We start from the raw sequence: 219,205 nt of genomic DNA on the forward strand, positions 1-219,205 counted from the left end.
TAGGGAAGTCGAAGCCAAGCAGAATATTTTAAAGACTCTTCCACTGTTATATGAGGAGAATGAATATCAAACTGTTCACAGAACCTGATACTCGTGCAAATGTTTCTTGAACCTTAGGTTATCTTCCAATAAACCTATCACTTTACTTTTTAATACCATGAATGATCTATATACGTAATTCATAAAAGCACTTCAATCGTATCTTGTATAAGAAGGTACATTTGTTAGTCGAGCGTGGAGGTGAGGTCACCATGTGATGCAGCGTCGACCTGACCACCGCTGGTCCCGCCATGTACCTTGGTTAGTTCACGTGTTTTCTAATTTCCACGGACAAACATTAAATCGTTTTTGTTGTTATTATATTTTGTTTCCGTCTCCTTTTAATATGGTCGATGCACCTGATATTTTTTTTCCTCCCGTGACAATATAAATGCTTTAGAAAGTGATTAGCATCATCAACTTCAAACTTATTGATTCTTCGAATGTCGGTCGTTAGAATTTTCAAATATCGAGGAAAACAACACACAACTCTTAAAAGCTCTCTTTTTATTTTTAGTTTATTACTCACGCTAGAAACACCTCAAGATAGTTCTATTATTATAAATTTTAAAAGATCCAAATCGAATAGAGTAGCAATTGCAAATAAGTGTGAAACAACACAACTCCTGATTAGAATAGGTGTAAAAACGTTTAAAACATATCTGAATGAATTTAACTAGGAAAGCTCTTACTTCTAGATGTGGGCTACGTGGCTATATTTATTTAACAATCACAGAGTATATATTTGAAGCATTTGTGTAATTTTGTTACAAATACTCATATAAAAGTGTCTTGATTAGTTCAAGTATAAGGTGCGGCAAAAGAAAGTAAAAGGATTCAAAATAATACTAACTGGTGTCTTATGCAGTTGATATTACAGTCTTTTTTTCTGGAACATATTATTCTACAGTCTACACTTTCAAAATTTAAATTAAATGTATGACGTAAGAAAAAATCAATGTTTTGGGTTGGCTAATTTTATCAAAAGTCTTTCTCACTTCATGCGTTCACATTTACACCAGCCAACGGTATCCAAAGAGGCTTGTCACTGATATTTGAAGTTTGGCAAACGACAAAGAGCAAAACTGGACAAAATTTTCCAAAAAACATTACTTCACTCTAAAATAGTTCCTACACATTTACCATTTTAAACAGGAGTAATATTTTACAAATATACTATCTACCACTCTAAAACATTACCTACGCAAATTAAAATATATATTTACTAATTAATCAACTTTAACAATGAAATAAGATGTCAAAAAAGAAGAAATCTACCTTTCAGAATTGACTATAATTATATGTTGTATTGGTATATGTTTGTTATATGTTACACCTAAATATTACTTGGCTTGACCTGATTACTTATTGGCCAATTCACGTCTTTCAAGTTCATAATTGTCATCACTGATTCTATCGATTCTTCGCCAATATTCAATATCGTTATGTCTTCTGAGTGACTTATTTGCAAAGAAAGCCCTTAAAATTGTTTTATCACGGTGCCACTTTTAAAAGTATAAGGTCACATAGTTTATAAGGATCAACGAAATGTACTTGTGGTCGATTACTCACACATATAGTACTCAACATGCGTTGTTTGGTCAAGTGATTTCTATCGTCGAGGCTCATGCTATAAGTAAGTACTCTTATTCAAACTCGTATCAATCTAAACGCAAAAACTACATATAAGCAACAACAAGAAGAGTATTTAAAATTCAATACATGGATTTCAGTAGTTGTATATCAAATAGAATAATCATTATCAACCCATAATTTCATACAATGCATTATAAATTCGATTCAAATCATGTTTTCATAAGAGCAAATTTGTTCAAAACCCTTACAATAGCTAGATACCATTGGTTGGGGGAAAAAAGTAAAGTTGGAGGGGAGAATTTTGGGGGGAATTAGGGTAGGGGATGCAAATATTGGAAAAGGGGAGTGTATAGAGTACAAATACTCTTTTCATAAATACACACAATTTGGCTGGTAAAAGAAACATATTGGCTGGTTTCTCACACGTATCATGTCGACATCAAAAAGAAAACATTTCCACGTATAGGGGTAAGTTTCCTCGTAACGACAAGCACATTTGTAATAGATTTTTCTTTTTTTCATATAATTATTATTTTTATAAAAGGAAGAAGAAAGTCACGGAGATGGAACATGATTCTCCACTTTATCACCCATTCGTTGCTCTACTATTCCACTTTTCCACTCTTGTCTTCTTCGTCTCCTTCTTCTTACTTAACCCATAAGCCACCAAGCCAAAACAGAGCAACGCATACACAAATGGCTTCTCCTCCTCCCTTCTTCTTCCTTATTTTCCTCTCCATCGTCACCGCCGTCAAACTACCTCTCACTCATTTCTCCCACAACACAGACCAACTACCCAACAACGACCCTTACCTCGCTCTCCGCCGTCTCGCCGATTCCTCCATCGCCAGAGCCCAACAGCTCAAACAACCCAGCTCCATCAAACCCAACGAAGATCCTCTCTTCGCCTCCTCCTCCGCCGCCGTGAAATCCCCTCTTACTCCCAAAAGCTACGGTGGTTACTCAGTCTCGCTCAGCTTTGGCACTCCGTCGCAAACCATCCCTTTCGTGTTCGACACCGGAAGCAGCCTCGTCTGGTTCCCTTGCACCTCAAGGTATCTCTGCTCCGGATGCAATTTCCCGGGTCTGGATCCGACCCGGATCTCCAAATTCGTCCCCAAGAGCTCTTCCTCCTCACGCGTCATCGGGTGCCAGAATCCGAAATGCAGATTCCTATTCGGATCCGATGTTAAATGCAGAGGATGCCACCCGAATACCCGTAACTGCACCGTCCCTTGTCCACCGTACATTCTCCAATACGGATTAGGATCAACGGCTGGGATTTTACTATCCGAAACACTCAATTTCGCGGATCTAACCGTACCCGATTTCGTCATCGGATGCTCTATTCTCTCGACCCGACAACCCGCTGGTATCGCCGGGTTCGGACGAGGACCCGAGTCGCTCCCTTCGCAGATGAATCTCAAGAGATTCTCTCACTGCTTGGTCTCCCGTCGGTTCGACGACACGAAAGTCAGCACCGATCTGGATCTGGATACCGGGTCGGGTCATAAAACCGGGTCAAAAACTCCGGGTCTCAGCTACACGCCGTTTCGTAACAACCCGAACGCCTCCTCCAACGCTGCGTTTCTCGAGTACTACTACCTTAGTCTCCGTCGAATCTACGTCGGAAGCAAGCGCGTGAAGGTTCCCTACAAGCTCTTAGCGCCCGGACCCGACGGAAACGGAGGATCCATCGTCGATTCCGGGTCCACGTTCACTTTCATGGAGCGACCCGTTTTCGAGCTCGTCGCCGAGGAATTCGCGGCGCAGATGTCGAATTACAGCCGGGAAAAGGAGCTGGAGAAGATCACCGGACTCGGGCCGTGCTTCAACATCTCCGGCGAGGGATCAGTGACGGTGCCGGAGTTAACGTTCGAGTTCAAAGGCGGAGCGAAAATGGAGTTGCCGCTGTCTAATTACTTCACGCTCGTCGGAAGCGTTGATAACGTCTGTTTAACGGTGGTTTCTGATAACGCCGTTAGTACCGCCGGTGGTGGTCGGAGAGGTCCGGCGATTATTCTCGGGAGCTTTCAGCAACAGAACTATCACGTGGAGTATGACTTGGAGAATGACAGGTTTGGGTTCGCGAGGAAGAAGTGCAGCCCGTGAGTTCCCAGGGGTGAATTTGGAAATTTGACTTTTTAAAAAAAATTAAACCAATTTTATGATTTAATTTCTTTTCCAGATAAAAAGGTTGTTAAAATGTTTGTAACTATGAGAAATATATTAAGTAGTAAAATAAAATTTCAAATTTAGCTTGTGATTAATTGGATGCTAAAAGTTGTGGACGATGGAAACCAACATGTGAAGCATATAGGCATTATGCCTTGTCGGAAAAAAGAAGAAGATGGATGCATGCTGCTAATACAGTGATACCACGTCGATGTCCGTTGGCAGAAAATAACCAAACCAGCCCATTATACATTCCATTAATGACAGGAAAGAAAGTTGCACACTTGCACCTCCTACTCATGCCAGCTACAGAAAGTACCTAAGATTGAGATATTTTATGTTTTAATAATGTGATTGCTATTGGTTTATGTTTCTGGCGCGATCAGTGTAATTTGTTGTCAGTGTAATCAGTGTGATTTCTTTTTGTTTGTCAACCAGAGTAATCAGGGTAATTAAAAATTGCATTTAAAGTACTAAACAAACATACTTATCAGAATAGAAATATAGGAAACTTTCTTGCTCGAGTATGTGTTCAAGGCTTTTTATAACATTTTATAAGCTTAAAAGACTTATAAGCAATGTCACTAAATTTTACATTCCGAATCTGATCAAAACCGTTACGGTTGCACATAGATGCGGCTGTCCGAGTGAGGGCAGTGTAAAGCCAAGATGCAGCTGGCTGGACTTACTTCAGCTGAAACTGGTCCAGAGGAATACAAGATAAGTGTTCAAGCTTTCAGATCATGACCATTGTTATAGTATCTGTCAATATCTTTTTTAACAACCAACATATTGTTTTGGTAAACGATTCACCGTACTTCTTAAATAAATATGAACTCATATGGTGACAAATAGATCATATACCTAAGATCGATAAGATTTTGTTTTACAATCATTGCTAGAAATGTTAAATGATCATTTTGAAGCTCTGAATAATCCAACCGCTTAAACAATTAAGAGGTTTTATGTAGGGACAGTTAATGGGCCTTAGCCCTCAACTTATGGGCTCAATAAAAACACATGTATATTGGGGTTAAATTTATTTTTCTCATTTTGCGCTGGATCAGGATCGGAATATTTTTGGACTCGCTTGAATTTTCAAGGCTTACAAAGTAAGTAACGAGTTTAAAGCGAGCAACGAGTTTAAACCGAGTAACGAATTATAATGCCTAGTCTTAATACGTACAATTATCTCAAGAGAAGGTGTTAGAGAAAAAATCTCGCATTAAAAATATACAAAGGATTTGAGTGATATATAAAGGACTTGGATCCCTCTACTTACCGTCAATTAATTTTAAGTTGAAAGGTCAAAAAAATTATTTGGTATCAAAATGACTGATAAGAAATCTGTAAAAAAACAAAAATATCCTTCCAAACATGAATGGAAAGTATGTGGCAAAGATCAAATTAGAAAATCTTAGAAATTATTGTGGGACACGAGATGAATGTGGTCCTTAGTCTGAAGAAAAAAATATGAAATATCAAACTGAGTCTCACATCAAAAACTAGACAAAATATATCTAATATATAAAGAGAAGTTCAAATCTAATTTGTACCATGCATTTTGGAAAAGAATTCAGAAATAAATTCATGTAAACAGTTTATAAAACTCAAAATGGACAATATCGTTCTAATTAGATAAATATTTAATTGGACTTAGACTCACATAAACCCAACAATCAGTCAGAGCAGAGTCAGCAGACTTTTTTTTTTTTGAATTACCAGATTATATTAAGAACCATAAGGCTTAAAGAGTCTAGCCCATAGGCAATACAACAGAAGGAACTTTGGTCTTAAGGGCCAATTTAGCTAAAGCATCAGCATTCCTGTTTTGAGAACGAGGAATGTGAACGAAGAAGATAGAGTCAAAACCACAGGAGAGGTTCTTGATGTCTTGTAAGAGACCAAAGAATTCCTTGATTTGGGTTTTGTTGTTGATTGCTCTGATGAGCGTTTCGCAATCGGAGTGGATAGTGATGGATTGGATTCCCATTGATGATGCCGCTTCCAATCCCCATCGAAGCGCTAGGGTTTCTCCCATTAGGGGAGATGAGATGAAGTCGAGGCGTCGTGAGCCTGATCGTGGAAGGGGAACTTCCGTAACAAGTTGGGTGCTAACTCGCGGTATCATAAACATCTATATCTGACATTCTAGTTGTTATCTAGCTATCACCACATATCGAAGAATTTTGCTTGGAGATCAGATACCTTCTGACTTTCACTACTTTTGTTCTTTCATTTCTGTTTTTCATATAAAGAAGAACTCATCATGTGTTTCATGTGATAGGACTTTTCCAACACATGTTCACTGCATAATAGCAAATGCTCGATTTCGTGGAGATTATGGATTCACATATGTATCCGATGATGTGATATGATACATGTGCCGTTCAGCTAGCTTAAACTCTTCGAAAATATATAGGAACAAGTGATGAGGAATACATGCCACCGCTTTGGATTCTTAACTAATATATTTGAACCAAAGCGAACATTTTTTGGCTAAAATTTATTTTATAAATAAATAAACATGTTGTAATATAATTAAGTGCATAACATTAGATTAAGAAGGCTGTCATGTCAAAATTAGGACAACTTTTCTCCATTCCTCCTTTAATCTTTAAAGTTTATCTTTCTTTCTTAAAGTTAGGCCGTCCAACGGAGAATTATGCCTTAATCTATTCCAATATATATCTTTCTCTCCCTCTTGCTAGTTCTATTCGTTTTTTTCTTCCACATGGTCACACCGGGAGAATAAAGATGCTTATTTTGAATGCTCAGAAAGCTAAGAAAAAACAAAATGGATCCCCTTTCGATTAGATAATCCCATAATTTGCTTTTAGTACTTGATTTGGTGATAAGACTGCCTTATTTTGAAATTGTTTAACAATATTACTATTGTATGTCCATGTAAATTCCTGGGAAATTGTTTGATTTGATAGAAACCTTTGGGAAAAGTCATGCCGAAGTGACAGAACACGTATGATCTTTAAGTTTCATCCAAATTCAAAATCAGTTTCGGTGTCACGTAAGACAAGCAATACCCTAGCTTTTAGCAACAAAAGAAAAAAAAGACAAGCAATACCCTAGTTTAAAAAAAAAAAAAATTTGATGCAAAACATTTTTTTTTTCTAAACAAAAGGCCAAACTCTTCAAAAGTTGATATAAAATTAACTAAAAGCTTTGGAATGGAGAGAGTGATCGAATTTACGATGTGTTTTTCATTCTGGCGAACATATATAAGTGCTTTAGAATCATATGGGGTCCGGTCCTGGTTAAAGCATTCACATTGTGACTATCCTGGTCACACACTTTCTTGAAAGGATTCGGTTACACAAACGATGTTCTTTTTGGTGTGACGGAGGTTGAATGTTTTTTGTTGGGGTAAACAAAATTAGTTAAGTATTAATTAGAGGATAAAGTTTGATTGGAGTGTGCCAGAAGAAACTATCTATATTCTTTTGCTTTCTTTCGTTCAAAACACTTCTGCATTCAAATGATTTTGGTTTCAACTTTGTATGTCTTTGGTCTAAGCTCATAACAAAGCCCTTTCTTTTTTTTCCCCTAATAAATGCGGACTGCGTGGAAAGAACAATCGCCCGTTTCAGTTTAACGTGTAAGCAGAGCCGTACTAACGTTTATGCTTGCCCAAGCCAATCACAAAAAAAAATCAACAAAAATAATTAAAATACTCAACTAAAAGAATAGTAATTAAGGTTTTACCATTAAATTTTATAACTATTTTAGATAGAGTAATTAAACTACCCAATGCCTTTTGCTGCCCTGATCAAACAAAAATAAATTTTTTATCAACTTTACATTTTTAAAAATATTTTAAAAGTGCATTCAAAACTATAAATGACAACCAATTTAATTACTCTAGTTCTTTGATAATTAACAATTGTCTATTTCTGTTATTTAGGAAACCATGTTTTCATTATAATTCCATGTTTTTAATTCTAATTATCCCAGTTCTTTGTTTTATAATTAAATTATGCTTTTGTTAATAATGAATAATGCCCTTGATCTTTAAAAAAAGTTGCTGCCTGAAGCCTATGTTTCCTTTTTATCCTATGGAGGCATGGATTGCGTGTAAGAGTGATTATTTTATTGCAAAACAAAAGTGGGAAATGGAATAATAAATAGACAAAAAGTGATTATTTAATAAATGGATTAATCAATTTTTTGTTTTTTCATCATTCTATTTCTCACTTTATTTTGCAGAAAATTACAGAGCGGAGTTGAAAATACTCTAAGAACATTTATATCTCCATTCTATATTATATTCTATTTATAAAATAAATGGAGTGGGTAATCTGTAAATGGAATGGAAAATATGTAAATAAAGTGGAAAATGGAATAATAGATAAAAAAAAATAAAAGCATTACTCTATTTATTCTGCCCTAACAAACACAATACTCGGTAAGTAATTTTTAAAATCTGATGCAAAATATTCTGTGTTGTTTTGTAAAAGGCCAAACTCATCAAAAGCTGATGGCCAGGGGCGGACCCACCTTAATTGTACCTGTGGCACGTGCCACATACGACTTAAATTATTTTTATGTAACAGACAATATACATAGAAGGCAATGTAGCTAAGTTGGTGGCGAAGGCTACATTGTGCCCCACACATACTCGGTTCGAACCAATGTGTTGCATTTCTGTACTTTCAATTTTTCTACAACTTTTAATTACTATTTCATCCAAAAAATTTCTTTTGATTTTGTTACCATAACCATTTTCAACAACTGTTTTATTTCTGTTTTTAATAGAAAAATTTCTCATTAAATATGATTGCATTATCATAAATATTACATTTGTGATGAAAATGAGTAAACCAAATCTCTTAAATTATTTCTATAAATTTATAAATCTAACAGTTTCCATTAAATATTAAATCCTAAACGATAATTCATAGACCCAAATATTAAAGTATTGTTTACCTAATTTTCTTTTTGAAAAATGGTATCCAACTTATAGTATTTCAGTCACTTTTTAATATTAATTTTTTCAAAATAAAAGTTCATAGTTTGTTAATATTTAACTTTGACAATTATTTTTATTAAGATTATTATTCAACAGTTAGAAAAAACTAAAAGGAATAAATTTTTATAATGAAATTACTATATATATGCATATAATTTAATGATATTATTGAAAATGAATATTTAAAATTAAAAAAATATCTCTTTATATTTTATTCATTTTTAAAAATTAATAACTAATGTATTTTTTAAAATATAGTTTAAATCAGTTAATTTAGTTATATTTATATAATATAGATTTATATATTGTGCCCCACATCAAATTATTTTCTGGGTCCGCTCTTGTTGATGGCTACATTGGCTAAATCTTAAGCAAGTGGACTGGATAGATGGGTTAATTTCCCATTTTGTTCTTCTCGTAAACGCAAGTGCTTTAGAATCTGGGGTCTGATCCTCGTTAAAGCAATTCACATTTGACTGTTGTGGTCATAAACTTTCTCGAAAGGATTGGTTTATGCAGATAGAATTTTTTTCTTTTCTGATATAGTTTGAATATTTTGGTTAGGGCAAACAAAATTTGTTAACATTTATTAAAAGGTATAGGGTTGATTGGGTGTGCCTGAGGCAACCATCTAATTCCTTTGCTCTCATCATTCTAAACACTTTTGCATTCAAATGATTTTGGTCGTCCTTTGAGTCTCTTTTGTGTCTAAGCTAATAAATACAGCCCCTTTTCTCCACTTTTTCTGTCTTATAAACAGAGTTTGTGCTTATTAGTGTTACAAAAAAAACGGAGTTTGTGTTTATTCTCACAACTTTTCCATTTTTCTGTCTTGTAAGCATATATCCACGTCTATGTAACCTCATGAAAACCTCTAATTTTTCATCCAAGGGACTAGAAAACTAATTGATCTATACGTAATCTAATACGTTAGCAAGTTTATAATATTTATTTAGCCCAGTTAACGTTTATAACGATAAATAAAAGAAATAAAAGCTCTTTTGTGTGTGACCTAACGTTCACAGTAATTGGTTATGTCATATTATCTTCCAGAAAAAACATATAATCATGTTTGAATTTCAACATGTTCACTTGCTTTTCCTGAATAATGATTGTAGGATCATTTCTGTCTTTGTTCTATGGCACAACATATTTGTGTTTTTTCTCATTTTGAGTTGATAGGTATATGCATGGGTATATGATGCTTTAACTTCTTTTGTAGAAGCATTGGGCGAGGAAGTTAGTGTGGTAAAACTTATTGCAGGGAATACTGGCTTTCAGGTGAAGGCTTACATAAAATAAGTAAAAAAATTGTTAAAAAGATGATTGGGGAATTGAAGGAATATCTCTTGTTTCTAGTGAGGATATTTTAATTCTATACTTGTTTTCTTCAATTTCCATCATAAGCAGATATAATATATTTACTATTTTATTAGTCTTTTAGGACATAGATACTATAGTGGGAATATAGCTTTTTTTTTTTTTTTTTGACGGCAGTGGGAATATAGCTTATATGATTCTGTTACCGAAGTATATAAATCTTATCGAAAATTCCTAGTCGAGTTGAATGGTGGTGCATTTTTCTCTTCTTTCTATGCAGTGGCATGCTTCATGTGTTAGAGAGAGATATTTTCATCGAATTAGAAGTATAATGGTAAAGCTCTTTGTACCAATTACTGCAATGATCTCATGTTTGAATAATTCATACTCGGAATCATTTCTTTTGTTAAATAAATTTAAACAATTCCTAGTCACTTTATATTATGGGGGTCTTTATTGAACAATTAAATGAATTTGTATTTTCTCAATGGATTCTTGAAAGATTTGATAGGCATCTGCATCTGTTTAAATTTGTTTGCGTATATATCTAGTGTTATCAAGTTAAGATATAAAATCATAAATTACATTTTGGTTAATGGTCCGAGAATCAAACAATTCTTATCTCTTAATTATGTTGCAATTATATAATACTGAGTCCAGTTCTGCTTCTATGAATAAATATATGATGTTTTCTTGAATAACCTATTTACTATTATTTTGATTTGGGCGTGAGTTCCTGTTACTGACTGAAACTTTGATTACATTAGGCACATGAAAATGATTGGTCGTGTTGATAGCAGATACAATCAAAGACTGTCCCCACCAAGAGACTGGCTTGTGCGCTTTCTTTTAATACTTTTCTTGTTCAAAACACCTTCGTTTCTCTTCTCTCTCGTTTTTAAAATGAAAGTTATGGTCCAAAAGCTACACACTTTTATGAAATTAACGAAAGCTAATGATGTCCGTGATGGGTCAGATGGTTTGATTAGCTCTTTAGTGTTTTTAGGGGGTTGAGTTTCTAAATACCATACAAGAAAATAATTAAATTCAAAGACCAGGGTAGTGTGATCCTTGTGTTGTTTTGTGTTTCTTGCCCCTAAGCGTTAGAATGGTAAGAAATGATCATGCTTGATAGTATTTGGAAACTGAAGTACGAATTTCAATATCATTTCAGATGTGTACTTGGCTGAGAAAACATAGTCTTGAACGTTTTCCTTTTCCAAAGTTTGATAGGCTGAAAACTGCATGATTGGTTACCAGTCTTCAATATTGTTCATCAAGCAAGTGACTTGTGATTATCTTTTGGAATGGAATTTGGAATTTTATTTTTCTTGTTTATTGATAACTACTATTACTTGGCATTTGGCAATGATATTGTAAATTTATTCATTTACTATCTTAAGGAATACATGTTAACACTTAATAAAATACTGGAACTTGATCTGCGCTCCCGGGAAAGTGTTTGATTTAACTTGTATTCAACGTAAACTTATAAATCCCTGGTTTAATATAAATTTCGTGTATATTTTTATATTTTGTAATTTATATATAGAGTAGAATGTATTATTTTATAATATAGATATTTGATAATAATTTTTATTAACTTGATGCAATTTGATGTAATTGTACTATTCATCTATTAACCTATTGTTTTTATTAATTTATTTTAAAATGAAAAACATACTAAAATTTTAAGTTTTTGCATTAGTTTTCTATGAATTTTTATTAATTTTATGATATTTATTTTCTTGAAAATTGTACTCTCGAAATTTTTATATTTGACTAAACTAAATAATGTAATATTATATTTAAAAATTGTTTTATATAATATATATTTCAGTTTGTGTTTTCTTTTTTATCACAAAGAAACAACAACAATTGTAGTTAATTAATTTAAATTTATTTTAAATGTAGTGTTAGAATTTATAAATAAAAAAGATACAAAAAGGAACTATTTAATTTATTGTAATGCAATAGCTAAATTTGTAAATAAAATGAAATAATTAATCTGATATCAATATTTTCAAATAATTTTCATTTATTTTGCTATTCATGTTTATAAACAGTACCCAAAGTTACTCAAATTTAATAATATAGATGTTGCTTGAATAAAACCAAAAATTCTTTAAAAAAACTATGATTATTGACACATTGTTGGCTAATACATATATATACACACACACTAGTCTGTTCATTCCGATGTTTTGGTGGCTCCTATGTTGTTGCTTACTTGTGATGCTGAGTTTAGCTTACGTGACTGGATTTAGATTACGAGACTGTTGTCTGAAAAGGTGGTGGGACTTGGCTAGTAGTAGCTTAAGGTGTTAAAGGAGAGACTGATGCCCCTGATTATATCCCAAATATTTTCTTCAAATGTTATTGGGGTTATTATTTAATATTTATGTATCATATAAATGAATGATGATTTGCATCTTTAATTAGGTTCTTTTCTAATAAGTGATACACTTTGCAGAAAAGAGAGAGACCCACTAGCTGCAGTACCCATTACATCTTTTTTTTTGTGAAACTTGAGAAAGAAAAGAATATAAGGGCAAAGCTGAGTTACCTTTGCCTTTTGAAACTTGCTTTGTCATCACATGCATTCCACTTTGCACTACAAAATCCACTTTGGACCCTGAAAAAAAACCCAAATTTTGCCTCTATCACAAGAAAAGCATACACATTTTCTCCTCCCTCATTATATTTGATGACCAAACACTTCTCTTTCTTTCCACATCTTCCCTTGATCTCTCTCTCTCTCTCTCTCTCTCTCTCTGCTCTAAGGTTTAATACTTAGCCCATATCCATATATAGACAGTCAATAGATCCTTTTTCTTTGGGTGCTTTCATTATCTAAGAATGAAGCTATATCCTTGAAGCCTTTACCATAGACCTCTCACTTCTCAGTGCTAGCTATATTAGGGCTGTCACCATGAGAGCTGGAGGATGCACGGTGGAGCAAGCCCTCACGCCTGAAGCTGCAAACGTGGTGAAACAATCCATGGGCTTGGCTAGAAGGAGAGGACATGCTCAGGTCACCCCTCTCCATGTGGCTAGCACCATGCTCTCTGCTCCAACGGGTTTACTTAGAACAGCTTGTCTCCAATCTCACACGCACCCTCTTCAATGTAGAGCCCTAGAGCTCTGCTTCAACGTGGCTCTAAACCGCCTCCCGGCCTCCACGGGGAGTCCTATGTTAGGGATTCAAACTTCCCCTTTCCCCTCTATCTCTAACGCTCTCGGTGCAGCTTTCAAACGCGCGCAGGCTCACCAGCGGCGTGGAACCATCGAGAGCCAGCAGCAACCGATCTTAGCAGTCAAGATTGAAGTGGAGCAGCTCATTATATCCATCCTCGATGATCCTAGCGTGAGTAGAGTGATGAGAGAAGCTGGTTTCTCGAGTCCTCAAGTGAAGAGCAAAGTCGAGCAAGCTGTTTCTTTAGAGAGTTCCTCAAAAGCAATATCCACGAGTAAACCCAAAGAAGGACAGTTGTTAACTCCTGTCGTCAGGGACGAGGATGTCATGAACGTTATGGACAATCTAGTCGACAAAAGGAAGAGGAACTTCGTGATCGTGGGAGAGTGTTTAGCCACTATTGACAAAGTTGTGAGAACGGTGATGGAGAAAGTTGATAAAAAGGACGTGCCCGAAGCTTTAAAAGACGTTAAGTTTATAACGTTATCGTTCTCATCGTTCGGACAACCTAGTAGATCCGACGTGGAGCATAAGCTAAAGGAGTTGGAGACACTCGTGAGGAGCTGTGTCGGAAAAGGAGTGATTCTAAATCTTGGAGACCTGAACTGGTTCGTAGAGTCTAGAACAAAAAGTTCTTTGATGTGTAATAATAATAATAACGACAACTACTGTGCTGTGGAGCATATGATAGTGGAGATTGGGAAGTTGGCTCGTGGGTTGCTCATGGGAGATCACGGAAGGTTTTGGTTAATGGGTCTTGCGACTTCACAGACTTACGTGAGATGCAAGTCTGGTCAACCCTCGCTTGAGTCCCTTTGGTGTCTCACCACTCTCACTATACCCACCACGACTAGTAGTAGCCTCCGGTTGAGTCTTGTCTCCGAGAGGTAAAGTTTTCTCCTTTTGTTACGTTCAATCAACATTTGGAGATAGAAATTTTTTTGATTTTTTTTTTTCGTTGAATATGTTCAGCTATTTTGTCTCTTTGTTCGAAAAGGACAATTTTACCTATAGTGTTTTTGCTTTATGTGGTGATCGTCTAAAAGAGCGGTGAAACAACGTGCATCCTTTTCGTACCTTTTTCTATAAATTCTAGTACAGTATAATGTTATCTGCTTTCTTGTGATACTAATAGAAGATTGGAGAAATTTTTTTTTTTCTTTTGTAACACGAGAAAAAGTTTACTTCATCAATTCATGTCAGTTTTAAGTTAAAAGTTTAAATCAATAACTTTTTACCATAATTACTGGAGATAAACTGGATAGCAATTGTTTCAAAAAAAAAAAAAAAAACTGGATAGCAATTATGCGTATGTTACAGACCAAAATCTTGAAATTCATAAACTTTTCTTATTCAAATTTAATACATAAATAAAATTGGTTTACTCTTCACTTTTTTCATTATTCGGTTAATATTAACAAAAATATAATGTAAACCTTTCTAATCCAAATGTAACACAAATATAAATATGGTAATAATGAATATGCAGTAATACTATTAGTTATTCTTCAAATGTTTTCATTTATTCTTCATGAGTGTCATCAGGGTTCACAATCTTGATCTTGCTTCCCAATTTATATATCTCAAATACTAATCATGACCATTTTTGTTTCCAAGCAGGGAGCTTAATGTCAAGAAATCAGAGAGCTTACCTCTGCAGATGGATTCATCAGAGGATCAGCTCAGTTTCTGTGAGGAATGTTCTGTCAAATTCGAAGAAGAAGCTCGATTCTTGCGATGCAGGAATAACAACAGCAATTTAAACACTGCAACAGTTTTACCGGCGTGGCTTCAGCTATACAAGAAGGAGACTCAAAATAGTCACAATGTGAGTTGTATAAAACACCAAAATTAATTCATGTTTCCTTCCTCATTTTCTTCTTTTAAGAGCTGTCTATGTTTGATTCTTGGACTTGGCAGGATTCAGATTCTATGAAAGAACTTGTGGTTAAGTGGAACACAATCTGCGATGCAATCCACAATAGACCATCCTTCAAAACACTCACACTATCTTCTCCTGCTTCTGGCTCCACTCAACCTTGTAGTACTATGCATCATCTTCAAACCAATGGTGATGCATTCCCCTTAAGAGTGTTCCTTCCAGAGCTTCTCTCTTCGTATCCTAACTCAACAGTTAACTCAGAAGCTTCTCCAAGCGATGGAATGGAGGTGGAACATGCCTCTTCTAGGTTTAAAGAAATGAATGCCGAAAACCTAGCAGTGTTATGTGATGCCTTGTATAGCAAGGTACCATGGCAGAAGGATATAATCTCAAATATAGCGAAAACAGTCTTGAGATGCAGATCAGGCTCGAGTACGAGAACAATCAACGGAGACAAAGATGTAAGAGAAGATACATGGATGTTCTTTCAAGGTCTTGATGTAGAGGCTAAAGAGAAGATCGGTAGAGAATTGGCTAAACTCGTGTTTGGTTCGCAAGACAGCTTTGTCTCCATATGTTTGAGCAGTTTCTCATCGAAAGATTTGAGGAACAAGAGGTCGAGAGATGAACAGAACTGGAGTTACATTGAGAAATTCTCTGAAGCTGTTTGTTCTGATCCAAACAGAGTGTTCTTAGTGGAAGATATAGAGCAAGCTGACTATTTGTCTCAAAAGGGTTTCAAGAGAGCCATTGAGAGAGGAAGAGTTCGTAGTTTGAGTGGTGAAGAAGCTTCGCTTAGAGATGCTATTGTGATCTTGAGCTGTGAAAGATTCATCTCAAGATCAAGAGCTTGTTCTCCTCCTTTTAATGAGAAATCGGACGGTTCAGATCAGTCTGAGGACAAGAACGTTGTTACTTGCGTCGCACTGGATCTTAACCTCTCTCTTGACGATGACGTTTGCGGAGAAGAGTCATGTGATGAGATCAGCTTGCTTGAAGCTGTGGATGCACAGTTTGATTTTAAGTGTTCATCAACATAACATCATGATTCATGCATGTGTGCATGCATACAACATGGTTCAATCTATGAACATGAACAATGATCAAATCGATTACACCATGCGTTATTTGTCTCCTTAGGAATTATCTTTCACTTGGACAATACTTTGGGTTAGACGTGTAGTTTTAGAAATTTTTTTATTTGGCTTAGGAAATTTCAAGAAGGATATGGGAAGCCGGATAATTTCTTACATATTTTTGTTCAATGTAAAATTTATACTACTATTTACGAATTGATTTTTCGCAATGGAATTCTCACGTTAAAAATTAGAAGATTAATATAATTTATACTTTTAGTAAAAAGTATAAATAATAATTTATCATTATAACTGTCTATTTAATAATATATGTAAAACTTTTTTTCAGCAGCTTTCTGACATTTATTATACGAGCATAATTTGGATTTAACGGAATTAAAGTGACTTATTTTGTCGAGATGTATCATCAAAGTGTCTTATTTTGCTCTCTTTTTTCCTTTTGAGAAATATTTCAACAGTTACAGGTTAATATTCAATTTTACTGTTTTTTGTTGTTGTTAATATTGCTTAAAATATTTATCCCCAAATATATAGTTAGTTTTGTGTGTTCTAAAGTAAGTTTTGTATTGTTTTTAAGGGAAAAAAAACATTATCTTCTTCTTATATATAATAACTAGATGTTTTATCTGCATATATGGATATAATTCTTTATGGATATTTATTAATAATTTTTTTTTGATGACCTTGGTATCTGAATGCCTCGAGAGGAATCCGACTAGCGCCTAATGACCGTCTCGGAAATCTGGGCATTGCCCGCCAGAGAGCCCGCCGAAGGCATCCATGAGAGCTGGTGATCACCCCATGTTAAGCCACTAGTGGCCACGCGTAGCAGATCTGGGCTTCTCCGTATTGGGCCCAAAGGTCCCTCAAGATAATCACCACAAATCTGCAAAAGGTAGCCTCGAACCCTCGACCTTGCGGACAACAGGAGGGAGCACATACCACTTGACCACTGACACGTGGTTTTTATTAATTTATTAATAAATTTTGCTATTAATTTAAAAATCAAACATTTAAATAAAACATTAAATTTATACTATTTATGAATTTTTCAATTATTTAATTTTAACTTTTATTGTTTTAAAAACTTTTATTGATTTAAAATACTATTTTTTGGTTAAAACGTTAATAATTTTATTTTAAAATATGTTGTTATCTTTAACCAGTTTTTATTATATTAATTTATAAATAATTACCTAATAAAATAAATAAGTAGATAATTATTAATATATAGAGATATTATTAAACCAAATTATTGAAATTGCCAAAACCTACAAAATCTCAAAATAAATAAAAAAAACAAGCATGTTAAACCGAACACAATTTCACATACTATATTGATCAAAATAAATAAAATTATTGATATATGTATAATTGTTGTGAAATACCTCCCATAAATAACTGAATAAACACTCAAACAAACTAACTACATTGAAAAACAAACATTAATATATAATTTTTAAGATAAGAACATTTCATATTTATTTTTATTTTCATTTCTAAATATTGGAATGGAAAAAATTAAACTATCATCATTCTATATTTTTACTTTAAAATAGAGATTGCTGTTTATAAATATAAAGTATTTATTGTAAATAAAAAATTAATATTTTAAAAACATTCTTTTTGGAGGTAGATATTTTGAAAATATTTTAAAAAGATAATCCAATCCAATAAAAGTATTTTAAGAAATAAAAACAAACTAATATTATTTTTTCAACTTGAATAACAAATAAATGTTATTCTTACAACTGAATGATAAGAATAAAATGAAAATAACACGAAAAAATCACGTTAACAAAAAATATAAATCAAATTTAGTGTTATTACTTATATACTTCTTTTGGTATTTTAATATTAAAGTAAATTTAAAAATTATTTTAAACATACGCCATCACATATTATGTTTAAATATATGTATATATATATATATATCAATTTTTATTATTTTTTATGAATATATTTTTAATATTTTAGTATAATGATAAATCTAATTATTATATGTGTATATATACTACTAATAATAAAAATTAACAAATAAGAAAGAAAGATGTAGATAAACAAAAAACAAATACATGAAATTATCTTTTCTTTTTTCAAGCACGTTTTCTATTTTTTGAGATAATTTTATAATATTAATTTATAATCAGTTAAATAATGAATGATATAATTATTTATCAAAGATATCGAATATCATGGAAAATATGACAAATAAATAAATTCACTTCTCAAATAATAGTATAGATGATTTTTTAACTTAAGTTTCATACATATCAATTTGTGGTTGCATAAAAGTTTTAGGAAAATCTCCACTATAACAATTTTAAATTTTATAAAATTGCATATAATGATAAAAATACCAAATAACACTTATCTGATAAAGAAAATACCAAATTACCCTAATCACTAAACTGAACCTAATATAAAATTTAAAAATATTTTAAAATTTTAATTAGTGCTACTATAAAAATATTATATCAATGTGCTATTTATTGAACAAAAAATATTTTAATATTATCTCAAGGTATTTCTGTAATAGTTTTCATATAAATGTTCAATTGATTGTCAGTGCACGTTGCAACTTAAAGGTTCTTCTATTTGAATCCAAACTTAAGCTAGAAGAAAAACGCTTAAGCTAGAAGAAAGAACATGCAAATATGCAATGCGACAGGATACTAACCACTTTTTGACAAAAACAGTATACTTATTACTTAATACACAATTTATCTTAAAACATATTATCTCATTCTCCTTCTAGTCGGTGACTATGTCGATGATTTGATAAAACTTCATCCATTTCGTGATAAGTGACTCATTCTATATAATATCTTTACTTTCTTTTTTCATTCTATATATATATCTTTTACAATATAAAATCAAAAAAAAATTATTTATTTGTCTCTACAATTTATTGTTGTAGTTTTGATGGTTAATATATGCAGTATAACATATATATATATATATATAGTATATATAAATATATATACTAAGGAGTTTTGCAAGTTTCTTTGAAAAGATCGTCCAATATGAAAAAGATGGATATAATCTAGACAAACCATTATCAACCAGTAAAATGTCTGAATGATTATAAAGCATACAAAATTGGTCATTGTTCTCTTTAGAATCCAAGACAACTTGACTGATATTATCATACCAAAAAAACTTGATTGATATTACAGATCTCCACAAACTTTATTGCCTCTCTGTTTCATTTCATTTTTTTCCCTTTATTCTTTATTTTTTGGTAAAAAAAATTTCCCTTTATTTCCCAAGAGAAGGGAAGAAGCCACCACTATAGAATCTTAAACTGCTTTTCTCTTTTTCTCTTTTGCCTTTTGTGAGTTAAGTTTCCCGGCCTTTGCTCAATTTTGGCTCAGACCTTTAAATCTCAGAAGTTTTGGGTAGCTCTAGCCTCTATACACATCCCTTAGATCCGGGTAGAATATGTATTGAACACTTTTGTGACTGAATCTCCTTTCACAAACTTGAAATAATAAGGTAAGCTTTTTCTTCTTGGATATGTTGCGTCTGGTGGGCAAAAAACGGATACTACAAAACATATCTATGCATTGTGTACACACCAAGATATCCACATTAATATCTGCAAATCAGATAAATGCATATGATATGTATCATGTATGTCAGTATGTGTGTAAATCTGTCCATTAATTCATGCATGGAATCTAAATTTTATCCTCAAAAACAGGAAGGGAGATAAAGTTAAGCATGATCTTGGAAAAGTATATAGTGAATTTATATACAAGAATTGCAGAAAGTGGGTGATCCTTTTAAAGCACAAGAGAAAAAGAGTAAAAAGCTAAATTCTATTTCTCTGCTTTTGGGAGTTTTTAAGCTTTTAAGAGCCTTGTGATGGGGCATTTGGTCACTAGAGAATTAAACTTTGATCTCATCTTTTTTTTTATCTTTAAGAAAAGCAATGAAAACATACTAACTTTTTCTCCTCGTGGTAGCTTTTGTTTTCTTGTCGATTAAATAAGAAAAAAAAAAGAGAACTGTACAAACTATTTATTAAAATGTAAGCAATACAGGAACCCAACTAAGTAATAATTTAGTTTTATTCAACTGAGAGTTAATGGCATAAAAAAAACTTAAGAACACCTCCAATTGAGTTATCATCTACCATTGGGTTCTAAAAATATATGTGTATATATATATATTAATATTAGTATTTAATTGTGGGTTATTAATTTTACGAAAAGCTCAATCCAAAGTTTCTTAAAACGTTAGTTTCATTCAGCTGAGAGTTGATGGCATAAAAGATGTTGAGAAACGGTGCGATTCATAGTTGCCATGGGCCTATGTAATTTCTGCTGCCAAATTGTGCACATATATTTACAATGAATCCTAATCATCTTTATTTCCATCAATTCAATAGCATTCAATACATCTTTTTTTTTTGAATGAATGACTCCATACATCTTCAAGTGTTACACTAATACTATAACATCTACTCTCAAGAATATGACGTTAATTCCACTGAACCCAATCAAAATATTAGTTGGGATTCTTTACAACATCCCATTCCATTTGGTCTTGAGCCTTTTTTTTATTTCTCTATAGATGAATCCTTTTTCAGTTCCGATGGTAGATTCATCGCCATTGTATGACTTGATTTGTCAAAAGAGAGATAATCATAATGTAACATATTCTTCTATATATGGTAGAGACGGCAGGTACCTAAACCCCTTAGAAATTGATTGCAAGGGAAATAATTGAACTTATAGTGGTTACTCCATGCTTGTTTTTCTTCATTATTGGACTTAGGATGGTTTATGAATTATGAGGTTCAATAGTGAGAAAGATAAGGCCCATTTGTTTATGGTTTTGTATCAGTTGGTGCAGCATCATTTCTTTTCTTTTTTATATACAGCTCCACGAAGAGTCCACTTATAATACTATAAAGTAGACTAATCAAATACTTTCTAACTAATGATAGAGATGATCCGATCTTTTTTTACTGAATTCCCAAATAAACTTCATAGTCTAAAAGCTCTTATAAATATCGATATATTTCAATAGCTAGAGATTTTATAACTGTAGCCGATTTTCATCAAATTTATCCGACTATGCCAGGTTATTTTCTATGCTGGCTGATGATTCTTTAGTTATAGTAGCAGTTAGAAGTTATATAAGAGTTTTCTTCCGGATCTGGAACTTATTTCTCTTTAGTGGGTGTAGTTACAAAAAAAGGAAGTATTAATTGTGCTTTCATTGAGAGGTGTAGTTCCATCTTCAGTGGGCATATTAATGAAGAGCAATAACTCACTGATACTGATACTATATTCTAAAAGCATATGGTTTTCAACTTTTCAATCTAAAATCCACATCCTCATACGGCAACGGTGGATACGTAAACCGGTTTAATAGACTGAAATGAGTTATTGGGAAATGAATTTGTATAGAGTTTGTAAATTTAAATAGTTGATAGATTTTAAAAATTATGTGGATTGTAAATTGTAATATATTGACTTATAAAATTTGATCATAATTTCTTTATAGATTGATATAGATTTTCATGAATTTGGATTACCAAAAGAAGTTTAATTAAAGAGACAAATTTGTTCTATAGATCGATATATAAAGAGTAATAAAGAAATAATATTAAAAGACAAAAAATAAATAAAAATATATTTTTCTATAATTTCAAATTATATGTTTTTAATTTCGAAATTTTATAAAAAATATGACTACTCAATTTTTTCAAATTTTTATTTTAAAATACTTTTCAAACTATTTTAAAAAAAATATTTCGAACTTTTAATATTTATAATTATAATTATATATTAAAATGATAAAACAATAAATATAATTATATATTCAAAATTGTAAAGCTATATAAAATTTAATGAATTATTTTTTTGGATATATAATTTGGATTTACAGTGGAATAAATATTTGGTAAGAATTATTACATGAATTTAGAAAATCACATGGTTACATATGATATTTTGAAAGATGAATCTTATGAGTAAAAATGAATATAATTTATTTTCCAATAACACTAGATTTAGAGAATTATTGAATCGATAATAAAAAACTTTTTGAATAACAAAGGATTTGAATGGATTTTGAAAATTCTTAAACCAATAACAATAAATTCTATTAAGATTTTGAAATCCAACAACCAATAACAATGAAATCTCAAAATTTTCAAAGTTATTGAGAATTCTCTTACTAATAACCCTTACTAATAACCCTCTCTGAGTATATACTGAATGGTTTTAGTTTTTGTCCTCTCTAAAGCATTCCGATTATTTTAGTACTTCAAGCCTCTTAAAAACAATTTTGTTGATTTTTCTAATAGATATCTCAACAATAAAGATGATAAAAATATTAAAAAAATATGAAAAAGATTTTCAAATGAGAATTTTCATGAACCCTAAAAGGTTAAATTGAAACATATACTCCCTCTATTTCACAATATATGATGAAATTTATTTTTATCTAAAAGGCTAACTTTAAAAACTCATTCAAACAATTATAGAAATACATGCAAAATCTAATTGGTTATACAATTTTCAGTAAAATTGAAAATAAAAAATATCAAAACATTATCTATTTGAAACAACAAACCTATTCTGAAACATCATTTATTATAAAACGGAATGATTATCATTTTAAGTGACTCATTTTTTCTAGTATTAAAACTTAACTATATAAAGCAGTACGTTATATTCTTTTTAAAAAAATAACTTTGTAGAGGTGCTCTAACATCTACCCATCAAAAAAGTATACTACTTTATCCTAAAAAAATATCATGAGCATATATTCGGACAGTACGATCTATATTAATTTCACAATTAATATTCCATTCGCATCATTACTATCTCTAGTCTCTACCAACAACATATTCCTCTTCACATTGTCTTTTACAACTTGAAGAAATTAAAGTCTAGATATTGCTGCTATGATATTTTATATGTCCTATAAACTCAACAGCGGAACCTACTGAGTTACTGTCTTCTATGCTGTGGTCACAGTATTATTGGTGATTACGAAGTAGTAAACTTATAAAGATAAAAACAAAAAAAGAACAAGTACAGAAACACACAAAAAAAGCAGACCCAATCCTCCATTTTATTTCAACGTAAGTAGATTTACAATTAACTCCGTCAAAGTTCTAAACGTTCACACTGCATTTAGTAACCAATGTATACTTAACGGCGCTATCGCCGACAAGAACACCAGCAGCTTTGTTTCCAAGATTGATGTAAGCCGGACACCGAACATGTAGATGATACTTCCCTGTGATCAACGTCCCTACTTTCCACCTCACGCGCCCATCGGCTCGTATCATCAACCCTACGAACCCACGACCTTGCTCATCTCCCAACGCGACGGAGTTGTACGGAGCGATCGGAACAGCGGTTCCGTAAACAAACGGAGACCAGACGTTATCTTCTTTGTGGCCTTGATACGTCGGAGGAATAGCTGTCCGGAGAGTTATCTGCTGGTTCCGGTAAGTAGCGTAGACGTGGAGACGGTCGTAGTAGATTCCGATCTTGGAGTTAGGGTTACGAGATGCGAATGTGACTTGAAAGTTTGTGGTGAGGAGATTTGGTTGCGAGAGGTTGAAGGCGAAGACGGTGGCGTCTTGGAGGACGAATCTTGGCTTAGTGGGCCTGAGTATGACCCAAACTAGGAAGATGGTGACTAGAACTATGATGATAAAGGCGATTACGGCGGCGCAGATTCGCCGGACAGCTGCTTCTTTGCCGCCACCGTGGTTACCACAATCTTTCGACATCTTCTATTTACGGTTCTGCCACTGCCGTGTGTGTGCCTCTCTTTCTTCCTTTTTGTGTTTGGTCGTGACTAGTGATGATGGGAGGAAAACAATTCGTCTGACGAAGATGGTTGTGTATATTTATATTCCAAATTGTATGTAATAATGGCATATGTACTATGCGCGTTGTGTTTAAACTATAGTTTCATTTAAGTTCTTATCTAATCTTTTTCAATAGATTATTTTGTAGCAATAGTAGAAATGAATGTGAACATGCGTATGCTCAAAAAGAATAAGATGTTATGCATAATGGTTAATTTGTTGACATATAGTGGAGCTTTTAGCTGGCTTGTCAAATTTATTTTATTTTATTTAGTTGCGGTGATGGAAGTTTCCCTCATGATTGATTCTGTTAAAATACACTGAGTCTATTTTTTGGATTTATTATTTTGGTATAATTATTTAGGGTACGACTGGTTCAGTGCGGGTGTGAAAATTTCTGGACGGGGATAGCAACAGTTTCAAACATTATTTAGCATTTTATATGACTCACACAACGTTTAAAAATTGTTGTGTTTGCGGAACACTTGTGAGTGGTTGATTAGAAGATATTGCAACGGTTTAATAATAAATTAGCAATATAAACATATTGTAACATTATAAAATATAAAAACATACTATTGTGATAAAATATAACAATTATCCATCTATAAACTGTCTGCAATCGTAAATGTTAGCTGAATCAATTTTGATTTTAAAAGGTTTAAAACGGTTTGAAACTATTTATAGTAGTTTGTATGATTGTTTTGAAATATTGGTAACTATTACCAACCGTAAAAACTGCGTTTGTGGATAGTAATAAAAAAACTAATTAGAACTCGAGTCTAAAAAAACACGAGTCATGTGCACATATTCTTATTCTGATATAGCAATTTTGTAAATCAAAAGAATTCAGTTCAAAGATAAATTTGTTTCCGGTGTTAGACGTGTCGTTTTATGGTTGGGTTCGGTAGAATATTTTTAAAATAAAAATATGGCACATCTTATTTTATATGAGTTTTGTGATATTTGAGATCTAATAAAAAATTAACGAAATGTTCACAATATTATATAACATTACATCGGATATCGATTGTTAATCATATAATCCGTGGAGGTTAATACTTCAAAGAACACTCAGTTAAATAATCAATTACTCATTTCATCTCACAAAAATGTTACTTAAAAAAAATTTACATGTATTAATAAATTGACTAAAATATGTTTATATTTTCATTAATGTTATCTATCTAACTAATAGCATTTTAAATAAATTTATTTATAAAATCAATATGTTTTGCAATTAATATTAATGAAAACAAATATAAGTTACATCGAAATTATAGAATGACATTTTTTATGTAACAACAAAATATTAAAATGACATTAATATGAAACAGAATGAGTATTTTTCAGATGGCTTATGTTAGGTCTAGCTATAAATGTTTTTGAAAAAATTAAATATGTAAAAGTTACTTCGCATTGGTTAATTGTTGATAATGATTAATTGTACTCCTTGCTTTACTTCATTAATCTCATTCACATCAAATATAGTACCAATATAAATTAAACGTCACCTACTCGGCTAGCCCACCAACTCTTTCTACGCAATAAGAGTGAATGCAACGTTAAATTCACATAAATAATTTCTCTATCTTATCCTAAATAACAATATAATTGCGAACATTCGTGCACTGCCAAGCAAAAATTTATAAAGCCCTAAGGCTATAGACACTTATAACTATTTAATTGATTGATCTTTTTGATCATCTTTTTTTATGTCACGATCTTTTTGATCAACTATAATGTATTTGTTAAGCAAACAGTATGTGATTTGTCCGCGAGTATTAGGAGTTCGTAGCTTGGCAACTGTCTCAGAGTCTATTTCAGATGGCGCTTGGTCTCTTCTTACAGGACGTCATCGTATTATTTAACTAATCAAAGCTTGTCTCCCACCTACGCCTCCTATTCTCTCCACAACAGATGCATCCGACAAATATCTCTGGAGGAACATCTTGGATTCTGAGCCTAGTCAGTTCATTGCCTCTAAAACTTGGCAGACCCTGAATCCTGCGCCCCCTCCTGTTCCTTGGCAACAATCAATAAGGTTCAAAGTGAGAATTCCAAAGCATGCCTTCCAAGCATGGGTCACAGTTCTCAACAGACTTCCTACGCGAGATAGATTGCGTCAGTGGGGTTCTAACATCTCAGCGACATGTCTTCTTTGCAACAACCACGATGAGGATCAAGATCATTTGTTTTTCAGATGCTCTTTCTCTTGAGAGGTTTGGGATGTCTTTTTCAGTCATGCTAGTTTCAATCCTCCACTACAATTCGAGGCTATCATCAATTGGCTCCCGTCATCTTCTCCCAACCGCAAATTAAGGACTATTTGCAATTTACTGATCCAAGCTCTTGTCTATGCTTTCTGAAAGGAAAGGAATCCGAGGTTGCATACGTCTAAGTCCAGAACCTCACTTCTTATAGTCAAGGAATGTAAGGTTACTCTCAAAGCCAAGTTAATTGGTTTGGATCATGCGCTTTTGCCTGCTATTTCTCGTAGGCTCCAACAATCTTCAGCGGCGAATGAGTCTTATTTGCAGCTGTGGTTCCGCTACTTCGATGCCTAAGTCGCAGTCACTTTCGATCTCACGTCGCTCCTGCTCAACAGACCCTGCTTCACAAGTGTTTCTTTTTTTATGATCCCTTAACATAGTACTATTTTCCTCTGTTTTAGCTTTTATTTCAAACAAGTGTATTCGAAAATAGTATCTCATTTTGGAATGAAATGGAAAAGAAGTTATAAAAAAAAAAAAAAACAGTATGTGATTTATTCAAGCAAAAAAAAAACAGTAGGTAATTTATACGATTGTATTCATATCAATGTGTTGCGTCTGCGTCTGCGTCGGGTGTTCGCTGTTCACTCGAAAACAAAACACGTCTCCGCATTTTCTTCGTTTGAGTGGGACCCACATGGTCATGTTTACAGGCTGCAACTTCTATCTCCACAGCCTAACTAGCGATTTCGAATCTTTCGTAAAAGTTACATTTGATCATAATGCAAAGTGTCTTTTCCTTCGTTACATTTTCTTTTGTTAGATTCATTAATTACATAAAGACAAACCACCAACCCATTTATTTCTATTTAAACTATGCATTCATTACCAAACAATCTATATAAATTATGGATATAGCTGAATAAATAAGTAGTACTTTACGTAGTATTCGCCTCTTTTCTGACAGTGAGTGCACTGTAGATAATCCAGTGGCAGAGCCAGCTTGACATGAGGGGGGTCAATTGACCCATATAACTTTTAACAAATATAATTTTTATGCTTATATAATTTACATTTTCAAGATAATTTAGTAATATGACCCTCATGATCTAAGTCTAAACATTCTATGTGCACCTAGTCAATAAACATTTTCGTGTGATCTTGCTTATGATAATATTATTGATCCTCTTGAATATCATTTCTGCCTCCGCCACTGAGATAATCGCAATTGACTGGGAATTTGTAACAGTTAAGTAAATAACTTACGTATTACCATATAGGGGAAAACTATATTAGGTTCCATGCATGCCCCATTCTTGGTTGGGTTATGAACTTTTTCGTTTCAAATAGACAGTTCATAGATTTGATGGAAGTTTAATTTCATCTTCTTTTTTGAACAAAAAGAAGTTTAACTTGTTCATAACTCATGCTACATATAAACATGTTACTAATTTAGTAAAGAAAATCACAAAAAGATATGTTTATGTTGATTACTGTGCGAAATCCTTAGTAAATAAAAAAAAGGTACATATATAAGAAATGCTGCTGGTTTGTTTTGTAAATTTGATGATTTCTTTTTTTCTTACCAATACTAGTATGATAATATTAATCAATATAAATCTCTTGTTTCCTAATATTGTTTAATCATATATAATTAAATGAACCAATTTAACTGGTAATATTTAATTTAAAATAAATAGAAAATTCAAGTATGAACTTGAGTGATAATTTAGAGTTCTAATTTTAATATTTGCATTCTTTACTAAAATAAAGAAGCAAGTTTTAGAAGTGGGAAAAAATTAGACTATTTTTACCCCAAAAAAAGTTTAGAGTAAAAAGTTGAAAATTGATCAAACAAGCAGTTACTATTTACTAGCATCACAAATCTACTAAAACTAATATTAACTTTCTGAATTCGATATATATATATATATATATCAAACTCATTAATATATTTTCTTACTCCACTACACGTCGAGAGGCTCGAGTGGTTTCAAATAAATTTGGAATTATTATTTTTTTAATTTGGGTTTTCTTCTTGAACTATATTCTATTTTTAAAAGTGAAATTTGAATATGTTATTATTATTATTATTTTAAAGAAATTGAATATATTATAGCTTTCCTAGACATAGACAGAGAAAAAAGAGAGGTGATTTCTCTATGTGGATTCTGACGCAATCTGACACTCAAAACTAGGAGAAGTCCCCAACATGATGATGTTTCGTGTCCAATAAACCTGGTCCGTGTTCATGAGGACCCAACACCATTCAATATATATTTTATATCTTGACCATATGCAGCATCGAGCCAACAATGGTGTAGTCACGAGATCCGACGGCTCTTTCTTGAATCAACCTACAAAATTAAGAGCCAGTGAACCACCAAACAACGATTAAGATCGAAGGGTTTACATTCAGATAACCAAAGGCTCCAACACAATAACCGTCTTTTATAAACTATAAGCATATTATTTATTGCTTTGGTTTCCTAGATGATTTGATTCTATCATTATTAATTAACTCAAATTTCATTGTGAACCAAGACTGAGAACTTTCTTCTCTTTGGTACTGTTTGTATATTTGGTGTGCTGATCATTTTACCCTCAATCAACTCATTCAACCATCAACTAGCAAGTAGCCATTAAACCTAACGAAACTCCTTAATTTTAACTACATCAATTCATCCGTGACCATCTCTTCATGTCTCACTTGATCGTTCTTGATTGTTTTTGTTTATTGTAAAACTATAGATTATGAATATACTAGATATGAGCCTGTTGTGTTGCAACGGTTTTGTTTGATGTTTTAATTTAATAAAAAACATAAAATAATAATCATTTTATTATAGTTTTATGATTTATTTGCATACGTTGTGTAAGATTTATTTTATAACTAAAAATAATTTTCATACATAAGTTCAAGTTAAATTTATATATTTATAATAATGGCACATACATGAATTGTATCAACTTACTACTTGGATTAGAAAAAAAACATTATACCTAAATGTTTGAATTAAATCCAACCTAAAATAAGAAATTGAATGAAAAATAAGAAAAATTGAAAGTCGAATAACGTAAATCAAGTAAATGATCACATTATACATTTTCTTATGTACTAATATAATGATTTATTAAATAAGTTTTTAAAATATTATTTTGCTTGAATTGTTTTTTAAAAAGGAAAAATGATCTATTTTATAAATATCCTTTTTATTTACAATAAAAAAATAAAAAATAATATTAAATACTCTTTTAAATTTTTGATTAGGATAAAATAAAAGTAATCTATGATTTTAGCTAAATCATATATTTATTATTAAACAGTTTGGTGTACTATTAGGATTTTATCATTCATTTTAAATATTATCTAACTACAATTTTTCTTTTATAATTCTCTTTTTCATGATTTTCTTAAAAAGGAAAATTATTGTTCATATAGCTTTTACTATTTTCATTTTAGATTTATAAAGGAAAATTACTATTAATTTACTATTTATGGAAATTTTTATTTACAATAATTTGTTTCACAGAAAAAAAATTACTATTAATTAATTATAAATGTGTAAAAACATTAATCTTATTAAAATAATATTTGTATTTTATAATTCTATTTGTTCATGATTTTTTGAAAAAGGAAAATTAGAATTTTTTGAAAGGAAAAATTATTTTCATATAGCTTTTACAATTTTCATTTTGGATATAAAAAGGAAATTTATTATTAATTTACATTTTGTATGGGAATTTTTTATTTACAATAATGTTTCACAAAAAAGGAAAAATAGTATTAAATAATTATTTATATGAAATTTTTTATTTAACACAAAAAGGAAAATTATAATTTTTTGGAAAGAAAAAATATTTTCATATAGCTTTTATAATTTTCATTTCCGATTTAAAAAAGGAATTACTATTAATTTACTATTTGTATGGAAATTGTTTTTACTTACAATACCTTTTCTAAAAAAGGAAAATTACTATTAAATAATTATTTATAATAAGATTTTATCTAACACATATTATAATCTTAAATATAAAATTGCCATGTGTCACAATTATGTTAATTACTAACAAAAAGAATAAAATTACTATGAAATAATTATTTATAATAAGATTTTATTTAAAACATGTAACAATCTTAAATATAAAATTGTCATGTGTTATAGTCATGTTAATTACTAACTTTGAATAACCAAGCTTTATATAATAAAAAATCCTTACAAAAAAAATTGTATCATATTTTAACACATGTCACAATCTTAAAAATTTATTGACACATATCGCAATCAAAAAATTAAAATTACTATCAAATATTTTTAATAATATATAATATAAAATGGTAATTTTGTAAATTTTCCTTTTCTAAAAATATTAATTCATAAATTGAACTTTAAAAGATTATTTTTGTAAGACTATTTATTATGTTAGGATTTCTTTCAAATGGAACACATTCTATTTTATAAATTTATTTTTATTTACAATTTAAATCTCAGGTTTTTATAATTAGTTTAGAAAATTTTAAACTACTATTTCTTTCATAATTCTGTTTTTCATTATTTAAAAAAAAATCAAAATTAGAATTTATTAAAAAGGAAAATTATTTTCATATAGCTTATACAATTTTATATTTATTACTTAAAAAAAGGAAGCTTACTATTAAATAATTATTAGTATATAATTTTTTTCGTTAACAATCTATACTATTATTTATGAAGTGATTTTGCTTATTTGTCATGTTCTCCATGATTTTAGCTAATTTTGCTTATTTATCATATTTTATTAAGTTTAAGCTATAGATAATTCTTCTATATATATTCTTTTTTGTGCTTATCTGAAAACAATATTTTTATTATAAAAGTTAAAAAAAATTAAGATACAAAACAATTTATTATTAAATATTAGTCAACCAAAAAATATAAATATATTTTCTAAACTATATCTAAGATATGAGTGCTTTAAAAAAACTTAACACAATAATAAGTATATATTTTGATTAAAAGTATTTGACATATATAAATATTTTGATGTTTGATTTAACTATTTAAAAACATAAATAATAATTTATTATGCTGGTTTTAGATTAATAAGACATAAACTAATAATTATTTATAAGAAATTTATGCCCGCATGTGCGGGCAAAACACCTAGTTATTTTGTATAAACCTTAAAAAGGAAAAATACTATTAAATAAATATTATAATTATATTTGTTCATAATTAAGGAAAATTATTTTCGTATAACGTTTAAATTTTCTATTTCTTGGACATAAAAAGGAAAATAATATTAAATAATTGTTTGTATGAATTTATTATTTGTTTACAATATTTTGTTTAAAATTTTAAAAGGAAAAATACTATTAATTAACTATTTATATAAAAGTTATAACTTAACACATGTCATAATCTTAAATATACAATTGTCATGTGTCACGATCATATTAATTGGTAACTTTGAAGAACCAAGCTTTATATAATAAGATCATAGTATCATATCTTAAGAGTTGTATATATATAAGACTTAGACCTATCACAGATAAAAAAATTCCAAATCTTATAATATTTATCTAAATCAGCTAATCATATTACTATTTCGTAAATAAACTAGGTTTGGACTTTATAGACTTTATGGGATTCACTTGGTAATCGAATTTCAATGGTCTGTTATAATTGCTTGGTAATACATCACATCTTGCTCCTTAGTTATCTCTAGTATTTAGCCATCAACCTCGATCAAACAGTCGGTGGACTGAACGAGTTGTACAAACATATCTGAATCAGGGATTTATATCATATTCTTGTTGTACACATTAAGACGATTACAAGACTGATTTAATAATTTCATTTAATATCTCTTGTAAACAATAAAACATTACAAGAGATATTAATAAGAAGAAAAAATTCCAAGGCAAAAGGAGGGATCAAACGTAAACCACGCAAGGAAGAGGCTTAGGCAACAAAACGGCACCGTTTCCGGACCCTCCTTCAAACGCAACTTTCAACTTCCCGCAAAACACCTTAAGCCCTCTCTCCCGCGCCGACCAACCCTCGGTTTTAAAAGTGACCGAAACAGCCATCCACAGATTAAACGACACCGTTCCCGTATCTCTCTCTTTCTTCATCTCTTCCCCGACCCAGCTCGGGACTTTCAGCTGTCCCTTCTCTCCCGCCGTTAGGGTTTCTCCTACCGAAACCGATTTCTTGGTCTCCACGTAAACCGGTTGGAAATACTCCATGGCCAAGAAATCCTCTACCGCGACCGCGTTTTCGTTGTAGATGAATCCTTGGATTCGATTGAAGTAGGCTGTTAGTTTCGAGTTCGGATTCTCGACGGTGAGATTAGCCGTCCATTGCGCGGAGAATACCGGTTCGGTTAGGTTGAAATTGGAGACGGAGAAATTGGTTACGGAGAAATCCGGGATTTGAGGACGGAGGACGAGCCATGTTATGGTGGTGGAGATGCAAATGAAGACGGCTAAAATGACTAAACCGGTGAGGATCCCTCTGAAGAAACCAGACGGAGGAGGTGGTCTTTGGTAAACCGGGTTTTGCTGAGGTGGTGGGTATGAAGAACCGTAATAGGAAGCGGGTGGGGCTTGTGCGTAGGCGTATTGGTTGTGATTGTAAGGAGCGTTTGGGTAGTTTGGGTATGGGGCTTGAGGGTAGCCTGGAAAGCCCATAACGGGTGGGTAAGATTGTTGTTGCGTTTGCGATGGAGGCGGTTGAGATTGCGGCGTAGGCGGTGGTGGTGGATTGGTGTCGCGTTCAGAGGTTTGGTCCGAACCCGAATCGTTTTTGGGCTGAGTTTCTACTTCCGGAGGAGAAGGCATCTTTGTGTCTCTACCCTCCCCCTCTCCTTTCTCCAGTCCGATTAATGCCCTGGAATTAATCAAATTTTCCAGGAAAAGATTTGGAGAAACAAAGGGGGAGGTTTAGTGGAAAGCACGAAGACTAATCACGTTTTGCCAAACGTTTTGACTCTTTTTTGGGCTAAGTTAAAGAATAAAACTAATCAAGTTGGATAAAAATAGTGAATCCGCCATGGCTGAGCTAAAAATGGATTACTGTAAGGAAAAAAACAAAGAAGGTGTCTCCAGACCTTGGAACCGAGCCTTAAGTCTCCTTCGTCATCTACTTAATTAATATACATTTTCTTGAAATTTGATAATGTGATGGATCTTTTCCAAGAAAAGAAGTTTCGGAAGGGAAGTATTAAAAGTTTCCATTTTGGGCTGAGGAATATAAAAATAGAAAAGAAAGTGACATGTTGATGAAGAAGCTATTATTAGTGAAGTATGTATTTTTACTTTCTATGCCCAATCATATTGCCAAGTGATGAAGACAAATCTTCCAACGGTATGCATTGAAGACACTACACATTAATATAGCTTGCACTGTTGCACATCAAGAAAGAAGAGTTAGATAGTTTTGGTGATTATTATTTTCTTCGAATCTGCTAATTTAACCCCCTACTTTTCTATAGGAATACAAAATTACAATAACAATCTGTTATAAGTGCCCAAGATGTAGAATGCCAATAATGCGAAGTCCAAATTTTCTATATTTCAATCCGATCCCATGTGGTAGTCTGTATGAAGCTGTCTATTTTCTGACCATATTTAAAAATATATATATTTTAGCTGTATACACTTCATTTTCGTCTTGGTCCCATGTCAAATAAATCATCTCTGCGCCACTCATTCCTATTTAAATTTTTATACGTACTACTTATGTATACCACCGTGGCAAAACCTATCTTATGGGCTTAAAACTTGAATTACCTATCAACTTGTATTAGAAGACCTCAGTGTATATTACAACGTACCCAAATTATAAAGAATAAATCAACAGAGAACAAAGACCATGCTTTCCATTTCCCCTCTTGACATACTAATAACTACGTCAGCAGTTTCGTTCTCTAGTATGAATATTTGAATACATTGTATATGTAGATACTAAATTGACTTAGTGTTTGTTCTATATATCTGCACTTTTTGTTTTACCATTAGGCGTTAGCCCATATCATGGTTTCACTTGATTGACCAAAAGGTGTAGTTATCGTACATTTTCTCAAAGAGAGACAAGTCACCGATTGTGTTAAGCAAAAAAAGACAAGTCAGCGATCTCAATTAAACACGTTCTTTTGCTGGCACGAAGAACAGGTTCATATTCTTGATAACTATTTCTAAAACGGCCGCTTGTTTCTTTACGTATTGGTCATTTTTGACCGTTTTATGGGAATTAGTTAAATAATTAAAACAAGTTGATCAAATAATTTTTTTAAATTAATTAGTTCAATTTAATTATTTGTGCCCTTTTACAAAAGATAAGTTTGATATACTTGTCCACCACATTCGTCCTCATCCGGAAGTTAATATTCACGTTAGTGGTGGGACGAATTTGATACCTTGACAATAACTTTATAGTTATACATAAGTGTTAGTATCGATATTCGGTTTAAAAAATGTTAGAATTTCTTTTTTTTTTTGTAAACTAGAAAATATTATTCGGCTGTTAAAGATAAAGTTGGGGGGAGGGAATTGAAGCCATCCTCAACTCTCCCTGAAAAAAACAATAAAGCCTTTTAAGTTAAAAAAAATATATTTTTTTTAACTAACAAATCTCATAATTTTATTAATCATTTAAGCTATAACAAAACATATTGTTTGACTATTTTAATCAGTGTGTGCAAATATTACTCACAAAGGCATTGCAGTGTGCGCAAATATTACTCACAAAGGCATTGCAATCCAAAGATATGACTTAAGACACCCCAAGTGGTCTGTAGTAATTAACTAGCAAATTGATTCCCACCGAGACAATACATACCACTTTTGGTATATATATGCTTTCTCGCTTTTAGTTACTTTTCTTTTTTTTTTTTTTTTTTTTTTTGTCGGCATCCCATCTTCATTAGATCAAGTGTTGGTTAGACGAGCCGGTTCTCCGAGGATCCCCTCCGTCTGACCGGGTCTGATCTATGTGGGTAAAAGTATAGCTTCTATTTCTTGCCTCCTTAGCTAAAGCATCTGCACGTCCATTCCGATCCCGTGGAATATGAGAAACTCTCACATCCTCAAAACTCTCCTGGATGCTCCGGAATAAGTCGGTCTCTCTCACAAAAGCAGGCCAATCTTCCGGGTTTGTGACCATATCTACTAGATCCGTACAATCTGTCTCGAACCTCATCGTGGTTATCCTCATGTTCCTGATACATGAAGCTGCCCAAAGTAGACCTTCCATCTCAGCATGTAAAGCTGAGAGGGTCCTACTACACGCTCGCAATCCAAAGAATTCAGAGCCCATGTGATCCTTAAAACTCCACCCTAAGCCACTGACACTGCCATTAGCGATCCATGAAGCATCAATTTGGCATGTCGGGATTCGGGGTGTCCAAGGGGGCGCTGTTTCCATCTCCATAGTGAGGGGGTCATCAAGTTCCTCCTCTACTTCCTCCTTCTCGTTAGCCTTCCTCCAACACTCTGCCTCCAGTGAAGCGTGCTGAAGAGTATCCATCGGGGATACGACTTTCCCATTAAAGAGCTTGTCGTTCCTCGCCTTCCAAATGTACCAACAGATCCATGGGAAGGTATCGAATTGTGGACTCATGGGAGCCACTTCTTTTCTCCTCCAAAACAGAAAGTTCATGTTTTGGTATATAGATGTACTCGGGAAGTAACCCGGAAGGGACGGATAGTCCGATAAAGCCCAAACCTGAAGGGCCGGAGGGCACTCAAAAAGTAGATGATTAATCGACTCCACTGGAGCAGCACATCTAGGACAACTCCTATCGGTACCCAGGTGTCTATAAGTAAGTCTCTCCGCCGTTGCCACGCAACCCGAGATAGCCTGCCATAGAAAATGCTTCATCTTGCTCGGAGCCTTAATCTTCCATGCATGTCGTTGTAGGCCTGTGAAGCTCGGTTCCCTAACTCCTGTATGTGTAAGACTCTGTTTGGTCGATCGTAGTAGATCATAACCGGTTTTGACTGAATATACTCCTGATTTTGTGTGGTTCCAAACATATCCATCCGGAGCCAAGGACCTAGAAGGTTTGAGCCCAAGTATCAAGGGGATATCATCTGGATGAAAGAAGTCTCGTAAAAGTTGAATATCCCACTCCTTAGTATCATTCTTAATAAAAGACTGAACAAGAAGTTGGGGAAGTCTGTAAACAATGTGCTCGGCTGGTCTAGGTGGTCGTGCCAATGAATCTGGAATCCAATGCTCAGTCCAAACTCTCGTCTCTCTACCCGAGCCAATAGTTTTCCGTAGGCCCGAGAGAAGTAGTGGTCTTGCTGCCATGATACTACGCCATCCGTAAGATGGTGAGTATATTTTCCGGTCTTCTAAGGGGGAGGTATTGTTATAATACCTTCCTTTTAAGACCCGCGCTAATAAAGAATTCGGGTAATGAATTAATCTCCATAATTGTTTTGCAAGAAGCGCTATGTTGAAATCATGGAGATCTCGAAAACCTAGTCCTCCTAAATCTTTAGGGGTACAGATCTCGTCCCATGAAATCCAATGCAAACCTCTGCTGTTTTGCGATGAGCTCCACCAGAAGTTTGAAGTCGTACTCCTTAGTTTATCAATAATGCCTTGTGGGAGTAAGAAGCTTGACATAACATAAGTCGGAACTGCTTGAGCCACCGATTTAATCTGAACTTCTTTTCCTCCTTTGGAAAGGAGTCTCGATGACCAATTGTTGACTCGACCATTGAAACGGTCTTGTACGAATGAGAACACTTTCATCTTCGAACCACATATTTGTTCTGGTAGTCCAAGGTACATCCCCATGCCTCCTTCCGAAGAGAATCCTAGTACTTCTTTTATATCTTTCTTCCGGGAGGATTCCACTTTGTTTCCAAAAAACATCGAGGATTTTGATGCATTAAGTCTTTGTCCTGAGGCTTTACCATATATGTCTAATATGTCCATAATCTCTTTGCATTGGCTTAACTCTGCCTTACAAAAGAAAAGGCTATCGTCGGCAAAGAGAAGATGAGAGATCCTTGGGCTTGCCCTAGCGACTCGGAGTCCCACAATCTTCTTCTCCATCTCTGCTCCGTTTAGGAGCGAGATCAGCGACTCCGTACATAGTATAAACAAGAAGGGGGAAAGAGGGTCTCCTTGTCTCAAGCCCCTCCTTGGAAAGATCCGTCCTCTCGGTTGCCCGTTGACTAAGACTTGATACGAGACCGACGTGACACAGCACATAATGAGGTCAACTAGTCTCTCATCAAAGCCCATCTTCAGCAGTAAGGCAGCTATGAAGCTCCATTCCACTCTGTCATATGCTTTGCTCATGTCTGTTTTAATAGCCATGAAATCTTCTCGGCATCTCTGGTTTGTCCTCAAGGCATGAAAGCTTTCTTGTGCTATCAGTATGTTGTCAGTAATCAATCGTTTGGCTACAAAGGCCGATTGTGTCTCTGAGATCAAGCGCGGAATAACTCTCTTCAATCTCTTGCATAGTAGCTTAGATATAATCTTGTAGCTGACGTTGCAAAGACTAATGGGTCGAAACTCAGTCATATCTCGAGGTTTCTTCTTTTTTGGAATGAGACAGATATTCGTTTGGTTCAAAGCAGGGTCGAAGCTGCCTGTCGCAAAGAAATCTTGTACAAGTTTAATAATATCCTGGCGCATCTCCCGCCAGAATCTCTGGAACAGTTTACTCGTCATGCCGTCCGGTCCAGGTGCCTTATCTGGGTTGATATCGAAAAGAGCTTTCTTAATCTCTTGTTCCGACGGGTTCTCTAAGAGAAGCCTATTATCGGCCAGGGATACCTTCTCGGAAATAAAGCGTAGGGAATTATCTAGCTCTGTTGGGGAAGAAGTAGAGAAAAGATCCCGAAAGTATTGAACAGCCACGTTCTCCACCTCGGTTTCTTTCTCGACTAACTTGCCATGCTTGTCTTTTATGCTGATGATCCGATTCTGAGCTCTTCTTTGTTTTGTAATGCCGTGGTGGAATTTTGTGTTCCGGTCCCCATGTTTGTGCCACTGGTTCCTGCTCTTCTGTTCCCAGTAAGAATTTTCTTCTTTAAAGGCCAAGATTAGTTGTCTTCTTAACTCCTCCAGTTCATCTGTTGTGGAGTTTTCATCATCTTGAGCAAGATCTATCTTTATTTTTAGTTCTTCAATCATAACTGCGGAGTTTGTCGGATTATTCTTTTTCCAAGAACTGATTTTATTTCGGCATGAGGTAACCTTTTGATGAAAATTCCGGACTGGAATCTCATCAAACTGTCCCCACCCCGAGATCACCGCTTCTTTAAACCCTGGTTTCCCAATCCATCTCTTGTCAAATCTGAAATTTTTCCTTGTTCTTCGGGAGATAGATTGGATGCGTGCCAAGACCGGCCGGTGGTCGGAGCCCCATAGTCGTAAGAATTCTACAAGTGAGTGAGCAAATAAGGCATGCCATTCTTCATTTGCCACTGCTCTATCCAGTTTACATTTGACCTTTCCGGTACTTCTTCTTCCCACCCACGAGAAGGAATTACCTTTATATGGAAAGTCAAGCATCCCACAATTTTCCAACATGGTACGGAAAGGGAGAAAAGAGCTCTCTAAACGACGCCTTCCTCCCCTCTTCTCATGTTTTCCGGTGATTTCATTAAAATCTCCAATCATAAACCAAGCTTTGTTACGTGTTGTACTCATGCGTGACAATCGTTCCCAAACTTGGTCCCGATGTCTAACTACAGGGTCACCATACACGAAGGTCATAAAAATCGCATGTCCTTCAAGTCTAGTTTCAATATCAATCATGTGTGTATCCGCATACAAGATTGTAACCGAAGGATCGTCCATATAAAAAAGTGCTAGACCACCACTCCGTCCATGAGGCTCAACGGTATAAACTTGATCATAACCATAAGATACTTGCAAATTTTGTAGGACATGACGACTGTTTTTTGTTTCTGACAAAAATAAAAATTTTGGTAGAAAACAATGATATAACTCATCAAGATGTTCTTTTGTCAAGTCGGCTCCTACTCCTCGACAATTCCATGCCACCACATTCATTTTATAAAATTATTGATTTTTAGAGATTTATATGTATATACTGGACACATAGAACACTAGTTAAAAAACTAATGTGATGAGTCAGAACAAACTGCTTGTTGCTATGGACACAACCCTTATGCTCGTTATCACCGAAATGTAAACCTTTTGCTGCTACCGTAACTTTACAGTAGCCCTTGACTTTCTTGTATCTCTTTTTGTCTTTTTCCTTTACAGAAACTTAGCACTTGGGCCTTTGTGGAAAAACAGAGATTAACTAAGGATTGTTGTGGTTTATCAGTTCCCACAAAACTGGTAATTCCAGCGGTAAAAAGAGCAGGAGATATTGGGCCCAATAGGAATACACAAGCCCAAAGTTGCACCCGTTTCTTGTTTTCCCCGAAGCTTTGAGATGCCGCCGTCAAAACAAACGTAATTGAAGGTGAATCCGACTTAGTACAAGCTGCTTCAAATCTTAAGCACCAAAATATACTTATCTTGTTATAAGAACTAATGGCAAAGCTCAACAAAACTGTCGTTAGGCCTTGTGAAATAACTACGAGGAAACTTTGGTTTTAATCAAAAGTGAAGACGAGGCAGTGATGCAAGTCATGAGGGAGGGTCAAAACGTTGAAATTCCCAGTCTTCATTCCTTAACAACACACACCTTTAGGAAAGCCCAATATCAGATTTGACTCTCCTTTAACGAAGCAGTGATGATATTAACCGTCGACTGCAAAAACCAAAAACTCTCTCACCGGGAGGTTCGTCGTCGGTAATCGGCAAGGAACCGAAATAAAAGAGTAATGAAATTATTTTAAGCGAAGCTCTTAGCACTAGGCTAGAAGTTAGAGACTGGTTGCACTTGCACCATTGTCAAAACACCCTATATCAGGGGTAGACGATGCAAGGCGGAGCTCTCCGATGGACAAGATCTGTCTTCGGGATTGAGACAGATACTCGGAACCGAAGTGATGTAGGCTCTGATTGAACAAGGTCTTGAGAAGTTGAGATTGGCGTGGTCGGGAAAGTAAGGCTGGAGAAGGTGGCGTCGGGGTTGGAGGATTCCGGCACAATTAGCCACCAGAGGTAGTTCACAGAGAAAGATTCAAAATATGGATCTTGAAAACAGATCTGAACCCAACCTCGAGAAGAGAGCCAGAGAGCACATTTCTCTCTCTACATTTCTCTTCATGACCATTTACAAAATTATAATAATTTATTTTAGTAGTATTTTTTATTTTTTTCACTAAAAAAATTCTTCATGACAATAGCAAAGAAATTTATAATAATTTATTTTAGTAGTATTTTTTATTTTTTTCACTAAAAAAATTCTTCATGACCATTTACAAAATTAATTCGCTGTTTTACTAGACATTTGCCTATGCGCCACATCTTCTCCACTGGCAACAAGATCAAGTAGTGAATACGAAAATAAATAAAAATTAACCAGAAATAGCAAAAATTGAAAACATTCTGAAAAAAGGAAAAAAACCTAGAAAAAGAGAATCAAAGGAGAGCATAACAAGGAATATGAGTCTAATAAATCTATCATCACAGTTGTAACCTGAAACAAAGTACAATCCAACTGTTGATGGCACTCTAGGTTTTTCTGCACCAAAACGGAACATCACCATAATCATGTTTTTTTTGCTGACAATAACCCAACAATATCCCTCTACATTACGGTTCCAACAGTAATATCAACTAGTTTTGAAATATGCTGTTTTTTTTTTCCTCTGAACAGATTTTATTAGAGCTTGCAACATCAACCATTACAGAGTCGAGCATACTAAGCCAGCGGACGACATGGATGTCCCTGGAAACTAAGCCCACAAGTGGGAAAACAAACTGAAACAACATCAAACAAACAACTAAGATTCTAAACAAGAAGGCTAAACTTACAAGACCCATCAAACCATAAACTTGACCAGAACCACAAAAAACAGTGAATAAAGACTGAGACCGAACTTCTCACTTAACCCTCACACCAACATGTCATTACGTTGTCGAAGCCATGAGTTCCCTTCGGTACAATCAACATCCGTTTTACCAAATAGGCCATAGACATCATAGACCAACTAGGAACGGAAAATGGCCATAAGCTCCTAGCCAAATCAAGGAAGACAGATCCTGCAGCTCAATGGTCAAGAAGTCACAATCAAACCCCACAAACTCCAAACCCGCACCGGTCACAACAGATCAGAAGACGATGGTTGAGGATCTGTATTAGAAGAACCGAGAAGAACCTCCGATTGAGGTAACAAACCTCTAGACCGCCACAGGATAGACGGATCCACACCACACCCGGTGAAGAAATAATACATGGAACTTCTAGGGAGAGGAGAAAGGAGAAAGACGAGACCACATCCCACACCCACCAGCATCGAATCAGTATCCGACGATTGAGCTTGCAAGCATCAATCCAGAACACATCGAAGAGTTACAAACCCAAAAACGATAAATCCCGTCGATTGACCCAAAACAAACCCTAAATCGAAACGTAATACCCCGAGAAGAAGAAATACATAAAACAAAAGGAGACACGGCTCCGGTGCTCAAGAAGCCACCGGAGCCACCTTAGCCAAGAACAGATCTGAACTCTGGTTTTACTTTTTAGTGAGAAAGGAGCGCAAAGAGATGAGAGAGAAAGGAGTCTTATTTTGAAATATGCTGTTAATCTTAGTTTTTTATGAATAAAAGAAATAAATTTACGAAGTCACGTAGTGGATGGCAAGAAAAGATGCGAGGAATAAGCAAATATGACATGTGAGTAAAACCGAAAAACAAAGCATACAAACCACTTGTCTTCAACACCGCCACAACCAATCCTCCAATGACTTCGTTACTATTTACACTTTCTTCGCCGTAATAGAATCTCTTTGACAATTCAATACTTTCCATACGTTTCACTTTCAAATACAAAAAGCATTTATTATTGAGTCTTTTGATGTTATAATTTACCCAAAAGTCAAATCTATAATATACGTTCCATAAATAATAGACTAATAAATAGGACAACTATCCAAAAAGCGTTTACAAATACTTGTATTTTCCGTGTTTTGACTTTTGTAATAACTCTGAATATTTCTCCAATCTTTTATATATAAAACCCCACTCTTCTTCTCTCTCCTAGCTAAATCAATACAATTCACATCTCCCAAATCTCAACTACTACACTTTTGAAGCAAAAGTTTCATTTATTGAGATTCTTTGCCGATCCATTTATTCATCAAGATTCACTTGTTTTTCATATTTTCCGGCGAGTTATAATATGGATCAAGAGATAGAGATTCCTTGTTTCTTCCTATGTCCAATCTCTCTAGATATCATGAAGGATCCGGTCATAGTTTCCACCGGGATAACCTACGACCGAGACAGCATCGAGAAATGGCTCTTCACCGGTAAGAATAACTCATGTCCGGTCACCAAACAAGCCATAACCGAGACCGATCTCACACCAAACCACACTCTTCGCCGTCTAATACAATCTTGGTGTACGCTCAATGCATCCTACGGCATCGAGAGAATCGCAACACCAAAACCTCTAATCTCTAAGTCCGAGATCGAAAAACTCATCAAAGATTCTTCATCTTCGTATCAAAACCAAGTCAAATGCCTTAAACGGCTAGGTCAAATAGTGTCGGAGAATACAACCAACAAGCGATGCTTAGAAGCCGCAGGAGTTCCAGAGTTCTTGGCAAATATCGTCAGCAACTCCGTAGATACATGCAACGATTTGTGTCATTCAAACACGCTGGAGAGCCGGTTTGATTCTTCGAGGAGCTTAATGGACGAAGCTTTAAGCATACTCTACCATCTCGACACATCGGAGGAAGCACGCAAGAGTCTCTTAAACAACAAGAAGGGAACTAATCTTGTGATGACGCTGACTAAGATTATGCAACGTGGGAACTACGAATCAAGAGCCTATGCGACGTTTCTCCTCAAGAAGATTCTTGAAGTTGCGGATCCCATGCAGATCATATTGTTGGAACCTGAGGTTTTCAACGAGGTGGTTCAGATCTTGAATGATCAGATCTCACACAAGGCAACGACATCAGCAATGCAGATCTTGGTGATTCTATGTCCATGGGGAAGGAATAGGCACAAGGCTGTGGCAGCTGGAGCGGTCTCTATGATAATAGAGCTTTTAATGGATGAAACTTTCTCATCCGAGAGAAGGAACTCAGAGATGGCTATGGTGGTTCTTGATATGTTATGTCAGTGTGCTGAAGGAAGAGCCGAGTTTTTGAATCATGGCGCGGCTATTGCGGTTGTGTCTAAGAAGATATTGAGGGTCTCTCAGGTAACTAGCGAGAGGGCGGTTAGGGTTTTGCTTTCCATTGGGAGGTTTTGTGCTACGCCTTGGCTGTTGCAGGAGATGTTGCAATTGGGAGTTGTGGCGAAGATGTGTTTGGTGCTTCAAGTGGATTGCGGAAACAAGACTAAAGAAAAGGCGAAGGAATTGCTTAAGCTTCACGCTAGGGTTTGGAGGGAATCACCTTGTGTCCCAAGAAATTTGTATGCTTCGTATCCTGCTTGATTGATTCTCATCAGATACAAATTCGTATAAGTTCATTCAAAAAATAGAATGGTTTATTTTTTGCTCAAATTCAGATTTATTATTGTGTTTGTTATATCTTTCAAAGTTCATCATCATGTAGATAACAGTGGGGATTATTCGTTATGAATTTATGAGAAACTGCAAAGAAATAAATGGAATCACAAGTTACATGACTATTGTTTCCCACTTGCTTCCTCGTTGTTAAAGGCTCTTAATTTGTATTCTTCTAGTTTGTTCATTTCCACAAAATAATGGAGACCATCTCTTTCAAGTTCATATTATTATTGAATGTATAACCAATACGACTACATCATAGTTATTTTAACAGACAAACAAACTTTGCATTCAGAAAATTGTGCTTTTAGAGATCAATTTCTATATCAATCTAAAGCACTTGAGTGCATTTTAGCAAGAATCTCTGTATCTATAGACCTCGGTTTTACCAATCAGGGAACATGGTATTGGCGGGATCATGAGAAAATTAACTTTGTTTGGGGCTACCATTTAAACATTAAAAAAAAAAACCTTAGGTTATTCGGACCAAACACCAAATTGGAGGATGTGAGGTTCAACTTGCATCGTATATTAACTAACACATCTCATCGACAATACAAACAACTGCGACCAATTGTTATTGGTGAACTAATTATTGAACTTGAGAAAACCAATCCAGCGGGTATTCAGCTGCCCAAAGCTAAATTCAACTTCCCAAAAGTGCGAGTTTAACGTCTTGTCCTGAAACAATTACCACTAAGCCACCACGCAGCTAATTCCAAAGGTTTGACATTAAAAAAATCCGTGAGATCAAATTCATTTTAAAATTTAGCATCCAAGTTTTTTTGTCTTCATATTTCTTAAGAATATATATAGTTATATATTTGATATAATTAAATCTGAGAGCATGCAAGACATATAAAAGAAGAGAAAAAAAAAACATTCAAACGAGGATAACCTTATAAGTCGATGTACACATAAGAAAACATCATATTATAAGGATAGAAGTGTTTCACACCTGCCAAGTAACGGTCACGGTCCATTTACAGAGTTCTTGTATGCGAGTTCAAAGTAAGGATCAAACTGTATCATGGTACCTTATTTGATGCCTCTTTTTAAATATTCCAAATGATTTGTGAACCAAATATATTAAACCCGTATATATTGCATGAAAAGTCCGTTTTTAATAACCCGATTAATGACCGCCATATGTTATAACCCTGTATTATTTTCCTTCAAAATACTGATAAATGGATAATTGTATATAATAAATGCTGTACAAAAGTCAAATCTTACGAGCAACATGTCGCAATCTAAAAGGAGTTAAGAAACTATGAAGCTGGTCCCCTCCTTCGACTACCACTTGCAGTTGTAGTTAAACGGTATGGAGAGTTAATCCAAACTTGTGACAAAAAAAAGGAGAGTTAATCCAAACAATTGACAAAAAATTCAGTTACATTTTGAGATACAGGTGCGTGACATGTAAATTCAGTTACATTTCTAGGAACAAATTTAGCTGGGGGCACATATTTTTTCTTCACTAAACTTTTGTTCTGGTCGGGGGCACTTATATAGTCTCTTTAGTATTTGTTAAAGAAAGTAAAAAAGTATACGGGGGCACATGACCCCGTATGTCACTCTCTCCGTCCGCCCCTGGTAACATACACAAACCTGTCACCTGTGTTACTGTGTATGCACATAAATTTTATACATATCAACAGATACATATATTGACCCAAAAAAAATCAACAGGTATACATGTCAATTCGACCGTATAAAATATATGGTTGAGACTTTTAGTTTAGTGAATTCCATGTAATGTTGAAACTTGAAATCATGTATAAGGACGTTAAGTCGACGCGGAGACTTTGATTGCATGGTGGTGGTTTAACGTTTGATTCGATCCCCATTTGTTTGTTTTTCTTCCTTATTTATATCAAAACTGTGATTTTGCTAAATTTATCATGGTTTAATCATGAATTGTTTTAGAACTGGAGTAGGAACTTTTTTTTGCCATAAGTTCTATCCCATTAGCAAAAACACAGTTTGGATATACATGAATTTTTTATCTACACGAGCATGGTAAGCGAAACTGGCATCTCCAACGTAAAAGTGATTATGGTTAAAAAATACTTCAAACCCTATTTCATTTCTAAGTCTATAATAAAGTTTATTCCACAAATATAGTAAACTATTTTTTATTTGTTCACTACTCTATTATGGAATAAAAAATAAAGTTGGGTTAAAATAGTTTTATTCCATAATTAATTTTACTTCATTTTGAAAAAAATATATAAAATTTTACATTGGAGACGCTCTTATTCCATCCGTCGTTTTATTTCTTTAAAGTTTAATTTTTTGTTTCACTGTCGGAAAATGAAGTTAATAAACTATCCATAAGTAACATTTATGTGATCATTAAGGTTAATTTTTACTTTGGGTTCGAATAACAACATGCAGAATAATTGCGATATAGTCGTAATAGTAACGAAAACATATATAGATACATATGTATACGTAAAAAAATTGTTATTATTGACTATGGTGCAGTGCAATATGGTTTGTAGACATTCAGAGTTTTTGACAATAAAAAATACTACACTCAAAACTTACAAAGTTCTGTGAGCATTATGAGGAAGTCTCCTATGCACTCAAAACTTGAAACACTTATATTCTCTATGTTTTAAAACAATGCACACTAGAATTTTCACGCATATTAATAAAATATATTAAATTCAGTTATAAATGCATAATTTTTTGAAATTATATATTAATATGATTCTAAACTAATAAGAATTCAATAAATATAATTAATGTTTTTAAAATTTACAATTAATAAATATTCGTTGATGAAAATGTTAAAAATGCAAAACAAATTACAATTTTTTTTTTTTGAAAAATATGCATCTTCATGAGAGGGAGGGTCGGAGGAAATATAGAGTATGAAGTAAATCTCCATCATTCAACATCCAAGCTTCATCCTGGTAATAGATAACCACTCAGGTTCGGTCCATACGCTCGAAACATAAAAGAATGAATTAGATTACTAAAATTTTAGCCAAATGACTTGACAAGGATATTTGATTACATCTGTTCGGTTAAAATTAATATAGATGCATAACTGTTTTCTATAGTAATACAACTAATAAGAGTTTTCATCACTATTTCCTTGGATCAAGTGGAGATATACGGGAACGTGTGTGACGCACGAAACTCAACATTGAACAACTTCCTACGTTAACTTCTTTGCCTCTGAACACAAGTTGCAGAATTTCCTCTATTCTAGTTCACCAATTTCTATATATTTATATTCTTCTCTTTTAACAATCTAATTACATGTTTTAAGTTCCCTACTATCAAAATATATGTATGTATATACATATATATTTCTGTTTAGAAATATTACGTGATTAAATTGACGAGAAAATTATACTAAGCGACAAAAACATCACCTTAAAGTGCCACTGATTGTTTTTTCTATGGTGGCGAGATCATTTCTTCGTTCTTGATGAGAGAAATTCTTCTTTAGACCTCTTTAGGCTCTTAACAGTTGTTAATATAAGTTGGACTATCAGGTACGTACTCATAAAGTTTTCATATTTAGAGCTTTAAATATTTAACTCCATCCATATAGAATTGGATTTAACATGTAGACTATCCTTGATAAATCATGAATATTGGCAAATCACATTGATAATAAGATTGTTTGACCAGTCAAGACTAATGAGTTAGTTCGTGTTTTTTTTTATATCATCAGTACAATGTATACCTACAAGTATGCAATCAGTTACATATTTCTTAAGCCCTTACTCAAAAAAAAAATTACATATTTCTTATGTGTGTGTGAGGTAGAAAAACATAGAAATTTACTTCATTCATATATTATTTTCAATCGATGGTACTTGGTTAAAGCGAACAATAGTGTATTTGGCAATAAAAATCAACTGAATAATTGTAGAAAGAAGAAAAGGAAAAGTAGGAACAAATATGCTCTTTCTCTGACACCTTTTTACAGAAGATCTATGCACACACAGAGAGAGGCCAGAGACACAACAACTCTCACACGTGCCCCATGATACACGTGCGTCTCACTTTCAGTGAATTGCAAGTTCAAGTAACAAGCAAATCTCAATCGAATCCAAAGACAAGGACCTCCCACGTGGTATTCTTGGGCAAATCTTGAAAACGACTTATTATAGCATCATATTTAGGTCGAGGATCACTACCAAAATAATAAAATTGTAGCTTATGTTTACATATTACCCTTTAAATTTGTACATTAATAATAGACCATCTTAATTTACATGAAATGATCCATAAGATTTTCATATAAACGTGTATATGTTATTATGTATGATAGGTAGAATACAAACTCCCTTTTCTGCAAATATGGAACATCATCCATCGGTTGAGAAATCAAAAGGGCTCCAGCTTCCTAACAAGAAGTTGGTAGAGTCATTGGATTCATCAGCGAAATGAACCACCGGTTCATGAACAGTCCGGGCCGGAGTTATACCACCAACTTCTACATGGTGATGACCAATCAATAAAGCATCAGACCAAACACTATTAGTGTCAATAGAAAGAAGCTCTTCACCAGGAAACGGAGGCAACCCATTATAACCACATTCCTCCACAATGTGTTCCACCTGATGATCATAGTGATGATGGTCACCGATGTCCATACTCCAAGAGGGTTTCATCGAAGCGCCTGTGGCTAAATCGCATGTTTCTTGAAGTGTGGGTTCGTCAGGCTTTGGATTCAAGAAATTGGCGTAAACAAGAGCAAGATCTATGTTTGGTGAGCCACCACCGGAGCTGCATGAACTAGCGGCTACGCCGGTTTTAGCGTTACTCAAGGAGGATTTGGTACGGCGGGATTTGCGGCAGCCACCGCCTACAGGCACGTTGCGGAGGGAGCCACCTTTGGTCCAATATCTACGGCAGCCTTTGCAGAAGTAGCGAGGTTGAGTGAGACTATAGTTGTTGTAATAGCAGAACTTTGTGTTGGATGATCCACATCTTGGACAGCTCGGCGTTATCTCTGCGTTTGCGTTTGCATTTGGCCGCCATATAAACGATGACGTCAATGCTTCTGTTCTCTCCATATCTCTCTCTCTCTCACACACACAACAAGAATGTGTTATATACGCACCCATGAATGTGTGTGTGAGTTTGTGCATGTGGAGAGGGTGTTACACGTGTAAGCCGTAGAGTGGAGGAGGTGTAGGGAGCAATTGCCTCGTAAGGTGGCACTCACTGTTGCTTCTTGGGGGAGACAGGTTTAAGGGTTTTGAATCTTTGATATGTTTAAATAATAAGTATTTGAATTAGAAAATAGTTAGTTTAATATGTAGTCTTGGAGATTGTTTCGAAGCGAACTACGAAGCCTATGACCTCTCGGGAGAGAAGGGTTATTTGGTGTACATTGAGCTATTTGTACGGCTTTGTTGATGGAGGTTGCACGATTACTACTCCCTCCGTTTCATATTAAGTGTCGTTTTAGAGAATTTTTTTCGTTGCAAAATAAGTGTCGTTTTAGAGTTTCAATGCAAAATTTATTAACTTTATTCTCCATTCTATTTTTCTATTGGTTGAATTGTATCGGTAGTGATGTTTTTATATTGAAAATATGCAAAATTAAATGCTTTCTTAATCCGTGTGCACAAGTTTAAAAAGTTTAAAACGACACTTATAATGAAACAGAGGGAGTATAATACAATTACATGTCTCTTTTCCCTTGAGACATATTATACAGTATTCATTACGAGAGAAAATGTATTCACGTTATATTAAAACAAATAGTTGTAACAATAATGGTAGAGAAAATATAACTGTATCAATATCAATAACCGTATGTAAACCATTTTTCTATTCACATAACAATCTTTAGTTAACTCGTATATTAGTTCGCCATAACGATGAAGTTTAATTTGGTCAAATTTGTTAATGATCGGAAATTGTGCGAGTCATATCACAGGGTGAAAATGTTATGTCAGGTATATATGAATAGAAAGTAAGTAGATGAAATAAGAAAACACATAGTTTTGTAGAACAAGGACCCTATCTCTATATATGTGTATACTTTGACTTATTTATTTGAATATTTACACAGAAAAAGGGTACTTGGAAAAGAAAATCTGAATGGGGAAAAGAGTTTCTTGGATCATGTGTTTTATGGCAATCTCCAAGAATCCTATGTGGGTCTTAACTTTTTCTATATACTTTAATTTATTTAAGTCCTGAAAATAGCTTACCTTATACTACATGTAGAAGATTAGATAACCATCTTGGTTTTAGACTAATAGCTTACATTAGAAACTCAATTGCATAAACTTATTGAACATAAACGATAAAGATTATTTCAGAATAGTAGCATACATCAGAACGTATTACATAAAACATGATGAACAACATTCGATAGAGATCGTTATAAATTAGATTGCTATTAAGCTTGCTAAGTCTCCATTGCGTCACTCTCATCATCAACAACCATTCCAATTCCATTATCCATTTTGAACTCTCCCAGCTTCTTCACCCACACTCGGTAACTCGAGTTATCCGCAAGAACATCAAGTGAAACGTCCTTCATCTTCACCAATGTATCAGCATATATCTCAAATGCAACAATCTTTTCCCATAGCAAAGCTCGCCTCTGCACATCGGTACCTTTGCTTCTCACATCATCCAACCAATCTTTTGCCTCCTCAAGCTTAGCCCAAAAGCAAGTATCCTGAGTAGTGCTAGCATACCGAGTTCTCGCAGTCTTCACTCTATGACACTCTCCTCTTTCTTTCCACCACTTATCAAACAGTAAATACCTTTTGGGTCTATTCTCATTCTCCATGTAATGACCACTACCAGTCTTTGAATATTTGTACTTGTAGAAGTACGCAATGTCCAGTGGTTCGGCTAAGAGCTGGTAAAACTGCGATGCAAATAGCCATTTCAATTCGAAATCAAAATCAGATGGCAGCTCATTCTTCTCCACCATTCCATACACACGGTCCCAAAACTTAGCTAGCTTTGCACGGCTCATGTTCACCTTTAACTCTCTTTGATTTGAGTATAGTTTGAAGTTATCGTAGTAACCAAGCTTCTTTGGTGACGCGTCGCAACTGTCTTTGTACCATTGAATATCTAGTCTTGATGGCAAGACATCACCAAGCTCAATAGCTAACTCGCTTGCCCTCTCAATCGGAGCACGGCTCATTCTTGTAGCTGTTTCGATGCATTCTTTTGCTGATACACCACTTGGGTGATCATCAGAGAATCCAAGAGATTCCACGGCTAATGCGACACCAGCTTCGTAGCTATTGTCTGAGATATTCTCACTACGAGAGCTTCTAGATATTAGAAACTGGTGAGAGAGTGTAGACACGTAATGTTTGTACCTTTGACGTTCCTCAAGGTTTGGAGTTCCTGTTGAGCTGAGTATATGAAACATCCTACGAACTGAAGCAGCATTGTCTAAGCATAGACCTCCATTGTCAGAACAGAAGAGATATGTTCCAAAGGGCCAGAGTTGATCAACGTTTCTTCTAGGAACAAGGTCGTGGATGGTAACCACGTGGCAGAAATTTTGGGCTACATGTGATCGGGAGATTGAGGAAGAGAGAGATTGGTTTCCTAGCAAAGGGGAGCCGAAGGTGATGCAGAGGAGGGGGAATGACGGCGGTGAAGGTAGTGAGAGGAGCCAAAGTGTGGTAAGTGCGGCCACTGCGCCGCCTGTTGAATATCCGGTTATTATCACCTGTTTTATCTCTTCCATTTCGAGTCCTTGCATGATCTGTTATGTTCATATATAGATTTAATCAATGTTCCAATAAATTAACTGGCTGGTTAATGGACATTAGTACGAGCTAGTGTGATTATAACATATATTACAATATACTACATGGAAACGGAAGCGGATACGCGGATACGCGGAATTGTATGAAAGCATAGAAGCGAGATTTTTTAAAAAATTAGGAAGCGGAAACGTGTTGGAAGCGTATATTGATATATGCATATATACACATATTAAAATATGAAAAATTACAAATATGACTAGAAATTATTAGATTCAAATTAAAAATAAAACATTTATTCATTTATAATAATTTTATGTTAAAAGCGTGAAAATATACATAAATTAAGTTAATAAGATATTATTATACTAATTATTTTTAATATTTCGTAAATAATTAACACAATCTATTTAAATATATACTATATATCTCTAATAAATTCTCAATGCATAAAGATAATTTATAATATTAGTTTTAATATTTATATATTTTTATTCTATTTCACTATTATATAAAAACAAAAATAATATTTTTTATATTTTTATTTATTTATGACAATGTATTTTTTAAAATGGAAGCGTGATTCCAAAAACGGAATCGTAAACTTCCAACATCTTTTTAAATAGGTGTTTTTAGAAGCGCATTGGAATCAAGATTCCGAGAGATTCCACAAGCTTTCGTTTCCGATTCCGGTTCTGAAGCGGGAAGCGCACGTATGACGAAGCTTCCATGCAACCTAGAATTTATAACTAGTACATGGAGTAATATATATGACCCTCTCATTAAAATTAATGAACAGTTTTCGCGGAAATTTTCTAAAAACAAAATCCAACATGAATCGAAATGAAAATAGTATAAGACACATGCACCATCAGTTTTTACCATTTTCTAACTTATATATCAAGGATCAACAAAGTCCAAACATACAAAAAAACTATCGATAAAGTCATCTAACGGTGCGTTATTATTTTCTTTCAAATATAGTTTAAAAGAAGAGAACATATGTGCGAATATGTGATTATGCGCCTATGTGCTGAAAAGAATGATGCTTGACAAGTGACACAATGACACAACCTCAAAAACTTTTTGAGCGCACACTCAAAAAAACTGTGCAGAGGTGCGTACTAGCATAAATCTGTCACCAACATTTTAGACTTTGATCATTTTGATATATATTTTATATCATCGACAGTCTCATATTATGAGAGGTTGCCCAACCAGACATTATAATAGCATAGGTGTTAGGATCTCTCAAATAAATTTCTTTTAAATTAAAAAAGAAATTGAAAGAAAAATGATCAAAATCCAATTTTAGAAACTGTGTTTTATTTAGGAAACTCTTGCATGAAATACATGTCTCTGTTGTCTTTATAACTGCTTCTATCTTTTTTTAATAAGTTGAATACACAGATTTAAAAATATTAATTAAATGGTTTGAATGTTTTCATTTAGAAAAAAATAGTATAAATGATAAAAAAAAAGTTTACACTATTCATAAGTTTTAATAATATATTAATATTATTTACAATTAATACACATGAAGAACTTGGTGGATATCTTATCAATGAAGTAAAAATTTAGCACAATTTCTCTAGTAGATCTCTTACCAATAATAACGTCGTTTTCTTGAGAAATTCAATAAGTTTCTTATCTATAATAAATAATAATGCTATATCTTATTATATAAAATAAAACTCATTAGAAAAACTTTGAATTCCTTTTAAAACTTCTCTACCCCTTGTGTTTTTTTGGTAAAAAAAAGTTGGTTTTACATCTTTACCAGAAATCAAGCATTGTAGATAGTCCTTCCAACGTGAATTAAACCCGGGTGACGGAAGTTAAACCGCAACCTTTTTACCATTAGACCAGCTCAACGTTGGTTCTCTACCCGTTGTTTACATGATAAGTTCAGTTTTCTTAGTTTAATTATATAATAATTAATTGTTTAAAGATTTAATAGTGCATTTGTTAGACCTTTATAGAAGCTCTTAACCAATAGATGGAGCTGCTTTCATGTACTATATTTTTTTGGTCAAGGCATGTCCTAGTAGTTATGGTATGGGTTTAAATTACTGTATTTAGGAAAGATTTTTTTGGTCTAATATTTAGGAAAGATTCAACAATTCATTCTAATAAAATATTATTTTATGTATTAAACTATTATTTATTGAAGGAAAATCGAAACAAGAAACAAACCTGAGACTCAATAAAACGAGCCGAGGAAACAAAAAGCACACGTATTGCACCGTGGACCATAGGCGGAGGCTCGTCAGAGGTTAATGATGTTGAAAAGTCAGAGAAAAACTCATCTCCGGCGACTTCCAGGCCCACAAGATTCCAAGGTTGGTTCATCTCCACCTCCGGTAAAGCAACGTAGATAGTTCCGCCGATGTGTTGTATCTGAATACTCCTTGAGCTATCAGCAACGTTGCATAAACTCCATGAGTCGAACCATAAAGGAGTCGACATCATTAACGAAGCTTGTAACTCGCTCGTCTCGAATCTGCACTCTTCCATGACTAGAGTCGATCGAGTACTTGCGTGTGGTTTGTGTTGTTTAATTTGGCCTTTTAAAGGAAAGAATGCTAAGGAAAATTTCTAAGAAACCACCATATAGTTTCTTGCGTATTTACTCTGTAGATTCTTGGTTCTTGTCTGTTTAAGAATGAGTCGTCTCTCCTAGTCTCCTTTGTTCTTCTTTTCTGTTTTTTTTTCCCTGAAGTTACAAAATAATTGTACTATGGGGGTCCATCTCTTCGATATGTGCAAGACAGGACAACATAAAGTAAAGGATGCAAATCAAAGCATTTGATTATCTCCAGTAACCTAAATGGTTTAGACTTAAGCATAGAGATTGCAACTTTTGATATGTAATGAATTGTAGCCTATCTATATTTCATGGAAAATCATACATAAATCAGCCTACATATGTGCCTGAGAGACGATGGAGTTTATTTGGCAAAACGTTCAAGAGGATGAACTAATAGCTTTTTAGCTTAATCTGTTAAATGTTTAAGTTTGGGTCTCTCTCTCTCTCTCTCTCTCTCTCTCTCTCTCTCTCTCTCTCTGTGCAGATATAGAGATCATTGTTATGATTTTGTCATTTACTTTTTCTTATTAAGCTTATAGAAAAGGAGTGGACTAAAAGGAATAAAAGGTCTATCTCATCTTTCTTATCACCACTGTTTGGGGCATCTGTGTGGGGACAAGACAACTGGATTGTAATCTGGGGCAATTATAAAAACAAAACAAAGCACTTAAGCGTGTATTAGAAACTCTTGCATAAACAATGATAAAAAAGATCATGTGAATCTACAATCCCATAATATTTCCAATCTGAACAACTATTGTTCTAAAGTTACTATCTAAAGTAATATTGTAATGATCAGCTTTGATATTTAACCCTTCTTAGAATTGAATATAATCATACCACAAATAATGAAGTCGATTGATTCTAATAAATAATGACTAGAGAGACTTTCATAATGCTTTAGTCTTCTCAAGTCTACTACTATCCTTTTATCATCATAGCTTTTGTAAATTTCACAGTTTTGACAGACTTACAAAAAAAAAATATTTAAGAAAGAAAAAGAAAAACAGCGAAAGCTCCCTCCCTTATCTTTTTTTATCACTGTTTGGGCTTAGATCAATGAAAGATAATACAAATTGCAAATCATACCTTGACATATACATCTATGTTACAAAGATGTTACATCTATACAGAATACAAATATGTTATGGTATTCCTCTGTATATGTATTTTTTTTTTTGTGCACGAATTGTATTAAAGAAGCAAATGGCCTCGGGCCCAAGTCAAGCCCACCAACGGGTTACACAGAAGAGCCCAAAAGGGTTTGCTTTGCAATCTGATCCACATCACAGATCAGATCGCGTTTGATGTGATGAAACGAAATTTCGATGAAAACAGAGGAGATCCAGTGGATATCACGAATGATTCCGAAGAGCTCCTTGGCCTGAGTTTCGAAGTTGATTGTTCGGATGAGCGTTAGGTTGTCAGAGAAGATCTTGATTCGGTTGATATCAAGCTTCACTGCATCGATGATTCCCAATCGCAGAGCTAGTGCTTCGGCGACGATCGGGGAGGGGACGTTGACTTCTGCGATAGAGCCTTGCTTGGTGAACGCGTTGTGTGCTCCGTTGATTATCCAAGCCAAACCGGCTTTCTTTGAGGTTCTGTTCCACGCCGCGTCTGATCTGCATGTGGCCCATTCCTCCTGCTCCGTAGAGGGGTGACTGTTTATCCCTGCTCTAGGTATTACTTGTTTCTTCTTTTCCAAGTTATCTTGGGCCTGGATCCATTTTCTTGCAAGTTTTATTCCTTTAATCGCTACCTCCTTTGCTGATAATGTCTTGTTCTCGAATATATGTGTGTTTCTTGTAGTCCACAATACCCAACAAATCCAAGGCAAGATATTTTTGGTGATACCTGATGGAGGGAGGCAAATCCAAGGCAAGATATTTTTGGTGATACCTCTGTATATGTATACATTTCTTACTTCCATAGTTAATCTGCTATATATCTAGAGTTATTATCATTTAAACCAATCTTTGTAATTTCGAATACTGAGTGGTTAATGTTATAGTACGCATCCAAATGAGTAGAAAACATATAATTATGCAAACATAACAAACTGTTTAAGTTATAGTTCAAAGCTGAACGCACAGATTTTAATCTAACAAACCCTTAATTAAATACCCTACGCGGAGGACCGTCACGTCTCAGAACTAGCTGCAGCGGCGGCGAAGGAGGCGTCTTTGTCGGAGTCATCGGGATCTTTGGCCGGATCGGATTTGTCGATTGAGGAGCGGAGTTTGTCGAGGAAAGGCTTGAAGGCGATCTCTATCGCTAACCATCCAAAAGCCAAAGCTGCAACCACAACGGTCGCCTGTTTCGCTCCCGAAGCTTTTCCCATCGCTTTGTGTCGTCTCTTTCGCTTGTCGGTGGACTGTATCGAAGACTGCACAAGGTAAAGCTGTGCGCTAAGGTGTGCTTGTTTAGGTTGACTCAAATGGGCCGGTTTGGGCTTGTTACTGGACAAAGTAACTAAGAAGTAATAAACGCAAACGAAAACGAAGACGCGACAAAATATTTTTCCCAATATTTTATGATTTATAGTTTTGATCAAAAAAGAAAAAAAAACAAGTTTTAAATTTTCTTACCATACATATTGGGAATTTTATAGTACCCACATAAAGTCCCAATATTCTTATTTTTATATTTTGTAGTTTATGAATATTATATAAATTTCTAATTTATGTTTTCAGTTTTATATTTCAGTTTTTCTCTTGTTTTACTTGATTTTAAAAATCCCCTTTCAAAACTCAATATTTTGTTTTCTTAAGAAATCAAATTAATGATAAAAAATTATTATTTTATATGTTGTGATCTATATTAATGATAATATAATTGTTTGACTAATTTTTAAAAAATGTTTTGTTTTGATTCAGTTTTTTCTTGTTGCTTCAATATTTGTTCGTTCACTCCAAAATAAAGACTATGTACAATAACTATTGAGTGGTTGGACAAAACTATTATATCCCAACATAACAAAATCATATGTTAGAAACTACTACCACTAAAGAATATTTGAAATAGACAGCCAACGACGAATTCAAATTTCCTCTTTAATTGTCTTCAGCAACTAAACACAATAAATTAATATTCTAAAATCTTTGTTTTTGGGTAAAATATTTCTCTTCCATAATATACATACATCGTGTTCATTGTTAAATCCGTTTTCTTAGAAATTATTGTCTGGATTTTCTCTTTCACTATTCAGTTATAAGTTTGTCAAACTAACCGATTCAATACAAAAAAAAATCATCAATAAATTGCAACAATAATAAAAGAAAATAAATGAGGTTGATGAAATTTGACAAATTTAGCACAAAAGAATATAGGGTACTCGACGTGGTATGGTTAACCCAATATATAATGGTTTAGTTAAATAAATGTTTTAGTTTGATCTCCGAAAAAGTCTTATACAACTCAATTGTTGATTTTTGGAATAGAATGATGTATGTGTATTCCATTAATTTTTAAATAAATTCAACATTTGATATAAATGAAATGAAATATTTATTCAATTAGTTCCATACGAAAATAGATAAAATATAAATAAAATCATTATATAATAAATTTGGTTATAAATGGAATGAGTTCTATTTCCTTTTATATTGTATTCTATTCTTATGGTTTCACTTATTTTAATCACCAGTTCCTTATTATTTTACATGTTACTAGTTGAATTAACAGACGATGGCGGCTCCTAGGGTTTTGGCGACAAAAAAAGTGATTTTGTCTCTACGCAATCCACCGTCAACCACGGAAAAAGATAGAGATCCAAGCTTGATCGAGGAACAAAGGAGACTACAACACTCTTTGTCTGCCTCCCTTCTAGTGGATCTACGTCTTCTTCTCTCTAACTATTGCTAAGTCTTTTTTCTTCAACCTTCAGACGCAAGTAACGCGTGTGCTGTGTGTTCTCTTTTTCTCTCTAGCTATTGCTAAGTCTCTGTGGCTCCGAAATTGTTATAGTTCCGAAGCCTACTACCGAATCTCGTGTGTGGTTCCTGCTGTAGTTTCTCGCTAAGGATATAGAAGATCTGTGCTTGTCTTCGCAAGTTTTTAGATACCAGCATGAGTAATCCAAATAACAAGATCTCTCGTGGGGGAAGTTCCAACCAGACAAATGGGAATACGGATCTGGAGAATACGATTATCAGAATCCCAGAGTGTGACATGTCGGAGATGGCAGAACGGTTCAAGCTCACCCTTATTGGACGGGTTCTACATCATGGAGGTAGAAGTATTGAAGCTCTGATCTCCCAACTGCCCCGACCTCGGATTTGGAACGTGGAAGGAAGAGTACGAGGAAGGAACCTAGGGAATGGACGTTTTCAGTTTGATTTTGACAATGAACGTGATCTTCAAGCAGTGCTAAACAGGAGGCCTTGTCACTTCAATTACTGGAGTTTTGCTCTCGAGAGATGGGAGCCTTTCACAAGGGAAGACTTCCCAAACACAATCCCCTTCTGGGTGCAAGTTACGGGTGTTCCTGTACACTTTTGGAATGATGGTACTTTTACGGCAATATCAAAAGTGCTAGGAACTAAGATGGCAATAGATGCCACAAGTGCCCGAATTCAAGTTTCTGTCAACATTGACAAGCCACTCCAATTTGAAGGGCAAATGGGTTTTCCAAATGGAGATATTGGAAACGTGACCTTCTTCTATGTGGGGTTTCACAGGTATTGCTTCACTTGTAAAAGAATTTCTCATGATGAGAATAGTTGTCCAGAGTTAACAGAGGAGCAGAGGGAACAAAAGCGCCTACAGAGATTAGCCGCAAATAACTCCGGACCTCACCTACAGTTAACAGCTTCTGCTCATGGACATGAACGTCAGTATGGAAACAAGAGGCCGAGATCACCCTCCCTGGATCAATACAGGAAGTCTCCACCTCGCAAGATACAATCAAATGCAACCCATGACAAGATAAGGAGTTACAGTACACACAAAGAGGCAAGAGGTTTGGACCCTAACCGATCAAACAAACCACACTATCAAGATAACTCTTACCGAAGGAATAAACAATCCCAAACACCAGCTCGCCGTGAGGTATGGAGCCGTTTGGATAATGGACATCACCCACCTACTCCCTCAAGGCGCCATGGAAATTTTGATCTCAGAGATAACCTTCATCACAGGGGTGGGGATCAGAGGCACGACTCTGCTACTCTAGCACGAACCTCCAACCAAAACAGAGGATCAACTGATTCTCGCCAAGAATGGCGACCAAGAGAAACAAGAGAGACACGATCCTACACCAGCAATCGCAATGGAGGTTCTAGAAATGATCGGGTCTTTGTGCCCAGAGAGAGAAATCACAGCAGTTCTGTGACACCAAGAACAGAACAGGAAGCTTCAGATTCTCAAAGAACCATTTCAGAGCATCCAAGTAATCTTGCGATCACAGGGGCCCAAAGGAGTGGACACTTGATAGTCCATAAGAACGAGACGGAGGATGAAAAACGCAGACGCCTCAAGGGCAAAGCGATCATGACTTATCCAGAGAACGCTCCAGTGTCTAAGGAGAAGGACGGAACACACTTGGCTACCCCTATTAACAGGAACATCATCACTATCAGGGAACCATCAGAGATATCACCTTCCCTTCAGAGAACGCGTACCAGACAAACAGAGGAGAGGGTACAGAGTGAACAGAATCAAGCCATTGATGGAGATACTAATGCAAAGGATGATGTGCCTCTGGAAGATGAACTGCTAGATGAAGAACAAGCAAATCAGATGGCATGGACTAGAGAGGACGAAGCTGAAGTTGACAGGCTTGCCTCCGAATTTGATGATGTGGTGATGGACGAAGATACGATGGATAATGATGACTTATTGGGGAACGAACCAGGATTTGATGAGGAAAAGATTGATGCTATTTCACAGCTTTCTCCAATGCGTATCCAGAACGAAACGGATGAGGCAGAAGGTACCAATCACCAGAAAAGCGATCACCAGAAAAGTGGTCAAGGTGCAAACGTTAGAAAACACGCTGCAACGTCAAGGAGTGCTCCGGAACCGGTTTCACAGACGATGATGGTCGACAAAGAGACTGCAAAAAAGAAACCGACAAGCACTCCAGAAGTTAAGGGAGCTCGGGCTTCCAAGAAGCTATCCGCGCACAGGGGACGAGCATCTCCAAAGAAGACCAGAGGAGCGAGCATTCCCTCAAGGTCTATTCCTCAAAAGATCCCTCGATATGAGGTGTATCCTTCTGCTAATAGCAAGAAACTTTCCTCTCTTTCAGGTTCGGTGGTGTCCCAGAAACCACCCAGTAAGAAGATATGAACATCATTTCCTGGAACTGTCAAGGGGCCGGAGCCTACTTGACCAAGCAGCATCTCCGGGAACTTCATCGTTTTTTTGCACCTTCTTTTCTTTTTTTATCTGAAACAAAAAATTCTTTCTCTTTTATGCAAGACTTACAGCTTTCTTATGGTTATAATAAATTGTTCACCGTGGAACCGGAAGGTCGAAGCGGTGGACTAGCTCTTTTTTATTTGGATGGTTTCGATGTCAAGATTATTTATTCTGATAAGCGTATGATAGATGTGGAAGCGACGATCGAGGGACACAAGACGTTCTTGACATTTGTTTATGGTGATCCGGTCATTGAGTGCCGCGAATATGTATGGGAACGACTTACCCGTAAGAGCCTAGGAAGGACAGGAGCGTGGCTCATGATAGGGGACTTCAACGAGATAAAGAACAACGGGGAAAAAAAGGGTGGACGGAAGCGACAAGAAACTTCGTTTATCCCCTTTAGGACGATGTTGGCAAATTGTGGCATGATCGAGTTCCCATATAAAGGAAACCCGATGTCGTGGGTGGGTTTTAGAAGCTCGGGGAAGGTACAATGTAGGCTTGATAGGGCTGTTGGTAATGAAGAGTGGCACCACCTCTTCTCCCACACAAATGTGGAGTACCTTAAGCTTTGGGGTTCAGATCATCGGCCAGTAATGGCTAGGATCCAGTCGCGAGAAGTAAGGGTACAACGGAACTTCAAGTTCGATAAGAGATGGTTATGTAAAGATGGACTTGAAGATGCCATAAAACGTGGCTGGGGCATAACGTCTAGCAAGGAACCTAATGAGCTGCACTTTAAAATTCGAAATGTCAGACGTGCCATTGCAAAATGGAAAAAGGCAAACCCGACAAACTCGGCGAAAAGGATTGAAGATATAAAAGCCCTGCTGGAACAAGCTCAGACAGAGGACGGCTATACAAGTGAAGAAGTTTTGAATCTAAAGTGGAACCTCTGCTCGGCTTATAGAGAAGAAGAGCTGTATTGGAAACAAAAGAGTAGGGTGCTCTGGTTACAAGAAGGTGACCGCAATACTAAGTTTTTCCATGCAGCTACCAAGCAACGAAGAGGCAGGAACCGCATCATCAAGCTAAGGAATCCAGCAGGCGGATGGGTGGAAGACGAAGTAGGTATTGAACGTGTAGCGACTACATATTTTCAAAATCTCTTTACCACCTCCTCTCCGGGTGATCCCGAGGAGGCACTCCGGTATATTACCGTGCAAGTATCACCTGACATGAATACATCACTTACGAGACCGGTGCTTGACTCTGAGATCTTAAAGGCCATAGATGACATAAACCCAGAGAAAGCACCCGGACCAGATGGTATGACAGGTACTTTTTACCAAGCTTTTGAAGGCATTGTCGCAGAAGATGTGATCAACACAGTAAAGGATTTCTTCAACTCAGAGTCTTTTGATAGCCGCCTGAATCAGACTAACATTTGTTTGATACCAAAGACGGACCGACCAAAGGAGATGGCAGAATTTAGACCGATAAGCTTATGTAATGTTAGCTATAAGATCATCTCGAAAATCCTTTGTGGGAGGCTAAAGAGATTTCTCCCGAAACTAATCTCGGAGACACAATCGGCCTTTGTGGCAAAAAGATTAATTTCCGACAATATACTGGTCGCGCAGGAAATCTTCCACGCAATGAGGACAAACCCGATATGCAAGGCAAAATATGTAGCCATCAAGACAGATATGAGCAAAGCATATGATCGAGTGGAATGGAACTTTTTAGAGGCTCTAATGATAAAGATGGGATTCTCAAGGAAATGGGTAGCATGGATAAAATGGTGTATATCATCGGTATCATATCAGGTCTTAATAAATGGAGAAGCCAAGGGTGACATTCAGCCCTCGAGAGGACTCCGGCAAGGAGATCCGTTATCACCATTCCTATTCATCATCCTGACAGAAGCCCTTATATCTCAGATCAAAGGTGCGGAGGCAGAAGGGAGATTAACGGGACTTAAGATCGCACAAGCAAGCCCAGCAGTTTCCCACCTACTCTTTGCAGACGACAGCCTCTTCTTCTGTAAAGCCGATATCCAGCAATGTGCTGAGCTGATGAAAATCATCAATAATTATGGTCTGGTATCAGGACAGCAACTGAACACGACCAAGTCTTCTATCCTATTTGGGAATAAAGTGCCTACAGAAACAAAACAGGCTATCAAAGCAACCGTCGGAATCCAGCGAGAAGGTGGAATGGGAACCTATTTGGGTCTCCCAGAAAAAATCTGTGGATCAAAAAGACAGGTTTTTGCGTTTATAAGGGACCGTTTAAATAACCGGATCAATTCTTGGAACGCTAAGTTTCTGACAAAGGGAGGGAAAGAGATTCTTATCAAGTCAGTGGCTCAAGCTCTACCCACATATGTCATGTCTTGTTTCCTACTGCCCCAAGATGTTCTAAATAAGTTAAAGAGTGCCATAGCTAAATTCTGGTGGAGTACTAAAGCGAACAACAAAGGGCTTCACTGGATAGCTTGGGATAAAATCTGAAAACCAACTGATAAGGGCGGTTTAGGTTTTAGAGATTTGAAGAATTTTAATCTCGCATTACTTGCGAAGCAACTATGGCGCTTGCTACACTATCCAGATTCCCTACTGGCCAGGGTGCTCAAGGGGAGATACTTTAGATATACGAACCCTTTGGAGATAAGTAGCTCAAACAACCCCTCGTATGGGTGGCGAAGCATGTTAGCAGCCAGGGAACTCTTGAAAAAGGGGCTGCGACGTACGATTGGTTCAGGCTACAATACACGAATATGGTTTGACCAATGGATACCGACAAAGACGCCAAGACTGCTCAGAGATAATGGTGCATGGAAGGACCCTAAAATGTATGTTAATCAGCTTATTGATCATAGTACAGGCGAGTGGAAGATGAACTTGATTCGCAACTTGTGCGATCCGGCTGATGCAAACCTCATCGCGGGTACACGCCCTAGTCGTCACCTCAAACCTGACGGCTTCTGCTGGGTCCATATCAAGTCAGGTTTATACACAGTCAAATCAGGCTATGATATAGCATCTCTGGCTCAAGAGGAAGGTACTGAGCAGCAGGTCCTAGAGCCAAGCATTAATCCTTTATTGGATAAGGTGTGGAAGCTGAGAGCCCCCAGGAAAATTAAACATTTTCTATGGCAATGTCTAACAGGTTGCGTTGCGGTATGTAACCGTCTAGTGGAACGCCATTGTGGAAACGAGAGGGCATGCCCTAGGTGTGGAGGAGATGAGGAAACCATAAACCATCTCCTCTTCGAATGTCCTCCTGCGATACAGACATGGGCTTTATCGGATATACCGATAGTTCCGGGACAGTTCCCGTGTAAATCACTTTTTTGCGAATTTTGATTTCCTTATCCTCCGAGCGGCAACAAAAGGCGTCTCAACACAGAGATTAGCCAAGTTCCCATGGATTATATGGTATCTATGGAAGGCAAGGAATGACAAGCTATTCAATGGAGTAGAGATAACGCCGCCGGATACTCTTCAGAGGGCAACGCAAGAGTGTGATGAATGGTGTGTTGCACAGGAAGTCGTGAAGAAAGGAAAGGCGAGGGAACGTGATACGGCAGTTCGCCGAGAGGAGACGATGGGGTTGCATAGACCGAGATGTCAAGTGGATGCATCTTGGGCAACCAACCAGGCTACTTTCGGTGGGGGTTTTGTTATTGATCAGGAAGATGGAAGCTCGATATCGGGCTTCTTTGGGAGAAACCAAGTCCTCTCTCCCTTCCATGCAGAGTTCCATTCTCTACTATGGGCAATGGGTAAGTCTCTCCAGATGGGGCATCAATCTATGCATTTCGAATCGGATAGCCTGCAAATGGTTAAACTGATCGAAGAAGAAGAGTTCTGGTCATCTTTGGCTTCAGAATTGGATGATTTTTATCATCTGCGTTCTTTGTTTACTTTGTTTTCTCTATCTTTTATTCATCGTGACTTAAACTCTCGTGCTGATTTACTTGCTAAAGGAGCTCGACTGAGAGTCTCTGAATTCTCCCATGTAAACACTTTGGTTCCTTCGGGTTTAGCTCAGACTAACCCACTCGGACCAGTTTAATGAATTATGGAGTTCGCCGCCAAAAAAAAAAAAAATACTAGTTGAATTAACATTACAAACACTTCCAATTTCGACCTGTTCCAATTTCAACCCCGCGTTATAAGTGGGGGACTTTTCAACTTAATTATAAATTAAAGTGTAACAAACACAATCTATCAAAAGATTTATTTATTTATTTCAAATTTATTCAAAACCAAAATTTCTTGTATCAGAGGAGAAACTTCAAACCAACCAGCCAGCCATGAACGATCTTCTCTCCCGCTCTTTCAAACGCTCCGTAGCCGACGGCTCATCGCCTCCTCACTCCCACAGTATCGAGATGCCAAAGGCTAAGCACTCAGGCGGGAACAACCTCGACAAGTTCTTCCTCGACGTGGAGGAGGTGAACAGTGATCTGAAAGAGCTCGATCGCCTCTGCCACAGCCTCCAAGTGAGCCACGACAAGAGCAAGACGCTCCATAACGCTAAGGCGGTCAAGGAGCTGAAGGACAAGATGGACTCTGATGTCTCTAAGGCGCTCAAAACGGCTAAGCGCGTGAAAGGAAACCTCCAGGCGCTGGACCGTGCGAATGAAGCGAACCGGAGTTTACCGGAAAGCGGACCGGGTTCATCTTCTGACCGGCAGAGGATGGCCGTGGTTAACGGGTTGAGGAAGAAGCTGAAAGATGCGATGGATCATTTTACGAGAGTGAGAGAGACGATCTCGGCAGAGTACCGAGACACAATTCGCCGGTTGTACTTCACCGTCACCGGCGAAAATCCCGACGAGGATACCGTCGATCACCTAATCTCTACAGGTGATCATTTCCTCAGAATTGTTTTTTACTTATTTTTTGAGTTATTTCAAATTTCAAACAGCAAGAAAATAGCAAAAGATTGTTAATCAAGAAAAATAGCAAACGATTTAGTTTTGGTTCGGTTCGGTTCGGTCTAGATATCCACAATATTTTATGATAGAATCTGTTCAGGTTATTGTGTGTTTTCAGTTTTCAGTTCAGTTCCAATTCAGTCCAAATATCCACAATATTTAAAAATAAAACCGTGACAAATTTTGGTTCAGTACGGTTAGGTGTTTTGATTTTGGTTGATTTGTCCATACCTAATTGTAGGGTTTATAAACATGATATTAATGAGATATATATTGAAATGACAAATATTGCAGGAGAAAGTGAAACGTTTATGCAGAAAGCTATACAAGAACAAGGCCGGGGTAGGATTTTGGACACCATAAACGAGATACAAGAGAGGCATGACGCAGTGAAAGACATTGAGAAGAGTTTGAACGAGCTGCATCAGGTGTTTCTTGACATGGCTGTCTTGGTTCAGAACCAGGGCGAACAGCTGGACACCATTGAAGACAGCCTCAAAAGAACCAATACGATTATCCGGTCTGGTGCAGACCAGCTTGTTAAGGCGCGGTTCTATCAGAAGAACACGCGTAAATGGACTTGCTACGCCGTTTTGATATTGATCATTATTGTGGTCTTGGTTGTGTTGTTTACGGTTAAACCGTGGAAAAACAATGGTGGTGGAGGAGGAGGTTCTAACCGTCAACCCACTCCGGTGCAAGCTCAGCCACCTCCATCTCAGGCTCGACGTCTACTTCGTTAAATTTTGTTCCTTTTTAGTTCTCTTGGTCTATGCGCCTCTGATTTGGAGATTTGACTATTTATCTTTTTCAGTAATGTTTTTGATTGGTTCAAGTCCTTGTGTGTATATATCTCATGCGAGGAGTCCATAAATTATTTACATTCTATAAATAACGTGATAACGAAATTTATCGCGAAATGTACACATTTTGTTATGCTTGTTTCCACAAGAAAATCACATTCTGAAACAATCAATAAGGATTAAGGAGGGTTATTTATCACTTCCGAAACATGTGTTAAAAAAAAGAAAAGAAAAGAATGTGTTAAGTTTGAATGTGTATATTGATGTAAACAAACTCAACGATCAATACAAGTACTCCGATTACAAACGAAATAGCAAAGTAATGAGAATCTCAATCTATCGATCTCGATTCTCAACTCACGATCTCTCACTATGAGAATCGCCTCAAGTCTAAGACTCTCTCTGCTATTTTCTGATCACAACGGATAAAGCGTACAAATGCATAACAGAAAGAATATAAAGTCAAAGAACCATAACTGCCAAAGACTCTAAATGACTCCAAGAACATATGCTTCTCCAAGAGATCGAATCGCTTCTCCCAAGCCTCCATTCGCGAAAACGATTCGTCAATCTTCTTCGACATCTGCTCTCCCGAAGAAGCTAGCTGCTTATACGAATCATTGAAGACCGTTAGCTCGTTATGGATGTCTTCGATCGACTGGTCCATCTCGTCCATCTTCAACTTCGCTGCAGCTTGCGCCATGGCTATGATCGATCCGTTCACAAGCGCACCAGTTGTTAAGTTTGAATGTGTATATTGATGTAAACAAACTCAACGATCAATACAAGTACTCCGATTACAAACGAAATAGCAAAGTAATGAGAATCTCAATCTATCGATCTCGATTCTCAACTCACGATCTCTCACTATGAGAATCGCCTCAAGTCTAAGACTCTCTCTGCTATTTTCTGATCACAACGGATAAAGCGTACAAATGCATAACAGAAAGAATATAAAGTCAAAGAACCATAACTGTCAAAGACTCTAAATAACTCCAAGTCTTTGCTTCTTCATTTAACTTCTTCCTCTCAGAAGTCTCTCCCGCTTGCATGACTCTTTTCCCTTGCCTCTTCTTCAAATAATACACCTGTAAGGGTGTATCAGAATGTCACGTAGAGGTTTATTGCGCTAGGCACATTCTCTCTGTTTCTTGGCTCACGATGTAGTGCAAGATTAGACATAGCCGTTAACTTCACATGTCAGTTGAGTCATTTCTGCAAATACTTTGTCCCTCTGATCAAGTTATGTTCTGACCACATGAGAACTGGTCGAATTCAAACAGATGGGATGTTCAAGGGAATTTACAATGGAAAGAGCTGTCATCTCCCGGACATTTCCGCCGTCTTGAGCCGAGCTTGGTGCGCCGGAGTTGATAGGATCATAGTTGAGCCACTCTTATCGATTGTTCTTTTTAAGATAAGAAATGGTAAGAGTATGGATGATTCAAATTAGAAAATTACCGCTAATCTCCTGTTTCCTTAACCATGAGACAAACTAGCAGAAGCCATGACCAAAAATATGCACTTCTCTGGGATAGAAAGATCTTATATTACACCATTTAGTGGTGGAACATGCATTTCTTAATAAGATTACAGCGCTAATCTCCTGTTGTTTATCTCATATATCATCTTCTTCTTTAGCCTCAGTAGAGTACAACAACATAAAGTCATAACTCATAAAAACTTTCATTTTCTAGCCCTCGGAAGAATCTACTTTGCTTTTGCCGCTTCATGTACTAATGTTCGAAAGCACCTCACTGCTCCCTACACTACCCTCTTCAGTCACTCCTTCTGCAACAGAAGACCGAGGCTCCGTAGTAGCTCTCTCCGAAGCCAAGTTCAGCCTCAGCGCTCGTCCTTCAACTTCCTAAGAACCAAACTAAAACTAGTAAGTCTCAAACCCAAATCAACACAGATTCATCCTAGAAGAAGTAAAAGCCTTACCACACCATTCATAGCACTCAGAGCAGACTGAAGATCTTCTTCCGACTCAAAAGACACGAAACCAAACCCCCTAGACCTCCCACTGTTCCTTTCGTAGATAACTTTAGCACCAAGCACACCAGGCTGATCTCCAAACGCATCTTTAAGACCCTGCGAGGTTAGATTCCAACCAAGGTTTCCCGCATAGATCTTGTGAGGACTGTCAACATAACTCCGGTTACTATCACGAATCTTAGTCCTCATCACTTCTCTCTCTCCGCCTCTAGGCACCTCCGGGAAGTTCACTTTCACCGTCCGACCACCGATTTGCTACATTAATAAGCACAAGAGATGAGAAAACATTACATGATCATAACAGAAGACGAAAAAGATGGGAACTTTACGGAGCTGTTGAACATCTGAATCGCTTCCTTAGCTTCTTCAATGGTTCCCATGGTCACGAACCCAAACCCTCTGCTTCTGTCAGTGACTTTATCGTACACAATCTGCAACAAAAGGTCAAAACTTTATACACACTCTTGCAATAAAGCTCAACACTTTGGAAAACAATCTGACGAACCTGAACATCGACGACGTTACCAGCTTCTCCGAAGAGTTGGGAGAGCTCAGAAGAAGTGATTGTGTAAGGTAAGTTCCCAACGTACAGCCTCCCTTCCTCAACGCTCGCTTGCGTAGTAGTCTGTGTCCCATCTGCGTCTTCTTCGCCTTCTTCTTCGTTTTCTTCTTCGTCCTCTTCGTCTTCTTCTTCGGATGACGGCGGGATTTCGTCTTCGGCGGCGCAGAGGAGGCGGTGGCGACGGGTATTTGGATGGAGGAACAGAGGAGTAGGGCATTTGGCGACGAGTTTGAAGGGTTTTGGTGTGATGCGATACAAGAGTTTGAAATTTGAGTGGGAGGAGAATAACGGGTTAGAGGTAGCGGCGGAGGAAACGGTGGCTGCGGCGGAAACCGCCACGAGGGAGGGGCAATAAGCCGAAGACATATTTTCTAGAGGGGACTGTGAGACTATAGGAAGAGGAGGAGGGGATAAGAGATATTTTCTTATTGACCAAAAAATAATATATAACTAGAGGAGGAGGGGATTTATCTTTTGATTCACATATTTTATATACATGTTGTATATTATTTAAGATTTATAATATAAAAAAGTTAAAATGATCCGGAACCAAAAAAAGTCGATCCGGAAAAAAAAATCAAATACCTACTTAGATCTAAATGTTGAGAACTCGAAGAACTCATACCTGAAATGAACATATTTATACCCGATCCAGTGAGCTAAATTTCAAACATAATATCTTTTGTTATATTATTAATTTATTTTTGGGTTGGGGAGATTTACTATTTATTCGGAAGATTTTTGGCTAATTTAATGGTATACATTCGTAGGTTTCTTTTTTTCTGAACATGAAAAAATAAATTTAGGTATTGATTAAATTTATCTTATATAACAAATTGCTGCTATAAATATTTTTTATAAAAACTAATTTGTAACAGTAATATCATTTTTGTTATAAATTAGTATATCATGGTTTATAGGTTCAAAGTATAGAGTTAATCGTCTACATAGTATTGCTAATATTGATAGAGGCAAGTGAATGAATACATATAATATATTGTATTATTAATAATCTGTCGTATAGTATTATATGTTAGTAGATGTATTATTAATAATCTATCTTATAGTATAATATGCTAGTGGATGTATCTACCTTATAGTAAAATATATGCAATATAAGGAAACATGCGTAGTGGACATAATAATAAGGTAAGAAGTGAAAACTATGGTAATGGTTGATATTAATTATTTATAAAAAGGCATGTCTAATAATCTATCTTATTAAAATAGGAACATTACAACTTTTTCTAGGTGGATTTTTAAAAATGGACTTCATATATTTAAATTAAATGTCTCATTCTTTATATATAATACATATCATAGTCTAATTTTGCATTGATGTATTTCTTTAAATACAGTTCTTCTTTTTGTCCATATTCCATATATGATTTTACATTTATTACATGTCGATTTAAATAAGATATATACTAAGAATACTAAAAATATTAATCGTTCTATAGTTACCCTATACAATTCATTTTAAATTGATTAGTATACTTTCATTGGTCATATTAATTTTATTAGTACGAATAACATTAGGTAGATAAGTCATAGACACATACATAAAGATATGACTATTCTTATAACTACGTTGGGCCTAATCTACTTTTTAAAACAAATAACACATAACTTCATATATTGTTTAGAATATAGTAATATTGTATAGTATTATACTTATACAATAATACTAAAAACAAACCAAACTGAAATATAATATATATCGAAAATGCTTTAAACCATTACACACAAAATATATTAAACCTCAGAGATAAAATTCACTTTGAAATTACGTAATAATTATTTTAAAAAATTAAATTTCGTAATGTACAAAAAACATAAGTTTTATATAAAATTTTGTGTTACAATAAAAAGACACAACTCGCGCTTGCAAAGTGTTATTTTTACATACGAAAGACAGTTTTGATATTATTCTTTAAACACAAAATTGAATTATACAAACTCGATACTACATAAAACTAAACAATATAGAATACATTTTAAAAATAAAACCTGTGCGGGTGTGCATATGTTTATATAATATATAAATATATTATGTTACACATATTTTCATATAAATAATATCCCAATGTAAGTTTTGTATGATAAATGTTGAAAATACAAAATATATAGCACTATATATTTTAAATAATATAGAAAAAAATCTACTTTACGTTATCATAAAATTTAAAAATCAAATTTAGTAATTAAACACATTGCTTATTTAAACACATTAGTACACATTGTTGTTTATCAAAATTTTATATTACTACACATTGCGATCATGTATAACATTTAGTAAAAACAAAGATAACAAAAAAAATTGACTCCCGCTCGGTCGAGCGGGTCATGATCTAGTAAGTAGATTAATATAGCATTAATTACATAAGGTCCAACTTTAAAATCCACCTAGAAAAATTGTAATGTTTCCGTTTTAATTAGATAGATATTTGTATTTTCTTCTATATGAATTTTACTAAAATCTAAGCAAATTCTACTATTTTTATTTGATTTGGCTGGTGTTATTGTATTTAGGGTTAGTATGGGGTATAAAACTATAATATTTTTAGTATTTGTGATTTATTTTGTATATTAAAAATATTTAATTCTTTATTAATATGATTTTTGTTTAAATATGTAGATATTTACGAATATTTATAAATAATTGCAGATATTTTATCTATTTTGATTAATATAAATAATATAGAGAAAACTGTCATAAATTTGCTTTTACAAATATTTTCACATGATAAAATTAAAAGGTAAAGAAAGAACGAAAGTGTATGTTTCGTAAATTTTAAAACTAGTTAAAAAGGAAAAGATAAAATTTAAGAAAAAATGTAATTGTCATTATTTTTATTTTGTTTTCTTGATTTAATTTTTTATAATTAATAATATGAATAGAATTTAATAAATATTATGTAAACAGCTTGACCTGTGATTTGACCTGTGAAAGGTCCTATGAAAAATCCAATAAGAAGTTCAACAATTAAAAAGAGTAAACAGCTTAACATGTGTTAAAATGTAAAATGTGTATGTACGTAGCAAACACAAAAAAATATCAAAAGTTCCAATCATGGAAAAGAGAACCATGAAGCTGAAAGTCTGTCTGAGCTTACTCACATCAGAATCTGAGTGTGTGATTGTTGACAAGAGTGAGCGGCTCTCTAATGACCCTCGAAACTTGAATAACAAAAACAATTAGACACTACACATAACCATATACATCTTTCATGGCATGGAGAGTAAAAAAAAAGAAATATCACCATTTCATTCTCTTCCACACGAGTAAGCGTTCCATTGATTCTCCTGAGGAATAGTCTAACTGAAAGTTTATCTCCAAAAACTAACCTCTATTGAAAACCATCTGTACAAATCAAATCAAGTCATAACGAGTTACATGAATCCTTGTAAACTCACAATCACACACACAAAAGAATCTGAATCGTTATCTCTTATACAAGTCATAACGCTAGCTAAATTCTTACTACAAATCGAGCACAAAACAAGAGAATCACAATTTCATTTACGGTCGGCATACTAACTACTAAAACATCGCTTAGAAATACTGATGTTAACTACTTCGGCGACACTGTAGAGATGCGGAATTTGTGCAGGCAATTTTTTCGAATGACAGTAAGAACATCATTTATTTGGAAACCTAATTTTATTGTGTTTAATATCTAATTGTTTTATTCAATCGTTTCGTTTCCCCTAAACAATAAGCCTTCTAGCTTTTGGCAGTCTAGAAGATTATGTTTCATTAATCCTTTTACCAAGAGCTTGCACACTATATTTATGTTGATTAATCAGAAACCTCATCAAAGCACATAGCAGTGTCTTTAATAACAAAGTTGACGAGGATACACTTTTTCAAGTGGGATATGAAATGAAAACAACCACCAAGTTTTTGACACCTAAAGACACATTTTCACATTTCAATTACAGTATAAGACACTTGTCACTGGAGACATACTTTCTTATGTAGAAAAGACTTCTATGACCTTTAGGCTTTTTTTTCTTCACATGAGTCTCTCTCCTCTTATTATTTCACTTTATATTTTTTCTTATTCCACTTTATGTTTTCATTTATTTTTATCTCAAATTCTAAAATATATTAAACAAAAATATATATCATAATAAATTATATATAAACTTCTCTATTTTTAAGATCCATTTTCATATATATATATATATATATATATATATTAACATGTAAACAAAATTAAATGTGGATGTAAACACCAAAACGTGGATAGTAAAACTATAGATTAGTCGTGGACATGAACATCTTAACACTAAAATCACTGGTTGATACCTTTAAAACATTATTCTTCGCCATATTCTCCAGAAAAAAAAAATCCACATAACTACATTTCCACCATTATTCCCACCGTCGATGGCACCACCACGATCTGAGTTATGGTTCTAACTCACTAAAGATCTCATCTTTAGAATCGTTGTACACCGATTTGCTGGAAACTCTCCCGTGATCACATCCAATCCAACTCATATCCCCATTTATACCATCCATATTTTTGTGTCCACGTTTTCAATAATCCACATTTATATTTCTACATTTTCACTAATCCACATTTTTCATTTTTATTTTACTATTCATCCATATATTTTGCATACGTGCCAAATTTCTTTAACATTTCAAATTTGTAATAGTATAAATAAACCATTATACATATCTTTTATATTTTTGATTTATATGTCCACAAGTTATTCGTCATCCACAATTCATCGTCAACAACTCGTCATCCACAATTAGTTGTCCATATCCACAATTTTTGATTTCCCACAAAGGCAAATTTGTAAAAGCACGCATGATTCCCACCAAAAAATATCTCACATGTGAAAAGTGTCACTTAGTGTAAAAGAAAAATAGAAAATGTAATCAACTCATCTATGAAATGGATAAACTATAGCCAGTTGATCATCATTGTCTTATTGGATCTCCAATGAAGATCTCAACAGTGGAGTGTACTTATTCAAGAAAAAAAAATCACAGTACAAGAAAAAAGAGAGATAGTTTAGTTTCTTTTCAAGGCCGGAGATGCAAGAAACGTGATGATCATCAGTATCCCCAGTAGTCGTTACGGATTTCGTCATCAAACTTCTTTTTGAGTTCTGGGTGCTTCTCAAAGTACTCATCTGCAGTCATCGTGCTGAGCTTTTTCTGATTACCCCAACACACACACACACACACACGTAAACACGATGATCATAGATCAGAACCTTGAGTTAAACAAAAAAATACATAGGATTGAACAGTGTAATAAGATAATTATGTTATTTGGAGGGCACTTACGCTTATCTCTTGGACATCAATAATTTCTTTCTCCAGCCGTTCAGACTCCTTGAGCGACTTCTGTTCTGCTTCTTTCAGTTCCACCAACTACATACAGAAAGAAACATTGGCACAAAGGAAACGACTAAGGAAGATGAAAACACCCTTGTCATTGTAAAAGAATGAAGATTGCTCACCAAAGCATCAAATTTTGGCTTGTATTCAGGGGTAACATTGTCCACGTACTTGGGAATCTCAACGCCTGCACCGAACCAGAAAGAGCAAACAAAAGTTCGTTTCCAACAATTAGAAAAGAAAAAAACAACATGTATGGAACTGGAAACTTCAGGTTCATCCCCCGATAAGGAGCAAATGTCTTTCAAGACCTTTTAGCCAAGTTGAAGAAGCAAAATAAACGCACAAACTATAGTTGAAACGAACCGGTAAGTGTATCTGTATCATATCATGTACTTACAGATGATGCGACGTGACAACTAGAGGTTGCACTAAATTTAAAGAAAACAGGTGGTTTAAGAATAGGATTTAGGACAAGGAACTTACTGTCATAAGCTTCCTTGTACATGTCAACAATGCCAGATCCAATACCCTTTCTGTAGAAATCCCAATCAATAGGTTCAGGCTCCTGCAACAAAAAAAAAAGAAGAAAAACATAAAACAAGCTTGAATGATTCATTTGGAACTGGCAATTTAGTGAAACAATGGTATGATTAGGATAACATGTTGCAAGCCAATGACCATGAACAATGTTAGATCTGATCAACTATAGGAACATCATTTTCATCAGAATATACGAAACATGAGAGAATCAATTGATCCAGATTACCAAATCTGGAATCCGAAATGATGAAGATCTAACGATTCTAATCCTAAATCGCAGGCGGCTGAATCAGATCAAGAGAGAGAGAGAGAACCTGGCTGAACTTGGTTTGGAGCTGAGTGTTGACCTCGTCGAAAGCGCGACGGAGGTTGGAGAACTCTCTGCGAGCCTCGTCGGTGACAAGGACCTTAGCCATCCCTTCCCAATCTATAGTCCTCGACGCTTTGAATGCCACATCCGCTACTTTCTTTCCTGCTCCGCTCATTTTTTTTCGATTTCCACCCAAAACAAAACACACAACACAGATTGGATTGAGAAGTGGAAGAAGACCAAGTAAAAAAAAGAAGATCTAAAACGTCGTCGTTTGACCCGACCAATGAAGAAAGTGGAAGAGCCCTAGAATCTTAAAAAAGCCTTACAGGCCCTTTCATTTCTCTCTTAACTCTAATTTAGTCCATTTATTATTTAATCTTACAAAAAAACCAACCCAGTTAAGTGTCAATAGTAATACTGGTTCTGAGTTTTACATTACTTTGAATCTCTTGGAACAAATCACAAATCTAAATTTGTCATTGGTATTTACTATTAGTAAGTTGTTTTTGCTCTTGACTCTTGAGGTAAACTCCCACTTTCTTATGGTGTAATAATCAACTATTTGGTCATAGGCAAACTAATTAAATTAGTGTATTTGAATGTGTTTCTCCATTATCCTATGGATGTCTGAGAAAATTTCTTTTGATGTCTTCAAAAAAAAAATTGAATCGAATTTGATGTATGCTTGGGTGGTATTTCACAACATTTAAGAATGGTTATTGTTTACTTAGTTATACGTAGTATCTTACCAACAAAGGGCATTTGGTCTAGTGGTATGATTCTCGCTTAGGGTGCGAGAGGTCCCGAGTTCAATTCTCGGAATGCCCCCTCTTTTTTTTTCCATTTTTTCTTCGACATAAACTCATAAAGTATGTTTTCCTTTTTTGTTTTTCCGACTTAACTCCGAGTTCTTCTTAATTTGGGGATTTTCTTTTTTTTGTTCTTTTCGGTTCAGAAAACCTGTGAATAATGGCGGAATCAGTGCCGGTATCAGATCATATACCCGCCGGAGAATCCAAAACTGTCCCCGTCGAGGTCGAAAACATCAAGAAGCGAGTCGAAGAGGTTGTTCAATGGGTTGATTCGGTAAACTAAAGCCTTTGATTCCTTGTTGTCTTTCTTCATACCCAAATTCAAGATTTTTTTTCGTGTTATCCTCGCTCTGAACTGGTCTAAGAATAATCTTTATTTTAATAATATATAGAGATTATCTGTGAACTTCTTTGGAGTTTTTAACTTATCTTTGATTCAATGGATGTCTTTTAATTGTGAGTTTCTACTTGCAGCTGGAGCATAAACTGGCACAAGTAGAGGAGTTTTACTCGACCATCGCCGTCTCAAACTCTTCCCCCTCCTCTAGACACGTTGTTGGGATCAGGAAGGTCCAACAAGAGGCTGCCCGTAGAGAAGCCGTCGCTGCAAAGAGAATGCATGACCTCATGCGTCAGTTCGGTACTATCTTCCGTCAGATAACCCAGCACAAGTGCGCTTGGCCTTTTATGCATCCTGTCGATGTAGAAAGTCTTGGTCTTGATGACTACTATGAGGTAATAAACCCTCTTCCTCCTTCTCACCTCTCCAACATATTATTAAACATACAAACTACTCTGTTTTTCTCTACTCTGTTTTTTTTTAATCTGATGTGTGTTGTAGGTTATTGACGAGCCAATGGACTTCAGCACGATAAAGAATCAAATGGAGGCTAAAGATGGTACCGGGTACAAACATGTTATGCAGATATACGCTGATATGCGTCTAGTGTTTGAGAACGCTATGAAGTATAATGAAGAAGGTAGTGATGTTTACTCTATGGCCAAGACATTACTGGCAAAGTTTGAGGAGAAATGGACACACTTCCTTCCTAAAGTTCAAGAAGAGGTAATGGGGGTTGATTGATTGATTGATTAACATGTTTATTTTCTTCATGGAGCTTTAGCATCAATGATCTTGATTACAGGAGAAAATAAGGGAGGAAGAGGAGAAGCAAGCAGCAATGGAGGCGCTGCTAGCAAAAGAAGCATCTCATACCAAAACAACTAGAGATTTGAGCAATGAGGTTCTTTTTTTTTTCTTCTCTTTTTACTATAAACCTTTAAATGTTTGAGCTGATTTGATCTATGGCTTTCTAGATTTGCAATGTTAATGACGAGCTGGAGAAGCTAAGGCAGGTAGTTGTGGGAAGATGCAGGTTTGGCTTGATCACTCTTAATGAATTCTTAACACCTTTTGGGTTCCCTCTGTTCAATATATGCTCAGACTGATGAGTGTGTTTTTTATCAGGAAAATTACAAGCGAGGAGAAACGTAATATTGGGTTGGCATTCTTGAAACTGTCTCCGGATGAGCTACAGAAAGTGTTGGGTGTAGTTGCTCAGGCTGATCCTAGATTCCAAACTAAAGCAGAAGTAGTGACGATTGAGATGGACGTACTGGTAAGTAAAGATCTCTTTTACTTCAGCAACTTGTCTTGTAAGGTCGAAAGACCCTTACTTTTTTTCTTTTTATAAAGCTAGTTATCTTTGTATGCAGGACGAACCAACACTGTGGAGGCTAAAGTTTCTTGTGAAGGATGCGTTGGAGAAGAAGAAGAAAGAAGAGACAATAAAGACAGAAGAATGTAGAGGGACAAAACAAAACAATGAGGTTTCTAAAAAGCGAAACGCGGTGAACAAGTTAGCAGAAAGAAGAACAAAGCGGCCATGCTTGTGATCCACAAACAAGAACATCTTCTCTTTGTCTGAATGTTCTGCAATCCTTGTATATATCATCAGAAACAAAACTAGCTTCTACTGTTTGAATTTTACTAATCAAAAATTTTAAAAAAGGATTTAGCTTTTGTTATTTTATTGATACTTATTCCCCTCCTTGGTGAGAGTATTAAATAAAATGAATATAACGAGAGAGATTAGTAATTAATAAGGGTTAATATAAATACGCTTTAAACTCCTCTGTTTCCATAGTAACACTCTGTTTTAAGATGGGAGAATGTGCGGCTAAGGAGAATGAGAATCCATGCGGTTTTGAAACGAATTTAGTAGAGAGATCAATGTGGCTGATGAAATGCCCTTCTCTGGCCGCCGCTGCTTCTCTAAAGTCTCTTCCTTTAGCAGACGATCCACACCTTCCTGTAGCCAAAGTCATCCTCTCCATAGATCCTCTCGCCTCTGTAGACGATGAAACCAAAGTCACCATCTTTTCTTCCTTCCCTATCGTCTTTTGCATCTTCTATCTGCATGCTTCATTCTTACCAAAACATGGGGTTCTTTTTTTGCTGAGTTTGGATATGTTGTGTGGTTTTCTTACATCGATCAGAGTTTGTTTTGGTGTGTGTAATGATGAAACATTGGGGTTGTTTTGTCTCAGCAGGTTGGAATGGAACTAACGCTAGCTGAGTTTGGAAACATTCCAAAACGTTATGCTTTGGATATGTCTAAAGATTTCATCCCCATGTTTGTCTTCTGTGAGCCTTCGTCGCATGGTAAGGAGACTAAGAATATTCTCTCTCTCTCATGTCCCTCTTTGTTGGATAGATTCGACTTTGTTCAATAATGCCCATTTCTCATATCGTTGCTTCTGATCATTGTGTGAATGTTTTAGAGTAATGGTATGTTTATCTGCAAACCCAAACAAATGAAACTTTACTTTAATTTGATAAACTGTGTTGATTCTCTTCTCTTCAATGATATTCTTATAGGAAAACTGTCAGGAGAAGGGAAGAAGATTAAAGGAACTTATGAGCTGAAAGGTTGAGTACAAGAAAGTCCCCCAGGAGGAGTAGGAGGAACTCTCTCTCTCTCTATCTCTCACACAATGTGTCTTTCAGGTTTTGGAGTAATAAATTTTGATTTCTATTCTAAAGGCTAGCGAGTTTGTTACATCAACTGTAACTGCTGACCTCGACTGTAATAAGAAAGAAAGGTTCTTTCACAAGTGGACAACACCCTCTATGTATATGCGCCTGCTCAAGCCCAGTGTGGTTTGGTTGTTCTATCTTAACCCATGATAGAAAAATGCAAATATAATATGGAATCAATGATACATAACTAAACAGGATTGGTGCAACGAGCTGAAAATATAGCTTACAAAGAAAGAGAGAGACTAATGAAGAAGCAAAAACTAGAGAGAAGAGATCACTTTTTTAAACCTCTTTTAAACGCCAAACTTTTCATGGAACTTCTTTGTGTTACAGTCCAACATATCTCTAAGGCTGCAGCACTCAACGTTACTCTTCTTGACAAGCACCTTATACCTCGCTTCCACCTTCTTCTTCAACCCATGTTGAAAAAACTGAGGATAACCAACCACCTCATCCAACCCCCTCCCCATCACATCCACCAGGAACCTGATCCTAGGCCTCAGCGAGTTCCCAACACTCTTGATCAAAACAGGTGGATAACCAGCAACCATACTCGCAATCTGCGCATCGCCAAACCCACACTCCTTCAAATACTCATAGTTCGGTCTGAGTATCTTCCCAACGTCTCTGCACACGACCTGCGGGAAGTTCACAAAAACAGACACAACCCCATCGTCGCTCAACCCCACACACGACTTCAAGAACTCGGTTGTCGGACGCAGCCGTTTCTCGACGCTGTACCCCATGAGGAAAGGATGCTTCACAAGAACCTGACCGATCACACCATTATCTTTATCAAGCCCGAGGCTAGCGAGGAAGCTCACAATAACAGCCAGCTTGGTCTCGATCCCGTAGCTGATAAGCCTCGGGTTGAAAAGGAGTATCTTCCCGAGGTGTGACTCGGGGACTCCCAAAGCTTGGAAGAAAGCGAGGAGAGGGCAGAGCTTCTCCTCGAGGCTGTGAGCGAGAATGGGCGGGAACTTGGTGATGGCGGAAGTGACTTCTCGCGGGTTTCTTCCGAGGGAGGAGAGGCACTCGAACATGGGGACGAGTCGCTCGTGGAGAGGTAAAGTTAGGATCTTTGGGCAGCGGGAGACGATGTAAGGGAGCTTACGGTGTTGTATCCCGACGGTGTCGCTCAGGTAGTCCCAGTTCTGCGATGCGACGTCGGTTTGGGCTTTCTCTAGCTGTTTGCACTTTGTGAGCATCTTGTCGATGCTTTGTTCGTCGAAGCCTTTCTCTTTTAGGAAGCGCTTGATGCTCATGCTGCTGCTAATGCTGCTGGTACTTGTCACCACCTCCATCAACGCTAATACAGTAACAACAAACAAACAAAAAGATGACTTTTTTACTCAGAGAGAGTAATTGAGAAGATGATGGTTTCGAGTGTGGACAAGGATAGAGTAGAGAGGAGGAGTGAGAGTACCTTTCGCCGAGGGCCTTTGCAATTCAATTTGAGGTTTTTGACAGTGGGAAGAAGAAGAAGAAGAAGAGCTTATCCACAGAGATAGAGTTTCGGTTTGGTTTTAAGAAGTAAACCGGTCGGTATAATTTAGAACGATCTTCGATCTAGATTACATTTGGTTTAATTAAAAGTGAGATTTGTCTTTGATTGAATAAACAGAGTTTGCTATGGGTTTATATTAGGCTTGGAGAATGTGAACTTTTACGTCAGGTCTGGTCAATTTCGGTCTGGTTCGTTTTATTTTCAATTTTTTGGCGGTTACGTCGGTTCGTATAAATATTATGGAGCGCCAATTATCAGATGATATTAATTTGGTTTATTCAAATTGGTTTGGTTTGTTTTCGTTTCAACTTTTGGCGGTTACACCGGTTAGTATAAATATCCTAGAGCGCCAACTATCAAGATGAAATTAATTTGGTTTATTCAAATAGCAAGCTTTGAATAAACCGAGTTTGGTATGGGTTTACGTTTGGCTCGGGATTATTTTGGTCTATTTCGGTTTTGGTTCAATAAATTATCTCCTTCAACATTTTGTATTGCCTCAAAGATAAAATGAATTGTGAAACTATAGGGGACTTCCTCTGTTTTGGATTTACTATGTTTCCATCGTTGTCTCTTGTCCTTCTCCTCTCTGTTCCTGCATGAAAATGGAAGAAATTGAGGCAAATAATAATAATAATGGGAGTCAAGATTTGGAAACAGAGTTTGCAGAGAGATCAATGTGGCTAATGAAATGCCCTTCTCGCCAACCTCTTCCTTTAGCAGACGATCCTGTTGCCAAAGTCATCCTCTCCATCGATCCTCTAGCTACCGTGAAAGAAGAAGAATCCAAAGTCATTCTTCTTTTCCTTTTCCTTTCCTCTTTTGCATGTTGTTATCTGTATTTCTCTGTTTATGCCACTGTGGTGCTAGAGATCTTCTCTGTTGTTTCTAGAATGCTGTCTTCTAGGTTTCTTGACTCTGTTGAAAAGAATCATTTACGTTTACGTTTGCTTTCTTGTTCCTCACTTAATAAACTGCTAGGTTTCTAACATGTGATTTTTTTTTGCCTTTTTGTCCAAGCAAGGTCGTAATGGAACTATCTCGAGCTGAGTCTGGAAACGTTCCAAAACGTTTTGGCTTGGATATGTCTAAAGATTTCATCCCCATGTCTGTTTTCTCTGAGTCTTCTTCACAAGGTAATGATAAATTTCTCCGGATCCCCTCTTTTTCATTCTGTGTACCCATGCATGCTTGTGCTATGTTGGTTCTTCTTCTATGGCATATGAATCTTTTGGGGGATAAGTACACTGATTAGAGATTTCACTTCGTTAGATAATATGGCGCATTCTCATCATATCTTTGTTTCTTGTATCACATTTTGTTTTTGTGAAGGTTTTACCAATGGTGTAATAACTAGCTATGTTGATTCTCTTCACCCATGTTCTTTTGAGGTGTAGGGACAATGTCAGTAGAAGGGAAGATTAAAGACAAATTTCACATGAATACCCGTACTGAAAACATGGAGAGCTATGGAAAGCTTTGCCGTGAAAGGGCAAGCAAGTATATGTGCAAAAATTAACAGATTCAGGTTCTTGTTAGAGATGGTTAAATAAACAGAACATGTTTGCATATTTTGCATGATCATGTTTATGGGTTCTTGAGCAGGTCATTGATAATGCCCCTGGAATGCATATGTGGCCAACACCGGGAACTATAATCCCCACAGGCTTTCTTGTATCTATATCTTTACCACTCTCAAACACACATTACCTACTTTTTTGATTTTCTACACCTGTGAGAAAACAACTCTATTGCTTTGTATCAGGAAAAGAAGAAGGTGACAAACAAGACATGGGAAATGAAGAGAACAAGAAGGGGCCGGAGAGAGATGGAGGAAATCATGTTTAATCTATTTGAAGGACAGTCGAACTGGACTCTCAGGCAACTCATTCAGGAAACTGACCAACCAGAGGTAAAATCCAAAAGGAAATTTACAGACCTGTTATATAGTGCTTTGATTGAGAGATTTCAAAAGAGGAAAATATATATGGGAAGATGAATACACAAATGAGATATATTTTTTTTCTGCTTAAAGAAATGTGATTGTGCAGCAATTCTTGAAAGACTTGCTTAGAGATCTTTGTATTTACAACAACAAAGGAAGCAACCAAGGAACTTATGAGCTGAAGCCTGAGTTCAAGAAAACCGCCATACACCAATAGGAACTCTTTTATCTCCCTCTCTTTGGCTTTTTTTTAAGCTTATATTCAATTCTACCTCTACAGATTAGTATGATATTATTCATTTTGGATCCGAGTAGTAAACTCTGCATAGATTTGTTTTTGAGATTCTTCCAAAAAAATCTCATGCTAATCAGAATTGTACATTTTTTTATTTGTCTAAAAGGTTCCGATGTGTGATTTTAACTAATACCTAAACCTTCTCTCAGTGTTTTTTAGCCAAAAGGGTTTATTTCAGGTTGTAGATAATTAACTTGATAAGTTTGATATCCAGTAAAGACGAACAAACTATTTTTAGTTTCTCCTTGTGTCTGAGTTTTATGTTTATGCTTCTTGTAGTTGGGTTCTCAGGCCTTTGAGCCATTAATAAAATATCAGATGAAAAAAAAAGTGTAACTAGTGTATCATGATTACTATAACAAGAAAGAAAGATTCACTCAATAAGCTTTAATTTTATATTAATAAAAAAATTATGTTATTAGCTAGTGTTTTAGAAAGTCATAAGTTTTTAACTTTGAATATTCTCGACATGGGAAATCCAGGTCCCAGCTAATAAAAAAAAGTTTTAAAAGTAAAAGTTGTGGGCTTTACTTGTCCTTTAAGAAACTTTTCATCAACAAAGTAAAAAGGTTATGTGAAGAATTGGATTCAAGTACTATATATCGAGTTTACCAAAACATTTGATAGAGCAAAATGGTTGGAGTCAATAGTGAGTTACTTGGGAGATCTTTAGTTGATTTGGTCGGCTGTATTATATTGGTGAACTCCTGTTTTGGTGGAAGGACTCCTGGCTTTTTAATAAGATAGATACTAAGATACATGCCTTTGAGGCTTTGACTATGTAATGTAATGAATCCGAGGTTTAATCTATGTGCCATTTTATTTGTATTTTAACGCTGTCATGTGACTCTTGCTATTAGTTATTATCAGGTACAAGATGAACATGCTTTCATGAGGTAATTAATGCTTAAGGTGGAAGCATGTTCATCTTGTACGTTGACTATAACCTCTCCTTAAGCTTTCTTGAAGTTGGGAGAATCACTGACTTGATTAAATAAATAAAACAATGTACAAATGAAATATAATAACAAAGAGAGGGGGGTGGTCTGGTCGGCGCCGTCCCAACTCTACCAAGTTCAAGGTTCGATGATCATTTTTTGGAGATGTTATAAAATGGAGGGGAAGGAATGAGATAGAGAAGCAAGAAAAGCTAAAGAAAAAAAGAAAGAAAAAATGATCTCTTTGTTGTTTCCACGGTCACCTTTGTGCACAGTATTTATAGCATTCTACACTTTTGTGTGCATTCCCTTAGAGAGGTTGAAGAAGCAGTGTAGAGTTGCTCAACCGCAAAACGATGACGGTAATTACCAACTAACCGGTTTCATGTTTGGGGACGAGCAAAAGAAGAAGGAAGAGGAGAAGATATGCTGTTCAATATGCCTTGTGGATTATGAAGCTGAAGATGCAGTGACACATCTACCAAGATGCAATCATCTCTTCCATATCAATTGCATTGAACCTTGGCTTCTCAGTGGCCATCTCACTTGCCCTCTATGTAGATCTTTTGTATTCTCTTCTCCTCCTTCTCTTACACGCATCAATGTCAATACTTCTCCCTTCTCTTTCACTTTCTATCTCTCTTTCTTTTTTTGCTTATTGTTTCTCCATCACCTGCTTGGATGCTTGTTGTAGCCTTTCATTCCTTGTTTATTACACCCATTCTTTTATTATACATATAATGCATTGTTTTGGCGTTATTACCATGCACTGTGTTGTATATACTTGTACATAATGAGTTCATTCCTATTTCTACATATCAAGACTGTGATTATGAACTGAGCAGAAGAAAAACGGACCTGAAATCCGAAAGGATATCCAAACCGCATAAGAATCCAAGAAGATCCGAATCAAACCCAACCCAAATATGTAAAAATATCCAAACAGATCTATTATCCCTAAGCAAGAGTATTCAAAATACCTGAGCCAAATCCGAATGAATATCCGCAAACTCATACGTACTAGTAAACAGAGACAAAAGCAGTACTAGTTTAGTTACCACAGCTCTACTTCCCTCCAATTACGCTTTCGTGTGAACCAAACATCCAGGTTCTGTGTCTAAAGCCCGATTATGTAATAGTTAATGGGCCGTAATGGGCCTTATTAAATTCATTAAAACTAAAACATTCGTTACAAGAAAGAACAGAAAAGTCCGACTCGGCGGTTCCGACCAAGATGTCGCCGCAGCAAATTGGCTTGCCATGGCCCGAGCTCAACGATGGTTTGACATACAAAGATGTCGTCTCTTCTTCTGACTCAGGTCATCCTCCAACTACTGCGATTCGTAAAGTTCTGTTTTTATGTGTTAACTCTGTTTTTTTTTTTCCTTTTTGGTGTTAACTCTGTTGATTTGTGGAGTTTGTGTACAGAGTTAACTACAGTGTCAGATTTCTACTACACCAAGTACAAGGGCTCAGCTCCATTGCTTGGGTTCTACTCTTCTTCCCCTCCTCCTCCTCCCCTTCTCATATTCTACCTACGTTTCATTCTTTATTAATATCTTATTTCTTCTTTCAGGTGGATTCAACGAATCCAAAACGGACAGGTTGCTCACTCTTTTCATGCAGTTTCTCGCTTGATTCTGCAGAATTTTTTTTTAATTTCATTTCTCACTTCTTTTGGCAGATACAAGTTGATGGGGAAGTTGAAAAAGATCCCAACACACTCCTTAGGAGTGGTTCCAAGTTAGTTTACCATAGGCTTCCTTGGAAGGAACCTGACACGCCACACTTGCTTGATATTTTGTATCAAGACCATGATTTGGTAACTTCTGAACACAACTTTAAAACAGTTTTTGTTTATTGTTTCCTATCAACCAAGACTTCTATGCTCTTTCTTTTTTTTCCCTTTTTTGTGGTTTGCATTTTGGTATTGTAAAAATATCATTTTGTTCTTTTAACTTAGTGATGTGGACTTCTCAATAATGCAGATAGCTTTAAACAAACCGTCTGGACTCCAAGTATTGCCAGGAGGGCTTTTCCAGCAAAGAACTGTGTTGACGCAACTGCAATGGTGTTTTGGTGAATCACACCCTGTCCCTGTACATCGACTTGGGAGAGGCACATCAGGTTATCCTATTAGACTTTTTTTTTTTTAGCTCTTCACTGGACTAAGACTTACTTACGAGTTTACATTGCAGAAGCATCTTTTAAATGATCTTATCTCTCTCTACTGGGGAAATTGTTAAGATATATTGTTTTCAGTTTTTAGTTTATTTGTTTCAATGGATGGACTCTTTTCTCAGGTATACTTCTCTGTGCTAAGACAAAGCTTGCAAAAACTAAACTTTCAGCTTATTTTGCTGAGGGGACATCTCTTGTTGGGTCTGGGTGAGTTCATACATGATTTCTGGCTTTACATTCTTTTGTTTTACTCAGCTCATTCTTGAAAAGATCTTTGGTGTTTATATCATTTAGTTATTCAAAAACAAAAAAAAAAACTGTTTCTTGCATAGTTGACCAATGCTACTATATGTGAAGTTTTTTTCTCAAGGACACATTACATAGCGTGTATAATATTCTAGTCATTTCTGATAGGGTGTCAACTAGTAGCTAACATAATGGGGGGGTGTAATCCACATTACCTAGTTCATGCCCTACTAAAAGATGATTTTGAAAAGAGTACAAGACAATGGATCTTAGTTTCCTTCCTCAGTTGCCACCTTGTCTATGCTGGCCACCCACAAGAGCCAACATGTTAAAGAGTTTTTTCTTTGCTTTTGTGTGCACTTCCATTACGTTGTGCTAAGATTTATGTACATTCTTTCAGCAACATGGGTCAAGAGTGTGGAACCGTAAGAAAAATATCAAAGATATATCGAACACTAGCGAGTGGTATAGTAGAAGAAGACGAGGCAAGGCCAAGGCCACTTTATTACTTTGCCATGATCATTTATTTCAAATGCTTAAAATGTACAACTTAGATTAGCCTCTCTTGACGACGGTATCTTTGTTAATTTTTAACATTTTGAAGGTAGTTATCAAACAGCCTATCGGGGTGGCTCGATATCCTGGCGTAGCAAAAGGATTATACGTTGCTTCTTCAGAAGGTTAATTCTAATATCTTGACACCATTAGCTTAGTGCAACAGAATAAAAAATCCAAAGTGAATCTAAAATGATTATGCTCTTTGTCAGGCAAACCTTCTTTCAGCAAAGTAATCGTTTTGGAAAGGGACAGGCAGAGAGATTGCACGCTGGTTAAGGTTTTCCTTTTGTTTCATTTATATTTCCAATAATCACACGTCACACAATGATAAAAGGGAATGAGATCATTAAAGACCAAAAGGAAGTTCTTAAAAAAACTGACCTTGTTACTGATGCAAAAACAGGTGGAGATTCAGTCTGGAAGACCACATCAAATCCGGATTCATCTTGCATTCATTGGACATCCCTTAGTAGGTAAAACTTTTGTTTCCTTAGTTACTAGGCAATTCTGGTATAATCTAAGTAGCTGGTTGGCGGAGGAAAATCTTCAGTAGAACATTGAAGATAAAAGGATAGAAAAAGGACGCAAGTCCAAAGCGATGCTTCAAGTGGACTATAGCTGATCTCATTCTAGGAAGGTTTTGCTAGACATGAGTTTTCTTTTGGCAGTAGTCGATGAAAGAAGTGATGATGTTTACAGGATCTCAGTGCAAGTCAAGCAAACATGAAATCTTAAGCTTACATGTTGACCAAAATGCAGGGGACCCACTTTATGTTGCGGGAGGACAACCAAAGAGTGTTGATCCAGATCTTGTAGATGCTACTACTACTCCTTTTGCTCAAGATGGGTACAAATTCGCATTTTCCAATACACTTTCTAGTTTCCTTGAGATAACTAATGTAGTATGTGTGGAGTGTGAATTGGTTGGTGTGTGTGTGTGATCATTATATCGAAGCACACTTTGGCTGAATATTTCCATGCAGGGGTTACCGAAGACCCAACCAAGCTGTTCCTGGGGATTGCGGATATCATCTTCATGCACATGAAGTTGAGATACCAAACCTGTTGGACACGCATAAGGTAACAACGCCCACTCGTTCTACTGCCACATTAATCAAATTCTGAACATATCAACTGATAAGCATGTCTACAGGTTGTTAAAGTAGTGGCACCATTACCACCAATCCTCCAAACAAGTTACTTGGCAGAAGAAGAAGAAGAAAAAGGCCTTTCCTCGTTCAAATTAAGTTGAATTAGTCTCTTTCACCAGACAAGATGGCTCCAGCAGGAAACCAAATCAGCCTCCCCCTACTCTCTTCTCTTGTTGGATTTCAAGATCATCCTGTTTACAACACATGAATCACAAAACTAAGAACCACATTAGCTTCGTATCAGATGGTTTTGAAAATTACAAATTTGGCTACTGATTTATACCTGTTTTTTTTTTCTCATTTGTTGCCCCAGTATGTACATTTTTTGTATTTAACTTTTACCACAACAATAACCAATCAGTTTAAAACCACGTGCTCCAACATAAACGGTAGCAAGGTTGGCCTGGAAGAAAGAGGATCTATTATGTTCAAGTACAGGGGAAGTGAACGGATTTAAACTTTCCGAGTCAGTTGGCTCTACTGACGTATCTAAGACTTATCTTGTGTGAACAGATTGATAGCAAGCATGATGCAGGGATGCATGATAATGGGGAGACAATATGTGATAGTTTACCCCAGGATAAAGAAGTCGAGGTGGATAACAAAGACATGGGATTTGAGGCAGAGTTACATTGCATTGAATCATCACAAGGCAAAAACCCTTTGAACAATAACCAAAGTTTGAAAGATGATAAAGCAGCAATGAAGGAGGATACATTAGGCACAATTGATTTTTGTTGCCATCAGAAACACTTGTTGAGACAGCCTAGTGAGTTGGCTAAAGTTTGTGAGGATGAGAGAGGAACTGAGGCAAAGGTGGAAAATGATAGCAGCACCGAAACTTCTGTTGATCTTGTAGAGATTCCTTCATCCATTTCTGCTGTACCTGAAGAACAAGGGACTGAAGAAGTCATCGTTGGTCAAATGCCAAATCATTTCTCTGTCCCTGTAGAAGCTTTAAACATCCATGAAACTAAGGAATTTAGTAATGGAAGTTTGAAAACTGAACAGACAATAATGCCAACATCTGGCACTGAGGTAAGCGTTGCCAAGTATATATTTGTTTTTTGTATTCTATTTGAATCCTGGAACTAAATAGTCTATCCAGTCTTTGTGTCCATGCAAGAAAACTAATAGGGTTCGGCAGGTTGTCCTGATTTTCTTATGTATAGTTGCATGACTCATTTGGGAACATCTCCTAACTGTTTGACTAGGATAAAGTATTTCATGATTGTGGCTGAACAACATTGATCATAGAATAATCGACCTCTTTAATCTTTCTAGCTGTTTTGGAAATCTATACTCAAGACTGGGGATTAGGTTGAAAATACATGTATGCAGAATCTTTTAGTTGATTGATTGCTCCTAGAAACTGTGTTTAACGGTGAAAATTTCACAAACCTTTTGAATTGTGTAATAGTCTGGAAGTTGTAAGAACGACATAGCAAGGCAACCTTGGAAAAAGGGAAAGTCGATGCTTGGAGCTCTTAGAAAGGAAACGTTGCAACATTAAACCGAATTAAACCGTGAGTCCAACAAACTCCCTAGTCTTAGTTATGCTTTGGTATTGTGTTTTTGGTTCTCCAGAGGTTTCACATGCATTGCCTTTCTTTCTTTCATCTTTTTCTGTGCAGTGAATCATGGAAAGAGCAATCTAATGTGCTGAAACAAATCCCCTTTTGGCAGTTCTGAAATCCTTTTTGACAGCCTCTGTGAAGTTTTGGTCCGAGTAATAATATAACATATTGTAGAGAATAGAGATGATGATAAGGTTAAGTTAGAGATATGGTTTGCATTGTACTGTACAATTTTTTGTGTTGAAGGGTTTGAATCATATGAATGTAATTATAATCAGATAAAGTCTCAAAGGGATTTGATTATCTAGTTTGTTGCATAGAAAAGTTGAGCCTAGATTGGTCAGAAACAAAGTGCGTTGGTTTGGTTACAACACCACACCAACTGAATGAAGCAGCAAAACCCGCCACTTCCCAAGGGTGACATGCAATGGCAACCAAAGAAGCTCTCATTCTGTTACAGCGCGGCTCATTTTTCATTTTTTTTCGTTATTTAAACACAGACCACAAGCTTTTGATACATGCTTGAAGCAAAATGAAAAAAGAGGTAACAAAGATGATGAATGGTGGTGGAGTTGAGTCAAAACCACCCAAAGGCTTTCCTGATTTCCTCGGCTCTGTGAATTTGAAATACCTGAAGCTTGGCTACATTTACTTGCTCTCTCTTTCCAACACCTTCTGCTTCTTTCTTCCTCCTCTTCTCCTTCTCTTCATCTTTGTTTCTCGGTTCCTCCCACTCTTGGTTTATCCTTTATCCATCTTCTTGCTTCTTCTCCTTTACCACTTCCTCACTCCTTCCTCTGTTTTCCTTCTTGATTTCTCATGTTACCGTCCACCTGATCATTTCAAGGTCACCTCTCTTCCCTTTACAACCTTCTTAATCTTATCTCTTTCTCTCCTTCCTTCTCATTGTTTTGTTTTTTTACAGATCACGAAAAGCGACTTCATCGAGCTGGCAATGAAGTCTGGCAACTTCAACGAGACTTCCATCGAGCTCCAAAGAAAAGTTTTGGAGCAATCAGGCATAGGAGAGGAGAGCTACATGCCGAGAGTGGTCTTCAAGCCTGGCCACAAACTCAACCTCCGTGATGGACGCGAAGAAGCAGCGATGGTCATCTTCGGAGCCATCGACGAGCTTCTCGCGGCCACCAAGATCAACGTGAAGCATATCAAGATCCTGGTCCTCAACTGCGGAGTCCTCAACACCACGCCTTCTCTCTCGGCGATGGTGATCAACCACTACAAGCTGAGGCACAACACGGAGAGCTACAACCTCGGTGGTATGGGGTGCGGCGCCGGAATCATAGCGGTTGATTTAGCCAAAGATCTTTTGAACGCTCACCAAGGCTCTTACGCTTTGGTTGTGAGCACTGAGATAGTTAGCTTCACTTGGTACTCAGGCAATGACGTCACGCTGCTCCCGCCGAATGGTTCTTTCCGGATGGGAGCAGCTGCGGTCATGCTCTCTAGCCGGCGTATCGATAGATGGCGCTCGAAATATCAGCTTATGCAGCTGGTGAGAACACATAAAGGCATGGACGACGCAAGCTACAAGAGCATGGAGTTAAGAGAAGACAAGGAAGGGAAACAAGGACTGTACGTATCAAAAGATGTGATGGAAGTCGCTAGACATGCACTCAGAGCAAACATCGCAACGCTACGCCGTCTCGAGCCATGTTTCCAGCATATATGCGTGCTGGCGACGAGCAAGACGGCTCTCGACGAGATTCAGAAGGATCTCAAACTGAGTGAAGAGAACATGGAGGCGTCGAGGCAGACGCTGGAACGTTTTGGGAATACGTCGAGCAGCAGCGTGTGGTACGAGCTGGCTTACTTGGAACACAAGGGGAAGATGAAAAGAGGAGACACGGTTTGGCAGGTCGGTTTCGGGTCAGGGTTTAAATGCAACAGTGTTGTATGGAAAGCCTTGAAAAACATTGACCCTCCAAGACACAATAATAACCCATGGAGGAATCTCTGAGGATTTTAAGTGTATTGATATAACATGAATAAAGTAATACAACTGCATTTGAAACATATCTATGATGCTATAGGATCTTACACAAAGGCAAACCATCCAATAAAGAGATGCACTAGTCTGTGCTCTTGACATGTTTATCATCATTCATAACTAGTTGACACATGAAAGGATGAAACTACACAGCCTTTTGTATATTGTGTTGTAGCAAAAGTTACAAAGGATAGAGGAGAAGAAAGTAAACCAACTTGAAGCTATGGGATCTCTTAGACACAAATGGTGCTATCTGGAGCCACAATACCCTCAAGTTTCCAACCACCAGGTCCAGCCAGAGCGAAAGCCTGTTGATGATGCACACAAATAAATAAAGAATTAGTTTTTTTTTTTCTTTCATCATAATCAAAGAAGCAAGAAAAGTAATACAAACATCATCCCAGGAGTTGCCAAAAGCATGAAGCAAAGCAGCATTGCAAGTTTTCAGCTTCACGGAAGCACCAGAGAGCACGGAGGCTGCTTCTTCCCACCCTTTGTTATGCCCCATACACATGACGGTGGTGATGTCAGGGGATGAGTATTTGGAGATGACGTGGTGGAGATGGTCGGCGGTTTGGCCGTCCATAGCAGCAATGGAGTAAAAGCTAGGGATGAAATGTACATTCGCCTCCATAAAGCCATCAACTTGCGCTTGCATTGACTTCAGCGTCTCCTTAGTCCGAGTCGCGTCGCTGTGAGATGGAGTAGCTTTTAAAACCTCAAGATTCAAAGAAGGAAAGATAAAAAAAAGCTGACCTTGAGAGGATGAGTTGGGGAAGCCAGCCAAGTGAGGAGAGGATTTGAGCAACTTTAGCAGCATCGGCTTGACCGGACTTAGTTAGAGGACGATCATGGTCTAAAACAGAGATATCAAGATTGGTGTTTTTGATTGATGAGATGAGAGAGAGAGAAGAAAGAGTATACCTTTGAGGGAAAGATGGTCCCAGGAACTGTGAGCGTGACGTAGAAGGATGAGACGGCGAGAGATTAGCGACGGAGAAGGAGAAGAAGTTAGTTCGGTGGATGCACGAGGAGAGCAAGAAGTGGTGGTCCGGTTTTGGTGGCCGGAGAAGAAGAAAGGAGATGGTGGAGACTGGAAGCTCAGCATCGCATATTCTTATCTCATTTCATCTCTCTCTTGTCTTAACTGATTTTTCCGGAAACATATGGTTAAGTTTATTTTCCTAATTGCGCTAAAAATGTGAATTGTTTTTTTTTTTAAAATAAAAGGTTTATTGGTTGGAGAAGATGAGCATTTTTTTTTGTTTTGATAAGCAAACGAGTTTGATTTTTTTTTTTTTTGTTCTTTCTTTCGAATAATTTACTAGGAGAAGAAATATTGAATGAATCAAACCACAACTAAACCGAAATAAGTAAGTTAAATGTAACCAAACTTTCCTTTTTAATTCGATTTATACAATTTCAATTCATTTACACGGTTCTAAATTGATTCAAATAGTTTTAAAACGGTTTTAAATTAATTTAAAAATAGTTTAAATCTGTTAAATAAATAATAATGTTATTATAAATTTTACAAATTTGTAACTTTTGTATATCTAATTTTAATAGTTTTCAAAATAATTTTATTATTAAATTTAAAAGATAAAATATCTTATATAAATGTAAAAAAAATCAATAATTAGTAGCCTATGGGCAGTTTATGCTCAGATAATCATTGTAGTCGCAAATACTCTACAAAACACCTAGTTGTCCTCTACCTTTTTCTTGAACATATTGCTTTAGCCTATGCCATCACTTACTGGATAAAAAACCGCTTCACCATTTTATAAATAAGATCACCAATGAAACTAGAAAAGCTGTCATCGATCAGTTTGGTAATTACATGATGTAAAAGCTAGATCGAGGATCAAAGCTCTAAAGAGTGGGAGACACACGGAGTAACCATGGGGGATATATTTGGTTGTGAGGTAGGTGAGAGGTGTCTAACGGCATGACATATGACACCCATCCCTTCTACACAGTATAAAGAAGCATCATCTCAATGCATCATCATCCTATCACTACTACTGTTTAACATGATGATGAGACCCATGAGAGTTGGGTTAGCAATGGCACTGCTCATGACCATAACCGTTCTTACTACCATAGCCACAGCACAGCAGCAAGAGGACCAGCAACCACCTCCACCGATGTTGCCAGTGGAAGAAGTGGGAATGTGCAGCAGAACATTCTTTTCTGCTCTGGTTCAGCTGATACCGTGTAGAGCAGCAGTGGCTCCTTTCAGCCCGATCCCACCAACGGAGTCGTGTTGCGCTGCGGTGGTCACACTTGGTCGTCCTTGTCTTTGCCTCCTCGCCAATGGACCTCCACTCTCAGGCATTGACCGATCCATGGCTCTTCAGCTTCCTCAGAGATGCTTTGCTAATTTCCCTCCTTGCGATGTCATTAACTAGAAAGTCAGTGGTACAGGACCCACCTATCAGCCTTCTTTCTTTTCTTTTTATTTACCTTTTCGCTGATTAGTGTATTATGGTCTCAGACTTGCAAAAGCATTAATAAAGATGATGAAAAATCCAAGTTATTTTCCAATAATAGATTCCCTGTATTCACACTGATTGAGCATTTGTTCAATGAAGTTTTCTCAAGGGAAGTAAAACAAATCTAACCATACATATATACTTGAATTAATCAAACATTTATCTTTGAACCAAATGATGTATTTGAACGGACTTGAGATGGCTGCTATCAAGATTAGAAGTAAAATACTTTGAGATGAGTTTGTGTTGATTATAAGAGACCCAAGAGTTTTGGTTGTCATTTTATTCGGAGAGAGCAGAGAATTATAACTTTTTTAGTATAAAGTCACTCTCTCTATATGTTTTACTTTTTAGTATAATAAAGCCTATGATTTTGGCAGCATAAAGCTTTGATGAGTTTTAGTAACTAAGGTACTGTGATATTCGGATTTTATTTTTCAGGAGAGTGGATGATGCGGAGAACATTCCTACAACTCTTTTAGAACTGGAGAATGTAAAGAACAAAAAGGACATGAGGCAGTGGTGTTGCAGCAAATAAGAACAAAACCCACTAATGCTTCTACCGGACAGCTTCTTTGAAGCCCTTAAGAGGACCAAACTCTACGGTATGTAAATCTCATATTCTTCTTCCAGCTCTTTCTCCTACTAGAAACAGCCAACATACACGAGATAGATCCTTTAAGTTCTGAGATCAAAAGACTAGAGAAATGTCCATCTATTCAAATACAGTAGTCTGCAACACAAACAAACAGAGAAAGAAGAACACAACGGCCAACTAAATTAAGTTAGATTTCCTTTCATTCTTTTTTTTTTTATAAATTTTCATTTTATTCAACTAACGAGATAATAATGATCTTGCTCAGATTCAACATGTAATCTCTGAGCAACGTGAATCTCAGTTACAATAAATTATGTTTATATGAAAACACAGAGACAAGAAGAAAGGATGATTCATCATATCATGTCTGTAATTATTAAAAAATCAAGAACAAGTCTCTCTATCATCATCTTGAATCATCCCAAATCGTGATCAAAACACACTGCAAGTAAAACATGAGATATATCTACAGGAGGGAAGGAGACGAACTGAGTAAATTAAATTTTAAGGACGGCGAGGAGGAGGAGGAGGAGGAGAAGAGGAAAAGAAGCAATCGAGAAGGCGAGTCCAGGCAGTTCTGGCGCGAGGGAAGACTCTCCTGCTATAAACCCTACCTTCCGTCCCCATCTCCTCCATCGTCTCCACGAACATCGTCAAACATCTTATCGGAGGTATGTACAGCGTTAACGGCGCCGCCGAGAACGCTATCGTGAAAAACAGCTCCAACATTTTTCTTCTTTTTTCTTTTTTTTTTTTGGTAGATCTCAGTTTAGTTTTAGTTTTAGTTTTGTCTGGATATTGACTAGTAGAGAGAGAGAGAGAGAGTATCTAACAGAAATGAAATAACGTAAGATTGGTAGATTTTTGATCAACAAGAAGAAGAGATAAGAAGATTGCTGTCGTCACGTGTTATCCTCTCTAGGTTTTTTTAACTTTTATTGTTAGCAATCATACGATGTCTGCCTGTTCTAGCAGCTACTGCAATATTGTAGTTATGTTGGACCGACACTTCAGATTCGGTAATTCGAATATTTTATTACCGTTGTTCTACGTCACCCCTGTCAGAAACTAATGTAAAACTGTCTGTGTCCATCCATCTTTTGTTTATCATGTCTGTTACTGTTCCTGTGGCAATAACCAAATACATCTTGTGTTGGGTTTGACTTTTGTTATCCATTAGTTTAGTTGTACAAATTCAAGCCCAATATCATAAATATAGGCCCATTATACAGATCATTAACATTGTACATCTTTAAAAAATCTGATATCACTCAGCATGTAAACCATTTCTTTCACTGTGTATTTTGCCACACATGCAAATAAGAAGCTAGTCGTCACGTTTAGCTTGATAAGTACAAGTCAAAGGAGCTAATCTCGTTTTAAAATGTTTTTTTTTTCTTCTACAAACATAATCTGAACGAGCTAAACGTTGTTCCAAAATGTGTGGACAAAGCCTCCCCTCCCCCTCACGTCCTCATCCTCTTTTGCTTCTGAGGAATGAATCTAACCCCTTGCTTTCCTAGCTCCACTCTCTTTACTTCTCCATTCTCAAGCGTCACCATCAACTTCGATGCCCCTCCTACTTCACTTACCACTCCTTTCTCCCTGTTTTTTTTATTCCCCACTCAACTGTTAGAACAACTTCGAACAAAAATGAAACATCATCTAAAGGAGACAATAGACTATTTTACATACCATGAATCATCTGAGGCGTCGTGTATTTGAACTTTTTTCCCTTTTGCATCCTTCCCCAACTTCTTCAGAATCCAACTAGCATCAAGCATCTCGTCCAACAAACTCTCGTCACGTGACAGTGACGCATCTTCATCTTCATTGAACCCTGATTTCTCAGCTGTTGGAGGTGGTGGTGACGATGATGATGATGCTCTCTTTCTCTTAGACCTATGCCCTTTCCCAGACTTACTTCTCTCGTATACAATTCTAGGGGCTTCTCGCTCTTCTTGTTGGCTCTCCGGATGATGATGATGCTTCTTTATTTTCAGTTTCAGCAATGGTCTTGAATCTTTTTGCAACTCCTCTTGTTGTTGGCCACCATTTGAATCTCCTCCTCTACCCTTACATGTGTCCAACCCTCTCTTTTCTTCGTTACACTTTCCTAACAAGCTTCGTTGCTCTGATTGAACTTCCCCATGCTTTCCTGAAATTACCAAACCTTTTATTATTATTAGAGAGCTTTTTTTTTTTAGCTGATATCACTTGAACATAAACATACCTTTGGATTTGGAGGCTTCTGCCTTTCGAGGGCCTATACTTATCACCAGTTTTTTGCCCTTCACAGGGTTCGGCGGCTCTGGAGAGTTTTTTCCAAATTTCTCACTCTCTGAATCTTGAGACTTGTTACTTTTTATCCTGAGAACTCTCAATGGGGCACCACCAGTTTGCTCAACAACTCGTGCACTAGCTCTCAGGCTAGCGATTAGCTCTTTATCCTCAATATCTTTTCGCCTCCAAATTTCCTTTGCAGCATCCTCAAGATCCTTGATCTAGGCATCACAAACACACACACAAAATCAGAGAGACACAAAAATGGGATCACCAAATTCTCATTTACAGCAATCCACTAGCACTGGAGAGATAAAAGAGAGTAAAACAAATGTAAAAGAATGAAACACACACCTGGTAGCTTTCTCCGCGACAAGTAGAACATTTATATTGAAGATGCCCATCCACTTGAAACTGCATATATCTTTCATCGCTGCAACATTTAAAGTTCATGTTATTTGGGGAAACATTTATTTCAGGACACAGAAGTTGCATTTGGTTATATGAAAGAGATTAAACGATATGGACCTGATTCCATCACACGTGCAATGAACCCAGCGTTGGCAATAGTCACAACAGACCATTGGTGTTGCTTCCGAGTCCCTGTAAACCTACGTGTGATGAAAGCAAAATAAGTTGGTCAGTGACTGACACACTTGCACATTTCACTAGCAACAACAGAGAGAGAGTGCAAGAGCATACCTTCAAACATACAGGACAATAGTTTCCCTTACTAAACAGCCTTCCACAAGCATCACAGCAAGTATGGCCCAAAAACCACCTGCAAAGAAGTTTAAAAGGAAACGAAAAGATATCAAATGCACTTCTTAATAAATCAAATAAAAAATTACGCATCAACAAAGCAAAAAGATTTTGAATACCGTAAGCTCTGTCCATTCCCAGGGACTTTAGACCCACAGCTGTAACACTTGGTGTGTTTAGGACACAAATAGGGTCCAGAAGTAACCGTCTGTAACAATCCAGGGACGAGAGTAAATCAATGTGCAGAAGAAAAAAGACGAGAGAGCTGTCTGTAGAAGCAACAAATAGTATACCTTGTGTCGAGGTTGTTGGCAATCACAATGATAGGCATCATCACATCTTTTGCAGAACATCAACTTCTTTGGATCCCCTGAAGTTCCACAGCCCTAAATAAAACATAATAGTACACGATAATTTATTAACCTATAGTATACACTCTCAAGAGGATAACTAAAAAATGGTCAAAACCGTGACATCATTTTTGTCCAAAACTAACCTCACAGGTTCGGCAATAGGGACAAGCCCAAGAGCTCCAATCAAATAAATCTGCAAGCAAAAGGAAAAAAAAAACACAATAAGAATCTAAGAAGAAGAATCATAAGCATCATGAAAAGAGATACATACCTCTATGTTGAGACCAAGACATCAAGCAGGTTCTATGATACTTCTTGCCGCAGCATTTGCAAGAAAGCATCTTTGCTCTCTCACTCTTCCCAACTTCAACAATATAGCACATGTGACATGTAATACGTGCGCTGTGATGGTCATGATGATCTTCTCCATTGATCTCCGTGACAGGAACCTGCACATAGAAAGAGAACACAAACACCATCAGATCTCTAAACACAAAACGGCACAACATAATCCGTTTCACAAATCTAACGAACAAGTCTATGTGAACCGACAAAAGGCAATCACAAGTAAGGGAACCAGGAACCGAACCACCACGTCGTCAGAGTCAGGATTCGCAGCAGAATCCTCATCTACCTTCTTCTTCTTCTTGAGCAGCAGCACAGTCCGTTTGCCTAGTGTCGATGGAGGAGCAACCTTCACCTCCGAATCATCTCCAACCGCAACAGCATCGAATAGAGGGAGCTTAGGGACTTGGATCTGAACGGTACCTTCTTTGAGAACACCAGCATCGAAAGAGGGGTCTCGCAGGAAGTTATGGAGAGAGTGTACGTCGTTGAGGAACACATCCTTATCTTCTTTGCCATGAAGTGTCCGAGGAAACCCCAACAAGCAGTCACAAATTTTCCGGCTGGGGAGAAAAAAAAAGACAAGGAACCATTCAGAATTAATTAATTAAGTAAAAACAACGAAGAAAAGACCGCCTCTCGTGAGGGAGGGAGGCGCCAGAAAATAAAAACATTACCAAGTGATTGGACAAGCTACGTGAAAGACCATGGTCGGGAAGGGTGGTTCGATTTTTAGGGATCTGGCTTCCTTTTTTTCCCTTTGTAAATAATCTAATTTTTGTTTTAGCTCTGTCGCACGCCGGTTTTGTGTAAATAACTTAAACCTAAGGTCCTAAATGCAAATAATCAAAGAGTTATCAGTCCACGATCCACGCCAAAGCATAAGAACCAATAACAAAGTTACACGCGGATATGCAATGTATATGAACAAAACGACGCCGTTGGTACCGCCAAATTCAGATTTTTTTCTGTTTCCGCACATAACGAAACGACGTCGTTTTTTCTTTGGCTTTTTAAAAGGTTCAAGTGCGTACGTCTGCGGCGAAGCGAAAAATCTCCGATCACAGCCATGAATGCACCCGATCACTACATTTAGTAAGTAGCATTTCATTATTTCACTACATTTTTGGTATTGAGAGATTGATCAACTTCATTTGGAAATTTTATGGTTGAAGATTGAACTTAGAGATATTCGAAGTGTCTAATAACAATTAAGATACTTTACAAAGTTTTTCCCAAAAAAAAACTTTTGAAAAAAATTGTCCTAAAATAATAGCTCAAAGACAGAACTCATTTTTATTTCTGGAAGGTTCGTTTTGACCTAAAGTAAAAAGTCGAAAGTCTTTTATTGATATTTTCTTGTAACCAAAAACTAAAAGAAAGGTCATCCGTCTCTTCCACTATCCGGTAGATCTCTCTCTCTCTCTTTCTATATCGATCGAGTCTTTGTTGGTGAGTGACTTGGAAGAAGAATCACACTTCTCCTCCTTACTCTGTAGTTTAACCGAGTCTTCCCTGTAATGAATTTGCCATTATCTCTAGTTACAAAAGGCTTCTTCTTTGTATAATCAAATTCCAACACTTAAAAAAAAAAAAGTTGTTTGTGTTCTTATTTGACTTTTTTCCAATCATTCTAACACTTGTCCCTTCTCATTCAGCTCGGGGGTTGAATTAGATTGAAAACAAATGGATGAATCTCCTCTGGAGCAGCAGCAGCAACAAAGTCAATCTCATGGTATAAAGTGTTGCCTTTTCTCATCCATTCATTCGTTCCTCTGAATACAAAGCCGACTGCTTTTATATTTGTTTTGTGAACTTGCTGGAGAAAGTTACTTACTTTTTTCTTGTCCTACTGCATCATTTGGGTTTTCAGGGCAAGAGAAGGAAATAGTAGTAACTGAAGGTAGTGCCTTTGTGCATGGTGAGCCTCCTCCTCCTTCTCAAGACGTTAGTGTTCCTCCCAAAGTTGATAGCCAAGTGGAAGTCCTGGATGAGAAAGTCAGTAAGCAGATCATTAAGGAAGGTCACGGTTCCAAACCATCCAAGTACTCCACTTGCTTCTGTAAGCTTCTCTCTCTCTTGATCAACTGCTTTATATTTTCTTTTGTCTGGGTGTGATGTGTACTGAGGTTTCCTTGAGAAATATTCCACAAGGTTATCCATTTGTTTGTGTTTTTCTAACCATTTTTTCATAATGGCTCATAGTGCATTATAGGGCATGGACCAAACACACGCAGCATAAATTTGAGGATACATGGCAAGAGCAGCAACCTATTGAACTGGTTCTAGGAAAAGGTATATCTGGCTCTCCGTTTTTTCTTTTCACTATATTCCTTGTGGGTCATCTTTACTGGTAGACTACTGAGTTGCATCACCTAATGGGAATGGATATATAGGAGGAAAGAAATCGAGTTGCCTTTGTTTTTTTTTTTTTTTGCTTCAAAGCCATGTTAGTATACAATTTGTTAAACGAGATTGTGCACTAAGGAGTGATGATGTTGACTGTGAAACAGAGAAAAAAGAAATGATTGGTTTGGCTATCGGTGTTGGTAGCATGAAGTCTGGTGAACGTGCGCTCTTGCATATTGGCTGGGAACTTGGTTACGGCAAAGATGGAAACTTCTCTTTTCCCAATGTTCCTCCTATGGCTGACTTGTTGTATGAGGTTGAAGTTATTGGCTTTGATGAAACAAAAGAGGCAAGTTTTCTTCTTTCCTTAACCTTACCCTGACAACTCAAAAACCAAGTGTTGTCCCAAGCTATTTGCTTTGAGTTGATTTTAAGGGATGTACATTGTTACAGGGAAAGGCTCGCAGTGATATGACTGTGGAGGAAAGGATTGGTGCAGCAGACAGAAGGAAAATGGATGGGAATAATCTGTTTAAGGAGGATAAACTGGAGGAGGCCATGCAACAATATGAAATGGTTATAGATCTTTCTCTCCACTGAGAGAGTCTTAACAAAGCTCTTTGGTCTCCTTAACTCTAAAGAAAGTTATGGTTTTGATGTCTCAGGCCATTGCATACATGGGGGATGACTTTATGTTTCAGCTGTATGGGAAGTACCAGGATATGGCTTTGGCAGTTAAGAACCCATGCCACTTAAACATGGCGGCTTGCTTGATCAAACTGAAACGTTACGATGAAGCAATTGGCCACTGCAATATTGTAAGCATTCATCGGTTAGGAGTACTTTTTTTTCTTTCTCAATAATCTAATGAAGTTGTGAAACTTGTCAGGTGTTGACAGAAGAAGAGAAAAACCCAAAAGCGTTGTTCAGAAGAGGGAAGGCCAAGGCAGAGCTAGGACAGATGGATTCAGCTCGTGAAGATTTTCGAAAAGCTCAAAAGTATTCACCTGATGACAATGCGATTAGAAGAGAGCTGCGAGGCATTGCGGAGCAAGAGAAAGCTGTGTACCAAAAGCAAAAAGAGATGTACAAAGGAATATTTGGAGGAGGGAGAGATGAAAGTGGTGGTGGCAAGGCTAAGAGCCGTTGTAACTGGTTGATAATGCTATGGCAGTGGTTGGTGTCCCTTTTCAGCAGAATCTTGGGACGCAACAGAGTTAAAGCAGATTAGTGTAACTATTTTGTTCTTTTATGTTGCAATGACTTTGAGAGACATGGAACTTGTTAATCTTTATTAATTGTGTGGAGAATTTACAAAACATGTTGTCCAAAAAAAAAAAAAAGAATTTACAAAACATAGTTGAGAACTCTAATAAAAGAAGCTTATATCTTTAGCTAAACTACCATGAGGGATTGGGGATAAGTAAGCACAGACCATATATCATCTAGACTTTGCTTCAAGACTCTCCCACAGCTTCAAAGTTTTTTCTGATGACTGGATCAGCTGAAAATCCTTCTGCGTAGTCCCCTATAGCCACTAGCAGGCTCCTCCATTTCTCCCCATTGTCCTGTCCACATCATCACCACTTTCCTCTGTCACTTACCCTCTCTCTTTCTTTCAATTCTAGTACTGTAGTAGATGTGATAATAATAATGTAAAAGCCCTTTTGAATAGATTACTAGCCTCTGGCTTCTTAAAAGTAAGATCTCTCGTTTCAAACGGTACTATGTAATCTGGGAGACCAGTCCGTAACAGTGCCTGCCGTTTTAACAAAATTCTTCATCCCTTGTGCACTAATTGAAAACTCAGCTGAAACGAATGTGACAAGGGAAAAGCCAAAAAAAAAAAACCTACCAACTTCTTGCTTAACATGGCTTGATCCGCGTTAGCTATTAGGCTCTGGTGCAAATAAAAAGGGAAGAGAGCAAAATTAGTATTGCATATCACAGAGTCACTATCTTGCCTATGCAGAGCCACCTCACTCACCTCTTTTAAATTTCCTTCCTTTATCTCATCAACAGACTGCAACAGGTTCTCCAATGTGTCTGATGTTACAAACAAGAATGATTAACTGGTAACAAGGAGAGCGCAAGTACATGATATCAAAGCATATAGTATATGTGTCACAACGACTTACCAAATCTAGATAAAAGTTCTACTGCATGCACATTCCCAATTCCATCAATTCCTGCACGTAAGACAATCATTATATATATATCACTTTAACCATGTTCTGTGTGCACTTTTTCTTACTTTTTCTTTTGTATCTAACCATATTCACAAATGCAGCTACGAAATGGATATTTCCAGAAGAAAATGCGTAAATGGGTAGATGAAGTTTACATAACCTGGAATATTATCAGACTTGTCTCCAGCAAGGGAGATGATATCAACAAACTGTGCTGGCTTTAAATTTCCAAACTTTTTAGCAAAATCTTCTACTCCAAAAGAAACCATCCTGGCCATAAGCGGTCGTAGAGTTGACACCACTGAGTGAGAATAACATACATATACCACGTAATATCTGAAAGAAATTCCTAGCCCAGATCTATATATCTTAAGTACAAAAGAAAACTTGTATACCACATTTTATAATAACACGGAAAAAAGTTATAACGAGGCAACGATTCATCTAAGGGACATCAATTTCTTACTCTGATCCTCGTGGTGCTATTCGAAGAAGACGCAGGGAGGGAGAAAGAATCTGAAAGAAGTCTTTGTCTGGAGAGACAACTCTAACCTGTAAGGAGGTAACAATCAAAATGATCAGTCCACTGTCCACATCTACTGAAAAGGACAAACTCAAGAGGGACTAGAGTACTAGATTAACAGAGAATAATGATTATTACTTTACAACCGGCACCAATGCTTCGCATAGCCAGTGTTCCAATAACATCATCAGCTTCTACACCTGGCACCTGTCTTCATAGAAATTCTACCCATATCGTAAAAAAAATTAAAGGAAATATGGCATTCATGTGTATAATTTACCTCTATAACTTTTACAGACATTGCCTTTATGGACGCTTTGAGATATTGAAGTCCTTGTACTATGGTATCAGGTGTGGGAGGACGATTACTTTTATAGGCAGGGTAAAGAGTATGACGGAAATTCATGCCTGTAAAATTAAAGCATAGGCAACATACTGATGAGATTTACATAAAAACCATCATATAATCTATACTGTCAACTATACCAACCAACATCATTAACTAAAGTTTGACTATGGACATGGAGCTTACCTTTTGAATTACAAGTACTTCCATAAGCAACTCCTGAAAAAAAGACTCAATTTTGTCAAAAAAGGAGTAAACTAGAGAAGTACGAACAGGTTCACAAATCATTTAATCTTCTTGCCTCACAAAGCCCTGGTTACTAGATAATATATTTTATCAGACTAGAAACCCCTCTCTTGATAGATTAGTAGAGTTTCCATCAATGATGCAGTAATGATTATCAACATCACGTAAAACATATTTTTTGGCCGTAAATTACATCAGCAAATCTAGGTGGAGACCTGCTTCTCTTAGGCTTATCGAATAAAAACTTTCAGAAACTCAACAAGCTGAACAAAATCTTCTACAAAAGACAAATAATTAATATCACATATATAGATGACTTGTGGAGCAACTAGCATCATCAACTGATAAGGAGCATTCACATGGTCAATTTAAGAAAGTCAGAGGCCATAACTATCGAGTTAGAACTAGATTAAAGGATTATTCCTGAATTAATCTGACACGCAGACCCAAAGTGGTTAACTATATAAACTCTAAAAGTCCCCCAAAAAATCTGAACGCGTCCAAGAACACCAACAAAATAGCTAGACGTCCATGAATTTTAACATATTGTGGGAGACACAATGTCCGCTTACATAAGGACTCACCATCATGGTCGAACACCACCTGCATGGACAGAGAGAATTAAGTCCAGCAGGATATATCCAAAGAATTAGCAGGAAGGAAATGCGGAAAAAGGTATACCGCCACATGGGATGGAAGAAATTTCAGAACATCAATTATCTGCAAGTGAGAACACAAAGCAGAAAAGGTAAGAAGTCGAAAAATAAAGTTAGAACAGAAAACAAGAAAGAGATACTTAAGTTCTTAAGTTGAGAAAAAAAACACAATACCAAACAACCCTTGAACAGAAGCGTCTTTTTCAATAAAAACACACACTTAGGTAGGATACAAAATGAACATATGTAGAGCAGAGTATGAAAGAATGAACTTACAAGAGACAGAGCTGAGAATATTGTCAAAACCCAGTCGGCGTTTCCATCAGCGTGACTCAAATGACCATGATTTAACTTTGCTGCAGTGTTTTCCCAGCCAAATGTCAGTAAGTGTGAGAGAGAGACCCGAGGGAAAATAATTACCATTCCAATGTAAAACATGAGTAGCCATTATAATAATATACCTAGGAGCTTATAGTAAGCTCTGTACATGATGGATGTCCCGTCAATAAGCATCACTCTGCCATCTGAAGAAGCAGCTTTTTCTTCTGATGATTTTAAGGGAAAGTTTATGGACTCCAGAGGCGCCACGTGTTCACTTTTAGAGACCAGATTACATGTGATGGAACTGCAAAAGTACTAAACTCGTAGAATGTTACCTCAGTATCGATTTTTGAGCTCATAGAGATAGTTCGTTTTTGGTATTGAGATAAGCATCAGTGGTTCATATGTAAGACATAGCATATAAGTAAGAAAAGCAAAGCATCATCACCTTGGTGATGCGTGCAAGAGGAGGAGAGATAGTGAGAGAGCAGTTCCTCATATTGTATAGATTTTCGATTCTCCTCGGGAAACAGAGATTTCTCCATAGCAAACGGGAGTGATGCGGCGTCATGAGGTCAAGTAGCGATTAACTAACTTCAGCCAAAATCAACAGACGTTCTTGTTGAGAGCTCGAAGACTAACGAAGAAGACGAAGAAACCTGAGAGCTAAGCTAAAGACAAAGAACCTTCCAAAAATGGGGAGAGGGTTTAGAAGACTTCCAAATTCGTAGTTAAATGGGCCTATGATGGGTCTATATTTATACGGGGCTTAATAGCCCATTCTATAGGCTTGCTTGAGAGTTGCTGTCTTCTTCTATTACAACAGAGCCCTAGAGTTAGAGACGAAGATCAAAGAAGATGACGCAGAAGAGCCCTAGAGTTAGTTGTATCATTTATAATGCTATTGTTTCCAGTTTTGTCAGAAATACAGTCTAATATGCCTTCTGATGCGTCATATACAACTATAATGACTTCACGAGTGATTGAATTTCCATACGCTTATGAATTTACCACTGTGAGCTGTTACTACCTTCTTCATTCCCATTGCTATGCAGCTGATCTGAGGCCGTGTTTTCCTTTCTATTTTATCGATCTCCACGTCTTGAGATACTCTTTTTCCTCTCCTTTTCTCAACCACCACTTGGCTGTGCCTTCTCAGAACTGTTGAAACTTTGTCGTCCATTATACAGCTAGACAGAACTCTTCCACTCTTCTGATCAATCACTCGCAGCACACCGTCTATTCCACCGGCAACCATAACCGACGTATCGTTCCTTAACTGTTGTATTGAGTACACGACATTAGGACTCACTCGATTTTCCCACACCTGTCTCATTTTCCTGTGATAAAGCTTTGTTACGACACATCTCAAAATGGTGTTTTTTTGTATAACAAACCCTGCCGTTTCTTAATGACATTACCTGATGTCCCAGCATGAAACATATCCAGCTGTTGTTCCAGAGAAGGCGAGATTGGAGCCTTGGTTAAAACAGATGGTCTGTATACCTGTGAAGAATCAGAGGGGATTGCTTTTAGGCATTCTCACTAGACATGCAATCTATAGTTGTGTTTTGAGTGTACCTCCTGCAGTTATCGTGGATTTAAGCGTAGCCACCGGTTGATCCACTAAAGGGTCAGATACTGTTACTCTCCCGAGCGAAGACCCGCTAAGAAACAGTTGATTGTCGCTCAAAGATAAGCACGTTATTGGCCCACCGTGAGTCCTGCCATCAGACAGTTTAGAGTGTCATATGAGATTGTAAACGACTCTCATAACTCACAACACAACACAGAATGCCTATCATACCTAATGATCTGTGAACATGTCTTACTGTACATATCAAATACACGAGCTGTTCCATCCTCGCATCCAACTACAGCTTCTGGGTCAATGTAACTGTTTGGTAAAGAAAACACCATCATTAGCATAGATAAAGAAGCTAATCAATCCTATATGCACAGGGTAGCCAAGTTGAAGTATCATAGCAATCATTGTCAGGTAAATTACCGAAACAGGAAGGTTCCGTTCTACACAACTCAATATTCCAAGAATATCTTTTGGACATACCGCATACAAAGTCCCTTAGGAATGGTGCCTTCACGAGATGGAAAGATGCTTCGTTGTCCACTTCTTCTCCATATGCTAATCCGGGTACCAACCAATCCAACAATCTCAAAAACAAAAATATTCAAAAGTTAGGCATTATGCTATTGCTCGATATAGTTTGCTTTCCAATTATTAACTTATACAGACAATAACATGATGTAAGCCAGAAGGAAAAACAAAAGTTTCCTACTACGAACATCCAGTTACAAAAGTGACTACAACGGTGCTTTCAGAAATTCAAACCAGCAACTCAGCTGAGTTTTATGTAGCAACATTGATCATTAATTCCTACTTCAACTAATGAACATTTTTCTTAACAATAGCTTGAAACATCCATGACAAGAAAGTTTTACACATGAATGTACTTGAGGAGGTCTACCTTGCTCTCGTCAAAATCGAAGTCAATCAAGGAAGCAGCATCAGGAAGAGAGTATTCCTCCATGCATTTGTAACTATTCAATGACCAGAGACGCATAACCTGATAAAATAGTCACATCACCTTAGCCAATACTACAACACAATAAAACGAACACACACAGAGCAACATTTTTTTACCTTATCACCTACACCAGTAAGCAGCAATCCCTTCTTCATTCGACACTGAGAGAATCTAACATACATACAACAATATTAGAGAACAAACAATCGCAAAATAGTTGAATAGTGAAAACACTTCCTCCCTCCTCCTTCACCTGTGCGAGTGAGCTTCCCACCGCTCGATCTCGACTCGACCTCTTAGCAACGCCATCTTGTGATGTTTCATCGCGAACTCCTCCACATTTATCTCTGGCGTCTCCTTCCCCAGTGACGTTGAGGAGCCGAGCTGGTGCATCCTCCGGCATGAGGATTGTAGCAGCTTCATCTTCTTGATGGCAGCATGCCTTCGAGGAAGAAGAGAAACTTCAAATAGTTAGGGTTTCTGTGTTGTGAATATTCGAAGTTGAGGAAGTTTTACCAGGAGTTACAGACGACGGTACAGTTAACGAGGTCGAATAGATCGAGAAAGGAGAAGATGATGAGTAGTATGTCGGCGTCTAGAGATTCGATCGATGATGTTGGTGGTGATGCTCTTCGTCGCATCTTTCTCGCCGAGGGTTCGCCGACGGTCTCTGTTATCCCCATTTCTCTTTTTTTTTTTTTTTGTGGGGAGGGTGGGGGAGGAGAGAGACCTTTCTGTATGAGCCAGAGGCTCTTGGGGTTTTACCTAAATGATTTAGTTTTGAATTTATTTGCTATTGAATACTAATTTAGTTAGAGATGTTAAAAACAATTTAAGGATCCAAAAGCATATCATCAAGGGAAATTAGATGCGACAAATATATCATTTAAACTCTTATAAATTTTTAATGTAATAAACGAGGGACTTTTTTGACAAAAAAAATAATATTTGATGAAAATTAAATTATGTTGTTTATTGACTTTTAAGTTAATATGATTGATCCCACACTGTCTTTTCTATTAAAAAAGTTTGTTTGTGTGTTTTAAGTTGGAATATTTTATATTTTATGAATATGTAATCTTGAAAGAAAGCTGCACCTGATTTTTGTATCTCATCATAGGCTATTTGTTAAGAAAATCTGACAATGGTTTTGTTGCAGAATATGTTTCTATTTTATCAGTTTAAAAATTATTTTATTGGTTTGTTGAGTTTCAACATTTATTAAATATATATAATTTTTTATAAAAAAAAATATATTGTAAGAAAATTTTAAATGATTTTAATGCTTTAAGCTTGAACTTAATTGTTTTATGATCCAATTTAATGTCAAAATTTTGTCACTGATAATAGAAGAAGATTTAACTAAAAAAATAATAGCATTATTTGTTATTTTTAAAATACTATTCATGTTTTAATATTTTACACATTAATTAAAAATTACTTTGAGTTCGTTCTAACTCTGGATCAACATGAGAGTAACGAAGTGAAAGCCAAACCAAGTCATATAGGCTGGTACAAGTTAGAAATTAAGGGTGAGACGTACATGTTAATTAGAAATCAGAGGGTACTAGGAAGAGGAGTGTTACGAATAAAGCTAGTAAAGATAGTAAGAGCACGTATAGGCTGGTCGAGTGGCACACTATGGCCTGCTGCTCTCACAGTTGCAAACGTCAAATTTCCTTCGTACTCCTCTGTGAACCCTCCCACCTCTCCTCCAGAAAACCACTGATGCCATGACTTCTCAACCGTTAGATTCATACTCTTGATCACTTGGATTGTACCGGTCACCGGAATCATCGAGTCCAAGTCTCCACTGTACACCAATATTCGAACGCCCTGACCCATTATCTCGTGGAGGAGAGGAACCGTTATGAGCTCTAAATCCTCTTGGCTCCAAAAATCTATTAAGGTATGGTTGCAGTGCTGCCACACGTACTGTATTTTGGTGGACTTGACATGTATCGCCTTCTGAACCTCTTCACTGTTAAGATAAGCCGTCACGTAGTGATCGTTGCACGGATCATACCCCATTACTGTGGTGCCTTTCTTGGGTTTACTAGTCAACATTGCGTTTTTGCATACTGGAGCGAGAATGCTGTAACTGTTCACGTGTTTCATCTGAGCTTCTATTTTCGTAAGCGCATCATCACAGATTTGAAGATCCAAGACCGGTCCTATGCATAGGCAAGGGAAACATTAATTAGTTTTTGTCCGCAAATTTTCAGAGATAATTTACATACATAATTTCCAAAATTTTCAGGACGTACCTTTTTGGCAATTAAGGAAGTCGTCCATATATTTTTGTGAAATAATAGCATGAGACAACATAAATGGCTTCTGACTATTTGACTCAGCCATGGGGTCAAGAGCTGGATTACCGAGCAAAAGGCCTCGTAGGTTGATGAAGGTTTGCTTGTTACGTCGAAGGATAAGCTCGGCAAGTTGGGGACCATAGTGTCCGGCGTAGCTCTGACCGGAGATGTAAAACTCTCTTCCATTGTACTCGGGAAACCTTTCGAGCCACTTCACCAAGAACATGTAGTTATCCTCTGCTGTCTTGTTGTCCGTTGGGTCAATCATATCCTCTGGAGTATTCGTGTACGAGAATCCTACTCCTGCTGGAGATTCTAAGTACAACACGTTCGCCTCTACAAACCCATATGTAATATTGCATGCTTGTTATTATATATCTTTCTTTTTCTTTTCTATCTAAGATTGTTAATATAGCAAGCTAAAGATTCCAATAATAGGTTTTGTAAGAAAATATAAGGTACCGTTGTTAAATGCATAAGGATTGCGAAAAAGAGTTTTGCCGTCGCTGTGTACGCGGAAGGGTCCATGCTCCATAAGTGCCCCACCACCTAGAGACGAGCATCCTGGTCCTGCATTTTTAATGTATGAGCTTTTTAGGGCAAAGATCATTTAACTTTTTTACTTGTTAATTCCCAATGATTTGGGGAAAAAATACATGTTTAAAGGATCATCAGCAAGTGATGTTGAAAACTATTAGTAAATAATATATTTTCGTGTTTTATGAATTTCTAATTATAGTAGAAAATATAACTGTTACCAAAAAAAGTTGGGGACTATTAATTTGTTCCATCAAAAAGATCAGTTTGTGAAGAGGTCTGCGTATATATATACAGTAGTAGCTTTTAGGGCTTACAAAAAAATCCTTTGCATGTGATTTTAAGATGCAATGAAAATATTTTTTTTTTCAAGAAAGAGTATAGGGTAACGGAAATGTTTACCTCCGTTAAGCCAGAGCACAAGAGGAGCGGAGTCGCTGGCTTTGATGGCTTCCACGAAATAATAGTAAAAAAACCGTCCGGTTGTTTCGTTTACAGGCACAAAACCACCGTATTGTTTGAAGCTAACGCGAGGTTGTCCGGGAAAACTTCTGATTAGATCTTTCTCCTTCGGCTCTTGTTGGTTTACACCGCCACGAATACCATTGGAATGGCACCTGCAATGAATTTGTGATGCCAGAGACAAGAATAGGAAAACGTAAGCGGTCACGGACAAGACTTGTTTTTTTTCCATTCAATATCTCTGGATCTTTTGAGAAGTGGGAGAATGTTTTAGAGAAAAAGAGAGATCAAACTAAAGATTTTGAAAAATGAATGGCTACATTTTATAGTTATTTTCTTTTTGTTATTGTCAACTATTTTAGCTATACACTGGAAGTTATAAAAGATGAGTTGTGTTTCTGCTGGTTAGAGAAACAATTTTCTGTTTTTTATCCTTTAAGTTAATAAGCTATTTTAGATTTAATCAGTGACGTTAACAAACAAGAAAAGATTGAACCCTTGCATCATAATATATGATAATATATTTATAAAATTACCTTCATGACATTGTATTAATCTTGTCACCAAGAGTTTCAAAAAAAAATTACCTTCATGATTTGAATATCAAATTATTGTGTTGTATTCCATGTGGACCGGCATAGAGCAACCTCATCCCTTAGATACTCTAAAATTACGACAACAAAAAACATTGGTATTTAGTATTTACATGTGATTATTCATTTATATAACTTTTAATTTTAAATAAAAATTGAAGTAAAATATGAGAAACAACGTGAAGATTTTCATGGTTTAACTTCAAAGGTTCTTAAATGAAAATTTCATCTCATTCTATCTCTCTCTTTTTATTATTTTTTAAAAAATTATGAATATTTATGGGAGAACCTTTCACTAGAGGTGTTCTTGTATGCAAGTCACGAACTGAGTGTACCTGTCTTGTTGACAAATGACAAGTATGGAGTTCAATATTCAAGGTTTCACTTGTGTTAAGGTATGGCTTCATATCTTTATAATAAGCAGACGTGAATTATGCCATGCCATTTACATGTTATTTTAGAGTGCCAAATCAGATAGATGTAAGAGCATATTCAATTTTATGGTTTGTTTAAGTTAGACATATTTATGTGTTTCATTGTCAAATTGGGTTACCAGCAACATATCCAAAGTTTCAGAGGCAGGTTCAAATCCTTAAAGTTTAGGAGCAATTTTGGGGATGGTCCACTCAGCCCAACCTTACCAATCTTCAATTCTACCTCTCTCCAAATCACAATGTATCCGAAGCCTCAGGGCCTGGCTTTTGATTTGGGGGTTGAATGTGTTTTGTCTACAGCTTCGGACAAGGTTTTAGTTTCCTGAATGTGTTTTCTGATTCTCGCAACTTGCCCCCTTTAATATCTCAAAAGGATTTAGTACTTTGTTGTGTGATTCCTCTTAATCTATCATCATGTTCTTTTCCCTTCCATGTTGTAGTTTTGATGTGGTTGTGGCTTCTTTATTTCCATTTTGTTAGAGTTTGGATCAATTTCTTCTATATGGAGTGTAATCGATCTGAAGTTTAAATGAAATCGTTGTGCACAAAAAAGATATAATAACTTTTCTATGAAAAAAAAAGCTTAAACTACTTGCACACAAACACCTAGTAACAACAACTGAACACAAAGGTGGTGGTCAGCGAGAACCATGACCAAGAATAAACCGAACAGGAGTGAACTAGAAATAAGCATGAAGAAAAAATGATCCTCGCCCACCATATTGGCGGAAAGGAGGAGGAGAGTTCTCTTACATAGCTACAGTGCAATACCAACACACATATACAATGCTTTGATGAGCCACATGACCACAAACTTGAACCATCCAACAAAAGAAAACAAGCTGACTTTCGCACAGGATTGAGGCGAAACACATACATGAGACTAACATCTTCTGTAACTAGACCAAGAGCAACAAAAACCACCAAAACAAAGGTATGCAAGCTGAAGGCCTGACGGCTCCGGAATAAGAGGGATCTCCACAACAATCCATTGAACCCTACCATCTGAAGAAAACCATATCCAAACATTATATATACATATATTGGGATATATAGAATAACCGGAACCGGTTTAACCATGTTGGTTATTAGAATAATAAACCGGGTATTAATAATAGTATATAAACTCTATATCGTTGTAACAGAACGTTAAGTCACATCAATATAACAAACTCTATCGTCTCTCTCGTCTTCGTTCTCCTGAGCTTAGGCTCAGGTTCTCTACATCGAATATGGTATCAGAGCTTTTGTTTTGCATAAGATAAAACCCCATTTGAACTTCTCACATCTAAACAACCCGACTACTACCTACCCTATTTCGGCTGTCCTATCTTATGATCACCTTGAACCTTCTTATAGACGTTTTGTCATTGGGATAACCACTGTTTCTCCTCCTAAAACCTTTCATGAGGCTATTCTATCTGAGGAGTTTAATGGCTCCATGAAATCTGAGATGACATCTTTGGAATCAACTGGAACTTGGTCAGTTTGTGAACTTCCACCGGGTAAACATCCTGTTGGTTGTAAATGGATACACACTTACAAATTTAATGCAGACGGCACTGTTGAAAGACCGAAATCGAGATTGGTAGCCAAAGGTTATACACAACTTGAGGGACTTGATTATTTGGATACCTTTTCTCCTGTTGCTAAGTTGGGTACTCTTCGCTTGTTACTCGCTCTGGCAGCTATCAAAAATTGGTCTATTATACAGCTTGATATCAGTAATGCTTTTTTGAATGGTGACTTGGATGAAGACATATATATGGTACTTCCTCAAGGTTACACTGAACTTACTGGTAAACAAGTGCCTCCCAACTCGGTCTGCAAGCTTCATAAATCACTCTATGGTTTAAAGCAAGCTTCCCGACAATGGAATCAAAAGCTCACTTCTGTTATCATTGGTCAAGGTTTCACTCAAACTCACTCTGATCACTCATTATTTGTGCGTTGCTCAGAGACAGATTTCTTGGCTATATTGGTATACGTTGATGACATTTTGCTTGTGGGAAGTGATGATGCTAGTATTACTGCGTTTAAAGAAGTACTACAGGCAGCTTTCAAACTTCGTGATTTGGGTCAGGCTAAATATTTCTTAGGCTTTGAAATTGCGAGGAATGAGACTGGCATTTCTATTAATCAGAGGAAATATGCTCTTGAGTTACTTGCTGATGCTGGTCTTCTTGGGTGCAAACCGGTGTCTACTCCCCTTGATCCTAATCAGAAAATCTCAGAAACTGATGGTGATCTTTTGACAGATGCTTCAGTGTATAGGAAACTCGTGGGCAGACTTCTCTATTTGACTCATACTCGTCCAGACATCACCTATGCCGTCCACAAGTTAAGTCAATACATGTCAAAGCCGCGTACAACTCATCTTCAAGCTGCTACTCGTGTCTTGAGATACTTGAAGAATGATCCAGCTCAGGGTCTATTCTACTCTGCTTCTTCTTCAGTGCGTCTCACTGGTTTCTCTGATGCCGATTGGGCATCCTGTCCAGATTCCCGAAGATCAGTCACTGGTTATTGTATGTTTTTAGGTGACTCACTCATATCTTGGAGATCGAAGAAACAACCTACAGTGTCCAGAAGCAGCTCCGAAGCAGAGTACCGTTCAATGGCCGATGCTACTTGTGAACTGATCTGGTTGACCGCTTTACTTAACGATCTCAAGTCTCCACCTGTATCTCCAGCTACACTCTTCTGTGACAACCAGTCGGCTCTCCACATTGCCTCCAATCCGGTGTTTCACGAACGCACTAAGCATATTGAAAATGACTGTCATGTGGTTCGTGAAAGGATACTCAGTGGGTTTCTTAAAGCTCTCCATGTTCGTACAGATAACCAGCTTGCAGATCTCTTCACTAAAGCTGTTCAACCTGGTATCTTTGCGAGACTCATGCTCAAGATGGGAATTCACAAGCTGTTCCTTCCATCTTGAGGGGGGGGTATTGGGATATATAGAATAACCGGAACCGGTTTAACCATGTTGGTTATTAGAATAATAAACCGGGTATTAATAATAGTATATAAACTCTATATCGTTGTAACAGAACGTTAAGTCACATCAATATAACAAACTCTATCGTCTCTCTCGTCTTCGTTCTCCTGAGCTTAGGCTCAGGTTCTCTACATCGAATAACATAAAATAGTTACATTTTAATTTCAGTTGACCAAGTATCTAAAACTACAATTGAATATACGTGAACCTATTCACTCCTTTGTTCCCATTCACCACTTTCAGCACGTTAAGCTTTCACAGGTTGTGGTATTGTGTATACTTTTGTACATATACGAATTAAATTAGGGGTTAGAGGTCTGATTCCACTATATTTAACATATACACAGATTGCATGTAGCTTATTCCACATATATTGTCTATTTTGGAGGTGCCAAAACATATTTGATTTGCTGTAATTTGATATGGAATGAGAAGGACGAGGAAGATTGGAGTTGTATCATTGCATGTATGTATGATGATTGTGGGCTTGAAAGATCTTTTGGGGGTCCATATTTAGATTCTCTCATAGGTGTATATGAGAACTCCATTGGTGTGGAGTGATACCAATCATTGAATTTTTATCCAGAACATTTGCACATAATAATCATCCTCCCATGTAAAATTTACATGAGAATCAAATATTTATGTATGGTCAATGGTAAGGCCGCATTGTTAGATTTGAGGGTAATTATATAGCATTGTTTATAATAATAATAATAGTATTGAAGCACATAATCATAACTCGGAAGAGTGCCACAGCTCCTGTGATTGTCTTTTTCTTGCGGGTCATCTTCTTTTACAAAAAAGGCCTTTTCCAAAATTTAAATTTTGGAAAAATACTAATTCCTTTGACTCTACATTAATTTAGAACAATGATGTATTTTCATCTTTAATTATACCCTCACATATTTACAACAACATACTAGTTTTTTTGGTTAACTACAACAATATACTAGTTTATATGGGAAGCCTTTATAATAATGAGTTTCATATAAAAAAAATCAAATATATTAGTTACATTGCTTCAACTGAGGAAGCTAAGGAATTGGTCAAAACTTGTTACAGTTTGTTTATATATGCCAACGTCATGGTGTGTGTGTGTGTGTTTTTTGCAACACATGATGTGTTTTTATCAATGTTTTGAAAACCAGACCGGACACCGACTCGGTGAAGTTACTGGTTGACTGGTTAGACCGGTTCAACCGGTCGAACCGGGTTTTTTATTTATATAAAAATGTATATAATTATATATTTATACTATATAAACTTTACTTCTACATATAATACTTTCTCTATTCTTTTTTATTAACTCAAAATAAACAACAAACATAAATCTGATTACTATATAAACTAAATTTTTTTAAAAAAAAAACAAATGATTTACATCTAAATCAATCATATTTATTTATTTTTTCAACTAACATTTCAAATTTTAAGAATAAAAATAGTATATGAGAGTCAAAAATATATTTTTCACATTCTTTTTAGAAAAAATAAAAAATCTATTAAATAATGATAGTTAAACACTAATTATAAAATATTAAATTTTAGCTAGTAATAATTAAAAACACATAATTATATGTTAATTTTTAAGAACCGGGTTTTAAAATTAAACCGGGTCACCGGTTTTACCGGGTTTCAGCCGGTTTTACTGGTTTTTATCAAATCCGGGTTTTAAATCGAATCGGACTCGGCTTCTTTAGCGAGTCACGGTCGGACCGGTTCGACCGGCCGGTCCGATCCGGTTTTCAAAACACTTGTTTTTATCAAATAGAGTGATCATATGACTGAATCAAACATTACGCAGTACTGCAACAGTACTGACTAAAAATTAAAGTGTTTAACCAAAAAAATAAACAAATAAAACATTTTATCAGTAGCAGAGGTTAAGCTGGGTAAGGGACAATTTGGATGTTGGATGACATGTTTTTATGTTCCCTAATGACTCATTTTATCTTACAATCACCATAAATGGAAATTAATTCAACTAGAATAAAATGATTAGAAAGAAAGTTGTCTGAGAGGGTTTTTAATAATCCTTTTTAATTAAACAAAAAGTTTAGTAATTAACTTAAATGTGTCCCTACATAAAAATAATACATCATCTCTTTTAAAATGATCTATGTTTTAGAAAAAAAATTGTTTCTGAAAAATACATATTTTACATTTTCAATGCATGTAATAATGATAAATTTTAAAATTCAAAACATTAATTATGTTCAATGAATTTTGATTGGTTAAAAATTATAGAAAATAACTAATCGCAAAAATAATACATTTATAATTAAAAGTTTATTTGTTTTTTTAATATGCGCAGAAACTCTAAAACATGCATTATTATTTTGAAATAAAAGGAGTAGTCGGTACATTATAAAATGAGGAATGGACAGTAGGACTGTAGGAGAGAGTGGGAGACCCCAGCGATACAGCTGGTCAATCACCGGCGCTTGTATAACACGTCCCAACGTAGAGCGTGTGTAAGTTCACAAAGTTCAAATGAAAAAATGGGTTGTGTTAGAGAACGTGCAATGACAATGCAGACCAACTTTTAAAACAGTTTACACACTCTCTCTCATCTTCTTCGACCACACACACAAACACAACATAGAGATTCCATATCCGGAAGAAACTTCCTCATAACTCAGATCTCTCTCTCAAGATACACAACTGGTAAAGTGCGTACACCTTCTCTCTCTCTTTCACTCTTAAACATTTTCTGATGATAAAATCTTTACATGATGACACATCTGTCTTCGTCTATTCCCCAAAGGAGCAGTAAGCGTCAGTCACTTGCCGAAGTTTCACTCTTGGTACTAGTAATGTTTTAAACAGGGATTCAAGTGTCGATCAACTTGACTTTTTCAGGTAATTAAAATTTACTTTTGACGTCACTTTTTTTAATCAAATTACTTTTTACTTCACTCATCGAAAGTTCGAAACTAGTAACGTTTACTTCTGCATACCAAAAAAAAAAAAATTATTTTCTTCTTTTATCATAGAAAGTTCTTACCTTTCCCTTTTGTTTCTACTTTTTCTTTTTAACTTTGAGTATTCATCTTTACTGGTTGTCTCACAGGAAACAGAGATGCATGTCTGTAGTGAAAGGTACTATTATATAGTTAGGTTTCAAAAGAAAGAAATTGTAGTTTAGAAAAATAAAAGAATTAATTAACTTGTCCTTGGAACTAAAGTCCAACACAAGAAACAGAGAGATCTCTTAACGACAACAACCACTCTGTACACAAGACACCAAACACTCTCTCTCTCTCTCTCTCTACAAAACCAATCACTCCTTCTCTCTACTCTAATTCAAGAGAGGGGGAGAGAGAGAAAGCCATGGATGGGTACGAAGCAACTAGGATTGTGCTCTCCAGGATCCAAGCTTTAGACCGAGAAAACGCATCAAAGATCATGGGTCTCCTCCTTCTCCAAGATCACGGCGAGAAAGAGATGATAAGGCTAGCTTTCGGTCCCGAGACTCTTGTCCACTCTTTGATAGTAAAAACCAAGAAAGAGTTAGGTATCATGACAAGGACTCCTTGGATGATGAGTCAAGAGGAGTTAATTAGCCCTAAGAACAACAACTGTGGTGGCTCTTCTTCTTCTCTCAACCCTGCTTCTCTGCCCTTCTACGCTGGTGGAGGACGAATATCTTTGACCAGCGAACTCGAGTTCATGGATGATGTGAACTCAAGAGCGAACCTTTTGGACTCTGTGCATGCGAGAAGCGGTAGCTGCGTGTTGGACGACGGTTTAGGGTTTGGTGATTCTGATTTAGGGTTTGGAGGTGTACTACCCTGTTCTTACTTCGCTAGAGGCTTCTGCAAGAACGGAAGTGGCTGCAGATTCGTCCACAGCGATGGAGGAGGAGACGAGCTGGTTGGCTCTCCAAGAAGATTCGAGCTTCTAAGGTCTAACTCTGTACCTCCGAGACTTGCTCACCACTTCATCACTCGATCTTCTTTCATGATGGGAGACGGGTTACATAAGCTTGGAAGATGGTGGAGGCCTGAGAGGATTGATCTCTCTGCTATGTCTTGTCCAGCTTCGAGACAGATCTATCTGACGTTTCCTGCCGACAGTAGGTTCAGGGAGGAAGATGTGTCTAATTATTTCAGGTAATGGCTTTGCAAACACCTTCTCTTTGGTCTCTGAATGTTTATTTCTTTGTGTGACTGAAGTTGTTGTTTATGGTGGGTGAATAGTACTTTTGGACCAGTTCAAGATGTGAGGATACCGTATCAGCAAAAGAGGATGTTTGGGTTTGTAACATTTGTGTACACTGAGACTGTCAAGAGCATTCTTGCTAAAGGGAACCCTCACTTTGTTTGTGACTCAAGGGTTCTTGTTAAGCCTTACAAGGAGAAAGGCAAAGTCCTTGACAAATACAGGTACTTAAACTAGTAGTTGTAGTAGTAGTAACTCTCAATACTTTGGGCCTGATTGTTCCTTGAATCCTTTCGTGTAGAACTAACCAAACAACGGAGAGAGAGCTGTCCCCAACAGGCCTTGATTCTAGCCCCAGGGATGTTACAGGTAACCAAACGCTAAAGCTCTCTGTCTCTTGGAGAAACTTTTGCTTGTCTCCGTAGTGATCTCTGCTTGTGGTAGCAGGAGGGAGAAGGTTTTACAACACAGGAGAAGATGTTTGGTGGAGGAGCAAATTTGAAGAAGAGATTATTGAGATTCAGAGCAGAAGGCTAATGAATCTTCAGCTTCTTGACGTCAAGAAGCATTTCCAACTCAGTTCCCCTACACACATTCATTCCCCAAATCCTTTTAGCCAAACGCTTGTGTCTCCACGTCCATTGCCGGTGAAAGCAGGAGGAGAGATAGTGAAAGGAAGTTCCAAAGAAGGATCTGATGATGACGCAGTGAACCTACCAGAGAGGTATGTGTATACTCATGAACAAGGTATTGTTTTTGTGTGTTTGGAGCTTTAAGGTTGAATAGCAAGTTTTTTTTCTGTGGGATGGTGACAGGCTGGAGGATAGTTTGCCTGATAGTCCATTTCCGTCGCCCTTAATTCTGTTTGCTGAGTCTGCAGACAATAATAACGGATCAGATTTGTGGTCACCTTCTTCTGATAATGACGATAACTCCACTCCTTCTACACACTCTGATTCTTCCAACTCTTTCAACTGCCAAATGCCTAGGTTTCAAGATTCAACCACGGTTTATGTTGTTGTTATCAAGTAAATGGTAATTTAACATTGCTTTTGTGAATCTCACAATAGGTTGCTGCCGATTGAGATGTTATCCGGTAGGGGTGGACCGACCTGTCGTGTCGGGATATAAACATGTAAGAGTGAAGTAAGGGCTGGTGAGCACACTAACAACAATCTTATTATTTTAAACTTTTCTTTGTCTTTGTTGTTGTTGCAGGTGGGAAAGAAAATAAACAGAGGAAGTTAAAGAAACTGATAATGTAGAGACTCAAAGTAACCAAAAGATGCAGAGATATAAAAAATAAAGCAGTATAATTGATGTAAGAGATAGAGAAGAGAAAGAAGGAAGATTGTTGTACCATTTCTCTAGTTTTTACTGTGTAATGTGATGGACCACACAAGATGATCTAATATGATATGATATTAAATATATAGGACAAGAAGTGTAATCTCTCTAAAGATTTACAAAAAAGAACATAGATTACAATTTATGTTTGAAAAATGCTGAGTAACTCTGTTCTTGTCCTTCCTAATTGCTACCCTCTCACTCTAGTTACTCTCCAACTTGAAAAAAAAAACACTTTTGGTTATGTTTACTTCAACCATAATGCTAAGATGTGGTTGTATGAGATAGGTTTTGTGTCACTGTTATTAAATGTAACTTTTGTGAGGTGGAAAGTGTAAAAGGAGTAGGTGCTAACATCCATACTGTGTTTATTACCGTGATTTATGTAAAAAAGAAGAAGAATGTTATGGACATATTGCACATGCAAAGACTAAAATTATGATAGGTATTCAGATTAAATGAAATGTGTGATATTTTGTGTATCATTTATGGTTTTAGCAAAGACACGGACAGTGGCGTTAGGTGGGGGCACGCGAGAGAGAGACTGTGTGCCAGAACTTGTGGTCTACCTACAACTGTATGTCGCTTCTATTATGTGAAAGCTGGAGATAAGACTTTCCAGACTCTAGTTTATCATACATCATCTATGATCAAATGAATGTGAAGGCCATATTCTCTTTTGGGGTTTAATAGTACGCATATGCGATGTGATCATGTGAATATGTGTGTTATACAATGATTTTCAGGCGTCTTGACATAGATTGTAAGTGATTGAAATAGTATTATACTCATGATGGGATTAATGCACAATGTGTTTATTTAATGATTTTTGATTTAGAAGATTGATTATTTTGTTGTGACCTGGTCTAACAGTTCCTTAGTTATAGCAGAAGATGAATTGTGTTCAGCTTATTTCTTTTATTATTTGATGTCGCTTAGCGGTATTTTTGTTTTTGTTTTTAATCTATATTATAAAAATAAAATAAAATCTGTATCGAATCAGAAAAACAAGAGGAAGGAAATAAAGAGATCCCACGAGCCAACACACATGCAGTGCCCTGTGGGGGAGATACATGCCAGAAGTTGTGTTTTGTGGAGACATCTCCATAAATATACACCAAATATTGTAAACTTAGACTATATGTGGAATGTCAATTTCATGTCATTTCCCATGCAGTTGACAAGCGCTAACGGAGACCTATTTTTTTTTAACAGTCAGAAAATGTATGTCACTTAATATTTTTTCCAAATATTCTTAGGTAAGTTTCTAAAGGAGTAAAGGGTCACAAGACCTACTCTTAGGCCCATTTATTCCTGTATGAGAGAAGAGATTCTGTAAGGTGATTGGATCGGTGCCATGCCAAAAAAAGTTGTTGAAGCTACTAACTTCACGAGCTGGTAAACATGCAATGTAATCACTTGGGATGACTGCTTGACAATAAACTTTTCACAATGAGAAGAATCCGGTTTTGGTCACAAAGCTAATGGCCTTCACTCTGATATTTCTTTTCCTGATCAGAATTTCTACATCAGTGAAGCAGATTGGGAACACTACCATTGACCTAGAAGAACTGATCAGTGATTTAGAACGGGCTTGCTTTGCTTATCCTTATGAAGTAAAGACTAGTTGAAATGAAACAAGAACTAGGGTGGTTGTAACCATGTGCCCATCGAGGAGAATCGTATGTTAAAAGATTCCATGGGCAGGCAGTGAGAGAATCCATGCATAATAATTAATGTTTTAAGGAAGAAGTTGAATGGCTGGAACATATTAGATAGTAGAGCTGGTCATCCAAAAGACAGGTTGAGGCCTTGGGAAGCTAATGGGGTACAATGTCCGAGGAGGACTGCTTGACAAGTGAGGAATGCAAGGAGAAACCTTAGGGCAGAAGTGTGGATACCCTTCTTTGTCTGTAGGACTTTGTATCACCTTGGATTCTTGATTCTTGCTGGCACAAAGGCGATAGCATCTTTGTAGCAATCCTGTTCTCAACATATCTTCATCTTTTTGTTTCCGAGGAATTAATGAGTCTAGAGTGACATAGAGTGAGACTGGTCATCTTAAAAATGATCATAAGGATAGACCTAGATGGTAGTTGTCTCCATGGGGATGAGCACTACCTGAAGGCTCTAGGCACGGTGCATAAACCAAGAATCCAATGAAAGAAGACCATTAAAGGTTCAGATTCACAGACTTGAAAGATTATTTCATGATTGCTCACCCTTGAAAACTTGTCTACACGACCTAAATAGGCCAAAATTTCAAGAAAAGAACATAGAAGAGAAAAAGAGATCACTGAACCGCATCAATATGTCCATGCAAGAAACGATCACTATACTACAACACCATATTTCAAGCCTTGTGAAATTGAAGACATTTCATATATTTTATCTACACGCATGAAAAAAATTACAACGTTTTGTAGCTCAGCTCACACTACTACTTTTTGATAAGAAATGCTTTGAAATAAACAAGAACGTGAGAAAAAGAAAAAAAAAAAGAGGAGTTTGCAACAAGGATACATCTTACATAGAAGAGGTAGAAGCCAAACTCTCGTTACCTAGCAGCTCTTCCCAGAAACCATCGTCCAACTCTCTCTCGATCACCATATCCTCTTCTTCCTTCGCCTTCCTCTGTTTTCCATACCCTTGCATCTCCAGAGCAAGAGCTTCCAGTTCCGACACGGAAGAACCTCTTCCCCTCTCTTCTTCCTCAGCCTCAAGATCCTTAACCCTCGCATCTCTCTGCTTGAGAAACTGATACAGAGAAGGACTCTGCACCGCTCTTGCCAAAAAAGACATCATCTCCCTCTGTTTCTTCTCTGCTCCTTCGATCCTCTGTTTCATGGCTTTGATGTAGCTTCTCGCTGTTTGCTGCTGCTGTCTCAGAATTTCCACCTCCGTCAACAGCAGTTGCTTCTCCTTACGAAGCTCTACGCAAGGATCATGAATCGGTGAAGAAGACGTGGAAGCAAAGGAAGCTCTTCTCTTGATGGTCTTCAGTAGATGTCTTTGTCCCAACAGGAACCCTTCGTTTGCAAACTCCCATCTCTCTGCTTCTATCTTTCTAAAACCCTGTAAATAGTTTTACAAAATTGAATCTGATTAAACAAACAACAATTATTGGAGAGAGATGTGCACTACTTGAAGATATTATAAAGAATGTAACAAGTGGGCAATAGAAAATAGATATCGAGAAAATATTGGTGACTGTTTCTTGATATTATTTTAGAAAGCCAAGTTGACAAGAACCCAAGATTCTAGAACTTACTAATTGCTTTAGAAACCAAGTTGGCACGAATCTAAGATTTCTAGAACGTACTAAAGAGACTTCTTCTTCTTCTCCCACTACCACACAGAATCTACACTTTCGATGTTTCTAGAAATAACCAATTTGGCAGTTAAAAGAAAAAATGAATTCCACTAACAGAGAAAAAAACAGAGCAATGCTCTGTTGGTCAAAGAACGAATAGATAGGGAAGGACTTTACGTAGGTGTTAAGCTGTCTGATGAAGCTTGAGAAGTTGCTGTGTTTGAAGTGACGAGGGAGAAGAAACTCAGAGAAAGCATGCAAATCCCAGACGACAAAACTAGTGCCTCCTCTGTTCCAAGACACGATGTGGTCCGTGTTTGGATCCTCCACAATCTCAAATGTCTTGTTGAGAAACGGAGGCGGTCCGATTTCGTGCAGTCCTTCAATTGGTTTTGGTGGTGATTGTGGAGGATCACCTTCTGGGTGGTGGAGAAACGGATTCATCGATTTAAAACAAAACAAAACAAAAAAAACTTTTTGGTATCTTGGATCAGTGCTCCAATGAAACCATCTTGGAAACTGGGTTTTTATCGGATGTGGAAGTGATTTGATGTTGTGGTGCTGACATAGTTTAAGAGTTCGTTGATGGCAGTTGGGAGGGAGAAGAGAGGAAGATAATATCCACGTAGGCCATGGGGAGGTGGCTTAAATAAGTAGAGTGGGAGAGTGAGTGGTAATATTAAATTTGAATAAAATATTGATAGATAGTACTCTCACTCACTCGACTTTCTAAATTCGAAAGTTCCCGAACAATTAGAAGAGAGAAGTTTTGGTTCGAGATTTCTCGAACTTGATATATTGACTAGGAGGACGACTGTACGCTACAGCTTTTAAGTGGTGCCCATCGTCTTATGTATCTATTTAAGGATATAAAACTTGACAACGTTAATAATAAGTGACATGATTGATTTTTAACTGTTTCTTTTTCATGTTGATGTGGCAATCGGTCTAGCTGGACATTTGGTTTGTTGTCTTTTTTTTTAACCTGATGAGTGATGATTAGCAAATATTTATTAAATCATTCTAAACTGGACGACCAAATTGGAACATTGTTTTTTTTTTTTGTATCATGACAGCAAAACAGTAAAAGGATAATTTTTTATCAACTTGTATATTTCTAACCATAAAGAGCAATTTCAAATTGGTCCGCCTGGACTTTTCTTAGACACTCAGTATACTCTCCCTAGCCACCCCCTTTTTCCTGATGATTTCAGATAATCCTCAGACAGGTGTTGAACAGTACAAGTAACACTTATCAATTACTGCGGCAGCTTGTGGTACGTGTCTATGCTCAACATTCCTCTCCGACTCATGCTCTTTCCTCCTACTAGACTTGGTCTCAATTTGGCTTCTCGGTTCGTGTCAATATCTCTAATACTTTCCAAGTCAAACGTTTAGTTAATGAATAACAATGAAAAAATAGAATACACGACCAACCAACCACTTCAAATTCAAACCAAACCAAAGATTTTGCAGTGTATTCAGTGACATTTCATCTATGGCTGGAGTATATCCAATGTAAAATTCTATTTTTGTCTAGAATAAAATAAAATGAAATAAAGATTTAAAATGTTCGATATTATTTTATTTTTCCAGTCCTATTTTATTTTTACAGTTGCCTTAATTCCGTCGGAATGTGAAATTAGATTGTTCCATAAATAAAGTAAACTTCGTTATAAAATGAGATATCAAGTTGAAATGTTTTGTACTTTTTAATCAACGAATCCTTTTATATCAGATGTACTAAACACATATTTGCATTTGCAAACCGTAAAACAAACAGATTCATGAGTAACTATTTTGTTCAGTCAGTTCGTCGTCTCACTATCGCATAATCAAAGAGATCATTACACTACCAGACATTATTTAAAGCCTTGCCAACAACGGCTGTAGAACATTTCATATAGTTATCTACGTACATGAAAGAATTACAACGTGTTGTATAGACTTCTAATTTGCACTACTACTTGATAAAAGTGCTTGAAAATAAACAAGAGAACAAAAAGGTGGTGAAAAAAAAAGAGAAGAAAAGAAAAGCTTCAAAGTACAACTAAAAGACAAAACGCAGAAAGATCTTATTGCTGAGAAGGATGCATCTTAGTTTGAAGAGGTAGAAGCCAAACTCTCATCACTAAGCAACTCTTCCCAGAAACCATCGTCCAACTCTCTCTCGACCACCATATCCTCCTCTTCCTTCACATTCCTCTGCCTTCCATAGCCTTGCATCTCCAGGGCAAGAGCTTCCAGCTCCGATACCGAAGAACCTCTTCCCCTCTCCGCCGCCTCAACCTCAAGCTCCTTAACCCTCATGTCTCTCTGCTTAAGTAGCTGATGCAGAAACGAAGGGTTCTGCATCGCTCTAGCCAAGAAAGACATCATCTTCCTCTGTTTCTCCTCTGCTCCTTCGATCCTCTGTTCCATTGCTTTGATGTAGCTTTTCGTGGTTTGCTGCTGCTGTCTCAGACTCACCAGCTCCATCAACAGCAGCTGCTTCTCCTTGCGAAGCTCTGTGCAAGGATCTTGAATAGAAGAAGACGTGGAAGCCAAGGAAGCTCTTCTCTTGATGTTCTTCAGTAAATGTCTCTGTCCTGATAGAAACCCTTCGTTTGCAAACTCCCATTTCTCTGCTTCTATTTTTCTAAAACCCTGTAGATATATACATATGTAATTTACATTAATATTCAAAATCGAATTTGAAACTATCTTAATATGGTGCAAATGAGTAAAAGTGAATAAACAAACAATAATTATTGGAGAGAGATGTGTACCGTCTGAAGATATTATAAAGAATGAACAAGTAGGCAACCTTAATGAATAAAAAATGCATATTGCGATAAGATTGATGACTGTTTCAGCCACGAACCATGATTCTAGAACTTACTAATTATTTTAGAAAACCAAGTTGACAAGAACCAAAACTCTAGAACTTACTAATTGTTTTAGAAACCATGTTGGCACGAACCTATATTCTAGAACTTACTAAAGAGACTTCTTCTTCTTCTCCCACTATCAGACAGAATCTACATTTTCGACGTTTCTAGAAATAACCCATTTTGCAGTTAAAAAATAATAATTTCACTAATACAGAAAAACAGAGCATTGCAGACAGAGCATTGAAAACAGAGCATTGAAAACAGAGCATTGCTGTTCTTTTCAGTTGGGTGAGAGAAGAATAGAAGACTTACATAAGTGTTGAGCTGTCTGATGAAGCTTGAGAAATTGCTGTGTTTGAAGTGACGAGGGAGAAGAAACTCAGAGAAAGAATGCAGATCCCAGACGACAAAACTAGCGCCTCCTCTGTTCCAAGAGACGATGTGGTCCGTGTTTGGATCCTCCACAATCTCAAATGTCTTGATCAGAAACGGAGGCGGTCCGATTTCATGCAGTCCTTCGACTGGTTTTGGTGGTGGTGGATCATCTTCTTGGTTGAGAAACGGATTCATCGATTCTGTGAAAAAAACTAAAAATCAAAGAAATGATTTTTTATTGGTGATTCGATCCTTTGATCAGTGACCCAATAAAACCATCTCGGAAATTGGGTTTTTTATGGGATTTGAAATTGAAAAAGTGATTTGATGTTATGGTGCTGACATGGTTGAGAAGTTCGTTTATGTCAGTTGGGAGGGAGAAGGGGAGGAAGGTAATATCCACGTAGGCTATGGCGAGGTTGCTTAAATAAGTAGAGTGGGAGAGTGAGTACTAATATTAAATTGAATAAAAATATTAATATAGTACTCACTAATTCACTCCCTCACTCGACTTTAGAAAATTCGAAAGTTCCGGACTAGTAAGAAGAGAAAAAGGTTGGTTTCGAAAGTTCTCGAACTTCAAATATTGACGAGGTTTTCACGTGGTGTCCATCATCTTTATAGTACAGTTCTATTTATTAACAATATAAAACTCGGACAACCTTAACGAAATGACAATTCGCTGATGTGGCAACCGATCCATGTGGACATTTGGTTTTGTTGTCTTAACCGGATGACTAGCAAATAATTTATCAATTAATTCTGGATTGGGTGATCAAAACAGTGTCCGGTTTGGAACATGGTTTCTTTTTATCATAGCAACAAAACATTGTAAAAAGAAAATAGTTTCGGTTTATATATAGTTTGCCCTATATAGTTTCCGGCGTCGTCACTTTTTCTCAGGTAAGGCGGTCGACTTAAAGGTTCCGATGGAGATGTGTTGGCCTCGTTTCAAGGAGGAGATCTCGATTCCGTTTGATTGATGCTCTCCGGTCAAAGAAGCGGTGGTGATGACGATGTATGCATGGTATACGCATGTCATAGATGTAGTCGAGCGAGGAGCTGTATAGTGATGCAGCGTCTATCTCCAGAGTTTGGGTTTCCGATGCAGTCCTATATCTCCAATACAGTTGTTGGGAGTGAATTCGTCGGCAAAAATGGTGGAGACGGCGATTCTCCGGTTTGGTTCTCGTGCGTTGCGGAGGAGCGGCGGTCTTTTGCTTTCTTCGGCGTTTGGTCTCCGATTTGGTGGAAAGGAGACACGTGTCTCAAACGCTGGCCGATTTAAACACGTGGACTGATACGCGAAGGGATCAAACACGTGGCTAGGTGTGCACCGTTTGGTCTGTGGGTTTGGGCTTGGCATTTTAATTGCCCTAGTGTTGGGTTTTGTTTTGTCGTTTGAACTTTTGGGCTGGTTGTATCGTTTGGGCTTGTCCCGGTTTTGGGTCTATCCCTTTAATAATAAAATCTTTAGATGGAAAAAAAAATATAGTTTGCCCTATAGAACAGATCCTAATTGGTCTGCTTGGACTTTTCCTAGTGATTAGATAATTCTCGGACATGTGTTTGTCTCTGCGGCTGACACTTGTTCAGTTACTCCCGTGGCTTAACATCTGGCTTTCCTTACTCTTAAGCTTATAGTACCAAACTGAATCCTTCACATACTACAGTCTATAGTAGGTTTCATTCTTAAAAAAAAGTCTATTGCAGATATTTATCACAAAGTAAATCGAAATTCCAAGACTGGTTATATGAATCAACTATTTGAATAAAAGAATGGAAAGAGACAAATGAATTAAAATATTTTGTTAATAGTAGGAGTGTGATAGAATACAGTAGAACCAAGAGTTTATTACAACTAGCGAAAAATGTTACATATATATAAGAATATAATCTTCATGCAAGGAATAGTGTGTATGTGGAACATCTGTTCCGCTACACACCCGGATACTTAGTTATGACTTGTCAAACATCTTATTCGTTTTCTTTTTAACAGAGAACTCCTTTTTGAAAGGATCCAATGTGTTTAATTGTTTTTTTCTATAGTTTTCTAAGACCAGTTAGAAAGTACAGTTTGCTAAGACTAGTAATTGGATAGATAATGGCATATGCATCGTTGAAAGGACGGTACCTGTTTGATCTATTATTAAGGCCGACATTACAAATATTGGGCCTCGTATAGACCCTAAAATATAAGGTTTGCCAAAACCACCCAAGCTAGAAAAGTTGTCTATAGTTTTTTTTTTAAGATCTAAATTTTTTATTACTACATGATCTCTCAACTGTTACCGACTAACACTTTCTAATTCGTGGTCCTAATCCAAAAATTTAGACGCAAATTTAACAAATTTATGAGTATGTTTTCATTGGACTATCACAATTTTGGATTGTCTATAAGTCTAATCTTTTCAATTTGATGTTATATAACAATCGTTCTACATCCGGATCAGGCTTGTGGAATGAAGCACTGGTTCGTGAAAGTAATACTTTCACTTCTGAGGACGTTGATCTAATCAGCACCGATTCGAAGAACAACTCCAAAGATAAAACTTGAGTGAGTATCATATAGCTAAAATTAAAGAAAACATAAAAACTAATAAAAAGAATAGTAAAAAATTCTTCGGTAATAGATTTAAAGAAATCTACGGAACCCCATAATTCAAATGTTAATCTTGTGATGGTTTAAATATTTAAAAGAATATCAAATCTAATGATTTAACTATTTGTATTCAAAAACTAATATATTTATTTTTAAGAACTTCAATGAGGTTTTGTTGTTGGAGTTCCTCTAGAGTATAAGGTACTGCACATAGTGATATTAATATATGGTCAAGGTCCCACCTTTTTTATCTATTTTTCTTTACTATTTAAGGCTCTAGTTTTTTTAGTTTTTATTTAGTAAGGATCCAATTTTAAAATTTAGTTATTATTTTAGAAAGAAAAAATATAATATAGCATAGGGGCCACAAATTTTTTGAGCCGAGCCTGGATCTAATGTTCATGATTAAACCAAACCTTAGGTTCAATGACTCGTACAAGTGAGTCTTTTTGGGAGATATTTTTTTGCTTAAATTTGACTTATGTAATGATATGTTGTTGGACTTAATGTGAGGGCATTAAATATGAACATATGTATATTACTATTACCCTCAAGCTTTTGCTACATCCATTTTTAAATTTTAAATTGAATCACTTGTGTACTAAGTACTAAGTGTATCTCTGATTTTATTCTATTTGTTTCTCTAAAATAGAGTGAAATAAAGTATAAAGTAAAAAATGCTTCAACCCAATTCTATATCACTCTTTAATAGTTTATCTCATACATAGAATAATCTATTTTTATTTATTTATTACTCTATTATATAATAAGATACAGAATTGAATTGTAGTAATTTTACTTTATTTTTTATTTTATTTTGGAAGAAAAAATAACGTTTTACATTGGAAATGCTTAAAATGGTAACTCTTGAAAAGTAAAGAAAACGATTAATTAATGATTATAATTTATAGTTCATTTGGACCCGACATTTGCATTGCATGTGTATAACTTTGCTTTTATGAGACCACCTGCTTTATCCCCATGCAGTCCATACCGAGACATTACACGATTGCCTCATTCTCTTTTTCAAATTATCCGGTCATAATAGAGCATAGACCAAGAGCTGAGCAATCATATAAGGCAAAACCATATAACAACAGAACTTTTGAAGCCTAAATAGTAAAAACTTTATCTTTCTTATTCTTTTTTACAGACAACTACCCAACCGTGTAAAACAAAATGGTCTAAAAACCTACATAAAACCATTTTTTACTATAGTTTTTTTCCAATATAACTCTTAACTTTGAAAATAACTACTCAATCATATGGCTGATCAAAATATTAATAAATTTTGATTCGATTCGTTATCCGTTCGATTCGAACAAAAAAATTCATATATCTGTAACTTTACAAAGCAAATCAGATACTAATATGCAACATTCTTAAGAAACAAAATAAGTCACAAATACTAATATTTTTAAGAACAGACGTCCGATCCAATCCTTTATATGTATAGATATACAAATATTTAAAATATTCAATATATAAGTTATATAAATATTATATTTTATATAAGTTTTACAGTATTTACTTTTACTAAATTTATTACAATAGTTATTAGAATTAAAAAAATAACTTTTTATTTTTGTAATAAAATATTATTATTTTTGTTAACCGTAGATTTTCTTATCTTTTTGTCATCTTTTTATTTAGTTAATTATTTTTACAGATCGAATTGGATATTTGGTTAAAATCCAAAACTTTTTAGATATCTTGAATACTGAATATCTTGATGGCTACTGATCAAATCAGATAATTGGATTATTCAGACGATACTGATCAGATCATGAATACTTCTAAAAGTCCAGATATCCGATTCACGCTCACCTACTCAATTATATAACTTTAGTAGAAATCAATGGGTCCAATGCTCCAATACATGTATTTGGAATCTCCTTTTAGGTTAAAGTCGAAGGGGTCTGGGAAGAAGACTTGATTACTTCTAGAATTTATGGGGATTACAATCGATATTCATTATATAACTCATGATACACATTTCTTCCCATTCTTTTCTGACCAAGAAATACTTGCTGGCTAAGCATTTAGTCAAAAAAAAAATGCTTGTTGGTCCACTCATTCCGCAGGCAATCGTCACACTCAGGATCTGGTCTACTTTTTAATACAAAAGGTTTCGGATTCAGCTGGTTAAAATACCGAGTATTTTATATAGTAATATAGGTAAACTGGGGCTTAGACTTTGATTATTGTCGATGTTATTAACAATATTAGCGCTGGGAATTTGGCTTATTACCCGCGGGGCTCGGCCCGTTAGGCCCGCTGCGGGGCGGGTACGGGTCAAAAAAATTTTGGAATTTAAAAATTTCGGGTCATGCGGATTGGGCCGGTAGATAGCGGGGCGGATGCGGGCTTTTAAAATTTTCTTAGCGGGCTAGCGGGTACCCGCATATGTGTGTCGTTTTTCTGTTTTACGTAATTAGTAGTGCATGCTGTTTTATTGTTTTAGGTAATAACTGTGTGTTGTTTTAATATATCATGGTATAAAAATAAATTAGGAAGCCCTAATGGCTTCATCTCTTTTCTTCTGCGCCGAATCCTAAATCTGCCAAACCCTAAATCGACGAGTCTCAGTCTCTCTCAGTTTTTCGGTCTCAGCTCCATCGTTGATTCTCTTTCGAGTCTCGACTTCTGAGTTCTGTGTGGGAAAACTTCACTGTGATCTTATGATAATATGTTTGTCGTTGAAACTTAAAGACATTTTCATTCAAAGAAAAAAGAAACTTAAAGACATACGATGTTCTTCTGTTCTTGATTTGTATTGATTTTTTTTTTGATTCTGGCGGGTTACCCGCTTGACCCGCTTGATTAATGCGGGGCGGGTGCGGGCGTCTTGTGTAAATCTTTGCGGATCCAGCGGGTAATTTTTTTAACTGAAAATTTGATTCATACCCGCAGCGGGGCGGGTCAGACGGGGCGGATCCGACCCGCAACCCAGGCCTAAACAATATATACCTTGGTTAGTCCTCAACAGTACTAGTACACATGAATCGACTTCCAGCAGCAACAGGGGCGAATCCACTTGCATTGTTATGGGTGCAAGTGCACCCACTTTTTTTTTTAAAAAAAATATACGATTGTTTTATAACTTAAAATTTGACAAAATCTAAGCTAGAGTGTATGTGTGCATCCATTGAAATTTTCACTATGCCCCCTTAGGTTTAAAAGTTGATGTTGTACTTGTTGTTTTTATATGTATTAGGATATGCACCCACTACCCACTACCCACTACCCACTACCCACTAATAGATCTCCAATGCTTCTCGCCTAGCACGGGAATGGATCCTTGCTCAACCCACAAGACATGCAACTAACCAACCTCCCCGCCAGCGACCTTCTATGCATCCACGACTTAATGACGTTCCCTCTTGCTTCACGGACGCAGCCTGGCAGGCGCACACAAACAGGGCAGGATGCGGGTGGGTCTGTTTAGATCACAACGATACCATCCTGTTGCAGGGAAGCGGCAGCTTTCTCCACATCACCTCTCCTCTAATGGCTGAAGCATTAGCCATTAGATCAGCTCTTACCCACGCTCTTGAAGCTGGGTTCTCCAGAATCTGCATCAAGTCAGATTGTCAGACACTTGTAACCGTCATTTCTTCGAAGTCACCATCAGCGGATCTCTACAGAATCTTTCGAGATATCGAGCATCTATCTTCTCGTTTCTGTTTTGTGTCCTTTTGTTTTATTAAGCGTTCTCTAAACTCCATGACTGATTCAATCGCCAAGTCTGTACTGCACTCCTCTATCTCCAACTAGTTCTAGTTGGAAGGATTTTATAATATTTGGTGTTAAAAAAAAAAAAAATTCTTCCAAAGTAATTTCGTCAGGTATGCACCCACCAAAACATTTGATAGATCTCCCAAAGTGATTTCGTCGGCTTACATCCAAAGAGGAAGAAAAATAGGTGATACCCTAATTGCTTGATTCTGATGTACTATAATATTACTATAACTTTGATAATTTGGTACTTTTATCTCAAAATTAACGAAGAGCTGACCTAGTGATTCAGAGCACCTCCATTGGTAAACTTGTAGATTCCCGATTTCCAAAGCTATTATATTAGTTTTTTATTTTATTTTTTCGTTTGATTTTTCTAAAAAAAAAAAAAAAAAATTAATAAACCGACCAATCGCGGGCCTCCACGTGTCAGTGGGGCCTGCAAATAGTGTTGATACCGTCTCATCCCGCTGAACTCCCGTGAAACAGGTTCACCAACTGCACATTAATATATTGATTTTTTTTTTGAGAATGTGTGTGAACTCTTGTTAATATATCTCAATGGAGATGCTCTAACACTCTTCAATCACTTGTTAAGGATCTAAAGAATTGCATGTTTGATTTTCGTTGGAAGGTGTGTACTCTCTTAAATAGAGTTAAATTCGCCCTCACCACAAAGAGATGTACGAGCTTTCAGGCTCAGAACTTTACAATAAAAAAGATGTACCCTATCTCAAAAGTCAACTTAATTATCTCATTTTCGTCTGCTAAACCGAAGACCAGCTAATCTCTGTAACTTAAGAAAATATGTTTACTTGCATACAGTTGCTTACGTACAAGCGCCACAGCTTATTTAACAAATTTAGTACTGTAGATTGGTGGATATTAACCAAAATAACAGTTCTAAAAGTCATGATAATTTAATTTTCAGTTAGTGCTCAATTGAAAGAAATCTACATGCCTTTGAGTAGATCCTCTTGATGTTGTTCAATCAACATCGTTTATAGGCGTTGTAGCCATATGAATTTAGTATATATTTTCTACATATCTAATTTATATCATTCACAGACATAGCACATGTGTACAATTCCGATAGCAAAAAGTGCGGCATTTATGGCCGCGCAATACGTCTGACTTCATGCATCCCAAAAACAATGGATGCAAATCACTCAACCATGCAATTCCAACTTAATGCATATATGGCATACAGTACTTGTGTAGTAGTGTAGAAGACTGTAGATCTGTGGGAGACCAATGTCATATTCATATGATTGTGGTGTGTGTGATAATATAGCCCACTGATGTTGTCTGCAAGAATATCACACTTTTTTTTATAATACCCTATCGGTCAACCAGTAGGAAGAATACACTTAGTGTTAAAGAGTGGATTGACTACTATACTGTTTGTCTAAGTTTGAAATATTTTTCGATTAATAATAGAGATGGATCCACTGTTTCTTATATTCCACTATGTTAATTACTATTTGGACCGAAATCTAAACCAAACTAATCAAACAATGATAATTTTAGTTCTTATAATAAATCGAATCTAATACTAATGTGGATATACACCAAACTCTAAATGATTACCACTAAGTTACTATTACTCAGGTCCATAATATTACACTTCATTTCAAGAAAACTTCATTTTAAACTTCTACACATATAGTCAACGAATTATATGTACATAATTCCAAGTTACCAACAATAAAGATAAGCTAGAAATAAATATACAATAAAATCCACAGTTGCATGTAGGGATGATACGGATCAGTATATCAAGGAAAATTAGACTATACGGATCCGAATATAAGGGAAAATTAGACTATACGGATCCGGATCCAAATTTGTCTAATCCGTGAATTTAGTATTCGAATCTGGATTCGTGACTTCTGGATATCTGAGATCCAGACATCCGTCAAGATATCGTATTATCTACGGATATTTTGGATCTGGATCCGGATTCGTAAAAGTACTTTTTTAAAAGAAAATTTAAAATACTAAAATTCTAAAATATACATATATTAAATATTTACACAATGTTTATAAATATATATATATATATATATAATATTAAAAATTAAAATTAAATAGTTAAAACTAATTATGTATAAAATTAATATATCAAATATATTTATTATTAGTAAATTAAAAATTAAAAATATTTTTAAAAAATTGGATCCAGATTCGGATATCTGACTTAAAAATCAGGTTATCCAGATTTTCTTTCAATTTTGACGGATCCAAAATTTTATTATCCGGATCCGGATTTGACATCTCAAATATTCTATTTCAGATAGAATTCGGTCTAGATGCATGTGGTCTAAGGAATGAATTGTACACGTTAAATATTAGAATATTGATGTTGATTTTTTGGTGATTATTGGTTTTACTGGGACTTGTCCAATTTTATTTGATGTTAAGACCAAAACCTTTACTATAGTCTATTTGTTTTAGTATATTTTTAATATGTCTATCATACATCTTATATAAGAATATACACGGTATAGTTATCTATTTAATTTAAGAGAACATGAATAAAACTTATTTTTATAAGTTTGCATGGAAATACAAAACAACACATGTTATGAAACAACCATCAAATGTTAAAGAGTACTTACCTGCAGTTACTATAAAACAAAACATGTACCAATTTTATCACAATCTATTAGTTAAAAATATTTCAGTAAATTTTTAAACATCTAAAATTATTTTTATTTTCTGAAAGTAGTTGACATAATTCAATTAGATTGGTGATTATTTTAAATGATTGTTTTGTTTGAATACATAAACGTGAATGGTTCAATCAGGAATGCGTGTTACAGATTAGTGGAACAGTGAAACTTTCTTATTATGAGTAAACGTAGTATATAAGTCTAAGATATTATTAAAAAATCTATAAGGATCGTCCAAATTTAACAGTCAGGACATCAATTTTGAATATATTATTCTATAGTAGTTTAGAAATTAAATGTATCTATATAAATCTATCATTTTAATATTATTTTTCATGGGAATCAATAATACTTCTTCCAATTCTTTATTTTCATCAATCTATCATGGCTTTCATATTAGAATAGAAATCTCTAAAACCTAAAACTTTATGTTCTAATTTTTTTTCTTCTCTACTATGATTTGTTTATCCACGATCGTTTGTTCTTCGTATCATAACGAATAGCTCTACTACTTATACAAATCAACTATAGAAAATCAATTCATAGAGTTCCGGAAAGATGATGGTGTGAAATTTAGGGTCACAATAAGGAATAAAAGTCGGGTTTAGATTTTAATCGGATGGACAATCAGTTTTACTAAACATGGCTATATTAATTAAATGTAAGTTAGTTAGTTTTATTAAAATGATGGAAAATGATATTAGAATAGTAGGTTAAAGAGATAACTGAAAAACATATAAGTTTAAGTGTGTTGGGTGTTGATATCAGTGGTACATTAGAGCATTTTTAATGTATTACTCCTTTTTATATAAATTGTGAAGTTCAGTTTTAATTTTATGTATTACTCTATTTTTATTCCAAAAATAAAATTCACTAATGATTTATTTTTATTTCGTTAATAATTAATAATAGTATCTTCAACTTATTAAAATTTAACAATTAACCCAACTATTTATGTTTACAAAACTTCCATATAATATATTTCATTTCAATAAAATATCTATTTTTTTAATAATCATAAAATATATAAGATATTGTATTTTGTGTTAGTAATGAGCATTAGAATATATTCCCACAAATGATCAACGAAAGTATTTCTTAATGAATAATGAGATTATTTATTTTTATTTTCCTAAATCAAACAAGATCATTCTGAAATTTGATATTCTGAACTTTTTCAATTTTGATAGATATTCTCTTCCAACTTTGGTTGGTGCAATTTTCATCATATGTAATTTTCCCAATTTAAAAATAAAATATGCATTAAAAACATAAAAGAAAGCAAAGTTCTGTTTTGTAATTTGAATTGTGTACATGGTCTAAATGTTTGTGCATATATCGATATCAAACTCGTCTATATCGTTTGAACGATATTTCACCGATTTTGGTAGTTCCCAAAGCAATTAAAAAATTATTAAATCACTTATTTTATATTATATTTATTTTTGTTATTTATGTTTATTTTTGATTTCATTAGTTTATGCATATTTTATGTAAAATTATTAAATAACATTTTTAGTATCATATTTTCATATTATTTTATCATTTTAAAAATTATTTAAGTATAAAATAAAAATATTCAAAATAAAAAAACTATTTCATAAATAAAAATAAGTTTAACTACAAAATGAAATAATAGGTAGGATACTCCATAAATGAAGTAACCATAACCATTACTTCATTATTTTGGAGTTGAATATGTAATAGAATTACAGAAGATTTTATTCCAAAATGGAGTTTAGAGTCAAAATGAAATAAGGTTGGAAGTGTCGTTAAACAAATTTAATGTCAAACTCTAAAATCTCCTCTCATAAGCAGAGCCGGCCTTTGGTAAACAAATAAAGCACGAACTTCAGGCCGTTGAATTTTTTAATAGAATTCGGTCACAATTTTCAAGATTCTCCTTTGGTGTAGTTGTAGAGATTCATTTGCTGGAACTGTGTTTCAGTAACTTGGGTTCAAAATTTTTACAAACATTTTACTTTTATATTTTTTCTCTGTTTTTTTCCTAAAGCGGCCATTTTAAAAAAATCTGATTCTAGCCTTACAATTTGTAAGACCGGCCCTGCTCATAAGTAGGGTAAATTATGGATTTATATTTATTATTGTTTTTTCCTACTTGATTGGTGTAAAAAGAGATTAATTTTGTATTGATTTTTGTTAGTATACTTTTCTTACGCTATATATGTTAAACAGTCAGACCCTGCATTGTCTAACATGCATATGAAATTTGGTCAGGAAACAGACAAGTCATAAAATATATCTGAAGATAGGGACATTCGGCAGGTGCAAGTAGTGAATAAATTTGATCAATTAATAATTTACCACATGCCCATCCAGCTGTGATCGCACTTCATCTTTGTAACGGAAATGCAGTAGGCTCAACTATTTAGTATCTTGCTTTCCTACCTTTGTATGTTTTCTTATGCAAAATGTTAGTATCTGAAACACAAGTTTTTTTTTTGAAACAAAAGCTTTTCGACACTAGTTTATATTTGGAAAGGTTAATCCGAAGACATTACTGAAGCAACGTTGAGTTTCATGTGTTTGGATCCGTTACCAAAATCAACAATTAGTTTTTTTTGGGTACAAACTTTACAGTTACAGAGAAACTTATAATTACATAGAGTAAGATACCATAGTTAACGACAAGCGTATAAAGAGGTATGATATCTAACATCGACTAAAGTTTTGTGACCATTTGGTATTGCTGTATCGTCATCTCCAACTCCTAACGTTAGGCACATTCACGATAGCTTTTCCAAAAATATTCCACATCGCAAAATCCTGTGACGTAAACCTGGTAGAATCTACCCTACTATATATGTATATTTGGACATTTATAAATATCAAACATAAAACTAACTTATCATTTTTACCCAAAACATAATACTGAAATAAGTAACTAACCCATCTGCTAATTGCCAAGTGTCGGCAAAGCCATATATTATAAAGCGGTGTAGTGAGATGTGACATGTGAACGATGATGATGTTAAGTAGTCGTAGGTTTAGGGGTATTAATGGAAGATATGATCGAAAATGGAAACGTAAGCTATCTGGCTCTTGCGGGCTGTGTCGGGACAAGACATGCATCAGACTTCCAAATTCAGACAGTCAGATTCATACATGCGTGAGCCGGTGTTTTATCCATCTTCCATCTCTATTTTCTTACTCTCTTGATGTTTTTTTTTTGGATCAAAACTCTGTTGATATTTTTTTTTATGATATGAAATGAAATATGATAACCTAGATGGCGCATAACAATTTCTTTTTACGAATACTGAAAAGACTTAGGATACCAGGTTAGATCTGCGTCCATGATTATATTGGTCTCGTATAGCTGGCCTCAACTCAAAATAATAATTCAGAAAATAAAAAACTGAAATAACTACGAGTGGTTCATTTGGTAACTCAATTTCACCGGGTGATCTATTTTGATAGTACTTTGTATTATTTTCTTGTAATTATTTATTTACTAATGCAGACTATGCTAAAATTCCTATAAAAAGAAGAACTCACCTGGGCTCTTCTCCTCACTCCTCACTTACAGCCGCCAAAAATAAAAAAGTCCAACAAAACCTTTCTAAACAGACCGGTCTCCAAATGGGAACGGCTGACTACACATTTCCTCAAGGAGCGGAGGAGACGCACCGTCGCCACCACACGGTGGAGGCTCCGGAGCCTCAGCCGTTCATGAAGTCACTTCAGTACTCAGTGAAGGAGACTCTGTTTCCAGACGATCCTTTCAGACAATTCAAGAACCAGAACGCATCAAGAAAAGTTGTACTAGGCCTCCAATACTTCTTCCCAATTTGTGAATGGGCTCCACGCTACAATCTCAAGTTATTCAAGTCAGATCTCATAGCCGGAATCACCATCGCTAGCCTAGCCATCCCACAGGGCATTAGTTACGCTAAACTCGCCAACTTGCCTCCTATTCTTGGCCTTTGTAAGCGTTATACATTCTTCTTTATTTGAAAACGGTTATTTTGTATTAATCAGTTTTTTTAATTGTTAATTTATTGAGAACAAGAAAAAACAAAACAACCCCAGTTCCAGTATTTTATACTCCTGTCGTCAAATCAAATATATTTATTCAAAAAATGTCTAATTATTGTTTTGTTTTTGTGGCGGTTAGACTCAAGTTTTGTTCCACCGTTGGTGTACGCGGTGATGGGGAGTTCAAGGGATTTGGGGGTGGGGACGACGGCGGTTGGGTCTTTGTTGACAGGTGCCATGCTTAGCAAAGAAGTTAGTGCTGAGAAAGATCCTAAGCTCTACCTTCATCTTGCTTTCACTGCCACGTTTTTTGCAGGCGTTCTCGAAGCCTCCCTCGGCATTTTCAGGTTAGTTTTTAATTTATTTCCATTTATATGATTTTTAACTTAAAACCAGCCTACCTGAAGTTTAAAGTGTAGTTATATAGATCCAAAGCATGTATAACAAAGATTCCGGCATCAAAAATATATTACCAAATAAAAAAATCACCAACTAGCTCACTTTTCTTTTGTTTGTACGTAAGAAATAGAAAACATGATAAATAATTTAGAAAGCACTAGGCCATGAGTGACATTCTTCATGGCGAGTTACATGACGTGAACGTGATATAGACTATAGTTGCTGATTAACGAGCCTATGGGGGAAAAAGCGAAGTAACTATAGAGAATCTTATTTTACCAAAAAAAACTATCTTAATGAAATGTATTTACTTTTGGGCATGATCAGTTTATATTATGTGGTCATAGTGGGATAAAAGATTAATTAATTGTTAAACTTGTACTTAGTTTAAAAGCACATAAAAAAAAGTTTAAAAGCACATAAGATATGATTTTTGTGACTTATACATACATATAGGTAAGTAGAAAAGGGTTATGAGCACTACATGAGACTGGCTAATAACTTGGTCATGATAAGTTACTGATGCAAACTGATACTTAATTAATAGTCATTACGTACACAATTTAATTAACAAAAAGAAACTAGGGCCGTAACTGGTTACGAATTTAAAAATGATTAGAACTAAAAAAAAATGGAATGCAAATAAATGAAATAAGAGAAGTTATGGAATAAAAAATATAACTCCATCTCATTCATGAGCTTGTTAATCATAAATGTTTTATAACTACGATCTATTTATTTCTATGCATTCCCCCCCCCCCCCCAAAAAAAAATCAATGGCATATATATTTGTTTTTTATTCTAGTTACATGGTTTTTTTGGAATCTACAAGAAAAGTTATTCCGTATAATTTTATTCCAAAAAATTGTAATTCAGTTATACCTTAATTAAAAATAATTTGCAGGTTAGGGTTCATAGTGGATTTTCTATCGCATGCAACGATAGTGGGATTCATGGGAGGAGCAGCGACGGTGGTGAGCCTGCAACAGCTTAAGGGTATATTTGGACTTAAGCATTTCACAGAAGCCACTGATATTATCTCCGTCATGCGTTCAGTCTTCTCCCAAACTCACCAGGTGTCACTAGTAATTGCATCTAAGACATTGTTAAACATGTGTTTATGTTTATTTATTCCTTACGTTAATTATTCACTAATACTCCCAAACATATCATTCCCAATGTCAGTGATTATTCTCCTAATCAAATTAATAATTATAGTTAGACATTATTAAACATGTGGTCTCTGTTTGTTTATTTGTTGTGTAGTGGAGATGGGAGAGTGGCGTTCTCGGCTGTGGTTTCCTTTTCTTCCTTCTTTCCACCAGATATTTCGTAAGAATTATTATTTCTCATTCTACCTTAATAAATTGATTAATCCATTTCTTGTCGACAAGAGGGTTTTAACAAAACACGCGACAATGATATTTCGTATAATTCCATTAATCTATACTCTATTACTCTTTGTCTTTATCAATCTTTTTCTTACAAAGAATAGATAAGGCATTAAAATAATAGAAAATTACATTTTGTACAATTGAGAACGTAACTAGCTAATGTGTTTTAAATGACGAATTGATTATCAGAGCACGAAGAAACCAAAATTCTTTTGGGTGGCGGCAATGGCTCCTTTGACCTCAGTGATTCTTGGAAGCCTCTTGGTTTACTTCGCTCACGCTGAGAGACATGGTGTTCAAGTGGTATGTTTTTGATATAATTATTTTAATATAACAGTAAGAAATGTTCCATTTAGTAAGGCCAGGTATGTATCCTTTAACTGATATCTGACAAGTTAAAACATATATACATATATACATATATATCTAACCGGAATATAGAACACTATGGCTTTCGATAAAAAAAAATACTGTGGCTAGAAGAAAAAGTTGCAAGAAGCAACAAGTGGGGCTTATATAGGCATTTTCAGCATTTTTTTTTAATTTTGTCCGGATTGGAGAGTGATGATAGAGTAAAGGAAGGTGTATGATTGTGCAGATAGGGAACCTGAAGAAAGGGTTGAATCCACTCTCCGTGTCTGATATGGTCTTTACTTCGCCTTACATGTCTACGGCTGTTAAAACTGGCTTCATCACTGGGATCATAGGTCTCGCTGTAAGTCTCACTCCTAAACACCCTATTATTCGTATTTTTGCTAGATTTGTAAATGCTGAATATACAATATTATATATATCTAGCTATACAAATATTGAATTAAACGTGGAAAACTTTTTTCTGCTGTTGTTGTTATTGTAGTGTATACAATAGATAGATAAAAATTTATAGAATAATCATGTCTTGAAACAATTATTCCTTAAATGTTTTGAAATTCTTTGTCAAGTACTCTTAATAAAAAGTTGTAATAATTTGGGAACCATAAGACATGTATATCTACATTATTAAAACTAAGTACTTTTGAGAATTGTTTGGATAGCATTATAAAAAATAATATTTGAAAACGTAGATAACAGTATAAAAAGAAATATAATATTGTTTAGAAACATAGATAACATAGTATATTTAAGAAAAAAATGAGTTTATGTTATTAAGAAAAATTGGAAGTGCATCATATTATGAGAAATTATCTATCTGAGTCAGCTTTAAAATATATGGTTCAGTCTAATTTTTCTTAAAAATATATTTTGTCTAAAAGAATCATAAAACAAAATTTAAACTTTATATACATATTTCAAATAAAAATAATAATTTAAAATTGATTTATATAAAAAAATGATTCAAAAATATACAATATTCAAAATTTGATTTTTATTAAAATATTTTTCAATAACCGTTATAAAAAATGTTTTCAATACAAAGTCTAATTTCAAACACCAACTTAAATTATGGTTTTTATATTTTACATTAAATTTTTAAATATAATATATGTGATTATTTATATGATGGTAAAATAATATTAATTATATGATGATAAGTATAAAATATGATTAATTATATGATAACACATATATAATATATAATAGTGACACGAAAAATAAATAACAACATATTTTCGAAGTCTAGTTATAGTTTAAATTTTTTGGCTCGCCAATGTTTCATCGGTTTTTCTCCTCTTATTCATGTCTAAATAATGCATTCTCCATTTAAGTCAAAGGCTAGGAAGCTAACCAATCCGATCAACAGATATAACTCAAATAAGCAATTGAGAAGGACCCATCCAAAATAAGGTGAAATTGATGTATAAATGTAGGAAGGAATTGCTGTGGGAAGGAGCTTTGCTATGTATAAGAACTACAACATAGACGGGAACAAAGAAATGCTCGCTTTTGGAGTGATGAACATCGTTGGTTCCCTCACATCTTGTTACCTCACAACCGGTACGGACACACATTCTATGGTTTCAACCAGTGTTGTTAAACCCGGACCAAACCGGCGGTCGGACCGGGTTCAACCGTGAACCGGACACCAAGCCGGGTTGGGTTAATGGTAAAACTCAACTAAAATTGAACCGGTTAAAAATCCATATTGAACCGTTAAAAACCCGGGAACCGACGACCCAACAAACCGGTAAAACCATGGTTCGTAGAAAAAATATAAAAAAAATATTAATAAAATAATTAGTTTTAAAAATGAAATGAAAATAGAGTTTGTGACAAACTATAATTCAAAAGATATTGCCATTTTTGACGTTTTTTTCTTTTTAAGTCTATGATGTCTCTACAAAACTGTAATTCACAAGATATTTTATACTTTTGTGTTTTGATGTCTTTACAAAACTTTTGCGATGTACTAAGCAATGAAGAAAGTGGTCAATAAACTTGATTTCCACCAAATTCAAAAACAGAAAATCAACAATTGTCACAATGAAAATCAGCAACCGTCGCAACGTTGCACTAATGTGTATAATTTTTTTTAAAGGTGATAAAAATTTATAGTGATCTAGAGAATAAACTTTAAATGTGTTTTTTCCTATTGATTTAGATTTAAACTATTAGATTTTTTATTTTTGTTATTACATTTCAGCTTACTATTTTCTAAAATATGCATATTATATACAAAATATTATTAAATTCAGTTTAATACATCAAACCCGGTCGAACCCAATCGAACCAGGTCGAACCACATTGATCCATGACCCAAAATATTTCCGATTCAGTCACCAGTCCAGTTTTAAAAACACTGGTTTCAACATTATCACATTAACAAGACGTAATATTTTCTATATAAAATATAAATAACGACGTACCACATTACTAGGACCGTTTTCGAGATCGGCCGTGAATTTCAACGCCGGTTGCAAGACTGTGGTGTCGAACATAGTGATGGCAATTGGGGTTATGTTCACATTGCTCTTCCTTACGCCACTTTTCCACTACACACCACTCGTCGTCCTCTCCTCCATCATCATATCCGCAATGCTTGGACTCATCGATTACCAAGCTGCTATTCATCTCTGGAATGTCGACAAATTCGACTTCCTTGTCTGCATGAGCGCTTACTTTGGTGTCGTATTCGGCAGTGTCGAGATCGGACTTGTTGTAGCAGTAAGTGTGTTCTTTAGCGCAGCGGTTACATTTTACACAATGTATATGAATAAGAAAATAACTTTTATACATAATTTATTTTTCGGGTGGTGAAGGTGGTGATATCGATAGCAAGGTTGTTGCTATTCGTGTCGAGACCGAGGACTGCGTTGAAGGGAAACATACCAAACAGCATGATCTATAGAAACACCGAGCAGTATCCTTATCACTACAAGAAAGAGGCTTCCATAGCGACAGTCAGATTTGTCGGGATGTCCTCGGAAGACCTCATTTCCGATATTGTTCCGACAAACCACAAGACGTCGGAGTTTGGGTCTCGGAAATACTGATATGTCGATATGTTATCGGAATTTACCGAGAAACACACATTCTCGGGAAACTTGTCGGTAAAGGTTGTCGATAATCAGTGGCGGACCCACGTTACTGAGTATGGTGTCAATTGACACCCCAAAAACCGTGATAAATATTTAGTTGTAGCTTAAATACCTTGAAATTCACTAGCACAGTTGGTAAACTAAGCTTGTTGAACCCCCAAAACTAGGGTTCAATACCCAAACTGAACCTTTGACACTTTTTTGAACCCAGTTAAAATTTATTCTGGGACCGCCACTGTCGATAATACCGAGGCTTTTCCGAGAAATTTATAATTTTAATTAAAAAAATAAATTGAAAATAATGAAAATGCAAATAAAGATAATAATATTAAAATTATCAAATATTCACTACATTAAGAAATAAATAAACAAATAAAAATTTAAAACAAAAATCTGAAGCTCCGGCGGTGGAAAGAGGCGGCGGTGGCACAAACTGGTTTTAGTGAAAGCGCAGAAACTGTTGGCCCAAATGGTGGTTTTGGTAAACATCATCTAAGATTGACTTCTCCAAAAAGAATCTGAAAAAATAAAACAGATCTACATCAAGAACAAGAAAATGAGAAGATCGGAAAGAAGATGAACAAAAGAAAATATGGAGTGACAAGGAGGCAAATAAAACAAAAGAAAAAAAAAAGAAATGGACTTATCTTTGCTTCTAAGAAGAACGTTTAGGACCCCCTGGGCTTTCTTGTGACTTTTCTACTTGCTGCTCTTAGGATCTTGAAAACGGAGATTGAAATCCCAGAAGTTGAGAAAAGGATAGATCTAAGCAAGGAGTTGTGCGTAATGAAATAACGAAAAAGAAATAAGATAGAAATTAAGGGAATATAACCAAATTATGACTGGTTTAGAGAAACTAAGAAAGAAGATTACAGCATGAAGAATAGAAAGAGTAGAAAGTAGAATTAAAAGAAGTTGAAGAAAGAAAATGGATTGAAGAAGGGGAGAGGAGTATAAAACATTTGTTTTCGATAAAATTATAAAAATTATTTTAAAATTAGTAAAAGTTATTTTAAAATTAGTATAAATGTTAAAAATATATTGATATTATGTATGTGACCACTGTAGAAAGGCCCCACACATTTACCGTGAGACTTCCGACGAATTCTTAAATAGTTTTCCGATTATTTACCGAGAACAATTTTATTTTGCCGGTATATAAACTTCCCGAGAAATTTATGACAACTCGTTCCAAGAAACTATCGACAAAACCTTTATGTCGGAAATTTCCGATGAGATTCTAACAAAATTTTGTAATTTTCGGAAAATTCTCAGTAATCTATCAGTTTTTTTCTGGCAAAAAAGTTTCTCGGTAAATTTCCTCGGAGGATACGTATATTTCTTGTAGTGTATTCAAGAACCATTCCTGGTCTTCTAATCTTGGAGATTGATTCTCCCATCTACTTTGCCAACGCTGGTTACTTGCGTGAGAGGTAACCTTAGCCCTAATTCACATGCACATGCAAAGGATGGAGTATTGGTTTTATATTATTCCATTCGTTTATATGTTGGGTACAGAATCACAAGGTGGATCAATGAAGAAGAAGAGAGGGTCAAAACATCAGGAGAAAACAGTTTACAATATGTTATACTCGATATGTCCGGTAATTACATATCTTGATTTTCTCTGACACTATAGTGTTGTCTTCGATCAAGGCTTACTTTGAGTGTGTTGACTAAAACAGCTGTCGGTAATATCGACACGAGTGGTATAAGCATGATGGAGGAAATTAAGAAAATCATTGACCGAAAAGAGTTAAAGGTAACGTAATAAGTCGTATAAACACTTCATCAGGATATGCTGTGGTTCATTTTTCACGTATTTCTTAAAAATCCTCAGTTAGTATTGGCAAATCCAAAAGGAGAGGTCGTGAAGAAACTGACCAGATCCAAATTTATCGACAACTTGGGAAAAGAATGGATGTTCTTAACGGTTGCAGAAGCTGTGGAGGCTTGTAGTTTCATGCTTCACACTTTAAAAACGCAAGCCGCCTCCAAAGGAGAGCCTTGGAACAACGTCTAGTTCCTTTTTTTTTTTTTTTCGTTTAAGCGTTTGTGACTACTCGTTATCAAATAGCATTATGTAATCACAAATTTCAGGGAAAAAAAATCTCAAATATCAGAAAAAAGGCAAAAGAAAAATGCATTTTGTATAATATTTGATTATTGATGATGAAGTCATATTCAATATGTACTCTTTAGTTTTCTCCTGAAGTTAATCTTGAGATTTTATGGAATAATCGGTTTGGTTTGATTTTCTCGAAATTGATTGAAAGTCAATACGGTTTTGTAAGTGTGGAATTTGGTTTTGTTACCATTTAATACATATCAGGTATTGGATCAACTCTGGCCCATAATATACCCCACACAAACATTGTCTTGGATAAAAAACTGGCCCATCTTAGACCCGCACGTGACTTCCGTCACATCCTTATCGTTATCATCTATTTGGCGGGTAACCGTTTGATCGCAACCGTCCAAATCAACGACCTTCCTTCACTATTATCATCTTACCGGATATAGCAGGTCAAATCACCTGGGATCTAACGCACTCTTTCCTAGGTTAAACAGGTAACCGGTGATAAGCATCTCTTTCTCTCTTTTGATTATGCTTAGGTAAGTTTGTCTGAAACGAACATATCTGCCATCCGTCTCGAGTACTCTTTCTAGGGTAATGGATTCTCTCTACTGTTTTGTTTGGGAGAAATTTGAAGCTTGGCTTGTTCATTCGTTGTTAGATTGATTCTTCTTATATTATGTTCCATGTTGAGTTTGCTAAGAACATGTTTAAGTTTGGTTGGTTCTGTACAGTTGTTTCCAAGATGAAGACAGCAAAGGGGAAAGACAAAGCTAGGAACACCAATGAAGCCTTGAAGCTTGTTGATGACAGGTTAATCCCTCTGAAACTATGGTATTCGTAATAACTTTCTTGCTGAATCGTTGTCTCCTTCAAAAGAATCTTGTAGCTTAGGTTGGAGTGGAGAGACTGGTGTTTTTTAAGCATTGTCTTTTTGTGATTTGATCTAAAATATAAAGGTGAAAGCTTTTTAAAAAAAAAATTTCAGAAAGGTGGGAAAGAGGAAGGCACCGGCTGAGAAGGCTAGTAAGCGGGAGAAGAAGGCCAAGAAGGACCCTAACAAACCCAAACGACCTCCTAGTGCCTTCTTTGTCTTCCTGTTAGTCATATTAAACTTTCATTTTTTTTTTTGTTTTTTTCTGTATTCTGTTCTAAAGTTTATACTGCTTGGTTTCTTTTGTTTCAGGGAAGATTTTAGGACAACGTTCAAGAAAGAAAATCCAAATGTGAAGGCTGTCTCTGCTGTAAGCATTTGGCAGATTCCTTGTACATACATACTTAAATCCTAATTCCTCGTAGTCTTTACCTTCGCTTTTACTTGTCAAGGTTGGGAAAGCTGCAGGGCAGAAATGGAAGTCAATGTCTCAAGCTGTAAGTCTGATACTGTGATAATGGATATAACAGCTTACATCACTTTTGAATACTCTATTGTGATCTTTGGAGTAAGACATTGACATTAGTTTTCACCCTCTTCGCTTTTGAAGGAAAAAGCTCCGTATGAAGAGAAAGCTGCAAAGAGGAAAGCTGAATATGAAAAGCTTATGGATGCATACAACAAAAACTTGGTAAGCCCTATCTTATATATACAGACACTTATGTGACTTCAATCTGATTTCATTGCAATGGAAGACAGGAAGAGGAAGGGAGTGATGAATCTGAAAAGTCTAGGTCCGAGGTGAATGATGAAGATGAAGCTAGTGAGGAGGTAACAGTTCCTATAAGGAATGCAGAGTTTTATACATGACCCATTGTGTCTTGCTGTGAGTTTTAGGTTATCTGATGAGTTTGGCTTCATTTAATTTTCTCTGCAGGAAGCGCAGCTAGAGAAGGGAAAGGCAGGAGATGAAGAGGAAGATGATGATGCGGACGAGGAAGAAGATTAAACCAGAGATAGAGAGCATAACTGCAGGTCCAGAGGCAGAAGTAAGTAGTTTGTAATATGTGTGTTAACAACTATAGATCCAAATGGTGTGCGCTTTTCTTTTTTCTTTTCCTAAGAACTAGGAACAGTTGTTAGCGGTTCAAGGAGGTTTTGTTTCAGCTTATTATCCATAACAAACAATGTACCAATCACAAACTATGTACATGACTAAACTCTCCCTTCTAATGCATTTTGTGTTTCTTGAACTCTTTTAGTTGGTTTTCTACTGAGATTGAATGTAATAACGAATTTAACGCTCACTAATCTCTTGAACATGTGAAAAGCTAGATCGCAGTAGTCAAATTTAGAAACATATATAATCCATCTACTTACAACATGAATTATGTATGTAGCCACCTGATTTGGTGTATGAAAGAACCAGCTCCTCTTTTTTATATATAGTTTGATCAAAAGAACATATAATATACAAGATGAAACATAAAATCCCAACAAACAAAAAAGAAAGAAATGTAACCTCTTATAAACATCAAAGAAACCTGTTTTCACCAAGCTACCTCACTCACTAGCTCAATTCATGCTGAGGAGTCTCTCTAACAAGTCTTTTCCGTTTTGGCTGACAAATCAATCAAATCATATTATCTTATTTTTCCAAGTCATTTGATGATTTATTTCATCTAATTCTAAGCAGAGACAAATCCTCCTCCCACACTGTTCTTGGGTTGCATCCCCAGGCCGGTACCTTTTGGTTGAGGAATTTGATCGACAAAGAAACATGCGGCGATGATGACATAGCACAACACTAGAACAAGTCCCTTCATGTAATGAGATGTTCCATCCTAATAACCATCCCCCAAAAAAGCAGACGATTGTTATAAAGCAAATTAAAGTAAACCACAAAACTAACTTTTTTTTACCACAAACCACAACAACTAACTAAAAACCTGATAAAAGTGTGTTTTATATTTTAGCTAAGATATATTTGAATTAGATGTTATCATATTACCCTAGTATAATATTTGATTGCAAGTGCAAAGGAGAAATGTTTACCTGTAAAGTGAATGCTGTGATGATAATTGCCAGGGCTAGACAGCTTGTTTCAAGGATGTTGAAGTTGAGATCCATTTTGATTCCCATGATCCACGCAACGATAACACTCAAAGGGACCTGAGGAAACGCACAACATTATTAAACTTGTCTTAGATTTTTGTTATATGGCATGCAACATTTCATTTAATCTTTCATAACCTTACCACAAACAAAGAAATCTGAGTTGCAGAGCCCAACGCCACCCCTAGAGATATATCCTGCAACAACGTGACCAATTCGTTAAATTGAGATATCAGGTATTGTGGTCTAACCCATTGGAGCTAACATTTAAGTAACATTACTATACTTTCAAAAATAACACTTTGTATTTTCTAACAAATATTTTTGCGACAAGCAAATTTTGTTTAAAATGCTAAATACTCTAGTTTATACTTGAAGAAGTAAACTCCACAATTTATAACGTTGAAAAGCAAAGATTCTCACAAGCTTGTTTTTGAAAGCGAAGATGATGGCTCCAGCATGCTCAGCCGCATTTCCAACAATGGGAAGCAATATGATGCTTATGAAACTCACTGATAGTCCCCATGAATCAGATGCATCCTGACCATTATTTACAATCTCCATATTAGTATTTATTTTTGTTTTCTTATAATTAATGTTGATGGAATTTAAAACATATAAACTTAATTAATTACCTCGATCGTGGCCACAACATACTCTGATAGCAATGCGATGACGAGTGTCATTCCAGCGAGCCAAGCAAATCCGCTCCAAAATCCTATCACCGGAGTTTCTTCAACAGTCACTTCATCATTATACGCATCATCCTCATCATCCTGAATTCCATTTACATATAATAATAGTTACATCATTTATTCACGTTCTACTTGATCAGAGAGTAATAACTTATAGTCACCTCTTGTGCTTCAAACAATTGGCGGTGAGTCCAGAGCTGGAAGATGAGATAAGCAATGTAAGCAATAAGCATAACGATGCTGCTTGTCCTGGACAGGCTAAGCGACATTTTGTTGATCAGAGAGGTGGATGCTTCTCCGGTCGCTGCATATTTTAGCAGCAATGGGAGCAAATGACATAGCAAACCCATAAGCAGCAAGAAGAAGTTCACATCCGCTTGTTTCTGTTACAATGAGAAGAAAGAAACATCACATTAAAAAAATCCAACCAGCTTTGATAATTACTACGAAATATTGTTATATCTAGTTGAAGTGAAGACAACTTGGGATTTTTTTGAGTATTTTTACTGTATTTCAATGCATTCTTATAGATAATAATATAATTAATTCTGTTAGGTTACACTAAATTTGGATTCCGGTTTGGTTATATATACCCGGTCGAACCGCTGGTCGCGGCGGATATTAGCAATTCCACCACAGAAGAGGGAAGAGCCGAGAACCAGGAGAAGGTTTGAGAGAATTGAACCCAACAGAGAGTATTTCACCACGGCCACTTTGTTATGGGCCAACGCTAGTATCGCTATTATTAGCTCCGTCGCGTTTCCACAAGTGGCGTTCAACAAACCGCCCACTGCCAAGTATATACATTGAAACATTTAAGCACGTTACTGAGATTACGTTTTACATAATTGATTCCGAGAATAGTTTGACTTGTATGAACGTGTTACCTGTTGGGCCGGTGTAGAAAGCTAGTTGTCTGCACGGGTAAAGGGAGAACAATCATTATCACGGCACGGGTAAAGGGAGAATGATCATATGGTCTATTCTAATCTTTATGTGATATATGGTTGTATACTTTTCTTTCAAACTATATATGGTTGTCACTACAAATTCCATTTTATGATACTTAATTCTTATTTAATATAGTAAAAACTTTTAACGTATTTTCTTAAAGTAAAATATCACATAACAATCTTTTATTGAAATTACTTTTTATCAAAGAAACATAAATTAACATCGTTTCAAAATTGCAAGAAACAAAATGTAAAGAAGTGATTTTCACCAACAATAAATTATCAATCAATCATCTCATTTAGTCAACACAACCAAGTTTCCTTTAGAATTTTAATTAGTTAGATTTAGATACTAAATAAAATATTTAAATTATTCCTTGATATTGACAAAAATTGCAAAAAACCTGAAAGTATAAATTGTTGCGGGAAGATAAGTACTTACTTTTTTAGCAAAAAAAAAAAAAGATAAGTACTTACTCTGTCAAAAAGCTAACTCGCTCAGCAAGAGGTGTCAGTCCTATCAAGCTCAGTCCAAATATCAACGGCTGTCGCACATTTTACAAAAGATGCGTATTTTATAAATAGATAAACTTGTCTTTATCTTTTTTGACGCACCGCACAAAATAAAGGTAACGGAATAAATTATGTGGCCATGATACATTAAAATTCTGAGCCACAAAACCAAATAGATTAACCAAATAAAATATTATGTAACCATAAAATTACTCACGGGGTTTGGACGAACTGTTTAATACTATTTAAAATTACTCAGGGGTTCCAGATATGTAATACTATTTAAAATTAGTCTGTAAAATTAAATAAAAACAGGATTGAGGAAATTCATATTATTTTAACTTAGGGAAATTCATTTGGAAACTGAACAATAATTGCCTAATTTCTCTTGAAATTTTTACCAAAATTAAGAGAGAGGAACGAAAGAGGAGCTTACGCGACCGTAGTGGTAATAATCGGCGATAACGGCGAGAGGGATCGCGAGAAACAAGACAGTGAGTTTTGTACCAAGAATGACTTCTTGGAGATTAGAGAGAACGTTCTTGAGAGTTTTGCATGGAACCTTCTGAATCAATCGCAGGTCTGACTTCTTCCTTAGCGACGATGACGACATGTTGTGTGCCGTTTTCCCATGTCGCAGTTCCCTGCTCAAACCCTTTGGTGTCGCGTTTGCGTTTTCGCTCTCCGTGGAGATACCCCATGGCTCAGCGATACTACCCATGGCTTAATACGTTTTTGAATCTCATGACATCTGGGTGTGTTGAGTCAGGTTCTGAATAAATAGGTGGCGACTTCTACAAGTGTTGCTCTTGTGATTTAAGTTGGGTCCACGAACGCAACTTCCCGGAAATTTCCTCTTTTCTGTTTTTATAAGTAGGTTTTTGGTTTGTATTGACGAAAATCAATTTTATTTTATTTTGGTAGATTTGCAATTAATTAAGTTAAAATACTTATGTGATGTCTAATATCATATGCTATTTTGGGGAATTTTATTTCGAGTCAACTGCGACATGGGGGTAACTAGCAAAATGGCGTACGATTGTTTTATTTAAGAAAAGTAAGATACTCACAAATACATCATTTTTTTGGTAAAGAAAATAACCAATTTAATTGTATTAGATCTCTTTTAAAAAAAGAACAAAGAGACTTTACGTAAAATATAGTAAAACATGATGCCTAAAATATAGAAAAAATATATGCACAGTTAAAGATATCTTCAAAGCTTTTATACAGTTTTATGTGTTTGTGATGGTTTTACTGTTACAAACATAGGACTCCCTCTATTTTTTATGTAAGTATATTTAGTCGAATGTACAAAAATTAAAAAAATTATTATTTATTTTTAAAATAGCGTTTGTTATATAAATTATGTATAGTTAAATCAATCATAAATAAATATATATTATTTGATTGGTCGCACTATACTCAATAAAAATAAAAAAATTACATAGAATAACTAAAACTATTTATATTTTGAAATAAATATATTTTCTTTAAACTACTTATAATATGAAACACAGGGAATATTACTGTTACATTGTGCTTGAACATGTGATTTGGAAACTTGTTGACACGTGTATAAAAATCTTCCATGGTTTTGCTAAGTTTTTTTGAGGTTTAAGCAATATATTATTTTTTGACAAAACAAAGCAATATATTATTTTATTCTGATACACTAAATTTTAATATTAGCAAATAAAAATATGCATGTGTTTTAACAGCGTCTAATATGTGTTTTACGTCACTAAAAGATGTTCTCGCATTTTCTCTTTTATTATCATTTTTAACAATAACTAAATTTTAACCCGCACAACCGGGTAGATATTGGTTTTCATTTTATATACATAAATATTTGGAATGATAGTAAGGTAAAAAAATCAAATGTTTAGAATTAGAATACTAGGATTACATAAGAAATCAAATAATTTTTTTTTTGAAAAATTAATTTTTATATTTGAATTTTTCTTGTAATTGCATTTTTAGTATTAATTTAATTTGATAGAATAATCTCTTAAATAAATTAAATATATAGTTATATAAACTTAACATTTATCAATAAGCCATGTTCAATTTTTAACAGAATGGATACATATATTTAAATTTAATAGATGCCAAAAATATATTCATATTTACTGTTGATATTTAATCTATTAAACTTAAACAAAAAATACAAAAAATTAATTTCGTTCATTTTTCTAACCATCAAACTAATTAATGTTTCAAATGATGTACTATATAATTTAAAACATAATTCTTTTTTATAATCTAGTAATATTTGTAATGTTGGTACCACAAAATTTATTTATAAAGTAACTAAATTCTGTTATCAGTCCAATAATTTTATAATAAAATGTTGTTAAGATCGTCTATAAAACTATCAAACAACTCTTTATTAAGAAAATAAATTAATATCAAACAGTTATACATGAATTAATAAATAATATATAATAATATTTCAAACTTATTTCGAAATTAGTGAATATATTAACATATAATCTTTGAAAATTAAGATCTTGTTAAAAAAAATTAAAAAGACTTTTTCAGAATTTTAAAAATATATATTTATACTTAAAATAAAAAGATATCAAAAGATATTATGATTAAAGTAGTTGAATTTTTTTATATATTATTAGTTTTAATAAAATACATTTAATAAAAATTAAAGAATGATTCAAATTAAAAAAAGATATCATATATAAAAAGTCATACTTCTGTTTTAATATATAAGATTCATTGGAAATTCGGACGGAGGTGTTGCCGTATATAATAATAAACTGCATCTCAGATCTCACCGATATGTGCATGTAGAAATCTTGACAACTTTCCGCTATATGCCTGTGTACATATTCGTTCATGTGGTTACGGTTAAAGGGATCGCGTTTGATCCCTTTTGATTGTTAGCATGTTATCGGCATATATATTTGTATAATTTGTATAATATATCTTCCATATTCTTTTCAAACAAACGACCATTTACTATAGAGAAATTAGAAAATGTTGTTTTAAGAGAATTGGTGTATGCTATATAATAATTTGTTCTTAAGTCAGATTAAACTCATTATTAATGGTAGTCATAATTTGTTGTGAATTGACATCATTCGTTAGCTTAGGATAAGTAAGTTCATGATTTCTTTGATTTGTGACACTAGGATATGTAATGAACTTATAACGATAAAGAGAATATCCATTTTCATAACGGAGACACCAAAAATTGAGGCCTATAATAGCCAATAACTGCAACGTCTAAATCATACGTCTCCAATCTCTTGTAGTTGTAAATTAGTGGCCATCATACATACCACGATGGTCACCATCAACGGTTGGTGTTTCAAACTTCAAATTAGAACACCGTGTTGTGTTTTTATGGCCTTCGGTTATAACTTAAAACTAGATTTTGACCCGCCCTTGAAAAGGGCGGGTATATTTTTTGTTGGAAAATTATTTTACGTAATAAAAATTATGATTTTTGATAAATTATATATTTTAACTTTTTATGAAATTTATCTTAATTTTATTATATGACTTATTTTTGTTATTTTCAATATGACTAAATTTTAGAAGATTCTAAATAATTCTAACCCGTAATATGATTTTATTTATTTAAACCGAAGTTAAACATATTTTACACTGATTTTTTTAATTTAAATAAAATATTTTATATCTTCAACACTCTTGTATTGAAAATTTCATTTGTGCGTTTCATTTTCTATAATTTTATTAAATTTAGTTTACCAGATTTAATTTTTATTTTAAATGAAACTATTTTTAAGGAGTTGAGATAATTCAGACCCGTATTATGATTTTGTTGATTTAATCATTTATGATTTTTGATAAATTATATATTTTAACGGTTTTATGAAATTTATCTTAAATTTACTTATATGACTTGTTTTTGTTATTTTCAATATGACTAAATTTTAGAAGACTCTAAATAATTCTAATCCGTAATATGATTTTATTTATTTAAACCGAAGTTAAACTTATTTTACATTGATTTTTTTATTTAAATAAAATATTTTATATCTTCAACACTCTTGTATTGAAAATTTCATTTGTGTGTTTCAAAACATTTTCTATAGTTTTATTAAATTAAATTTATGTGATTTAGTTTTTATTTTAAATGAAATTATTTTTTAAGGAGTTGAGATAATTTAGACTCGTATTATGATTTTGTTGATTTAATTATTTGTTATTTCAACTTGATTTATTTTGAGGTTTCATTTAATAAATGCTTTCAAATAATTAATAATGTGAAAGATTTTTTTGGAAAGATATGGTGCAAACATTTAGGAAACAAAATATTCAAAAAAGGCTAAGAACTGAATTATATTAAATACTATTTAATTTTAGTTGCAAAATAATGACTTTTGATTGGTTGCAAATTATGCTGGAAAAAGGTATAAGCAAATTTTGTAATTACTTAAAAATTTCAGGGACAGATTCATAAACAGTCATCTGCTTTAATAGTATAGATGTTTTAATAGTATAGATTAAGCAACCTGTTTTAAAAGGTTTCACATATTTCATCAATTCTATGATTTGCATATTAAAAGACATTAGTAAATTTTTTTGGTTGAAATCGTGATCTTTAGATTGCTAAATATAAGCTTGTATATATATAATAAGTGTATGCCACAAAATTTAGAAGGTCAAAAGATATTCCTTATAATATTCATTTGAAAAATATGGAAGTGTTAGAAAAGTCATCTAGTGTATTTGTTTGCATAAGCATAATCATAGCTTTGTGACAAAGACCATTGACACTGAAGCACTGCAATATGGAACATGTGCGATTAAAATGCATATCTAATAACAATGAGTTTATCAACAAAAGAGCAAATTGTACATAAAATAAATTCCAAGTTTCAAAGAAAGAAAAATTCTATTTTTTAAGCATGAAATACATACACAGAGAAAGAGAATTACCAGGGAGAATAGAAGGTTCTGGATCAGAATTACCGGGTAATGGCAGAGACTGCAGGTTCTGGACAGTAATGCAATTTTCTCTGTAAGGGAGTTATCAGACCATTCCCCTTGTTGCATCTCCATGAACTGCGACGCCCCCTTCTCCACGAACTGTGACGCCCCCATCTCAGGCTCTGTTTCCTTTACCAGGGAGAATAAAAGGTGGAAAAGGACCTCTGCAGAAGTTCTTCTCCTCAAGGCCGTGTCAGATAACAGGTCGAAGCAACAATGTGATGGAAACCTTTTCAGGTTTTCAAGACTCAAATTAGATTAAACTGAGCCAAATCCCACACATACAGATAAAATGGTTAACACTTGGTTTCCTTAAAACATTTGAGTCAAAAAGGTATGCATGCAATACTAACGTTTCATCAACATAACAATTTGGGAAGACAAAGAAACAATTGAATGTGAAGCCATTGTTGAAACATAAAAACCTTACACTTTGAGATCTTTAAAGAAGGGTGAAGATACCAATTCACTGAGAATGAAACAGGGTAGTTGAAAGCACACCGGCATAAGTACGAACGAACCCATTACGCAAGAAGAAACACATCGACTGGAATCAAGAACAAAACCATAAAATGAAACAAATTAGTATTCTTAGCAAAATCAGATCTAGGGTTGTCCAAGCAAAAATTAATTCGAGGTAAGAAGCATATACCAAGTCGCTGGCTTTCTTAGTATAATCGATCTTCTCCATCTCGATTGGGAGCCTTGATTGATTTGCCTTCTCTCTTAGCACGAGAATCAGCAGCGGCAATGATACCTTAGAAGAAAAAGGCGAGTGTGGTTGTTTCTCCTTACGCAGGCTTCACCATCTGTCAAACATCTTTCTCAAACCCATCGAACTGAAACCCAAATAAATAAATAAATAAAATCACCCACACTGCTTAGCGGATGAGCACAAAAAAATCTCATCAAAAAAATAAAACACACATATGTTGTTAGGGGAAGATCAGAGGAGGGCACGATAAAGAAACCATCAAGCATATTGTTGCTAGAGCCAAAGCCAATTGTAGACATGGATGTCTCGAAAACAATTGAATCAAGCTTCATCTTTGAACCATATAAAAGCTTTGAAATCTCACAATTAAAAGGGATATAAAATTTAACTAAATGAATGTTGTTCAGTATTATTAGGGATTTAGGGTATATTTGTTTGCTTCATGAGATTAATATCTGCGATTTCTTTAAAAAAATATAAAAACATTTAATTAAAAGCATAGTTTAAACATGATCCAGTGGCAAAGAGTTGTAAATACTGTTGAAACAGAAGAGTACCTCAAAAAAGGGCCTTCTGTTTTAATAGTATTGATAGGTTTTTAATGTTGTCGTATAATATTTCAAATTCGAATAGAACACTATGGTCACTATTCCGAAAAAAATACTTTAACATTAGATGCGGTTTTATCGGAATTGATTAGACTAAACTCAACGAACAGCTGAAACTAATCAACTTTTTTTTTTTTTGTAAACTTAATTAACTACAACTTAAAAGACAATATATGTGGGGTTCGGCTCCTAATAGTACAGTACAGGACCATTCGTACGAGACACATCACACATGTGTCTTTGAGTTGTCTAGTGTTGGCGTCTGCTTCTCATGGTGCCCACTTGAGTCTATATCTTATAAAGTTCTTGAATTATTGTTACTTTGTAATTCTACTTCTTCTTTGACTTGTAGGATTCTAATACCGACTTGCTTTATTGGGAAGAAGACATAGGAGCTTTGAGAATGATTAACTAATCAAGCTTTGAAGTTTTTGTGGTTCTACCGATATTCCATCTATGCTTGCTTAAAAATATACATACATACATACAGTGGCGAAGCCAGGAAGTTTTTTCAAAGGGTGCACCAATAATAAAGTAAGAAATATTAAATAAATTATTAAAATATTAAAAACCAAATATTAAAAACAACATTATTGTGTAAAAAAACTAACATTTTATAAAAGCATTCTTCTTTCACTCATGGCTTGAAATCGGATCAACACTTCTTCGTTTGCGACATCATCAAGCAATTCTTTTTCAATAAAACAAATGAGATAATCACTTAAAAGATCATCCCCCATTCGATTTCTTAGAGCTGTCTTCACTATCTTCATTGCAGAGAAGCATCTTTCAACACTTGCAGTAGCAACCGGCAAAGTCAAAACCAACTTCAAAAGCCTATAAACCAAAGGATGTGCAATATGCTTTTGCGTATCTACCATGAGAAGAGAAAGATCTCCAAGACTCTTCAGATTTTTAAATCGCTGATCATGCCGTACATTGTCGATGAAAATACCAAGTTGTTGCTCAAGAGATAAACAGTCCATAAAACTGAAGTCCTCTGGATAGAACTTAGCCAACTTCACCAACTTTGACTTGTCGAATGCCCGAAAAGCACCAATAGGATTTAAGGAAGCCATACAAATAAGCAGCTCAGTGTTTACTTCAGTAAAACGATCGTTGAATTCCTGAAGTTGCAAATCCAAAGTTGCATTAAAGCAATTAACCTTATAGTGATGCAAATTAGTGATGTTGGTTTTTTTCCTTGGCCTCCGAGAATCGATAAAACCTTTTTCCATATCGAGCATCTGAGTATCATGTTTCTCACAAAAAGAAGAAACTGTCAACATTAGTGAATCTCATCCATCATCTCTTACTCTCTGTAACTCCCGCTTAGTAGATTCTACTAGTGACATAGCATTCAAAATGTCTTGATATTTCCTTTGCAAAACCATCGATAGATTCTCACATATTCCCAAAATAAGTAACATCAGATGCATATAGAACACACAATCAAATGTCTGAACATATTTGAGAAGACCATATGCCTGGCATCTCTTAGAATCATCTGCGCCATCCTTTTCGATATACTCAAGAACTTTAATAATAGTAGAAAACAACCCAACCAAACGCAACAGCGTTTTATAATGAGAGCCCCACCTTGTAGTTTCAGGCCTTCGAAAAGAAATTTCTTGATTCTGTCCTTTCCCAGTGTTAATGTCACCACTAGCAATTCCAACATTTATCTTGGCTCGATAATTTTCCCGGACTTGATCTTTTCGTTTGCAAGAAGCTCCAACCACATTCAATAACATAGAAACCATATCAAAAAAATCAGAAACCTCAAATATCTTTTTCGCAACAGCCACTACAACCAACTGAAGTTGATGAGCAAAGCAATGAACATAATATGCAGAGCTGTTTTCTTTAGAAATCAATGATCGCAGGCCATTAAACTCTCCTTTCATATTACTAGCTCCGTCATAACCTTGTCCTCTCACTTTTTTCAAGCTCAGACCATACTTAGCAAACAACTGATCAATAGCATGCTTCAAAGATAAAGAAGAAGTCTCTTTCACATGGACAACTCCAACAAACCTTTCTTTGACTGCTCCTTTCTTATCAACAAATCGAAAAACAACAGCCATCTGTTCTTTGTCAGACACATCAGCAGATTCATCTACTAATAGACCAAACACTCCGTTGTCAATTTCTTCAATAACAGATTTCACTACTTCTTCTGCAAAAGCGTTTACAATATCCTTTTGAATCTCTGAAGAAACCATCTTGTTATTTCCTGGAGCATTCTCCAAAACAACTTTTTTTATAACATCATTGTGATCAGCTGTGTATTTCAGAAGTTCTAAAAAGTTTCCTTTGTTAGAAGACCCTTCTCCTTCTCTATGACCTCGAAAAGCTAATCCTTGTCGCAATAAGTATCTAGAAACATCAACAGAAGCATTTAATCTGATACGATACTCATTTTTCATCGCATTAGTCTTCTTGTACATAGCATGTACTATGGATTGACCTTGATTCATCAAATCATCACACTTCTTGACAGCATTATTGTGAGAACTGTTAAGCTCTCCTACATGGAAAGATAACCTATCAGGCTTATGCCAATTCGAGAATCCATCCCTCACAAATCCAGGATACGCATCATCTCTAAACAAGTAGCAACACAAACAATAAGCCTTTTTCTCCGATACACTATACTCTAGCCAATTACCATACAGACCAAACCAAGCTAGATTAAATCGTCTCATTTTACCACCTATGAGTCTCTTTTCAAAGTTATGACCAAGTGGTTGACACGGACCTTTAAGAAGGTATTTGCATCTTACCTCATCGACTTGATTTGCATTATAATCCTTGATATTTTTTCTTTTAGCAGGATCCCACGGCAAATCATCAGTATCAGATGGTAAAGTGTTATCAGATGGTGAAACTGATGCTTTTTTGTAGTACCATTCCATTGATTAAGCTAAAAAACCAAAAACATAACATAAATCAAAACGTTTAGTCTAGCAAAAGTATTATTTATAAAAATTATAAGCATGTAAAACTTGCAAACTATCAACTCTAATCAAGAATAAAGGCTCTATCTATGATCTTGGACTTGTACGACTGGAACAAAAAATTCAGATGCTATTTAAATAATTACTAATCATAGACATTGACATTGCTGGAACAATTGAACAATTCAAAACATAATTGCACAAATATAAAGAATAGTTAATTAGTTACCAGTTTTGTATGGTATACAAGAGAAAATTCTCTCAATTTGATTTGATGATTTGCACTTGCAATTGCACGTTGAAGAAGAAGCTTGAGCGATTAAATTTTGTATTAAGCGTAGACATAATTTAGAATAGTTAGGGTTTAACAAAAACTGTAGAGAATATAATTGGGCTTTGGAGTTAATTGTAATCTGTAATGGGCTAAGTTATTTTTTCTTTTTATTTTCATTAAGGCTTTGATGCAAGTAAATTTTAGTGGGTGCACAATTATAAATTCATAACAGTTAACACTAATTTTTTAAAAAATTGGGTGTGCACGTGCACCCTCACTCCACTGTGTAGCTTCGCCAATGCATACATACATATAATATATATATATATGTATGTATATAATAAGGTGATGTATTCAATGTTTGGTAACTATTTTCCGTAATATAGTAGTAGGTTAAAAAAGTGTTCCAAAAATAGTAGTAGGTTAAAAAAACATTTAGCATGTATCTACTTTATTAAACTAGAAACGTGACATATTGTCATATTGACAAATATTGAATCAAACTATGTATTTTATTTAATTAAGAGTCTATTCTATCAAATTAAAATAATATTAAATACGAATATGATTAAAAAAAACTAAAAACCTAAAAATTAGTTTTTTTAAATTAAACAAAAGGTTGTATTGTTAATTTAATATGTCCTTTCTTGTTAAGCAACACTTATTTTTTTTTTAAAAGGTTGTATTGTTTTAAAATACTTTAATTACTAGATAATTTTATAAGAAAAAAATCAATATTGAAACTTTGTCTGAAATTAAGAGAAGAGGTTGAAATAGTTATGCATGCTTCACTCTCCCCTCAGGTCATGATTTCCCATGTTATATTAGGATAAGGCATTTTAAATTTGATTCTTATCATGTCAAGGATAAAAATATAAACCTTCCATTATGAATATTCTTCTAATTTTTTCTTGCAAGAGAAAATTTGAAAATTTAATATGTAGTTTAGCTTTATTAACTGACCAACACAAATTTTATCATTAGTTGAATAACATATTATTCAAGAAAATATTAAAATATCATTGATTGAAAAAAACAATATTGTAATTCGATCTCAAAATCAATACAAATGCTTATCACTTCCTTTTCTCTGATTTTTGTAAGATATATTGTAGTTGCTGGGAAACTTCAAATATCATGGTTGCAATCCTCTTGATCTGTTTACTTACTCTGGAATGGGTTTTACATTAAACATCATAAACCTTAAATCTTGTTGATTATGATTGCAAATCTGAAATAGGATGTTACTGTCAACTTTTAAAAGAAAGCGCACCAAAAGTTAGCAAAAACAAACTTTTAAAAGAAAGCAAGTGCCGTTTGTGGCTACTTTTGTTCCTAAGTGATTCATCTCCAAATTTAGAAAGGCTCATAAGGACATAATGGTGCTGGTTGGATTATCTTAGATCTTGAAATGCATCATTTTGTGAAACGTTGATTGATATTTTTGATTCTTTTGCAGGCCAATAATGTAGGTGGGTTGCTGGTGTTTGTCACATGATGTTGATGCTTAAGAGCTGAGACAAGGAAAGTAGTTACTAGGTAGCTTTCAGGTTAAGTTTGAAATCAGCCTGTGATATACGATGGTCTCTATATTAAATGCTTGAGATGATGTAACTCACAATTTAATTTTGTCTTGTTTGTTTTATCAACTTTAACACTCTTAGGCATTTCCAACCCTGCTCTGGAATTTTCTCGAATTCCACTATATATTCAACTCTAAAATAAAGTATTGGTTAGGGTTATTCCATTAATGGAATAATATTATGGTTAAATTACCTATTACCTATTATTCTATTTTAGAGTTGAATTTTTTTATTTATAAAATTATTTTTTAATCTTAAATGTCTTTGTTTCATACTTAAATAATATTAAAAAGATGTAATAATACGAAAAGAAACATAATACTACACAAAAGATTATTTATTAGTTTTATATAAAAGATAAATAAACTAAAAATGACAAACTAAGCATATATAATTTCAAATACATATAATATAATATAAATAAATAATTTGGTAATTTTTTTCAGAACTATTGGTGAAGTATTGTTCTAATATAATAGATGAGTTTTTATTCTTGTGGATCAAAATTTCGATTGATAACATTTGTACTTGTTGAGTTCGATATATGCACAAAAATTTGAATCCAATACATAATTCAAATTACAAAAAAAACTCTATTTTCTTCTTTTTAGTTTTTTAATGCATAATTTTATTTCTGAATTAAAAAATTGCATATGATAAAGATAAACATTGTGCCAATTTGAAATTGGAAAAAACTCTAATTATATTTTAATAATAAAATTTTAATTTAAGTTAAAAATATTTTTATGGAACTTTGTAAACATTAAATAGTTAGGTAAATAAAAAAGAATCGTTTATGAATTTCTTTTGGAGTAAAACTTAACTTTATTTTAGAATCATTTTGGAATAGAAAATACTAGATCGTGACCCGCTCGACCGAGCGGGTGTTAATTTTTTTTATCTTTGTTCGTACTAACATGATTGTTATGTGTATTAATTTTAAATTTTGAGAAATAAAAATGTGTTTAAATGTGTTTAAATAAATAATGTGTACTAATGTGATTCTTTTGGCACGTTCCTACAATCTTTACACCATATAAAACAGAAAAAGAAACAGATTTATAAACCAATAGAATAGAAAAAAAACTTATAAAAGCTAAAACAATGCAAGTACAGATTCATCTGAGAGGATGCACTCAAATGTGTCGTCTCCAAAACCGGTGTTTTGTTTCCAACAATAAAGAACTTTAACTCGAATTTTCCTATTGTTTTTTAAAGGTTTCACACCATCTATCATAACTAAAGTGCTAGGTTTCGACATTGTGTTTATTTGGGAGTTTTTGTGAATGTCGTATGGTGAATAAGAAGTCGAGTATTTATAGACAAATTTTTGTGAGATGAAAAAGAATATTTCACATTCAATTAAATCAACCATAAAAAATAAAAATATCACAATTTGATCGACTCCTAGATTTTCGCTTGGATAAAATATACTTGGAGAAGGGGATTTTCCATATTAGTATCTAATTTCTATGTATGTGATGATTCATATGTATTAGTATTCTTACTATATATATTATATATAATTTCAATATGGACAAACAGATGAATGGTACGTATTTCATAGGAATGGTATCTATATATTATATCTATATATTATATATAATTGCAATATGGACAAACAGGTGAATTATGTATAATTGCAATATAATTGTAAGATTTAGTTTCAGAGCAATGATACGTATTATATTCTTAGTATATAAATCGACATGTAATAATGGTACGTATTAAATCCATATGTAATAATATATGGAAACCGTATATGGTATGTATTATAAATAAGGGATGATGTTTAATTTAAATATAAGAGGTCCACCTGTAAAATCCACCTAGAATAAGTTGTAATATTTCTGTTTTAATAAGACAGATTCTTAGTATATAAATCAACATGTAATAATAGTACGTTTTAAATCCATATGTAATAATATATTGAAACCGTATATGGTATGTATTATAAATAAGGGATGATGTTTAATTTAAATATAAGAGATCCACCTTTAAAATCCACCTAGAAGAAGTTGTAATGTTTCTGTTTTAATAAGATAGATAGTAATACATTAGAATTGCTCTTAGTTCATACTACTAAACTTTAAATTATGGGATTTAAGTAACTTAGGTCATCAAAACATACATGTAGTAAATTCGATTGACCAGTGTTCAGCATGTAGATGAGAGAGTTGTGAAATGATTCATAACAACACTGACGAGGTTAAGGAGAACAAAAGAATATTACAGAAAGATCGTTGCTTTTTTCTTCTACACATTAAACATTGATTCTCATGTCTTTGGCCTTTCTACCACAACAAACACAACTCATCCCACAAAACCAATAAAAGGACACGGACAGCACAAATCACCAAAAATAGAAAGTTAAAAACCGAACGATTTACAAAAAAAAAAGAAGATTGATTCCGAATCCCCAAGCTGTTTGTCTTCACTTGGCTTGATACTTGACGGTGGAGGAGGGACGTGCGTGAGATACTCTAACAAAATCTAGTGCAAGCTTACTCACTTTGTTTGCTATTATTCATTGCCTAGGTTCAGAGATCCGTCCTTCATTAGCTTGATGCTTAAGCTATTGAACCTCCCTCTCGAGTAATGACGAGAAGCCTTTCTCCAATCAGTTCCTGTTTTCATCATTGCTGCAAACTCTTCGTAGCTTATTCTCCCATCCTAATGTCAATCATCCATGTCAGGCATAACCTCAAGAAAAACATCTCCAACACTAACAAAGGTGTTCTATCTAACCAAGTGATAAGTGAACTATTTGGTTTCCTAATAGTCTTGCAAGAGAAAGAACTATTGAAAACGAGATCATACCTTGTCAGTGTCAACTTCTTGGAATATATCATTGGCGACATCCACACAGTCATCCCCTCCATCTTCCTTCAAGGCTTCACAAAGCTCTTGGGGCAGAATGTACCCATTTCCATCCTTGTCAAAGTAGGAGAACGCTTTGCGGAGATGCTCATCGTTTGCTACCTTCTGCAGGTGGAGAGACACTGCAACAAATTCACCATAGTCTAGTGTTCCTTTCCCTTTAGTATCCACCTATTTTTCACACAATTTTTTGAAAATTCAAATGTAACTTAATTAGCATATTGTGTTAGGTTGTCATATGGTATGATAAAAGGGAAAAAAATAAGTATGTGGCACCGCTTCAATAAGCATCTGAACTTCTGATTCAGCTAGCTGTGTACCGAAATCGCGAAGCCCAGCTTTCAACTCCTCGATGGTGACAATGCCATCTTTGTCAGTATCCATCTTGTTGAACATCTCCTTGATGTGTTCTACTTCTTGAGAAGATAAAAATTCAGCAATAACCTAGTTTGATTAAGGTAAAGTAAAGATAAGTAAGTATGGTCTAAAGAAGTGGTGACTCATCAACAGTGAAAAAGATTTTCTTGAATTAACAAACAAACCCTCAAAGCTTTTCTCTTGAATCTGTTCATCACTGAGAATTGCTTTAGTCTGGACTTGACAACATCTCCAAGAGGGACATTTGGAGCTTTCTTGGCGTTTTGAATCCATGGGTGCTCTACAAAGTTGAGGAATAACTAAAAGCATAAACAATCTCAAGATGATTGGGCAATGAGATAGTAACAGATGCAAAGAGTTGGATTGATTCTATGTACCAAGCACTTGCTTTGCAGTGAGCCGACGCTTTGGATCAGGCTCTAACATTTGTCTGACAAGACTCTTAGCAGTCTCTGAAATGTTTGGCCACGGTTCCCTCTTAAAATCAATTATCCCGCGTAAAATAGCCTGAGCAACTCCCTGTTCTGACTCTGTGGTTGAAAGAATCAATAAGCAAATGCTTAGGAAGGAAGAGGAGGATAAGGAAGAGAGGAAGGTACCAGCCCAGAATGGAGGAACTCCACAGAGAAGAATATAAAGAATGACTCCAGCACTCCAAATATCAATTTCTGGTCCATAGCTCCGCTTTAGCACCTCAGGTGCCATGTAATATGGACTCCCAACTATCTCCGAGAACTTCTCACCTGAAAAAAATATGTGTAAGCATTGTAAGATAACAGCTTCAAGGCACCAATTAAACTCCTCTATGACCCCACTGTACTACCACTGATAATCAGTTCAAGCTTGTAGGTAGAAACATCCAAAACCTAAAAGACGCCTAGACACTGTGATCCTAGTTAGTAGAAGAAGTATACACTTAGCATCAGTGACACTACCTGGCTTGAAGAAGATAGACAATCCAAAGTCAATAGCTTTCAACGGCGAGTTCTCCTTCTTGTTAGCAAACAAGAAATTCTCCGGCTTCAAATCCCTATGAATCACACCGTGCTTATGGCAAAGCTGCACAACCTCCACGATCGTCTTCGTGACTCCCGCCGCCGCTCGCTCCGTGTAATGCCCTCTCGCCACAATCCTATCGAAAAGCTCACCGCCCTCGCACAGCTCCATCACCAAATGCACAGCGTTGTCGTCCTCGCAAGCCTCCTTCAGAGTAACAATGCTCGAGCTCTCGGGCAAATGCCGCATGATCGCCACCTCCCTCTTCACGTCCTCCACGTCCACCTCGGTCCTCAGCTTCCTCTTCGAGATGGACTTGCAGGCGAGGAGGTCGCGCGTGGATCTCACGATGCAGAGGTACGTGACGCCGAACTCGCCTCGCCCTAGCTCCCGGTCGAGCAGGTAACGGTCCTCGATGTTCTCCTTGGGGACGTCGCTGAGGACTCGGATCGGCGCCGGTTTTTTCCCGCCGGAGGAGGCGTCTTTGCGGCGGTGGTCGTTGCCGGAGTAGTTGGATTTGACGTCTTCTCTTGCCACGGCGGCGGGAGATCTGCAACAGTTCCCCATGAGTTGTGTGGAAGCTCAAAGTTTCAAGCTTTTCTTCTGGGCTAGCTTAAAGCCTCGAGCTTTCTTCTGGGTTTAGCTCAAAGACTCGAGCTTTCGTCTGGGTTAGCTTAAAGCGTCGAGCTTTCTTCTGGGTTAGCTTAAAGTCTCGAGCTTTTCGTTTGGGCTATACAAAAGACAGCAAAGAGTAGAGAGATCTCTGGGAAGCTCTAATAACTTGCTAATCTAGGGTTCCGCATTATAGCTTTTGTAGGGGGATCGTCACAGTGGAATCTATGGAGCTATAGCTGGAGAGAAGAAGAAGCATATAGATCGAAGAAGGGTACGGTGAAGATGAGTAGGTAGAGAGAGAGGGGTCTCTCACCTTTTGATGTTTTCTATATCTTTTTGTAAAACTCAAATCATAATCTGGTCTCTTTGCTAGTTTGCTTTATTTCCCTTTTTTTTTATAGATGGTTTATATGATCTATTTTTCCAATATAATAAAATATAACAACTAAATTTCCATGGTTTAAAAGTTTCTATATCTAAGTGTGGAATTCGAATCCTAGATTATGCAATAGATGTAGATTTTTATAAAATAAGTAGTATTGTCAATCGTCGAATCGTATATAATCTTTAAAAATTAATTTATTATCGTCATTTCCAATCCATAATATACTAAAATTCATATTCCAGCTGAAGCACCAGTGATGCGTTAGCATTTGACCCATATAACTAATCAAGTGGAGATTCATTCATATTGGGATGGCACGAATCAGATCTTCGTGTTTTTGGATCCGATCCATTTCGTTCTAATAATTAGTTATTCAATTCGATTTGTTTGTATGGCTTCTAGATATTTTGTATCTCTCATCTGAATTTTTTTAGATTTTTGATTGGATATCCAATTAGATCTGTAAAAATAATTAAATATTAGAAAATAAATAAAAGTTTCTAAAAATAATATAAATAATAATAATTTATTACAAAAACAAAATTTTATTTATTAAAAAATCTAATAAATAATTTAATAAATTTAGTAATAAAATACTATAAAACTTATACACAATATAATATTTATAGAGCTTGTAGATATAATTTTTTAAATATATATTTGCATATAACAGATCAGATAGAATATTCGTTTACAAAAAAAAAAATATTTGTGATTTTTTTTTTGTTTCTTGCGGATATTATATATTAATATTTGATTTACTTCGTAGAGTTAAAGATATCTGAAATTTTTGGTTCCAATGGAAGTAAAAAACTAATCAAATCAAAATTTACAGAAATTTTGCCGTGTTCTAGTTCACACCACCAGAGCGTATCACATCCAATAAATTACTATCTACTAGTTGAGATGTTTGGTTTATTTGAGAATTATATTCGTTTCAATACTTTCAGCTCTTCGCTTTTGTGTGTAGTTGCTAGTTTTTCAACCTATAAGAAAATATCCTATTGACAATTTTTTTTATATATATCCTATGACAGAACAGTGTCCCTAAGCTAACCCCTACCCTAAGCTTTACATCATATCGTCTTTGTGAATTTTTTTTTTTTCCCATCTGAGCTTTTCATTCATAACAATAGAAAGTTACAAGGTTGGATTTCTAACACCGGAGGAACACATGAACGTCCCCGGAAACTAATCCCAAACAGGGAAGCCAAAGCCCAAAGATACGGATACGGGTCACATACATCACATACATAGAAACAGGATTCGTCTTTGTGAATTTAAGAGAATTAATACAGACACAATTGGTCAATGATAATTATTACAACTCAAAGGATTCGGCGGTCAAAGAACTTTAAGGGCAAGATTTATATGAATGAATGAATGAATGGATTAAAAACCAAAAACATATATTCCCTCCCTATGTACTATTTTAAGTGATGTTTAAATTTTTTACACAAAGATTAAGAAAATACAAATTTCTATATAATTTATCTTGGTTAAATAAAATTACATTAAATAAAATCAGTCTAACCAATAAGAAAAACATGTAGTATTTTGTAATTAGTTGCAAATTTCAATTGACATTAAATTTTATTTAGAAATGCGAGAACATCACTTATTATGAAACAAAATAAAAATACTTAAACACCAGTTATAATGGTACGGAGGGAGTATATAAGTACTTCCTCTATTTAAAATGATGCATGTTTAAATTTCTTTCATAAATATTAAAAATATATTAAATTTTTATATAATGCACTTTTTAAAAAACTATTTCTCAAAACTTTAGTCAGTTAAAATTTTATAAATATAAATAATTTCTTCAAAATTTACAATTTAAAATTATCACCTAATAAAAACTATTAAATGTTAAAAACAGATTTTGAAACAATTTTCTTAACAAATTGATCTTAAAACAGAGGAAATATTAAATAATTAAAGAAATAAAGTTTGTTGCGTTTTCAGTAAAATAAATTGTGTTGGGTTTGTCTTTTCCTCAATTGTCGCAAAGTCTTTGGTATAAGTAGGCGAAAGAGAAAGCATAGCATGATGGGTCATCTGAATATAGACTCAAGTATGCTACAAAAACAATGTTTCAGTGCTCTCATCTCCTCTAACATTTTCTAAATTTATTCTCTCATGTGTTCCCCATTATCTTGGCAATAAAGTTGGGTTGCGTTGATGGTATCTAAGTACGAGTTAAGTTCTTAATCAAATTCTAAGTAAGCTAGAACCATTTAAATGATGGCATTTACACATATATTTAGCTAAACTTTGTTTACAACTCACACACACACACGCACTTTTAAACCCTAATTAGATTTTATTATAAAGTGACACAACAAGTTTAAACCTGTAGTTTACAAGTATCGGTGTAATTTTTTTTCTTTTTTTTCTTTGAGAAAGGGCTTCTTGGTGTAACGTTATATACTTATACATTTATATGTATAGTATCTAAATATTGTTGTTGCGTCATCATTTTTCTCCGTCATGTTCATGGTCGTATGAAACATAATGGTATACATCCGTAGTTGGAAAAATGCATAATACAACTGCAACATAATTAATTTCAGTTAAGCAAAAAAAAACACAATCAATTACCGTATTGGAAATAAGAAGAAAAAAAAAGATCCATAATTGTCTGATATTTGGAACTGTTCAATGTCAAAGTGATAGATATTTGTAATGTAGTGATAGATTTTTTTTTTTTTTTCTTACAAACTTATTTTCAAACATTCCATAATAATATCTTCATGTAATAACGACAAACGAATTGCAACAAAGCATGTTCATCGCTGTCGTTGAAATAAACAATGAAACGTTAGCGACACATTTTGTCGAGCTTTTAATAAATGTTTTGTAGCTCATATTCCAATCTGTCGTTCTTGTTTATAAGTACTGTTACCATTTATATGGAAAGATAAAATATATCCTCCTAAGATAGTATTCTCCACGTAACTGGCCCGGGTCCAAAATGGATAGGCGTCGGTGCTATAGGCCTTGCTCAGAGCTTCTCCAACGCAGGTATGAGACTGGTATGAGGGAGAGTTACTAAAAATTGAATAATAATAAAAGTTAGGAATAGTAACTGACAAGACTAAAACCGGTCCTTTATGTACACACTTTCAGAACCTTACAATATCCCCATGTGCCGTATGGATCATTTTGATTGGTTTATTTTATAAAAAAATGGTAAGATACTGGAGTATCTGCCGTTGAGGCTGCTCTCAGACATCTCTCAGTTGCGGTATGTAGAGTTTTGTTCACCTGTGGCTTTTAATTTTCTGCTTGATCTTATCAACTAGCTACTCACCACCGATTAAAACAGACAAACCAATGTCGCATATTCTAAAGAAATTAGCTAACGAAGACACATCTCTATTTCTTTATGCTTTAGGTGGATGTTTGCAGATTTTCATTATATGTATTGGGATTTGTTGAGTCCATGTTCGATTCTCCATATGTGATTATTACGATATTATTCATTTACTCATCTCATCTTGTGTGTCATTGCAAAATTATTTTGAAAATATTTTTTCGAAAATACCACACATTCCATGATTTTCTGACTAGTTTCTGTAACAATTTTTTTATCGATTTAAAGAATTTTATTCATACTTGAAGAGTGTTACCAATTATTGGAAATTTGTTGAATCTGTAACTTTTAATTATCCGATTAGTGATATTATTTGGGATTAAGATGACAAAAAAAGAGAGACAAATCCAGGTGGATTCACTTTTAAACTTCACTAGATCTTGACCCGCGCTTTAGAAGCGCAGAATATTTTACGATGAAAAATTTCACTAATAACTTAATAAATATTTTAGTATTTTTTAAAGAGTGTATATTTAAAATATTTTTGCATTTAAAGCAGTTTTTTTAAATTCAACCCGATTGTGATTATACCGGTTAATCCGGAGATCTGACAATTCAATTTTGGTTTTTAAATTATTCATATTAAAAAAATTACTAAAACCCGAGACTAACTGATTGAACTGATGGATGACCGATATGTAATCTAATTTGATTTAAATTGTAATTATTTCATAATTTGTAATCTTATAATCCAAATTTTAAAGTTCATTATTTTGCAGTATAAAATAACTAAGATAAATTATTGTAATGTTTGGAAACATTGATAGTAGTATAAAAAGTATATTGTTTGGAAACATTGATAGTAGTATAAAGAAATAAGTATATTGTTTGGAAACATGAATAGTAGTATAAAGAAAATAACAATAGTGATTTAATGTAGGTTTAACTATAAAGTATAAAAGTGTATTTAATTTAAAAACTTACAAAATAAATGTTAGGTCCAATAGAATGTTTCTGTTTTAATAAGATAGATTAGAACTTTGTTTGATATTCATGGTCATTTACAACATTTATTGTTCCAAATGTAGAGTTTCTGAGCTACCCAAGAGAGACAACTGTAAAAAAACCTCTCTCTACTTTCTACAAAGAGAGTTTTCTCTCAGTTTCTATCTCTGTTCTCCATATTCATATCTTTCACAGAGAGAGAACTTGATTTTCTTTTCCGGTTCATCCTCATAACAATGAATCGGATCTTTTGTTTATAGTTTACCCTCTTCTTTTTGTTTTTCTTCACTGGTTTTCAATCTAATATATTAAGAAGAGGAGAATAGTTTTTATCGTGGTCTTCAAGCCTCAATCCTGAGTGGGGCGCATAACGTGTTCGTGTTGTTAACACCGAGGAGGGGATCACGCTTCTTTGGCAGTTAGAAGGTGCTAAAAGCAAATTGGAGGAAGGCGACCATGGTCAGGTAGGTCATACAAGAGTTGATCGTCCCGTCCGATGACAAAACTTGGCACAAGTCGCGGGCTGTCGGTGGAGTCATTCACAGTTTCACTTCTCATGCAAAGGGGATTTGTAGACGCGTGTTCCTCCGTTCTCTTCCTATTTTTCCTGTTTTCGTGGTGTTGCGATGTGTATTGATCAATAGATTGATTGGGTCATCACATCCTGAGCTTTATTTTTCAATTTTATTGTACCGAAGTGAAATGGGCTGTATGGTCACTTTTGTAATTTCCCTTTCGGGCCCATTAAATAAACAATGTCGACAAAAAAAAAGCTACTCAAGAGAGACGGTAATCTAAGCAAAGTGGATAAGTTTAGACGTTAACTGCCAAAAGCACCAAATAAGAAGGTAGATATACCATCATTAGTAAAAGTTTATCTGATTGCAAGATATATCTTGTTAGAGCATCATTAACCCAACCACTCTAATGGGGGTGCTTAATCATTTTTTACAATAAATGAGTGTTAAGCAATTATCTTAAGCAACTTCTAATCAAATGTCCTCCAATGGTAGTTGCTTATTTAGGGGTGTTTAAAAATGAAAAATTTAACATTGATTCAGTCAAGATTACACAAGACACTACACTTCAGTCCGTGACACTATACAAGATTACAAAACACTACACAAGTGGACAAAAGACCCTTGACGCAAGAATAGAAAGTATATCCGCGACTCGACCATTGGTGTTTACAAAGTATATTGGTTAAGTTACGCAAGAATACAGAACAAATAAAACAAGTATGTGAAATTATCTGAGAACAAAGCAGCACACACAAGTAAAAGCCAAATACTTTCAATCATGTTCATCATGTTATCGAACAATCCAAGCTATTACTACCAAAAACCAAACTTAGAAACACCAGTAGCCATAACAATTCAAAAACAATAATCTACAGGTTCATGCCAAAATCCACCTTGTGATACATGTGAAAACAACATACCAGCAAGCTGGTTACAGCCAGAATCCAACTTAGACATACACCAGTAGCCATGACAATTCACAAAACAAGAATCAAGCTGTTAACTTTGATCTCACATATGGCTTTGAACATTGACTTAAACTCTCATTAAACGTTTCTACATGTCAAAAGGAAAGCAAACCTGAATTGATTTGGGACTGTATTTGAACAAAACTCCGTGAAATTGGTTCTTCCCTTTGATTGTTCCACCGTAATCTCTGCTTCCTCCTCCTCCCAGACGCGCTTTTCGATAGCTTTTCCGTTCCCAATTTGCCTCTAACGATTCCTGAGAACTAGGATGTGGTCGTCGACGATGACGAACCAGCCGCTGGAGAAGACGATGATCCCGATGTCGACGCCGCAGCAGCGCCCCGGAGGAAGACAAAACCAAGTTTGATTTGGTTTCATGCGAGTAAGCGTCGTTGTTTCACGGGGCTTAATTAAGCGTCGTTGTCTTCACCTTTTTTATTTTTTTCTTTTTTTTAAAATTAAAATTAATCCTAAACAACGCACTAAGCGCCTGCGTTAAGGATGCTCTTAGTGCCCACAGTCTTAAAACAGTGATCGTCCGGCCCATTAAGAATCAAAAAGGAACAAACAACACGTGGCCACTATTCGAAACAAAACAGACAGAACCCAATCCTATACGGTGTCGTTTAAGACACATGCGAAAACCCTAGCACCTTTTATTTGAGCTTAAGCCAAACTCCGTGTCTCGCTTCTCACACCATTTCACCACCAAATCAGTCCTCCTCCTTTAACATTGTCTTAAACCCTAAAACACATCATCACCTGCGAATCTTCCAGCGAGAGATGAGTTCGGACGATGAGAGAGACGAGAAGGAGCTGGATCTCACCTCTCCCGAAGTCGTCACAAAGTACAAGAGCGCCGCTGAGATCGTCAACAGTAACGCTCTCTCTCTCTCTCTCTCTTTCTTTCTATCTTTCTATCTATCTCCTCTTTTAAAGGGTCTTTGTGTATTTATTGAGACTCTGTGTTTGGGAAAATTTGCAGAGGCGTTGCAGGTTGTTTTGGCTGAATGCAAGCCAGGAGCTAAGATTGTCGATCTCTGCGAGAAAGGAGACGCCTTTATCAAAGAGTTAGTTATCATTTTTCACTCTCTCTCTCTCATTTTTATTCTTTGTGAAAGCTTATTTGTTTATTTATTTATTTTGGATATAAAAAGGCAAACAGGGAACATGTACAAGAGTGCCAAAAAGAAGATAGACAGAGGCGTCGCTTTTCCGACATGCGTTTCTGTTAACAACGTCGTTGGTCATTTCTCACCTCTTGCTAGCGATGAGTCTGTGTTGGCAGAGGGCGATATGGTCAAAATGTAAGACTTTTTTTTTGTTTGTTTGTTTGTTCTGCATTAGTAGTAGTAGTAAATCCGATGCTGTTTTGCCTTTTTATTTTTTTTCTGTTGCAGTGATATGGGATGCCATATTGATGGGTTCATTGCCCTTGTTGGCCACACGCATGTTATTCAAGAAGGACCCGTTACTGGACGCAAAGCTGATGTTATTGCTGCTGCCAATACTGCCGCTGAAGTTGCTTTGAGGCTCGTTCGTCCTGGGAAGAAGGTAACCACTTGTTTTTTTTTACATGATTGTATTTTGGTTTCTTGAATGACTGATTAGGTTTTTGCAAACCCCCAGATGATGAATAGTTACTGTTGGCTATGGATCTTTTTATCCACATGATGCTCTTTTGTCATAGTTACTCTGATGGGAACTTTTAAACTCTTATTTCGAAGGATGAGCAATCACCTATGCTATGCAAATGAGGCTTCTTTTTACTTAGTTACTCTTATATGGTGATGATAGATTAAGATATTATAGTTCATTGCTAGTAGTTTTGTAGTTTCCCATTTAACCTGACAATGTATTACAGTCAAGACAAGTGATAGTCGTTTTTTTTTTCTTTCTTTGTGGCAGAACCATCCTGTCACTGAAGCTATTCAGAAGGTGGCTGAAGCGTACGACTGCAAAATTGTGGAAGGAGTTCTTTCCCACCAGATGAAACAGAATGTGATTGATGGAAGCAAGGTTGTCTTAAGTGTAACCAGTCCCGAAACTAGGGTTGATGATGTTGAGTTTGAAGAGAATGAAGTGTATGCTATAGATATTGTGGCAAGCACTGGTGATGGCAAGGTCATTTTCTTCTTTTTTTTGTTGTTGATATGCTTCTTTAATTGCCATTGTTCTCATGATTTTTTTTTTTGAATTTGCAGCCTAAGCTGTTAGACGAGAAGCAAACAACTATTTACAGGAAAGATGAGAGTATTAACTATCAGTTGAAGATGAAGGCCTCCAGATCCTTGATAAGCGAGGTTAAAGAGAACTTCCCCCACATGCCATTCACTTCAAGGTGTCTTTTGTACATGTTTAAGCACTTATTATATTATATCAATTACTAACGTTGCCTGAGAGAGTACAGGTCATTGGAAGAGAAAAGGGCACGACTTGGACTTGTGGAGTGTGTGAACCATGGTCATTTGCAACCATATCCTGTTCTTTACGAGAAGCCTGGTAAGGATGATGAAGCTTCTTTAATCCATCTAACCACGTTTAGATGATTCATTCATGACAATATGGGACTCATGTTTTTTTTTTCTTGGTTTTTCAAAAGGTGATTTTGTTGCCCAGATTAAATTCACAGTTCTGCTGATGCCAAATGGATCGGATAGGATCACTTCACACACACTTCAGGAGATTCAACCTACGAAGACCATTGACGACCCTGAGATCAAAGGGTGGTTAGCCTTGGGCATCAAAAAGAAGAAGGGTGGTGGAAAGAAGAAGAAAGGTAAAATAAACTTGTAGACTTTTTACCAAAAAATGCAATCTACATTTTGAGTTGTTGAAATAACCATTTATAATTTCCTTACGAATGTTGTTGTTGCAGCCAAGAAGGCAGGAGAGAAAGGAGAGGCCTCAACGGAGGCTGAGCCAATGGAAGCAAGTAGCAATGCTGAAGCATGAGATCTTTCTTTTGTTTTCTTTTAAAAGAATTTTCGGAACTTCAGGTCTTTTGTAGGTTTGAGTTTCAGAGAGTCTCTTAGATAAAAAAGAACAAAGAAAAACAAATTAAATGTGTCTTTTCTTTTGCACAAGTCCTTTTACTGAATGTTCATCATCATTGTTCTGATTTGACTTGCTGAACGTTATCAAGTTATCAATGGCTTTCAAATATATAGGTTTTTGTTTTCAACAAGTTTGCAAACCTTATCAAGTAGTTGTTCAGTATATACTCGTGTCGATGAATGAAGTATAAACACGAGTAAGTAGTTGTTCAGTTCTCTAGTCCCATATTTGAATCTTTTATCATATATGATCATGTTCATTTGCATATCGCTGCAACCTACAATCAAAATGTTATTCTTTTGTCTGTCACATCGACAGCTCTCACAGATTTTAGTTGATAAAAAATTTCAGCTGTATGCATTGCGATCAACAAATAATATATCGTGTGCTACTCTATTGTAACCTTCTAAATCAAGTAAAGTTTCTGCCGTGGTCCTTAGTGGCGGCTTGTGGCTTCTTCTCTTCTTATTTTTTTGCAATTGAAAGAGAACTCCATAATGAGGAATGTTTTTATTTCTGGAAAACAGAGATTTGATTTTTGAGTATACACTAGACACTAGCTGTGTCTGATCCCACAAGGCTTAAGCTGATCTATGTTTTTATTATATCATCGATCAAATAAAGAACACCGTTTTGTTGTTATTTACATATGGTTTGAGGCTCTGACCAAAAAAAAAAGAAAATACGGTTGAGCTTTTGACAATCTCAAGAGATAGTTACACAATCCATATATGATTATATTTTGCATCAATTGGTGACAGCTTGTCCTGCGAGAGTGCTGTTAAAGAGTGAGGTCGGAAGTTCGAACCTCACCAACAACGTAATTATGGAGTTAGTGAGAATTCATAATGGAGAGATTGAGGTCGGTGCGTTGCAACGCTGTGAGCTTAGGTCTACGGGCAGGTGGTTCCGCAGGACAGGTTGTCACGATAAAAGTTTTAAAGTCTCGAGCCTTAGTATAATGTTAGGGGCCTATGTAATATTGGCACTTCCGTTGGGCTTGGTACTTGATGACCAGCTAGTATAGCTGTAGACTGTTACACAGATTTGCCTTTTGGATCTCTGGATCTGCATCTCATGCTTGATTGGGATGGTCTTTCAGTCCAGGAAAAAGTTCTTGTGGATGGTAAATATGACTCAAGTCATAATCCAAAACAAATAGCGATGAAAATTAATATGGAATTATGAAACACGTATAAATATCAAAATGATGCAAAAATTGAGAAGTAATTAACTACTACAGTGTTTTGTAATCAAGTCCTCTACACAATATTTCCAAGTACATACATAAATTATGTAAAAATAATAGTAAAACTGTAAACTAACTTTACAATATTATGTCCGTTTGTCTTAAAAGATCTTGTTCACTCATTTTTGTCCCCAACAGTTTGGTTTCACGGTTCCAAGGTCCTTAAAAATTCTAATTACGGAAAATAAAACAAAAAAACAAAAAAAAAGGGTTGAAAAGCGCCGTCTATCTGGAGAAATTTGTATAGACCATGAGGAGGTGAGAGTCTTCCGGAGACTGCGAAAACCCTAATTTCGTTCGCGAAAAAAGGTCTTTTTTTTGGGTTCTAATCTTAACGATGGTGCATCACTCAACCGACGATGATTCGGAGTTGGAAGTAAGACCTGATGGTGCTACTATGCTCGTCCAACAGAGCGTCGACGCTCCCTCCTCCTCTGACTCACGACCTCTCCAGGAACCAGACTCTTCTTCCGCCGTTTCTAATCACACCATCACTATCACCGTTTCCCATGACTCCTCGGACCACCTTCTTCATGTTCCTGACCGCGCCACTTTCGGTATTAAAAAAAACGCTCTTGTTTTGCCTTTTTTTTTTGTTTACTTATTGTCTTAGGTCTGATCCATTTCCTTGAAACTCGGAATAAACCCAACGCTGAGAGGATTCATCATTTTTGTTTTATTCACTAAAGCATTGTTCTGTTTCTCTTATGTTTAAGAACTAAGCATCATCTGAGTAATCGAAATAGATTTAAGACACGGAAGTGATTCATTACACAACTTTACTCTTTACCAACTACTACAAAGCACTAATCATTCCCATCAGCCTTGCTTAATCACTAGATTATTTTACTTAACTTTACAATTAATTTTACGACAACAACTTTTTCAACAACCTCTTTGAGAGCAAAAATGGCATAACTCAACAGTTGACATAGACGAATTCCTTTTTTTTTATATTTTAAGCTGTGTTAATGTTCTTAAAGATTGATATCATTAGGCTAAAATGTGTTTATTCAACAGGGGATGTGAAGAAAGCCCTTGTCCAGAAAACTGAGTTGGAGGCTAGTGATATGAAGATCTTGTTCAGGGGAGATGAGAAAGATGATGACGCTGAGCTATTGCAAGCTGCTGGTGTTATTGACGGTTCTAGTCTTGTCCTTGTGGAGGAACCTAATGAGAGAGAGGACCATGTTGAACCGCCTCCCGTGATGATGATGACCGAAGAGATTGCCAAGGCTGTTGCTGCTGTTCAGGCAGTCACTGGAGAGGTCGATGACCTCTCGGATAGAGTGAGTTTTTTTTTTTCTTTTATAATAACTGCGTCTCTCTCTGTCGTGGTTAAAATTGATTTTGAATTGAAATATAGGTTGCTGCTTTAGAGGCTGCTATCGATGGAGGGACGATAGTTGCGGTGAAGGAGTTTGACATGGCTGCTGAGCTGCTCATGAGGCAGTTGCTCAAATTGGATGGCATCAAGGTAGATGGGGAAGCTAGAGTACAGCGAAAGGCAGAGGTTGGTTTCTCATCTTTTACATTCTTTAATTTGTCTGCATCATTAACTATGTATAAGAGTCTCATCATGAATAAGGTGTGAAAAATATATATATCAAGTACCTGTGAGCTATGAGGTGCTTTGAGATGAGTTTGCAATGATCTAGATTAAGACTTTGGTAGATATACATTTGGATTTATAGTTTCTGTTTAGTTAGTTGTAAATGTAGGGACTTTGGTTACGATACATTTCAGATTCCTTTAAGATTTGAGACGTTCATGCTGTCCTCTACTGTTACACTTGATATGTTTTTCTTTCTATATCTTCAGTGTTGAGTTGAGCTTCTATATAGATTTGATTGGGTGGGGTGGGGTTTGTGTTGTGCAGGTACGTAGGGTCCAAAAGTTGCAGGAGGATGTGGATACCTTGAAGGCAAGATGTTACAGAGCAAAGCCGCAGCTGTAACCACTGAGTGGGATTCGTTCTGAAACCGGTCTTGGAAAGCTCGAACCCTCCGCCAGCTTTCGCTTTTGTACCAATGTAAAACCAAGATTGGGAGAAATTTGACTGACATTTTTATTATTCTGTTACGTTGCTTAAAAAATATATTTGCTTCTTTCTGTTTTTTTTTTAATTAAATGAGTAAATGACCAGAAAAATTATGGTCGTATCCTGGAATGTCTGGACTTTTTGGTATCTCAATCTGAACAGTAATATACATTTTTTCATGTAAGGGTGTCAAGCATGGAAGGATGATCCGGTACGGTATGGTCTTATCTTTTGCCCAAATGAATTGGGGAGGTTAAACGAGTATTGGGTAACCCATTTGAATATGATGGACCATATTGCTAACTGGTTCTTTGATCAAATGAATGGGCTTGTGGATGTTGAGCATCCAAACAAAAAAAACAAACAAACCTAAGTTTGTTATCTAGATTTGAAGTCATATCTCTTCTATATACTATTTTGTAAAGTTAGTGTGAAATAGAAGGTGGGACATACAGAAATAGACAAGTGAAATTTGGTGGGTAATGTATGTAGTACGATCCGTGCTTTTTTAGATAACAATTCCATTCTCTACCCAAACGACATTCTTAGCTGTCTCACCCACATGACCTGATTGTTGTTTCATGAAATTCTCATCTCAATTATGTTCCAAGGAATTTTATATATAATATTGTTATGCGCCATCAAACAAACTAATCACCAGCAATATCGATCAGACTTAATTAATCATAGCTTCTTAGTCCAGGATTTAATTACAATTACTTCCTTAACAGTAAAACGTGTTGACATGACTCTTCTCCGCTCAATGTGGGTGCCATCAGCTATTTGCCGGCTATGCTACAGCACATTTAATCATTCTTTGTTCTCGCCATTTGTTATGTTCTGTCAGAAAAATATTTTATTTGAAAATACCTTATAACGATATTTCCTACATTTTGTAATATCAGTTTTGAGAAAATATACAGCAAATTATATACTATATAATAGTATTGTTTTATGTATACCCACACCGGTATGTGATAACGACGAATCTCTGCAGAAAATTTGTGGAAGATTCTGACAGATTTATGGCGGTTCCTTTTCGGAATTTAATACTGTCTGACCCGACTAGCAAACAAGAATTATAATGGTCGAAGAATGAAAAAATTAGACAGGACATTATTGTTATAACGGATTTTAACAGATAACTGATTTGGTGATTTTTATATCTATATGACAAAGAAACCCTTACCAAAAGAAAAAAACTTACCAGGTATAATTATTACGATTATATTAAGTACTATGCAATTTTAATATAAGACTTGCCAATTTTATAGAAACAATTAGGCAATATATTACTGAAAATTTGAAAATACTGATAAAAATTTGCCAAAAGATCATTCGTCGTTGTAGTCAACTGAAGTTAAAATATTGCGAGTCCAATGTTCATTCATCATAATTTTAAACGAGCATGTAAGAAAAGATAGGATAAACTGTTAAAACTCAAAAGTAAACCATTTAATAATTAAAATTTCAGTTCAAAAAAAAAAAATTAAAATACTGCAGTTAATAACGTCTTTAACTTTATAGATGAAGAGGATAATCTGAGTTTAAACTTTAAACTAATAAAATAAAATGGGATTAAACTAATCAATTGCTTTCAAAAAGAGCTAACACAAGAGGACAAAAACTAAAAAGGCCAAAAAAAGCGAAAAGCACTGGAATAAAAGAAGAAAAGATGCCACAAATACACATAAAAAATTAAAAATCTTAATTAACTTTTACATGATTAGAAACGCATCAAAGGGGTAAGAAGAAAAACAACAGAGAGAGAGAAGAGAGAAGCGAGCGATCGAACGGAGGAAGAATCTTCCTCTCTCTCCCTCTCTATTTTTACGGAAAGATTCGTAAATTAGTGGCAACAATGAATAAACGAACCTGAGAAGAAGACACTGCAAAAAACAAAAACAAAAACAATCTCGGAGAAACACGACGATTACGAAGAAGAAGGATAGGCAAGCGAGCGAGCGAGCTTCGTTAAACTTTTTCAAATTTCGTGACGAAAGAATCGAAAGATCATATTTTTGGTAGTTTTGAGCGAAACCCATTTCTCAGATCATCGTAATCCGTCCATATGAATCCGAAAGTCTCTTCATTTCGATCTGGGTTTCCGCTAAATTGAAGAAGAGATGCATCACAATCCATTCACCACAATGCGAAGTTTAAAACTTGCAGACGGTTGTAAAGGCACGCAAGTCTACGCTCTCAACCCTCCTAACGGAACCACCGGAACCGGAGGAGGAGTGGGTGACAAGCTCCTCCACCATCTCCAAGACCACCTCCGCGTTAACTCTTCAATCCGATCCAAATCAAGCCGCACATACCAACAACCCCCCTCCGAATCCCTCCTCCCTCACGGCCTCCCCGTCACCGACCTCCTCGAGCCTCCGATCGACCCGTCTTTAAAATTCGCCGACTTGGTCGACAAGATGGCCGAGGTCCACCGCCGCGTCGACGCCTCCGAGCCGCTCGAGAGATCCGGAGCCTTTCTGGAGCAATGCGCCGTCTTCAAGGGCTTATCCGATCCGAAGCTTTTCCGGCGGAGTCTCCGGTCGTCGAGACAGCACGCCGTCGACGTCCACGGTAAAGTCGTGCTGTCGTCGTGGCTCAGGTTCGAGAGGAGGGAGGACGAGCTGATCGGGACGAGCTCTATGGATTGCTGCGGGAGGAACTTGGAGTGTCCCAAGGCCACTCTTGTTCCCGGGTATGACCCGGATACCGTTTACGACCCGTGTCTCTGCAACGTTGTGAATGTCGTTCCTCCTGAGTGTTCGACCTCTGAGGAGGAAGAAGAAGAAGCGTTTGACTACGATATGTCCTTTTGTATCGGTGACGAAGAGGTTCGTTGCGTGAGGTACAAGGTAGCGTCTCTGTCTAGACCTTTCAAGGCGATGCTGTACGGAGGGTTCAGAGAGACGAAACAAGGGACGATTAGTTTCACGCAGAACGGGATCTCCGTCGAAGGGATGAGAGCTGCGGAGGTGTTCAGCAGGACGAAGAGGTTGGTGGGAGATGAGTTCTCTCCCAGCGTTGTCTTGGAGCTGCTCAAGCTAGCGAATAGGTTCTGCTGCGACGAGTTGAAGTCAGCTTGCGATACTCGTTTGGCGTTTCTTGTTGATAGTCTTGACGAGGCGATGCTGTTGATTGAGTATGGATTAGAAGAGTCTGCGTACCTTCTCGTGGCGGCTTGTCTACAGGTTTTCCTCAGGGAGCTGCCGAGCTCTATGCATGATCCCAACGTTATGAAGATCTTCTGCAGCGTCGAGGGAAGGGAGAGGCTGGCGTCTCTCGGCCACGCCTCTTTTGCGTTGTACTTCTTCTTAAGCCAGATCGCTATGGAGGATGATATGAAATCCAACACGACTGTCATGGTTCTGGAGCGTCTTGTCGAATGCGCGGTGGAGAGCTGGGAGAAACAGCTCGCGTACCACCAGTTAGGAGTTGTGATGCTCGAGAGGAAAGAGTATAAAGACGCTCAGAGAGCGTTCAACACAGCGGTGGAGGCTGGTCATCTTTACTCCCTCGTTGGTGTGGCTAGGTGTAAGTTCAAGCGTGACCATAGATACTCGGCTTACAAGATCATCAACTCGCTGATCTCGGATCACAAGGCTGCTACCGGGTGGATGCACCAGGAGAGGTCATTGTACTGCAGCGGCAAAGAGAAGCTGCTTGATTTGGACACAGCTACCGAGCTAGATCCCACGTTGACTTTCCCTTACAAGTTCAGGGCGGTGGCGTTGGTGGAGGAGAATCAGTTCGGCGATGCCATCTCGGAGCTGAGCAAGATTCTCGGATTCAAGGCTTCTCCTGACTGTCTCGAGATGAGGGCGTGGATCTCTATAGGTAAAGAGGATTACGAGGGAGCTTTGAAAGACATCCGCGCGCTTCTGACCTTGGAGCCGAACTTCATGATGTTCAACGGTAAGATCCATGCTGATCACATGGTGGAGCTGCTCCGTCCGCTGGCTCATCAGCGTAGCCAAGCTGATTGCTGGATGCAGCTGTTTGATCACTGGTCTTCTGTTGACGATATTGGATCTCTAGCAGTTGTTCATGACATGCTTGCGCATGATCCAGGGAATAGTCTTTTGCGTTTCAGACAGTCTCTTCTTCTGCTGAGGCTAAACTGTCAAAAGGCGGCGATGCGTTGTCTAAGGCTGGCTAGGAACCATTCGAAGCTGAAGCATGAGAGACTTGTGTACGAAGGATGGATACTGTACGATACTGGCCACCGTGAGGAAGCTTTGGCCAAGGCTGAGGAGTCCATTTCTATACAAAGATCTTTCGAAGTGTTTTTCCTCAAAGCTTATGCTCTCGCGGACTCTACGCTCGACCCTAAGTCCTCGGAGTACGTTATCCAGCTCCTTGAAGAAGCGCTTCGTTGCCCCTCTGATGCTCTCCGTAAGGGACAAGTAAGTGTTTAAAAAATTGTTGGTACTTGAGGAAGGTAGGTCGCATCTTAGGTTTAATTTGCTTTTTGCAGGCTTTGAACAACCTGGGGAGCGTATATGTGGACTGTGATAAGCTGGATCTTGCAGCTGATTGCTACACCAACGCGCTCAACATCAAGCACACAAGAGCACACCAAGGCCTTGCTCGTGTCTATCATCTGAAGAATCAACGCAAAGCGGCTTATGATGAGATGACAAAGCTAATAGAGAAGGCTCAGAACAATGCGTCGGCGTATGAGAAGCGTTCTGAATATTGCGACCGCGAAATGGCACAAAGCGACCTTAGCCTGGCTACAGAGCTAGACCCTCTCCGTACCTATCCTTACAGATACAGAGCCGCAGGTAACGCTGCTAATTACAAAGCTAGGATGATATGTGCAGTTTCTATGGTGGGTTTTGTTTTAACTTTGAACTGTTTCTTGGTTGCAGTTCTTATGGACGACCACAAAGAAAATGAAGCGATAGAGGAGCTTTCGAAGGCGATATCGTTTAAACCAGATCTGCAGCTGTTACATCTACGGGCAGCGTTCTATGATTCCATGGGAGAAGGAGCATCTGCTATCAAAGACTGCGAAGCAGCGTTGTGTATGGATCCAGGTCATGCAGATACACTCGAGCTCTACCACAAAGCACGTGAAACAAATGCTACCGATCAAAAATAGAACAAAAGCAAAATCTCTTCCTCTTCTTTCCCTCCTGGTATGCTTCTTCTACACTGTTTCATATTCTTGACTGAGCAGAGAAGAAGGGTTTGGGTTTGAGTGAACAGAGAAGAAGAAGAAGCATAGCCATGTAAATAGAAACTCTTATTTTATATATTTTTTTCCTTTAATTTTGGTTATTGGGGTGGGGGAGGTGAGGATACTATATAGCTGTGCAGAGAGTGTTTCTTGCTGCTGAAGGTAATACGTTTTCTGACCTAAAAGGGGAAACCAGAAAGAAGAAGAACTTACCTCTGGTGAAACTGGACTTCTTCTACTGTCCTATTTCTACATGTATTATTGTTTTTTTCTTTTCTTTTTTTTTCTTTACTGGAATTATGTAATTGTGTATCTGTAACTCTCTCCACTTTTTTTCTTTTACATGCTTCTTGTATTGATTCTCAAAACATCCAAGGATGTGTTTTTTTTTCAATCCTCCTGAAACAAGAAAACAAAGAGACTATTCATTCACAATACGTTTTCAACATCTCGGTTTAAGCTCTTGTTTTGGTTTTATGGTAAGATTTTACAACCATCTGGTTTGAGAGCTAACCTATCCTGCTTATCTATTTCTCAACATCTCGGTTTAAGCTCTTGTGAACCGAATAACATGTACTAGTCTAATGTTTTAAGAATTAGAATTAATCTTGCAAAATGTTAAGAATGGAACAAAGGGATGCTGTGTAGTGTGTAATGAGATAAAAATATCTGATATTCTTTACTGGACATGTGTAAATGCGACATGTGGCTACACCCGTACACAACAAGTTACGAGGTACGTGTAAGAACTTACATGGCTGCTTGCCCTCGGATAGTAGACGTGTCGTGTCTTTCAGGAGTATCTCACCCTTGTTGGATAAACATATTGTCTTTCTTTTGGATATAGACAATTTATCTCGCTGTTTATTCATTAGGCTACTTTGACCAGGTGTATAATGACACCGCCATAAGGACAAGATGGAAGAAGGATTACCAGAAGCAGACAACCTCTTACGTATCAAACGTAAAACAGAAGAAGAGGAAGAGAAGGGAGCTAATGGTGGGGTTTTGAACAATCTGATATCCAACTTGATTGGTACAACAACAACAGCAACAACAGTAGACGACAAATCTGGTGAAACATCCAGACATATGAAGATGAAGATGAAGAAAGAGAGTTCAGGTGGTGGAATCTTAGAAAATATTATATCTCATCTGCCAGGTACTTTTTCATAAACTGGGGCTTACACAGTTTATGACACATCTCCTTAATTAGATCTTAACACTAGCTAGGCGTATGTCTCTTAGTCATTTAGGATTCGGCATATTTGTGGAAAGTATTCACCATATAGTGTGTCTCTTCAGTCTTCACTCCTTTAATTAGTTGGATGCTTCTGTGAAATCTAGATGTTTAGCGTTTATAAGAAATAGTGTTAGGTTTTTGGAAAAGGATTTAAAAGAAGTTAATTCTTCATTTAACAAAGAACACCTTTTTGTTGTGAAAAAGCAGAAGATATTGAAGTTCCAACGACAGAGGAAGCATCCATGCTGATCCACTCTGTGATTGACTGAACAAGAGACTTCAACCACAAGTCATTTCCATCGTTTTTGTTCTTGGGACTTGAACTTGTTATATATTCAAAAACAAAATAAATAATATGTAGTTAGGTCTGTTAAATATGTGTTTCAATATTTTCCCCATTCATTATAACAATTTTTTAATGTTGGTGAAGGCAACAAAAGATCAAGGAAAAACATAAACGTTAGTGAAAAGAAGAATAAAGAGTATATTTTATTTTGTATAATACAAGCAGTTGGTGATGGTCCAATGGACAGATAGAGAGAGTCTGTATCTAAATCCAACAAGTTTACAAACCCTATGCGACAATTCTTATGGACAAATACACAATCAAACTTGTTGTTCAAGAATCCGCCAAGCCTGCTGCTGGCAGCCTTAGAACCGTTTGCTGGTTGGGACATGCGCGTAAGAGTGTGCAGATGTCGTTTTTCACTAGGAATTCCTCTGCATTCACGAGGATCAAAGGTCCATACTCGAACACCAACTTCTTGCACTGTAATAACATAACACACAACAACACCTTAAAAATGTGAAGAACACCAACAACAGAAAAAAACAGAAAGAGACACGTCAGAGAAGTGTTGTGAATGAAGTTTAAGAGTTCTCATAAATATTGGATCCTAACCTTCTTCTCGTACTCGTGGTTTTTGAACGATTTGCATCCCTTAAGAAGCAGCTCAACTATATCCAACTGAATACTCAAAAAGAAAAAAAAGAAAAAAAAAGTCAGTATATGAATCTCATAAGCCTTACAAGAAAAAAAAAGAAAAAGGTCTACTAACCTGTGTGTCGGGATCTTGTAGTTTGATGAGAATCTCAGAAACAGTCCTGTGGCAAACATCGCAAGTATCCTGACGAGCTTCTTCAACAAGAGCTACGACGTGACCACAAAGATTCAACCGCTTGCAGAAATAATGAGGTTGAAAGGACTCAAGATGCAAGAAGAAGAGAGGGAGGTAGTAGTCAACCAAAGTTACGCACTGCATCCAATTAAACACACACAGTTTTGAAGAAGAAAAACAGAGACATGGTTCTGCTGAGTAAAGGAAAAGAGAAAGTAGAGAAACCTGTTGTTCAAATCCGCGGATATGGGAACACTGATCATGAAGGTCCTCTAATATCTGACTCTGTGTTTCGTTTTTCTCAAGGTAGCTCAGAGCAGAGTTAACATACTCCTCACATAGACTGCAAACCTTTTCATCCTTGTACACTTCCTCTATATAAAACCATGCAGGAGCCTTTTATTACACTATATTATCTAATACAAAAAGCTGAGCTCTTTTAAGGTAAAAAACTTGTATAGGATTCAATCAATCAAACAAGGTCGAACACAGTAAGAGTTTTTGTCTTAAAAAAAATTGGTTACCTGAGAGGGAGGAGGGAAGGAAGGATCTAGCGTCAGAAAGAAGGGTCAAACCCAGCAAAAATATTACAAAGGTTCCAGCTTTGGGCCCCATTAGATACCTGGGGAAGGATAGAAGATTCAAAAAGTAAGACTCTTTACCGGAGATTCAACAAGACAAAAGAGAAAGCTTTCACCTTTGTCTGAAAAAATCAAGAGCTACTGCTTGTACAAGGAGAGGAAGAAGTTGGAATCAAAAGAGTTTGCAGATCCGTCGAGAATTGGTCCCGATGGGCGTTATGATAAGCTAAAGCTCAAATTATTAATGAGGAAAAGTTATCTCAAACGACAAGCAATCATCCCTCCACGTCACCATCACCCTTTTTTTTTTTCCGTCAAAGTTGTATTAAAGGCCCATAGGCCCAGAAACTATTACAACTCTAAATCCCGAAAGCCCAAGAAACAAATGGGCCCAAAATTACAAGCAAACCAAGGTGACAGTTAGGCCCAAACAAACCAGGCCCACACTCCGACCGACATAATCGAGGCGAGTCGTCCACGCGTTTCGATCTCCCGCATCGCGGAGACACGCGTCACGCCCTCGCCATCCCGATCAACACCACTACGCCTCACCGTTAAACCGCCGCGCCGGAACCACTTGTTCGACAGCGCACGCCTGATCTTCTTCGCTGAAAACGCCGGAGGCCGTAGCTACAATCAACTTGCTTCGTCTGAACTTTCGCGGAGAGCTTCATCGAGAGTTTCTCGAGATCTCAAACCACCCAAAGCCATCGAACAACCCAAACAGCACAGATCTATAAACCGAAAAGAAAATAAAAACCCTAAAACAAACCGCCGTTAACTAAGGAGGGCTAGACGACGCAAAACGCTAGAGCCGGCCGTTCTCCTTTAACGGAAAGGAGCCACGACGGAGACAGGAGCCGAACGCCCACCGCTTGAAGGATGCGGCGCCGGAAGCAAAAGCCGCACGCCCACCGCGAGATTGGAGCGACGCCGGAGACTTACGGAAGCTTACGGAGACTGGAGAATGGTGTAGATCAAAGGCCGGACCGACGGCGGCTGTGAAAGCATTCGCCGTCGGCCGGATTTACAGATCTCAATCGCTTTCTCTCTCTATCGCTTTCTCTCTCTAAATATCTTGGTCAGAGTATACACCACGTCACCATCACCCTTGTGGCTCTATTTTTCTATATACGAATATTCCCATAAAAAAACTATAATATGTTTTTTTGGTTCCTTTACGTTTCATCTCAACTAGGAGCTGGATGAATGAAATTCTCTTTTGTTGTGATCAACACTGATCCTTTTCTGTTTTGTTTTGATCACAAAGTTTTGATATTCTCTTGATTTAGTCAGGACACAGAAGCTGTAAGAGTTCTAAAACGAATAAAATAAACTAATCTTGTTATAACAAATTAACAACCGTTACTCTTTTTTTTTGATCAAACAAGGTTTTCATTAAGGGCCTGAATGGTTTTCCCGCTACCACCCGCAAATGCAGCTTTTGCGGTTTATAGCGGTTGTTGGCGTTTCGAAACAATCACAGAAAACGCTACAAATCACTTCAAACCGCTCTAAACCTCTTAAAATCAAAAGCTGGTCCTTGCGGTTGCGGGAGGGTAATTTTTTTTTCTTTTAAAAAAAAAATAAATAAAAATAATACTAAAAATATCCAATAAAAATTTTAAATTGAAATAATAGAAATTGTAAAATGTATTCATATTATATTTCAATTTACATTATAAAAATTTAAAACTAAAATATTTTCTATAAATTTTTAAAATTAATAATATGATTTTATAAATATAAATTTTATATTTATCATATTATTATGATTTTTAATATTTTAATAATTACATAAAATGTAAATATTGTTAAATTATTATTTAACAGATGTTGCGTTTGGTAGTTTACCAGTCATAAGAGTCCCGCAAACGCAACAATTTCTAACAGCTGTACCAGTCGTACAGATTTTTAGAAAACGCTTAAAACCGCAACCATCCGCACCCGCAAACTCCCGCAACCGCAACCGCTGCGGTTACACCAGTCAGACCCTAAAACTAAAGTGTTTTACCCACCACGAGGGGGTTGATTACAGAAGAAGAGAGGACTGATTTAGCCAAACAATCAGCCTCAACGTTAAAGTTCCTGGAAATAAAATGAAAGGAAATAAACTCAAAGAAATGCATAAAGTGATAGATATCAATCATGATGTCGAACAGTTCCGGGTGATACTCCTCCTTCTTCTTCTTATTTGTTCAAAACATCACAAATAACTTCTAGAAAAATAACTTTTTTTCAGGTACAAAGAAAATCAAAACTTTTGGGGGTTATAAAAATACTAATCTAAAGATTTGTAAATTTATTCACATCATTGATTAAAATAAACTTCAACAAAGATGTTTTGTTTCAATCCAATGCCTCTCTAATTTCTAGCTTGTTGAGTTTAATTTGCGGTTATCCAATACATCTTTCTTCCCTTCACCACTACAATTTCTTTGGAATACAAACTTCAAAAAAAAAACAAGATTTTCTACAACTTGATATCAATACATAGTTAATATGACGACCTATAAAAATGGTATCAAAGTCTGCATGTGCAATACAACTCTTAAAATCTATTCTGCAATGGGCTCTTCCTGCAGCTGCGGCTGTAGTGGCTGTGATAAGCTCTTCCGTCTTTTCCGAATGTAATAAAAACCAAAACCAGACAGAAGCAGCAATATGACAAGCGCATCAATCCCTCCAACTAATCCCACAACCCATTTTCTCACATTAGACTTCTCATCACCCAACCTCACTCCTTTTGGTACCTTCACCATATAACTCAACCCACTCCCTCTCTCGATCTCCTTAACACCCATCACAACCCCATACATAACACAGCTCTCTTCAGCGGCAGAGTAACTCGCCCCTCTGCACTCACAGTCTTTCTTACACAACTCCTCGCATCTCTCTTTGCTCACGTTCCTCGCTTCTGTACCGTTTCTCAGCACTGTCGTGACTCCTTCTAGCTCCACCATGTCGTGATCGCATAGCCTCTTCATCGAAAGCCATTCCTCCTCGCTGCTGTTGCAGTCTCCGCTGCTCATCACTTTGATGCAAGAGCAAGACTTGGAAGATGTGCAGACTCCATATGGTTTACACGCTACTGGAAGATCACACGTGTTGCTCAAGGCTTGAAACGTTGCCTCGAATTTTCCCTTGTCCGGTTTATACGAGTAAAGACCTAGATTACCGGTTATGTTCCCAATAGCCAAGAACCTGGTCATAGGCTGCTCTATTCTCCCTATTATATGGCTGTTATCATCAAATATGTCGAGACCTTTTGGCCCTAACCTCACGAAGTTGACTGTTTTGTTCTCTGTAGGTTTGTACTCCCAGTAAGAGTACTTGAGCTTGTCCAAGTTGAGGAACAGAGCAATCTTGACACGTAGGACTTCAAAAGAGTAGAACATAGTCGAGTCTTTTGGGAATGAAGTTAGTTGCGTAGCCACGTCTAGTCTCTGACCACTCAACATCACATCTGTTGGGAAGTTGAAACTTTGCCATTTGATCATATTTATAGCATCAAGCAAAACTAGATTCCCTGTGCTTTGTATCTCCAACCTCTGCAATATTTTGTTACGGAACACAAAATATTATTCAATTTTTTACTCCAAAATAGAACTAGTTTTACTACTATAACATTTTTCCATTTAGAGTAAGAAAACGAAGTAATGAACAAAAAGTAATTAGATTATCCTATTTTTGGAGTTAACCTATTTTTTTTTGTTTTATTTTTGAGTTAGAAATGGAATAGGATTAAAGTATATTTTACTGCAAAATGAGATTGGAAGAGAAAAATATAAGTTTACATGTTCAGTTTTTTTCTTTTAAATTGAGTTTCCTCAAATCAATCTGATGTTGTAATGTTTTGTATACCTCAATGCCTTGTCCTGAGGTTCCACTTCGCCATCCAACGTGCTTATTGCTACTCTTTAACCTCATGTCTCCATCTTCTGTTAGCTCGAAGATGCATTTGTTAGAAACATACATCTTTGTGTAGTGTCCTGAACTCCAAACTCTTACATCTCCAAAGAAAACTTGGATAGAGCATAAATATCGTCCCTTATACTCGCTTGACTCCATCGTTAATGCGGCTTTGAAACTTGGTTCTCTTCTTGATGATGTTTCTGTCTCCATTATATAAGCTTTGCCAATAAATCCGGGAGCGTATTCTATAGGAGCAGAGAGTGGCAGAGTAAAACCGAGGTTGATATCTGATTTGCAGTGACCTTGGAGTTTAGAGAACAAGCAGATTAAGAAACTTAATGTAATGATCTTCATCACCAAATCATGGGATGTTTTTTCTGTTGTTGATATTTGGAAATTTTGGAATAAAAAGGAAAGATGATAAGAAAAATAAAATATGAGAAAGTTGGTATGGGTGTGTGTTTTCTCTACGCTTTTGCTGGGAAAAAGGCTTTTTCGCTTTCATGTTGCCATGGTTTTGTTGTTTGTGGAGCCTTCTTGTTATCCTTAACTCTTTCTGCTATAATTGGTATTAACTTTCGTTTAGTTAACAATGTTCACAGATTAGTATTTCTCAGTTTTTCCACTTATTTGTATAATTTCACAAAAGTTTAATAAAGCATGCGAGCAGGATATGATGCATGATTTGGTGTTCCACAGGCTGTCTTGTCTATGTAGGGTTTTGCTTCTGAATTCCACATTTTTATGACATAATATTAATAGTTATTTTTTCTTATTGCTTGCACAAAATTAAAATGGGTCATTTAGTCTTTGAATGTAAAAAGATATATGTACGTTTATTATTTTAATGTAGAAAATATTTATCTTTGTTTTTATAATTTGGGGTGTACGATGAATTGAAATTCAATCGACTAATCCCTTAAAGTCCTGTTCACAATGAAAATTAGATATTCATGTCGTCTGGTCACATAGACATGTGAATTCGAATTTGGTAGATTTCGAATCTAGGTGCTTAACACCTTTCCAAACCCGCCTTTATCACTCAGATCACGGTTGTGTGGTTAGAAAATATTTATCTTCATTTTCTATTCCCACTGCAAATCGTAAACAAAATTAATTCTATCTTTAAGAGTTACAAATTTTACTCGTAAAAAGCGAGAAGGAAAAATCACGATTTGTTAGTGTGGTGTTTTCTAAAATGTCCCTAACGTCAAGTAACAATCGAGACCAATATGAGGTACGTTGTACACGGGGATAGATACTGTAATATTTTCTTTTGAGCTTTTTGTACGAGTTTAGTCTTGGTAATGAAAGGTTGATTGTTTTGTTATAATGTCTCATACCTAAAGTAGATTAACATCTGACATTACTATATAATGTTTAGAGATATGAATATCTCTAATCATTAGTCGATTTTAAGTCAATAGCTTATGAACTAGAGGTTGCTAACAGTAATAGTTTTGACAAAGTTTATATATGTAATGTAAAGCAGGTATAAAGTTGGGAATTAGGTGAGATTTGTTTAGTGGTAATAATTTAGTAGGCTAGTTAATATATTTGTTTATTTGATATTGGCTTTAACATAGACCACGAGCAGTGGCAATCACTGTCTATGCGGTTACGTGCAAAGTGATGATGTCAGCAATGCGTATACACACCCTGGCCTCCAAAATATTCTAAGCTTATGGGCTTTCTACATTTCGGCCCACGCATTATCCATAAACGCAATTTATACGAGATTTATTGACTTCTACTATCTCACTACTTAAATGACAATCTAGAGGATGTTTTGTACCTGTTACATATCACATATGTTGATACGTTTTTGATTAACTACCGACGTAGACTTATATTATATACTATAGTACTTCCTAAAGTTCTTTAGTGTTTTATATCATTATTGAATTCTACCAAAACATAATCAAATGCAACCAGATACCAATGTCTTCGAATATTTCTAAAACGCAGCACAAGTTATGACAAGCTATGATGACTTATGTGCCATGTTCAATATTTGAGACATGTCCCAAAGCTACGAATAACACAAATCGGCATACAAGGCGTAAAGCATTAATTGAACTCAACCGGGCTACAGCACAGCTAACATGCAATAAATGGCCCAGAAGGATTCTCAAATAAAGACTTCTGTTTGTTTGATTCGATAATGAACTTACCATTTTGGAGGCCATTGTAAAAAGTAAACAATAGCCTGAACTTTTTATAATGTATGAATCGATTTAGACAACATGGAAAAAGATTACGTTGAGCTGTTTTTCACTTTTTGTATTCGATATATATACAATAAGTTATTCACACACTATTTATTTATAATAGAGAACTATTGATAGGCTATATATATATGATTCGATCTTAGAAGATTTCCCGTAGCTAAACTTAATATTAATCTATGTTTAAACTAAGATTAGATTTTCCTTATGATTGAAGTCATTCACTTAACAAATATATAGTTAAGTGGTGCAATGGTTCATATATTAATTGCACTAGCCGCAATGGTTCCATCAAACAACTCAGCGCGCGCAAAAAGAAATCTGATATATGATCAGTATACTCAAAATACAAAAACTATGCAGTAAATTAACACAAGTGGGGACTAATTAAGTAAAGAAGATAATTACGGTCTAAGATTCAGAATCAATTGTTTACAGAGTAAACAAGATTTTACTCAACTAGCTATAAAATTAGGAGTAGTTGATCGGACTTGTATATTAGTAGTATCTTGTGCAGTAAATTCAAAAACTATGCAGTAAACTCAAAATTCAAAAACTAATCAGTAAATTCAAAAACTGTGATATATGATCAGTATACTCAAAATTCAAAAACTATGCAGTAAATTAACACAAGTGGGGGACTAATAAAGTAAAGAAGATAAGTACGGTCCAAGATTCAGAATCTATTGTTTACAAAGCACACAAAATAAACAAGATTTTATTCAACTAGCTATAAAATTAGGAGTAGTTGATCGGATTTGTATATTAGTAGCTTGTGCACCATCGTGTCATTGTCAAGACCATGGGACCATCAGACCATGTTAATCCCATTTTAATGTTACTCCCATTTTTACTAGAATCCGAAATGTTGTCACACCATCTCACAAAAAACATTCAAAAATTGTGTTTCTCACAGTCTACCTAATTAAATAGTTGTTTGATGGCTCTGATCGGCCAAAAGAAAATGATGTCCATTTTCTAGGGCCAGTTGCTCTATATATCACTATCTCCCGACATACAACCACCAAAAGTTTTTAAACGTGTGTTGTTGATGAGTGGGGTATTTTGAAAATAGTAATTTCGTGAAAGCACATAAAAGTATGAAAATGAGAGAAAACGCTAATGTCTTATTGTGTGTGTTTACGGTAACATTTAAGTATACACCTCGACCCTTTCTATATATGGTTGATGAGGACTCTGGTAACTAATACGAGAGATATCTCGTATAAAACTGTAGCTTCTGCATTGCCAGCATAATAAATACTGGCTAGATCTCAAATCTAGTTACTGATGTACTTTATTGATTTTTCTGACATTAAATCTGATATCAAATCATCAATGATACACTCCAAAATTATTTTGTTTCTAGATAGTTGCGTTTAATTTTGTTTTATACCGAGATCACAAGTAGATCCCGTTGACCTAAATAAGTTTTTTTTCCTCGTTGACACTATATAATATGTTACATCATCATATAATCTCTAACTATATATATTATTATCAGGTATAGTTACCTGCAACAAGTACAATATTGATAAATAATTTCACGGATAAAAGTTCTAAGATAATTTTTTTTCTGAAACACTTAGATCGACGGACGATTCTGCGTGGACGACTTTTTCGATGCACAATCTCTCCACACCATAACAAACGACTTTGTCTACACTACTCTAGAACCTCCGAAGATAAACTTTGTATCCGATAATTTATAATAAATTATGTAGTTTGAGATTCGAACCCCATATTTAATATAAAATCTTTTAAACTTTAATTAGTAGTGTAAGTTGCTTTCACAACCTAAATAAGTTTATTAATCCCTCTTAGGTCCTAATCAATTTAATTTCTATAACTTAGAAACATCCATCCAATAAATGAAAAAATACTTTGTGAACCCCTCTCATGGAGTTTACTAACGGAGATGCCCTTAAGAGTGATTCCCAAACTTGAGCATGATTGGTTGTTTCACACTGGTTCGGAACTTACATTTCGTACACATACACACTTCAGTTGTATAAATAGGTGTAGATGTATGTATCAACCACTATTCATTTCAACACAAAGTTTCAAATTCCCCCTCTATAACTCTCTCACTAAAATTCAGCCATGCCGGCCCAAGTGATCCCTGAGCAGACCTTTAAATACCTCCACGACACAATCATGGAGGAGCCGAATTCAACTTTATTTCATAAAAGGTATAAATTTATATGTACGTTGTTTCTCCGTCTGAAAAATCATAAATTTTACACACAAATATTAGCTATCACTTGTTTCTCATTTATTGTAAGAACATGCCAATCTTTCATCTAAAATACCCAAACTGGGGACTTAGTCATAAAAAAAATCTTATTTGGATCCAATACCGAAGTTGATATCCCAAAAAGATTTGCTAATAATCTAAATGCTATATACTATATAGGTTGGAAGGCAGAGTAGCCATCGTAACCGGTGGCGCACATGGAATCGGTAAAGCAACCGTCAAGCTATTCGCGAGACACGGTGCCACGGTGGTGATAGCTGACGTGGACGCCACAGCCGGATCTTCCCTGGCTAAATCGATCTCATCATCCCAAGTCGCCTTCATACGCTGCGATGTCTCGGTCGAAGCTGACGTGGAAAACCTAGTGAACGTGACCATCGCACGTTACGGTCGGCTTGACGTGCTATTCAACAACGCAGGAGTTCTCGGCGACCAGAAGAAACACAAAAGCATATTAGACTTCAACGCTGAAGAGTTCGACCAAGTGATGCGTGTGAACGTGCGAGGCGCAGGGCTCGGCATGAAACACGCCGCACGTGCCATGATCAAGAGAGGGTTTAAAGGTTGCATTATCTCGACGGCAAGTGTGGCCGGCGTGATGGGTGGAATGGGCCCACATGCTTACACGGCGTCGAAGCATGCGATCGTTGGACTGACCAAGAACGCAGCTTGTGAGCTCGGCAAGTATGGGATTAGGGTAAACTGCATATCACCGTTTGGAGTTGCCACGTCCATGCTCGTGAACGCGTGGCGGAAGACGAGTGGATGTGGTGACATGGAAGATGGTGATGATGTGGAGGAGATGGAGGAGTTCGTGAGGAGTTTGGCTAATTTGAAAGGAGAGACATTGAGAGCGACGGATATAGCTGAAGCGGCCTTGTATTTGGCGAGTGATGAGTCAAAGTATGTTAATGGACATAACCTTGTCGTTGACGGGGGTGTTACGACTGCGAGGAACTGTGTTGGTTTGTGATGATATGTCTTTTTCTATTAATCTGATAATTAACTGGATTTGGTAAATCTCTAGTATTGTTCTTTTTTTTTCTCTGTGTCGTTGGAAATTGCTGGTGAATCAATAAAACAGTGATTTTAATCATTTGTACATGTCAACGGTATCTTTTTTTTTTCGGGAATCGATTAATGACATTATTACGTATGGCTGGTTCCAAAATTATTCTTAACTGATTTTCATATAAGTTATACTCCCTCCGTTCTCAAAAATAAGATTTTCTACATTTTATTCTTGTTCCACAAAGATAGATTTTCTATATTTTTAAGGTACTTTTGTATACTTTTAAAAAATATTAATTGTGAATATTTGAATTGATTAAATTTGATTGGTGGATAGTTATTGGAAATTGCATAGAAAAATAAATAGTAAACTAAATTAAAAATATTTATTAAAATTCTTAATAAGCGTGAATCTAGAAAATCTTACTTTCGGAAATGGAGAGAGTATTTTTTTGAGCAAACATATAAGTTAATTATATACATGGTGAAGCCAGTTTTTTTTCAGGGGGACATTGATATGACCCATTATAGAAAGAAATTTACTTGTGCTTTGAGGAAAAAAAAAGACAGAAATTTGGCTTATTAATCCACATAAATTATGTTTTTAGTATGAAATTGACCTCAATAAAAGATTTTTATGTTTCCACTAGTGGCTATATAATTAATTATTAAGTAGCGTTACAAAAACGTCGAAAATTTAGTTTCTTTAGCAAATCAAGAAGTAAAAGTAAGTCGCTGTCAAGGATACTCTATAGCGAATTTGGGTTTAAGCAATTCAAGAGGAACTAGACCTTGATCCGCCCGACCGGACGGGTATTTATTTTTTATTTTAAAATTTTGTGTTTATATTAAATGATGAATTTGTAATATTTGTACATAAATTCCGATTGAAAATTAATTTTTGCAGTTATAATAAAACTTAGAATTAAAAGCTTAGTAAAATATTTTGATACATAATTTAAATTTCTTAATAAAAATAATATAGAGGTGGGTCATATTTTTTTCCAATTTCAAAATCTTAGCATCCCAATAAAATAAATTTATAAATACATAAAATATATAAACCATATTTGGAACAATATTTCTATCAAAATAAATTTGTTAAAAAAAAATAATTTAGCGATGTTGTTGTTTATTTCTAGAGTTTGACCCGTGACCGTATAAATATTTGCTTTCATTTTAAATGTTTATTTGTACTAATGGTATAATATATATATATATATATATTTAAATTAAAATGTATTACATAATTATTAATAAAACATTTTAAAACATAAAAATTTTATTTATTATTATATTTTGTGATTTTGATCGTCTATTATATCACAGTGTATCATATAAACAAATCCAATATTTATAACTTATTATATTTATATTATGAAACCATTATACTAATAATATATGAATAAATTATTTTATATTTTATTTATATATTATATAAATTGATTATGATGTGTGATTTTTATTTTATTATTTATACCAATAAATATTAAAAATATTTAACATGTTAAAACGAAGTATATTGGGAAATCTATTTTCGTAAATATTTGATTAAGAAAATCTATTATTTAAATTAAGAAAATACATTAAATGCTTAAATCTATTATTTAAATTAGGAAAAGATAAGCATACTTAAATATAGGTTCAATAAAGACAAGTATACTTAAATATAGGAAAAGACAAGCATACTTAAATATAAGTTCAATAAAGACAACTATAATTAAGGAAAATGCATTTACAAATCAGAAAAGACAACTATAATTAAGGAAAATTAATTTATTACTTCAGTGGTATTCTAATGTAAATAACTTCAAAAACTTAGGTACATTTTCAAAGTGTACTTCTATTTTAATAATATAGATGACAGTTGTTTTTTTTTTTTGTAACACGAATGACAGTTGTTCTTAATGCCCACTTAATTTATGTAAAGTTATGTGTAATGCAAGGTAGCTTCCGAACTGATAACTGCGAAAAATATAATATTATACATATAAGAATATTATATACACATATATTATATATCAAACATTTGATCCCTAGTAGGTTGGTCTTTATATGCATTTACTTTAAAACTTAGAAAATTTGTTAATTAAAACGCATTTTGAGAAGAAACCCAAAAAGCGACCGAATTCAATATTTGTTCTAGGAACAATTATCTGGAAAATAATATAGTACAAATTATTAATAATATATTTCTCTATTTCGATTTAATTGTCATTGTAGGAAAAAAATTTCGTTTCAAAATAAATGTCGTTTTAGAGTTTCAATGCAAAATTTATTAAAAAGATTTTCCATTTTATTTTTCTATTGGTTGAAATATGGTTAGGTGTATATGTAATTATGTTTTTATTTTTGAAATATACAAAATCATATGTTTTTTTAATCCGTGCGTATAAACTTAGAACGACAAATAAAATGCAACGGAGGAAGTAGCAATTAACAAGTATAATTGGAAATATGGAATACGAATCTCTTTGACCAACTCAGAATTTTATACGTGTTTTGTCATGTTCAGGTTCACCGACAACGAATTTTACTTTATTTTACGTAAAGTTTTTAAAAATAGAAGTTAATTGGCTTTTATAGTCGGAGCTAAAGGTTTGATCCTATCGATATATTTTAAATTTTAATGAATGCAAGGCTGTATTGGGCCGTAATACATATGATATCAACGAAAATATTAAAATCAATCGTGATTATTGCGGTATCGTGAATCGTTAAACTCGAATTGAAAAATTCTGAGAAATGCACGAGGTAAAGATTGGTTCCAAAAAGTCAAATACACAGCTATATCACCGTTTGGAGTTGCCACGTCCATGCTCGTGAACGCGTGGCGGAAGACGAGTGGATGTGGTGACATGGAAGATGGTGATGATGTGGAGGAGATGGAGGAGTTCGTGAGGAGTTTGGCTAATTTGAAAGGAGAGACATTGAGAGCGACGGATATAGCTGAAGCGGCCTTGTATTTGGCGAGTGATGAGTCAAAGTATGTTAATGGACATAACCTTGTCGTTGACGGGGGTGTTACGATTCTGAGGAACTGTGTTGGTTTGTGATGATATGTCTTTTTCTATTAATCTGATAATTAACTGGATTTGGTAAATCTCTAGTATTGTTCTTTTTTTTTCTCTGTGTCGTTGGAAATTGCTGGTGAATCAATAAAACAGTGATTTTAATCATTTGTACATGTCAACGGTATCTTTTTTTTTTTCGGGAATCGATTAATGACATTATTACGTATGGCTGGTTCCAAATTTATTCTTAACTGATTTTCATATAAGTTATACTCCCTCCGTTCTCAAAAATAAGATTTTCTGCATTTTATTCTTGTTCCACAAAGATAGATTTTCTATATTTTTAAGGTACTTTTGTATACTTTTAAAAAATATTAATTGTGAATATTTGAATTGATTAAATTTGATTGGTGGATAGTTATTGGAAATTGCATAGAAAAATAAATAGTAAACTAAATTAAAAATATTTATTAAAATTCTTAATAAGCGTGAAAACTCTAGAAAATCTTACTTTCGGAAATGGAGAGAGTATTTTTTTGAGCAAACATATAAGTTAATTATATACATGGTGAAGCCAGTTTTTTTTCAGGGGGACATTGATATGACCCATTATAGAAAGAAATTTACTTGTGCTTTGAGGAAAAAAAAGACAGAAATTTGGCTTATTAATCCACATAAATTATGTTTTTAGTATGAAATTGACCTCAATAAAAGATTTTTATGTTTCCACTAGTGGCTATATAATTAATTATTAAGTAGCGTTACAAAAACGTCGAAAATTTAGTTTCTTTAGCAAATCAAGAAGTAAAAGTAAGTCGCTGTCAAGGATACTCTATAGCGAATTTGGGTTTAAGCAATTTAAGAGGAACTAGACCTTGATCCGCCCGACCGGACGGATATTTATTTTTTGTTTTAAAAATTTGTGTTTATATTAAATGATGAATTTGTAATATTTGTACATAAATTCCGATTGAAAATTAATTTTTGCAGTTATAATAAAACTTAGAATTAAAAGCTTAGTAAAATATTTTGATACATAATTTAAATTTCTTAATAAAAATAATATAGAGGTGGGTCATATTTTTTTCCAATTTCAAAATCTTAGCATCCCAATAAAATAAATTTATAAATACATAAAATATATAAACCATATTTGGAACAATATTTCTATCAAAATAATTTGTTAAAAAAAAATAATTTAGCGATGTTGTTGTTTATTTCTAGAGTTTGACCCGTGACCGTATAAATATTTGCTTTCATTTTAAATTTTTATTTGTACTAATGGTATAATATATATATATTTAAATTAAAATGTATTACATAATTATTAATAAAACATTTTAAAACATAAATTTTTTATTTATTATTATATTTTGTGATTTTGATCGTCTATTATATCACAGTGTATCATATAAACAAATCCAATATTTATAACTTATTATATTTATATTATGAAACCATTATACTAATAATATATGAATAAATTATTTTATATTTTATTTATATATTATATAAATTGATTATGATGTGTGATTTTTATTTTATTATTTATACCAATAAATATTAAAAATATTTAACATGTTAAACGAAGTATATTGGGAAATCTATTTTCGTAAATATTTGATTAAGAAAATCTATTATTTAAATTAAGAAAATACATTAAATGCTTAAATCTATTATTTAAATTAGGAAAAAATAAGCATACTTAAATATAGGTTCAATAAAGACAAGTATACTTAAATATAGGAAAAGACAAGCATACTTAAATATAAGTTCAATAAAGACAACTATAATTAAGGAAAATGCATTTACAAATCAGAAAAGACAACTATAATTAAGGAAAATTAATTTATTACTTCCGTGGTATTCTAATGTAAATAACTTCAAAAACTTAGGTACATTTTCAAAGTGTACTTCTATTTTAATAATATAGATGACAGTTTTTTTTTTTTTGTAACACGAATGACAGTTGTTCTTAATGCCCACTTAATTTATGTAAAGTTATGTGTAATGCAAGGTAGCTTCCGAACTGATAACTGCGAAAAATATAATATTATACATATAAGAATATTATATACACATATATTATATATCAAACATTTGATCCCTAGTAGGTTGGTCTTTATATGCATTTACTTTAAAACTTAGAAAATTTGTTAATTAAAACGCATTTTGAGAAGAAACCCAAAAAGCGACTGAATTCAATATTTGTTCTAGGAACAATTATCTGGAAAATAATATAGTACAAATTATTAATAATATATTTTTCTATTTCGATTTAATTGTCATTGTAGGAAAAAAATTTCGTTTCAAAATAAATGTCGTTTTAGAGTTTCAATGCAAAATTTATTAAAAAGATTTTCCATTTTATTTTTCTATTGGTTGAAATATGGTTAGGTGTATATGTAATTATGTTTTTATTTTTGAAATATATAAAATCATATGTTTTTTTAATCCGTGCGTATAAACTTAGAACGACAAATAAAATGCAACGGAGGAAGTAGCAATTAACAAGTATAATTGGAAATATGGAATACGAATCTCTTTGACCAACTCAGAATTTTATACGTGTTTTGTCATGTTCAGGTTCACCAACAACGAATTTTACTTTATTTTACGTAAAGTTTTTAAAAATAGAAGTTAATTGGCTTTTATAGTCGGAGCTAAAGGTTTGATCCTATCGATATATTTTAAATTTTAATGAATGCAAGGCTGTATTGGGCCGTAATACATATGATATCAACGAAAATATTAAAATCAATCGTGATTATTGCGGTATCGTGAATCGTTAAACTCGAATTGAAAAATTCTGAGAAATGCACGAGGTAAAGATTGGTTCCAAAAAGTCAAATACACAGCTATACAGTATACACTAACACTACTTTTAGTATTAAACTAGACCAGATGAGAAAATGATCTAAAGGCCATCTGCAACAATGTGTCCTAAAGAGTATTCTCAACATTAATTTTTTAAAAAAATTAAAAATAAAGAAAGGGAAGGAAAAGCTTTCGTAGGAAACACAAAACTTTATTGAAAACGAATGTGTATAAATATCAATATTTGAATGGTATAATAATTTCTTTAAAATACAAAATAACTAATATTACTTTGATTATTCTGAGAATTTCATCTTTTGATAAAAATAAATAAATATTGATACTGATGCTCTGATATTACGATTCACTTTTTTCGATAGCCTATATTTGACTATATGTTCTTTTTTTTGAGCAACTACTATATGGTCGGTCTATTATTCACTTTTAAACTATGATAAAATACTATTTTTCTGTTTCAGAAAAATCCATATTTTAGAAAAATAATTTGGTTCAAAAATACATTTTCTATTTTTCAATATATTATTTAATGAAAATTGTTAACTTGAAAAAGAATTAACAGTGTTTATTAGATTTTTATTGGTTAAAAATTATGGAAATTATTATTCAGAAAAAATTCATTAAAATTGATATCTTATATATTAAAACAGAAGTCACAACCTTGGTTCATGTGTGATTTTTTTTTAGAAAATAAATTCTAACTAGAAATTAGTTATCATTCATTTATTACTAAAAATATCTTTGATAATATATCAAGCCTAAATTAATCATCAACTCTTAAAAACTAGATTTTTTAACAAACCAATACATTATTTCCTATCTTATATATTAAAATAGAAGTCATGATTTATTACATGTGTGATATTTTTAAAAACAAATTAAAAAATCTTATATATTAAAATAGAAGTCATGATTTATTTCATGTGTGATATTTAAAAAAATATTAAAATATTGGTTTTATTATTAAACGCAAATTCAATAGGACAAATATGTTCTAAAAGCAATATATAGATAATGATTTGAAATAATTAATTAATTTACAGTATGAAAAAATAAAATTATTGTATTTAAAAGATATATACATTTAAATAAATAAGCAACCTTAAAAATATATACTACAGTATAACCTCTTTAAATTAATAATCTATAAATTAATATCTCTATAAATTAATATAACTTCATAGTCCAAATTGAGTTTTTGGTTTAATTAGTATTTCGATAAATTAATAATCTTTATAAATTAATAAAAAATATAGTTCTGATGTACTCTCAACATTATTAATTTATAGAAGTTTCACTGTAATTATATAAAATAAATACTCGCACGGTTGTGCGGATCCAGCTCTATCAGATCTAGTTGTCATTAATCAGAGTTACGCTCTTACCTTATCTTGTTGGAAAAGAAAACTGTTATATCTGTTCTATGAGTTGGCCTTTTCTATGCTATTCGTTTGGGTTTGGCAGTTAGTTTGTTTTCCTTGGGCCTTCTGATGCATTATCGTTGGGTATTTTCGTTTTGTTTCTTTTTTTTAATAGTTGAACAAGTTTTGGGTAACAGATGCAGTAAGCACAAGAAGCAGCCAAAAGCATGCATAATCTGATAGATTAGGGTCCGAGGTCAGAAAGTAATGATTGGGTCTTCAAGTTTGGATAGGAACTGATACGGAACGAAAATCTAGAATTTTGAAGATATCCGTGAGCTGATCCACCTCATACGAATAATCAACTTTTCGATTTAATTCGATCTGTAAATTTTTGAATATTCGGTGTTACGGATATCCGATTCGGTCCGTTAATTCAGTACATAATAGTAATAATGCATTTTTTGAAAAATATTTAAAAAGGAATTTTTATATAAACTACATATTTATAACAAAATTAATGACCAAATAATTAATTTAGTGGATAAAATAACTAAAAATCTATTTAGAGATATAAATTTATATATAAAATATATATGCAAATATATATTACGGATCAGATATTCGTTTTTTGAAATGAATATTTGTGATTTGTTCTTTATTTGATGGATATTAAATTTTAATATTTGTTTTGATTCGTAAAGTTACATATATTCAAATTCTTAGGATCAAATCGAAACGAATAACTGATTGGATCAAATTTTTTATATATATTTTGAGAAATACTTGGGTTCACCCCTAGAGTGAACCTTTAGGTTCACCCCTAGAGTGAACCTTTAGGAGGTTCACCCAACCAATAGGATTTCGTTGTTTCATATTCAATATCTTTTAAAAAAGGAAACAAAATATTGTCAAGTTTTATTATATTTTTAAAATAAAAAATAAATATAAAATAATAGTAGTCGCAAAAAAAAATTATATTTAAAATACCGTCAACAAAACACTAAACCCTAAACTCTAAACCCTAAATCATAAACCTTAAAACCATGTAAATCCTTGGATAAATCCTAAATCTTTGGATTTTTTTTTAAAAATATTTTTAACACAATCAGCAAAACACTAAACCCTAAATACTAAATCCTAAACCCTTGGGTAAATCATAAACCCTTGGATAAATCTTAAACCGTATGATTTAAAATTTATCCAACTATTTTGGATTTACCAAGGGTTTAGGGTTTACTTAAGGGTTTAGGATTTACCCAAGGTTTAGGGTTTAGGATTTAGGGTTTAGGGTTTAGTATTTAGCTGACGGTATTAAAAATATATTTTTCCAAAACGTATTTTTGTTTGCAATTAATATTAATTTTTATTTTTTAGTTTGAAAATGTTAATATAATTTAACAATATTTTGTTTCCTTTTTTAAAAGATACTGAATATAAAATAACGAAATTCTATTGGTTGGATGAACCCAAGAATTTCTCATATATTTTGTCCATCCCAAAATTTGGGTACCCTTTTCGGCTCTTAAAACTTTAGACTTTTCTTGTAACAAGTTCATAGTTGAGTTCACTTTCGGAGGGTAAATAAACCCAATTCTGTTTTAGCGCAAAAAAGAAAAGAGAGACAAACCCAATAATGTCACTGAGAATGCAACAAGAGGCAAATTACTATGTACATATACCATTGTTGGTCCTCAACAATCTCAACAACGTTAAAAATATAAGCACTGGTCAAACGTCTGATTTTATAAAGTACATAAGATTTTGCTACTTTTTCAATCTATTGTTAAAATATTAAATCAGACATTAAATGTCATACAATCATTGTTTTTATACATATCTCGCATTTTTAGACATCCAGTTCAACACGAATATTGAGCAACCAAACCTCAACACAACCAAAGTAAGTAGTAATAAGTAACCCATTTACTGAACAAGAAGGTCTTAGACGGCTATGTAGATTTTCTGACAGTGTAACGATAAGCAGCAACTTTCTTCTTGCGGGACAAAGTGTTATCGACCGAGATAATGAGTTTCCCAGCTTCTCCTGTCGTGAAAGAGTTGTAAACAGCTTCATCTGAAGCTTTCATCTCTCTTGGTTTCTCAACCACAATCGCATAACTCTCTTCAGCGTTTGGAACAAACTCTGCCGTGTACTCCAAGTCCCATCCTCCAACTACTATGTCCCATGATATGGTTACTCCACCCTGTTATGACATAATCCACATACACAGATTTCATAATTCACCAAATCATTTTTTATTTAACTCGCTTAGTATTAGGCGGCATGCGAGTTTTCAGGTAATGCAGTTTTCGGTTAGTTTGGTTCGCACAAAATCTTGCCAAATTGAACTGAAGAAAATCTCGGTTCAATAATCGGTTAAATTTAGTTCAAAATTTGGGATGATTCCAGTTTGGTTTGATATAGATTTGGTTAGACTTTGAAAACAAACACTAACTAACTACTGAACCAAATCAAATCAAAAACTAAAATGTACCGAACTGAACAGAACTCTTAACCTAAATTAAACCAAAAACCCAAAATTTCGATTTGGTTAATTTCTGCATGCCTTTAGTATCTTCAAAATGCTTATTGATATATTACCTCAATGCCTTCGATCTGAATGTTAACTTTCTCTCCGCCCTTGATGGAGAATTCAGAGGCGGGTTTAGGTGGTCCGTTTTGCGAATCTGTAAGACGACTAAGGCCGCCGTATTGCACTGGAATATCTTCAGGTCTTATGAACCTGAAACAGCAGCAAATGGTATAACATGCATATTTAAAACATAAAGCGAAAATTAGCAAAATAAAATAGAATGTAAAATAGTGTCTTTTAGATTATACTTGTAAAGTGTTTCGGCTGCATTTCCTTCTTTGGACATTACAAACTTGCTCTTTGTTCTATGAGTCAAGAAAGGGCTGAACATTGAGTAGATCACACTGAAGTACCAAGGCACATTGATGAATATCTGCAAACATTGAAAGAAACAAACAAATGGATTCATGCATAGTCTTTGTCAAATATTTTTAAAATGTGATGGTGAATGGAGACTGATTCTTAATAAACTCAGCGTACGGGTACACAGAATCCTTCAGTGTAACTGTAGCAGTAGAAGATAAAAGCTAGAAAATGATGCCAACACAGAAACATCTAAAACTACTCTTTATTAGTATTTCTTGATTCCATTTTCAAAATTTGAACAGAGGTAAAAGAGAACGTACAAATAAAGGCCAACAAGTTTCCAAGATTTAACAGCTAAATACTTGTTAATCTGAAAAAAAAAATTAAGGAAAAGATTTCTTGAATCCAATTAAGCAGATATTTACAAAGCATTTAAGACATTTTTTTTATTTCTTGAATGAGAGATTAGCAAGCAAACCCAACACGCAAAACATAGCAAAAGCACATGAAAAAACCCGTAATAATTTCGACAGTTTTTAAGACAAGAAGTACAGAAACATAATTTCGAGTTTCAAGTTCTTGTCTCCCAAAATAAACAGAAACCCACTAACACAAAAAAAAGTTCATCAGAGAATCAAAATTTTTACCTTAGTAGCAACCATCTCAGGGTAATTATCCTGAAAGAGAGAAAGAATCTGGTTCGAAGCAACTCTAAGCTCTCTCTTAGGCATATCCTTAAGATCCGTAACTTGAATAATAGAATTAGCACCACCAGGTTTAAAATGAAGCAGCTCAACACCTCTCTCCATAACCTGAACTCTCCATCTCAAGAACTTGTTGAGTTTCTTGTCATCACCAAACACTCTCTCGTACATCTCTCTCTCTTTAAACACACCGTACGCGTTGTAACACACGGGATGTCCTTCTTTGTCGTACCCTCTCATGTACGCTACTTTACCTTCCAAATCTTTAAACCCAAGAAGATCCTCTTCCGTCAGTTTCTCGGCCTTGAACTCTTCTCTCCACTCCAAACACTTCTCGAGCATCCTCAGCGAGTCTCCGACTTTGAAGTCCCTGGCCCTGAGGAACTTGAGGAGGATGACGTCGGCGCTGTCGTCGCCGCCGAGGAGCGGGACACCCCACATGGAAGAGGATGCGAAGGAGGAAGATGAGAGTTTGTGTTTGAGGTCTTGGAGAGATTTTGCCTCGGAGAGTTTGAGTTCGGAGACGAAGTAAGTGTCTTCTTTGAAGTGGTTGTTGGAGCGGAGAGGAATGAGAGAGGCCATCATAAAGGTTTTCTTTGGCTCTGTGTTTTGGTGATCAAATGGGGTTGGCGACAGTGAAGAGTCCATTGTTTAAGTTTTTGTGAGAAAGAAACTTTCGATGGAGGAGAAATAATAAGCAGAGCAGAGGGGAAGAGTGAGAGAGTGACGGTAGCTAGAGAGAGAGAGAGAGATATAGTGACTTGTGATTTCTGATTTTGAACAGATGACGCGGCTTTTACTATTTGTTTTTGTTTAAAAAAAGAAACTGATAAAGAATAATTTTACTGAAATTTGAGATAATTCAAATAGTTTTTTTTTTCTTTAGAAAATCTGAAATCTGAGATAATTTCGGACATATGTGTTACAAATATCAAATATGTATATAAAATTTGAAGAAAAAAAAACTCAAGGGTATATATTTAAGGAAATATTGATTTGATTGAAATATTAAAAAATGAAACTGGAAATAGGGGAGAGAGACTGAAGAAAGAATGGTGCTGGGGGAAGGAAAACAAAGAGAGAGATGGAAATGGAGCGTGAGAGTCACGTGCGTTGGGGGGAGGAGCGTGAGTTGCAGCAGAGGGTAACGTGAGGGTAACGAGATGAAGGAACGGAATGGGTCCCACTTTTTCTCTCTACTTCTCGTGTTTTTTTTTGTTTCTTTTACCAAAAGTCCGAAGTCGCCTCTACGTTCAAACCCAACTTACCTTTGTCTTATTTATCAAATGATATCTAGGTTTTAGGCAGTGTTTGTATGAGTTTCAGAAAAAAAAAGGTAGTGTTTGTACATGTGTATTATTCTGTGAAACTTCTTACGGTTGAATTATAATGTATCAAATATTGTTGTTTGAAAACTGATGGTGGAATGGACAGTTTTAGATGTTTGATTACGATGTCTCTTCCTTTAGACTACATGAAACTTGGATTTGCAATGCGAAAATACGTGTTCTTTTTTTTCTGGTGAACATATACACGTAGTTTACAAGTATACAAAAATGAAGTACTTTTTGAACCATGTAAAAACTTACTCGTCAAGACTGAAAAACCACTCTTCACCAATCATAACTTTCATTTGTTTCAACAAATTGATATCTTGTCAATACTGATAACCGATTTTTTCAGCTTACAGACATATATTTAGCTTTCAAAACTTATAGAAGTTGTTAGTGTAGCTACTGAGTGCTTCTAGTCTACAATGGATTGAATAAAAATGAATTTATCATTTTAATACAAATCATATAAAATTTTCATTTGAATACACCCTCTAAATATTTGCCACTTACTTGTATTTTGGTATTTTCGTTTAAAAATATATATTTTGAATGAGTCCAAAGTTTTTTATGCTTCAAGAAAAACTAGGTTCGACCGATACTGCATATCGATATGCAATTACGATTTTGTATGTCAAGAACCATAAGATATTGTTAGGTCGGGACATAAAAACCAGAGAATCGAAAACCGAACAGGAACCGAACAGAAAAATCGAATCCAAAACCGAATCAACGACGTTCAAAGATAACCAAACGGTTCCTATATATTTCTATAACCGAATCGAAACCGAACCGAGAATCAAATGAATATTCAAATATCTGAAATACAATTTATATACCTAAAAATATTAATCATATTTAGTATTAAAAGTACCAAATATTTCAAAATATCCTACTTATACACCGAATTATCCAAAAAATTGAAATACTCTAATACTTTTTTTATCTATTATATTTTGAATCATCCAAATTATCCTAAGTAACCGAACTAAATAAATAGCTTTTCCAAAATATTAAATATTTTGCCGAATTATCCGATTTATATCCAAAAATCTTCAAAATCTGTTTTTAACCCGAACTATCCAAAATTAACCGAACCGGACTTGTACCAAATTGAAACCACAAGTTTATTGGATATTAATCGGTTCTTATAATTGTTACTGGAACCAATCCGAAACCAAAAGAAACCGAATCGGACTCGAACCAAATTTAATATATAACCGAACGATTCTTATATCTCTAGAACCAAAAAACCGAAAGAACCAAACCGGAATCAAACCAAAAACGGAACACCTAGGCCTAGATGTTGTAATGACTTACTCTAAATAAAATCCCAGAAACGCAGTACAAGAGGAGTGGTAATCAAATACTCATAGCTATTGAGAAACGAAAAAAAGATTCGTAGTTGTAAGCAAAGTAAAAATAAAGGAAGAAAAAGAAGTCCCCTGGTCATTCATAGGTATGGTTTTGGTAATTTGTTCAAAAAATGTATGGTTTTGGTAATATCAAAATTAGACCTTAATAACTTCGTAAAAATATTTTTGTTACTCTCCTATAGATTCTAAAAAGCAAAAGGAGTTTACTGTCACCACTTTATTTCAAGTTTCAACATATTAAGAGGGAGGGTGATCTTCGACCTGAAAAGAAAAAAAAAAAGAGGAAGGGTGATCATGAGAGTATTTGGGGATCTGATCAATTAGCATATATATACATTAGCAGGGCCGTCTCAAACTTTTTACAGACCCTATTCAAAAAAGAAAATAAGACCTCTTTTAATAATCTGAAATAATTTTACTTTTTTTACAAAATGCCATTATAATATAAAATAAATAAATTAATTTAATTATTTATAATCTAAATAACACCAATTTTCTTGTTATTAATGCAAAATCATTTATCAGATCACTGAATTTGATTATTTAGCATTTTTCAATGCAAAGTCATCCATCAAATCATTAAATTTGATCATTTTCTAACTTTTTCAGTTTTTTTTTACGTTTATTATATCCACGATCAGAAATCATAATCTATAAATATAAGAAAGAAAAAAAAATCTGGATAGTAAGCTATATAATTTTGATAGGACAAATCACTCTTTTTTTTTGTCAAGCTAGCTTTCTTTTCTTTGTGTTTGCTGTTTTTAATTAAAAATGGTGAAGAAAATATATTTTGTTCTCCGTATTTATAATCAATAATTGATAATTGTTTCCTAAACATAATCAATTAGAATATTAATTTTTTATACTACCATTGAATATTCTAACACACATCAAAAACTATTTATTACTTTCCAAAATATAATTGATATAAATACTAATTATTTCTTAATTTATTGCCTTTTTAGTTGGTTATATAAACAAAATAAAAATTGTAATTTACATTTATTGGTTATAAATACGAAAACTAAATTAAAATATAGTCATTCTGATTTTTATAAAAATATGATTTTAAATTTATAACTATTAGTAAAAAAAAAAAAATTACAGACCCTCTAAAAATTTGGACCATGTTCGGCCGCTCCACTTACACGTGCTAAAAGAAGGCCCTGTACATTAGTTAGCGAAAAACGATCATCTTTCGACTTTATACTTTCCAGTTCATTCCCATAACGGCATAACCTACAAATTAAACACTTAATTAACATCATCTGAAAACTTTAAGTAAACGAATAGTTATTACCAATGGGTGTAATGGCAATACTATAGCAACGTTGGACCACCATCTGTAACTGAAACTTACAGTTGGAAATTTAATCATTACTCCATATCTTGTTAATGAGTTCTTTAGCTTTTCAAGAAGACTACCTAATTCACTCCTAATATAAATACAAAATTGCTCAGATTTTTGAAATATGGTCTCTTAGCTGATACAGTTTCAAAATTAAAAACCCATATCAAAAGAATTTTAAAGTTTTCTATGTGTCCCCAACCATCTTTTCTATACATACTTCTTCTTCCTTAGAGTCAATTATATAAATGTTAGTTCTGAATTTCAATATTTTATTTGCGACAAGGCGTATGTGTATGCAGAAGACATTAACCATTTGGTTTGCCAAACAATAAACATAATATGACGTAAAAAAAAAACATAATATTTAGTTTATCTTTCTAGAAAAAAACTCTGCTCCAATATAATACAAAGTATAAAATAGTTTTTTTTGTTTGGATTAATTTAACATTTTTTAAAAAATTGTGATTATCGTATGCTAAGTATTTCTATAAAAGTGACTAAGTTCTGTAGAAAAATTCAGAAACTCAAAATGGAAAAAACGTTTTGGCATTTATTGATAACATGGTGGACCTATAGTGTGCTGATTCTTATGGACACATTGCTTTAACAATGTTTGAAACCTTTGCCTTTGGCGTTTACTTTTTGACTTTGAGAGAGTGGAGCAGTAATTGATCAAGTACCCTTTAATCATGCGGGAAAGACGGACTTTTTTTTTTTTGATCAACTAATATTTGCATTAAAGAAAAATAAGAAGAAAGGCCTAGGCCCATCCAGAGTTGAGGTTACATAGAGTAGATTTTGCCACCAAATCTGCAGACCCATTTAGGGTTCTTGGAACAAAAGAGAAATAACAAAAGTGAAAAGCAGACGATGGAGTTTCAATATCCGAAATGATCCCGTAGATATCCTTCGGTTTGATAATTGAAACGAGGGCTTTGATGAGCCCTAAGGAGTCTGAGCGTAGCCAGATCTTTGTGTAGCCGAGTTGAAGGGCGTGAGAGAGCGCCGCACGAACCGCCATTGCTTCCGCTTGGAGCGCCGATTTGACATGCAGATGGGGTTTGAAACCTTGTCGTGTAGGAGCGTCTTGAGAAGAGAAAAGCCATCCGAAGCCTGCTGCTTTCGTGCTCTGGTTCCAAGCCGCATCGGAATTACATCGGATCGTATCAGGAGGGATCAACGGCGGTTGTCTCTGCAGAGTCGACGGAGCGGTGGCGGGAGTGATGAGTTGGTGTTGTGCTAGAGACCATTCCTGAGCATTTGTGAAAGCTCTAGTGATGATATCCGTGGGTGTTGATTGGCGATGTTCGAAGATCCTCTGGTTGCGAGAGGTCCAAAGGGTCCATACGATCCACAAGAAAATGTTCCCCGGGACCCCTGTAGGTGGCAGACATACCCATTGTTGGGAGATTTCGAGAGCAGTGATGAAGTCTGGGCATGACGTAGAGGAGAAAGCCGTTCTCAGAGGGGTAAGGTCCCAGACCTGAGTTGCCAGAGGACAATGGATGAACAGGTGGTCAGTAGTCTCCACTTCTCCGCAGTAAGAGCAATTGGTATTGAGGAGGAGTCCCCTATTCTGGAGGTTTTCTCCTGTCGGTATCGCTCCATGGAGGATTTTCCAAATGAGCAGCTTCTGCTTAGGGGGACAGGTCGTGTTCCAGACAGCTTTGTTCCAGTTGATGGCGTTGATTGCAGGTGGGAGTAGTGGTCTCTCAGGGTTGATTTCAGTCGCTACAGCATATCCTGATTTCGCAGTGTACGCTCCTGAAGTTGAAGGGTACCAGATGTAAGAATCAAGGGCTCCTGTCTCACTTGGTTTGATGGCTAGGATTTCATCGAGAAGTTCAGGTAGCATTTCTTGTATCTTTTGAATGTTCCATTCACCTGAGCCTCTAAACATAAGTTCTGAGACCACTAAGTCATTGACTTCATCCTGAACAGGTCCAAAAGCGCGTAGGGGAGCATCGGTAGATATCCAGGAATCTCCCCAAACCTTTGTGGTGTCACCGTTACCTATGATCTTCCCCAGTTGCTCCACCAGAAGATCTCTGCCTGCTAGGATTCCTCTCCAGCCGTGAGAAATAGCTGAATTCGCTTTGACATGTAGCAGGCTAGCGTTTTGGCAGTATTTCCCAATCAGGATCTTCGACAGCAAACAGTCAGGATGGGTAAGTAACCTCCATGGAATTTTTGCTAAAATTGTTGTGTTGAATCGTTGAATATCTTTTTAGCCAAGTCCTCCTGATCTCTTGGGGAGAATGAGCTTGTCCCAAGAGATCCAGCACATCTTGCGTTTCCCATCATTTGAATCCCACCAGAAGCGAGTACACACTGATTGTATCTGCTTACATAAGCTAACTGGCAGTTGAAAACATGACATAGGTAAGGTGGGGATAGCCGAGAGTACTGCCTTCAGGAGAGTGAGCTTGCCAGCGGTTGATAAGCACATGGATGACCAGGAGACAGCACGTTGGTGCATCTTGTCAACAATTGAGGCAAACATATCTTTCTTCCGGCATCCAAAGCTCTCGGGTAGTCCTAGGTACTTGCCAGTACCACCTTCTTTCTCAATATTCAGCATTTGTTTTACTCTTGACTTGACATCTCGAGATGTTTTTGCAGAGAAGGTGAGAGATGACTTCAAAGGGTTTATCTTTTGGCCTGATGCAAGCTCGTAGGCGTTTAGGACCTTCATCAGAGTAGCACAGCTTCTAGTGTCGGATCTAATGAAGAACATTGTATCATCTGCGAAGAGTAAGTGGTTTACTCGTGGACAGTTGTTTGCTATTCTGATACCTACTAGTGATCCTTTTCTATCCTTATTTCAGCAATTTACTTTTTATTTTGGGATTATACTTATTCTATCAATTTCGTTTAGTACGAAGGACTTGTAAATGGTAATTTGTTTATTATTATTATTATTTTTTTTTTAATAATCAGGAGGTGATTCGGCGGCCGTGACCAACCGACTAATATTACTGAGCCCGGAACCAGCCTGCGTCTGTACCTTCAAGGGACCTAAGTCATTCCGTGGTCAGCGCGTATCGAACCCGGGTTCGTATTGGAGCCTTTGGCTTCCTCAAGACCACTAGACCAACTTGCGCTGGTTAGTAATTTGTTTATTTTGATTAGGAACAATCAGTGGAACTTTTTATCTTCTTTTGGTTCTTTATAAATATAGATTTTAATCTAGTTCCAAAAAAATTATAATTATTTGACAAAAAGTTTCACATCTAAAGTTTAATTTTTATTAACACCAGAAAAAGTAAAAAAAAAAATATTTTCTTTATTAGATTTTCTGAGTTGTCTATAATTTCTAGTTCAGTGAATCCTCCCTCCCAGTTGCTCAAAAAAAAAAAGTGAATCCTCCCTCCCACAGCCACAACCGGATCAGAATGTTCTCTGCTTCTTTCTTTCCTTCGACCACCACCTCTATCCTCTGATTCACGTTCCTTCAGCCCACCTCTATGCGGAAAACTAGTTGAAAATCTGTGAATTGAATAAAGAAGTGAAGCATGTAAACGATAAATTGACGTAGAAGTTTCTAAAACTTGGTTGCAATTTAATCGCCTTGAAAGCCTAAGAAGTTGAAGTGTGTATTGTAGAAGAATCTCATGAATCATGGGTTCTTAAAACTGCATTGGGTTTAGAATTTGGGTAAGGAAGGAAGTACATGAAACAAATACATGTGAGACGTTGGACGTATGTCCAGTGACACTAAAATTTTATATTTGAATATATAATAGGTTCCCTTGACAAAAAAGGAAAATAATATATAATAGGTTCAACAAAGAGGCTTTGGGCTTAAGGGGGAACACAATGTGTTGTGATATAAAATAGACATTAAATGCTGTAAATCTTAAGGCCTACTTATAAAGTGTGAACAAGTTAAGTAATGAGTATGGTTAATTAATCAGATGTGAATCTTATATATATGGGATGTCCGTATGACTGCCCCCATCGTATCACTTGAGTTTGAGCTAAAGATAGATATTGAATCACGAAGAATGGTATACTGAGATTTGCGAATATTAGGAACTTGAGAATCCTGATCATGTATTATCTTTTTGAATTATACAGAAGTATCCTGGCTCCACAGAAATGGTCCAGATTAGTCACGTGATCATGTATTATCTAAACATATAACCACGCTAGACTGCAGATCCGGATATTCTTGTTATATTTTGAGCGTCTACAAAATCCAAGAGAACTCATTTTCTTATCGTGAACTACTAAACAGTCCTTTACTTACTCGAAGAAACAACTGGACCACAGGATCTTAGTTTACACATTACCCTGCAGAGGTGAAGTGAGCGCGTAGACTCCAAAACCATTCTATATATGACTTCCTTTCGAACAGATAATTTGAGCGGAGTAATGAACGAACATTCAATACACTAGAAACATATGCTAATACATCTTTTATGAATGTGAATACATATGAATTCCACTTTATGCGGAACTTATATATCTTCTTTCTAGACGCTTAATTAACACATTTTACACATGGATCTCGCTTCGGCTTCAATTGGGAACATCGATTATTATTATTATTGGTTAGTAACTGGAGACATGAATTGATGTTGATGAGAATCTAATTGGGGACATATCAGTGTACGTATGACATGTATATGTAATTTAAATATGAGATATTTCACTTACATGATTTTCAACAGCACGTCTTATAAGTCTTATGCATCACTCTCATTGGGACCATTTGTTGTCTAAGAACATATACATTGAGTTAAGTACATCAAGGAAAAGTAGATGTTTATATAAACTCATACGCAAACTCGTACCGAAAACGTGTAACAAACATGTGTAATAGAACTGCAAACTGTGTAACCAGTAACCACACCTAACGCTTTCAATAAAATTTGAATTAGGCAGATAAGGCAGCTATAGCCAATCATTTTGAGAAATATTTTCAAATAATACTAAATCAAGTTTTTGTTCAAAAATGAACTTACAAAAAGAAAATATCTAAAATCGTATTCACTAAATAATAAAATAAATATATTTAATTATTTGAGTTTAGGATTTAGTGATTAGAGTTTAAGGTTTAATTTTTAGGAGAAGAAATTAGGGTTGAGAGTTTAAGATGTATGATAATTTAGTTTTTTTATTGATTAATAAATGCTTTTTAGAATTTTTCTCTTTATGTACTATTTTGTGGCAATAATTTAATATAAGATTTGTCCAATAATTTTTATCAAATTGAGGTTAACAGTAGAAACCATGATCAGATATCTTAAGATGCATAAGTGGCGGATATTAATGTGTTCTTTTTCTTTCATATTTTAATGCTTATTTTTTCGGTTGGATTAATGTGTTTTCTTTTCTTTCTTATTTTAATATTTTTTTAGTTAAATTAATGTATTTTGTTTTTTTATTCTTCAACAATTAATGATATTTTAAAGTTGTCTTTTTTTGTCAACTTAAAGTTGTCTAAACTATTTGAAAATATAAAAATAGTCAAAAATAAACATATAAAGTAGATAAACAATAATCAAACACCAAAAATATTTAAAATATATATTTATTCTCCATCCAAATATTGAAATTCAATCTGTTTTTTTTTTAATTTTTAATTTAGGTATTTTGGCTTACATTACTCAAATTTATATATTTTGAGAAATTAAAAGTATATATAAATTTTGAGAATTTTAAAATAATTCAAATGGGTTATCCGTATCCGAATCGAACCAGCAAATACCCGAATCAAACCGAAACAAAAATTTATAAGTATTTGAATGTTGCTGAAATCTTTAAACTCGAGAATCTCAAACCCAAATAGATTTTAACCGAATAAATGGGTATCTAAATACACATCCCTAATGTAGTCAATATAAAACGATCAAGTATTACGAATACATCATTTAGTATAAATAAATAAAAACTAA

At 35.3% G+C, this 219,205-nt stretch overlaps 40 protein-coding genes, 1 non-coding gene and 3 pseudogenes across 49 annotated transcripts; 22 read left to right on the forward strand and 22 right to left on the reverse strand.

Moving 5' to 3' along the window:
- The first annotated feature begins 2,216 nt into the window (after nt 1-2,216).
- LOC108855832 (probable aspartyl protease At4g16563) lies at nt 2,217-3,901 on the forward strand. Its single transcript, XM_018629746.2, has one exon. The coding sequence runs from the start codon at nt 2,332-2,334 to the stop codon at nt 3,745-3,747; it is 1,416 nt and encodes a 471-aa protein (XP_018485248.2). The 5' UTR covers nt 2,217-2,331; the 3' UTR covers nt 3,748-3,901.
- An 8,864-nt stretch (nt 3,902-12,765) lies between these two features.
- Nucleotides 12,766-16,503, forward strand: LOC108848646 (protein SMAX1-LIKE 3). The gene is made up of 3 exons (XM_018622065.2): nt 12,766-14,197; nt 14,931-15,138; nt 15,231-16,503. Exons 1-3 carry the CDS (start codon nt 13,047-13,049, stop codon nt 16,230-16,232), a joined length of 2,361 nt encoding a protein of 786 aa, XP_018477567.1. The 5' UTR covers nt 12,766-13,046; the 3' UTR covers nt 16,233-16,503.
- A 6,864-nt stretch (nt 16,504-23,367) lies between these two features.
- On the reverse strand, nt 23,368-24,196 carry LOC130510725 (NDR1/HIN1-like protein 12). The gene has a single exon (XM_057007311.1). It carries the CDS (start codon nt 24,055-24,057, stop codon nt 23,431-23,433), a length of 627 nt encoding a protein of 208 aa, XP_056863291.1. The 5' UTR covers nt 24,058-24,196; the 3' UTR covers nt 23,368-23,430.
- Nucleotides 24,197-32,118: 7,922 nt separating this feature from the next.
- On the reverse strand, nt 32,119-33,412 carry LOC108853567 (NDR1/HIN1-like protein 10). Its single transcript, XM_018626977.2, has one exon. It carries the CDS (start codon nt 33,175-33,177, stop codon nt 32,269-32,271), a length of 909 nt encoding a protein of 302 aa, XP_018482479.1. The 5' UTR covers nt 33,178-33,412; the 3' UTR covers nt 32,119-32,268.
- A 9,074-nt stretch (nt 33,413-42,486) lies between these two features.
- Nucleotides 42,487-44,107, forward strand: LOC130510802 (E3 ubiquitin-protein ligase PUB22-like). Its single transcript, XM_057007465.1, has one exon. The coding sequence runs from the start codon at nt 42,639-42,641 to the stop codon at nt 43,908-43,910; it is 1,272 nt and encodes a 423-aa protein (XP_056863445.1). The 5' UTR covers nt 42,487-42,638; the 3' UTR covers nt 43,911-44,107.
- A 3,786-nt stretch (nt 44,108-47,893) lies between these two features.
- Nucleotides 47,894-49,108, reverse strand: LOC130511009 (dof zinc finger protein DOF3.5-like). The gene has a single exon (XM_057007788.1). It carries the CDS (start codon nt 49,106-49,108, stop codon nt 48,323-48,325), a length of 786 nt encoding a protein of 261 aa, XP_056863768.1. The 3' UTR covers nt 47,894-48,322.
- A 1,143-nt stretch (nt 49,109-50,251) lies between these two features.
- On the reverse strand, nt 50,252-54,527 carry LOC108855151 (lipase-like PAD4). Its single transcript, XM_018628888.2, has 2 exons — nt 53,912-54,527; nt 50,252-51,714 (listed from the first exon to the last, which is right to left on the reverse strand). The coding sequence occupies exons 1-2, from the start codon at nt 54,230-54,232 to the stop codon at nt 50,383-50,385; spliced, it is 1,653 nt and encodes a 550-aa protein (XP_018484390.1). The 5' UTR covers nt 54,233-54,527; the 3' UTR covers nt 50,252-50,382.
- A 10,370-nt stretch (nt 54,528-64,897) lies between these two features.
- LOC108852486 (syntaxin-122-like) lies at nt 64,898-66,501 on the forward strand. Its single transcript, XM_018625991.2, has 2 exons — nt 64,898-65,494; nt 65,860-66,501. Exons 1-2 carry the CDS (start codon nt 64,939-64,941, stop codon nt 66,306-66,308), a joined length of 1,005 nt encoding a protein of 334 aa, XP_018481493.1. The 5' UTR covers nt 64,898-64,938; the 3' UTR covers nt 66,309-66,501.
- A 1,375-nt stretch (nt 66,502-67,876) lies between these two features.
- On the reverse strand, nt 67,877-69,348 carry LOC108849197 (RNA-binding protein CP33, chloroplastic). The gene is made up of 4 exons (XM_018622722.2): nt 68,872-69,348; nt 68,696-68,797; nt 68,313-68,621; nt 67,877-68,235 (listed from the first exon to the last, which is right to left on the reverse strand). The coding sequence occupies exons 1-4, from the start codon at nt 69,292-69,294 to the stop codon at nt 68,098-68,100; spliced, it is 972 nt and encodes a 323-aa protein (XP_018478224.1). The 5' UTR covers nt 69,295-69,348; the 3' UTR covers nt 67,877-68,097.
- Nucleotides 69,349-73,816: 4,468 nt separating this feature from the next.
- Nucleotides 73,817-75,392, reverse strand: LOC108849169 (ATP synthase subunit d, mitochondrial). Its single transcript, XM_018622684.2, has 5 exons — nt 75,154-75,392; nt 74,783-74,864; nt 74,419-74,483; nt 74,243-74,329; nt 73,817-74,110 (listed from the first exon to the last, which is right to left on the reverse strand). Exons 1-5 carry the CDS (start codon nt 75,322-75,324, stop codon nt 74,009-74,011), a joined length of 507 nt encoding a protein of 168 aa, XP_018478186.1. The 5' UTR covers nt 75,325-75,392; the 3' UTR covers nt 73,817-74,008.
- Nucleotides 75,393-75,908: 516 nt separating this feature from the next.
- Nucleotides 75,909-75,980, forward strand: TRNAP-AGG (transfer RNA proline (anticodon AGG)). Its single transcript has one exon. It is a non-coding gene; the product is annotated as a tRNA-Pro (tRNA).
- Nucleotides 75,981-76,031: 51 nt separating this feature from the next.
- LOC108849581 (transcription factor GTE6) lies at nt 76,032-77,978 on the forward strand. Its single transcript, XM_018623142.2, has 7 exons — nt 76,032-76,238; nt 76,439-76,699; nt 76,806-77,030; nt 77,110-77,208; nt 77,282-77,340; nt 77,433-77,583; nt 77,681-77,978. The coding sequence occupies exons 1-7, from the start codon at nt 76,122-76,124 to the stop codon at nt 77,858-77,860; spliced, it is 1,092 nt and encodes a 363-aa protein (XP_018478644.1). The 5' UTR covers nt 76,032-76,121; the 3' UTR covers nt 77,861-77,978.
- An 86-nt stretch (nt 77,979-78,064) lies between these two features.
- LOC130494642 (uncharacterized) lies at nt 78,065-79,025 on the forward strand. The gene is made up of 3 exons (XM_057010082.1): nt 78,065-78,335; nt 78,518-78,629; nt 78,846-79,025. Exons 1-3 carry the CDS (start codon nt 78,129-78,131, stop codon nt 78,899-78,901), a joined length of 375 nt encoding a protein of 124 aa, XP_056866062.1. The 5' UTR covers nt 78,065-78,128; the 3' UTR covers nt 78,902-79,025.
- Nucleotides 79,026-79,125: 100 nt separating this feature from the next.
- On the reverse strand, nt 79,126-80,592 carry LOC108849645 (transcription termination factor MTERF6, chloroplastic/mitochondrial). Its single transcript, XM_018623233.2, has 2 exons — nt 80,434-80,592; nt 79,126-80,316 (listed from the first exon to the last, which is right to left on the reverse strand). Exon 2 carries the CDS (start codon nt 80,309-80,311, stop codon nt 79,301-79,303), a length of 1,011 nt encoding a protein of 336 aa, XP_018478735.1. The 5' UTR covers nt 80,312-80,316; nt 80,434-80,592; the 3' UTR covers nt 79,126-79,300.
- A 317-nt stretch (nt 80,593-80,909) lies between these two features.
- On the forward strand, nt 80,910-82,780 carry LOC108849646 (transcription initiation factor IIF subunit beta-like; annotated as a pseudogene).
- Nucleotides 82,781-83,927: 1,147 nt separating this feature from the next.
- Nucleotides 83,928-84,388, forward strand: LOC108850180 (RING-H2 finger protein ATL18-like). Its single transcript, XM_018623753.2, has one exon. It carries the CDS (start codon nt 83,928-83,930, stop codon nt 84,384-84,386), a length of 459 nt encoding a protein of 152 aa, XP_018479255.1. The 3' UTR covers nt 84,387-84,388.
- A 478-nt stretch (nt 84,389-84,866) lies between these two features.
- On the forward strand, nt 84,867-88,199 carry LOC108853847 (RNA pseudouridine synthase 5). 2 transcript variants are annotated; one of them, XM_018627296.2, is made up of 13 exons: nt 84,867-85,011; nt 85,121-85,181; nt 85,269-85,296; nt 85,377-85,514; nt 85,681-85,819; nt 85,996-86,080; nt 86,520-86,604; nt 86,724-86,799; nt 86,887-86,954; nt 87,081-87,150; nt 87,437-87,524; nt 87,661-87,757; nt 87,831-88,199. In XM_018627296.2, exons 1-13 carry the CDS (start codon nt 84,927-84,929, stop codon nt 87,927-87,929), a joined length of 1,119 nt encoding a protein of 372 aa, XP_018482798.1. In that variant the 5' UTR covers nt 84,867-84,926; the 3' UTR covers nt 87,930-88,199. The 2 variants fall into 2 exon arrangements, with proteins under 2 accessions (XP_018482798.1, XP_056864660.1); XM_057008680.1 differs by having other exon boundaries at nt 84,891-85,035.
- A 15-nt stretch (nt 88,200-88,214) lies between these two features.
- On the forward strand, nt 88,215-89,922 carry LOC130511094 (uncharacterized; annotated as a pseudogene).
- On the forward strand, nt 89,923-91,645 carry LOC130511544 (3-ketoacyl-CoA synthase 15). Its single transcript, XM_057008679.1, has 2 exons — nt 89,923-90,252; nt 90,331-91,645. Exons 1-2 carry the CDS (start codon nt 89,938-89,940, stop codon nt 91,381-91,383), a joined length of 1,368 nt encoding a protein of 455 aa, XP_056864659.1. The 5' UTR covers nt 89,923-89,937; the 3' UTR covers nt 91,384-91,645.
- On the reverse strand, nt 91,413-92,580 carry LOC130511545 (uncharacterized protein At3g52155, chloroplastic-like). Its single transcript, XM_057008681.1, has 4 exons — nt 92,338-92,580; nt 92,170-92,269; nt 91,808-92,105; nt 91,413-91,721 (listed from the first exon to the last, which is right to left on the reverse strand). The coding sequence occupies exons 1-4, from the start codon at nt 92,519-92,521 to the stop codon at nt 91,647-91,649; spliced, it is 657 nt and encodes a 218-aa protein (XP_056864661.1). The 5' UTR covers nt 92,522-92,580; the 3' UTR covers nt 91,413-91,646.
- Nucleotides 92,581-93,406: 826 nt separating this feature from the next.
- LOC130511546 (putative lipid-transfer protein DIR1) lies at nt 93,407-93,951 on the forward strand. The gene has a single exon (XM_057008682.1). It carries the CDS (start codon nt 93,450-93,452, stop codon nt 93,825-93,827), a length of 378 nt encoding a protein of 125 aa, XP_056864662.1. The 5' UTR covers nt 93,407-93,449; the 3' UTR covers nt 93,828-93,951.
- Nucleotides 93,952-94,323: 372 nt separating this feature from the next.
- On the reverse strand, nt 94,324-95,277 carry LOC130494438 (uncharacterized). Of its 3 annotated transcripts, none has more exons than XM_057008685.1 (2): nt 94,999-95,277; nt 94,324-94,553 (listed from the first exon to the last, which is right to left on the reverse strand). In XM_057008685.1, the coding sequence occupies exon 1, from the start codon at nt 95,236-95,238 to the stop codon at nt 95,014-95,016; it is 225 nt and encodes a 74-aa protein (XP_056864665.1). In that variant the 5' UTR covers nt 95,239-95,277; the 3' UTR covers nt 94,324-94,553; nt 94,999-95,013. The 3 variants fall into 3 exon arrangements, with proteins under 3 accessions (XP_056864665.1, XP_056864663.1, XP_056864666.1); XM_057008683.1 differs by having other exon boundaries at nt 94,324-94,556; XM_057008686.1 differs by having other exon boundaries at nt 94,324-94,644.
- A 483-nt stretch (nt 95,278-95,760) lies between these two features.
- On the reverse strand, nt 95,761-99,040 carry LOC108853841 (uncharacterized). The gene is made up of 12 exons (XM_018627287.2): nt 98,930-99,040; nt 98,497-98,815; nt 98,179-98,356; nt 98,051-98,100; nt 97,848-97,940; nt 97,674-97,762; nt 97,495-97,573; nt 97,321-97,403; nt 97,147-97,225; nt 96,743-97,013; nt 96,205-96,667; nt 95,761-96,114 (listed from the first exon to the last, which is right to left on the reverse strand). Exons 1-12 carry the CDS (start codon nt 98,959-98,961, stop codon nt 95,976-95,978), a joined length of 1,875 nt encoding a protein of 624 aa, XP_018482789.2. The 5' UTR covers nt 98,962-99,040; the 3' UTR covers nt 95,761-95,975.
- Nucleotides 99,041-99,586: 546 nt separating this feature from the next.
- Nucleotides 99,587-101,922, forward strand: LOC108853846 (peptidyl-prolyl cis-trans isomerase FKBP42). 3 transcript variants are annotated; one of them, XM_018627293.2, is made up of 8 exons: nt 99,587-99,659; nt 99,911-99,987; nt 100,126-100,314; nt 100,458-100,547; nt 100,766-100,950; nt 101,055-101,177; nt 101,267-101,419; nt 101,491-101,922. In XM_018627293.2, the coding sequence occupies exons 2-8, from the start codon at nt 99,939-99,941 to the stop codon at nt 101,830-101,832; spliced, it is 1,131 nt and encodes a 376-aa protein (XP_018482795.1). In that variant the 5' UTR covers nt 99,587-99,659; nt 99,911-99,938; the 3' UTR covers nt 101,833-101,922. The 3 variants fall into 3 exon arrangements, with proteins under 3 accessions (XP_018482795.1, XP_018482794.1, XP_018482796.1); XM_018627292.2 differs by having other exon boundaries at nt 99,591-99,704; XM_018627294.2 differs by lacking the exon at nt 99,587-99,659 and adding an exon at nt 99,751-99,769.
- On the reverse strand, nt 101,872-105,603 carry LOC108853845 (uncharacterized; annotated as a pseudogene).
- A 148-nt stretch (nt 105,604-105,751) lies between these two features.
- LOC108853844 (F-box/WD-40 repeat-containing protein At3g52030) lies at nt 105,752-108,176 on the reverse strand. Its single transcript, XM_018627290.2, has 9 exons — nt 107,945-108,176; nt 107,682-107,870; nt 107,545-107,599; nt 107,369-107,467; nt 106,951-107,054; nt 106,690-106,779; nt 106,464-106,606; nt 106,304-106,388; nt 105,752-106,222 (listed from the first exon to the last, which is right to left on the reverse strand). The coding sequence occupies exons 1-9, from the start codon at nt 108,109-108,111 to the stop codon at nt 105,856-105,858; spliced, it is 1,299 nt and encodes a 432-aa protein (XP_018482792.1). The 5' UTR covers nt 108,112-108,176; the 3' UTR covers nt 105,752-105,855.
- An 809-nt stretch (nt 108,177-108,985) lies between these two features.
- LOC108850182 (serine carboxypeptidase-like 36) lies at nt 108,986-110,971 on the reverse strand. The gene is made up of 4 exons (XM_018623755.1): nt 110,680-110,971; nt 110,203-110,310; nt 109,696-110,076; nt 108,986-109,602 (listed from the first exon to the last, which is right to left on the reverse strand). The coding sequence occupies exons 1-4, from the start codon at nt 110,969-110,971 to the stop codon at nt 108,986-108,988; spliced, it is 1,398 nt and encodes a 465-aa protein (XP_018479257.1).
- A 6,328-nt stretch (nt 110,972-117,299) lies between these two features.
- LOC108855295 (zinc finger CCCH domain-containing protein 46) lies at nt 117,300-120,378 on the forward strand. 2 transcript variants are annotated; one of them, XM_018629074.2, is made up of 10 exons: nt 117,300-117,442; nt 117,538-117,632; nt 117,844-117,872; nt 117,959-118,885; nt 118,973-119,158; nt 119,236-119,303; nt 119,382-119,658; nt 119,750-119,923; nt 120,005-120,069; nt 120,153-120,378. In XM_018629074.2, the coding sequence occupies exons 3-9, from the start codon at nt 117,853-117,855 to the stop codon at nt 120,063-120,065; spliced, it is 1,713 nt and encodes a 570-aa protein (XP_018484576.1). In that variant the 5' UTR covers nt 117,300-117,442; nt 117,538-117,632; nt 117,844-117,852; the 3' UTR covers nt 120,066-120,069; nt 120,153-120,378. The 2 variants fall into 2 exon arrangements, with proteins under 2 accessions (XP_018484576.1, XP_018484605.1); XM_018629103.2 differs by having other exon boundaries at nt 117,307-117,442; nt 117,544-117,632.
- A 2,227-nt stretch (nt 120,379-122,605) lies between these two features.
- On the reverse strand, nt 122,606-124,203 carry LOC108855296 (heat stress transcription factor A-7a-like). The gene is made up of 2 exons (XM_018629079.2): nt 123,772-124,203; nt 122,606-123,356 (listed from the first exon to the last, which is right to left on the reverse strand). Exons 1-2 carry the CDS (start codon nt 124,036-124,038, stop codon nt 122,808-122,810), a joined length of 816 nt encoding a protein of 271 aa, XP_018484581.1. The 5' UTR covers nt 124,039-124,203; the 3' UTR covers nt 122,606-122,807.
- Nucleotides 124,204-125,465: 1,262 nt separating this feature from the next.
- Nucleotides 125,466-127,249, reverse strand: LOC108852485 (heat stress transcription factor A-7a-like). The gene is made up of 2 exons (XM_018625990.2): nt 126,780-127,249; nt 125,466-126,240 (listed from the first exon to the last, which is right to left on the reverse strand). Exons 1-2 carry the CDS (start codon nt 127,035-127,037, stop codon nt 125,692-125,694), a joined length of 807 nt encoding a protein of 268 aa, XP_018481492.1. The 5' UTR covers nt 127,038-127,249; the 3' UTR covers nt 125,466-125,691.
- A 12,130-nt stretch (nt 127,250-139,379) lies between these two features.
- LOC108850183 (sulfate transporter 3.1) lies at nt 139,380-147,379 on the forward strand. The gene is made up of 13 exons (XM_057008719.1): nt 139,380-139,806; nt 139,996-140,203; nt 141,160-141,331; nt 141,522-141,587; nt 141,839-141,952; nt 142,248-142,364; nt 143,458-143,584; nt 144,465-144,751; nt 144,847-144,953; nt 146,475-146,558; nt 146,644-146,729; nt 146,811-146,887; nt 146,966-147,379. Exons 1-13 carry the CDS (start codon nt 139,461-139,463, stop codon nt 147,146-147,148), a joined length of 1,974 nt encoding a protein of 657 aa, XP_056864699.1. The 5' UTR covers nt 139,380-139,460; the 3' UTR covers nt 147,149-147,379.
- Nucleotides 147,380-147,656: 277 nt separating this feature from the next.
- Nucleotides 147,657-149,332, forward strand: LOC130511563 (high mobility group B protein 1-like). Of its 3 annotated transcripts, none has more exons than XM_057008716.1 (8): nt 147,657-147,696; nt 147,937-148,015; nt 148,191-148,301; nt 148,389-148,446; nt 148,529-148,573; nt 148,687-148,767; nt 148,836-148,907; nt 149,014-149,332. In XM_057008716.1, the coding sequence occupies exons 2-8, from the start codon at nt 147,948-147,950 to the stop codon at nt 149,083-149,085; spliced, it is 507 nt and encodes a 168-aa protein (XP_056864696.1). In that variant the 5' UTR covers nt 147,657-147,696; nt 147,937-147,947; the 3' UTR covers nt 149,086-149,332. The 3 variants fall into 3 exon arrangements, with proteins under 3 accessions (XP_056864696.1, XP_056864695.1, XP_056864698.1); XM_057008715.1 differs by having other exon boundaries at nt 147,659-147,796; XM_057008718.1 differs by lacking the exon at nt 147,657-147,696 and adding an exon at nt 147,718-147,741.
- A 152-nt stretch (nt 149,333-149,484) lies between these two features.
- On the reverse strand, nt 149,485-153,150 carry LOC130511562 (vacuolar cation/proton exchanger 3). Its single transcript, XM_057008714.1, has 10 exons — nt 152,789-153,150; nt 152,317-152,384; nt 151,774-151,802; nt 151,480-151,676; nt 151,048-151,269; nt 150,827-150,967; nt 150,615-150,731; nt 150,335-150,388; nt 150,132-150,248; nt 149,485-149,920 (listed from the first exon to the last, which is right to left on the reverse strand). The coding sequence occupies exons 1-10, from the start codon at nt 153,071-153,073 to the stop codon at nt 149,765-149,767; spliced, it is 1,386 nt and encodes a 461-aa protein (XP_056864694.1). The 5' UTR covers nt 153,074-153,150; the 3' UTR covers nt 149,485-149,764.
- A 6,116-nt stretch (nt 153,151-159,266) lies between these two features.
- On the reverse strand, nt 159,267-161,570 carry LOC108850184 (uncharacterized). Its single transcript, XM_018623757.2, has 6 exons — nt 161,123-161,570; nt 160,915-161,014; nt 160,565-160,824; nt 160,464-160,469; nt 160,191-160,384; nt 159,267-159,779 (listed from the first exon to the last, which is right to left on the reverse strand). The coding sequence occupies exons 1-6, from the start codon at nt 161,568-161,570 to the stop codon at nt 159,267-159,269; spliced, it is 1,521 nt and encodes a 506-aa protein (XP_018479259.2).
- Nucleotides 161,571-165,698: 4,128 nt separating this feature from the next.
- LOC108855170 (calcium-dependent protein kinase 13) lies at nt 165,699-168,703 on the reverse strand. Its single transcript, XM_018628918.2, has 7 exons — nt 167,663-168,703; nt 167,327-167,470; nt 167,105-167,257; nt 166,892-167,007; nt 166,626-166,793; nt 166,290-166,520; nt 165,699-166,142 (listed from the first exon to the last, which is right to left on the reverse strand). Exons 1-7 carry the CDS (start codon nt 168,288-168,290, stop codon nt 165,993-165,995), a joined length of 1,590 nt encoding a protein of 529 aa, XP_018484420.1. The 5' UTR covers nt 168,291-168,703; the 3' UTR covers nt 165,699-165,992.
- Nucleotides 168,704-175,209: 6,506 nt separating this feature from the next.
- Nucleotides 175,210-177,723, forward strand: LOC108848425 (ERBB-3 BINDING PROTEIN 1). The gene is made up of 9 exons (XM_018621787.2): nt 175,210-175,413; nt 175,522-175,606; nt 175,694-175,843; nt 175,937-176,090; nt 176,445-176,660; nt 176,741-176,877; nt 176,947-177,038; nt 177,139-177,315; nt 177,415-177,723. The coding sequence occupies exons 1-9, from the start codon at nt 175,320-175,322 to the stop codon at nt 177,489-177,491; spliced, it is 1,182 nt and encodes a 393-aa protein (XP_018477289.1). The 5' UTR covers nt 175,210-175,319; the 3' UTR covers nt 177,492-177,723.
- Nucleotides 177,724-179,024: 1,301 nt separating this feature from the next.
- On the forward strand, nt 179,025-180,954 carry LOC108848888 (BAG family molecular chaperone regulator 4-like). The gene is made up of 4 exons (XM_018622341.2): nt 179,025-179,399; nt 179,863-180,131; nt 180,209-180,355; nt 180,722-180,954. Exons 1-4 carry the CDS (start codon nt 179,180-179,182, stop codon nt 180,797-180,799), a joined length of 714 nt encoding a protein of 237 aa, XP_018477843.1. The 5' UTR covers nt 179,025-179,179; the 3' UTR covers nt 180,800-180,954.
- Nucleotides 180,955-182,611: 1,657 nt separating this feature from the next.
- LOC108855603 (ethylene-overproduction protein 1-like) lies at nt 182,612-186,519 on the forward strand. Its single transcript, XM_018629459.2, has 3 exons — nt 182,612-185,292; nt 185,364-185,673; nt 185,761-186,519. The coding sequence occupies exons 1-3, from the start codon at nt 183,010-183,012 to the stop codon at nt 185,991-185,993; spliced, it is 2,826 nt and encodes a 941-aa protein (XP_018484961.2). The 5' UTR covers nt 182,612-183,009; the 3' UTR covers nt 185,994-186,519.
- A 387-nt stretch (nt 186,520-186,906) lies between these two features.
- On the forward strand, nt 186,907-187,687 carry LOC108849372 (uncharacterized). The gene is made up of 2 exons (XM_018622918.2): nt 186,907-187,233; nt 187,522-187,687. The coding sequence occupies exons 1-2, from the start codon at nt 186,990-186,992 to the stop codon at nt 187,581-187,583; spliced, it is 306 nt and encodes a 101-aa protein (XP_018478420.1). The 5' UTR covers nt 186,907-186,989; the 3' UTR covers nt 187,584-187,687.
- A 91-nt stretch (nt 187,688-187,778) lies between these two features.
- LOC108849370 (uncharacterized) lies at nt 187,779-189,286 on the reverse strand. The gene is made up of 6 exons (XM_018622917.2): nt 189,130-189,286; nt 188,957-189,054; nt 188,658-188,806; nt 188,373-188,570; nt 188,216-188,281; nt 187,779-188,083 (listed from the first exon to the last, which is right to left on the reverse strand). The coding sequence occupies exons 2-6, from the start codon at nt 189,045-189,047 to the stop codon at nt 187,934-187,936; spliced, it is 654 nt and encodes a 217-aa protein (XP_018478419.1). The 5' UTR covers nt 189,048-189,054; nt 189,130-189,286; the 3' UTR covers nt 187,779-187,933.
- Nucleotides 189,287-191,344: 2,058 nt separating this feature from the next.
- On the reverse strand, nt 191,345-193,494 carry LOC108851851 (G-type lectin S-receptor-like serine/threonine-protein kinase SD2-5). The gene is made up of 2 exons (XM_018625323.2): nt 192,878-193,494; nt 191,345-192,564 (listed from the first exon to the last, which is right to left on the reverse strand). The coding sequence occupies exons 1-2, from the start codon at nt 193,280-193,282 to the stop codon at nt 191,572-191,574; spliced, it is 1,398 nt and encodes a 465-aa protein (XP_018480825.1). The 5' UTR covers nt 193,283-193,494; the 3' UTR covers nt 191,345-191,571.
- Nucleotides 193,495-197,186: 3,692 nt separating this feature from the next.
- LOC108852892 (short-chain dehydrogenase reductase 2a-like) lies at nt 197,187-198,509 on the forward strand. Its single transcript, XM_018626369.2, has 2 exons — nt 197,187-197,348; nt 197,573-198,509. The coding sequence occupies exons 1-2, from the start codon at nt 197,260-197,262 to the stop codon at nt 198,384-198,386; spliced, it is 903 nt and encodes a 300-aa protein (XP_018481871.1). The 5' UTR covers nt 197,187-197,259; the 3' UTR covers nt 198,387-198,509.
- An 8,906-nt stretch (nt 198,510-207,415) lies between these two features.
- Nucleotides 207,416-210,003, reverse strand: LOC108848707 (patellin-6-like). The gene is made up of 4 exons (XM_018622137.2): nt 209,185-210,003; nt 208,480-208,604; nt 208,240-208,381; nt 207,416-207,841 (listed from the first exon to the last, which is right to left on the reverse strand). Exons 1-4 carry the CDS (start codon nt 209,887-209,889, stop codon nt 207,587-207,589), a joined length of 1,227 nt encoding a protein of 408 aa, XP_018477639.1. The 5' UTR covers nt 209,890-210,003; the 3' UTR covers nt 207,416-207,586.
- A 4,059-nt stretch (nt 210,004-214,062) lies between these two features.
- Nucleotides 214,063-216,039, reverse strand: LOC108850189 (uncharacterized). The gene is made up of 2 exons (XM_057007927.1): nt 215,652-216,039; nt 214,063-215,495 (listed from the first exon to the last, which is right to left on the reverse strand). Exons 1-2 carry the CDS (start codon nt 216,037-216,039, stop codon nt 214,063-214,065), a joined length of 1,821 nt encoding a protein of 606 aa, XP_056863907.1.
- Nucleotides 216,040-219,205: the final 3,166 nt, after the last annotated feature.

Source organism: Raphanus sativus, chromosome 4 (genome assembly GCF_000801105.2).
Source record: "Raphanus sativus cultivar WK10039 chromosome 4, ASM80110v3, whole genome shotgun sequence".
NCBI lineage: Eukaryota > Viridiplantae > Streptophyta > Magnoliopsida > Brassicales > Brassicaceae > Raphanus > Raphanus sativus.

Excerpts from the sequence above, each read along its gene's own strand:
- LOC108855832 (XM_018629746.2), top strand. The coding sequence starts at position 2,332 with ATGGCTTCTCCTCCTCCCTTCTTCTTCCTTATTTTCCTCTCCATCGTC.
- LOC108848646 (XM_018622065.2), top strand. The coding sequence starts at position 13,047 with ATGAGAGCTGGAGGATGCACGGTGGAGCAAGCCCTCACGCCTGAAGCT. Across the intron at positions 14,198-14,930 it reads TTGAGTCTTGTCTCCGAGAG|GGAGCTTAATGTCAAGAAAT; the intron begins GTAAAGTTTTCT and ends GTTTCCAAGCAG. Across the intron at positions 15,139-15,230 it reads AGACTCAAAATAGTCACAAT|GATTCAGATTCTATGAAAGA; the intron begins GTGAGTTGTATA and ends TGGACTTGGCAG.
- LOC130510725 (XM_057007311.1), bottom strand. The coding sequence starts at position 24,057 with ATGTCGAAAGATTGTGGTAACCACGGTGGCGGCAAAGAAGCAGCTGTC.
- LOC108853567 (XM_018626977.2), bottom strand. The coding sequence starts at position 33,177 with ATGCCTTCTCCTCCGGAAGTAGAAACTCAGCCCAAAAACGATTCGGGT.
- LOC130510802 (XM_057007465.1), top strand. The coding sequence starts at position 42,639 with ATGGATCAAGAGATAGAGATTCCTTGTTTCTTCCTATGTCCAATCTCT.
- LOC130511009 (XM_057007788.1), bottom strand. The coding sequence starts at position 49,108 with ATGCACAAACTCACACACACATTCATGGGTGCGTATATAACACATTCT.
- LOC108855151 (XM_018628888.2), bottom strand. The coding sequence starts at position 54,232 with ATGGAAGAGTGCAGATTCGAGACGAGCGAGTTACAAGCTTCGTTAATG. Across the intron at positions 51,715-53,911 it reads CTCGTTTTATTGAGTCTCAG|ATCATGCAAGGACTCGAAAT; the intron begins GTTTGTTTCTTG and ends TGAACATAACAG.
- LOC108852486 (XM_018625991.2), top strand. The coding sequence starts at position 64,939 with ATGAACGATCTTCTCTCCCGCTCTTTCAAACGCTCCGTAGCCGACGGC. Across the intron at positions 65,495-65,859 it reads CGATCACCTAATCTCTACAG|GAGAAAGTGAAACGTTTATG; the intron begins GTGATCATTTCC and ends CAAATATTGCAG.
- LOC108849197 (XM_018622722.2), bottom strand. The coding sequence starts at position 69,294 with ATGTCTTCGGCTTATTGCCCCTCCCTCGTGGCGGTTTCCGCCGCAGCC. Across the intron at positions 68,798-68,871 it reads GTAACGTCGTCGATGTTCAG|ATTGTGTACGATAAAGTCAC; the intron begins GTTCGTCAGATT and ends CTTTTGTTGCAG. Across the intron at positions 68,236-68,312 it reads TGAGTGCTATGAATGGTGTG|GAAGTTGAAGGACGAGCGCT; the intron begins GTAAGGCTTTTA and ends TTTGGTTCTTAG.
- LOC108849169 (XM_018622684.2), bottom strand. The coding sequence starts at position 75,324 with ATGAGCGGAGCAGGAAAGAAAGTAGCGGATGTGGCATTCAAAGCGTCG. Across the intron at positions 74,865-75,153 it reads TCCAAACCAAGTTCAGCCAG|GAGCCTGAACCTATTGATTG; the intron begins GTTCTCTCTCTC and ends TTTTTGTTGCAG. Across the intron at positions 74,111-74,242 it reads TTGATGTCCAAGAGATAAGC|AAAAAGCTCAGCACGATGAC; the intron begins GTAAGTGCCCTC and ends TGGGGTAATCAG.
- LOC108849581 (XM_018623142.2), top strand. The coding sequence starts at position 76,122 with ATGGCGGAATCAGTGCCGGTATCAGATCATATACCCGCCGGAGAATCC. Across the intron at positions 77,209-77,281 it reads CTAGAGATTTGAGCAATGAG|ATTTGCAATGTTAATGACGA; the intron begins GTTCTTTTTTTT and ends ATGGCTTTCTAG. Across the intron at positions 77,584-77,680 it reads CGATTGAGATGGACGTACTG|GACGAACCAACACTGTGGAG; the intron begins GTAAGTAAAGAT and ends CTTTGTATGCAG.
- LOC130494642 (XM_057010082.1), top strand. The coding sequence starts at position 78,129 with ATGGGAGAATGTGCGGCTAAGGAGAATGAGAATCCATGCGGTTTTGAA. Across the intron at positions 78,336-78,517 it reads CTGTAGACGATGAAACCAAA|GTTGGAATGGAACTAACGCT; the intron begins GTCACCATCTTT and ends TTGTCTCAGCAG. Across the intron at positions 78,630-78,845 it reads CTGTGAGCCTTCGTCGCATG|GAAAACTGTCAGGAGAAGGG; the intron begins GTAAGGAGACTA and ends ATATTCTTATAG.
- LOC108849645 (XM_018623233.2), bottom strand. The coding sequence starts at position 80,311 with ATGGAGGTGGTGACAAGTACCAGCAGCATTAGCAGCAGCATGAGCATC.
- LOC108850180 (XM_018623753.2), top strand. The coding sequence starts at position 83,928 with ATGATCTCTTTGTTGTTTCCACGGTCACCTTTGTGCACAGTATTTATA.
- LOC108853847 (XM_057008680.1), top strand. The coding sequence starts at position 84,927 with ATGTCGCCGCAGCAAATTGGCTTGCCATGGCCCGAGCTCAACGATGGT. Across the intron at positions 85,820-85,995 it reads ACTTGGGAGAGGCACATCAG|GTATACTTCTCTGTGCTAAG; the intron begins GTTATCCTATTA and ends CTCTTTTCTCAG. Across the intron at positions 87,525-87,660 it reads ACTCCTTTTGCTCAAGATGG|GGGTTACCGAAGACCCAACC; the intron begins GTACAAATTCGC and ends ATTTCCATGCAG.
- LOC130511544 (XM_057008679.1), top strand. The coding sequence starts at position 89,938 with ATGAAAAAAGAGGTAACAAAGATGATGAATGGTGGTGGAGTTGAGTCA. Across the intron at positions 90,253-90,330 it reads GTCCACCTGATCATTTCAAG|ATCACGAAAAGCGACTTCAT; the intron begins GTCACCTCTCTT and ends GTTTTTTTACAG.
- LOC130511545 (XM_057008681.1), bottom strand. The coding sequence starts at position 92,521 with ATGCTGAGCTTCCAGTCTCCACCATCTCCTTTCTTCTTCTCCGGCCAC. Across the intron at positions 92,270-92,337 it reads GGACCATCTTTCCCTCAAAG|ACCATGATCGTCCTCTAACT; the intron begins GTATACTCTTTC and ends TCTCTGTTTTAG. Across the intron at positions 92,106-92,169 it reads CCCCAACTCATCCTCTCAAG|CGACGCGACTCGGACTAAGG; the intron begins GTCAGCTTTTTT and ends TCCATCTCACAG.
- LOC130511546 (XM_057008682.1), top strand. The coding sequence starts at position 93,450 with ATGATGATGAGACCCATGAGAGTTGGGTTAGCAATGGCACTGCTCATG.
- LOC130494438 (XM_057008685.1), bottom strand. The coding sequence starts at position 95,238 with ATGTTGGAGCTGTTTTTCACGATAGCGTTCTCGGCGGCGCCGTTAACG.
- LOC108853841 (XM_018627287.2), bottom strand. The coding sequence starts at position 98,961 with ATGGTCTTTCACGTAGCTTGTCCAATCACTTG. Across the intron at positions 98,357-98,496 it reads CTGACTCTGACGACGTGGTG|GTTCCTGTCACGGAGATCAA; the intron begins GTTCGGTTCCTG and ends TTCTATGTGCAG. Across the intron at positions 97,404-97,494 it reads ATTGTCCTGTATGTTTGAAG|GTTTACAGGGACTCGGAAGC; the intron begins GTATGCTCTTGC and ends CATCACACGTAG.
- LOC108853846 (XM_018627293.2), top strand. The coding sequence starts at position 99,939 with ATGGATGAATCTCCTCTGGAGCAGCAGCAGCAACAAAGTCAATCTCAT. Across the intron at positions 100,315-100,457 it reads CAAGTACTCCACTTGCTTCT|TGCATTATAGGGCATGGACC; the intron begins GTAAGCTTCTCT and ends AATGGCTCATAG. Across the intron at positions 100,951-101,054 it reads GCTTTGATGAAACAAAAGAG|GGAAAGGCTCGCAGTGATAT; the intron begins GCAAGTTTTCTT and ends ACATTGTTACAG.
- LOC108853844 (XM_018627290.2), bottom strand. The coding sequence starts at position 108,111 with ATGGGGATAACAGAGACCGTCGGCGAACCCTCGGCGAGAAAGATGCGA. Across the intron at positions 107,600-107,681 it reads TGGGAAGCTCACTCGCACAG|ATTCTCTCAGTGTCGAATGA; the intron begins GTGAAGGAGGAG and ends TATGTATGTTAG. Across the intron at positions 106,223-106,303 it reads GTTTCATGCTGGGACATCAG|GAAAATGAGACAGGTGTGGG; the intron begins GTAATGTCATTA and ends GCTTTATCACAG.
- LOC108850182 (XM_018623755.1), bottom strand. The coding sequence starts at position 110,971 with ATGGAAAAAAAACAAGTCTTGTCCGTGACCGCTTACGTTTTCCTATTC. Across the intron at positions 110,311-110,679 it reads TGTGCTCTGGCTTAACGGAG|GACCAGGATGCTCGTCTCTA; the intron begins GTAAACATTTCC and ends TTAAAAATGCAG. Across the intron at positions 109,603-109,695 it reads CTTCCTTAATTGCCAAAAAG|GACCGGTCTTGGATCTTCAA; the intron begins GTACGTCCTGAA and ends GCCTATGCATAG.
- LOC108855295 (XM_018629074.2), top strand. The coding sequence starts at position 117,853 with ATGCATGTCTGTAGTGAAAG. Across the intron at positions 119,304-119,381 it reads TAGCCCCAGGGATGTTACAG|GAGGGAGAAGGTTTTACAAC; the intron begins GTAACCAAACGC and ends TTGTGGTAGCAG. Across the intron at positions 119,924-120,004 it reads TTCAACTGCCAAATGCCTAG|GTTGCTGCCGATTGAGATGT; the intron begins GTTTCAAGATTC and ends ATCTCACAATAG.
- LOC108855296 (XM_018629079.2), bottom strand. The coding sequence starts at position 124,038 with ATGAATCCGTTTCTCCACCACCCAGAAGGTGATCCTCCACAATCACCA. Across the intron at positions 123,357-123,771 it reads TCAGACAGCTTAACACCTAC|GGTTTTAGAAAGATAGAAGC; the intron begins GTAAAGTCCTTC and ends AACTATTTACAG.
- LOC108852485 (XM_018625990.2), bottom strand. The coding sequence starts at position 127,037 with ATGAATCCGTTTCTCAACCAAGAAGATGATCCACCACCACCAAAACCA. Across the intron at positions 126,241-126,779 it reads TCAGACAGCTCAACACTTAT|GGTTTTAGAAAAATAGAAGC; the intron begins GTAAGTCTTCTA and ends ATATATCTACAG.
- LOC108850183 (XM_057008719.1), top strand. The coding sequence starts at position 139,461 with ATGGGAACGGCTGACTACACATTTCCTCAAGGAGCGGAGGAGACGCAC. Across the intron at positions 141,953-142,247 it reads AGAGACATGGTGTTCAAGTG|ATAGGGAACCTGAAGAAAGG; the intron begins GTATGTTTTTGA and ends ATGATTGTGCAG. Across the intron at positions 143,585-144,464 it reads ATCTTGTTACCTCACAACCG|GACCGTTTTCGAGATCGGCC; the intron begins GTACGGACACAC and ends CCACATTACTAG.
- LOC130511563 (XM_057008716.1), top strand. The coding sequence starts at position 147,948 with ATGAAGACAGCAAAGGGGAAAGACAAAGCTAGGAACACCAATGAAGCC. Across the intron at positions 148,574-148,686 it reads GGAAGTCAATGTCTCAAGCT|GAAAAAGCTCCGTATGAAGA; the intron begins GTAAGTCTGATA and ends TCGCTTTTGAAG. Across the intron at positions 148,908-149,013 it reads AAGATGAAGCTAGTGAGGAG|GAAGCGCAGCTAGAGAAGGG; the intron begins GTAACAGTTCCT and ends TTTTCTCTGCAG.
- LOC130511562 (XM_057008714.1), bottom strand. The coding sequence starts at position 153,073 with ATGGGTAGTATCGCTGAGCCATGGGGTATCTCCACGGAGAGCGAAAAC. Across the intron at positions 152,385-152,788 it reads ATTATTACCACTACGGTCGC|CCGTTGATATTTGGACTGAG; the intron begins GTAAGCTCCTCT and ends AATGTGCGACAG. Across the intron at positions 150,968-151,047 it reads AATTGTTTGAAGCACAAGAG|GATGATGAGGATGATGCGTA; the intron begins GTGACTATAAGT and ends AATGGAATTCAG.
- LOC108850184 (XM_018623757.2), bottom strand. The coding sequence starts at position 161,570 with ATGGAATGGTACTACAAAAAAGCATCAGTTTCACCATCTGATAACACT. Across the intron at positions 161,015-161,122 it reads TGATGATTTGATGAATCAAG|GATTAGCTTTTCGAGGTCAT; the intron begins GTCAATCCATAG and ends TATTGCGACAAG. Across the intron at positions 159,780-160,190 it reads TGTTTTCTACTATTATTAAA|GAATTCAACGATCGTTTTAC; the intron begins GTTCTTGAGTAT and ends TTGCAACTTCAG.
- LOC108855170 (XM_018628918.2), bottom strand. The coding sequence starts at position 168,290 with ATGGGGAACTGTTGCAGATCTCCCGCCGCCGTGGCAAGAGAAGACGTC. Across the intron at positions 167,008-167,104 it reads CACTGCAAAGCAAGTGCTTG|AGCACCCATGGATTCAAAAC; the intron begins GTACATAGAATC and ends TCAACTTTGTAG. Across the intron at positions 166,143-166,289 it reads AAGAAGTTGACACTGACAAG|GATGGGAGAATAAGCTACGA; the intron begins GTATGATCTCGT and ends GATTGACATTAG.
- LOC108848425 (XM_018621787.2), top strand. The coding sequence starts at position 175,320 with ATGAGTTCGGACGATGAGAGAGACGAGAAGGAGCTGGATCTCACCTCT. Across the intron at positions 176,878-176,946 it reads CACATGCCATTCACTTCAAG|GTCATTGGAAGAGAAAAGGG; the intron begins GTGTCTTTTGTA and ends GAGAGAGTACAG. Across the intron at positions 177,039-177,138 it reads TGTTCTTTACGAGAAGCCTG|GTGATTTTGTTGCCCAGATT; the intron begins GTAAGGATGATG and ends GTTTTTCAAAAG.
- LOC108848888 (XM_018622341.2), top strand. The coding sequence starts at position 179,180 with ATGGTGCATCACTCAACCGACGATGATTCGGAGTTGGAAGTAAGACCT. Across the intron at positions 179,400-179,862 it reads TCCTGACCGCGCCACTTTCG|GGGATGTGAAGAAAGCCCTT; the intron begins GTATTAAAAAAA and ends TTTATTCAACAG. Across the intron at positions 180,132-180,208 it reads TCGATGACCTCTCGGATAGA|GTTGCTGCTTTAGAGGCTGC; the intron begins GTGAGTTTTTTT and ends ATTGAAATATAG.
- LOC108855603 (XM_018629459.2), top strand. The coding sequence starts at position 183,010 with ATGCATCACAATCCATTCACCACAATGCGAAGTTTAAAACTTGCAGAC. Across the intron at positions 185,293-185,363 it reads ATGCTCTCCGTAAGGGACAA|GCTTTGAACAACCTGGGGAG; the intron begins GTAAGTGTTTAA and ends TGCTTTTTGCAG. Across the intron at positions 185,674-185,760 it reads TTACAGATACAGAGCCGCAG|TTCTTATGGACGACCACAAA; the intron begins GTAACGCTGCTA and ends TCTTGGTTGCAG.
- LOC108849372 (XM_018622918.2), top strand. The coding sequence starts at position 186,990 with ATGGAAGAAGGATTACCAGAAGCAGACAACCTCTTACGTATCAAACGT. Across the intron at positions 187,234-187,521 it reads TATTATATCTCATCTGCCAG|AAGATATTGAAGTTCCAACG; the intron begins GTACTTTTTCAT and ends GTGAAAAAGCAG.
- LOC108849370 (XM_018622917.2), bottom strand. The coding sequence starts at position 189,047 with ATGGGGCCCAAAGCTGGAACCTTTGTAATATTTTTGCTGGGTTTGACC. Across the intron at positions 188,571-188,657 it reads TCCGCGGATTTGAACAACAG|TGCGTAACTTTGGTTGACTA; the intron begins GTTTCTCTACTT and ends AATTGGATGCAG. Across the intron at positions 188,084-188,215 it reads ACCACGAGTACGAGAAGAAG|TGCAAGAAGTTGGTGTTCGA; the intron begins GTTAGGATCCAA and ends ATGTTATTACAG.
- LOC108851851 (XM_018625323.2), bottom strand. The coding sequence starts at position 193,282 with ATGAAGATCATTACATTAAGTTTCTTAATCTGCTTGTTCTCTAAACTC. Across the intron at positions 192,565-192,877 it reads CCTCAGGACAAGGCATTGAG|AGGTTGGAGATACAAAGCAC; the intron begins GTATACAAAACA and ends AAAATATTGCAG.
- LOC108852892 (XM_018626369.2), top strand. The coding sequence starts at position 197,260 with ATGCCGGCCCAAGTGATCCCTGAGCAGACCTTTAAATACCTCCACGAC. Across the intron at positions 197,349-197,572 it reads TCAACTTTATTTCATAAAAG|GTTGGAAGGCAGAGTAGCCA; the intron begins GTATAAATTTAT and ends TATACTATATAG.
- LOC108848707 (XM_018622137.2), bottom strand. The coding sequence starts at position 209,889 with ATGGACTCTTCACTGTCGCCAACCCCATTTGATCACCAAAACACAGAG. Across the intron at positions 208,382-208,479 it reads GCAGCCGAAACACTTTACAA|GTTCATAAGACCTGAAGATA; the intron begins GTATAATCTAAA and ends CTGCTGTTTCAG. Across the intron at positions 207,842-208,239 it reads TTCAGATCGAAGGCATTGAG|GGTGGAGTAACCATATCATG; the intron begins GTAATATATCAA and ends ATGTCATAACAG.
- LOC108850189 (XM_057007927.1), bottom strand. The coding sequence starts at position 216,039 with ATGTTCTTCATTAGATCCGACACTAGAAGCTGTGCTACTCTGATGAAG. Across the intron at positions 215,496-215,651 it reads TCAACTGCCAGTTAGCTTAT|CAAAAATTCCATGGAGGTTA; the intron begins GTAAGCAGATAC and ends CAACAATTTTAG.